This window comes from Leucopleurus acutus (assembly GCF_964270905.1).
Source record: "Leucopleurus acutus genome assembly, chromosome: 6".
NCBI classification, from domain to species: Eukaryota; Metazoa; Chordata; class Mammalia; order Artiodactyla; family Delphinidae; genus Leucopleurus; species Leucopleurus acutus.
In genome coordinates this window covers 75,854,518-76,142,875 of record NC_139149.1, presented here as the reverse complement: position 1 = coordinate 76,142,875, position 288,358 = coordinate 75,854,518, and the positions used below count along the sequence as shown (strand labels likewise).

Below are 288,358 nucleotides of genomic sequence, written 5' to 3'. Positions count from 1 at the left end.
ATTGTCAACTGGAGTTTATCTGCCCAACCCTTTGATTCAAGGAAGTAAGATTAAGTGTAAATTACTGAACCCACCCTATGGATTAGAACCATATACAGGTAACTAATGTGCAACCGTGTATACCAATTTATAAATAGCATAGCTTAGAGTACTATTATTGCATGAAATTCCATTTTCCTTTCACCAGGAATTGCTGGAGCCATAAGGAAACTGCCCCTACTCTTATCTGGCCCAGGCATCCTTCTTGTTCTTTCATCACCGGGATCCACAGATCCTCTTCCATGTGCCTATGCTGCCTTAGACCCAGGTAAAGGGCCCTGCCTTGGACTCGGAACTTTAGAAAAGCCCATCCTGTCCACCTCATGGGGCATATCTGGAGCCCAGGCCTCCTTCTAGGTCCCTCTGTCAGTATCCAGGATGCTGGAATCCCCTCCTAATAGCCCTGAGCCCACTTCCAAGCTGTACAAACTTCTTTCTTGGGCTGTCCTCTCCACGATAGGGCCTTGCTAATGGTGTGTGTACAACCCCAATGCCAGTGGTGTGGTCAAGGGGTGACTCTTGGCAGGGGGTGTGGCTGGAGCTTGGATATGCAAGCTGGCCATGAGTATACAGGTGGGCTCCTGCTATGCGGGATGGAGCCTGAGTAATAAGAAAAGGAAGTAGGTCATAGGCCTGAGGACATTGCGAAGTCTCGATTTCAACCTGACCTTCCTATTTATCAGAGTAGGGAGCTATAACATATTTTATTTATCAACTTGTAAACCTGATTAATAGTTTCAAAATATTTAGACATTTAGTATGTGAGCTTCCCGTTGTACTCTTGTCTGGACCCTAGAAATGTTAGGAGGGAACCTGCCGTTCTGACCCCTTATGTGTACCTCGTGATTATTTCCTTGTATCAGACCCCTCTTTACTAACCCCAGAATATTCTCTGTGTCTGCAGTTGCTCACAGTTCAGATTTTATATATAGTCCTTATCAACTGTGTTGGCTTCCTCTAATGCCTCTAATAAACATCTGCTGCTTATCACTTATTGTGGCTTTTTATATATTCAGGGATTTAGAGCTTAGAGTTTAGTCTCTTTCTTGGTTCCTTCTATTTTCAACTCAGTCTTTTTAGGGGGAAATGCAGTTTCCAAATTGAGTCTGAGCCTCCAAAGTCAAGGGAACATGTTCTGGTGTCGCTAACGAATGCCCGTGTTGGCTGACGCAGTATGGGCTTCACAGTTAAACCATTTCACACCCCATCCCTGCCCTTCAGCTGCCCACGTGCTGTGGGATGGCAAAGGAGGCCCTGTCTACCTGTGCCAAGGGATCCAGAAAGGAGAGACAATTTAAGCTGAGACTTACAGGGATTTCCCTGTAAGGTGAGGAGTGCTAAGATTATATCTCCAATTTACGATGCACTAGGTGGATTAGTTATAAGCATAAAAGCAAAAAAGTCACATACATATCTACTGGGGAACTCCCACATACAGCCTAAGATTTTAATCCATGATACAGAGTTGAAAGCATTCTCTGAGTGCTGATTCCTGCATAGCAGAGTGGGGATACTAATCAACAAAGCACTGAAAGAAACAAGAATTGATTCTAGCAAGCCACCTGTACCTCTGCCACACTCTTGGTCATAAAGGTAATTCACTAAGAGATTAAATTAGAGAGAAGACAATTGTGGAACAGGATTACTGTGGCATTCACAAGTTTTGCATCCCCCAGTCCCAGAAAGATGCATAACCCAGAAAGATGATAGTCGTTTCTGAATTTGTATGCAAATTTTTCCTTTGGTAGAAGTATCTGAAAGCAAAATTGGTCCATTGAGTTAATCACTAAACAGGGCACTTCAGTGTGCTCTAGTTCTGACATCTAATCAGCAATACAGCTGCATTTAAATACTGAAGACTTAAAGGATTTCGGCTTCCGAAGCAAGGGATTTTCTAGATAATCTTGCTTATAAGGTCCTTGACTTGTTCAGTCAAATGCTGCCAACTATGATCTGCAGGAAATTACAGTGCTGTACTTATATATGTTTTTCTCCTGTGTATATTGTTAGGAGTTTTTCATTATAATTAGCATTTGCTAGTGAAAAGCTTGTTTCTCAATTTCGCTGTTGACTTAATAGAAACCACATTTGCAAGTACACGTGCCCGCCCTCTCAGGCCCTCTGCAATTAACTCCAGTACCGGGCAAGGCACCGGGTGGCATGCAGCATAGCGGCCCTTAAAATGAAATCAGGAGGTTCTGCTCAAAAACTTCCTAGGCTGGAGCTCAGGCCAAGATTTTGCTTCTTCTGTGATTGGAAAGAATCTAACAGAGGGCTTCCCTGGTGGCACAGTGGTTAAGAATCCGCCTGCCTAATGCAGGAGGCATGGGTTCGAGCCCTCGTCCGGGAAGATCCCACATGCCGTGGAGCAACGAAGCCCGTTCACCACAACTACTGAGCCTGCGCTCTAGAGCCCGTGAGCCACAGCTACTGAGCCCGCGTGCCACAGCTACTGAAGCCCGAGCACCTAGAGACCGTGCTCCGCAACCAGAGAAGCCACCGCAATGAGAAGCCCGCGCACTGCAACGAGGAGTAGCCCCCGCTTGCTGCAACTAGAGAAAGCCCGCATGCAGCAACAAACACCCAATGCAGCCAAAAATTAATTAATTACTGCCAATTAATTAATTAAGAAAAGAATCTAACAGAGCAGAAACCAAAATTTGAAATTATGCTGAAATAAAAATGCTTCTAGGTTACTGTGGTGTAGATTATGCAAAAAAGGAATCGTTACAATAATGCAATCAGTTTCCATTAAATAAGCCTAAAATAAGGAGCTGGGGGGGGAGGAGGATAAAAAAAATTAATAAATAAAAAAGAAGAAGAAGAAAAAAAGACACACTGAAACATTGCTTTCAGTGCCCCCTGCTGGATTGCTGGTAATTATGCTTGTTGGAATATTTAGCATAATTAGTCTTCAGCTGCCCATTTCAGTTTTGCTCAAGACATAAATGTCAAGTCAAAGCTATTAAAAACCATGTTCTTGAGAAACAGATACTCAGAAGGAGAAATGCCCAGGTAGCAAAGGCACCGCTGGAAATCACAAATGCCACTGAATATTTGTATTGTTGTGCTGGCTGCGCTAATTACCATAATTCTCTTACAGCATATAAACTCTGTGCTGGTTGATAGCCACATAAAATTAATTTTTACGTTAATTAGTCTCTCCCTCAAGTGAAAGCTAACCAAAGTCACAAACTCTGCCCTGCCCATCTTTTGTATGGGTTGTTTCCTCTCAAAAGATTGGTGTGTGTGCCCTAGGTTAATATCTCCTATTAAGTGGCAGGGTTCCTCTTGGCCTTGAGCTACTGTAAACCAGGCATATGATTTACTGTCCATCATCTCAGATAAAAATAGATTTTTTTTCACAGGCAGCTTGAGTATCACTGGCTAGAGTCAACAGAAAACACGGTCAGGTGTCACCAGCTGAGCAGAGGGCCCTTGTGCTAGTTTGCATTTATCATGGAAGGGAGCCCTGCCCCAGACAGGGGCAGGAAGACGCTCCTGGGAGCAGGAAGTACACCAGGGGTAGGGCTCTGGAATTTACAGACTCCCAGAAGCTTAAAGGGCCTTCCCTGGCTCCTCATTTTACAGGTAGGAAACTGAGAGAGGAATGGGACTTTCCAAGAGTTGATGACACAGCTGATGTAATGTGTGTGTAAGGGCTCTTTTTATCACATCCCAGTTCACAAAAGTAAGAAAGGATGAGGTCTCCTCTGACCAGTTGATAATCAAGGAAACATGCTTATTTAAAAAAAAAAAAAAATAGTATTTTGAAAAATTTGCAAACAGGAGTTTGGGAATAGGGCACAAGTGTGAGCATGAATAAATGTGGCTCCATAAGTAGGGGGAATGAAAATATGAGAACCGGAGGCTAGATGAGAAATCTGGCACCTTTTTCAAATACAGCTCAACCTTCTGGCTGTCTAAAATTTCTTTCAGTTATTTGCTAGATTAAGTTCCACAAACCTTGTTTAACATGTAGAGAATTTGCCCACCTTCAGGCTCAGAAATAATGGGTGACTGAAGGTGGTGACTGAACATATAGGATGCATGCTTTCTAGAACTGCCAACGCATACAGCCCAAGCTCTGTAAATGGGACCCAGGGTCCTTGTCTGGTCACAAACCAATTAAGTGCTACTGAAATTGCTTTTTATCATCTAGATAAGAGGCAGTTCACAAGTGGGATACAATACTTGGCACATAGAAGCTTATGCATAAGCCTGGGCCTGGTGACTTAATAGTCACACTAAGACCTATGTAACACATTTGCGAATGGGAAGTGAATTGTTAAAGAATGGGAGCGCTCTGGGGGATCACAGGTATTAGAACTGTATAACGGTTCCTCCTTCTCCATAAAATTGTTTAGAAACACCAACTGCGGCCCTCTAACAATTCCTCTGACTACCATGTCTGCCTGCATCAAAGGAACTGAATCCCATCTGAATGGCTGGGCTGGTGGAAAAGGTGCTGGGCCGCCTCCCATGGCAAGGTTCAGCCTTAGCCAAACTGAACAACAATATTGCCTCCAGCCTGGAACAACCAGCTGACTGTTGCTTTTTTCTAAAATTGCCATTTCCTCTGGGGAACTACTCCCACAGCCCCTACCCATGTGGGCAACAGTTCTGGGTGGTTCCTTCAGTGTAGCGTGAGACCGTGCTCCCCTGGCCTTGCAGATGGGTTGTCATTCATTTTTCCAACATTTGTGGAACATTTCATCTGTGGGGGAGTGAGCTTAGCTGTGGTTAGTGAGACAGCTACCAGCTACCAGCTTCACTAGGGACCATCCAGCCTTCAGACTGAGGTCACACTCTTCTCAGGTGGCCCCAGTCAATGACTGAGCAAGGCAGGGACAGCCATGCTCACATCCTTCTTGAGGTCCCAAGGTATGAGGGCCTAGCCCAGAAGTCCTCAAGCCTTCTCAGTTCATGCCACCCTCAGAGTCTCAGTAATCTTTTCATGGCATTCCCTAAGCCAAAAGAAATTGCCTCCCAGTTCCATTTATTAAATACTTAGGTCCAAACAAGGAACGAGTAACAGTTTGTAGGGTATCTGACAGATGTTACTTTGTCTCCCTGGAAATTTAAAAATATTTAAAGTTGCAGGATACAAAATTAATGCACAGAAATCTCTTGCATTCCTATACACTAATGATGAAAAATCTGAGAGGAAAATTAAGGAAACACTCCCATTTACCATTGCAACAAAAAGAATAAAATACCTAGGAATAAACCTACCTAGGGAGACAAAAGACCTGTATGCAGAAAACTATAAGACACTGATGAAAGAAACTAAAGGTGATACCAACAGATGGAGAGATATACCATGTTACTGGATTGGAAGAATCAATATTGTGAAAATGACTATACTACCCAAAGCAATCTACACATTCAATGCAATCCCTATCAAATTACCAATGGCATTTTTTACAGAACTAGAACAAATCATCTTAAAATTTGTATGGAGACACAAAAGACCCCGAATAGCCAAAGCAGTCTTGAGGGAAAAAAACGGAGCTGGAGGGCTTCCCTGGTGGCGTAGTGGTTGAAAGTCTGCCCGCTGATGCAGGGGGCGCAGGTTCATGCCCCGGTCCAGGAGGATCCCACATGCTGCGGGGCGGCTGGGCCCGTGAACCATGGCCGCTGAGCCTGTGCGTCCGGAGTCTGTGCTCCGCAACAGGAGAGGCCACAGCAGTGAGAGGCCCACGTACCACAAAAAAAAAAACAAAAACAAAAAACGGAGCTGGAGGAATCAGACTCCCTGACTTCAGACTATACTACAAAGCTACAGTAATGAAGACAATATGGTACTAGCACAAAAACAGAAACTTAGATCAATGGAACAAGATAGAAAACCCAAAGATAAACCCACGCACCTATGGTCAACTAATCTATGACAAAGGAGGCAAGGATATACAATGGAGAAAAGACAATCTCTTCAATAAGTGGTGATGGGAAAACTGGACAGCTACATGTAAAAGAATGAAATTAGAACACTCCCTAACACCATACATAAAAATAAACTCAAAATGGATTAGAGACCTAAATGTAAGACCGGACACTCTAAAACTCTTAGAGGAAAACATAGGAAGAACACTTCTTGACATAAATCACAGCAAGATCTTTTTTGATCCACCTCCTACAGTAATGGAAATAAAAACAAAAATAAACAAATAGGACCTAATGAAACTTCAAAGCTTTTGCACAGCAAAGGAAACCATAAACAAGACGAAAAAACAACCCTCAGAATGGGAGAAAATATTCGCAAAAGAATCAATGGACAAAAGATTAATCTCCAAAATATATAAACAGCTCATGCAGCTCAATACTAAAGAAACAAACAACGCAATCCAAAAATGGGCAGAAGACCTAAATAGACATTTCTCCAAAGAAGACATACAGATGGCCAAGAAGCACATGAAAAGCTGCTCAACATCACTAATTATTAGAGAAATGCAAATCAAAACTACAATGAGGTATCACCTCACACCAGTTAGAATGGGCATCATCAGAAAATCTACAAACAACAAATGCTGGAGAGGGTGTGGAGAAAAGGGAACCCTCTTGCACTGTTGGTGGGAATGGAAATTGATACAGCCACTATGGAGAACAGTATGGAGGTTCCTTAAAAAACTAAAATTAGAATTACCATATGATCCAGCAATCCCACTACTGGGCATATACCCAGAGAAGACCTTAATTCAAAAAGACACATGCACCCCAATGTTCATTGCAGCACACTATTTGCAATAGCCAGGTCATGGAAACAACCTAAATGCCCATCAACAGACAAATGGATCAAGAAGATGTGGCACATATATACAATGGAATATTACTCAGCCATAAAAAAGAACGAAATTGGGTCATTTGTTGAGACGTGGATGGATCTAGAGACTGTCATACAGAGTGAAGTAAGTCAGAAAGAGAAAAACAAATATCATATATTAACGCATGTACATGGAACGTAGAAAAATTGTACAGATGAAGCAGTTTGCAGGGCAAAAGTTGAGACACAGATGTAGAGAACAAACGTATGGACACCAAGGGGGGAAAACCGCGGTGGGGTGGGGATGGTGGTGTGCTGAATTGGGCAATTGGGATTGACATGTATACACTGATGTGTATAAAATTGATGACTAAAAAAAAAAAGTTCTACCGATCAAATATATTTTTCTCCCCAAAACTATATCATAAATTAGTAGCAAAATTTCTGACAGAAAATAAAAATTTGAGGGGGAAGCTATTTCTCTATTAGTTGAGTGTTTCATCATTGACCTAGAATGCAGTTGATCTCATCAGTAAGATTAATAATAAGTAGATTGGATTTTTTTTAATATGTAGGAAACCCAAGTGAATTTCACAACCCAATCATTAGTGGATGAAACCAAGCTTGAAAACACAACTAGACAAGAATTTATTTCTGATATACATCTACACGTGGAACAACTCCTACAGAACACCTACTGAACGCTGGCAGAAGACCTCAGACCTCCCAAAAGGCAAGAAATCCCCCACGTACCTGGGTAGGGCGAAAGAAAAAAGAATAAACGGAAACAAAAGGATAGGGACGGGACCTGCACCAGTGGGAGGGAGCTGTGAAGGAGGAAAGGCTACCACACACTAGGAAGGCCCTTCGCAGGCGGAGACTGCGGGTGGTGGAGGGGGAAAGCTTCGGAGCCACGGGGGAGAGCACAGCAACAGGGGTGCGGAAGGCAAAGCGGAGAGATTCCTGCACAGAGCATCAGGGCCGACCAGCACTCACCATCCCGAGAGGCTTGTCTGCTCACCCCCTGGCGGGCGGGGCTGGGAGTTGAGTCTCGGCTTCGGTCGGAACGTCGGGAGAGGACTGGGTTTGGCGGCGTGAACACATCCTGCAGGGGGTTAGTGCACCACGGCTAGCCGGGAAGGAGTCCGGGGAAAAGTCTGGACCTGCCGAAGAGGCAAGAGACGTTTTCTTCCCTCTTTGTTTCCTGGTGCGCGAGGAGTGAGGATTAAGAGCGCTGCTTAAAGGAGCTCCAGAGATGGGCGCGAGCCGCGGCTAAAAGCACAGACCTCAGAGACGGGCATGAGACGCTAAGGCTGCTGCTGCCGCCACCAAGAAGCCTGTGTGTGAGCACAGGTTACTATCCACACCCCCCCTTCCGGGGAGCCTGTGCAGCCCGCCACTGCCAGAGTCCCAGGATCCAGGGACAACTTCCGGAGAACGTACGGCACGCCTCAAGCTGGTGCAACGTCACGCCGGCCTCTGCCGCCGCAGGCCCGCCCCGCACTCCGTGCCCCTCCCTCCCCACCGAGCTGAGTGAGCCAGAGCCCCCGAATCAGCGGCTCCTTTAACCCCGTCCTGTCTGAGCGAAGAACAGACGCCCTCCGGCGACCTACACGCAGAGGCAGGGCCAAATCCAAAGCTGAGCCCCTGGGAGCTGTGAGAACAAAGAAGAGAAAGGGAAATCTCTCCCAGCAGCCTCAGGAGCAGCGGATTAAAGCTCCACAATCAACTTGATGTCTGTGGAATACATGAATAGACAACGAATCATCCCAAATTGAGGAGGTGGGCTTTGAGAGCAAGATTTATGCTGTATAGCTTTGCTTCCACCATTTGTCCTAGGGTGCTATCCGGTTTTTTGTTTGTCTGTTTTTAATATTTTTTCTTAATAATTTTTTATTTTAATAACTTTATTATATTTTATCTTACTTTATTTTATATGACTTTATCTTTTCTTTTTTTCCTTCCTTCCCTCCTTCCTTCCTTCCTTCCCTCCTCCCTCCCTCCCTCCCTTCTTTCTTTTTCTTTCTTTCTTTCTTTCTTTCTTTCTTTCTTTCTTTCTTTCTTTCTTTCTTTCTTTCTCTCTTCTATTAATTCTTTCTTTCTACTTTCTCTCTTTTTCTGAGCCCTGTGGATGAAAGGCTCTTGGTGCTGCAGCCAGGAGTCAGTGCTGTGCCTCTGAGGTGAGAGAGCCACCTTCAGGACACTGGTCCACAAGACACCTCCCAGCTCCACATAATATCAAATGGTGAAGATCTCCCAGAGGTCTCCATCTCAACACCAGCACCCAGCTTCACTCAACAACCAGCAAGCTACAGTGCTGGACACCCTATACCAAACAACTAGCAAGACAGGAACACAACCCCACCCATTAGCAGAGAGGCTGCCTAAAATCATAAGTCCACAGACACCCCAAAACACACCACCAGACGTGGACCTGCCTACCAGAAAGACAAGATCCAGCCTCATCCACCAGAACACAGGCACTAGTCCCCTCCACCAGGAAGCCTACACAACCCACTGAACCAACCTTAGCCACTGAGGACAGACACCAAAAACAACGGGAACTATGAGCCTGCAGCCTGCAAAAAGGAGACCACAAACACAGTAAGATAAGCAAAATGAGAAGACAGAAAAACACACAGCAGATGAAGGAGCAAGATAAAAACCCACCAGACCTAACAAATGAAGAGGAAATAGGCAGTCTACCTGAAAAAGAATTCAGAATGATGATAGTAAAGATGATCCAAAATCTTGGAAATAGAATGGACAAAATGCAAGAAACATTTTAACAAGGACCTAGAAGAACTAAAGATGAAACAAACAATGATGAACAACACAATAAATGAAATTAAAAATACTCTAGATGGGATCAATAGCAGAATAACTGAGGCAGAAGAACGGATAAGTGACCTGGAAGATAAAATAGTGGAAATAACTACTGCAGAGCAGAATAAAGAAAAAAGAATGAAGAGAACTGAGGAGTCTCAGAGACCTCTGGGACAACATTAAACACACCAACATTCGAATTATAGGGGTTCCAGAAGAAGTAGAGAAAAAGAAAGGGACTGAGAAAATATTTGAAGAGTTGAAAACTTCCCTAATATGGGAAAGGAAATAGTTAATCAAGTCCAGGAAGCACAGAGAGTCCCATACAGGATAAATCCAAGGAGAAATATGCCAAGACACATATTAATCAAACTGTCAAAAATTAAATACAAGGAAAACATATTAAAAGCAGCAAGGGAAAAACAACAACACACAAGGGAATCCCCATAAGGTTAACAGCTGATCTCTCAGCAGAAACTCTGCAAGCCAGAAGGGACTGGCAGGACATATTTAAAGTGATGAAGGAGAAACACCTGCAACCAAGATTACTCTATCCAGCAAGGATCTCATTCAGATTTGATGGAGAAATTAAAACCTTTACAGACAAGCAAAAGCTGAGAGAGTTCAGCACCACCAAAGCAGCTTTACAACAAATGCTAAAGGATCTTCTCTAGGCAAGAAACACAAGAGAAGGAAAAGACCTACAATAACAAGAATAACAATAAAACAATAACAATAAAAAGAAATGAAAGAAACAATAGCAAAGATCAATAAAACTAAAAGCTGGTTCTTTGAGAAAATAAACAAAATTGATAAACCATTAACCAGACTCATCAAGAAAAAAAGAGAGAAGACTCAAATCAATAGAATTAGAAATGAAAAAGGAGAAGTAACAACTGACACTGCAGAAATACAAAAGATCATGAGAGATTACTACAAGCAATTCTATGCCAATAAAATGGACAACCTGGAAGAAATGGACAAATTCTTAGAAATGCACAACATGCCAAGACTGAATCAGGAAGAAACAGAAAATATGAACAGACCAATCACAAGCACTGAAATTGAAACTGTGATTAAAAATCTTCAATAAACAAAAGCCCAGGACCAGATGGCTTAACAGGCGAATTCTATCAAACATTTAGAGAAGAGCTAACACCTATCCTTCTCAAACTCTTCCAAAATATAGCAGAGGGAGGAACACTCCCAAACTCATTCTACGAGGCCACCATCATCTTGATACCAAAACCAGACAAGGATGTCACAAAGAAAGAAAACCACAGGCCAATATCACTGATGAACATAGATGCAAAAATCCTCAACAAAATACTAGCAAACAGAATCCAACAGCACATTAAAAGGATCATACAACATGATCAAGTGGGGTTTATTCCAGGAATGCAAGGATTCTTCAATATACACAAAACAACCAATGTGATAAATCATATTAACAAATTGAAGGAGAAAAACCATATGATCATCTCAATAGATGCAGAGAAAGCTTTCAACAAAATTCAACACCCAATTATGATAAAAACCCTGCAGAAAGTAGGCATAGAGGGAAATTTCCTTAACATAATAAAGGCCATATATGACAAACCCACAGCCAACATCGTCCTCAATGGTGAAAAACTGAAAGCATTTCCACTAAGATCAGGAACAGGACAAGGTTGCCCACTCTCACCACTCTTATTCAACATAGTTTTGGAAGTTTTAGCCACAGCAATCAGAGAAGAAAAGGAAATAAAAGGAATCCAAATTGGAAAAGAAGAACTAAAACTGTCACTCTTTGCAGATGACATGATACTATACATAGAGAATCCTAAAGATGCTACCAGAAAACTACTAGAGCTAATCAATGAATTTGGTAAAGTAGCAGGATACAAAATTAATGCACAGAAATCTCTGGCATTCCTATACACTAATGATGAAAAATCTGAAAGTGAAATCAAGAAAACACTCCCATTTACCATTGCAACAAAAAGAATAAAATATCTAGGAATAAACCTACCTAAAGAGACAAAAGACCTATATGCAGAAAATTATAAGACACTGATGAAAGAAATTAAAGATGATACAAATAGATGGAGAGATATACCATGTTCTTGGATTGGAAGAATCCACATTGTGAAAATGACTCTACTACCCAAAGCAATCTACAGATTCAATGCAATCACTATCAAACTTCCACTGGCATTTTTCACAGAACTAGAACAAAAAATTTCACAATTTGTACGGAAACACAAAAGACCCCGAATAGCCAAAGCAATCTTGAGAACAAAAAATGGAGCTGGAGGAATCAAGCTCCCTGACTAAAGACTATACTACAAAGCTACAGTAATCAAGGCATTATGGTACTGGCACAAACAACAGAAAGATAGATCAATGGAACAGGATAGAAAGCCCAGAGATAAATCCACGCACATATGGTCACCTTATCTCTGATAAAGGAGGCAGGAATGTACAGTGGAGAAAGGACAGCCTCTTCAGTACGTGGTGCTGGGAAAACATGTAAAAGTATGAGATTAGAACACTCCCTAACACCATACACAAAAATAAGCTCAAAATGGATTAAAGACCTAAATGTAAGGCCAGAAACTATCAAACTCTTACAGGAAAACATAGGCAGAACACTCTATGACATAAATCACAGCAAGATCCTTTTTGACCCACCTCCTAGAGAAATGGAAATAAAAACAAAAATAAACAAATGGGACCTAATGAAACTTCAAAGCTTTTGCACAGCAAAGGAAACCATAAACAAGACCAAAAGACAACCCTCAGAATGGGAGAAAATATTTGCAAATGAAACAACTGACAAAGGATTAATCTCCAAAATTACAAGCAGCTCATGCAGCTCGATAACAAAAAAACAAAAAACCCAATCCAAAAATGGGCAGAAGACCTAAATAGACATTTCTTCAAAGAAGATATACAGACTGCCAACAAACACATGAAAGAATGCTCAACTTCATTAATCATTAGAGAAATGCAAATCAAAACTACAATGAGATATCATCTCACACCAGTCAGAATGGCCATCATCAAAAAATCGAGAAATAATAAATGCTGGAGAGGATGTGGAGAAAAGGGAACCCTCTTGCACTGTTGGTGGGAATGTAAATTGATACAGCCACTGTGGAGAACAGTATGGAGGTTCCTTAAAAAACTACAAATAGAACTACCATATGATCCAGCAATCCCACTACTGGGCATATACCCTGAGAAAACCATAATTCAAAAAGAGTCATGTACCAAAATGTTCATTGCAGCTCTATTTACAATAGCCAGGAGATGGAAACAACCTAAGTGTCCATCGTCAGATGAATGGATAAAGAAGATGTGGCACATATATACAATGGAATATTACTCAGCCATAAAAAGAAACGAAATTGAGCTACTTGTAATGAGGTGGATAGACCTAGAGTCTGTCATACAGAGAGAAGTAAGTCAGAAAGAGAAAGACAAATACCATATGCTAACACATATATATGGAATTTAAGAAAAAAAAGTGTCATGAAGAACCTAGGGGTAAGACAGGAATAAAAACACAGACCTACTAGAGAATGGACTTGAGGTAATGGGGAGGGGGAAGGGTAAGCTGTGACAAAGCGGGAGAGAGGCATGGACATATATACACTACCAAGGTAGATAGCTAGTGGGAAGCAGCTGCATAGCACAAGGAGATCAGCTCGGTGCTTTGTGACTGCCTGGAGGGGTGGGATAGGGAGGGTGGAAGGGAGGGAGATGCAAGAGGGAAGAGATATGGGAACATATGTATATGTATAACTGATGCACTTTTTTATAAAGCAGAAACTAACACACCATTGTAAAGCAATTATACCCCAAAAAAGATGTTAAAATAAATAAATGAATAAAAATTAGTTTTAAAAAAAGATGTAAAAATAAAGAAAGAAAGAAAATGGCATATTAAAAAAAAAAGTTATTTCTGTGCTCTGTAGTATCTCTCCCCAGGTATCTTATTGCCATATTTAATACACATTACAATAAACACTTTAAAAGTCTAAGAAAAAGGACATTTAATGAAGGTAAGCCCAACTGCGAACACATATCCGAAGAGAGAAGAGTGTTTAATTCTGTTTACTAGAGAAAGCTCTTGAAGCATTTTCCCAAATGTGCCTTATTGTACGAGCAGGGATTTCTCTCAATCAGTTTAGAAATAAGAAAGGGATCGATTTGATTTGGGTTTCCATATATACCAGTTTGCCCTCACCTTCCTGGCATTCCCTGTATCATCTAGAAGCAGGATGTATCTGAGAGTCCTCCTTATAAGTCAACCCAAACTGCACTTCTGTGAATGTTAAATGCTCTTTTAAAATGAAAAGAAATACAACAGACAGAGCTTCAGGAGACTCAGCCCTATATCTCCCCTCCCTTCGGAGCCTTCCCAGAAGGCAGCAGGGGAGAGCTACCGGGACCATCATGGCCTTATTTAACACTTCAGTCATTCTTCACACTCTTCTAGAAGCAGGTCTGGTTCTCAGCTCAGGTGTATCTGCAGATGCCCTGGGACTTCACACCTGCTGAGCTGAAAGACATAAACACAAGTCAATTAAGTCTATTATTCAAACAGTTTGTTTCTCGCTGAGGTTGACTCGCAACTACTTCAGCACAATTTGATTTCGAAGAGGTAGACTGCCACCTTTGCTCTGGTGTGTGGACCTCCTTCTTTAGGAATTCATTTCATTTCAGAGACTTCTAGGTCACTGGCAGAGTAACAGAAAAAGAAAAAAAATCTATCGCTAATAGATGACAAGCTGTTAAAAAACTAAGTGGTGCTTGTATATTTTTTTAATAGCCATAAAGTTTTTCAGAGTAACATCACTAAGGTGAAACTGGAATGAGTCGAATGTTGGAGATTTAGTATTGTGTAGCATTCTTACTCAAAATTTACCCCGAAAACTGCTTTTGAACGGCTTTCATAGTCTCTCTGGCAGAGTGAAGCATGGAAAATGAATGGAAGGTTTAGTCCAAGGAGAAAAATGTAGGCGAGAGACACATACATGGAGGGGGGTTTTAAAGTATGCTGCTTTGTTTTTATACAAAGGGATCAAAGGACATTTCTCACATTAATTGCTTCTATTTTTGAATTGTATCCTTACTGTGTTTCCATTCCTCCTCGCTAACTGATGTTCTGGGAACATTTTTTGTCCTTGTTCCTCCCTGGCCACATGCCACATCATTTCTGCCTGGGATCACCTGTCCTCACTCTCTCATTAGATCCTCTATGACAGTGCAGCAGCCACCCTTGTGGTGCTCTTCCCTGGGACAGAGATGTTTCTGAGGAGCAGCTACCCAGTCAGGGACCTCATTTCCCAACCTCCCTGGCACTAAGTTGAAGACAAGTGACTGAGTTCTTCTTATCTTGAATGTGAGAGGATGCACTCTACTTCCAGACCTGGCCCACTACACCTTCTGTGCTCTCACTTTCTGCCTCAGCTGGCTGGATGTTGAAGCCCTGGGCCCCTTCATAGTCCCCCCACCACTTATCATTCTTTCTCCCACCATTGACTTTTCCATAAAAAAAAAAAATAAACTTTTTCTGTGTTGTGCCATTGATTTGGGGGATTACTATTGAAACAGCTAGTGGTATCTTAACTAACGCATGAGATTAATGAAAATAACCAAGGCCAGCTACATATAATTATTCATTCTGCAATATTTATTGAGCACCTACTATATACCAGGCCCTGTACTAAATTTGGGGGCTATAAGATAAAGAAAACAGATATAGCCCAACCCTCCCAGAGCTTACACAGAAGCCCCTTAATTTTCAAATCATCTTGTCTTCTTAATAGCATCTGTCCTCTTGAACTTCATCTGAAATCTCTGAAGTAGGAAAGCCATTTATGCCTGTTTTACACACATAAAAACTACAAGCCAGACATGACATGGCATTTAGGTAAGCCAAATCCAGATCTCTCTAATGCAGCATCCCACACAGCAGATCTGTGGAGCCACCAAGAAAAGTAGAACTGGCTTTTCCACAAGTCCTACCAAGTCAAGAATAGAACCAAACTTCTCAACCACTAAACACATTAGACCTCAGCTGCTCACTCAGTGATACATTGTGGGTTTGAAGCAAAAGAGAATAAAAGTCAATGGATAAATAGAGATAATTTTTTAAGATACAAGAATCTGGGGTTTTTCTCTTTGCCATCTCTTTATATGACTTGAAGAAATAGTTCATTTTAGGAATCACCTGCATTTAGCCATTTGTTTTTGCAACTAAAAAAATAGCCTATACAAAGAAAGGAGGCATAGCTAACCTAGACAAGGGTGAATCCAGATTTGTAAGACCTGAAACAAACATTTTGGATACTCCTTTTAAAGAAAAGAATATGAAATTCCACAGGCAAATTTGGTACAGGGCCTAGACAGGGCTCTGGCAAACGAAGGACTGTAAAACTTAAGTTTCATTAGTTTCATGGCAAATCCACATGCAAGCTATATTTTAAAAAATCAGGTGACTAATTGAAAGAAAGACTGCGAATTTTTAAGATATATTTCCACTTTGATCCCTAGCTCAGGTAATCACAAGTTGGTTGTCTGAAAACCATCAGATGTGTTTTTGAACTATTTTCTGAACCATATATCATGTTGCATGCTTCTGTTCTGACGTCTATTTGTATCTACTTATATAAGAGAAGACAACATGATTTATTAATGTGAACACTAGTATGGATACTGGAACATAAAATGATGATGATGGAAGGCTCTTCATAAATTTTAGAAACTTATTTTAACCCTAGTTGAAGAAAACTGTTCTTCTCAGTGATCCTCAGCCCAACGGCAAAACCACCGTGCCATTGTGTATGTAAATCAGTCAAGTACTGTAATTAGAAAAGAAGCTAACTTGGTCCCTGATTTCTACCCACTCCCAACAAGTAAGATTTCATTTTGAAAATGTCGCTTTCCCATCCTCTAAGAACTAATGACCTTATGCTTTGTTGACTTGGGAAACTTCAGTTACCAAATGAGAATTGTCTACCGTGAACTGTCGTCTTCTAGCTCTTTAGATTGTAATTCAGGGAGCAATTAAAAGGAACATGTGCCTCGTCTTTGCCACCAAGGGTCTTGGGAAGCCCAGACCTGGAAGGCTTCACCAGATAATTATATCACCATGAGTTAGCCTCAGGAGTAAAATTGTAACCTGTTTAGAAAGCACACACATTTCTGCAAGTGCCAAGGTAAACGCTATCCTGTTAAACCCCTAACTATCAGCCACAAACTTGAGTTGACATTAACAAAAAATTTTCTTCTAAGATCCTGAAAAGTAAAGGGCTACCAAAATCTTTATTTTGATTTTCAATTGAATTCAGGCAAAGCTATATATTTTACTAAATTATAAACTCTTACCATGACCAAAAGTTCAGAACAATCTATTCTATATGATCAATGTATAGGAAACCTCTGTTAGATGACCCCACCCCAAAGAACCTGACCCACAGTTTTTCTCAAAGAGTCAACACATGGTGAATATGATTATCAATCTGCAAAAGACAAACTACCTCACTCTAAAAGGTAGGCTACCTCTCTGGTCAACATACCAGAAGGGCAGGTCCCAGAAAGAAGAATTGGGGCTTGGTGTAAAAGATTTGCAGCCTTCTCAATATCTGAAGAAAGATCATGTAAACTTTTAAAAAGAATGGTCTTCTTTGAGCCTAGAAGATTCAAAAAGGAAGAATTCCATGAATTAAATCACTTCTGTTCACACCATATATAAAAATTCACTTAAAATTGATCATAGACCTAAAAGTATGAGATAAAACTATAAAACTCTTTGAAGAAAACAAGTGTAAATTTTCATGACCTTGGATTGGGCAATAGTTTCTTAGATATAACCCCAAAGTACAAGCAACAGAAGAAAAACTTGATAAATAGGACATCATCAAAATTTAGAACTATTGTGCTTCAAAGGTTACCACCAGGAAGTAAAAAGATAATGCACAAAATGGGAAAAAATATTTGTAAATCATATATCTGATAAGGAACCTGTATACAGAATATATAAAGAACACTTACATCTCAACAATAAAAAGACAAATAATGCAACTGAAAATAAAGATAATAAGATAAAGGACTTAATAGACATTCTTCCAAAAAGATACAAATGTCCAATAAGCACACGAATGCTCAACATAATTAGTCATCAGGGAAATGTAAATTAAAACCACAATGGATACCACTTCACAACCACTAGGATGGCTAAAATTAAAAAGATAGACAATAATAAGTGTTAGAGAGTATGTGGAGAAATTGGGAGCTTCATACATTGCTGGTGGGATTATAGGAATTTGCAGTCATTTTGGAAAATAGTCTAGTAGTTCCTCAAAAAGTAAAACATAGTTACCATACGATCTAATAATTCCCCTTTAGATATACTCTCAAGAGAAATGAAAATGTATGTCCACACAAAAACTCATACATGAATGTTCATAGCAGTGTTATTTATAATAGGTGAAAAGTGGAAACAACTCAGATGTCCAGCAAGTAAAGAATGGCTATATTTATGCAATATATTCATACAATGGAATATTATATGGCAATAAAAAGGAATGAAGTACTGATTCATGCCACAAGATGGATGAACCTTTAATACATGGCTCTAAGTGAAAGAAGTCAGACAAAAAGGATCACATGTATAATTCATTTATACGAAATGTGCAAAATAGGCACCTCCATAGAGACAGAAAGTAGATTAGTAATTGCCTGAAGCTGAGGGGACTGGGGAATAAGGAGGGACTGCTGATGAGTATGGGATTTTTTTTTCGAGTGATGAAAATATTCTACCATTAAATAATGGTGATGGCTGCGCAACTTTGTGAATATACTAAAATTTTACACTTTGAAGGGGTGAATTTTATAACATGTAAATTATGTTGCTATAAAACTTCTTTTTTTTTCTATTTTCTGGCCACACTGCATGGCATGTAGGATCTTAATTCCCCGACCATGGATCGAACCTGTGCCCCCCTGCAGTGAAAGCGTGGAGGCTTAACCACTGGAATGCCAGGAAAGTCCCTAAAACTTATTTTTTTTAAAAAAACAAAAACTCACTTCTGTTCAAGGAAGAGGGTCATGATCCCTTTTAGCAGAAATAGTCTAGACAATGCACCATGGTGTGGTACCACCGGTCAACAATGCCTTCCAAGTAATTCTTTGCTCTGAATCTGAATGTAATTTGGCTTCCCATTTTCTCACAGAAAATAAACTTTTATCGGTGGAAGTGAGCATTTCACTCCCCTTTCATTCATGCATCTGACAAATATTTTTGAGCCTCTTATGTGCTGTGCACTAAAATATGCACATGGCACAGAACAGTGAGCAAGACAGACATGGTCCCTGTCCTGACAGTTCTCAAAGTCAGAGGGGCAGGGGGCATAAGTTAAAGAAGAAGCAAGTAAGTCAATAGTATTTTGTTTCATTATTTATTGTCTCACAACTATTTCTCTCCTTAACCAAACCTATCTATAGTCTTTATATCTCAGTATAATTACTCTACTATACTTAAATCTGGGTCTGCCTTTATCCTCTCTTTGAACCCTACCCCTCAGGAGTGCCCCAAGTACATTCACCCCAGGCCTGTTGCAGTAGGTAGGACTCATTAAGATAACACCTGTAAACATTTAGATGTGCCAGGCACATAGTAAGTGCTCAGTGACCATTGGTACCCTCTGAAGCAATGTTTATGTTAATGGCATTGTACCAAATAAGCCTGGAGAGGCCTGGTCTCTCTGAAGGGAGTGGAGCCTCCTGGTGTCCATCATCACAAAAGGAGATTTCAGAGACCAGGTGGAGATTTCAGAGGAGACCTCCACTCTCCCTTGACCCCATTCTTTCAGGCCTGGATTTCAAGGACTTTAGCTTGTGTTTCCACAATCTAGCTGACCTGAATACCTGGGGGGAATTTTTTTTAAAGATTCTGGACCTGAACCTGGGGAGCTCCTGATGCAGTAGGCCTGGGGTGGGTATGCCCCGGGGACTCCTGAGTGGTAGGAGACAAAGAGAGGATAGAGGCAGACCCAGATTTAAGCCACTCCACATTCCTACTAGGGATGCCAAGCTGAGGCGTCAGATACCCAGTATCTGGCAAGCCACATTATCCGAATTATCCAACTCATATTCTCCACAGCAGGCTCCCCACCTGCTCTGCCCAGAAGTATTGGGCGGGAAGTTACAGCAGTGGCAGGGACGAAGCCAGAGACTGTCCAGGAGAAAAGGAAGATTCAATTTTTGGCAGGCCTGCCCCTTCCCAGACAGAGATTCATATCACATGGCCTATCAAGGGGTATGGAGAGCAGGAGGGAGTCACTGGACTGGGACTTCTCATTCACAAAGGAGATTATGGCTGTGTGATTTAAAGAAAATTACTTAGCCATTCTGAATGTCAGTTTCTTCATCTATAAAAATGGGAGCAATGATAGTATTGACATCAGGTAGTTGTTATGAGGACTAAATGAGGCATTTAAGACATTGAGCCTGGCACATGACTAACCCTTAATAAATGTTACTTAATAGTAGTAGCAGCAGCAGCAGCAGTAATAGTAGTAATTTTTGAGATAGTAGTTACATCAGTGATTGAGCCACATTAGCCAGATTCTGAATCTGTCAAGCTTAGGGCCAGACCTCAAACCATAGTGACCTCACCATGCCATGCCAGTCAGCAGACTTACCTCTTAAACATCTTTGATGACTCTCTCTCTAAAGCAGTTCCTTATTTACAAAAACTAAGCCATTAATATTAATTCCTGACAAATTTCAAGGTAATCTTTTTCCTCGGTATAAGATATAGATAGATCACATATACGAGAGACAGATGATAGATAGGTAGATAGATAGATAGATAGATATAGACACTCAATGGTACAATGTTAAAAATATTATCCTTTGGTTGCTTGGAATTTTACCATGCCAACTTTCATGCATTCATTCCCTCCAACAAATATTTATTAAATGTTTGTTACATGCGAAATATTTACTAGATGCAGGGGATTTGATAGTGAGCAAAGCCAAGCATGCTCCCTGCCCTCATGAGCCTCCAAAAAGGGAGTGCCCTGGATGTACCCAGCAGGGCTGTGCTACATCTAAGCAGGTGATCTGTAAAATGCACTCCTTTCTAAATGTATAAATCCTTTTATGTTACTGCAAGAAATGGCATCAAATGATTGTTATCCTAATTCTCCAGAATATAAATCACTCTAAGAGAAAACTCCTGTTTTGGAGATCGGGTTTTGCTGGGTAACATCCATCACTGCCCTATAGTGGGAAGTTTACAAAAGGACATTCCCAGTCACAGGTTCTTAGTGTCAACAATCACTTAAGAGGTCATCAGGTTCACCCTTGCTCCTGAGGAGGGAAGCTCCCATTGATATGTCTGAGAAGTATTCTTCCAGCTTCAGGAAAATAGATTTATCAGCAAAACACATTGCTCCCAGAAAGTAGCTTTTCCCTGATGGCATCATGCTAATTACTTGGAATGACTAGCTTTTCGTGAACATACTGCAATAAAAAGATAAATTCCCTTAGGCAGACATTTATCATTAATCATTTCCCATATCTTGGTCATGGACCTCACTGAGCTTCGTCAGTCGACTCTACCAAACAAATAAAATTAGATTCATGACCTTTGAAAAAGCAACATGATAATAACCATCATTCAGAAGAAAATGGGGGGAAAGACTGCTCAAAAAATGAAAGGCAACAATAAAAAAAAATTAAATCCACAAGTCCAGCTTCCAGCCAATTGAAAAGATATTTTTTTAATTAATTAATTATTTACTTACTTACTTATTTTTGGCTGCATTGGGTCTTCGTTGTTTCACACAGGCTTTGTCTAGTTGCGGCGAGAGGGGGCTACTCTTCATTGTGGTGCGTGGGCTTCTCATTGCAGTGGCTTTTTTGTTGCGGAGCACGGGCTCTAGGCGTGCAGGTTTCAGTAGTTGTGGCACACGGGCTCAGTAGTTGTGGCTCTTGGGCTCTAGAGTGCAGGCTCAGTAGTTGTGGCACACGGGCTTAGTTGCTCCGCGGTATGTGGGATCTTCCTGGGCCAGGGCTCGAACCTGTCCGGGCAGGCAGATTCTTAACCACTGCACCACCAGGGAAGCCCGAAAAGATATTTAAAATAAACTGAAACAAAGAGCATTTAGAAAGTTTTAACCCTGATTTCACTTCAAATCAAGGGACAGAAGATATTGGGGGAAAAAATGTTCAGTTAAAGCAATTGGGGGATATTTATTAGAATTACATTATTCCTAAACAAGCACAAAGCCCTGATTGAGGCTAATTGCTCCTCATGCCTGCACTAGATCATCACTAAATCCTTCTTTGTCAAAACCTCTAGGCAAAACACTAGCGTCTTAAAGAGAAAATCTAGGGGAAGGGAAGGAAATGAAGCAAACTATTTAGTACTGAGTGATTTTACTTTAAAAGAAATCTCCACGTGCACTCAGAAAGATAGTCTAAATCCTATCATCACTAATGTGAGTTCTATAAGCCTTTAGTTTGTGTTTCTAGAAAGCGCTTAGTTTTCATCATGTTATTTGAATATTTCATCCATTTACCTACAGTCTCAATAAGGCAGATAATTATTAGACCAAACATAAAGATAAAAGTACCTTCCCAAGTGCAAGATTAACTTTTTGCATTCCATTGTTGGGTTTTCATTTTAACGTGCAATGTAGACATTTAAACACCAGAGGACAGTGTGTGAATGAAAACAAAGTTCAATTACTATTCATCTAACTCAATTCATTTACTTAGTACATCAAAGTAAAATCTTAATTTTAAGTGTTTTTCCCCCAAAGACATTTTATGTCATTTCATGCTTCAGAAATTAAAAGTAGAGGTTGATAGAAATGTGAATCATGAGACCAACAAATCAAGTTAATTTGAATCATAATGGAAATTAGGAAGATTAATTTCATAAGCAATCGTTAATAATGGAAGCTCTCATGTACGAATAATCAAAGCTTTAAGTATTATATGGTGATTAATTCATTACTGTGGGTTGCATATTTTAAAATAGCTCAAATCTCCCTTGCTTTTGATGTGCTTATTAATAGCAATCCTGAGGGAAGAAAAGCTGAAAGGTTTCTTTAGAAAAGTTTTTGGTATGTGTCTTTAAATGGGCAAGAGAGAAACTTGAATTAAATGATAAACAGGCTTGTTCATTGGTAATTGCATTCAACCATGGAAGAAGTCAATTGTCAGCCCTTTGTGAAAGAGGAGAAAATTGTATTCTTGACAAAAAGACCAAAGGTGAAGGATTAATTGTATTATTTTCTTGTCCAATATGAAACGAATATTTTGTATATGTTTCGTTTCATTTAAAAATGCATTTGATTTGGGGCTTGATTTGGAAAGTGGTCTGCTATGCACTCACTATCACAGCATATGTTTAAAAATTAGCTAGACAGTTCTATTTCTCATTTGTAATGCCCTGTAATTTTTCCATAATCAAATTCATAAGCAAAACACTTGTTATATGGGTTATCCATGAAAAATCAAGGCATAAATATACTTGGAATGTACTTTCAAACCTTATCTCTTCTTATCTTTAGGGATATTTTAGTATTGTCATAAAAGAATTGTGAAAACTAATACAGCTTCTTAGGGATGCTGTGATCTTTGAAGTATAATATATTTCTACCATGTTAAAATGATATTTTTATGTATAATAACCTTCTTATATATAAATAGACCTGAGCTTGTTTTCTACATTTCCTTCCTCCATTTTGCTGAGTTTTCTAGGTGATGTGGATTTGCCCCGGTCTTGATGATACCTTGATTACAATATTCAACTTCTTTAACGCTAACTGTATTCATTCCTTCAGCCAACAAGTATTTAGAGTGTCCACCACATCCTAGTCACCCTTTCTGGTACCGGAGGTATCAAGGCAAATAAGACAGATTAGATCTGGGGAAGGAGTCCGAGGCAGAGGCTTGCAAAGTCTCTGGTTTTCTGAGAGTCTAAAAGAAGACCATTCTGACTGACTCACTGAATAGTGAGTAGAGGAGAAATTGATAAATGCTGTCAGGTGCCGTAGGGTCTTGGCAGGCCAGATAAGGGGCTTGGAATTTGTTCTAACTGCAATGGAAAGCCACTGGAGGGTTCTGAGTGGGGATATGCTTTGACCTGATTTACCCTTTTAAAGTATCATTCTGTCAAGGAGGCAAGTTCAGAGGCCATTACAAAGATAGGATGGTGGTTGGACTAGGATTGAGCAGTGGGGTTGATGGGAAGCCGACAGACTTAGAACATATTTGAGAGTTAGAGGCGACAGGGACTGCTGATGGACTGGCCACAGCATGTGAGGGAGAGAGCAGAGTCATGAAGGGCTCCTGGGTTTTTGGCTGAGAAATCTAGTGATGGAGAAGCCTGAGTGAGAAGCAGGTTTTCTCGGAGGGGAGGGGAGTTGTTTTGGCCTTGATAAATTTGAGGTGATTATTAAATACTCAAGTAGAAAAACTGAGTTGAGGTAACCGAAGCTCAAAGAAGTGGTCAGGGCTAGATGGCTAGATATAGATACCCATGAAACTTAACAACTAATGGGAGGAGAGAAATATTATATTAAGCAAATAGTATAAGTAAGAGGTCTTCCGAAAAAGAGAGTGCAACAGGAGAATCATATATAAATGAAAGATTCAAGACAGCCTCTTTGAGAGCTGAAGGCTCTGACTCCTTTAACAGCATCATATTAAAGATCTTACAAACAGGACCTTTACCTATAAAATGGTAATTGCTTAGGGAAGTAGACCCATAATTACATGCACTTTCTAATTCACATCAGCACCAGAGACTGCTTTCCTACCAATTACAAAGATCATCCCTCATAAATATTATATGGAACATATGCTTCCCAATGGATTATGACCAAGAACTAAGCCCTTGTTGTCAGCTCTTTGATTTTTCTCATTTATAGTTTTCTTGTAGGAGAAAGAGGGGAGAAAACAGCTTCTAGGAAAAAGGAATGCTACATATTGACATAATCTGTATCATATATATGCTCAACCTCTCCCTCCCACACCTCTCAAAATTACAAGTTTTTTTTTCTACTTTGAGTACCCATTATTATCGTACATTGAGGCCAATAGTTAAACCTCATTTTCCAATTGCTCTTTCTTTCTTCAGGAGCCTTAAGAAAAGCTCTTACTACAGTGGATGTCACCTTGGTCCCAGGTAACAGGGCTCTTGTGTGGCAGGAATTACAAAAGAACAACTTGCTAAGCCTCATCGGCCACATGATTCATTATCAAAATTTTTATCATTTTTCTCTGGAATAAGAAGTTGTACTTTAGGAAAAAAAGAAAAAGAACATTCCAAATAATGGTTCATAATTTCCCTTTAAACTGTAACGTTTGCGAGGCCAAAACTGCCATTTTCAAATCAACTTACTCTACCAAAATCTCCTCCCCACTCAGAAATTAATGTATGAACACACACACAAAAATAGATAAACATACGTACAAACAGACTAAATGGTATGTATGTTTTTGGGGGTTTTTTCTGCGGTACGCGGGCCTCTCACTGTTGTGGCTTCTCCCGTTGCGGAGCACAGGCTCTGGACGCGCAGGCTCAGCGGCCATGGCTCACGGGCCCAGCCGCTCCGCGGTATGTGGGATCTTCCCGGACCGGGGCACAAACCCGTGTTCCCTGCATTGGCAGGCGGGCTCTCAACCACTGCGCCACCAGGGAAACCTGCATGTATGTGTTTTTAAGTTTTAGTTTATGCTGTTCCTAGAAGCAGTCACAAAGGAACCAGTTGAACAATAAAAATATTGAGCATGTAGTTATATTTACTGAGTTGATTGAAGCAACCAGTATGTTGTCTCAGACTCTAACAAAGCTTCTGAGAGGCTTTCTAGCTGGTACTCACTTTTTTCATGAGTCTGTTAGTTTCTAAACCATAAAATTTGACTAGTCATAATTTTTTTTTTTTCTTTTCTGTGTCTTTGGATTATACCCTCGCTCTGGACTGGATCCCTTCCCACTTAGCCCCTTTCTTACAACATCCTTCTGCTTACCCTCCAGCCTCCAGACCCTTCCTGATGCAATCTTTCCTGCAACTCCATCAGATTATGCTTCCTTAATTACCACTTTATGTCACTTCCCTGCTCAAACATGTCAATGGTTCACCAAGTCTCCATGAAGTCACCAATTCTCTTAAATATGACACCAGCTGACACCTCACTTCTCTTATACAGAGACTCTGCTAAGTCCAGCTAAGCCGAGTTACCCCCATTGCTGTGCCTTATTTGAGAAGAACTTTCTGTCCACATCTTTACAAAAGTATTAGGCTTCCTTTAAGGTCCAACTCAAATGCATCTTCAAATGATTGTCCTAATCACCAATTCTTGAAAAATATCTTACGTTCTCTTTAGCTATTAGTAGACAGCCCACGACGTGACAGCTGTTAGGGGTCACATAACCTTGCATTATAGATCCTGTGTTTGCATAAGTCTTTTGTTTTTTTCATCTTTCCCACTAGATGTAAGATTCTTGAAGGCAGCCTCTCGTTGTTCATCACACTGTACCCAAACATACAGCATGTGTTCAATAAATATTTGTTAACTAGAATTATCTAGATTGTCTGAAACTTTAGCAGTGATGTTAATCTTATCCTGATCCAAAGAACAACTGTTTTTAGACTATTCACATGGAAATAATGATCCTATTTCCTCTCTCTACATTTCTCTTACTAACTAAAAGTTTTCTTGTGGCTGTGCATTTTCATATTTGCTTGCTATTCTCGTGCATTCCACAAGAATAAGCAGGCTGTTGGTTTTAATAAAAAAGAGAACCATGCTTGGGAGGTTTTTAGACAGACCCCCATCCTGTTCCCTGATAAATCAATGGTTAGGCAATAGGAACATAGAGATGTGCTTTTTAGGCTGTAAGCATTCTACCCCCTCCAGGACTTAACTTGAGCCACAAGAGGAATTTACCTGTTTCCGAGTCTCTAGCTAATAATGTAATCTATGACGTCTTTTTAAAGCCTTAAATGTAAGAGACACAAATTAACTAGCATCCAATCATGTCAGTTTAGCAAAACAAAGTTAGTAGACCCATGGCAACCGAGCTTATAATGTTTACACCAGAGATTTCTCTCACCTGAGTGCCTTTTAGCCTCCCCACAAGGGGCTGCCAGTGCTACGTTCGGCCAAAGTGAAACCATAACTTGAGATTCTTGAAATTATCTGGGTTCTTCCACCTCTCTGTTTCTGTCTCTCTCACCAGTGAGTAACATACTGCCCCCACTCTGATTTCCATTTAACTATAAATTACCTCAATGCCCAGCAGGAGGCCAGGGTCTAACAGCTCTCCTGTACTCTTTATTTTTCTACAAAGATTGTAGGATGCATGTGGCAACAAAGGATGCTGAACTGGGCACCGATTTCAAATTTGAGAATTTTGAAAACAAAGAGATTAAAAAACAGTATTCACCAGAGGAAAAAAAATATTTCAGCACTTTCCAGCCTTGAAAAAGAAGTAGCCATCGCTGTGGGGATTGTTGGGGAGCTCAACTCAAGGCAGCAAACAACCACAGGACAGGAGGGAATGTGATAGGCTTTTAATCAAGTGAGTACAATGTTTAGATTTTCAAGTCTTTTTTTTTTTTTTTAAGTGTGATGTCCATTAGCTTCTGAGAGATCAGTTCTTACTGACGCAGCTGCCACTTTGCTGTTGACACAGCTGCCAGGCTCTCCCTACAGAAGGACTGAGGGGAGTCTTCTTGCAGCTCACCCCAGACCCCTCCACCCATGCACCTTCATAAAACATTCAGATATTTCTCTGCTCAATTAGCTGTGCATAAACCACTGTGCAATTATCACTCTCCTAACCAGATGTTATCTCAAATAACCTCAATAGCACGATTATGAAAAACTAGGAATAAGGTATGGGGTTCAGCCAGGATTGCACAAGAAGATTTTGGCAATAGACCCTGTCTTGAAGCCAGGAGTGATTATTATTACTAATAGTAGCTATCATTTATTAAATTCCCACCAGGTGCCAGCTGTTATATCTGAAATAATGATGAGAAGTTAACATTTATTGAGTTGCCTGTTATGTGCTGGGTACTGTTATAGGTTCTTTACATGTATTTACATGTAAATAGAATTTACATGTATTTACATTTACATGTATTCTTTACATAAGAAAATGCAAGTTTAAGGTAGATACGGATGTTTAACACCAGTGGACGTATAAGGAAACTGAGGTTCAGACAGATTAAATAACATGCCGAGGTCACACAAGGAGTAAAAGCTGGAGCTGGGACATGATGTCTGGAAGCTCCAACCATCATACCCTCAACCATCTTATTTTATCTTCCCTGTTCAGCCACTTTTCATCCTTGTAAAAATTCTACTTTTATACCCAGTTAGCAGATGAGGAAACTGAGGTCCAGAGATGTTATTTAATACAGGTAGTAATTGGGGTCCTCCTCAGATCCCTTGGACTCCAAAGCCTTGGCTCCTGGGCATTGAACTCTGTTTCCCCAGAAATCTCAATGGGTGTCTGGCCTTGAAGTGTCTGCCTTGAAGTGGGTGTCTGAGGTGTTCTCGAAGAGCTGCCACCTTCTCTCTTTTCCATTCTCTATCCCCTTTCTGTCTCTGAACTCTCACTGCAGCCCACCTTCCCCACTGCCCACCAAACCCCAAGGCATCATCGTAAAACTGCCCCTCCTTTGTCTCCTTGGGGGAGGGGCTTTATAAGGAAACTAATAATTTATTTATCCCATTCTAATTTTTCATGGTCTGAGGTAGCACTTTAGAGTGCTGCGTCTGCTGAAAATGCAAATCCCAGGCTCTGATGAGGTAGAACTGGGTGCAGCCCAGATACCCATCCGCCTTTCTAGTAAGCAACCTTGCTTCAGACCCAGGCAGCCCAGCTTCATTTACATTAGTCCAATATTTCATTATTTTTTGGCAACAGATTTGCACGGTAGAGAGGGATTTTCCAGTGGGACTTTCAGGCCAGGGTGGGTGAGATATTTTACATCAGAGAGGCCTTTGTTTTTTCTCCTGCTATCATATAGGTCACTCTTGGATACAGATTTTTTTCATAGAGATATTAAAGCAAGGATCTTTTAAATATTCTTCTCATATCAAATTCAAAGAATAGGTCTTTTTAAAAAAAGGAACAAAAATAAAACCTCAGGTTTATTATCATGAAACTTACTAAATAACCAGTTTTCCCTTTTTGATCATTATATATACATATATCATATATATGAAATAAACAGTATTGGAGTTCATCCTTCCTTTTAATCGGGCTTCTTTCCCCACTGCTCCAAAGGATGTATTCCGAGCTAGGATGTATGTAGAGCTTTTAAAGACACACTTTTTTCCCAATATCCTAAAAGTTATGTTTTGAAAGATTTGAGCATATATCTCTGTATTTCAATGCACTTTCTTCCAATAGTATTCAACACGAAAGAGCTAAAAACACTGATGATAAGAAAAATTACATACAGTGGAGAAAATAAAGGATTAATTCTTAATGCTAATAGAAGTTTGAACATTAAGAATTTTGGATTGTTAGACATCATACAAAGGATGAAGAGACCCATCCCAAGGATATTTAACGGTTGTCAAGGACAACCATAATATCATAAATAAATTAAGCTTGAATAAATACTAATGTATGCCCTACCTCCTCTGAGTGCAGAGCTTTCTCACAAAATTCTTATTCGTAATAAATTCCCTTTGCTACTACGGTGACCTTATAATTTAAATTGCACAGTTATTTTTTCAGCCAACTTTTGACGTGTTCTGAAGGTTTTTTATCTGAACTTTTTTTTTCCCAGATACTCCTCTGTCTAACATTTGCATAGTCATTTGCATAATGTTATTCCCGATAAAGCCCTGGTTCTCTGAAGAAGAAAATTAGCAATTATTATTTTGCCACAGAATGAATGATAGCACAGAATGTTAGCTACCAACCTCGTTTAAAAACTTTTGAAACAGGGCATAAAAATAATATGAAGACATGTACTATTAAAAAAATTACCATCCCATCACACATGGCACAGACTTCTCTTTCAGTGATTAATGGTGTCCACTGAAGGTCCGGGGGAGCCGGAGAAGGAGCAGAGCTGTCAGTTGCTAGAAAGGCAGGGAGAGCAGGCAAATTATTCTGAGCAAACCATTTAATGAGGGCTTTGTTAGCATGGAGGGCTGCCATGCTGTATGACAGCTGGCACTTAAGAGTCACGTTATTAAGGCAACATAATTCTGTCCATCTGCAATTTAGCAAAAGGGGCAGTAATGGCCCACAATAGCCCAGAGCAACACTTGGTTTTAATTACATTTTCCCTTATTGCAAAACACTATATACATACATGCTATACACACCCATATGCACATACATATTTGTTTAGAGATAAGGAGGATTTTTTTATCATTGCAACACACCCTTTAAATGACTCCCCTTCTTCTCATGATCATCAGGGAAGGCCTCTGACCTCTCCTGTTCCCTGAGAAAGAAGTGCCCAGCTGTGCTTTCTCCCCAAGTAATGGTGACAGGCATCGTCACATCATTAGCAGGACTGCCACAGATGATGGGATGAGGGAGAGGGCTGCCAGCAAAAGCTAACTGGCATTGTCTCACATACCCAAAGTTAAACAACTTTAGGATTTCTAGTGGGCTGAAAAGCCAATGGTCACCAGCACTGTTTACTTACAGGACAATAGCAAACTCTTTAAAAAGAGGACCCTTAAAATTAAATTCAAATTTTCTCTTATATTTGAAGCTATAGAACATTAAAAATTGCTGTAATTTCATTACCCAGAGATAAACAATAATAACCTTATAATGATATCTTTTTATTCTATATTTTATCTGTCTGTAATTTGTTAAATAGTAATGTCATACCATTATATTGGTTTACATTTTTCTTTTTTCCATATAATAATATTCTGCTAACATCTTTTCCTTGTCGTTCAATATTTTATTCTACAATATGATTTTTAATGGCTGCCTAATATTCCAATTATAAGAATGTACCATCTTTTATTTAACCATCCCCCTAATGCTGGGCATTTAGGTTGTTTCCTTTTTTTTTTTGCTATTATATAAAAAGAAATTATCAGATAGATACATGACAACAGTCATAGTATCTCACTGGCTGAAGAAATTTCCGGAAACAAAAGGCGACTATTAATTTTAGCAGTACTTTTCAGTGAATTTGTATTATATTTCATTAATCACAATGGTAACTATGCACACATTTAACAAGCTGTCACATATACACACAGGTTAAAAAAAAAAACTATCCAATTCCTGTATGATTTTCTAATATCCTGTAAAATTACATAGGCTCATCAGGGGTCTCTGGCCCACAGATGGGAAAGATTTGATTACAGCACCATCTGCAAAGAATGTTGCAGAAATAGGCACAGAAAAGTGGCATTAACATTTCCTCAGATTTTAAAACCCTTTTTTAAGGGTTTTTTTAAGGTCCCTTAAAATAAAAGGCAGACATTAATTTGCTGTCAGTGGTCTCTATTTGCTTTATGTAATATTTAAGAAAAATCCTTAAACTTCAGGGCTAGAAATCATAACATAGCTTTCACATATGTTATCAGAGGCCCCTGCATCCGTTTGTGTTAACAGCTGATATTCAAGGAAATATTTTTCATTTTAAAAAAACTAAATAGTTTGTATCTACCAGGAAAATTTGTCTATATCCAGTAAGAAGAAAAAAAGGGTAAACTAGCCTCCTAGCATAAGGCAGACTCTTAACATGTGTCCCAACTCACAGCCAAAAGTTAAAGAATAATGTAGAAATAAGAAGAAAATAGATTTTGAAGAAGAAACAACCACAATAAATCTGTTTTAATTGTTCACATCAATTAAAGTCAGCACAACACATCTATTGATATTTTGAGGTCTTAGCACATTTTATGCAATTTTAGTATTTAAAATTCAAGGAGACACGTTACTTGCTATTTCAGCATTTAGTTATTTGTAGGTAACACAACAAAAATTAAATACTTGTCCAAATCTACAAAAATAAATTTATAAGGACTGTACAAATATCTTCCACCATCCATCTGTAATAGTGGGCCTATAAAATTTTATCTATTTTTGAATTGGAATAGGCTATAACTCATAATAAAATTTTTAAGAATTCAGATTTAAATAGGATATATTTTCAAAAACATGTAAATGTTTATGGAACATGGGTCGAGGGAGGACATAAAACTACGCCCAGTTTCTTTGCAAATATATTTCATTATATTGATGCAACCCAAGTGTCAGTTGACACTATCCTTCCTTTAAGATTTAAACAAAATTGTTTTTGCCTCCTTTCTAAATCCCAATTGGAGTTTGCAACCATCTCCAAAATCTCTGTGCGTTTTGGGGTTAACTTTCTGAGTCACGTGTGGTGCCAGGCTTCTGCTAAACTCTGGATCTCATGCAAACGTCACTGCTATGGTGTTTCCCTACCTTCCCCTGCACTAATCCAGATGTGGGATGCAGCCATTTTGATTTTTCCCAAAACACCCACACCAGGCATTAGGATGTGAAGCAAGATGACACAGATTTGGGTGACCAAAGAGGATCATATACCATACAAGCTCAAATGAAGTCTTAGACATCCTTGCTCATAAAAGTCCTGTGATCACCCTGCCATAGGAATTTTTCCTTTCAGCTTGTAGCTTCCTGACTTGTTGCCCTGCTCACTTCTCATTTCCTCTTTCTTCCACTCTTTTCTTTTCCCATAACTACACTTCTGATCATTTCACATGCAAGGCAATTTCACTGTCTCTTTGGCTATTTCCTTCTAAACATGCCCTGGAGCCTCATTTTCTGTATATGAGAGACTTATTAAGCACTTATCCTAAACAACTAAAACTACAATTTCCTTCTACCGCTCTCTCTCTCCCCCTTCTCCCCCCCTACGCATGCACACACACACGTGCACATGCACACACATGCACACACAGGTAGTGTGATAAATATTTAAAATATTTATTATATAAATGTACTTTTATAGTTAGAAAACATGCAGAAATAATGACTTGGTAGGCTTTCTTCCCTGTGTTGGTGTGGAAACTGCTGGCAGAGGTACTTGGGGAATGCCCACTGTCAGACTGGAATGTAAAGTAACAGTGCTAAACACTGTTTTTCCTTTATAGTCCCCTCATGTCAAGAGAGTTGAACTCAGAAGGCCCCTTCTTTTCTTCCTTCCTTCCTTTCTTTTTTCCTTCTTTCCTTCTTTCTTTTCTTTAAAAGGTGTTTTTACTCAAAGTTCCTATAGGTGTTGGGTGTGGTTATTTCTGCCAAGTAACATTCCAAATGGTTGAGATGGGGTCTGGACTATAAATAGGATCCTGAAATGATGTTCAACAAAGAAAACGTGTATACGTACTCACATATTCTAAACCATATGTAGCCAACGTTGGTTGCTAACACAACAGTCATCTCCCTTTCCTTTCCTTTATCATAGCAGGGCCCCTATTTCACTCCAGAGGTGATTCCTCTCCCATGTGACTCAAGGATAAATCTTGATTGGTGTAAGCCAATCGTGAAACACAATTTCTCTTGCCAGTGATTGTTTTAAACATGGGCATGTGATCTAGTCCTGGACAACATATAATAATGGGCAAATATCTACTGGGGAATGTTGGGAAGCATTCCCTTCACTCTTAAAGGAAAAAAAAAAAAAAAACCTCGGGCTTCCCTGGTGGTGCAGTGGTTGAGAGTCCGCCTGCCAATGCAGGGGACACGGGTTCGTGCCCCGGTCTGGGAAGATCCCAGATGCCGCGGAGCGGCTGGGCCCGTGAGCCATGGCCACTGAGCCTGCGTGTCCGGAGCCTGTGCTCTGCAACGGGAGAGGCCACAACAGTGAGAGGCCCACGTACCGCAAAAAAAAAAAAAAAAAAAAAAAGCTCAAGGAAGATATAATCTCTTATACTGTATGTTTTCATGACTGCATATGATACCTGGAACTGCAGTCACCGTCTTGTGACTATGAGTACAGTAAGCTAGAGGATGAGTCTGAGGATAAGATGGCAGAGTGAAAACACAGAAAGAACCTGAATCCTTGATAATATCATTTTACCTTTGAATTAATCAACCTTGGAGCTGCCTCAGCGTTTATTTTTTTCTGAGAAAAAATACATTGCCCCCTTATTTATCCAGTTGAGTTTGGGTTTTCTGGCTTCTAGCATGGAAAGCATCCCTGTACCCTGTGTTCAAGCCCATTGACTAAAATCAAACCCCTTTGAATACAATATTTACACTATGTCAATGGGAGCTGCTATCGCAAGGACTGCCATTTTCATCTTCAGGTTTAAGGATGGTTGATCTCATTCACCACTCTCGAATTGCTCTGTGTTTATGTTGCCTTCTTGGCAATTAATACCAGCTGTTTCTGGACAGAAACATGACTGTTGGACCCCCGGGTTTTGTTCTGTTTTTCCTTTTTTACCATATGGTCTCAGGAAGGAGAAGGGTGCTGTTGAGGTGAGAGGTTAGTTGCTCACAGCCAAATTTATGAGAAAAGGAATCACCAAGGCAATCAAGTTTCCATAATCTGATGGAGGCCACTAACAGCATCTATTTGTTCCGTCTCTTTTATGTAGACCTAAATTCAGTTCAAAGATAGCAGAAAGACGTGTCATAGACAAAGACACCATAGTGAATATTTAAAAGACTGACTTGTTTCAAAAGAGCCTCTGTTACCCTACCCTTTCTTGCTGTCCAGCCCCGGGGGTTTCCGGCTCAGCAATGCAGCCTTGTCGGGTTGTGTTCTGGGTGGTTTGTAATCTCCATCTCACACAATCAGGGGGGTGGGTGTGGCTGGATGGCAGGAGGCAGCCATCTCCACCTCCTGACATCTGGGTCTCGACCCCTCTTTGTGGCAGGAGTGCTGTTTCTCGATGATTAATCATAAGTATTCCATGTTTTAAAGTTAATTTAACCTTGCAAATATAAAATATGACCAACCTACATTATTTACAAGCCCACTATCCTTCGAAATATTGCAGAGGATGAAAAAAAAAACCCTATGGATTAGTCACATATCTTTCGGCTCATCTCCCAAAGACCAAAATTTGGAAGAGGTTTAATGTGTACTTCTGTTATTCTTCATTCCTCTGTCTCCATTTAGGATTATTGATATTAATCCAATTTAAACCTCAGCAAGGGCTGTGTGATTTTAAGCAAGTTTTTAACCTCTTTAAGCCTCAGTTTCCTAGCAAAATTAGACTAATAATTTCATTGCCAAGAGTGAGTGATATAATTTAGGTGAAGTGCTTTGCCTAATGCTTGGCCAAAAGCAAATGATCAATAAATAAAATATTAAGTATTGTTGTATTGTGTCATTACTGCTAACAAGTCTGCAAAGAACTTTAGTTTGGCCTAGGAGGCATAAATTTAGTTTTGTTATGGTTTTTCTTTTCCTTCCTTAACTAAAAATGGAGAACAGATTCAGCCTAATATTGAAGGATTAAGTAATTTTAATCTAATGTTAAATCTTTAAGCATAAGATTTTACAGGCAGAATTTTTGCATTATAATGTGTGGATTAAAGTTTATTTCAAAACACTTATTATATTCAGAAAAGTAAACTTTTTCTTTGACAATTATAATGCTTCTTTTTCTTTTGCAAAGAAAGACAAGGCAACAAGAAGTCCCCAGTAAATTTCACTCTGATTTTATGACACACAGCACAACCAAGAGATAAGATTAAATCCACAAGAGGGAAACAGGTTCATGCTCAATTTCCTCAGGGAAAGTTTAAAAAAAAAAAAAAAAAGAGTAAAACTATAATTCTGTTCAAGGACTTCTTGAAATTTCCAAAGGCATTTTAGGTTTAGTCATTTTTTTAAGGGTGTAGTTTTCTATTCCATGAAATAAAATAATATCTTAAGACAAGTCGGCAAACCTTTGAATGTGCGTACACACCTACACACTCAAATTTCTGTTGGGTGATTCAGTTTACAAAAGAAAAGAGAAAAAAAGGAAAAAAAGGGGAAAAAAGAAGAAAGAGGGGTGGGTTAAGGAGAAGGTAAAAGTCCTTTAACAAACCCAGTCTGCAGGGCTGAGGAGCTGCAGTCCCAGGGCAGGCTGGGCAGCCTGGCCCGTTTCTGGCCCCATCTGGAGTGAGCTATGCAAGCTCCTCCATTTAACTGGCTTGGCACTCAGGAGATGCTAGACCTGTGTGTCCTCCCTTCCTGCACCTCATCTCCCTGGGCTAGTCTGCAGGGTCGCCCTTGCCTCCAGAACTGAAGTCCCCGCTGCTGGCCCGTCACCATCTGTTTCTACTCCCCAAAGGTGGAGACAGCTACCTCCGGGTCTGAGATAGCTCCTGGTTTTCTTTCTGGTCCTACACTTGAGAGCCTCTGTGCTTTTCCCTTTACAGCTTACTTCTCAATTGGCCCTTGGAGAAAAGGGTCCTGTCTAGCGATGTAACAGAGCAGGACCATATGGGGCCTTCCCCATATCCTCTGCTGTATCTCCTCTTTGAAGCACCTAGATAATAGCCTCATGCATATTTCCTGAGTTTTTCAGATGCTAAAAGCCACCTCCAAATGGAAGAATTAACTATCTGATGATTATGAGCACATAGCCTCCAGACCTACTGGTGCCTGAGGCTTGATAATGTTAACCACCCTGTTATCTCAACATCAGCCAGAGAATTGTGCACAGGAGCTGATCACCTATCCTGGGACTCTCCTCCCTCACCTTACCTTTTTTTTTTTTTTAACATCTTTAATTGGAGTATAATTGCTTTACAATGGTGTGTTAGTTTCTGCTTTATAATAAAGTGAATCAGTTATGCATATACATATATCCCCATATCTCCTCCCTCTTGTGTCTCCCTCCCTCCCACCCTCCCTATCCCACCCCTCCAGGTAGTCACAAAGCACCGAGCTGATCTCCCTGTGCTATGCGGCTGCTTCCCACTAGCTATCTATTTTATGTCTTGTAGTGTATATATGTCCATGCCACTCTCTCACTTTGTCACAGCTTACCCTTCCCCCTCCCCATATCCTCAAGTCCATTCTCTAGTAGGTCTGCGTGTTTATTCCCGTCTTACCCCTAGGTTCTTCATGACCTTTTTTTTTCCTTAGATTCCATACATATGTGTTAGCATACGGTATTTGTTTTTCTCTTTCTGACTTACTTCACTCTGTATGACAGACTCTAGGTCCATCCACCTCACTACAAATATCTCAATTTCGTTACTTTTTATGGCTGAGTAATATTCCATTGTATATATGTGCCACATTTTCTTTATCCATTCATCCGATGATGGACACTTAGCTTTTAAAATGCTTTACTGAGGGAGTTCCCTTGCTATCTAGTGATTAGGATTTGGTGCTTTCAGTGCCATGTCCCGGGTTCAATCTCTGGTCGGGGCTCCTGCAAGCCGCATGGTGTGGCTCCCCCCACCCCAGAAAAAATGCTTTGCTGAAACCCTTCAGGGAGTGTGGGGCTTTGGGGGGCACAAGCCACCCTTTCTCATTGCTGGGCTTTTTCTCTGCTCTAAACTCTGACATTTTGGGTTGTTTGGCCTTACTGTGCATCAGGCACATGAACTTGCATTCAGTAACAGAGAGACTTAAACTGAAACCTGGTTCCCAAGCAGAGCTTTTAACAAAGGCCACAGCCATCTCCCAACACGGCCTTCACTCCTCCGGCTGGACATGTGGCACCCCCCATCCCACCAAGCCCCGTCGCACGCAGTTCCCTTGTCTCTCACTCTCTCCTGCTCTCCGGGGCTCTCACCAGTACCCACACTGCTGGCCCCTCCCCTTCCCCTTGGGCAAGAGCTCAGCACCAGGGCACCTGGAGGGCTGGGAAGAGGAATCGAGGCTACTGCTGCTCTGCCATGTGTCTTGTGTTTTCTACCAGACACTGGGCAACCTGGATCTCCCTGCTGGAAAGGGGAGAGGAGCCTGGAGATCAGGAACTGGAGGAAGAGAGACCTGAACGCAGGGGGATTCCCCAGGAGATGAGCAGTAACCCCAGTTCAGGCTCCACCTCGCTCAGCTTGGCCTGCTTCCCCAGCAGCTAGAATCCGCTCTGTTTCTGCCAGCCAGAGTGGGCTTCTCCTATCCCGGGGATGATTCATTTGGGGGCAGTCCCACAGTTCCCAGAAACCTCCACTCTGTAAGCTGCTGCAGTGTATGTGTCTCTGTTGAAAGGCAGTTCAGGTCTTGGGATGGAGACGTCCTAGCTCCATTACTTCCAGCCTGTGGGGTTTTGGCCTCAGTTTTGCCATGTTACGTGGGGATGATAACACTCAGTCTGCAGAGTATCAACGGTGAAGTGAGGTCAGACAAGTCAGGGATTTTCAAATCCCTCCCTGAGGAGCCCTAAGTGTCTGGAAGACCTATCAAAGAGACTACTCTGGCAATATAGAGGGGGGTCTGGCAATCAGATCTCACCCTCTTATGCCTGCACAGGCACACACACACTTCTACACACACTGCAACCAGAACATCTGGTTGGCCTGATGTACAAGAGTTTGACCCTCTCTGGATTAGAATCCTCTGCCTTCCTGTGTCCCCATATGCCAACGGGCTTGCAGACTGGAGTTTCTAGTCACTAGTCTTGTGCAGAGCTTCCCTGCAGCTACACTGGGCTTTGGATCCCCCAGATTCACAGCCACCCGACCCCCACCCCTTAACCAGAGCAGCTCCATTTTCATCTGTCCTATGTAACTTAAAGCAATCCTGAGTAATATTGGTGAGGAGAAAACAGTCGAATGCTTTCAAACAGTCTGAGAACCCCCCAGCAGAGTGCATCTGGAAGCACTCAGATGAGCTGTAGGGATGGGGTGTGATGCTCAAAAGGTATGGGGCTGTGCGCAAGAACTGGGTGGGTTCCGGTCTGCATCGACTGCAGTCAGCTTGCTGGCACAGGAAGCTCAAAATACTTACCACTTATCCGAATACTTACCACTTGCCAATTGCCAGGGACTCTTTTCTTTTTTGGCTTGTGCCAGCTTTCTTGAGAAGGAAGCTGTTTGGCTTGAAGCAGCTCCAGGAGGGGCAGTTGCAGAAGCCAGGGCTGCAGAGCACAGCCGCCGCCCACAGCCAGCCCTGCCTCTGACGGCGGAGACAGTCTGCTGGTGTGGATTGTCTGTGCCACATGCCCTGTGAATGACAGAGGCTCCTTCTCAACTTGAAACACGAGACACACACACACACACACACACACACAACATTCGCATTGTGCCACATGTCCCCATGAGCCTACCTAGATCAGTGAGTACGGACTTAGTGTGGTAAAAGTGTATCTCTGGGTATTCTTATTGAGTAAAAATTTGTTTTATTTTTGCCTTCTCTATAACTTCCCGGTTATTTTTAAATTTTATTTGGATTTAAACTGTTTATGTCACAATGGTCAAAAGGTGGAGACAACCCAAGTATCTATCAAGGGATGAATGGTTAAATAAAATATGGTGTATACACACAATGGAATAGTATTCAGCCCTAAAAAGGAAGGACATTCTGACACATGCTATGATGTGGATGAACCTTGAGGACATTATTTTAAGCCAGTCACAAAAGGACAAATACAATACGATTCTACCTATACGAGGTACCTAGAACAGTCAAATTCACAAAGACAGAAAGTAGAATGGTGGTTGCCAGGGGCTGAGGGGAGGGAGAATGGGGAGTTAGTGTTTAATGGCTAGAGTTTCAGTTTAGGAAGATGAAAAAAGTGCTGGAGATGGATGGTGGTGATGGCTGTACAATGTGAATGTACTTACTACCACTGAACTGTACACTCAAAAATGGTTAGGGCTTCCCCGGTGGCACAGTGGTTGAGAGTCCGCCTGCCGATGCAGGGGACATGGGTTCGTGCCCCAGTCCAGGAGGATCCCACATGCTGCGGAGCGGCTGGGCCCGTGAGCCATGGCTGCTGAGCCTGTGCATCTGGAGCCTGTGCTCCGCAACGGGAGAGGCCATAGCGGTGAGAGGCCCACGTACCGCAAAAAAAAAAAAAAAAAGTTAAAATTGTAACTTTTATGTTATATATATTTTACCACAATAACACTTTAAAAATGTTTAACTATGAAATATGTCAAACATACAGAAAAGACCATATAATAACAGCCAATTGTGTTAAGCTCCTGGATTTAATAATTTTGCCCTGTTTGCTTCTTTTTTATTTGTAAGCAATAAATCACCACGGATGCAGCTAAACTGCCCCTCTTCACTCCATTTGTTTCATTCCTCTTTCTCCTCCACAGAGGTAACCACCTTTGCAAGTATCCTTCCGTGAATACTTTAACATTTTACTACATAAGAACATATAATATTGTTTTGTGTGGTATTTAAATTAGGCAGAGGGATAATGTCTTTTGCAACTTGCTTTTTTACCCATCTTTTTGGGGAGATTTATACACATGGGTCTATGGAGTCCATGCATTTTTAAAGTCCTGAATATTATTGTGTTGCTTCAATCCCACACTGATGGACATTTAGCTTGCTTCCACTTTTTTGCTATCATATCCTGAGTATGTTGCCCTGAGCACACATGTAAGAGTTTCTCTTGTGCACATTCCTAGCAGTTAAACTTTGTTTAAAGTTGTAGGGGATGCGCATTTTCCACTTTATTGGATGTTGTCAAGTTGATCTCCAAAGTGGTTGTACAACTGAATTCCCACCTTCATTGAAAAAAGACATTTTGTTTCCCCCATTGCCCTCACCAAACTTGGGTATCATTACTTTTTTTTCCTCTTAATCTAATGGGTGTGAAGTGATATCTCATTCTGAGTTTAATTTGTATTCTCCCCATCAGTGAGATTGAGCAGGTTTTCACAAGTTTCTGGACATTCTAGCTTCTTCTTTTATAAACTGCTCGCTTCCTATACTGAAAATTCCATAAGGGCAAAGCAGTCTATTATTCATAGCAGAATAGTTATCACCTAGCACAAAATAGGTAGTCATCATTATTTGCTGAATGAATGAATTACTAAGCATTCTGATAGATGCTAGTAGAAGTTTATTTTTGTTTTTTTAATTTTAATGATAGTTGGTGCTGTAATTACTCCTGACCTTGAGGTTCATGGAGGTTAAATGATTTGCCAATCCCACACAACTAATAAATGGTAGAACCTAGACTTACACTGTGGTCTCATGTCAGTGCTCACGTCCTTAATATTTCAACATCCTGCCTCCCTTCAAAATTCAGCCAGGAAAACAGAAGAATAATGAACAAATATATTAAGGACCCTTAATTCTGTCAAAACTTCTTTGTCTTAACTAAGGTACTTTACCTTGATTAAATCTGTCTCTCTCAAAAAAGAAAAAAAGTGTTTTAATGTGTGAAAGTACATTTGCTTTTGGAAAGCATCAAAGGATTTTATTAATTTGGAGGCCTTGTACCAGGAAGGGGAAGAAAATCCTAAAACTCCCATTTAAAACAAAAGCTGTTGCTAGCTGCTGCTTCCTCTAGAGACCATTTATTTTTGTAACCCATACTTTTCACCTGAATTGTAGGCTTACACACCCAACTGCCTAGGAGATAACTTTTCTTGATGTCTAAAAGACATCTCAGACTTGCCTCTCCAACAGTGAACTTCCAATCCTCATTCCCTGGCCCCCAATCCATTCCACCCCAGCCTTCCCATCCCAGTTGATGACAGCTCCATCCTTCTAGCTGCTCAGAACAAAAACCTTGGAGTCACCTTTACTGTGCTCTTTCTTTCCCATTTCACATCCTTTCCCCTCATTATATCACACTGGCTGGGCCTTAACAATACATGCCAGGCTGCGCCACTGCTATGACCCTTCAGTGTAACACCCTGGTCCTATCACCCCATCTCTGCGTTAGTCTGTTAGGTACTCCTGCTATTCCCTTGCCTCCAATAGTCTGTTCTCAACACAGCAGTCAGGGTGATGCTCTTACAGCTCAGATCATGTTCCTCTTCTGCTCAAAAGCCTGCAATGGCTCTCCATTTCACTCGGTCTAGAAACCAGTCCTCAAAATGGCCCCACAAGATCGAGCTCATCTCCTCTACTGCCCCCTCACTGGTCCCCTGGCTGTCCCTTGCACAGGCCAAGGGCACTCCTGCCTCAGGGCCTTTGTTCTTTCTCTTCTCTGCATCTGGATAACTGCTCCCCATAGAGCCACAAGCCTCACTTCCTCTGCTCCTTCAGGTCTTTGCTGAGATCTTACCTTTTCAAGAAGTTTGTCCTAAGTCCTCCCTCCACCTCAGACTCTTATATTCCAAGTTCCCTGCTCTGCTCTAATTTTTCTCTTTTCCATACTACTTATCACATTCTAGCATGACATATATTAATACTCCATACTTAATAAATAATGCCTGTCTCCCCTCAACTAGAATGTAAGCCCCTCAAGGGCAGGAATACTTTTTGTCTTGTTTACTGAGGCATCCAAGCAGCTAGAACAGTGTCAGCATATACAGTAGCTAGTGCCCAACTGTTTGAAGGAACGCATATTGTTTGCCTGCCCAACAGGCTTTCCCCTCATCTCTTCCATACTAAAAATATACACACCCTAAATAATGAATCACAGTCTCCTTGTCAATAACTGGTCTTGACGTATGCATGTGGCCCCAGTTTTGTAAACCTGAAAGGTTACACTTCAAAGATGCTTTTGCAGGGCTTCCCTGGTGGCGCAGTGGTTGAGAGTCCGCCTGCTGATGCAGGGGACACGGGTTCGTGCCCCGGTCTGGGAAGATCTCACGTGCCACGGAGCGGCTGGGCCCGTGAGCCATGGCCGGTGAGCCTGCGCGTCCGGAGCCTGTGCTCCGCAAAGGGAGAGGCCACAACAGTGAGAGGCCCGCGTACCGCAAAAACAAGGAAAAAATAAAAGATGCTTTTGCAGTTAGAAAAGAGGCATATGATCCTGGTTTGACCAAGTAGATGTACTGGTATTAGACTTGGACTGTGTAAGTGAGCACCATGGTTGATATTCTGGCCTCCAGGGGGATGAAAATATCTGATTCTTATCAGTCAGCTATGGTAGAGCTCTGTTTTCATAGGTGCTGCATGGCCGGGAGTCTACCTGCCTGTTCATCTACAGCAGCCCTAAGGTTTGGTAGGGCATTGTCCCCAGTTGTATTGTTCCTGGTTAGAAAACCTGTTTTTCTGGTTTCCAAGAAATTCTATGAACTATTTACTCTTCTTTAATGCATCCTTTTCTGCTTACATTAACTAGAGTGGATTTTGATGTCTGCATCTAAGAAATGTGATTGATACAAGCTTTCTTTTTTCCTTTCTTGCCTTATTACTTTTCCTCCTTTGAACACTGTTTTGTAAGGATATAATATCCAGTGATGTGGCAGCTGTCTAGTAACTATGAGGTGATCTGCTTGAGGAAGAGAGCCAGACTCTGAGGTTAGTGCTATTGAGGACATCATTAAGCCATCAAATTAACCCTGGGACTGATTACCTCCAGATTTCTTGCAATGTAATAATCAGCATGATAGTGATTTAATAGTTCCTAAATTCAGCTGAACACGTACTATTGTAAGTTGTACACATTCTTTAGTTCTATGAAAGATCTTCATGTGTTCTTGTTTTGTTTCGTTTTTTGATTAAAAAAAAGGAAGGGCCCCTAAGCATGGCCTGGATGTGTGAGGATTGGACAGAAAAAGAGCTGGATTTCTCTGCCTAGTGAAATTAGGACTTGGTATTTCTGTTGAGAGCTTGGAGTGAGAGAGAGGGGAAAACACTGGAAAGAAGTGAGAGACGTGTGGAAGTTATATAAAGAGAAAGGAGATGGTACTTCCATCTGGATTACAGAAAGCTAAGAAGAGCATCACTCCCACCATAGTAACAAGAAAAAGCTGCATAGGCTGCAAAATCATAACCCTCTAGGACCTATCAGAGAGCTGAATTCACAGGAAAAACAGGCCCCTTCAAGGAGACAGGATGCAAGCACTGGCTCAAGCCAGAGTAAGGAAGAGACACTGGATGCCGCACATGCAGGTACGATGAATTCAGCTAAGATGTTTAATGGATTACTAATTGCCAAGTGTGACTCCCAGGAATTCCACAGACACCAAGGAAGATTGCACCCACTCACAGGCTATTCTCCACACCCCTCCACCCTACTCCCACATACTCTGGAGAAAGACTGGGGGCCTGACCACACCTCATTTGGTGGTGGACTTCGGGAGGAGAGGAGTGGCTGCCTGCCACGGTGGAAAAATCACAAACCCTGCCTGGACCATCTGCTCTATGGAACCAAAGTCATAAGCTGCTGGGGGAATAGAAGAAAGCCTGTCACTCCCGGATCACAGACGAAGACCCATGGGGATGGGGGAAGGGAAGAGACGAGCCCTCTCCCAGTGATGCATTCTGCGTCCAGAGCATTAGAGGCCTTCTATTACTGGTGGAGGGGCAGGAAACTCCTTCATAATGCCCTCTCCAAAAATACAAGGTAGAGTTTGGGTGCCAGTGGGAGGACAGGAAGGAGCACTGAAAAATACTGACCCCCAAGATCCAGTGAGACACAGTTTACCTAAGACTGAGGTTGGATCAAGGCAATAGAGGACCACGCTCTGCTCCCCACCACCACCAGACTATCAACTGCCCAATAACAAGCAACAGCCGTTTACTGATGATGGAGGATAAGGGAATGGAGATGGAGAAAGACATAAGATGAGGGTGAGAAAAAGAGCATTGAGAGATACCCTCCAGCTACCCAATCTCCACCCTTAGCACAGGGTAATGCTAAAGGAATTTAAAGTTGGTGGTATACTAAAGGTAACCACAGCAACAATATGATCCAACCCCAGTCAAACTCTGACTAGACTGTCTCAACTCCCCACATGAATGGCCTAGCAGAAGAGGCGTATTCATTTTCAGGGGTGAATTCAATTTACCTCGGTCTCTCCTGTGCTATACTTTATATCTAGAATTCAAGCAAAAATTACAAAGGGGGAAAAAAAGCAAGAGGAAACAAACCACAAGGCGAAGTAATCATCAAAGCCAGACTCAGAAATGACACAGAATATCAGACAGGGCATTTAAAATAACTGTGATTAATATCGAAGTGTCTAGTGGTAAAGATGGACAACGTGAATAAATAGAACTTCAGTAGAGAGGAGAAATCTATTTGAAAGACTCAAATGGATATATGAGAAGTAGAAAACACAGTATCAAAAATGGAGAATAAATTTAATGGGCTATCAGTAGACTCAGCACAACTAAGGAAAGAATCAGTGAATTTGAAGAGAGGTCAACAGAAATTACCCAAATTGAAACACAAAAAGACTGAAAAAAAAAAGTGTCAGAACATGCAAGAGTTATGGGCCAATCTAAATGGACATAAAAGCATGTCATTGGAATCGCAGGAGAAGAGAGTATAAACTAGGAAGAAGAAATACTTGAAGAGATTCAGGATGAGAATTTCTTAAAATAACAAAAGACATCAACCACAGATCTAAGAGCTTAGAGAATGCCGATAAATAACAACAACGAAAACCTATTCAAACTGCTAAAATCCAAAGGTAAAGAGAAAATCTTGAAGACAGGTATACAAGCCAGAAGAAAATTAAGTGACATTTTTAATGTTCTAAAAGAAAACTGTCAACACAGAATTTCACACTCGATAAAAAATGAAGGTGAAATAAAAACTTTTCAGACAAACAAGCTTAGAGAATTCATGACTAACAGCTCTGCCCACAAGAAAAGTTAAAGGAAAACAATAAAGAAAATCAATGAAATCAAAAACTGGTTCTTTGAAAAGATCAACAAAGATCAAGAAAAAAAAAGTAAACGTAACATACTAATATCTGGAACAAATTATGGGAACTTGCTACAGATCCTCCATATATTATAAGGATAACTAGGAAATATTACTAACAATTTTGTACCCATAAATCTGACAATTTAGATGATATAGACCAAAGCTTGCTCAAAAAATTATAGATAACCTGAATAACTCTATATCTATTAAAGAAATTGAATTCACAGTTAAGTACCTTCTACCAAAGATAACTTCAGGCCCATATGTCTTTTCTGTCAAGTTCTACCAAATATTTAAAGAAGAAATAATTCCAATAATTCCCAATTCTTCCAGAAAATAGAAGAGAATAGTTCCCAAATAATTTTATGAGGCAAGCATCGCTTGATACCAAAACCAGACAAAAACATCATGAGAAAAGGAAGTTAAAAACCAACATCCCACATGAATATTGGAACGTGGATGTAAAAATCCTCATAACAATAAAAAATTGAATCCAGCAATAAGAATAATACATCATATCAAATGGGGTTAATCCCAGGAATACAATGGTGGGTCAATATTTGAAAAACAATCATATTATTCACCATATCAAAAGACTAAGGAAGAAAAATTATATGATCATTTCAATAGATTCAGAAAAATCATCTGACAAAATTACTATTCTTGTTAAAACTCTCAGCAAGCTAGGAATAGAGGGGAATGTCCTTAATTTGATGAAGGACGTCATTTAAAAACCTATAGCTAACATCGTACTTAATGGTGTCAGAGTGATTGCTTTCCCCCTAAGATGAAGAAATAAGGCAAGGATATTTGCTCTCATTACTCCTACCAACATCCTTCTGGAGATTCCAGCCACTGTAATGAGGCAAGGGAAAAAGTGGCATATAGATTGGAAAGGAAGAAATAAAGCTATCTCTATTTGCAGACAGGATTGTCTACACAGAAAACTCCAAGAAGTCTCCCTATATGTACTAGAAGTAATGAATGAGCTTAGGAAGGTCGCATTTTATACAAGCTTGGTATCAAAAAAAAATATCAATGTATTTGTATACACTAATAATAAACAATTGAAAATTGAGTTTTTTAAATGTACCATTTATAATAGCATTGAAAAACAAAAATACTTAGGTATAAATCAAAAAAATATGTGGAATATTTATTTGTATAGTGGAAACTACAGAACATTGATGAAAGAAACCAAAGAATACCTAAATAAATGGAAAGGTTATTGTACTCACAGATCCAAAGACTCAATATTGTTAAGTTATTAACTGTGCCCAAATTTATGTAAAGATTCAACCTAAGCCAAAATCACAGCAGGATATTTTATAGAAATAGACAAGCTGATACTAAAACTTATATGGAAAAGCCAAGAAACTAGAAAAGCCAAAACAATTTTGAAAATGAAGGACAAGATTGTAAGACCTTGTACTACCTGATTTTAAGAATTATTATAAAGCAATATGAATCAAGACTATGTGGTATTAGTGAAAGGAGAGATCAATGGAACAGAATAGGGAGTTCAGATATGGAGCCAATATATATGGTCAATTGATTACTGGAAAGATTCCAAGGTAATTGGTATGATTCATGTTTTGTGTTAACTTGACTGGACCACAGGATGTCCAGAAATCTTGTTAAACATTATTTCTAGGTGTGTCTGCGAGAGTATTTCTGGAAGAGATTAGAATTTGTATTGGCAGACTGAGTAGAGCAGATGGTGCTCCCCAATGCAGGTGGGCATCATCTAAACCACTGAGGGCATGAATAAAACAAAAAGGCAGAGGAAAGGAGAATTTTCTCTCTCTTTGCCTGACTGCTTGAGTTAAAACATTGGTCTTCTGCTCTTGAACTGGGGCTTAAAACAGCTGTGTTCTTGGTTCTCAGGCCTTTGGACTTGGACTGGAATTACACCAGCAGCTTCCCTGGGGCTCCAGCTTGCAGATTGCAGATGATAGAACTTCTTAGCCTGCATAATTGCATTAGCCAATTCCTCATAATAAACAATTATATGTATTTTGTATATAATATAAATATAATATAAATACATATAACATTAATATAAAGATATATAAATATCTTATTGGTTTTGTGTCTCTGAAGAACCCTAATACAGTAATTTAGTTGAGAAAGAATAGTGTTTTCAACAAATTGTGGTGGACTATTGGACATTTATATGGAAAAAAAAAGCAAATTTGACCCATACTTTGCACTATATACAAAAATGAATCTAAACCTGAATGTTAAATCTAAAACTATAAATTTCTTAGAAGACATAAGAGAAAATTTTTGTGACTTTGAGTTAGCCAAAACATTTTTATATACCACACTAAAAGCATGATCCATAAAAGAAAAAAAATTGATAAGTTGGAATTAATCAAAATTCAAAACTTCTGCTCTTTGAGAGACACAATTAAGGAAGTTAATAGACACAAACCACTGACTGGGAGAAATATTTGTAAAACATGTTTGATGAAGCACTTATAAATTTATAAAGAACCTTAAAAATGCAATATTAAGAAAACAAACTATCCAATTTTAAAAAATGGGCAGAAGATTTGAACAGACACTTCACCAAAAAAGATATATGGGTGGCACACAAGGACATGAAAAGATGTGCAACATTATTAGTCATTAGGCAAATTAAAACTGCAATGAGAGATCACTATACACTTATTAGAATTGCTTCATCAGCACAATACCAAGTGCTGATGAAGATGCAAATCCACTGGAAATTTATTCATTGCTGGTGGGAATGCAATATGACATACAGCCACTTTTGAAAGCTGTCAGTTTCTTATAAAGTTAAACATATACTTACCCCATGATTCACTTATCTCGTTTCCGAAGAGAAATGAAGACTTATAGTCACATGAAAACCTGTAAGCATATGTTTAGAGTGGTTTTACTAATAAACACCAAAAATGGGAAAGAGCTCAAAAGTCTTTCAACTGACAAATTGATTTAAAAAAAAATGTACACCCGTATAATGGAGTAGTACTCACCAGTAAGGATGAACAAACCAATGATTCATGGAAAAAATGTGAATAAATCTCAAATGCATTATGCTTAGTAAATAAAGCCATATACGGTGTGACTCCTTTATTATGACATTCTTGAAAAGGCAAAGATATAGACAGAAAACAGATCAGTGGTGGCCGAAGGCTGGTGGTAAGGTGAGGGGTGACTAGAAAGGAGCACAAAGGAATTTTGGGGGGGTAATGAAGATGTTCTGTATCTTGATTATGGTGGTGGTCATACAACTGTAGCATTTGTCGGAAGTCATAAAACTGCTGTACACTAAACAGGGTGAATTTTATATATTATATAAATTATACCTCCATATACTCGACTTTTAAAAGAATGAGAAATGGGGTGGGGAGGAGAGAGGGAGAGGGAAAAGAAGATGCAGGTAAGCCAGGGCATTGAGGAGGTTAGAAATTCACCATGATGAAATGGCTAAGGGATTTTAAGAGAGTGATATCTAAATTTCATTTCCATCCTCAGCTACTTTTACTTAAAAAAATAAACCTTTTACCACCAACAGCATCGTGGGAAGTTCAGGAGCAGAATGACGTAGGCAAATGTGTTTGCAGCCTTGCTCAGCTGAGGCCAACAGCGTGAATCACAGCAGCATGATATCAAGGGGGGACAACAGAGTCCACGAGGACCGGGATTCAGGTAAATGGAGGTCTAAGTGGGAGCTTCAGCCAGAGCGTAACAGAGAAGTGGGCTGGTGTGGACCGACCCTGGAGCAGAAAGGAGACAAGCTTCCCTTTTCTCCAGAGGCACCAAAGAAGATAATCCTTGAATGGACACAGGCAGACACTTGGATTATAATTCAGAAAACAATCCAGACTCAATTTTTTTCTTCTACTACCTATCATCAAGTTGTATTGGCTCAATCTTTCACAACAGAAGTATAAACACAGCCCTGCGTCAAGAATTTGCTTGTTTTTCTGCTTTGTGAATTATCACCACTATAACAGATACATTAAATATTTGTCCCACTTAAAGCTATAAAAACATCAAAATCCATCTTTGCATTGCTAACAAATATGATGTCAAGACTCTTCATTTTATGAAGAATGAATAGCATCTTTTTTTTTTTTTTTTTTTTTGTGGTACGCGGGCCTCTCACTGTTGTGGCCTCTCCCGTTGCGGAGCACAGGCTCCAGACGCGCAGGCTCAGCGGCCACGGCTCACGGGCCCAGCCGCTCCGCGGCATGTGGGATTTTCCCGGACCGGGGCATGAATCCGTGTCCCCTGCAACGGCAGGCGGACTCTCAACCACTGCGCCACCAGGGAAGCCCTGAATAGCATCTTTTAATTTTACTTTTTTAAATGATGCAGGGTTCAACTTGGAGAAGAGTTCAGTGCTGCTCTTTAGAAATACTCTTCCTACAAATTAGTTAGGTTCAGGATTTTATTTGATTTAGTTCAGCCAGTCACAAACAAATATACTAAGGAAAAGTAGTTCTCCTCTGTAAGCTCTACAAAAGAGAAAGGAAGAGGAAGAAGTGCAGTCAAATCAGTTGGGAAAATGTGGCACAGCATTTCCCCTTAGTATTCACAATGCACATTGGTCCTAAAGAATCTTCCAGGAAGCAAGCTTGTTTAACTGTGCTCGACCGGGTGTATTTTGCCCAGTGTCCAGCACAGCTCCTGAGACAAGGAGGCACTTTGTCTCTTTTTTTGAATGAAGCCAGTACTTCCCATGTTTTAACCAGAAGCATGGTTAAAACATCTTTCTTTTATAACATCTGTTCAACAACCTGCATATCGGTGTTTTCAGGAACTTCTGAGTTAGCTATTTTTAAAAATCAATGAAGAAATTTAAAAGGAAAATTTGCATTGCTCAATAAAGGAGAATAGAGGAAAATTTTTATTAAAAAATCACTTGAGGCCCTACTGTCAGATATAGTCATGTCCTCCCTTTGCTGTTTAGCGTTTAGCTAAAATGTGGTGAGTTTAGCAGTTTTCTAATTTGGGGGCTTTTTTTCTTAGGCCTCAGGAAGTTCATTCAAATGATATTCTGACTTTTTACCACTATCATGTCATGTTTTTAAATGACAGGGTGAAAAACAATAATGTGAGAAGCTACAAATTATGTATTTTGTAGGGGTTGGAAAAGTTCAGTTAATCATAATCCTTTTAAGATTGATTTTCACAACTTATCTCGTCCCAGAAGGGTCTGGAAATAGGAATTGTCAAAATAGATTAAGAAAGCCAGTCTTCAGCTCTGTAGATCAATTAGACAACCAAAAATCTCATAATACAGCTCAGTTCTTTGGAGGGAGGAGAGGAATGGGAGAGGTTGGAAGGTTGCTAAGGCTTAGGAAAGGCTTTTGCCTGATGGAAGCACTGCCCCCATGGGAGGGCCCACTAGGATGTGTGGCTTTCAGCTTCCTCCATCGTCCTCGACAGTCCTTTGCTGACAGAGTCAGGGACCTTCTTTCTTCACCTGAGGAGTCTTGCAGGGAGGTGCTGACAACATATACTTGCCTGCACACAGTAAGAGCACTTCCTGCTTCCTTCTTTGCCACCTGGGCTTCCTGGCGGATTACCAAATGCAGGGAGAGGCAGGAGCCCTGGATGCCCCAGGCTTATCTTTCCTGGAGATCCAGCATGAATCAATCAGGGCTCAGTCAGAGAGGCAGAGTCCCTCTGTGTGTTACAGGATAAAGGGCTTCTTACAGGAATTAGACCTTACACAAGTGTGGGAGTTTCTCTCTATATAACTTGAGAAGATGGAGGAGATAATCCCTAAGGAAGTTTCTAATTCTAAAATTCTACATCTATGGAAACTTTATATCTGGAGAGGTGAGTTTGCCATTTCATGCAGAGGATGAAAATCTGCCAGAGAAAACCTCCAGCTTATGGAAAAGAAAAAGCAGTAGTCATCAGTTCTCATTAGCAGCACCAGATTCCGCTACCTCAGCTGGATGTTGGTTAGTCACCTCCAGTAATAACCTCCACTCCCAGCTCCACGCTGCTGCCCAGGCTCAGGCTGAAGTCTGTGGTTATGAGTCACAAACTCTTAGATCCAGGAATCGAAACGAGACCACGAAAGGCAATTTGCCTTCCATAACTGGTGTCCTAAGAACTGGCAGGGGCTTCCCTGGTGGCGCAGTGGTTGGGAGTCCGCCTGCCAATGCAGAGGGCGCGGGTTCGTGCCCCGGTCCGGGAGGATCCCGCGTGCTGCGGAGCGGCTGCGCCCGTGAGCCGTGGCCGCTGGGGCTGCGCGTCCGGAGCCTGTGCTCCGCAACGGGAGAGGCCGCGGCGGTGAGAGGCCCGCGTACCGCAAAAGAAAAAAAAAAAAAAAAAGAACTGGTTTCTTCCCAAAAGAAAATAATAGTATTTGTGGCTTATGAAATATTGTGTCCTATTTCCTCCTAGACACATAGCTCCAGATATGAATTTTAATCTCCAATTGGAAAAACCAAGATTTTGGTTTTAGTTATTGTCGGTTGTTGGATCCAGAGCTCCTTCATGGGACATTAGGTCACAGCAAATGCAGTGATTAACCGAACACGATCATTGACACAATCTGCTCCTATCTGGGAAGTCTGATGAGGCTACTTGTTCTTTTGGCATTTTCGCTTTACTTAATTTTAGGGCATGGGTTCAAAGCATGGCTTTGTGATAGCAGTGTCCTTCTAAGGCCATCCTGCCCACCCCCCTCCCCACAGGTATGCTCACCTGAGCTCCTTGCTGGGCTTCTACTAGGTATCCAATAAATACTCACTGTCAGTCCTCTCCCTGCTGCTACGTTATGAGAAATAAGAAGGAGGTGATGCCAGTCCTACTTTTAGAGTACCACATGCAGGGCAGCCTTCACTGCCTAATTTCAAAGTTTGAGAGGAAACAGGAAATGCAATTTGCAGACTATAAAAAGAGTCCTGGAGAGGATCAAAGGTTGGATAGAAATGGAAACCCAAGTGTCTTCTGCAGAGCTAGCACACTGGGCCCCAGGGAATGGCGGGGAGCGGCTGTGTGGACAGTGTTACTGCCAGAATTTGGCCAAGGGAGATAAAGGGCAAGGCTGAGGGTGGGAGTGTGATCCTGGGAATCCAAAATGAGTACATGAGAGGACAGAAGCACAGAATACAAGCGAAGAGGCTGAGGAGAAGCGAGGAAGACCACAAAGAAGCAGTGCAGAATTTAAAGATCAAGCAAGCTGAAAACCCAAGACGTGCTGTTTCTTCTAAGACCTCCCATGGGAAGGGGAGGGGAGTGGGAAAGTGTTCCCAGAAGATCCATTTCCCTTCCAACTTCCAGCGGAGGTGACATCTGTGCTTGTCTTAAAGACTGTGTTGGAATGAGTTAGTGATACTGCACAGACTAGGAACCCAGACAGCTGGGCTCCAGCCCGGCCCTACTGTATGTTAGTTGTGTCATCTTAGCCTTAGCTGTGCCTCAGTTTTCTCATCTGTAAAGTTCATTCATTCAACAAGTCTTTGCTGAGCCCTACAGTGTACTAGGCAGCATTTTGGTGAATAAAACAGACAGAAATCCTTGCTCCCTACAGCTTACCTTTTAATGGATGAGAATAATGATAGTAATAATAATAATACCCAAGTCAAGGGGTTGTCATGAAGATTAAGGAGCAAACACATATCAAGCACACAAAACAGTGACAGCATATGTAACAGATGCTCAACAATGTTATTATTATTTTAATTGTTAGGTGGGCAAGGAGGCGAGGGCATTCCAGTCAGAGATGGGAAGGATGTGGTGAATATGGAAACAGCAAGAAGTTAATTATGGCCACCTTGGTGGGTACCAGGGGTAAAGATAAAGTTGGAGAGTTGATTTAGGACTCCAGCTCCCTGAGCCCTCAGCACTTCCTACACATCTTCAGAGGCAGCAGTGTTCAGGCTCTAAGGTTTGAATCTCAGCTCAGCTGTTCACTAACTTGCTTACTATGTGACCTTGGATAAGTAACTGGAGTTCTCTGTGCCTCTGTTTCCTCACTGTAAATTGCAGTAATGAGATCTATTTCACAAAGTCGATGGAGGATTAAGGAGCTTAATACTTGTTAGCTCTTAAAACCTTGTGATCGCAACTCAGGGAGCACCTAATAAATCTAAGCTATAATTAGTCATTCTCATTATTATTATTTCTGTCATCTTCCTCAACTCTCTAGTTTACCCATAGGTGCTACAGTCATGTTTTATTCTTCTCATTGTTTTTCTTTCCTTCTATCTCCAACATAACTTGCCAGGAAGCTCTGCCTTTTCCCTTCATTGGGTCTCTGGGATGCTTCCTTTTTCTCCTAGGGTTTCTTTTCTAGTCTAGGCCCTCACTGCTTCGTTCCAACAACAGAGCAGCAGTTTTCTAGTTGGCTTCTTTTTCTGAAGCCGTCCTTTATCCCAGTCCGTTCTTCACAGAGCTGCCAGAATAATCTTAAAGAGCATCGTCCACGTGTTTAAGAATCTATATTGTCTGTTGTACATGTTAGCCTTATCCTGGCATTCAGAATAATTTCATAAGCCCTGCCACCTCAACCATCACCACTACTATCCTACACCTCTCCTACCCCTCCAGGATGGCTAGCTCAGGTGCAAGGTAGAAAAAGGTACCCTGTCCTCAAGATATTTGACTGCCATCTGTTATAAGCCAGGGTCTCATCAGGAAACAGATGGTACATTGGAACTGGATAATTTAAGTACAGTTAATAAAAGGACTATTTACAAAGCTTTGGGTAGGATTTAGGGAAACAAATAATGGAGAGTGTAGTGCCCCAGGGCTTGCAACAGTCAGGAGCCATTAGCATGCACTAGGCCTGGAGGGCAGGGTGTGGTTATCACAACCCAGAGAAAGGTAGCTGTATGGAAAGGGCTGTTTGACAAGAATTGTGACCTTCAGTATAGGGATGTGGGCAACCTATGGTGACCCGGTAAAGAGAACCAGGGGAAGACATGCTCCCACCCCACATTCCTCTTACCCTCTGATTTTTCTCTGAATCCAACCAGAAGCCATTGAGATAGCTCATACAGGTCAATTTCTTGGACACAGAGCAAGGTGAAGAAGTGCAAAGAGTGGAACGGGAGGAACAGATGGGAGATGCTCAGCAGAGTTATAGGAACAAACATAAATCTATGATGACCGTACAGTTGCACAGTAAATAATCTGCACAGCCAAATGCAGCAGCCCTGACACCACACTATGACCAGAACTACCTCCACCTCCAACCACACTCCCACCCCTGAGCCTTCCCCACCAAGGCAGAGGCTTGGCCGGAGGGAGCCTCTGTACAAATTAGAAGAAGGTATCCCTTCCCCAAGACATTTGACTTTTATTTGATGGAAAGGTTTTGGAACATACTGAGCTGGTTAGAATAAGATGTCGTACAGTCATCTGTCAGAAAGTGTTTATTATTATAAAGATACAAGTCTGCAATGCGAATGAGGTCTATGACTTCGGGATGGCAGCTCGAGGAGGCCCACAGACCCACTCCCCAGAGAAACAAGCAAAACTGGTGAAAACCATATTTAAAGTCTCGGAAATTGTCCTGAGGGAATAAGGCAAATGAAGAAACGTTTTTTCAAGAAAATCTACCAAAGTCAGAGAGATCCTGTGGTATTTGAACCACAGCCCATTTCCTCCCTTCCCCCTGCTTCCCCTGCAGCTCAGCGGCATGGAAATTCCACTCCAGGCAGGGGTAGCCACAAAACTGGGGCTTCCTTCCCCCCTTGGCTCCCTATCAAGAGTTAATATACCTCACCGGGGAGGACGCAACCAGCATTCCTTACCCCTACAACTCTGAGTTAAAGAGGCTGAAGGCCTTGTGAGTGTGGCTGAGAGGTTGGGGATCTCTTCTGCAACTCAGCTACCACTCCTAAGAGGGGGCTCTGCCCCAGGCATGGAACAAGAATCCTGGAATGTGATCACTTTCACCTCAACTCACTGATAGGGTATAGGTTCTACCCTAGAGGAGACAGGCTGAGAAGACGAGAGACTCTTGCCCTATGGAGCACCCAGAATAGTGGCTTAGAGATTTTGACCAGGGGGAGACAAAGTCCACAAGAAAAGGGAGCTCCAATGCTCTTCCTAAAGAAATTGACGTATATATTTATTTATTTAATTTATTTATCTTTGGCTGTGTTGGGTCTTCGTTGCTGTGCATGGGCTTTGCTCTAGTTGCGGTGAGCAGGGGCTACGCTTCACCACGGTGCGGTGGCTTCTCTTGTTGTGGAGCATGGGCTCTAGGCGTGCAGGCTTCAGTAGTTGTGGCACACGAGCTCAGTAGTTGTGGCTTGCAGGCTGTAGAGCGCAGGCTCAGTAGTTGTGGCGCATGGGCTTAGTTGCTCCACGGCCTGTGGGGTCTTCCCGGACCAGGGCTCGAACCCGTGTCCCCTGCATTGGCAGGCGGATTCTTAACCACTGCACCACCAGGGAAGTCCCCAAATTGACTTTATTTAAAACAAAGTGTGAAACGGAGCGGAACCCTGTGGGGCCCTCCTGGGTACAAGTCCCTTCTGTGTCCCCCATTTCTTGTTTGCAGGAAATAGGCTTCATTCAGCCTGCTAAAATCACTGTCATTCCAGGGTGGTGCTGTACACACCCAAGTTTCTACCCTCTGAGGAGAAACACTCCCAGAGGGTGAGACAGCAAGGGAAACAGCCTTCACTAAAATAGTCTAACCTAGTCACTAAATAAATAAACAAGCAAACAACACAAACTCCAGAGACAAGGGAGGGAAATTGGAATCCAGAGTTGCTACAATATGTTACCTAAAATACACAATTTTCAACAAAAATGTTACAAAACAGGCATAGAAAGAGGAAAGTGGGACCCATACATGGGGGGGGGGGGGGAAGCAGGCAACAAGAACTGCCTTGACAGGGCCCAGATGTTGGATTTAACAGACAAAGACTTCAAAGCAATCATTATAAAGATGTTCAAAGAACTAAAGGAAACCATACTTTAACAAGAAAAGGAAGATATGATGATAATGTCTATCAAGTAGAAAATATTAATAACGGGATAGCAATTATTTTTTTAAAAAAGAACTAAATGGAAATTCTCAAGTTGAAAATACAATAACTGAAATGAAAAATTCACTAGAGGGCTCAGCAGTAAATGTGAGCTAGCAGAATAATGAATCAGCAAACCTGAAGACAGATGGATAGGGACTGTTCAATCTGAAGAAGAGAAAATAATGCAAAAAAATTGACAGAGCCTTAGAGAAATGTGACACACCTTTAAGTACAGCAACATATGCATAACTGGAGTATCAGGAAGAAAGGAGAGAAAAAGGAGCAGAAGAAATAATGGCTGAGAACTTCCCGTTGTGAATGACAGCACTTTCGATGTGATGCTTTTTATGTGACACACAACTTGTGCAACTGTACATGGCAGTCTGAATTTACCACCACAGTCATCACCACCATCACATCACTTCATCCCTTTTTCTTCTTCAAAAGAGCAATTCTGCTCTAATCAGTTCAGTCTAAGCTGTTATCTGAACTTGTCTTAAGTCATTCTGGCACATGTCTTTTCCCTTGACATCTCTTATTCTTGGCTTACCCTTCTGGTTTCTTTTTATTAGTTACGAACCCATCATTTCTCCCAAGTTCCCAAGCCCATGTATTTTTTATCTAATTATATATATTGCTGACATGCTTTTTGTTTGTTGTTTTAATATTTCATTTAGATATCTAACAGATATTTATTGAATGCCTATTATGTTTCAGGCATCTTACTTAGCACCAGCAAACAATAAGACAAAGATCTTGCCTTCATTAGCCTACACACAATTCGCAAATAAATAGCATAATTTTAGATAGCAACAGGTGCTATGTGAATATAAAGCAGGGTGACAGAGTTTACCTGAGGGAGGACAGCTGTTTTAGATGGCGACCAGAGAGGGCCTGGCTGATATTGAAGACAAGGAGCCAGCCAGGTTAAGAGCAAGGAGTGAGAGAGAGGCATGGACATGTATACACTACCAAACGTAAGGTAGATAGCTAGTGGGAAGCAGCCGCATAGCACAGGGAGATCAGCTCGGTGCTTTGTGACCACCTAGAGGGGTGGGATAGGGAGGGTGGGAGGGAGACACAGGAGGGAGGGGATATGGGGATATATGTATACATATAGCTGATTCACTTTGTTATACAGCAGAAACTAACACAACATTTTAAAGCAATTATACTCCAGTAAAGATGTTAAAAAAAAAAAAAAAGGCAGGGGAAACAGCAGGGGTGAAAGCCTTGAGGCATTCATGGTGGGTCTAGAGAAAAGCAAAAAGGACAGAGTGATAGGAGTCCAGTAAACCAGTAGGAAAAGAGTAGGAGGTGGGTTTGGAGGAGCAGGGGCAGGGAGCTCCGTTGTGTAGGGCCATATTGGTGTGCCCTGTCTCTCCTTGGGATGTCTGTCTGGGAGTACTTCTTGAAATACCCAAATCCTCCCTCATCCTCTACCCAGGCCCAATCTGTCCAGTGAAAGAAGGGCAATTTTTATATGCAGGCCTCAGAGTCCCTGTTCTTGAAACTGAGAACTGTTACAGTCAAGAGTGACTGGGGAACAGGAGGCACAGAGCTGAGGGTTAGCGATCAGTGATGGTCACTAACAATGGTAGGGCCCCAGCAAGTCGACAGATAGATTTATTGGAATATTACTTACTGTACACTTAATCTATGTCAAAGCCTTTATATACACAACACCATTTAAACTTGACCACAACCCTGTGACACAGGCATTATTATGCTATTTTACACAGAAGGAAACTGAGACACAAAAAGGTTAAGTAAGTCGTCCACCGTCACCCTGTTGGTGGTAGAGCTAGGATTTTAATCTACATCTGTTTGGTCCCAAAGCCCAGACTTTTAACTGACCACTACACTACCCCATAGAAGCTCAAAGATTTAACAGGAGGCCCACCAGAAAAACAGGAGGAAAAGAAGGAAAGCAGTGAAGGAATTTAACGGGAAGAATTCCTTAATTCCTATGACCCGAGAATGTTTTAAAAACGTAAGTAAATATTACTGCCTCTGGTCAATCTGTTCTTCTTATTTCACATAAGTAAGCAATCGAATGAGAATTGACTTGAGAGTACAGAGATGAAATCCTAGAGTTTTTATTGTAAAACCAGCAGCAAGCCTTTTGTTTTCCTCTTACGAAAACGTTGTGTGTTTTTTTGTTTGTTTAATTTAGAAAACACAGAGAAGAAGATAGAAAAAAACAAAAATCACCTAGAGAATACTCATTCAGCTTAAGTGCTGACATACCTGTCTAGAATCTTCTGGGTCCTCATTGTAAATTCTTAGGAAAATCTGATTGGTTCAGCTTGGATTATATATGTTCCTCAATCCAATCACCTGTAGCCAGGAGGGTTAGGATTATACAGTGATATTGGAGTTGCAGAGACCCACCCCTTTTGATTTTTAGAGAAGGAGATCATCAAGGACCCCAGAGGCTATGAAATCTGGTTGTGGAAGGCTCTCTTTGAAGGCAGTGTGGGGCGGGGGCAGGGTTGGGGTGCAGCAGGACCAGAGACAGAGAGATGAATTGGGGGCTGTTGCAGTGATCTAGGTGAGAAAAAAAGGGCTCCTGAACTAAGTAGTGGCTATGGGATGGAGAGCTGAAGAAGGAACTCAGAGAAAATTAGGAGGGAGAACCAATTGCCTTTGGTGACTGATTTGATATGGGAGATGAGAGTGGGTTTAGGTAAGAGGATAAGGAAATTGGTTAACAAGATCATGATTTTGAGGTGCCTGTGGAATATCTAAGCAGATGTGTCCCATAGGCAGTTGTGAGCAGTCAGAGCTTAGGAGAGTGATCTGGGTTGGAGTGAGGTGGCGGTTCCAGCCGGGGGTGAGGATAAGATAATCAGGGAGAATGTGTAGAGTGAGAAGAAGGCTGAGGACAGAACCCAGAGAAGGCTGTTAATGGATAAGGGACAGGTCAATTAGGAGGCTGCGAAGGAGTGGCAGAAGGGTAGGAGTACCAGCATGGAGTGCTGTCATGGAAATCAGCAGAGAGTATTGTCGGGAAAGCTGACGGGAAATGCTGCAGACCGATCCAATGTCACAGAGCCTAGAGAGAGCCTGTTCAACCTAGCAGCAAGGTGGGTTCAGTGTGGGGAGGGGTAGAGGGTGAAGGCAGGCTGCAGGAATGATCACATAGTGAGAACAGAGAGCATGTGCGAGGCCTTTCAGGAAGCTTGGCCATTAAGGGAAGAAGAGAGGGTAAGGGCAGAAGCCAGAATAAAAGAAATATGGACAGATGACAGTGTGTGTGTGTGTGTGTGTGTGTGTGTGTGTGTGTGTGTGTGTGCGTGTGTATAAGACAAAGAGAGAGGAAGAGGGAAAGGGAGAGAAGAATGTGGCTAAGTGCCTTTAGGAAGTCTAATAAAGAGTAAGATGCAGGAGACAAAAGGAACCCTGAGGACAAGAGAAAAAGACGTACCAGTGCCTTAGACAGAGAAGAGTGAGGGGTGAGTCTGGGTGGCGGGCAGTGTGTAGATAGAGAAGCAGCGGGCTGAGAGATCTCTGCCTGGTGGCCTCCTTTTTCTCAGTAACCAGATAGAACAGGTCATCGCCTGAGAAGGTGGGAGGAGGTGGGATAGGGCTTGAGGAGCATATGAACTTTTTGCTGTGTGAATTGGAAATATAATAGAGACATTTCCCGCTGATACCGGAATCCATGATGCTGTGGTGACCTTAGTCTGAGCAGTGGGGACTTCTCTGTAAAACTCGGCAGCTGGGGCTGAAGAGAAAGAATGCTCATGGTTAGGCTGATCTGGTTTGGGGTTTTGGCTGAAAGTGGGGGACAGAATGGCAAAAGGGAAGGGCTGGAGGACATAGAGAAGATGGAGTAGGAAGTGGGAAAGGAGGAGTGGCCAGGGCCAAGGTGTGGCAGCAGGAGTACAGCATTATGTGATGGAAAATGATCTAGTTTCTCCACCCAGGTGGGGTTGTATGGCCACTGCTGACAAAGCCTTGACTCTTTTGTGCTTTAATGCTGTCACTCTGTGTTAGGCTTAGACAGTCTGGCCCGTAGTCAAGGGCTTTCCTACCCACAGTGGTAATAACAAACTAATAATAAGCTAATAATAAACATTTCTGAGCTCTTCGGAACATTTGTGCTAGTGGCTTCTCAAGTTTTACGTCATCTAATTCCCATGACAAATTTTGTCCTTATGTCTGGTAGTACCCTCATTTACAGAGGACATTTGGATTCAGGGTCTGATCAACTCCAACAACATGTGAGCTTGGTTGATTTTTAAAAATAACCCCTTCCCCCAAATCAACTCCAAATGGGGTGTTAGCTTCATCTATTGAACATTCTACCAGAGTTCCTGACAGCCTTATATATAACCAGATAACCCAAAGTAGATCAAGAAATATCAAAGAATACTCATTTTTATTTCCATAAACTGTAGGAATTGGAAGAGAAGTGGTCCTTAAGCCCATGGGTAAAGGGCAGGGGGAGCAGGGGAAGGGTAAGGATGATGGGGAGTACCCTGAAAGTGCTGAGAACCCCCCAGAACTGCAGATTCTTAACTGAGGTGTATCTGGCAGGAAGCCCCAAAACGCCTAAAATCTTGAACCCTTTGATCAGTGGCTTTTCTGAAAACTGTTTCTTCCTCGGCCTGCCCGACACGTGCAGGACTGAGAAATCTTATTAAAGGCCTTTCAAAAAAGCTCCACTTCGTGGAGCATCTGCTTCTGGTGTGCGGGAGATTATACATGCGTGATCTCTGCCAGAGGGACCCAGCCAGCTCTAGGCTCCGTCAGGGAGACAGGACTTCAAAAGAGACACGCTCAATTAAGGAAACAGTCTTTCCTGGTCTTGGCTCTGAATCTCATTTCCAGCACAGGCTCATCTGGTTAATGATAAGAAGCCCAGGATAAGAGCCTGCTTGTCGCCTGAATGGCTTCCTTCCTGAGGGAGGAGAAGAAAAGGAGAGAAAAAGATTAGCACAGCATCAGGCTCCTGATTTAGCTTTCTTTCTGAAAAAAAAAAAAAAAATTTACAAAGAGCCCTTTACCATCTGAGGCTGTTTGGATTTCTCTTCTGGCACTGCCCCATTCAGGTTGTGTCTTATTTTTTATGGTTGACCCTGTGCATTGTGGGGTATTGTGTCCTTTTTCTATGGAAGGCACTTAATGCATTAAATCTGAAAAGAGTCAATGGTAACCAGACATCCATTAGAGAGGACTATTTACATGCAGTCACTCCTGCAGTTTTTGAAAAGCACAGAATTAAAAGAAAAAATTGCTGGAAAATACAATCATTAGAGTCCTTTGTCCCTCCTGGATATTCCTCTTCATACCCCTCCACCTGCTATGCGGGAGGGGAAGGCACCGAGTCACTTCCACGGGATTGAATTGGGAGGGTGGGCGTGGCTTCTGGGCTGAAAAGGACAGCGAGGACCAATGAAGACTGTGAGACTCCTGGTTCTTACCGTTTTCCATTCCGCTGCTGCTGGATCTGAGGGTCTTTTCCTCCGGCGCTCATAGAAACCCTCTTGAACAATCTGATTCAGAAAAACATCTAAAATTCTTTACAAAAAAACCCGAGATGGCCTGATTTGAAATTTCAGATTCAACCTTGTGCTTGTACTTTAAATCAATAAGAGTCCTGGGCCAGAGAGGTACTGACAGGGAGCGTTGAGAATTTTACATCTCCAGCTCCATCCATTAGAGGATTTGCACCTTTGAGTCCTTCATTTAAAGGACTATGTTATTATTTTGTTTTGTTGTAACAATCTACACATTGAAGACCTCAGTTTTGCTTTTCTTGTGCTTTGCGATCTTCACAGGGTTAGCACAGTTGTTAGCCGGCACATCTTAACTCATTAATGGAGAAGGCTGGTAGCAAACACCAGATTCATGTCTTTTCCAGGTCATATTCATTATGGATGCAGAAATGGGATCTTTGCCTGATTTAGAGAAAGTACCCAGACGAGAGGAAATGCAGAATCAACACACTCATCTGTTAAAAGATAAACTGAGGCATATCAACAATTTTAAGCGTTTGAGCAAAAATCAATTCAAATCAGGTAGCATCCAATTTAGCAGAAAGAAAGGAGCTCCAAGGAGCTGTACAAAAGGAGAGACTGTTAGAGCCAGAAGGGAGCAGGAACAAGGAAGCTATACTAGGCAAAAAAGTGGTTGGTTATTGCAAGGTCACTTTCCTTTAGGGGATGGCAGGGGTCTATCAGGCAGATGACCTCACTAGTGCTGATTAAGTGATTCCTGATTGACTGGTTTAAGATTCCATTTCAGGGAGAGCTGACACTGTAATTAAGACTCAGTTTGGGCTTGTTGTCTTGGTTTTTTTTTTTTTAACAGATCTCAAATCACTCTTTAAAGTAGAAAGGCTTAGGGGTTATAAAATTAATAAAAATTCAAAAATCTTTTGTTAAGTTGTATTGACAGCCTAAAGCAAAATGAAAATCAATTCAGCAAATATTTATTGACTATGCTAGATGCTTCTGGGAGTCAAAGATAAATTTAACATGAATGAACGTCAAGTCCAACATTTAGGTTCAATCAATTACATAAACTCACAATACATGGTACATGGATGAATCAATTAGGAGTTCCATGTGAAAAAGGCCTTGAACCTCTGATATGAATGGAAGATAGCTGGTGAAGCCTTGGGCTGCTCCAATTGAGGTACAATACCTTTTTTTTTTTAATTGAAGTATAGTTGGTGTATAATATTATATGTTACAGGTGTATAATACAGTGATTCACAATTTTTAAAGGTTATACTCCATTTACAGTTATTGTAAAATATTGGCTCTGTTCCCCGTGATGTGAGATACAATACCTTCTACAATAGGTCAAAGTGGGCGTTGCCTCAGAGCCTCCTCTCTGGTGGGACCATGTCTGGAATATTACATTTATTCTGGGCATTACATGCACTACACTACATTTTAAAGTAAACATTGACAGAGCAGAATCCACGCAAAGGGAGGCACACGTGTGGTTTTCCAGCTTGGAAAATATGTCATCTGAGGAACAGTTGACAGAATGGAGACTGTTGAACCTTGAGAAGATCCAATTTAGGAAAGAACTAGAATCACAGAACTGAGAATGACCCCTTCTACATCTTTTACGCTAATCGCTGTCTCCTACAGATGCAAAAACAGGCCCAGAAAAGGGAATGCCTTGCTCATCTCCATCTATAGTCTTGCCTCAACCTGGCAGTTTTATTCCTGTATCATCAGGTTACCTAATCCCAGTACTCACTATATAGCTCAGCTTATGCGTCTGGTCATTTGGTTGATTCCAGTTGTCAGAAGGACAGACCTTCCCTGCCCTCAAAGTAGTAGAAAGAAGAGGAGACCAGGAGTCTAATTCCTCTTCCATCCTTTGCCTGACAAATTCCTACTCATCCTTCAAGACGGGTCAGATGTCATCACTTGACTGAGCCCTCACGGTCCTCCACGGAAAATTAGTTACTCCCTCCTCTTAGGTGCCACGGCTCTCTGTTAATATCTCACTGTAGCATCTTTCACATTGAATTGTAATTATGTACTGCAATTATGTGTATGTTCATCTTTCCACTAGATTCTGAGCATCTGGTCTAACATGACTCAAAGGCTCAGCCTGGCTGACACTGTTGCCCAGCACCACATGTGACCTCTCCATTTGACCAGGGCTTCCCCACAGCGCGGCTGCCTCAGGGTAGTCAGGCTCCACGAGCAAGTGTTCCCGTGAACAAGGCAGAAGCTGCATAACCTTTTATGACCTTGCTTCAGAAGTCACATGGTGTGATTCCCACCATGCCTGCCAAGATTCAAGGGGAAGGGCACAGACCCTACCTCTCTATGAGAGAAATGTCAAAGAATTTGCAGTCATGGTTTGAAACTACCACAGGTGGACAGAAAATAAACTAATAAATACATAAAATACTAGATAATATGTCTAGTGGTGATAAATGTTACAAAGAAGAATAAAATTTTAAAGGGGGGGTAGAAAGTACAGTGACTTGAGGAATTGGGGGTGAAGTTCTAGATAGGATGGTCAGAGAAGGCCTCACTGATAAGATGGCATTTGAGCAAATACTTTTCCCTACTTAATCTTTAATCCATATGTTCAACTATCTTTCCATTCCTTCTGTGTGTTTAGGCTTTATTCTTATTGACTTCACAGCACTTAAAGTTGTGCCAACCATGGACTTTTAAACTTTTATTTTTATGGCATCGTCTGTCAGAGTCTGCAATGTGGATTCCCCCTGCCTATTGCTCAGGAGATATCACCTATAAGCAATCCTTGTTTGCATGACACTGTGTAAATGGAAACTCCTGCATTTCAAAACTGTCCTTGGGACTTCCCTGGCAGTCCAGTGGTTAAGACTCTGCACTTTCATTGCAGGGGGAGCAGGTTCGTTCCCTGGTTGGAGAACTAAGATCCTGCATGCCTCGCAGTGTGGCCAAAAAAAAAAAAGGGAAGAAGAAACTGTGTCCTTGCTAAGAGGTGAGAGGTGTCAGTTACTACGGAACCAGGAAAGGGAGCACACAGTCCCTTCCTATTTGCATGAGTTTCAGTTAATGTGGTGCTGTGCAAAGCAAAGACTGCCTGTATTCTCAATGGAATATTACTCAGCCATAAAAAGAAACGAAATTGAGCTATTTGTAATGAGGTGGATAGACCTAGAGTCTGTCATACAGAGTGAAGTAAGTCAGAAAGAGAAAGACAAATACCGTATGCTAACACATATATATGGAATTTAAGAAAAAAATGTCATGAAGAACCTAGGGGTAAGACAGGAATAAAGACACAGACCTACTGGAGAACGGACTTGAGGATATGGGGAGGGGGAAGGGTGAGCTGTGACAAAGCGAGAGAGTGGCATGGACATATATACACTACCAAACGTAAGGTAGATAGCTAGTGGGAAGCAGCCGCATAGCACAGGGAGATCAGCTCGGTGCTTTGTGACCACCTAGAGGGGTGGGATAGGGAGGGTGGGAGGGAGGAAGATGCAAGAGGGAAGAGATATGGGAACATATGTATATGCATAACTGATTCACTTTGTTATAAAGCAGAAACTAACACACCATTATAAAGCAATTATAGCCCAATAAAGATGTTAAAACAACAACAACAACAACAAAAAACCCCACGTTATTATTTCAAGCCTCTCCTCAGTACTTAAATACCTCTCCTTTGCATGCACTGCTTGGCATGTTTGATCCAGGACGCTTAAATGTTTGGGATGTTGAATGAGTGTTTTCTAGTATAGAAAAGTTCACAGAGGTGGAAGAATAGTCAAACACAACCTCGTGGGATAACACACAATTATCCCTCGTGGGATAACCAGAACTGAGGTAGCTGGTAGATATTGTGTGAGTGTCTGCATTTTGCGTCTTCCTGTGGGCTCACCTGTGTGCCCTTTTCTGCATTCACATAATGTTTCTCACAAACAAAATGGCACATAAGCAAAGGCAAAATTAGTGTTATGCTCAAATTACTCCCTAATGCATTGATCATGTTAGAACAAATTCACAATTTCAAAATAAGTGTTATAGCAGAACTGACTATATTGTACTGAGCTTGAGATGCCTATTGTCAGGCAAGTGGAGCTGTTGAACAGGCATTTATCTAGAATTCAAGGAAGAGACCAAAGCAGGATATATACATCAAGGAACCATGAGTTTATACATATATCTAAATCTATAAGATCATCCAGGGATCGAGTATAGATGGAGAAGGGAGTCAGACTGAGGTATTCCAACATTTAGGGATTAGAGAGATGAGGAACAACTAGCAAGAGAGCCGAAGAAAGAGCAGCCTGTGACATAGGAGCAAAACTAATGACTGTTCTAGAAACAAAGGGAAGAATGTATTCCAAGGAGAAGAGAACGATCAGCTTTGTTCAATTCTGCTGGCAAATCGAACAAGATGACGACTGGAGGTTAATAACTGATGGAATGGTAGGAGCCAAAGCTTCACTGCAGAGGGTTCAGGAGAGAAAGGCAGGAGAGATATTGGAGACAGTAAGTATAGGTACCTCCACCAAGAGTTGTGCTCCATCAAGGAGAGCAGAGAATTTGTCCATAACTAGTATGAGATATGAGGTCAAAAGAGATTTTAGAGATTTTTTTTCCCCAAAGATGGGAGGAATGGCAGTCTTGTATACTGACAGAAATGGGGAGGGGAAAAGGAAAAATTACTGATGCCCTGGGGGAAGAAATAATTAAAGGAAAGAAGACATTCCGTATGTGAGAGGGGATGGATGGGATTCTGTGCCCAAGTGGAGGGGTTGGCGGCAGATGGGGTGTGCACAGTTGATCTGTGGTAACAAGAGGGAAGGCAGAGAACACGGTACACATATAGGTAGGTATGTACATGAGGTGGTGGGAGTTCTTGTAATAGCTTCTTTTTCCTCAGTGAAATAAGAAGCAAGATTAGGGTTCATGAGATGATTAAGTAATAATCATATAAAGTGTTTGGAACATTGCCTAGCACATCATCATAATTAACTCATTGGTAGCCATTTGTTATCATCATCATCATCATCATCTCACACTCCTTACTCTTAAGAAACTTGAAGCAATCTTAAAAAGAGGGAAGAGGGATTTAATATTGAACATTTAATGTAGCCTCCTTACAAGAATTTTCCATTACCATTGCCCACCACAAGGCCTTGCTTTTAACTAGATCAGAGTTTGTCTACCAATTCAGTCACTTACTCTAGGCTGCTGTGACGATTATACAGGCAACTCTGGGAGTGTCATTCACTCCCAAATGTGACCCAAATTGAGCTATCTTAGAACCCTATGTCTCTGGTAACAGTAGTCCATTGCATGGTAGGCACATGACCCAGTCAGATTCTTTCCCTATATTGCTATATAGAGTTGAGAGAGAAAGAGAGAATTTTCTTTCTCTTGGGTTGCCTAAACTGGGAGATGCTCCATATTGTTGTCCAGTTGATGCTTTCAACTGATTGCTGGTGCATCTCCATTCCTTCTTTAGAACACACTGAATGATGCCCACAGCACTTTGCATACTCACTCACTGCTTCTAGGGGACGCTCGTGTTTTCTCATTTTTGCTCCTATTGGTTGAGTTATATACTTACCAAGAGTTGGTTGCATTTGTTCCAAACCTATTTATAACACCTGCTCTTGACTATAAATGTATAATGTAATGTATACTGTATAAATCAATGATATCTATGTGTGTAAAGAGAGTTGTGCCTAGAAAACAAAGTCAAAGTCTTTGGAAAGACTTGATAAAAGCAAAGCACTACACAGAATAAAGTTGCTATCAATTTAAGTGTAGGCAAGAAAACTTTAAAAGATTGACAGAATCATAAAAATTGAGATTTAAAAGCATCTTGAAGTTCTCCCTCCACAGTAAAGAAAGCAAAAATAGAAATGATAAATAATACACAACGGAATGGCTTATGCAAGAAAGGCCACTTAGAACGGTAATCAGAGAGAGCTCGGCCCTTCATCAAAAAATTGATGAATAAATGCACCTTAAAATGTTTTAGGTTAAAATAGAATGCTTAAGATAAATGAGTATCATTTTTTAAATTTTATACTGTAATTAATTTTTAAAAATTTACCTACCAACTCCCAGACCTGATCCCATAAGATAAGAATAATTCTATAGCAGTTTTTGAAAGCTCTATGTTCCAAATTTACTAGGAGGCAAAATATAGACAGTGGAGGGTTCCATTAAATAAGTGGCATGCAAGAGCAGGCACTGAATGGGGAAGGGGGCTTGGGTCAAGGTCTGATCAGGAGTCCAGCTTAAATTGGTTTTGGGGGTGTTCCTTGATGCCCCCACAGACCTAAATGGAAAAGAAAACAGTTTATGGGAATTTAACTAGAGCAGGAGGATAAGTGTTTCCAGGCACGTATGGGGGGTGATGAGAGAGGCAATCAGTCTAGAGGCAGGATTCACAAGTCATGCAAGCAAAAAGCAGGAGCGGAGGTGAGCACTGACCCTAAGGGAGAGGCTTTGGGCTGTCTGTACCACCTTATGCTGCTAATAGGGCCTGGTAATCCTGGGCCTCAAACTGCTATCCAGAGCCAGAAGGATGTCAAAGAGCCTCAAGGTGAATCTCAACCCAATTTGAGAAAGAGCTAGAGATGCTGAGATTACTTCACATTATGAAAGATTTTGACATTAATTTTTAGTGTGTAGGCTAGTCTTATTGAACAAAGTTATTTGAAGTAGGAAGGCAAAATACTTTCTATTTTGAAAAGATTATTCCAGGCATTACTCATGACTGAGATTTTTTTGTACTTAAAGACAAGTGCATATATCCTCAATGCCAGCAGGCCTAGGAAAGAATTTTAATTCCTCTTCAAATGCCATATCAAAAGAGCAAACCTCACGCACCCACCCTGCACTTAATCAGTTTCCACAGATAAATCAAATACAGTCACAGGCTTTAAGTCTTCATCACTTTTACTGAAAAGCCAAAGGCCCCTTTATGTATTTTGAGAACATACTGTAAAGCTGGATTGATTACTGATACAACATAAAGTCTAACTTGAATTTTTTGCTATATTCATGATTTGATGAGGTTTTCTCAGAAGACAAGATGAAGACATCTTGCTGTGCATCAGAATTAAACAGTAACTGTACGATCTGAATTTCTTTTACTTCAAACAACTCATCAATTACATATGTTTCAATTGCTTGGACAGACGGTAACCTGCTGAGTCTCCTATGTTATCAATGCCTGTTTAGTACCCTGGCTAAAATTTATTTTAAGGCTCTGTAAAGTCAATTTCTCCATCTACAGAAGAAAGTATTCATAATAAATATGTGGAAGGATCTGGAGATGTAACAGACTAAGTCCCCCCAATGTATTTGGGTTCAATTCTCGGTGGAAATCTGGCCACATAGGTCTGAGGTCAAGTGACAAATTCAATCCAAGGAAGCTTCATAATGATCTTAAAACTGCAACTGAACGTTTTTGGAGCAGTCAAGTTGTAATCTTTCATTTGTTCATTGGTTTTCTTCCTTCACATTAAACATATCTGAAGGTTTTATGTGGAAAATGTAAAGATGAGATAGGACATGGTTATACGGAAACTTAAATGTTATTAACAGGTGCTCAATAACATAAAAACCAAGTAGCAACAAGATAGTCCATTTCTAATTGCTAGTGAAGTGGTGTTGGACAATGCATGTTGTGAATTAAAAGGAGGAAGAAACCCTCATGAGTTAATGTGCAGGATGACATCTAGAACAAGCCAGGACTTGAGCAGGGTCCTGGAGGATACACTGGAAATAAGGAAACGAAATGCACAGGATGAACTAGGGAGAGGGGAGGATGAGGTACCGGCATGGAAATGACCGTGCTCGTTTAGCAGGATGGACCAGTCTACCTGCGGTAGCTGCCAAAATATTTTTGTTGAGTTTAACTGATGGCACATTGGAGGAGAGTTTTCAATGCTGGCCTACAGGTAAAGGAAAGCCTTTGAAGCCTCTTGAGCAGGGGCCTGGAAGGATGAAATTACAAAAGAAATTCCTGCTGTAGTTGAGGTATAATAAAACAAGGGCCTGGACTGGGTGCATGGGCCACAGTGATTGGTTCAGGAAAGTGAAAATAGGTATCACATGTATCCATTTAAAGTGAATCCTAACATTTTTGTGTGACGTCTGGAAGACAAATAGGCCTCTGTTGTGATATAGTTCTGGACAATGAGATGTAAGTTGAAGTTTTGGAGAGGGGCTTCCAGGAAAACTCTTTCAAAGGTCAGATTCAATAAACACGCACTATTTTGCCTTTTTTGCTTTTCCTTAATTCCTGAAAAGTGGAAGTGCTGACTAGAGCCACAAAAAAGAAGGGCAAGGGGGGAATTCCTCGGCAGTCCCGCGGTTAGGACTCCGCGCTTCCACTGCAGGGGGCATGGGTTCTATCCCTGGTCGGGAGACTAAGATCCCACATGCCTCGCGGTTGGCCAGAAAAAAAAAATTTAAAAAGGCAAGAGCCTTACTGACATCTTGGTCTGGATGATTTTGAGCCACCCAATGAACATCAGCGGATAACTGCCCATTTCTTACTAGTTCCACGAGAGAAACAATTGCTTACCTTGTTTTAGCCACTGGTATTTGGGTTTTCTGCTATATACAGTCAATTTCGCCTCTGCTAACTTCTCTTCCTTAATTTTCCAATTTTAAGTTTCTATTTTCCCCCATACTGTTTCCTTATCCTGCTCATGTATTTTCTGCTCCAACAAGAGCAAAATACTTTCAGTTCTTTCAACAAGCCATGTCTTCTTACCTACAGGCCTCCTTCTCTCTCTCCCTCAAACCCTTCTCCTGGTTAATTCCTGTTCAACCTTATGCCTCCCCACAGGGGCACTTCCTCCTTGAAGGTGTCGCTTTCCTGCCCCCTCCCACCATCGCTGACCCCTGTCCAGATTTTAAGCCTTCTTATGAATTCCAAAGCACACGTTATTCTCTCCATAAGAAAAACAGCACATCAAAGGGGCTCTTTTCAGAACATCATGCCTTTCAATATGCTCAACATATGGGAGAAACACAGTGTGGTAGCAAGGTTTACACATCCAGGTTAACCGTCTAGCTTTGCTCTTTCCCAGAGAGCCTCTCTGCCTGACAGACTGTCAAGAGACCTCATCAAGTGCTGGATTCCTTTACTCCCGAGGGAAGGTCTTTTACCCAACAGAGTAGAGACCAAAAAATGGAGCAATGTAGTTCATATCCTTTACCACACTGATCTGAGAGTCGATTCAAAACATAGGCAGAAAAAAAAAACAAAAACAAAACAAAAAACAAAAACATAGGCAGGCTCAGCCTATCCTTTTTCGCTGGTAATTTAATACCTAGCTCGCTTTACCATGCTATGATGTAAAAGGTCCAACAGAGCCTGGCCTCAGTTTTACCATGGTCCCATCCTTTATAGCAGTTTATTTTCCATTAAAAAAATAGTAATTGTGGGTGGATAATTTTCTCCACCTGTGTTCTTTCCTTTTTCCTTCCTTCTATTCAAGGAGGTCAGGAAATCAGCCTTGTTCTCATGGTCTCTGGGTAGGTTTGTAACAGGGATGGATCAGAAGTAGCTTAGAGAAAGATCTGGCTTTGTCTTACAAAAACCTTCTCTCCTGTTCCTCTCTCTCCCCAGACTCCAAGAGGATCTCTTGGCCTGCTTGTGGAGAGGAGGAGGAGAAAGTGAGAGAGAGAAAACAAGTGAGAATGAGAGATGGGAACAGGTGAGTTCTGAGAGAGAAAGCCACAAGCAGAGGCCACAAGTGTTGCTTTCTCCAGAAGCTCTGAGGGGAAATGACTGCTTGGTGCATCTGGGGAAGGGACCACAGGTTTCTGAGCAAGCATCCCTATGCTCCAAAGATGTAATGGAAACAGTAGAGAGCCACCAGCCCTGCAGGCGACGTACAGATAAGAACGATGGATATCACAGTGGCAACGTGTGTGGACAACCAGAAGTTGCCTCCCTGCTCTCCCACCTCCCCACCCGAGGTCTTGGAAATTCAGAGTATCCAAGAACTCTGACACCTACCCGGATGGGATGGGGGAGAAGCCCAGGAAAGACAGACAAAGGTTGTCACGACTACTGCACATGCATGTGTTGGTGGCCAACACAAAAGTACCTGGCTGAGGGGTGCGGGTACAGGCTGGGTGAAACCTGTGTGTTTCCTGTGCCCCAAGCTCTGTACCTAGAGGAAGAGGCTTTTTGTGATTTGCTCACCTGAGGTGTGTTTTGTGATTCTACCACCTGGAAGAGGCGCGTTTTGGAAACCGAGTGTTAGTGGAGCCCTGAAAGTTGACTTCCACCAACCCAGAGTCAGAAACGAATGAATTCTAGAGAGTTCTATTCTTCCACACCTGAACTGTGGATGGGATCCACAGCCACTCCACGTGTGCCAGGCCTACCTGATGAATGGCTGAGCAAATCAAATGAGGTAACATGTGTGAAGAAAGTGCTTGAAAACTGGTGACATGCACGTATGCTGGAGGCATTATCATCAGCAGCTGTGCGCTTTGGGGCCAGAACACTTCTTTTTGTGTAGGATCCATACAAAACATTAAACGTCTCTTGGATGCACTTCACTTGGCAGTGAGAAGGGCTAAGCCTACAAAACTGCATGTTCACTTGACTCATGTCATTGCATTTGGCTTGTGGAATGGTCGTTCTAGGTCCTTAGATCATTTGTTTGTTTAACAAAGGCAATACATGTTCTGTGTACTATTAAAAGAAATTGTGACACTAAAATTAAAACTATAAAGGACCGTGAAACTCAATTAAATTGTTCTCAAAGGACTCTGAAAAGCAAACTTTCACAGTGCCAAGATAATTTCTTCTGTTGGAATATCAGACCAGGTTTAAAATGAAAATATTGTGTGAACATAAAACTAAATTGTTTTGTCCTATATTGTCACAGTAAGAGTTGAACCCAGGGACTCTGTTTTGGAAACTGATTCCAATAAGACTTCTATTTTGGCTTTGTAAAGGCCTGTCTCTCTTTCCTATTCCTGTCTCTTTTTATTTTTTAAGCTATAACTAAAATTACTTAGTAAAAAAATGTTTTGAGACATATGAATTCATTTACAAAGTAGTTCTGCTGTAAAATATCTTTTTGGCATCAGTTTCAATGAGCTCACTCTCCCCCTTATTCTTATGTTTAAAAATGCTAGAAACTGGTAGGAGGAAAAACTTGGGGGGGCGGGGGAATGGTCGGAGCCCTCAGGACTGCCAGTGATAGGAAGTCCCAAAGGAACAACCCACGGTTACAGGAAGTCCCAAAGGAACAACCCACGGTTACAGGAAGTGAGGGGCCTCTCTTCCCAGAGTCTTCTGCAGCTGTGTCCACTGAGAAGGCCACATTCCTGCACCGACCTCTACTCAATTACCCTGACCAGCAAAGCCCCAGACTTTGACCTCAAAGTGGTGAGAGCATGTCCTGATTTGAAAAGTAGCTTTGGGGCTTCCCTGGTGGCGCAGTGGTTGAGAGTCCGCCTGCCGATGCAGGGAACACGGGTTCGTGCCCCGGTCCGGGAAGATCCCACATGCCGCGGAGCGGCTGGGCCCGTGAGCCATGGCCGCTGAGCCTGCGCGTCCGGAGCCTGTGCTCCGCAACGGGAGAGGCCACAACAGTGAGAGGCCCGCGTACCGCAAAAAGAAAAAAAAAAAAAGAAAGAAAAATAAATAAAAGTGGCTTTGACTCCTCACCTCTCCTAGGCCAGCCACTGCCGGGCTCCACCCCCTGGAAGTGCCTCGGGGCCTCCTCTTCTCCTGGGACTATTCCCAGGCACAAGGTACAAGAGCTGGGTGAAACCAAACAGCCTTAAAAGGAAGAATAGCAGACTGACAGTCTGTTGGATTTTACACATCCTCCATTTTCTCTTAGTAAAAGTGTAATATCTCAGGGGATTCCAACCAGATCTGACGAAAATTTGTATTCATAATAAAAAAATAGTAACTGGCTAGAGGAAACAGAAGTTATTGACCCAGAATCTGGAGTTATATATATGAGTCGTTTTACAACATTTCTAATACCCTGGGCAGGAAAAAAAAAATGTCCCAGCAAGATATGTTTGCTTTCGACCTTCCGAGGAGGAATGTGATTTCAAGCCTTTTCAATAGTTGAAATACCTTTAAGCAAAAAGAAATATGCTAAGTTGAGAGAGCAGATTTTTTTTCAGTGGTGGGAATGGGATGCTCTTAAAACTCTTGCCTTTGTTTCCTATTAGACTCTTTGGGGAAGCCATAAGAACTCATTTAAAGGCACATTAGTTCTTCTAGGTCACTGGGTGTCATTAAGTAAATTACTGGCCCAAAACATTTTAAGGTGCCTTTGGGACCTGAAAGAATATGTGCTTTTCTCAAAGAAGGACTAGATCACTGATGGTTGGCCTGCCTGCCCTTCTTCCCAGGAAAATCAGAACCAATCCATCTCAAACTCATGTTTAATTCTAGGAGGTTGCTATATATCAATGCCAGGAGCCAGCTTCTGCTGAATTGCAACTCTGTGCTTTGTATAAAGGCTTGATACACTGATTCTTCACCCTGAAATGTTCCCAACGTTAGGCTAGAGTTTCTCAATGCTTTTTCCATTATTGTTCTCATAAGGGTCCTTTTAAAACATTATTATTAATTGCTACCCTTCCTCCTGGAAAATTAAATACTAAGTAACTAAGGAATAAGATTTTGCCAGGTAGGGTTGAGCCACTGTAACATGTAATTTACCGTCCTTGTTGAGAATATATGCATTAGACCAGGGCTTCTCAGCTTTGGCACTATTGACACCTAAGGCGAGACAATTCTTTGTTGTGGAGGCTCACCACACAGAGTAGAATGTTTACAGTAGGATGTTTAGAGCATCTCTGGCTCCACCCACTAGATGCCAGTGGTACCCCACTCCCCTGCCCCAGTGTGACCACCAAAAATATCTCCAGACATTGCCCAATGTCCCCTGGGGGACAAAATTGCCCCCATTTGAGAACCACTGCTTTAGACATATAAACAAGTAGGAGGTATGTCAATGTGTAGCAAAAGTCAGAACAGCATTTTTGACAAAATGCAGGAAAGACAACTTTTAAAGAAAGAACTCAAGGAAATCTAGGAACTAGAAGGTCTGACGCAGAAGACAATAGTGAGAAAAGTGAAGTGCAAAAGGCAATGCTATGTGGGGGCATGGGAAAGGGAACGGTTGGGAAATCAGACCTATTTATTATTTGTCCTGGAGGACAGCTCTCTGATCTCACTCTCCTCACCCGTTCTGCCCCGTCTGCCCTCGGGCTCCCAACACTTAGAGGGCCTGATGGTAGCCTGTATGCTTATCTTTTATTTATAACTCTGTGGATCAGTTTTTTGATGTTTTAAATCATTAGTTCTGCTTCTTTTTGTGAAGTCTAGGGGAGGAGTTGGCAGGGCTTGTCCTGGATTTGGGTTGAGTTGCTAGGCAACCAGGCCTCAGTTTATAGCTAGAGTTACCAAAGTGAACAAGAATCTTGACTTCCTTGGGGCTTCCCTGGTGGCGCAGTGCTTAAGAATCTGCCTGCCAGGCCTTCCCTGGTGGCGCAGTGGTTGAGAGTCCGCCTGCCGATGCGGGGGACACGGGTTCGTGCCCCGGTCCGGGAGGATCCCACGTGCCACGAAGCAGCTGGGCCCGTGGGCCATGGCCACTGGGCCTGCGCGTCCAGAGCCTGTGCTCTGCAATGGGAGAGGCCACATCAGTGAGAGGCCCACATACAGCAAAAAAAAAAAGAATCTGCCTGCCAATGCAGGGGACACGGGTTCGAGTCCTGGTCCAGGAAGATCCCACATGCCGCGGAGCAACTACGCCCGTACGCCACAACTACTGAGCCTGTGCTCTAGAGCCTGTGAGCCACAACTACTGAGCCCACGTACCACAACTACCAAAGCCTGCGTACCTAGAGTCCATGCTCCACAAGAGAAGCCACCACAACGAGAAGCCCGTGCACCGCAACGAAGAGTAGCCCCCGCTGTCCGCAACCAGAGAAAAGTGAGCGCACAGCAACGAAGACCCAACGCAGCCAAAAATAAAATAAATAAATTTATGGGAAAAAAAAGAATCTTGACTTCCTTGACAAACCCCTTTTCATAATCAGTAGCACCATCCTCTACTAATTGATTCTAAACGAGTTAAGAGGTGAGCTAGACCAGTAATTTGCCTATGGCCCCACCCTTGCTTCAATCAGTACAATTGTGCTTCAGTCTGTTTGGAGTGTATTCATAAGATCTTATTTGAAAAAAGAATTCTTCTACTTAAAAACATTGATCATTTAGAGGTGGTGAGTGACATCCTAGGACTTCATTTTACATAGAGTGCTGAGAAAAGAGCTAAAGGTATCAGAACAAACACAAATAAAATACTGTACCTCTGCCTTATTATATCTGATTCCAAGGAGTTCTGAGGATCTGAGAGACACCCCTTGAAAACCAGCAATTGATATAGTTTTGTTGTTAAGGAACCCCTATAGTGATGACAGGTCCCACCAAGGATGGGCAACAATGGCTTAACATGACCTGGAATAGCCCTATTTAGATTGGTATGATTAGATTTCATCTCTACCTGTGAGAGTTGGAGAAGACTGAGAAGGCTTAGGGAAGTACAGCAGAAATGTGTAAGAAATCGTACACCTGAAATTAATATAATATTGCAAATCAACTATACTTCAATTAAAAATAAATGAATGTGGCTTCCCTGGTGGTACAGTGGTTGAGAGTCCGCCTGCCAATGCAGGGGACACGGGTTCGTGCCCTGGTCTGGGAAGATCCCACATGCCACAGAGCGGCTGGGCCTGTGAGCCATGGCTGCTGAGCCTGTGCGTCCGGAGCCTGTGCTCCGCAACGGGAGAGGCCACAACAGTGAGAGGCCCGCGTATCGCAAAAAATAAAAAATAAAAAAAAATTTAAAAAAAATAAATGAATGAAGTAACTACTGATAAAGCAAAAAGAAAAAGAAAAAGAAGTATGTAAGAAATAAGAACCAGAAGGAAAGGATTAAAGAATGTTCATTTTCTTGAACGGGAGAGGCCAAGAGATGATTTAGTGCAGAAAATGGAGAAGGTAGTTTCTAGATAACATGAATCTTAGAGTCATTTAATCTTTACAATAAGCTAGAGTGTAATGCTACCATTTGCCCTGTAACATTCATTCTTTCCTTTTGCCATGGTAATAACATTTTCAAGTGGGCTGATAGCCTCCAAAATAAACACTACATTATATGCCGCAGAAGCTGGAACAGGAGCAACCACCTTGGGACTTCAGGTCAACTTGGTAATGTAGGCTGCTATGGACAGAGCCACAAGATGAAATGAGTCCCTAACAGCATGGAGTGCCATACCCACTCTGGACCAACCTCCAGATTTATATATGAGAGATAAATAAACTTCTATCTTGTTTGATCCTTTGTTATTTCAGATTTTTCTGTCACTCAAACTTATCCAATCTCAGCTAATAAACCTAGGTAAAGGCCATTAACCTCCTTTCCAGATGAGGAAATTGAGGCTCAGAGGTGTTAAATAGTCCAAAGTTTGAAGTGCCCTTTGTCCAATGCCAAAGCCTATGTGCTTTGTATTATACTGCAGCTAAACTACCATATAAATTTAGACAGGTCTAGGTAGAATGAATCTTATTACTGCTGCTCTTCATATCTGGGACAGAAAGAGTATAGGTTTATCTTACAGTAAGTGTTTGGTAGACCTATTGTATTGCCTGATCCCTAATTAGGAGAGGTCAGACTTCATCACTGAATTTGTGTCTATGGTTTAAGTACAGACCTGCCTGACAAAGAGGACGATCTGAATTTATTCAATCTTCTGTGAACAAATGTCTAATGAGCATCTCTTAACTGCCGGGCACTGTTCTGACACTGAGGAGACAGCAATGAACAAAGAGGCAAAAACTCTTGCCTTCATGGAGCTCATTTTTTCTAGTAGAAGTAGAAAATAAACAAAAGAGTAAAATGATAATATTTTAGACGGCAGTAAGTATTATAAAGAAACCTATATTAAGGAAAGGAGATAAGAAATGGGGAGGGGGAGGAGGGGAGTTTGCATTTTTAATAGAATGGTCAGGGAAGGCCTCACTGAGAAGGTGACATTTGAGCCAGACCTGAAGTAAGTGAAGGAGTGAGCAAGGTGGATACCTGAAGGAACAGCATTTTAGGCAGGGGGAACAGCCAGAACTAATGCCCTGAGATAGGAGTATATCTACTGTGTGTTAGCACAGCACAGAGGCAAGTATTCCTGGAGCAGAACATGAGAGGTAGTTAGAGAGATAATGAGAGGCTAGGTGGCAGAGGGCCTTGTAACTCATTGCAAAGAATTTGGCTTTTACTCTAAATGAGGTGAGAAATAGAGGGTTCTGACCAGAAAAGTGAAATGATATGACTCTAATGCTAAAAGGATACTTCAGACTGCTGGGTAGAAAACTGAAAGGGCAAGAGTGGGAGCAAGGAGACCCATTAGGTGGCCATTGCTGTACTCTAGGTAAGAAATGATGGTGGGTTCTGGTTCCGAGAATGGTAGAGTAACATGTATCAATTAAACCTCTCACAAATAACAGTTATAAACTCTGAACAAAATGTTTTTTAAGAATTTTAAGGCACTGTCAAGTGATCAGAAGCAGGTAAAAACTGGAGAGAATTCAACCCTTGGAAGAAAGGAATCACACTAAGTGAGATTGTGGGTTTTCACTGGATAGCAGGCTCCAGTCCATGTAACATGGGGCAGCTAGAACTCACTCAGAAAGCAGTCTTACCAATTTGAAGAGACAGATAGAATTTAGAGGCTGTAAGAGCAGCTGGAAATTGAGCAAAGAAGTCTCAGAAAAAAAGATTCCACAGAGTGGGGACCCCAAAATTCTGCATGTAAATTCCATTCAACTCCTTGGTGGACCCCTGAACTGCAAACACCTGGAGTAACAAAAGTCCAGAAGAAAACAATAGGAAGAAGACTATAAGAACTGACCAGAAATTTTAACTGCTGCTCACAGAAGGGGAGGCAGAATTTGGAGTTTAAGTTCAGCCAAGTAAATTGTTTGCTAGAACAAGTGGATAACAGAATCCAAGATTCTCCACAATATACCATCCAAAATACCCAGTTTGACATCCAAATCACTAGACATGTGAAGAAAGAGAAAAATGTGACCCATGGTCAAGAGAAAAAGCAATCAATAGAAGCTAACCCCAAGATGACCAGATAGTGGAATTAACAAGCAAGACCTTTAAAGCAAGTATTATAAATGTGTTCAATGACTTAAAGAAAAAGGTAGCCATAATTATTGATGAATCTCAACAGAAAAAATGGAAACTATGAAAAAGGTTAAAGTTCTAGAACTGAAAAGTATAATACCACAAATGAAAAATTCACTAGATGGGCTTAACAACAGACTGGAAATAGTAGAAGGAGGAGTCTGTGACCTTCAAGATAGATCAATAGAAATGATCTAATCCACAGAATAGAAAGAAAAGTTTTTAAAAAATGAATAGAGGGCTTCCCTGGTGGCGCAGTGGTTGAGAGTCCGCCTGCCGATGCAGGGGACACGGGTTCGTGCCCTGGTCTGGGAGGATCCCACATGCCGCAGAGTGGCTGGGCCCGTGAGCCATGGCCACTGATCCTGCGTGTCCAGAGCCTGTGCTCTGCAACAGGAGAGGCCACAGCAGTGAGAGGCCCGCGTACCGCAAAAAAAAAAAAAAAAAAAAAAAAAAGAATAGAGTTAAGTGACCTGTGGAACAACATCAAGTAATATATTATCTGTGTACTTGGAGTTCCAGCAGGGGAACAGAGAGAATATAGAATAGCAGACCTGCACTACTAAAATGACAAGAGAAGAACTGTTTTCAAAATGAAGACAAAGGACACCAGATGGAAATACAGATTTACAGGAACAAATGAAGAGCACCAAAATGGCAAAAATTAAAGATCGCATTTTTCCTCTCTTTATTTTAAAGATTGCTCACTTTTTAAAGCAAAGAATATAATATTATATTATTGTATTATGAGATTTATAACATATGTAGATATAAAATACAGAAGAAGGATAATCCAATTGGATATCAAAATATATAATAAAAGTAATGGAATATAATGCATTCAATAAAATATGTCCCTGAGTTCATACTGATATAAACAAATACATAATACATAAATAAATGGGAGATGGAAAATCTCCTTTTCACAGAATAATGACAACTAATAAATTTAGATGGAATGCTGGAATTTGAAAAGTATCAATGGAAACTAAAACTAGTGGTTGAAAATTTGATGAGGAATAGCATCTTTACATAGTCTTAAAGTTAATTATAATTTAACACTGAAAAACCAGGTAGATACCATTTTAATCAAGTGACCAAAGTTCAGAATAAAATATATGTATGTTTATTTGTGTGTGTGTATCTGTTTGTGTGTGTTACGTTTGTGTGTTTGAGAGAAGGAAGAAAAGAGAGATGAGTGAATGACAAAGAAATTGAAGAAAAATGTAAAACATTGGAAAATCTGGATAATGGGCATATGGGAGCTCTTTATACTATTTTGGCAACTTTTTTACATGTTTGAAATTGTCTTGAAATAAAAGGAAATGATGGCACCTTGAACCAGATTGGGGTGGTGCATGTCATAAGAAACAGATTTCTGTTTGAAAGTAGAGTTGGAAGGATTTGACGATGGGTTGGCTGTAGGGTGTGAAAGACGGAGGTACCAAAGATGACCCCAAGATTTGGGACTAAGGCAAGTGGAAGGAAGAAGTAGACATTTACTGAGATAGGAAAAATGTGGGTAGAGAAAGTCTGGGGAGGTGGAAATCAGGAATTTGGTCGGGCACATAATAAGTTTGAGATGCCTATTAGTCAGCCAAGTGGAGCTGTCCAGTAGGGTATTAGAATATATATCCGGAGTTCACGGGAGGGGTCTGGGCTGCAGATATACATTTGGGAGTCATCAGTTTATTTAAAGCCACAAGAGGATGTAGGAATTAACATATCAATAGAAGGCAGAATTCTGGGATACTCCCGATGAAGACCTTCCTGCTTTAATCTATAAACAGCATATAAGTCTACAGTCTAGATTTAGCTATTTGCATACTCATGGTACAATTTAATAGGTTCTTCTAATTTATTCATTGAAATTTTATAAAACAAGCATTTATTGAGTATCTGCAGTATGCAAGGCACTGTCTTGATGTGCCTATAGCATAAGCATCAACATGTCTAAAAGATTCCACCTAATAATAGGACTTAGTAGACAGCATAAGTAAACAATCCAGAGTCGTGTATCTTATCATGCTGCCTAACTGATTCATAGAAATTTATTGCCCTGATAAATTACAAACATGTTTTAGGTAATATCAAGCACGCTTTTGCAAGAGAAAACACATAACTCTATTTTCTCACCACTTCTGGGAGAGCAGGGGACAAAGCTTATCACTGTTTTGTTTACTTAGTTTTTAAAAATAAACCTGTTCATGAAAGATTACAGTAAATTGGAGGAAACTTAACCCAAACTCCTCTAGAAGTAAGTTTGCTATGTCCAATCAACCCATGACCTCTGTGAGACATTGCCTTCCCAAACTAAGTTATGGAAAAATTCACTCAATTTTTTGGTGGTTTTATCTTCTTTCTTTTTCTTCATATCCTCTTTAATTTTACTGTAAAATAAAACACTAATATAGAAAACTACATGAATTAAATGTATGGCTTACTGAATTACTATAAGGCAAATGTCTCCAAGGTCCTGAAAGAGAACTTCACCAGTCACGCCAGAAGCCCTTCAATGGGTCCCAACCCAACCACAAACCCTCCCTTCCCCATAAGTAACCACTATCCTGACTTAGTCTTCTGTTCTCTATATTTCCTGCAAACTAGAAGGTGAATCCAGAGACAAGGTCAGACTCTGGTTCATCCCCTTGACAAATCTGTAGGTGGTATTATGAAGACTTTGGAGGCACGTAACATCTGATTGTCATTCATTTTGTGTTTTTAGAAACTGCTGACACTTAATACCTGCCACAAATTGTGATTTTCTAGTTCTATAAATTTTTTTAATTTATTTATTAGAATACTTTCATAAAGAAACACTCCCCCTCATCCATTATTTGGTTGTACTGTGATACAGTTCATATAGGAAAGGAGGGATAAATATTTGGTTATTTAGCTCTACTTGCCAGTTTTCAAGATGATTATTTGATTTTCTATCATCTGCCAAAAGTAATAATTACTTTCCATATTTTTGTGAAATCATGGATTAAAGATATTTGATAAATTTCAATCCATTTCAATTATCATTATTAACTCAAAATTTTCCATCTTTGGCTAGTGAGAGCTTCCTCAGGTTGACTCCAGGGTCCTTTAGACACAACCTGAGCAGTGTTTTTTTTTTTTTGCGGTACGCGGGCCTCTCACTGTTGTGGCCTCTCCCGTTACGGAGCACAGGCTCCGGACGTGCAGGCTCAGCGGCCATGGCTCACGGGCCCAGCCGCTCCGCGGCATGTGGGATCCTCCCGGACCGGGGCACGAACCCGTGTCCCCTGCATCGGCAGGCAGACTCTCAACCACTGCACCACCAAGGAAGCCCCCATTTATTTCATTCAATTATTTATATCAGTATAGACTCGCATTCTTTTTTATTATGTAAGTTTCAGGTGTACAGCATTATAGTTCAACATATGTATACGCTACAGAGTGATCACCACCACAACTATAGCTGCCATCCACCACCATACAATTGACCCCCTTTACCCATTTCACCCACCCTCCTACTCCCTTCCCCTCTGATAACCACTAATCTGTTCTCTGTAGCTATGAATTTATTTTGTTTGCTCATTTTTTTGTTTTATTTTTAGATTCCACATATGAGTGAAATCGTATGGTATTTGTCTTTCTCCATCTGACTTATTCCACTTAACATAATACCCTCAAAGTCCATACATGTTATCATGAATGGCAGGATTTCATTCTTTTTTATGGGTAAGTAGTATTCCACTTATCCATTCATCCATTGATGGACAAGGACTCATCTATTCCTATTTTATAGGTTATAATCCATTACTATCATTATTCATTTTGTTGCTCAAATTGTCCCAGATATGGCCATTGGGAGTGCCTTGAAGTTGGATTTTAAAAAACTTTGCTAATTTATTGATGTATAAAAAGCAATCTGGGGACTTCCCTGGTGGTCCAATGGTTAAGAATCCATCTTGCAATGCAGGGGATGCCGGTTTGATCCCTGGTTGGGGAACTAAGATCCTACATGCCACGGGGCAACTAAGCCCGCATGCCGCAACTACAGAGCCCACGCACTCTGGAGCCTGCATGCTGCAACTACAAAGCCCACGTGCTCTGGAGCTGCGTGCCACAACTAGAGAGAAGCCTGCGTGCCACAAGGAAAGATCCCACATGCCGCAACTAAGACCCAACGCAGCCAAAAAATAATAAAATAAATAAATAAATAACTTTTTAAAAAGCAATCTAAGTAAAAAAAAAGATAATTTTTCAATCTCCTTCATCATATTGCTGACCCCAAGTCTCTCCCATTTGGGCATTCCAGAGGTGTCCTGCTTCCAGGCTATGAGATTTGGACTTTATTCAGTAGGTGATGATGATGCGTCGAAAGAAAGAAAGAAAGAAAGGAAGGAAAGAAAGGAAGGAAGGAAGGAAGGAAGGAAGGAAGGAAGGATGGAAGGAAGGAAGGAAGGAAGGAAAAGAAAAGGCAGGAGCCAGCTGATCAGGACTGCAAATAAGAAAACATGGTTCTGATACAGTCTGAAGTTTGGAGGCTGGAGGCAGGTAAGGCAACAACACTCTAGCAGGACCAGTGAAGACAGGGAGGGCGGGTTATTTTAAGAGAATGGAGGTGCTACTGCTCTGGTGCAAGGAAGAAAGATCTGTGACATCACGTAATACACAGAGGAAATGTGCATGGAGGGCTGACTATATGCCAGGTGCTCTGCTAAGCATCATCTCACCCTCTCTTCCTAAGAAACCTGTGAGGTCAGTACTATCAGCATCCTCACCAAGCATGGCCGCCTCTGATGTTTGGCCCGGCACCCTGGACTTTAGAGCAGCAGATTCAAATAATCTCTAATGGACCTTGAGCCCTGCATCACTCCCCAGAGACCCAACATTCCACAAGTGTCTGAGTCAGAGTGAAGGTCCCATGACCCAGGGAGGAAAAATATCTGCTGCTTTTAACTTCTGTGGTGGGTTCTGCCTCACCGCCATTCTTGTATTCCCTTCTAAATAGAAAAGGTATTAGAGGCTGGGCAGCCAAAATAATGGGTGCATAACCCAAAATTATAGACAATGATGAAAGGAATATCTTAATGCTTCAGTTATAGAATGCTTGGAATTGTTATGGCTTATAGTATATATATTTATATACTCCCTTCCAAAGGATCGTACCAATTTCCACTTAGTCTTTGACACTGTGGATTGGTTGATCCAACAGTAAATTTCAATCTCTTCCTCTCTTGCTATTTTCTACTATAGAGGCTGGAAAAACAAAGCACTTGGTTTTCCTGCCACCTTTGCGCTAGTAGTGACTTTGTGATACAATGTGATACAATAGAAGATTACAGGGGAGGATTCTGAAAGTTTTGTTTTTTTAACATCATCCCAGTTTTTTCTTTCTTTTTTTATTTTCTTCCTTCCCTCCTCCCTCCCTCCCTTCCTTGAATGCAGATGTGGTGTCTGGAGACGCAGCATCCATTTTGCAAAAATGTGGCAGTAAGCATGAGGGAAAGGCCAAGAAAATCAGAGACACTGCCATGACATCAACAGGCTGCTGAACCATCAACAGGCTGTCAGCACCTATTTGTCTCCAGATATCTTCTTCTGTGACAAAATAAACCCTTCTTGGTTTAATTCACTATACAGAGAAACAGAACTAATAAGATGTGTCTATATATAGAAAGAGATTTATTTTAAGGAATTGGTTCACATGATTTATAGGGTTGGCAAGTCCGAAACTGCAGGGTGGGCCAGCGACTGAAGACCCAAGGAAAAGTTGATGCTGCAGTTCAAGTCCAAAGGCCATTTGCTGACAGATGCTTGGGGGAGGTCAGTATTTGTTCTATTAAAGCCTTCAATTGATAGGATGAAGCCCACCCACATTATGAAGGGCAATCTGCTTTACTCAAAGTCCACCTGTTTAAATGTTAACCTCATCCAAAAACACCCTCACAGAAACATCCAGAATAATATTTGACCAAATGTCCGAGTACTATGGCCCAGCCAAGTTGACACATAAAATTAACCATCACAGTCACTGTAATTCAGTTTGTGTTACTTGCAGCCAAAAGCATTTCTGATACATAGTGCTATTTGAAATCTATGGGTTGGCCAAAAAGTTCGTTCATGTTTTCCCATAAGACATTACGAAAACCCAGACAAACTTTTTGGCAAACCCAATATGAAACTACTTAGATAGTCCAAACATTTCTCATTCTAGTTCACCTCAGTCATACCACACAAAGTACTTCCCTACTCTGTCTTTATGTATTCTTCATCTCCTACATTCTCAACCAAGATCTATGCATCCATTGTACATGAAAGGCCCTAGGAAACACTGGTAAATATCTACATATTTTTTGATAGATAATTATTTTTTTTCAAACTTTTACTCAAATGTTTGTTATGGTATATGACCTTTAATATGGTAGCCACTAGCTACGTGTGGTAACTGAGCATTTGAAATGTGGGTGGTTTGAATTGAGCTGTGTGGTAAGTATAAAATATACATTGAATTTTGAAAATTTAATTCAATAAAAAGATATAAAATACCTCAATACCTTTTTTACATTGATTGCATGTTGAAACGATAAGATTTTTGGATATATGGGGTCAAGTAAAGTATACTAAATAAATGATTAAAATTAATTTTATTTGATTGCTTTTACTTTTTTAATGTGACTACTAGAAAATTTTAAATTACATATGTGAACTGCATTTGTGGCTCACATTATATTTCTAATGGGCAGGGCTGGTATATGCATAGAATTTTCTGAAAAATTTACTGTCATTTTGTAATTTATCAATATTGCATGTACATTTTACTTGGATTTAACATTTTTATTCAACTATATAAGTTGACTTATTTGTTTTATTATTTTTTAAAAAGGCTAGCTGAAACAGTTCAGAAAAACAAAAATTATAATGAAAAAATCCTATCTGTAATGAAAGGGTTATAAGAGCAGAGAATCAGCACTTTGTGTCCAAAAAGTTTAGCAATTTTCCCAGCTCACTGAATTGTGGGAACTCAGCTTTTCCAGGGAATAAATATGCTATTTTTAACATTTTTATTATACAATTTGTCACAGGCTGTCTCATGAGAGTATCAACAATCAGTTTCAAACAGAATCCAACCACAAATACTTCTCCACATGTGACTTGGAACATCTGTCCTGCTCGAGTACCATCCATATCAGGAGAGAGCTGGTCTGCCTTTGATTCTTACTCTTCTAAAATCCTTTGTCCTACTTCTCACACTGGACATGAGATAGGGTGAAAACCATCTTCTAAAGAGCCAACCTTAAGCAAGTCCTTCGCTTCCCCTCACTGTAGACTGCAGACTGCAGACCCTGTGTGATGGAGGCAAGTGCTGCACTCCAGGGATATCACTGACTCAGTGATTTATGTGGCATTTTCCCTAATGAGTCAAGATGAAAGCTTTGATCTAGAAAAAAATCCAACCAGCACCTCTTAGCTGAGGAGCTCATCATACCTGCCCTGAGCAGAATGCTTTAAGCAGGAGGTGCACATTCTTAGGAGACTACACCCTCAGGTAATGAAGAAAAGGCTCATGACTGGAAAAATGAAAAAAGAAAATGTGCTCATTCAGTTAGGGGTCCTGAAGCCAAAAGAGGGTGATCTAGTGGGATGTGGAGAATTATGTAAAGGGAACCCAGGAATCTTACCTCCCCTTTAAACAATATCAGCCTTTTTGAAGTTAGACACTCAGTATTAAAAACTCACTGATGGGACTTCCCTGGTGGCGCAGTGGTTGAGAGTCCGCCTGCCGATGCAGGGGACACGGGTTCGTGCCCCGGTCTGGGAGGATCCCACATGCCGCGGAGCGGCTGGGCCCCTGAGCCATGGCCGCTGAGCCTGCGCGTCCGGAGCCTGTGCTCCGCAACGGGAGAGGCCACAACAGTGAGAGGCCCGCGTACCACCAAAAAAAAAACAACAACAAAAACAACAAAAAAACCTCACTGATGTTGTTGGCTATCTAAACAAGTTCCATGGTGAGTGCTTTCCTAAAAGAAAAAAATCTTTGGTGAAGCAAAACTATCCCCAAATTATGTTTTCCAAGTACAGATCTCTATACCAGTTTTTCTTTAAATGAGCGCACACGTAGAAAATTCTAGTTCATAGGAGAGGTAGAGTCTTTGGGATAGCATGTATTTACAAGTAAATGCTTGTTTGACACTTCAGCTCACCCCTATGCAATAGGTAAACACACTACACCTCTCACTACTCCATGACTCACATGAGAAAATACACAGTTGTTCTCAGCAATGATAACAAGACTCACAAGAAAGCATTTGCCTCAGCAGGAAACAGATTTCATTTTTAGGATGGTTATTATCAAAGTAGTTGAAAATATTTAAGCAGACTTGATATGAATAAAAATTTTACTGTAAGATGAAATATATTTGAATGAATATATGCCATTCCTTTTTTAATGTTATTAATATTAAATATTAGTATGCTTGTTCCTTTTTGCCATACTCATAATTGTATGAAATAAATGACAGAGAAGATAGCAAAAGATTCAACTTGAGTTAGACTCAAATTAAAGTCACTGCTACAATAACTTTAAATTCAGTCTTTTAACTGCAGTGACAATGTTACATGTAGCATATGTATATATTTTGTACATAGGGCACAATTTTTATTTCCAGACTTTTACAGGGAGTATTATATACTTTTTATGTCATTACATAGTCATCATAGTATTCATCTTTGTGAGTATTTAATGGGTGAATGAATAAATGAATGAAAGGGAAGCAATAATGCAGGAAAATAAAAGAAATTCTGCAAAATCAATATAGTATTTTCGGGCTTCCCTGGTGGCACGGTGGTTGAGAGTCCGCCTGCCGATGCAGGGGACACGGGTTCGTGCTCCGGTCCGGGAAGATCCCACATGCCGCGGAGCGGCTAGCCACGTGAGCCATGGCTGCTGAGCCTGCGCGTCCGGAGCCTGTGCTCCGCAACGGGAGAGGCCACAACAGTGAGAGGCCCGCGTACCGCAAAAAAAAAAAAAAAAAAAAAAAAAAAATATATATATATATATATATATATAGCATTTTCATTGGGAGGATGTTCACACAATATGCCTTTTAATTTTAATGTCTAATGAGAATTCATGCAACTTGTGGAAAAGGTTTACCACCTTATCTAGTTGGTGAATGGTCTTCCACATCAACAGTGCGACAACCTCTCGTTTGATTTTTCCCTTTGGAAGAAGAAAAGTTTGAGTGACGTTTAGATAGACCACAACCGGGGAAGGAGAACCAGCACTAAGACCTACATTGCAGGGCCGTGATCAAGTTCTTCCTCTTAATAATGATGATGTTGGAGCAATGAGTAGATAAAATATTTACGACTATTTAAAAAAAGCCAGGTTATTAACACTGTAATGCTTCCTCCAACATTTCATTGGGTTTTGCCCATGCTGAAATCCCCTCTAACCACACAGATAGGCTGTATTCCAAGAGTTAATTAAGTTCATTGTTAGACACATGAATATCTTTTCCTTTAAAAGTTGTTGTAAAAGATAGTTGGGATCCTATGCTCATATCCAAAGCTTATTCATATTATAATGTGGCTGTAACATTATGTTTGCAATGACATATAGTTGAAAATAATACTATATAATATTAGTCATTAAGAGAGAAAAATAATGAGGTAAAATAAAAAATATTTTCACTGGAAAGCAGCACTTAAGGAAAAGTTTTAACTAGAAAAAGATAAGGAGATAGAATCTTATGTTTACTTTCAAGGATTTTAGAGCTTGATCATACTGGTTTTTTTATGATGTCTACTTTCAGTTGCTTTTTCTTTTATTTAAATGAGGATAATTTGATGCATTTATTAATTGAATGTAAGCTCCAGGAGTCTAGGGACTTGTCAATTTTATTTGTCATTATATCCCAGTACCTAGGATAGTATCTGATATATAGTAGGTGCTCAATAAATACTGCATTCATTCATTCAATAATTCAGCAAATATTCATTGAATGTCTGCCTTGTGCCTGCAAATATATAGAAGCTGGGAATATAATAAAAGAAGTGAGAAAAACCAAAGTCACCACCTTCATGGAGTTATTCTCCTGCAGGGGAGAGAGAAATTCCCAAAAGAATCTCACTAATGAATGTAAACATTCAAAGTAAGCCAAGCTCTAAAGGAAAGTGTTACTTTGCCATGATTAGCACACATTTTTTGGCTCAAAAATGCCACGAAGATGAAGAAGAAATAAAATTCTCCTGAGAAAACTGAGAGGCTAAAGGGCAAGAAGGAAGGAGATTATAAAGAGTATGTGTAAGCAGAAAAGGATAAACTTTCCAGAGATGCAGTGGACCAAGCTGAGAGAACAGAAAGACAGAGATGAAGCACAGCACCCCTAGGAGAAGGTGGGGTAGAAGGAAGGAAGTGTGGGGAGGCGATGTCCTCCGCGGGCAAGAAGCGATACTGTCCAGAGCAGGTCAATGAGAGTGGAGTCGTGGGGAAATGAGGGAGCTAAAATGCCGCGTCATTCAAATACACAAGATGTTTCGTCCTTAGAAAGTTCCTACGTTGTCTTTCTGAAAAGTTAATTTTATGATTTAGATAATAACTTGATTTAATGAGATTATTTTTATAACTGAGCTCTGGCAGACTAAGTGGCAGGAGAAGTGTTAAGGGTATAATAGACACTTTATTAGTTGGTAAGCCATCTAACTCGAACTGCCTCTACACACAGCCATGTTTCCTCCCACTTATCATCCAGCCCAAACCTCCATCCTTAGCCCTGGTAGCTGTGCCTTGCCCGCTGCTCTGTTCAGACTGCTTGGCCACATCCCCGTCTCCATGACATCGTCATCAGTCCTCCTATCTCTCTCACCCTTTTTCCCCATCAGTCTGTCAGAATGGCCTAGAGCCAACACACTAGTCCACCCTGCAGAGAGAGATGGAGCATCTTCCTGATGGCATGAAGCGAAGCAACATTTTTCCAGTAGGAAAGGAATTAACAGTGGTGTTTAGGGGGCTGGCATCTGGGACTTTGCATGGTGGAGCATGGTAGTTACAGAGCATGGAATTCTATTTTGTTATTTTGCTTTTTCAAACTTTTAACCCAAGCGTTATGGTCTTTGAGGGACAGAACATATTGTTTTCAAGGGAGGCAGAAAGATGCAGGATTATGTTGCAAAATAGTTACAAAAATATATCCAGTACTTCCTGATGAGATGCATCACAGATAAGGAAATCTGCCTATTTGCAAGATGAGGTTAAAGTTCAAAGAAGCAAGTGCATAATGAGGTATTTTTCCTTTTTCTTTTTTTTTTTTTGATGTCTACCCATATGCACATGCACGCGCACACACACCACCTTCAGAGCGGAGGATTCTGAACACCTTCTGTTTTGGAGAAAAATTTAGCCACAAGAGAGACTGAAGCATATGGTTTCAAAGAATAACATACGTTTGATTATTTTAAATATCCGTCTGTCAGTCACAAGCACATGGAAATCTTATGACTGTTAGGTCAAGAGAGGTCCCATAACTAAAATTTAAATGCAAATAAGGCTCCCCATGTTGAATACGTGACAGAAATAGAAGGAGGAAGAATCTATATGTTAGCTTCTTAGCATATAATCCCCATGGTTTTCAAGGGGAAAAGTAGTAAGCTATTCCCTACAAAACTTCAATGAAGCATACATTAAACTATGCAGATATAATTATTTCTCTTTACGGTCCAGAGCACCAGCTGTGTAGACTCAAGAGCCACAGTCTGCAGGCTGTCTCTACTCTATTAGCTGTCACTCACACCAAGTGCTGAAGGACATGCTTAAGATGCTGAAACCACCACCCTATTACTCCGTACTTCGGTAGTTGAAAAACTGCTTTCAAAACTGTAGCCATTTTTGCTTGTAACATACCTGATCATATTATTCTAATTCTCTTCAGTAACAGAATTATTCTATTTGGGGGCCTAGAAAATAAGAGAGGCAACAGAAAAAGTAATAGCTTACTTTTTTTTTTTTTTTAAAGAAACATGTGCTATACAGAATATACCCATGAACAACAAAATCTATCCCCAGTGGAATAATACAAATATGTCTTTCTTAGGCATATTCTGAAAAGTTTAGCATTTTTGTAAATTCTGCCTCCCATCATTTTACTTTTTACATTTCTTTCTGATAACTTGTTTTTGATTTTTCTCTGACTGGAAGTGGCTTCCAACATATCAGCTCCTCAGAAGTGGCAAAGTGCCAGGCTGCCACACTGAAGCAGCGTATGTAGCTCTGGGGCTGTGTCTTTGGAGGGCTGCTGACTACCCTGCGTGTAGGGCTCCTAGGGCCGGGATAAGTACCATATGCAGGTGAAGAAAAGGAGGGTGTCAAACCTCTACTTTTTAAGCGAGGACCAGATGCTGCTGTCATTTTGAAGAGAGCAGACTTCTCCAGATCTGCTTCAGAGGAGAACCAAGGTGAAGATCACAGTCACAGCCTTTATACAGGTGTTCTCTAATCATATCTTCAACTGGAACACAATTTACTGTGGACCATTTTAATCTTCATCAATTTAATATCAATTTATCAAAAGCATTGACTTTGAGTTACTAATTTGTTAAGAGAAACCTGTGAGCAATCCTCCCCAGCTATCTTCAGGGCCACACTCCAATGCCAATAATTTGGGCTTCTGCTTTGCACTTGTCTTGAGGAGGTTTCGAGATGGAGGGATTAGAGAGATTGAGATAAGCAAGGAGAATAACAGGGCAAAGTGAGCATTAGTGAAAGGTTTGTCCTTAAAAAAAATAAACATGAGCCCAGTGTGTGCTACAGAAGCCCGGGGCTGTGTGTGTTTGTAAACCAGGATTAAGAACTAATGGAGTGGGACTTCCCTGGTGGCACAGTGGTTAAGAATCCGCCTGCCAATGCAGGGAACACGAGTTTGATCCCTGGTCCGGGAAGATCCCACATGCCGTGGAGCAACTAAGGCTGTGCGCCACAACTACTGAGTCTGTGCTCTAGAGCCCATGCGCCACAACTACTGAAGCTGGCGTGCCTAGAGCCTGTGCTCCGCAACAAGAGAAGCCACTGCACCGCAACGAAGAGTAGCCCCCGCTCCCTGCAACTATAGAAAACCCACGCACAGCAACAAAGACCCAACGCCGCCAAAAACAAAACAAATCAAACAAATGGAGCTGACCGACTGTAGAAGGAGCTTCCAATCTGCTCTAAAAGGCTCTTCCTAAAAGATGTCAGGGCCCCCAGAGTCTAAGCAGTGCAAATCTGTACAAACACCCATCTTTACTTTGTTTATCTGAGGTTGCAGGCATTGGCTTACTGCAGCCTCATGGAACTCAATGTTTCCCTGATCCTTCCTATTAAATAAATGGTGTGTTGCAAGCAGCCACACTGTTCTAAAAAAAAAAAAAAAATTGAAGCGCCAAGTCTCATACAGACTTAATATTGTTACTTTACACATGGTCACTATCAAATAAACTATCAAATAAAGTAAAAATTTCCCCTAAGAGATAAAATACCTAACTGCTCTATGTCTTCTCAGACAGCTGGGGGTATCTGTTCTCTCCTCTTTCCTTTGGGGAAATCAGAAGAGTCTCCTATCGACTTGTCTGAAAGAGCCCTGAACCCAAGGAAAGGATCATCTGAGTTAACGTCTGACTCTGCCTGGCACGAAGCACTCTTCCTCGGACAGCTCTATCAACTCTTCTACAAAAGGCTAAGTCCAGTAGGATTCAAGTAACAATTTCATGGACTTGGGCAGATGCAAATATATGTCTGAAATGGGTGTTCCTGCTGCAGGATAGTTGATACTTATAATAAAGATAAGATTTGTTTTTGGAATATACACCATCTTAATTCGCTTAGAGATAGCTTCTATAACACCAGAAAGAATGAAGACCAGGGGAAGACTTATTTAATTATTCATATAAATGTTACTTTCCAGGATCGCAAGAGAGAAAATTTCTTTCTGAAATATTTGCCTGGGAATTTAGAACAATCCATCTGCTTGTGCCACTTCCTGCCAGTGGGATGGTCTCACAAAGTTATGATACAAAATTATTGGTGGTGGGGAGTGGACAGAGGTGGGAGTTGAATTTTTATTTTTTTATTTTTGCGGTACGCGGGCCTCTCACTGTTGTGGCCTCTCCCATTGCGGAGCCCAGGCTCCAGACGCGCAGGCTCAGCAGCCATGGCTCACGGCCCCAGCTGCTCCGTGGCATCTGGGATCTTCCCGGACCGGGGCACGAACCCGTGTCCCCTGCATCGGCAGGCGGACTCTCAACCACTGCGCCACCAGGGAAGCCTGGGAGTTGAATTATTATAAATAAACATCTTCGGGAAAAGCAGGTTTGAACATTCAATTGTATAAACTGAATGAACAAGGACAAGTGAAATCTTCATGTTTAAGGGAACTGGAACACTCGGGCAGGGTGGAGGTGGAGGGACAGAGGGTTAGAAATGGAGAAGTTGTGCTTCCATCTGCTCTATCTACCGAACAATTACCATGTGCTGGGCACTGCCAGTTTGAGCTTCCACATTGGGGTTCCATCTTTCCCGCATGTTTTTTATATTGTGGCATCTCCCATGAATACCCAGCACTATAAATTCATAAATGAAAATTCAGGAGTTTGATCATCCTTTTCTAATCCAACTAAGGGAGCCTGTGGTGGGGAGTAGAAAAACCAGGAGACATGAATTGCAATCTAGTTCTGCCAGAGACCATAAAAACTTGGACCAATCACTGAATCTCTCTGGGCCCTGATTTTTTTTAACTGTGATGTAAAGGAACCGGCAGATACAGATTGGCAATTCTCAAACTATGGAGTATTTGCAAGGGGTCCATGATTCCACATGAAGTTCTGTCTGTTGATTGTACTGATGACTGCAAATGTATGTAGTTCCTTTTTGCAAATGTGCTGAGATGTTCTATGATTAAGCAAGTGCAAATTTACTTAAGTAATCAACTTAGAAAAATTATGTACCCACCCAATCAGAAGATGCTAAAAGCATGACCACCATCATGCAGGCAGTCATGCATAAATTAAGAAGGGGTCTTCATACTAGAAAACATTGGGATCCACCCAACTAGATGACAGACGTTCTCAATATTGTTTCATGGCTATTCTTGAAACTCCAATGTGTAAAGGAAAGATTCTCTTTTTAGGTAAGAGTTGAAAGTGCTTTTCCTTCACTAACACTTTTAATCCTCGGCAGCCACATTCTAAATCAAGGTGGCAACCTGGGAGACACTCTCAATGTACCTTCATTTGAACTGCAGTGTCGGGTTTCTACCAAGCAAGCAGCTGGCATTTTTGTCTAGTGATACACACTTGGCAAGACTTGTTGAGGTGAAGTCTAAGATAAAGCAAAATGGCCCATTCAGGGATCTGATTCTGGTTTCAAGACATTTTATTAGCTTCATGAAAAGAACAAGTGGTAATGCAATTATTGAAAAATAAGTGACGTGATCACATCAAAATAGGACTCAACGTCAAAACTGGAAGAATTTAAATTTTTACACTCAACATAAAGCAGTTCCCATTACAGAATGTACCATGTCTCAGCAGAAAATATAATTGACCCTTGAACAATGCGGGGGTTAGGGGAACCAATCCTCTGCACAGTCGAAAATCCATGTATAATTTATAGTTGGCTCTCCATATACGTGGTTCCTCCGTACCTGTGGTTCAGCACCCAGGGATTCCACCAACTGTGGATCGTGTAGTACTACAGTATTTGCTGTTGAAAAAAAAATCTATGTGTAAGTGGACCTGCGAAGTTCAAACCCATGTTGTTCAAGGGTCAATGGTATAATGAAATCCTGAAGTGGTTGCCCCAAAGTATTCAAAGATGGGTTTGTTTGGGAGGTAAGTGGCAACCATGTGACTAACGATGACTTCTAAGTAATCCAGGATGAGTAGAGCAGACCTGTACCAATTTTCCTAACTAGCCACAAATGCCCATCAGAAATGGCATCCTTAGACAGGGATATGAATGGTGTCTGCATCTGTACATATCAAACCACACTTGTGAAATAAATTGTTTCAAACAGACTGTGTGTCTGGTGTGGGCAGTTCAAGACACCACATGACATCTTCATCTGTGGGGTTTCTTTTCTAGTGGAAGGAACAAATTGGGGGGTGGATTTCCTTTTTACAATGTTTCAGCGACAGTTCCTTTCCTTTAATGTTACCAGATCCCTTTTTTTTTTTTTCAGATCCAAGTCCAGCTTATGCAAGGAAGTAAAGAAAGCTGTTACCAAACAGCCTCCGAGATGATCAGAAAGACTAGGTTCCAACTACTGACATTTCCTGAATCCCTACCTTAATTTGTGCCGAGTGAGTCCATAATACCCAGACACAAGAACTTTTTCCCCATTTATATTCAAAGCTATAGTAAAGTGACCATGTTTTCCAACAAAAAGACATCTATGAACATCTTTCTTTTTGTTTTTGTTTATAGTCACCCAAATTTTACAAAACAATGATAGAAATAAGTTGTCTCCCCTCCTGAGTAAATGGTATGCCTGGGCAGCATTAAACTTGTCAAGCCCTTTTTGAACTTGAATCTCAAAAATGCCAGCTGGGACATCTGAATAGAAACGTACTGATTTTCCCCCATCAAAAAAGTATTCAGTAGTTTCAACTGAATAAAATGGTGCTGAGTCCTATCTAATAGATACAGTTCTATCTTCCGTGAGCTCTATTCTAAAAGCAGTTTTCAAACTTTAGGAAATTCATTTCAGGTCATTTTTAGGGGCTATAACAAGGAGAATGAGTCATTATAATTACTCTGCTTAAATATAACACTATCCCCTTTCAGAAGATAGAATATATTCTAAGAGAAAATAGAATGGCAATATTACCATATACATTATATTACTGAATAAACAATGAAGATGACCTTGTAGCTGAAGGACTACTTTCAGGTTTCTAAATGGAAGAAAGTTTTATTTTCTTCTATGCAGTGCCTCAACAACTCCATCCCTCTCCCTTCTGTGTATGAGCTGAGACCCATACAAGCTTCTTCCTTATTTGACTTACAGATAATGCGTACCTTTCTGGGAAATTATTATTGTTGCATATAAAATCAATATTAAACATACTGTCTGCCTACAATTTGCCCCTCATGGGGGAGAAAAAAAAAAAAAGGATCCATATGGCTTTACTGCTCCACTCTGTCAATTAAAATCTCGACCTCAGGAAAGCTGAGTTTGCAGTGATCATTTTAGAGAAGGCAATTCTGAATTTAACTAGCTCAGAACTGCACACAAGAGAATGGACTGGGTGATTACTAGGAAATGATTTAGAAAAATCATTTTTTTCTAATTAAAAGAAGTGTGGGAGTACCAGAGAAGCCACAGATGCGGAGTCCACCTGCAACACCACCTGGACTCATCTACAAATATCATCTATTTCTATAGATAGATATTATCTATCTCTACTATCACTGCACAATGTAAGCGGTTGTAAAAGACTGAAAAAATATTGTAGAAGATTGTTAAAGAACTAGAAAAATCCTCAGAGGTTTCTCATTATCTACCATCAAAGAACTTAATCGAAGAGGGAAACACCTAGAAACAAAAGAAAATACTCACATGCACTTACATGATAATTTTATGAAGACTTTATGGAAAATTGTAAATGGGATGATTAGTAATATGGATAGGAACCAATGAGTTAATGGAAAACCAAAATATCACATAAAATTAGAAGTTGTTAATTTACTTCAAGGAAACCTTGAATATTTTCCCCATATGATCCCATCAGGAACTCCCATGCCCAATCCCTGTGGCTAGTGAAGGGCTAATTTTAGAAGTCCAGATTTTTGGACTTCTATCTTTTGAACTCTATCACTACTCAAAATACCTGAAAATGTGTATTTATTAGTTTTAATGCTTTTCCCCCTCCTATTACAAGAACGTAGGACCTCTAAGAGTTATGAATTTCCCTTCTAAGTGACTATGACAACATGTCACAAAGCTATAATAACCGACACAGTTTACTATGGACACAAAGATACATAATCAATGTAATAGAACAGAGAATAAACAGTGCAGTAGGGCAAGGATGACCTTTTCAATGAAAAGTGCCGGGTCCACTGGGTATCCATATGAAAAAAAAATGAATCTTGACTCCCTAGCTCACACCATTCAAAAACAAACAAAAATTCCAGTAAAGAGCTAAATGTGAAAGGCAAAACAATAAAGCTTCTAAAAGAAATCATAGGCAAATCTATTCATAACCTTGGGTAAACAAATATTTTGTAAACTGGAAACTAAAAAGTACCAACCATAAAGGAAAGAATCGGCAAACTGGACTACACTACAATGGAATGTCTATTCATCAAAAGACACTGGTAAGAGAGTAGAAAGGAAACCGGACTGTGAGAAGATGCTGACCTCACACACATCCAATAAAGGTCTCATATCCAAAACACACGTGTGCAAATCAAAAAGACAGACAACCCCAACAGAAAAAATGGCAAAATACTTGAATAGGCACTTCACAAGAGATGATAAGCAAATGGCCAATATTGAAAAGGTACTTGAGCTCATTAGTCACCAGGAAAATGCAAATTAAAGAGCCATCAGAAGGATCAAAATGAAAACGACTGACAAAACGACTGACAATACCAGGTGTGGCAACTGCGACCCCATACACTGCTGGGGCGAGTGTAAACTGGTACAGATTCTTTGGAAGTCAGTTTGATGGAATCTACTAAAGCTGAACATATCTTACCCTACGACCCAGCAGCTCTATCCCTAGGTGTATATCCAGCAGAAATGTGTACAGATATTCACCAAGTGATGTGCACAAGAATGTTTGCAGAAGCACTATGCACAATAGCCAAATGCCCATCAACAGCAACGTGGATTACCAAAGTGCCATCTACCCACATGATGACGTATCACGCAGCCAGGAGAACAAACTTTAGCTACATGCAATAATATGAATGAATTTCACGATTACAGATCTTCCTCAACTTACGATGGGGTTACGTTCCCGATAAACCCATTGTAAGTTGAACATATCACAAGTAGAAAATGCATCTAATACACCTAATCTATGGAACATCATAGAGTAGCTTGGACTACCTTAAACATGCTCAGAACACTTACATTAGGCTACAGTTGGGCAACATCACCTAACACAAAGCCTGTTTCATAATAAACGTTGAATATCTCATGTGATTTATTGAATACTATACTGCAAGTGAAAAACAGAAGGTTATATGGGCACAGAATGGTTGTAAGTGTATCAGCTGTTTCCCCTTGTGATCACGGAGCTGACTGGGAGCTGCGGCTGCAGCCACTGGCCACCATCACGAGAGTATCATATTGCTAGCCCAGGAAAAGATCAAAATCCAAAATTTGAAGCAGTTTGAATGAAAGAGGCGAGAAGGAGGAGTATATACTGGATGATTCTACTTATAGGAAGTAAAACAAAAGGGCAAAATTAATACATAGTACTAGAAAACAAGAGAAAAGTTACTTTTATAAGGAATTATGTCTGGGATGGAGAAGGGGGCTCCTGGGTGCTATCTTTGGGGTGCTTCTTTTTTCGGTGCTAGTTACATGGATGTGTTCACTCTGTAAAAATTCTTTGATAGGTCCATTTCTGGTTTGTGTACATTTCTGATGTGTATGTCGTTAAACAAAAATATTTTAAAAGAGAATATGCCAGAACCATTAATTGGTGAGAGAAAGAAAGGAAAAGAAAAAAGAAAGTTGGGATGAGTATAAGTGAAATGACCGAAGAGAGTACCCTTAAAAATCCTCATCACAAAAATTAACTATGAGAGGTGATGGATGTTCATTAAACTTATTGTGATAATCATTTCACAATAATACACCCATAGCAAATCATTATGTTGTATACCTAAAACTAAATGTCAATTATGTCTCAAAACTGGATTAAAAAAAAACATTAAAAAACTAAGTGAAATGATAAGGTAAGCTGGCTGATCTATTGATATTTCTTTCTTTCAGTACTGCCAGGCCTTTTGGTGAACATGGAATTAAATTCTGTTCCCAGTTTCCTCCTTAAACGCTGAGAAGCTGAGACTATTTTCCTCACAAACTCAGATTTTTGTTGAATTTTATGTAACTGAGCAGAGGGATCTGGCCACCATGCCAGCAAAAAAAAGTTAATGAGGAAGAGATTGTGGTTTACGCTGTACTGTGATTAACTCCAGATTCTGAAAATGATCTTCAAACCAAAGAGAACGAAGCAAATGATTCCAAGATTTGGAAGAAAACAACTGAAAAACTAATTTTCTACTGAGTGGCTATTGGAATAGAAGCTGATGAGACCAGAAAGCAAGTGCCAGCTGGTCAAGACCACAGCTTCCTAGGGTTTAGCTAAGCAAACCCTGAGAATGAAAGCGCATGGAATGGGAATTGTTAAAATGATATCCAAAGAAAGAGCACCTCAACTCCTCAACATTGAATCTTCAAACGGACAAGGAAAACTCACAGCTGCTACTCTTACCAGGAGGAAAGAAAAGCAGAACTACTGGGCTTCCCTGATGGTGCAGTGGTTGAGAGCCCGCCTGCCGATGCGGTCCGGGAAGATCCCACATGCCGCGGAGCGGCTAGGCCCGTGAGCCATGGCCGCTGAGCCTGCACGTCCGGAGCCTGTGCTCCGCAACGGGAGAGGCCACAGCAGTGAGAGGCCCACATACCGCCAAAAAAAAAAAAAAAAAAAAAAAAAGCAGAACTACTGCCCTTCGTTCCACTGCACTTTTTTGTGAATTTGAGTACTGCAGTATTAATGGAAAAACAATGCCCAGCTTAAAAACAAAGGCTCTTACTACAATGTCTTTTGGCAAAAGCCTAATATAATAGACCATTATGGAATTTACCAGCAACATACACCATTTTAAAAAGTGCTTCTTATTTGAATATCTTAGTGCCTAAATTACCTTACCTAGTACATGAAAAATAGCGTATAAAAACAAACAAACAAAAAAGCTGTTGTCTATTTAGCCTCAAAGAATTTTAAACCATGCTGTAATTATCATAATTACACTCAGTTACATGAACTTGAGAGTTCTCACTCAGCATATTATTGAAATGACATGATAATAAAACTGTTTATTCTCTTAGATTTCAGCCAAATCTTCAATACTAAGGATGTCCCTGATTCTCAGAACCCTTGGCCCTGGTGCTTTGCCATTACAGACATACCTGTAACCCCTGGGGTATGAGCAAAGGTACTCAAACTACAGCTGAAGGTCTTACATCTAAGTACTGGGTCCAAGTTATTATTCCAAGAGTGTGAAATACAAAACCGTAACCAGTCTTTAAGACAGTAACTTTCCCATGTTCGCTTCTTGCCTTGTGGTAGATGGATGTCAAAGTCAAGGGTAACGGCATCAACAGCACTGCAAACTTGGCGACTACCATGGTCTGATGTTGGTCCTCACTGCCTGGTTACTTTTTTCAAGCACAACATCTACAAGCCACTCCAGGGGCTGGGCAACTAAGTGGTGGTTGGGAACAAGTTAGGGCTGTGTCACTAAGGTACACCAATACTTTAATTCTCCACGGCAGGAGAGTGACAGAAATTCAAAGATACAGAAGTACTGGACGCACACCCGCTGTAGTAAGCAACATTACAGCTTATCAGTAACCTCTAGTCAGGCATGGGGGTGGGTGGGCAGCACAGGCAGGTCTGGCCAACAGTGCCGTGCCCCTGTGAACTTCCGTTCAGGAAACAACCCAATGATGATCAGTAGGGGACTGGATAAATACATTATAGTGCACCCATACAACGGAAGACTATACGGTACAAAGAATGAAGAGCGAAAAAGGCAAAGTAAAGAACAATATCTATAATAGCTTTTGTAAAGCAGGAGGAAGATAAGAATCTCTTTTTATTTCTTCTTGTAAGCATATGCATAAAGTAAAACCAATTAAAAACAATGGTTAACTTTGCAGGGAGCAGATGGGTGACTGATGGGATGGAGAATTTGTATTATATATCTTTTTACATTTATTTGTATGTTGAACAGTGTGAATGTATTACATATTTTTTTAAACATTTTAATAAAACACCTCTCAATTCCAAATTTCTACTCACCTATTTCAGTAATCATCAATCTACCACTTTATATACATGTTGGAAAAGACAAAGAAAGTAATTATATCCTCTACCTGAGCCAATAAACACAAAGGCTTCTGAGAACTTCTTTATGGGAGCAACTTTTTAAAGTACAAAAGTTAAAAGAAAATCCCCAGAAAATACTTTCAACGAATGTTTCTGGTTTACAAAAGCTAAGTGAAATTCAATTACACAGAGAACGCGTAACGTTTGGATTGTAAAGCCTTTCTGTGCGACAATACATTGACATACAACGTAAGAAAATAGCTTGAAATACAAAAATACAGTTGTGATCCAGGAAATGGCACCAAATTCGAACAGTTTTATTATTTAACATACCAATGTATATACATTATCCTCCCAAATGAGAAACGATTTGATTCCGAAGTTTAAAATATAGTTTCCAAAATGAATCCTTACTGTGAATTTGGGGGGGGGGGGAAATCCTGCAAATTAACACACACCATTTTGATCCTTGGCTAAAATATGTACCCTGTACTAATCATCTCTCTCATACAAAATGTATATTATAAATAAAACTTTCAAAAAAGATCTCGGATGTCTATTGCACATCATATAGAATGCTTGCCACCATCTGAAAGGCTTTCAGCCTTTCACTGTAATTTGGGTGAAAACAACACTCTGCAGATATTAGCATATCTAGGATCATATAGGATGTTTACCAGAAACAGGAAAGTATAACCTTACTGGACTGCTTCTGTCACTTTTTCTAAAATAAGAAAGAGTCTTTTCTACCGTTAAAAGCAATTACAAGAGATCTGAACACTTTAAAAGTCCTGTTCAAATGTCAGTTTTCTCTTTTCAAATAGAAACCACACGTAGAGGCAATTTTACCGAGTCATATATCAATGTATCTACTTCCTAGGACCAGCCCTTCTTGAAGTATATATTGTTAAAGATCATACTACAGGGTTCCTAACAAATGCTGTCCATCATCAACAGTTACTGTTTTGGTCTCAACATTTTCAAACTCTCTTAGCCCTGGTACAGCCAGCACAAACCAGCCAGAATGCAATGGCCTTAAAACAAACAAAAAAAGGTTCCTAATAAGTTTTCGTATCACCTAGTACAATGCCTAGCACACAGCAGGCATTCAATAAATAGTTGATGAACGGATGCACTATCTGTTAAGACCGTTTCCTACACTTAGATGTATTAATGATTTATGAGTAATATGTTGCTTTAGGGCACAAAGATCTAACATGATGACTAAACAAGGAACACGCACGACATGGCATAGCTATTGTTAGTTTCTACAATCTTGTCCCAGGACAGAATGTGTACTTTAAGGGTTAAAACTATTCCAATAGTAAAAACTGATTAGTCAAATATTTTTATTTTGCCAAGGGACTCTAACAGTATTAACCTTTGGCAATTCCCGAACATACAATGAACCCCAAACAAAGCAAAACCAAATTGCACTATTACAAAGAAACGAGTCCATGGAAGCAGAGGGGAGGCGCCAGTTAAGGGACAGCGACTTCAAGAAGACGGTTGTTTTTTCGCTTGCATGTTGGGACACTCCCATTTTTCTGGTTGCCCTGAATAAACTTCACACACACTTTGTCTTGTCTGAACTGCACCAGGAACCTAGGAGGAAAGAATAAGACAAACTGAAGAAAAGTACACATCAAACAGCTGATGATTACACTAACATCAGCTTTTGTTTTTTAATGGATATTTACCTTGACAAGTATTCCCCTTTCCATCAGCCCTTCTAGCCACAGGGCCACACCAACAGGTATTACACTGCATTTTGCTTCCAGTGGCCATAATTTAGCCCTAAGTAAACTCAAGTTCATTAGCTCATTATATTCCTATACCGTAAGAAGGGCTATGAATAACTATTTCCATGTTTCAGACGGAAAGATGAACGTGCTATTTTCCATTTTTCTCCATTTCTGCATAGCAAAAATATTAAATTATCAACAAATTGAGAAAATGCAATACAGAATTTCAGAAAAGGGGCCTAGGGCTTCCCTGGTGGTGCAGTGATTGTGAGTCCGCCTGACGATGCAGGGGACACGGGTTCGAGCCCTGGTCCGGGAAGATCCCACACGCCGCGGAGCAACAAAGCCCGTGCGCCACAACTACTGAGCCTGCGCTCTAGAGCCCGTGCTCCACAATAAGAGAAGCCACCGCGATGAGAAGCCGCGCACCGCAACGAAGAGTAGACCCCGCTCTCCACAACTAGAGAAAGCCCGCGCACAGCAACGAAGACCCAATGCAGCCCAAAATAAATAAATTAAATAAATAAATTTAAAAAAAGAAAAGGGGTCTAGAGACACTCCAGACTATGGTTTCCAAATGCTGGATATTTACATACATCCTACACATCTTTTTTCATATCTACACACTAAATAAATGTTGCAAAATAGCTGTGACCTACTGAATAAAAATGATGAAATCATGAGTCTGATCTGCCAGTTATATTTTTAATATCCACACATACATAAAAATCTATCAGTGTACACCCAAAGCCACCTCTTATGCTACCAGTGGTATATGTGGTACACTGTGGGAAACCATATTCTAGTTCAAATCTTTCCTTTCATGGATCGAGTGCCTGCCCACAAGATCATCTGTCACTCCTTCCTACAACAGACATATGACTGGCTTCCCCCTGGGCTGGGTGCTGTGAGGGACAGACATCCAGATGTATAAACTGAGGTCTCTGCCCTCCAGGACGGCATCACCAAGGAGGCATGAGGGCAGCATGGCTGAACCAGAACCCAGCCCTTCCCAGCTCAAGGCCTGTGCTCTTTTCTCTCCACCATCAGAATCAGTGTAATGTTACCATACTTTCGGTTATGTTTCTCAGGGAACTGTTTTCTGAGTCACTGGCATACAATTAAGTGAGTCACTCTAAAAACCATGTGATGGGTCACACGCTCACTGGCACCCACGACGACAGCTCTGCTCTGTACATGTTAGTCTCTGTTTCAAGGTCTACAGAGGCCACATTTTGCAAACATTAGCTACTGGAGTGAAACGTGACACATAAGTTTGTACTCATCGGTGGTACTTCTGAGCTTTCAAATGGGCTGTTTCTTTTCAACTTGAAAGCACTAAAAAAGAAGCTCTAGTTTCAAATTCGCCTGAGATCTCTCTCCAGCATGTATACTTATATCTATGTGCCTCAAAGGAAAAACAAAACCTTTCAAGTTTAACGTAATCAAATATTTTTACATTTTAATTTTTAAAGGCCACTTGTAGTAATAAATGTACGGGGAGTTCTTTTCCCAATAACTTTAGCATACACTGGCTGTCTCTGTGTTCGCAATTCATGACCGTGATTCACTCTAGAGATAACGGTAACTAAACTTTACCGAGTATTTACTACGGACCACACTGTTCTTAGTAAGTTACACATATTAACTCAACTTTAAAACAATCCTATGAGGTAAGTACCATTATTTATCTCTATTTCATAGAAGAGAAAACTGAAGCCTGGCCCACAGTAAGGACAGAGAATCAGAGAATCATCCTACAGCAAATAATCATGTCAGACGCATGATTTCACAGCACCAATAACAGAACTTCACAGTAAAAGGCACATAGATTAGTTGTTTGGATTTGAAATATTCAGAAAAACAACTGTATAACTTAAATAATATATGTGTATGTGTGTATTACATGTATGTGTGTATGCATGCATGCATATACACATGTATATTTAAAATACTGAATAGAAAAATTCACTTTAGTTTCTATTACTATAGATTCATTTTTAGAAATACTATAGATCTTATTTAAGGTTATCCTTAAAATGCAATCTATTTACAGACTGAACAGTTTGGGAGTTTAAGGACTGGGGATTATAAGGCAGTTGAGTCTCTCACTGAAGTCAATTCTCACTTCTACATGTGCAGGTTAAAACTGCTCTAAGGGGGCTTCCCTGGTGGCGCAGTGGTTGAGAGTCTGCCTGCCGATGCAGGGGACACGGATTCGTGCCCCGGTCCGGGAAGATCCCACATGCCGCGGAGCGGCTGGGCCCGTGAGCCATGGCCGCTGAGCCTGCGCGTCCGGAGCCTGTGCTCCACAGCGGGAGAGGCCACAACAGTGAGAGGCCCACGTACCGCAAAAAAAAAAAAAAACTGCTCTAAGGAAGTAACAGGCCTTTGACTTTCCTCCTATAAACTGACATATAGGGATTGTGGAGACTGGGTTTGTTAGGATAACTACTTCTACTTCTGAAAAGGATCTACTGAGGAAGGTCCTGGTCACAGAACAGTATGCTGTTTACAACACTGGTCTGTATAGTCTGCAAAAGTACGTCATGGGCACCCCTCCCCATGACTCTGTAAAATTTTGTTTAAAATGCAGAATTTTGTTTAAAATCCTCTCCAAAAAGGAGTATAATCCCTGCTTAAGAGCTCCCAGAGGTTATGAATCAGAGGCTACATGGGAGCCTTGCTCTGCCACGTGGCTTCCTGCACTGCCCAGGAAGGGACCACGGTGCTAGGCAAGCTTCCATCAGCTATTTTATTTTTATGAGACCAACCAATAAGTAGGAATAGGGGAAGGAAAGGTGTTCTGGACTGGTTTATAATGCTACTAAATGTTTGTTTTCTTCACGTGGCCACACAGAATCTTCGCACAGTCAAGATTGTTTATTAAAGGCCTACACAGCTAGAACATCACACCCCTCTTCTGTGACAAGCAGGGTCCCTGCCGCCCTGAAGCAAACTATCCCCATCAGTGTTCCGAGATCACGTGCCTCGAACAGAAATTGTGAGAGCCACTGGAGGGGTCCTGTGGTTGATACAGCACATGGCACCCCCCCGGAGCCCCTCAGGAGAGTCACAATGTGCAACAGGACTGCAGAGGCTCTGGGAGGTGCTATAGTGAAGAAGGACTGTACATTTCTTCACAGCACATCACTACTAACATCCTGCAAAGGCAGTGTTCTCAGAATGCCAGTTTGGGAGGTGCTTAAAGGCAGCAATCCTTTGTGGTCTGGATGTTGGCGCGATTTTCTCTGCAAAGATGGCCTTATTAATGTAGCAGACCAAATGCGAGGCTGCTTCATCCATATATCAAGGAGCTTCTCCATCTGAACACACAGAATCTTTCCACGATGAGTGGGAATGACCAGTCCCACCAAAACAAGAAGTGTAGTTTCCTGAGTTATGAAAAATTTCAACTAAAGAGAGTTTAAAGATCTAACAGCCCTCACAGGTTAAAACCTTAATTGACTGGAACCCAACAAGCCCTTATCTTTTTTCCTAATTTCTTTGTTTTATGAGAAAGGACTCAATCATAAGGAAAGTTATTTTGTGTAAATTGCATTTTCCAATATAGAGTATACATAAAGGCCAATATCCCCACACCCCCGCGCCCCATCTAAACACCATTCTTAGAACAGACAATGAACCTAAGGTTCTGTCAATCCTAACACATCAAGGAGAGTTGGTTTGGTTTACAAGGGGACAGGAATGGGTATGAATTTATTTTAGAGAGACTTCTATAAAGACTTGAGATGGAACAGGCTGGCAAAATCTTCATTAGTAAATAAAATCATTTCCTGAGCGATATGCTGTTGCAAATTTTTACTCTGCGTGCAAGGAAGTAGATACACAGATAGTAAACAATCTATTAGAAAGTAATCAAGTAAGTGTCAATCCACATAGTAACTAAAACTCATGTCAATGATCTCATATTGACCGATTTAATAAATGGACGGATGCCCCAATCTGCATACAAATCACGTCTCCACAATCAGAGCCCTAACGTGAAGCCAAAAAAGCGAATTTCAAACTCACAGCCGTCTTGACACTAGTGAACCGCTGTCAACATGGAACACTTACTCTATAACTCTCGTTTACATGTGAGAAAAGGTATCTCAAGTACCTAACACATCCCAAACCGGCACTCCTGACTCCCCACGCCTCAGCCACCCCCAAACCCCTCTTTCTTCAGTGTCAGCTACTGCCGTAAATGGTACCATGGAGGCTCAGGCCCCAAACCTAACACCCAGTATGGTAATAAGTTCTCGGTTTCCTTCAAATCACACTCAGAACCTGACTACTTCTCACTACTTCCCCTACTCACACCCTAGCCTAAGCCTCAACGTCCTTACCCTCAAGAGCTCACAGAAGCTCCCAACTATTTTCTCTGCTTTCACTCTTGCCTCCCTAACAGTCATTCCCCACCCTGCAGCCAGAGAGCTCTTCAAAAATCATAAATCGGATCACACCACATTCTTGCCCATAACCCACAGTGACTTTTCATCAGCAGCAAAATCTCAATTCCTGACCTCAGCTACCAGGCTCTGCACAGCCGGGTCCCTCTGCCTCTTGCTCCAGGGTCTTTCCTCCCCATTTCACTCTGCCACCACGTCCACTCCTGCTTCGGGGCCTCTGTACCTGCTGCCTCCCCCGGAAGGCATCTCCCTAGATTCCAGTTTCGATTCAAATGTCACCGCATCAAAGAGGCCTCCCTGATCTCCATATCAAAATTAACACCATCTGACCTTTAACCTGCCTTTTTTTGTCTCCACAAGCACTTGACACTAACCAAAGTCACACCACCTATGTATTAGTTCATCTCCTCCACTAGGATGTCAGGTACGTGAAAGTGGGGACTTGGTCAGTGTCACTCGCTGCCCATCCATCAGCTAGAACACACGCCAGACACACACTCGGTACATAATAAGTAGTAGTTGTAAAAATGAATGAGACCAGATCGCTCAACTAAAACAATCAAGTTAAAAGAAGGCATAGTCACACCATTCATGAACATACTCATCAGAAATTTCAATATTGAGCTTCTGTTTGGTCTGGCTGAGAGTCGTCCGATAGAGCTTGGTGGCCATTTCAATCAGGTGATCACTGCTGAAGAGAAAGTCTCCTTTACTAGCTGCTTCCGAGCCCTGAAAGGACAAACCGAGAGTCAGGTTATCATCATTAAAGACAGCTCGGGAGGTACGTGTTTACAGGTTTGTCTGAAAACACATTTACAGTCTCTTTAAAACTATCAGCTCCTGGAGGCCATCCTCCCGAATAAACAATAATGACAGAAGCAGTATTTCTTCCAAGTTGCTCCGAGCACTTTAGTAAGGTTACCTAAGCCCTTGCCACCCCACGTCGGTCGACGGACCAGAAGCACCATCCATATCACCTGGGAGCTTGTTAGAAAAGCAGACGCTCAGGCCTGACCGCAGGCCCACGGCAGATGGTTCCACAAGAAGACCCCTGGGTGAACTCAGGCTCGAGAAGCACTGACCTAACCTATAACTCATTCTGAAAGGGCTGTTCTAAAAGCTCCTCCATGATTTGGTTAAAAAAATAAGAACAACAACAACAAAAAGACTTCCAACAAATACTCTCAGGCAGTGGCTTTCAACCTTAGCTGCACAAGGCACTCAGCTGGGGAGCTTTCAAAATACAGGATGCTTTTGCCCCATTCCAAGAAACTCTGATTCGGTTGGACTGGGGAAATGGCCTGGGGACCAGCATATTTTAATATATAATTGAGGCTCGGAATCACCGATTTAATAGGCTCCTTTAGGCTAAAATCCAGAGTGGGGAAAACAGGCTGAACTAAGCTTATGGGATTTTCTCATGTTTAGCATCAGCTAGATAGGTTACTATCTATTAGCTAGGTATATGTACCTATATATGATTAATATTTGCTGACATCTGTTTATTCAGTGACTATTTGTTATGTGATAGGCACTATGCTAAAAGCACATTACATAGTTTCTTTTAACCCTTATAACAACACTATGAAGTAGGTACTAATATTTTCCCTATTTTAAGAAAAGGAAAATTAGGTAGGCATATTAAAGTTAAATGACTTGGCCATGGTCACTGTAAAGTAAGTGACACCAATACCAGAGCCTACACTCTTAACCACTCAGTTCAAGTCAGTAGGTCTTAGTTAAGCTGACATTAAAAAATCTTTAGGTCAAAATTACTAGGCAGTTGTTTTATTATAGTTGCATCCTTTAATTAAAAACCCCCAAATTAATGATGAACAAGAAGACATTTACTAATTTAATAGATAGAAGAAACAAAAGAAGGAAGTATAATTTTGAATGTCTTGATATTTCTAGGAATTAGTCTCAAAATAAGGCACATCATGGTGGGTGTAAACAAAAAGCTACTCAGTGAAATGAGGACTCAAGTGAACGAGTCAAAAAGAGTCATTAATCTTATTTAGTTACTGAAAAACCAAGCCTGAGATTTTACATGAGTGAATACAGACCAAATTTGCAGGTCGGTAAACAGAATATATAAACTTCAAGTAATAGGATTATTCACATGTGGAAAATTTTAGATCAGTCTCTGAGAGATTGGACCAATGCAGAAATCTTTCAGTCAAATCAATCGTTAAAGCTTTACCTCTTTGAGGTGGACGGCAAAGAAGCCATCATTTTGTGAGCTCATCGATACTTTGGTTACATCCACCAGGGGAACCTCTGACTTGATCTGTCCAGACTTTTGATCAGCAAGAAGGAGATTATTATTTGTTAAGAGGAAAATCCGGGATGTACTCTACAAGAAACCAAAACAAAAAAGGATGTAAAACCAATGATCAAAAATCCCCCCAAAAGAGTTCATGAGTTTAAAGCACTGTTATTTGTAGAAATGTAGAAAATATTATTCTAATATTTTTCAGCATGCACACCTACGTAAACGAGAACACACTAAAGAACATAGATAATCTATTGTAACTCACAAAAATTTCAGAGAACAAGCAAAATTCCACCTAAGCTTACAGGTAAGAGAAAACAGCTCCATTCACAATCACTGTAGAGTATACGAAATGCAAATTTTTTTGAAGTATAGTTGATCTACAATGTTGTGCCAGTTTCAGCACAGAGCAAAGTGATTCAGTTATACATACACACACACACACACACACACACACATATATTTAGATTCTTTTCTGTTATAGATTATTACAAGATAATGAATATAGTTCCCTGCGCTATACAGTAGGACCTTATTGTTTATCTATTTTATATTTAGTAGTGTGTATCTGTTTACCCCAAATTCCTAATTTACCCCTCCCCACTCCTTTCCCCTTTGGTAACCATAAATTTGTTTTCTATGTCTGTGAGTCTATTTCCGAAATGCAAATTTTAACATTCAGAAAACTGTCCCAACTGATAAACACTTCTTACAGGTCTTCAGGGTTAGCGTTTTTACCTTCCCATTAGCACGGTTAATTTTGTTCACCACTTCAGCAATGATAATCTTTTCTTCAATGGCATCTTTGAGTTTCTTATACTTGGGATTCTTGTTGATTTCCAGGTAAGGCCCTTGGAATGGCTGCCCAACACTAAAGGCAAAAAGTTCCTCACGTAAGAAATGGTTTCACATGGAAGTACTACTAACTAGAAAAAGGTAACAGGTCAGTTGATTTTGAAATTCAAATTTCAAATATATATATATTTTTTCTTTTCTTTTTTTAACATCTTTATTGGAGTATAACTGCTTTACAATGTTGTGTTAGTTTCTGCTGTATAACAAAGTGAATCAGCTATACGTATACATATATCCCCATATCCCCTCCTTCTTGCATCTCCCTCCCAACCTCCCTATCCCACCCCTCTAGGTGGTCACAAAGCACCGAGCTGATCTCCCCGCTGATCTCCCCATGCGATGCAGCTGCTTCCCACTAGCTATCTATTTTACATTTGGTGGTGTGTATATGTCAATGTTACTCTCTCACTTTGTCCCAGTTTACCCTGCCCCTTCCCCGTGTCCTCAAGTCCATTCTCTACGTCTGTGTTTTTATTCCTGTCCTGCCCCTAGGATCATCAGAACCTATATATATATATATATATATTTTTTTTTTTTTTTTTTTTTTGGATTCCACATGTGTTAGCATACGGTATTTTTCTCTTTCTGACTTACTTCACTCTGTATGACAGACTCTAGGGCCATCCACCTCACTACAAATAACGCTATTTCGTTCCTTTTTATGGCCGAGTAATATTCCATTGTATATATGTACCACATCTTCTTTATCCATTCATCTGTCGACAGACACTTAGGTTGCTTCCATGTCTTGGCTATTGTAAATAGTGCTGCAATGAACATTGTGGTACGTGACTCTTTTTGAATTATAGTTTTCTCAGGGTATATGCCCAGTAGTGGGATTGCTGGATCATATGGTAATTCTATTTTTAGTTTTTTAAGGGACCTCCATACTGTTCTCCAGAGTGGCTGTATCCATTTACATCCCCACCAACAGTGCAAGAGGGTTCCCTTTTTTCCACACCCTCTCCAGCAACAACATTAGAGAAATGCAAATCAAAACTACAGTGAGGAATCACCTCAAATATATTTTTGATGTGATCATGGCATTTGGTTGGTAAGACTTTGATAAAAATCTTATTACATGGAACAACCAAGAAAGAAATCACTCACAAGTAGGACAGCCAAGACCCATGTGCATGGACTCACAGGAAGGAATAGGTCATTCCTTTTAATCTGTTATTATAAGGTTAACAGCTGCCCACACAGGATTCATTAATATCTTTAAACAATACGTAGCAATGGTAAAAAGAACACAAATCACCTGCTCCAGAGAAAATTTTCATTTTCTCACAGAGAGTAAGGAAGTGAGTAGGCCTTCTAGGGAAGAACAGATCCAGAGCAACCACTTGAGAAGAAAACTGCAGAGCACTTAATATTATCATGTAACTCTAGCTCTAAGTAGGCCATATATGAAAGAAAAATCGGGCCTTTCCTCTTAGGATATGCCCCTAAATGGACAGAGGTGGCCAAGGCAAACATCCAGAATTAGAGCAGTTTTCTTCCAAACTACTTCTTGTAAGAGGCGTGATCACGCACACGGCACCAAGGTGGCTTTCCCTAAAGACCTGCGGGGTGACGGGGAGGCTTCTTCAAAGACGTCGAGGAAAAACCACGGCTTCACTTTGAGCTATAACGTTCTCGCAATTTGCAAATACAACTTTAAATGCTTGTGCTGTGTGTGGAGGATCAGGGAAGAAAATCCACGTAGGTGGTCAGTGTTTCACAGCTCCCAGGACAGAAAAGGCCAGCACCCCTAAGGGCTGCCACTTCACACAGCGGTGGGAGGGTAAACGATTCGACCTCTCTCAATGCTAGAGGGTGAGCACGCTACCATCCCCGAAAACTAATCTAACTACCCAAGAGGACTTGGCTTGATATGAACATTTTTTGGTGGTTGTTCATATTCAAACACAGTTTTAATAATACAAAGTGCTAATAGTCTTTAAGTTTGTTTCTTCAAAAATGCATTTTTTTCTCCTTCCAGTTTCTAAAGAGTCATCCATAGGGAATGTTAATTAAGAAGGTCACTCTATAACTGAAAGACATATAAAGAAAAAGTTGAATGAATTAAGTTGGTGGAGAAAGAATATAGACAATCTACCCGTCTGAATATGCTTTACAGAGCAGGCACTTGGAACAACGTTGGATTTAGACGCTGTGTTTGATTGAGGGGAGCGTACACACCCCCTCAAGCAGCCAAGTCAGCTGACCAAGGAAGCTGTGCCATTTAAAATATCTAAAGCAAATGAGTTTGGCAACTTATTGCTTATTTAATCCTTTAGGAAGAAGCGCTTTCAAATATGTGTAGACGTAGAGAATACAGACACCCCACATGCAGTACGTGTGAATATACTTAGCATATAATGTATTTTTATCTCTAAGACATTCTTTGGGAAAAGCTAAAAGTTGTTACAGATTTGGCTTGAAATTGTACAATCTACTTTTTTAGAAACACCAGATGTAAAGGGGATAGGAATCCTAGGGGGGAAAACGATGAACTTGGGAGATGTAAGAATACTCTGATAAGCAGTTTTTACCAAGAACTTCACTTGGCAAACTTGCAGTTGGTGTTCCTTCTTTTACTGAGTACTTGGTGTCTACAATAAAGGAACTGAACTTGCTGCAGAGGCCAGTGAACTCACAGCCAATAAGTCAGCCGACCAAAGGCCACCAGGGGCCAGTGCCTCAGAAAGTGACAGACTGGCTCATTCTTCATTTACCTTACAAGTGAGATTCTGACCCAGCTTGTTAAAGCAGGAAGATTGGAGTGGTGATTACAGTAGATTGCCATCAGAAACCAGCTAGCGTCCAAAAACTACAGAAAACTAACGGGAATTTACAGTGTAAATTTATCTTAACAGCCTAGACAATTTTTATTTTAAATGACAACCTCTAATTATTTAGGAAGTGTTCAGGTAATGCCAACAGAGTAAAACCAACAAATGTGATCTCACTTCTCTACGTATACTATGGAAGCCCTCGCTCAAATGTGTTACATTCATATCCAGCTGATCATAAAGTAATTCATGAAATTAAAAACCTGTGTATTACTAAAATCAAAACCCACTAGAAAATGCCTACGAATATATCTGAGAAACTTTTAAAATATTGACTTTTATGGGTAAAGCAAAGCCATAATACCTAGATGGGTATAAAGCCTTCTTGTCTTTGAAGAGTTCACTGGCTTCTAGTTTCTCTTCATAAATAAGTTTCTGTTGGTCTGTGAATTGGTCCCTGTATTTTTTACACTGTGAGATATGAAAAGAAGAAAAACAGAAGGACATCACTTATATAAATAAATCATTACTCATCCTTAAATATGCTAAGCCAATTTAACAGCAGTAAGAATAATCGTACATGTGTATGAAATATTCATTTAAAAGGCCAAGAGAATTTTTCCTTCCTGAGCTTTAAAAGGTTGGTCTTAGAAAATGTCATAAAAACTACTGTTTGTATGGCAGAACTTGCGAGGCTATTTCAAAACATCTGGCCTGGGCCCCCTGGGAGTACCGTTTCCTCCCACTATGACGTCAGCCCTTGGACATCCACAGTCCTGAGCTATCATACTCTTTCAGAGACTCACAGTAAGGAAAACATGGTACATCACAACCCAGTGCACATATTTATAGACACACATATAGACAACTTACACAAAAGCTTCACAAAACAATACTTATCCTTTCTACGATGTCGTATATTCCGTTATTTTCTATCGTACTGTATTTCATTTTAAAATGCTGGTAGTAATCAACTAAATTGATTTCATGACCCACAAGTATGCTATCACCTATGGTTTGAAAAGCACTGTTCCGAATCCTCCATTACCATTTTATAACGTGGACACGGGACCTGAGAAATCTTTCCTTCACCCGATTCTGAGATTGCACTGAAAGGAGACGGGGGTGGCGGGAGGGGCAGGACCAGGTTCTTTAGATGAACTCTCTAAGAAATTCAGTTCAGGGGTGGTTGAGAACCACCCACATAATCATATAAAGGAATGCTAGCATTGCTGCCCACCCCTGGAATAAACTCATCCCTCCCATTCTCCACCCCCAGTTCAACGGAGGTAAAGGCAAGGCTCAGGGGCCGGGGGAAAGGACAGGCAGAGCGGATGCCCAGCATTAGAAGCTCCCCGTCATTACTTCTGAAAATAGTTTCCATATCAGACTCAAAGGGGGAGATGAACATTGAAGACATTGGTCAATCTTGCCAAACTGACTCACTAAGTTAGGGAACAGAACTCAGAATCCAGTTCTATATGCTGTGCTGGTATCACTGATCAGTGATAATGTCTCTACACATAATGGATTCAGTTAAGAAGAAGCCCATAGTACTGGGCAGGAAAGTTTCCCAGAAGACGTATCCATCAATCGTTCACTTACTAAATACAAGCCCTTCAACCTAATGATTCCATTCTATCTGAATGACATATATTTAGCATTCCATATATCAACTACGTTACTGAAATGCAGTCAACCTCTGTACAAGTAGCCCATGTATTCCACACAGAGCACCACCTAAATTACATGTTATGCTCTCATATAAAATTAAGTGAGCCAAAATATAAGGCCAAGTCAAGTAGATTTTCAGCTTCCCTTTCACTCAGGTAGGGAAATTTTAATCTCTTTAATGTCCTTTGGGTGACTTTAGAGCTTCTTCCCCCCAGTCCATTAAAATGTGTGTGTTCTCACGTGTGTCTATGTATGTCTTCATAGAAAGTAAACTCATACTATTTTCGAGACTTTACTACTCACATGAAGATGTTCAAATTTTATTACTTCTACCTCCAGCAAATATTCCTTCAACTAAAGAGGAAAACGAAACCAAAAAACTCAACTACTTGAAAGCAACTGGAATCTGGACGGGAAAGACAATGCAGCCTTGCTCTTTCCTTCCCAACCACGGATGAGAGAAGATGTCACAGGAGCACCTGGGGCTCTAGGAATTCTCACAGAAAGCCAAGCACGCTGCCCGCTTCAAAAACACCAACTTCCTCAACTAATTCTCCCTGAGGCTAGAGGAAGATTCTGCTTTTACGTAACACTCCTCAAACACTCAAAATACACGAAAAGAAGTCTCTGAAAAAACAGAGCAAGACAATTTTTACCCTCCACAAGTGGAAAATCCTTTTCAGCTCCTTGTGAGTAGAATCCAAGAATAGGTAAGGTCTTGATGGCCAATTCTTATCTATCGGAGATAAGGAAGGCACCTTATTTTTCATTTCCAAGAAGTATTTTTGCACCTGTGTTGGGTTTGACAGAAAAATACCAGATGAGTAAAATACACCAGAAAAAAAACACTGTTTGACATAAACCAGACTCAAAGAAACCAGTCTTTAGTGGAATTTACCAAGTTTTAGTCCATAAGACTTTGTAACGCTTCTGGAAAGTCTCTATTCCACTCTTCCCATTGGTTGGAGAAATCTGAGCTCCACCAAATGGTTAAGAGAAAAGAAGAATACCAACGCGCATACTAATTTTAATATTAATACTAATACCAGTCAACATTAGAGAGCTGCAGTGTTTAACAGGTAGCCAGTAGGCACAGGTGGTTATTTATACTTAAATTTTAAGTAATTAAAAAAATTAAAAATCCAGTTCGTCAGTCACACTAGTTACATTTCAACTGCTCACTAGCCACACGTGGCCAGTGGCTACTCTTCTGGACAGCAAAGATACAGAACATTTTCGTCACTGTAGAAAGTTCTACTGGACAGCGCTGCTCTAGAGCAGCGGTCCCCAACCTTTTTGGCGCCAGGGACTGGTGTTGTGGAAGACTGTCTTTCCACGGAGGAGGGGGAGGTTTCAGGCAGCCATGCAAGCCACGGGGAGCGGCAGATGAAGCCTTGCTCGCTTGCCTGATGCTCACCTCCTGCTGTGCAGCTCGGCTCCTAACAGGCCTCAGACCAGTACCAGTCGGCGGCCTGGGTGTTGGGGACCCCTGCTCTAGAGCACCTAACATGGGCCAGGCACTGTGGGAGCTTTATAGTGTTACTTCATCTTAATCCTTACCATACCTCTACAAGTTTAATGCTATTATTATCCCCATTTTACAGATGACAAAATGAGGCTCGCAAGTCTGTGAGCGGTGGAGCAAGCTGTCTCCAGAGTGTGCGCTCTTCACCACTACATCTACGCCTTTTTGGAAAGATCGAAGGGAACTTCAGAATCCATCCCGGGAGAGGGGCACAGACTTGCTCTCCCTCACCCCTCCACCCACTAGCTTGTTTGCCAACCTTACTTCGCAGCCGCTCGTGGCAGTTTAGCAGGGCAAGCTCTTGGCATTCCCCTCAAATTCCTATGCTGAAACCCTAACCCCCAAAGGGATAGTGTTAGGAGGTGGGGCCTTGGGGAGGTAATGAGGTTGAGAGGAGGTCATAAGGGCAGAGCTTCCTAGATGGGATTAGTGCCCTTAGAAGAGACAGGAAAAGAGTTAGCTTCCCCTTCTCTTTGTCATGCGAGGAGACCAGGAAGAGGCCCTCCCCAGAACCAGTCCATGCTGGCACCCTGATCTTGGGCTGTCCAGCCTCCAGTACTGTGAGAAATAAATGTTTATTGTTTAAGGCACACAGTCTATGGCATTTTTGTTATAGCAGCCTGAACTAAGACACCTGGCTTTCTTGGGTTCACTTTCCCCGAAGTATGTTCTCTCTGTCAAAGAAGAAGAATATTTGATTAATCACGTACAGGCCTCTTTCTGACACAATTCTACTTGAATTTTAGAACCGATGATAAAAAAGGTCACAAACTCTCAGTGGCACAGTTATGATTTAATCGTTACCAAACAAGTCACATATTACTGAGTTGGTGCTATTAACTAGTTAATGCAGTAATGCTAATTAGCCATATGTAAAGTATAAACTTACAATTCTCTGAAGTGTAAATTCATAAATTTTCTTTCCAGCATTGGCTCTGAAGAATTTCCTGTACTCCCTGCGGACCTTTAAAATGAAGCAGCAGAATACAGAGGTTAATGCGCGGCCAGCAGATGCCCATAAAGGTGATAACACCTCTGGTAAAATCGAACATAGATGGAACAAGTAAATTTATGAGTGTCTTTCTGGATACAGTAAAATAACTGAAGCATACTGAGACAGTGGGTTTTAAGTTGGAGGAAAAGAAATTCAGAGATGCAAGATAATACCAGAGTGTTTTGATGTTTTTAATCCTCTTAACTAGTTTTTAAAGAGCCTGACAATCTGATGAGAAACGCTTTATAGGCATAGCTGCAAACTCTACACAAATCAAAATACATTCCAGAAAAAATTATATAAGGTAATTTTCACTTCAAATTGTTCTTAGAAGGCAAAAAAAATGCCTGAAGAAATATATGGCAGTTTCCAAAAGCCTTGCATATGAAGACAGGACTTTAGTACTGCATACTGAGAAGTGAATGTGACTAAAAGTAAGAATTTAAAAGGAAGCTATTGAATGATCATTTTCTCCCATTTAATTGCATTACTTTTTCTCTTACCTCTACTCCCATCAAACTGTCTACTAATACTAATCACAGCACTTAAGACCTCATATTACAGTTTTAGTTTACCATTTCTTCCTTGCTATATTGTCGTATTTACCTTGTATACTAGTGTCTAACAAATAAAATAACTGAGGTGTTTGCTAAATGAATGAATGAATGATAGCTAAATTTGGAAACTGAGGGGGAAAACATTTAAAATGCTTATCATCATTCAGTTATAAATGGGAGAGTTAGAATTTAGCAAAATATTAGCCTACTTGAATAATTCAGACATTATGTATGTTTTTCTTATATCTTTAGCTTTCTGGGTTCAACTGCACATGTTCAAAATATTTCTACATTAGGGGCTTTACGTAAACTAGCAAACTAGTAACCAATTGTCGAAAAATGTTTTATAGGCACATTTTAAAATTAAGACCTTCACACAGGAATTCAGGCTGCAGGTTTCTCTTACAATTTTCTAAGATCTAGCAACAGTGAGTCCTATTCCCACATGACAAGGACTGAGTGGACCAGAGCAGCCATTGCTGCCTTTGGAAGAGAGCTGTAACCTCCAAACTGCAGGAGGCCCGCAGGAGGCCCGCGGTTCCTACCCTACCTTCCATCGGCTACTTCCCTCGTCCATGTGACCTGCCTGGTCCCTCTGGGCATTTGAGCACCAGACCTATTCTCTACATCTGTGGATTATTAAGGGTTAAAAATTCTCCCATACACCACATAGGCAGTTCTTCCTTTAATTCATATCTTATGTTACTGATTATCATTTCTCTTTTAGCCATGGAGTTTTCTATAACTATTTCAAATCTCACTTACAAGGTTAGAAGGAACAAGAAGAAAAATGATACCTATTAATTAGCCCCTGAAATTGTAAGAGTGTACAAAAGCAGAGAAGTTAAAGTGAGTTTCATGAAAACATATCCTTAGAAATATACTAGAAGTCCTATATTTACTTGAATTTCATTGTAACTGAGCTCAATGCAACATTCTTTTTGATACTCACAGGACAGGCCCTTTCTCCTGAAAAACAGCTACACACAGAAGAGGCCTGGTGACAACATGCTGGCATATAGAATGGGTTCCCTTCATGGGCCCCGGGGTCTTAAAAAGGGTCCACTGAACTTTGTAATCAATTCCACAAGAATCAAATCATTTAAAAGGGCAAAATTACTGTTCATATCAACATACTTCTTTTTTTAAAAAAATACAAAATTATTACATTCTTGGACTTCAAAGATGTTTAATCTTATAACAATAATGGTAACATATTAAAATACTCCTGTTTTGTGGAAACTGGAAAAAAAAAAAGACAGTTATGTCTATAGAGTAAGCCCAGTTAACTTCAGCTAAAACAGTATTCACCTGTGAACTGAATTTGGGTTATAGGATGCTAGCATACACTCTAACCTAAAAGTACTTTTTAAATCATATGCAATTAGTTAAATCCAGAAAACTGAAGATAAACATGATGTTGCTGGTAGAAATCATTATAGAGAGTAAAAATCCCGACTCAATGTTGTTTGTTCCTTCCTTTTATGAAAATTAGAATGCAAATTAGAATGTGAATAAAATGGGAAATAAAATCCTCCGTTTTAACTTTAAAAAAGCAGTAACAGAACTTGTTCAGAATTCTTGAAATAGAACATCTTAAATTCATATTTAAGTTACTTCTTAATTACCTCAACAATTACTTGATGAATATTCATTATAATAAAAAAGTTAATTTACTAAAACTTTATAGGCTAAACTTTCAGGGAAAAACACAGATTGTTCAAAGCAGAGTTTACAGATACTGCTAAAACAGTTCAGGTTCAGAGTCAATGGTTTCCTGGAGAATATTCAAATATTTAAAAAAAATGAATTATAGTATTATAGTAAAAATAACAAAGAGGAAATGTCAAAAAAAGGCCTAATTATCCCCAAATGACAATATGGATGGCTCCCTACAGTGAGGAGTAACTGAATATTAGGAAGACAAAATCCTTATATTGCCTAAAGGTCGTTCTCAAGGATTTCCAGAGCTCAGAGTCATATTCGCTAACATGCAAGCTTACCTCAAGTAGGAAGTATTGCTTTAAAATAAACCCCGCCCTAAATTAGAGGGCATTTGAATCTAAAGTTCTCTTTAACCTGAATGATCTACTGCTGGTCTTATTTGTCAAAATCTGTATATTTATGCAAAACCCTTTCGTTTCTATGCTGAACAATTAGAACGATGGGCACTTTGAAGAAAGCTCTGCTCCAGGAGCCGTCAATGGGACAGAATAGATGGGTAAAGGGAAACAAAAGCCCAATATCCCCAGGCTGGTCACTGCAATGGTAGGTCAGCTTCTAAGCTCAACTGCTGTAACTCTGTCTCATAAATGAAAAAAAATCTTCAATCTCATAAAGAGAACATTAAACAGAACTTGGATAACAAAGAATAAAATATGCTACATTACTATTTAAAGTAATACGCTATTACTTTTAACTTATTATTTAAAGAAAGACAATGCAATAAAATCAGAAAATTTTGGTGTACAGGATTGTTCTCAAAAGGAAACCAAATTAGGCAAGATGACATTGTAAAAGACTGTGCAGACCATGAGCAAGCATAACCAATCGTTTGGTCAGAGTTAGTAGGTGCTAGGCTTCACTGAGTTCACCGTGGACAGAAAGAAGAGGTTGAGGAAGTACCTTCAGTCCAAGCCAGTAAGCCCAAATGACAGCAACTGCATGCTTACGCCTAGCCTCCTCCTTCAAGCGTTTCAATTCCCTTCGAGCCTAGAATGTTTTAGATGGTAAATAAAAGAGACGGCCCAATGCAGACAGCACAAATGACCAGAAAAAGACACCCCACCAAACAGAAGAGCCAATTTATGTATCAGGATTTCAGAGTGAAAGAGAAATGGTGCACAATCATTTAAACCCAAAGCATCAGTGTCAGGCTAGCGTAGTCCCTTGTATTTTCGGTGCATTGAGACTCTGTCCCAGAGGAGGGTACCTGAGGGAAGCACTCCCCTGCCCTCCCCCTTACTTCCATTCTGTTTCTTTTCTGTCCCCTGTTCTCTCTCCCTCTTCACTCCCTTCTCCACACTCTCTCACTCCCCTCCCTCATCAAAGCCTTAGATCTGTGAGTGGCACCTAACGATTTACATAGACTTCCCTTTGCTGCCAGCCCATGGGGCTAAAGAGGCTGTGAATTCCTGAGTTCATGCATTTGGATGTATAAAAAGATAACTCTTGTGAACAACCATTTAGAAAACTGGAAGGAATAAAGGTTGCCTCTCTGAAGTTTCGAACAAAAACAACAAAACCCCCAATTTTTTCCAGTTGGAAAATTAGAAGTAGCATGTATCAAAATTCAATATTAGGTAAGGCCCTAAACAGTGAAATATATGGAAGCAAGATTAAAAAAGTGAAATAACTCGTAGGTTTAAATCAATCTTAGGGAAAAATTAATCTGAGGCATGCTATTTTAAAAGACAGGAACAGACAGGCACTAAGGTTTCATTACATTACAGTACTCAGGCTGGGAAATGGATTTCTCTCATTCAGTGGAGAAAGCCCAGAGTAATTGTCTAGGAGTCCCTCTGCCTCTGCTAAGACAGCTCCCTCAGTTTATAAAAGGGAACTAGTCTGTTCCACACAGATTTTCAGGGGAGAACACAAATGAACAACTTTGGTTAGTTTGTGGCAAGTTAACATCTTTATACAGGCAAACGTTGACTTTTCTCATTTTTCTCACAAGACGGGTTTATAATGTTGACAAGGTAGACTTAAAAACATAGGACTGTAATGATATTTGAGTTTCTAACTGGGATACACATGCTTAGCAGAGATGATCTTTGATTTTCTAAGTAACAAATACATCTAAAGTGCTCCCTCCCTTGGGATATGTGAAACGTTCACAGAGCCCACGACTCTGCCTGGGGATTAGTGAGAGTATTTCAGGAGGCCTTTGTTTCTGATCACAAACAGCTGATGCCGAAATTCCTGGGATTCTTCAGGGGCAATTACAGCTAGCTTTGCATGAACAGAGCTTTCTGCTAAATCACAGATGATATTTCTTTTCACATATAATATTTTGCTTATAATAATCAACAGCTGCCACAGTGAGCCTAAAAAACAATTTCATTCATGGATTAATATTTTTGTCGAGCATGCGTTAAAGGTGTTTCTATTATTAACATGTTGCAGAAGACCAATCGAAAGCCAAACTTTAACATTCCCATCATGCCCCCATAGCGCATAAAAACCCCTTCAGAAAACTGCCAGGATATATTAGGGGGGTAAAAAACAAACAAACCCCCCCCCAAAACTAAACATGCATGTTACTCGAGAGTTTAAAAAAAAGAGCAACTATGCTAGTACCTCATTAGTAAGCAATTAATTAGTCTTTTTTGCCTACGCATGCTTAAGCTTCCTAACGTGCTCTCTTGGCACGAACATCTCCAGGGTTATTAAATGTGGCTACTAGGACATGCGCCAGTGTGAGCCACTGTTAACCATGGGTCTTCATCCCCTGAGATGCTAGAGATATGGATTGATTATTGCGGATTCCAGGATGGGAGTGATGGGATGTGCATTTCAAGTACCTTAGATCCAAGCCAGTAAGCCCAAATAACTGCAATAGCATGTTTATTCCTAGCCTCCGCCTTCAGCCGGCTCAGTTCCCTTCGCGCCTGTGATGCATTTGAAAAGGAGTTACAGAAAAGTTTAAGGCAAGAAAGGTTACTGCTGATTCCCAATGGAGAAAGAGGAAGAGAGACACCGGTCACCATCAAACAGTAAACACAGAAGCGTGTGCCACCACCCCACACCGAAACGTTGGAAAGAGCAAGAGGCAAACACGTGCTCAGGAGCTTAAGCCAGTGAATCCCGAATGGGAGGGTCCGTTGCTCCACACATCACTCCTGACCCGCTGCCTTCCTGGGCGTCTCTGGCCTACCTGGGTACCATGCCAATACGCTGCAATGGTGGTGGCTGCTTCCTCACAGCGCTTCTGATGCTTCAGTTCCCTCAGGATTTTTCGGGCCTAAAGCACAGAATGACCCAGAAAGATAGAAAATTAACACCAAAAAACTATATCCATAGTGACTTGAAGAAAACTACCTGAAGAGATAATCATAATCCCCCTTCTCAAGGGAAAAATCAGTAGCTTAAAGAAAGGAAAAGGGAAGGTTGCTTTATTAGCCCAAAATGGACCATGAGAAGGTGGTAAATGAAGACATTATCAAGCGTGACAGTGTGGCCCCACTCAGATAGACAGCAGCCTCCCACGCCCTGACACGTGACAGGAAAAAATCTGACCACAGCAATACAAACTGGACACGGCAGATGGAAGGAACAGTTCTCAGAAGGTGGTCAGTGGATCTCCAATGATCCACCAAAATCCACTTGATCACTTTTATTATTATTGTCTGGAAGGAACTGTAGCTGCACTTTTTTTCCAAAAGAGATGGCTAAAAACTTGCTATAAAATAAAATTATCTCACTGCTTCAGTTCTAGTGGCTTCTTTCCAGCAGTTGCTTGAAAATGATTTAGTGGGGGCCAGGAGGACAGCCGGTTTGGAGGCGAACCCTGAGTTCTGCCTCTGAAGTCTCTAGACTGGGCGCCTGGACCCAGGACTCGGTAGTAGGTCAAAGAAAAACCTGTGTGCAGCAATCTCACTTACTCTGAGCACACCAGACTTGTATTTGGCAATTGCTGTGGGACAACCACTAAGCACCTGGGCTGCCCACAGGCCTAGACAAAGGGCAATGGAAACGGCAGGACTCCTGAACCAAGATCTGGCTTGTGGGCTATAGTGTGCTGACTCTGAATCACACTTTGGCAGGAAGGACCCAGAACCAGGTGGTGGGGGCACTAGGACAGCCAGCGCTTAGGATCTTTCAATCATGATGGCGCAGCCTGCAAGATGGTCACAGGGAAGGCATGGAAGGCGCTGTGCTGGGGTGCTGACGTATGGCAGGGCTCACAGGTATGGAGGCAACAGTGTGAGACAGCCTTTTGCGCTACAGCTTCCCTCGCAAACGGGGGGGGGGGCAAGAGGATATTGAAATCATGTACGGTATTATTTCAAGGACTTCCTGCTCAGAGAACAAAGCTCTTGAAAAGAAAGCAGGAAGCAGCCAAGACATGTTGTAGGGCCGGAGCTTGGCCCATAATATTTATTTTTTCCATCTGACTGTTTACAGGGTAGGCAGGAGATGAGGAACCCTCCCCTGCAGGGTGAGCCCAGAGACATCATCCTTTGTAAAGAACATGAAAACCTCACATAAATAAGGATCACTTCTTTTAAACTCACCTTCCAACCCCGGATGTAAGACTGAATTACCAAGGTAGAGCTCTTTATCTGTTGATACCTCTTTTGTTGCTGTAGGATGAAAGGGGAAGATATCAGCAATTCTATTTACATATCCATAACATGCACACTGAGAAAGAGAATTTGCTCACTTAGCGCAATGAACTCTCGATCACCCATATTCTTTCCGGGAACCAATAAGTACAGAAATCAAAATATCCAACAATCCAAAATTATTATGATTAATCCAAAGTTTGCTTCAAGGATGGTAAATATAATTAATTTCGAAATGACTCCGGACCCACCATTATTAACATCTGTTCTTTATGTCATGCTGTTATAATACGACGTCGAGCACCTAGCAGACACCCAATGAACACACATGAATGAATACACGCTGAGTTCTGCATCTGCTCCTAAGCCTTCTCTCTTCTTGGTGCCATTTCTCAGCGTGCTACTCACTGGGTCAGCCTCTAACGTCCCCAGTTCCTTCTAGGTTTGCTGCTTTTACTGCCTCAAGCTGGGAAACCAGCTAACAAATTGAAGTCAACTCCTATCCATCGACTAAACTTTATTTATTGAGCTCCTACTCGCCATAGAGCAGAACCCGTGAGGATGTTCAACTACAGCAGAGGTTATTTCCAGGTGGGGGAGGTTAAGGAAGACCCAGGGAGATCTTCCCAAGAGTCGGCTCGCACGCTCGATGCCCAGAGGCCCTTACTTCCAGGGCCAATGCCTTGGAGAGTGGAGGCTGCTAGAACACTATCCCTAGAGAAGTGAGCGCTTACTGTATTTAGCGGGGAATATTCACTACAACGTGGGCATCTGTGATGAAATTTCACAGCTTTTCAAACAAAATACTGAAGCCAGGCTGTGACTCAGACCCTGGAAATGGCAGACTGCCCAGCTCCCTTTCTCTGAGGGGGAACAGATGCTCCCAAGACTCTAGGCTATGTTCTGGAAGCTCAGAGAAAATGAGCAGCAGAACAAAAGAGGGTGCCAGAGAGAAAGGTAAAGAGAACCCTGGGACCCTGTACAAGTCACCACCTTCTCTGGACCTCAGTCTCTTCATCAGTCAACTGAGGAGCTGGAAAATCTCTAAGATTCCACACAGAGTGATAGTCTACGGCTGTAGGGTCTAAACTGTACCTACAATATCCGACCATCACTTCTGACATTCATTTGGTACCTCAATGTCTTCTTTCAAAATTCCTACATGGCTTGAAAATAACTGTCTTTAAAATTCACCTCAAGGAGCCATGAAATAGCACAGAATATGGATTTTAAGATAAGTAGTAACTGAAAATGGTCATTCGGAAAATCTTTGAGTTATCTGGTCAAGGGAAAATCACTGGCTTGGATAACTGTAGTTAACTGGTGGAGGTATTTACAAGCATACCTTGTTTTATTGTACTTTGCAGATATTGCGGGTTTTGTTGTTTTTTTTTTTTTTTACAAATTGAAGGTTTGTGGCAACCCTGCGTTGTCAAATGGTGGTTAGCATTTTTTAGCAACAAAATATTTTTTAATTAAGGTATGTACTTTTTTTTAAAGATATAACGCTACTGCACACCTAATGGATTACAGTCTAGCCTAAACATGACTTTCACGTGCACTGGGAAACCAAAAGATTTGTGTGACTCGCTTTATTGCAATGTTTGCTTTATTGGAGAGGTCTAGGACCAAACCCACAAAGTCTCTGAGGTGTGCCTGTAGTTCAAATTCTAAAACAGAAATAACACTAGAGCAAAATTAATACTTCCTCTAAAGTTTGGGCTATTATTTATCATTCTAACTCTCAGAATCACAAATTAATGATACATATGGTGACTTTTTAAAAATCTCGAGATACAAAAGCTCCTTATTGGGAGGGAGGGTGGAAACAACACTTGCTATTTTTGGTTCCTTGCCTTTACTCCTCATCCTTCTGATGAAATGGCCCCTTCCAGAAGGTCTTCCTTGACCACCCTATCTAATCTCCAGTCTCCCCATTACTCTTTATCTCAGTTCTCTAGTTCCTTCCTAGCACTTACTCTACAATCTGTCATTGTTCTATTTATTTGCTTAAATGCATATTGTCCCTCACTAGCCATGAACTGTATGAGGTCAGGAATCAGGTTGTTTGGTTCACCTTGCTATCCCCTGAACCTGGCAGAATAAGGGTTTCAAAACTATTGGTAGAATTCAATACAGATGAATTCAGGATGCTTCAAAACTTGGTTTTTCTTAATGATCTCAAAATAAGAAAGAATAAAAGGGGTTCCTTGAGGACTGCCTATTTGTGGGTCCTCCCTTTCTCAGGCAAACAGAAAACAGAGCGTTATGAATCTGCCGAAGGGCCAAGTACCACTGCTATGTGCAGCCAGGTTGGTGACAACAGTCTTCTGGGCCTTTGCAGGATACATGTTAATGAACCCATCGTTAACGTGGCTGGCTAGGGTCATACTTTAACACTTGTACTGTTGGTTACACTCTTTTAACGTGAGGAAGCAATTTTAAAGATATTCTTTTAAAGATCACATAATTTTTCCTTACTTTTCATTTAAGTGACTCATTAATTTCTAAAACTTGGAAATTATACACTAAAATGTATTACATGAGAACAGGTCAGCATAAATTATGTCCTGATTATACACACCCTTAAAGCAAAACTTCTCTACAGCTGAAAAAGAGGAAGAACACCCTAAAGGAGATTTGACTGCAATTTTAATTCATTTTCCAACTCACTCTCTAGTGAAAAAGCAGAGAATGAAAATGTGTTTGGAAGCAGTGCTCTTATCATTAAAATTCATTTTGTGAGAACGCAATGCCGAGTTCAAGTTAGCCTAGAGGTAAACCTTCAGGTTCCCCTCAAACCTGTTATGCCTCCAATGAAACATCTATAATTGAGTGAGAAAGAAAATTCCCCAAAGAAATTCCATATCAATTAAATAAACATACTTTATTTTGGAGTCTTCTCCCAAAGGGCCAGATATCTGAGGACTAAAGGAGATCCAACCCTTTAACCCAAACCCAGAATTCTACTAAAATGTGGCATTAGCTTTCTGGAATTAAAGCCATTTTCAGTCTTCCTACAATAAATGGAAAACAGCCAATTATTTGGGAAAATTGACCCTACTATACTCAAAGGGTTAAATGACATTATCTCTTCCAATCTGATAACCAAATTCAAGATGTAGATCTCCCACTACATGTATCTCCATCAGTGGAAGACAGCAAGATAAACTAGAGCTTTGACGTTGTCCTGGATTCAAACCCCATCTCTGCCTCATAGTAGCTGTTACTTAACAGCTCAATGACTTAGTTTTCTCATCTTTAAAAAAGGGACCAGAAAAGCACCCATTTCACGAGGTCATTCAGAGGATGAAGTATGTAAAAAAAAAAAAAATACCTACACAGTTAAGTATGTAACAAATATTTGCAAAAAAAAGCATCGTGATTACAGCTCAAAAAAATGTTAGGGGCTCTCACCGCGTATCTCCTGTACCAGGCAGCGATCACAATTTGGCTTTTTCTCATCAGCAGGAAGTGTGTGCGACATTTCCACCCCCGATAAATCTTCTGAATGAGAGTGGCCAGGTCCTCAAGACGCTGCTTCCTCAGGTCTTCTAATTTGAATAACTAATAAATAATAGATGGATTTATCAAAAATCCACAAAAACTCGTGGCATATGTGAACATCATTCTCAGGAAATAAAATGTCACAATGTTGGAGTGAACCACATTGAGGAAAAAAAAAATAACTTATTTACAGATATTATGAATAGTAGTCCAGAAGAAAACTATTGGGATGAGTTCACGCAAGATACACAATTTAGAGTACAGTGTTTTAGAATTTATGACGAATCATGTAAGGGCTGAACTGAGCTCTAGATGTACCTTCATACTATCTGTGAGGATGAAATTACTGGAAGGGAGGCGACGGCAAGGTCTCTCTCAGACGATGTGAACACTTTCCTAATTCTCCAAATTTCCAATAAACTGCTATGTAAATTATACTTCATGCTAGTCTATTCAGTTATAAAAAGGCCCCAATGGAGTTCTTCACTAAGTAGAATTTTAAGTGTTCTTTTTAACTTAAAAAAAAAATTTAATTTGGGTGCCTTCGTGTACCTCTGAATAGCAGGGTTGTCTTTCCTAAAATTACTGTATAATTCAGATATTACAAATACAGACTGAAGTAACCTCCAATTTTTACGAGTTAGGGAGGTTTTATTGTAATACCAGTTTCTTTATGATTTCTTAAATGCTGTACAATCTATCAGCACAAAAGTTTTGGTGTTTCATAAAAAATACAAATGTTCTTCCATTATCCCTTATTAAGCCACCCCTTTGGATATTTGCAGAAAAACACAAAAATGTGACATTCTTGGTAGCACCTCGGGTAACATTATAAAGTTAAACATCCTTTAAGAATTTGCCCATATGATTATGACACAAATTCAGAGTGTAACGTTTCGATTACATACTGTTCTTGGGTTTCGAATGAATATCTTTGATCTACCAAAGGAGTACTCTTCCACAGGAATCTCCAATTCATTAAACAAAACCTCCACACCAGCTCTATAAAAATAAATAGAAACAACAAATTTTCTGAGTTACAAAAATAGGCTATCTTATCTTAAAACATGATATTAGGTTCTCAGCAGTATAAAAAAATACCTTCATTTCCAAGTATAAATGATCTTTCAGTAAGCATCCTTCCATCAAAGAATTTCCAGAGTGAATTCCACAAATTTAACCAAATCTAGTAAGTGCTCAAAAAGCATTTTGGGTTTAGAACTACGTATTCTAAGAAAATATGGTATTAAAGACAATTTCTTGATTTCATTAGCAGAGGTGATCAAATATACTTGTAACAATGGACCAACCAGGGCCAGAAGGGTATGCAAGAAACTCACATCTATTTTGAACCCACTCAGTTACTTCTTGCAAACATTTTAAACACTGCTCCTGCTACTCAGATTGTGGGCAGGTCCCAAGAGTGCTAAGTGCCAGGCCAATGGGATGCGAAAGAACACAGGGTGGGAGCAAGGTCTGGACTTGACTCTGACCTCTCCATCCTGGACCGTGGATTTAACGTCAGTCTTTAGTACTAAACTTCGTCCCACCAACCTGTGGACTGGATGCCAGGCTGGGAGTGAATCCTTGTTCTGTGTATTATAGTAGATGCTGACCATAATACCCTGGAAATTAGCAGTGGGAAATGAAATAGTACCCAGACCCTACATTATTTGGGTATTGAATTATGCATCAGGGACCACACCATATGTCTGGAGTTTATCTTCTTGTAATACACGGTGAAGTGTCTAATCCTACTGATTTTCCTGTGAAAGGCCAGGTCCAGTGACAATGTGGAGTCAACACCAGTATAGTGAAAGAAAAATCCCCATAAAACAGGCACGTCTGCCCTGCTGTAGTAGCTGGGAGAGCTTCTGTGGCCTGCAGAAAGGGGGCAACTTCTGGGACTGGTGAGAGCAGAAGGAAGGTCACTGCACAGACAAGGCCTGGTTTCTCTTCTGCAGCAGCCCCCCTGCCAGCACACAAGTTCTCTCTGCATGTAGAGCTCACAGGGGCTACTCCATGGGATGAGTCTGCAGTGGTCCAGCACTCTGTCTGTGACTGGATGGATGAGTGCAATTTAGGGCAGATAAGCCGAACGCCACATGGCCCCAAGTTCTGCCATATTCTCCAATCCAGCTTTGCTCACAATAACACTGACACTGTGAACCCTATCTGCTCCTGTATCTATTTCTCGGTTGGTATAGACTTGATCAAAGAGTGGGACCCCCACCCTCCATTCACTCTCTCTGGGGTTAATTCCCCAGAAAAAAACCCCCGAAGAGCTGAGAGCAGTGATCCAAGATGCCTGTAGCTCTACCCTTGTATGAGTCTACACAAATATACCCATCAATTACAAATTCTCCCCCTGCTAACTTGCCACGACATAGTTTAGAAGTTTTATTGACATACAAGTTCCAAATGTGGATTTGATAAGCCGTGTTTAAACCTTAAAGAAAACCAAGACTTCTATAATTAATAAGAATCAGCACAAAGTGGTATCCTGCTTTAAGATGGTCCAAAACAGAGGTTATAGCCAACTTTTCATAGAATTCTGTTTTGCCTAAACAGCATGTGAAGAAAACAACATGGTATCTGTATGCTTTAAAACTTCATAATTAAATATGATCAATGAATGTCTTACCTTGCTGGTCCTTTCCAATGAGGCCATGTTTGTTTACAAAGCATTTTGTATCTTTCTAAGCAAGGTTCATAGGCCTGCCTGAAGGCGTAGCCTGCTCTCCTCACGCGGACATTCTCCAAAAGACCCAGATACCTGACCTGATGACATACTAGACCCTCGTTGAAGATGTGTGCTGCCTTTTTATCATTCGGTTTGATACACCTAAAAGATGACACAAATTTTAGGTTTTAAACTCCTTCTCTTATGGATTTATCTGTCCATGTTTTACAAAGCATCATATATAATTATTTCATGGTGAGACAATTATTTATTATTCTTGGAAAACCTAGTCATTTCTTTTGAAATTATTTCAAATCGTTTTACAAAAACCTGAAGATAACTACACTGCAGATACAGCAATAAAAAAGAATAATATGTACAATAACATGGGTAAATATCACTGACATTCTGTCTAATGAAAGAAGTCTGATGTAAAAGAGTACATATTTTGATTCCATTTATATGAAGTTCTAGAAAAACTAATTCCTAGTGAGAACTCAGTGTTGCTTTACCTCTGGGGAGAGGTAGGGGTGGAGATCGACAGGGAAAGGGCACAAGGGAACCTTCTGGGTTGATAGACATGTTTTATATCTTGGCTTGGATAAGGCTATACAGGTGTATACATAGGTAAAAATTCAACAACCTGTACAATTAAGATTTATATACTCTATTGTATTGTACATACATTACATACCTCAGTGAAAAGGTTAAAAACACTGCTGTCTCGCTAAATCCCTATTACCTCCCTCCTTTTCAATAGGGCACTTTGCTGCCCAAGGAAAGACTACATTTCCCAGCTTCCTTTGCAAGTAGGTGTGGCTATGTGACCAAAATTCTAGCCAGAGCGTAAGTCATGTTTGCTACTTCCAGTGTGTCCTTAGAAGGAAGGGACTTGTTCTCCTTTTGCTCTTCTGCTAAACGCTGGCAGGAATGTTGACGAGGTGGAGAGCTATCTTTGACTATATAGATAAGAGGAAATACCCTGGCAACTGCAGAGCCACAACACAGAAGGCGTTGCTCTCTTAGCACTGGAGTCTATACACTTAGAAGTACACAAGAAATAACTGTCAATCTTGTTTAAGCCTCTATTATTTCCAGATCTTGTTGGAGCAATCTCTATATCCTAATTAATATATTGTTAAACATTTACAGTTATGTCTGCCTCACTTTAACTGTCAAATTCCACACATACACGTAATATATGGACAACTAAATCTTACCTGGTTTGACCCTGGTGTTTTTATGGTTTTCCTTTTACATTTAGAAAAGTAATGTCTACTTTTTGGCTTAAGGACAAACAGATCAATGGAACAAACTAGTGAGTTTGGATCTAGACTCCTACACATACATTCAATTGATTTTCGATAAAGGCATCAGGGCAAATGAATGAAAATGGAGATTTTTTTTCTTTTCAATATGTAGTGCCAAAACAACAGGATAAATATATGGAAAAAATAGACCTTAAAATAAATCTGAAACTGTAAAGACTCTAAAAATATATATATAATAATATATTCACAACTTTGGAGTTTATTAATTAAAACTTCTTAGAGATACATTAAAACCACTGAAAGGGAAGGGGAATAAAGGAACTTTCTGGGGTGACGGGAATGTTCCATGTTCTGACCTGAGTGGTGGTTACCAAAGTGTATACAATGGCGAAAAAACAATGGAGCCATTCACCTAGGATCTGTACATATCACTCCATGCAAATTACACCTCAGTAAAATAGAATCTTAAGGTTAAAAAAAAAAAGTTTACTCAAATGAGAATAACAAAAGCAACGGATCACACAAAGTTTCTTGGTTAATTTTTTTTGAAACTAGGATCCTTAACCTAATATATGTTCTAACCTGTTTGCAATCAAACCAGGGGATTTTACCTATTTACATTTGTTATGAATATAAATACTAGGTCAACAAGTTAAACACAGAAATGTTCTTCACTCTAACTTCCTCATAACTGAATTTTCAAAGACAACTGTAGAAGGTACATGTGGGTGCGCACCTGCCACATGAAATCTGACCCATCAGATACACACCTTCTATTACCTAGTTCACCAAATATACACATCACAAACTCTAATCCTAGTTGGTCTTTACTGAATTTTGAGAACTAAGATGCCCTAGAAGCAAACAAAAAAAAAAAAAAAAAAGAGAGAGAGAGAGACAGAGACCAGATGCTTTTTAAGGAGTTCTTTCTACTGTTTTGAAAAAATTATTTAGATTGTTTCAGAAATCATTACTTTCTCTGGGCCTATAACTCTCACAGGGAAGAAAGAGGCACATACTTCCTCACACCAGACCTGCAACTGAAGCCCCAGGTGCTTCAATGCTCCAAGTCAATATAACAAGAATCCAAAATGAATCCACCAAAACAGTTTATGCAAAACGCTTACCAGAAAAAAATTTACATTTTGTTTCTTAACTTGTCATTAAAAAAAACCCCCAAAAAACCCAGAAAGTTGAGAACTCCTATGTGCCAACAACCCAATTTCATTAAGTATCTATTCCCATCCCCCGCCACAATTTTTTCTTTTCCCTTTTTAAAATTCCCTATTTTGAGGCCACTGGAGTATTTTTTAAGCAAACCCAAGACACCGTATTATTTGACCCCTAAGTACTTTAGTTATCCTCTCCTTGGGTTACGCTCAGATTTAAGCAAACAGGTAAATGATCTTCCTTGAGAGTGCCTTCATAATCGAACGGTCAAAGAGTTTTATGTGCCAGAAATACCTAATGTAGTTTGGATTCTTGGTCTGTAGGTTTTTCATCAGAGTGGCCACCGATGCCTTGAACTGTGAGCCGGCTGTAGGAGGCCTTTTTAGGTTGATCTTGGCAGGGTTCCCTTCGGGGAACAAAGACTTGATGAGGGCATGGCCGGCCTTCCACATGGCTTGGGACAGGTCTCTATAGAGAAGGTCGTTGTTCTTATCCACAAATCCTTCCACTTGGTACAGCACCTATGAGCAGCAGCACATGGGACTCAGTGGCTGACACACTGCACGCTAGAACATCAAACAACTGTTAAAAATATCCCGAGACTATCTATACTGCAGCCTCTTCTTTCTCCATCAAAAAATCTCCAACAAGTTAGTCACACTCTAATACCAAATTAGCCTCCAAGTTTAAATTCCATCTGTCTAAATCACAGAAGAGTTCAAAATAAATTCTATTACCCTTCAGGATTTGCAAGAATAAACTCCAAAAATGTTATTATAACATTTTCAAAGGATTTTAGGGTTTTTTTGGTGTTCAAGCATATTTTTGAGGTTTTACTTGTATTTTTTAGTTTACATGTGCCAATTCTAGTGTGTTTAAAAGGAGACGGGGGAAATTGAGATAACACAGATATTTTCATAGACATCCTAAACCAGCAGAGAAACTGACCAGGAAAGTATCTTTTAATAACACGGGCTAGTGAAAAAAAATGAAGTACCAAGTTCCAGCATTTTGAAATTAAAGGAAAAGCTACTATATACTTCATTTTTACTAAAGCCATAATCAGATTTTTTCCCCTTTGAAGTTTGCAAGCTTATTTATAAGAAAGGAGGTATTAACTCCAATCAATAATCATTCAGGACCCCAAAAATCAATCTATTGTCCCAATTGTTTTTAATATTATCTTTATATAGTTGATGACATAAAATTAATTACCCCAAATACTAACCAAATTAATAAATGCTTAAAAAAAAAAAGTAGATGTTTTCTCCAGTGTCGTTTCAAAATTCAATCTAAGAATTCATTATTTTGCTAAATGGTTGGTGCTTTTAAAACCTTACTGTAAGTCTTTTTTATTTTTTAACATCTTTATTGGAGTAAAATTGCTTTACAATGGTGTTACTGTAAGTCTTTAGTGAATGCTAATTTTTTACTGGCAAATCTTTTATCAGTGTCGATAGATCTTTTTTATAGGCTAGCTTTCAGAGCTTGAAAATAATAAAATCGATTTTTAATATATACTTGAACTCTTTCATTAAAGCCACTGGCTTTCCTTTCAGCTCTCAGTAAGATTTTGCTCAACATGGTCCATATTCTATTCCCACTGAACATTTACTGACTCCATGCTTTCAGCAGCTCCATTTATCCTCTGGAGCTGGCGCTGGTCAGAACGCCATCTCTGAGGCTGAGGCTCGGGGTCCTCCAGGGGGGCCCGGGCTCCCGCACCTTGCCGGCGTAATGCTGGATCCTGAAGCAGCTGTGAGGCAGGGACGTGTCGTTGAGGAACCGGGAACACTTGCTCATCCTGCTCTCAAAGTGCTGGTGGGTGGCGCACACTTGGTTCAGCTTTTCCAAGAAGGTCTCGTCTGTCACCGTGCCTGGCCTCAGGCACTCCTCATCCAGCATGGCCAGGATTCCGTTTGTGTTCTGGGCGAAAGGAGATAAAAGGGTTTCCTTCCTTCCTCGCTGTATTAATAATTATTCCTAATTATGCCATTAAACACAATCGACTCAGTCACAAGAAAATTCCGTCCAGGCACAACAAAGAGCAGAGAATCAAAACAAGTAACAAAACGCCCCCCACAGAAATCAGCCCTCTTCCAGCGGGGTCCCAGGTGCTCTGGGGGGTGGGGAGGGAGGAAGTATCTGCATGAGTCTCCCCCCCCCCCCCCCCCCCCCGCAGCCCACGATGCCTCCCCGATGGCAGAACAGGACTTAGGTGTCACCTCAGCCACGGGTTGATAACTGAAATTCATGTTGTTTAGCAAAAGGCAAGTCAGACCTCAAAGATTCATAAACAAATCTAAAAGTCAGAAACTAATGTGACAATACTGTCTCCTTATATAATGTGGTCATAAATCACAAAGCATAGTCTCTTAAGGCCATTATTTGACTCACAGCTTGAGAAGGAAATTGGTTTCAGATGTTTCCAAATTGTTCCTATGTTCAAAATAAAGTTTATTTTCTCGAGGAAAAAAAGTGGTGTGATTCGGGAGGCTGCTTTTAACGATCAATGCAATCAAGCTGTGTTTCAAGAATATCTGTTTAGAATAAAATTCTCCTTCCCTATAAAATTTCGAAATGGATGTTAAACATGGGTGAGAATTCGTTTGTTGGGTATTCAGACCCTGTGATCATATTTACCCCAAGAGCAGTCAGCCCAGCTAAAGAGAATCAAAAGTCAGGAATCTTCTACTTTGCTAAATAAAGGCTGTTGTTCCTTTGATTGCCCCTACAGGCCCACACATCTCCATTCCACAGAGAACAATCCACTGACCATGAGCCCCACCCGCTTCCGCCAGGGCAAAGTCCCCCTTGGCTCCTCTCCCCTTCTCCTTACAAGGCCATGACATCCTCTGACCAGCACTTATTCATTCCACACAAAATCTGGGGGAAGTGTGGATTCTCAGGAGTCAAGTGTGTTCATAACATCCCCGGAGTAAACATTATTGTTAGGCGATGCTGGAAGGAAACATTTCCTTTATGTATCCAGACTCCTACGTGAACATGAGTTTCTTCAATCATATATGCAAGGGGATTTTTGGCTGAGATAATCTAGTTAAATTAAGTGTATTACCACTGTTTTTTTTTTTTTTTCTCCCTTCTTAAAGGTAAATAATTAAGTGCAATGTTACCTTTATGAAGAAAAACGTGATAGTCACGACTTCTGAAAGTTAAAACCTCCCCAGCAAACTACTTTGGTCACAAAATTTACCAGAAAAAATTTTCAGGAAATCCACTGATTTTCTAAATTTTAGACTAGAGTTTTAAATTGCTTAGGTGGACTATTAGTGTTCACAATCCAACACTGTTTACATTTTTCAAAACAAAGTTTATTTTTTAATTGAAAAATAGTAATGCTTCAGAATATTTTTTTAAAAGTTCAATTTAATCAAAGATGTGGCTTTCAAGAATATCTTGAATACTGAGGGATAAGATACTGGCTAATTAATAATATCCAAAACATCTTGTTAAAGATGAAGAGCAAATAAGATTTGCTGGACATTTGGAGCCTGTGATTCTATTGCCGAAGCAGAGCACTCACCTACACTGAGAGCTAAAAAGACTGTAGAAAACAAAGTTTATGCATTGTTTCAAACTACTTTGTTATTAAGGCCAGGAAGATTTAGTAAGACTAAGCTTCTACACACAAATCAGTCTTCTTGCAATCAATTCGTTCAGGATAAACTACATGATAAATATGATGTAAAAACAAAAATCTTAGATTCAGAAAGGTTACTAAAAATTATGCAGTAATTTTTCACACTTTAAGCCTTTTCACGTACATAATTTGTAACCTGAAAAATCCCACGGCCCTTGGCACCTGTCAAGTCACACACACACCGTCTCTCACGTCCCTGAAGCAATCTATAGTCCATACCAGCCACTCCTGGGATCCTACTTAACTTGGCTCCTGAGATGGTCCCTTTACCCTCCTTTATTTTTACTTGAACAGCATGGAGTTTTGTTGTCGTTGTTACTTTCTAAGAAAAATTTTCCAGCTTTACTGAGATATAATTGACATAAAATACTGTGCAAGTTTAAGGTATACAACATGTTGATTTGATACACTACCATAGTGTTAGTTACCTCTATCACATCACGTCATTACCATTTCTTTCTTGTGGTGAGAACATTTAAGACCTACTTCTTAACCACTTTCAAGTATATAATATATAACACAGTATTGCTAACTATAATCTCCACACTGTACATTAAAGCCCAGAACTCACTCATCTTTCAAGTGGAAGTTTGTACCCTTTGGCCTACATCTCCCCATTTCCCCCAAACTTTAGCCCCTGGCAACCACTATTCATTTTATTCTGTTTCTGAGTTTGTTTTTTTTTAAGATTCTACATATAAGTGATATCATACAGTATTTGTCTTTCTCTGACATATTTCACTTAACATAATGCCCTCAAAGTCCATCTTTGTTGTCACAAATGGCAGGATTTCCTTCCTTCTCGTGGCTGAACAATATTCCACTGTACATATACATCACATCTTCTTTATCCATTCATCTGTAGACGGACGCTTAGGTGGTTTCCCTATCTTGGTTATTGTGAATAAAGCTGCAGTGAACATGGGAGTGAAGATATCTCTTTGAGATCCTGATTCTGTTTCTTTTGGATATATACCCAGGAGTGGGATTGTTGGGTCACATAACAGATCTAATTTTAATTTTTTATAGGAACCTCTATACTGTTTTCTTTTTTTTTTTTCTATACCGATTTCTATAGCGATTGCACCAATATACATTCCTACCATCAGTACACAAGGGTTACCATATTTCCCCACATCCTCACGAACAATTATCTTTTTGATAGTAAGCACTGAATACTATGTTAAGAGGTCGCTAGAATTTTAGAAATGAAATGGATATTTTGACTTGGCAAACACCTTCTTTTTTTGAGTCTCCTCTGATCAGTGCTCATATTTCCACGAGCTGTGGATTGGACCCCGGTTCCCAGCACACAAGAAAGAATGGTGCACCTAAGGGCATGGCATCTGAGCGTCATGAACGGGCTCTGTGATACGGCAACAGGATTAGCATGGGGGAACCTGGCTAAGTATCAAAAAGTCCAGCTGTCTATGTATGTGTTCGAGAACCATGTGTGAGTTCTTAAGGTTGTGATAAAGTTTCCAGAACTCTGTATTTCTCTGAAGTGTTGAAATAGTGAAAATACAAAAGCTTGACACTGAAGGCAGTGAGATCGTTCGTAAGTAGTGAATTACACTACCAAGAACTTCTTTGGGAAACTGTACCTAATACTCACATTTTCTATTAGGTCACAAATGATAGCATTATTGAAGTACTCAATGTGAGTCCATTCTATGTCCTGAAAAAGAAAACAGAACAAAATCAAATCCCATATGATGATGCTACAACACTACCATCTCTAACATAAGACTTTGCCCATCTTACTATACTCCACTTCCTCTCTGAAAAGTTCCTTTATAAAAATCAGTGCTGCAAATGTCATCTTCCGGTTCCCAAAACTTTCATAATGCAGCAGTCTAGCACTGACACGATCCGACTGAAACAACCGCCCTTGACCTGTGCTGAGGCTGCCTCCCCTTCCACCCTCCCATCTGTGGCAATTTCCCATGCACTTCGCTGGCCCCGGGTCATTTATTCAACAGGCCCCTGGGTCAATATTACTTTTTGTATATTTACAATGTTTACAAGGAAATAAGTCAGAACTTGATCCCCAGATTTTTCTCTGCTTAATTTGTAATCACAGGGAAGAAATTAATTTTAGAGTCAACCCCATATTGTAGGGCCGTTAACTATTTCAAATGTAAAAATAGAACAGTGCTAAGATAAGTATTTTCAACATAAGGAAAGACATGAAAACCTATCCACTGGTTCTAACACTAGCTACAAAGCCAAATCTGGGAGGCCAAGTGTAATCATTCTGTATCTGCTTACACTCTCCATAAGTGTAAACATTTATTTTTCTTCTAAGGGGAAGAAAGTTAATTCATATGGCAAGCTAAGGATCTTCCTATATACTCTTAGAAGTGTTTTAGACAATCTGTACAAACTGTTTTAAGTTACAGATCAAAGTTTGCGCGTTCTCTTTATGATAATAAGACAGGAAGAGAATGAATCTGGCTTTTAGGATGTTTACATTACAAAAGGTGCCATTCAAGTATAAAATGTTTCTAAAGCATGATAATCATTTCAAATGAAAGATGAAACATTCATGATTTAGTTTTTGAGTAGATGAGTTATTTTACTAAGTCACTGGGAATAATAATCACTTTAGAAAAGTCTATACTGAGAAGCCAAAAAAAGAGGATTCTGTGTCCTTAATGACTTAAAATGACACTATAGAAAATGAAGAGAAGGAAGTAATATTACTAAAATATTAAAGCAAATAAATGAAAGGGAAACAAAAATATAATACTATATATACAAAAAAATTTCTCCTTTTTGTCTGATATAAATAAATTTATACTTAGAAAAACACTGGCTATTTAAAAACTGTAAGGGTGAAAACCAAGTATGTGTTTTACAATTAAGGATGAAAGGACTCTGTAAATATTACTTCTGATTATTTTCCAACGACATTCAGTGAGATAATCCATCCACAGCACTAGTATAATACCTGGCATATAGTAAGCACTCAACAAATGTTACCTGTTTTTATTATAAAATTTTTAAAAATCAATGCTTTTCAAGATTGAACAAAATATTAAAATATTGTTAAATACTGAAATAGTAAAGTATTTTCAAATTTATATACGGTGATAATTGACTTCTTTGGTATACAGTTCTCTTAGGTTTTGGCAAATGCGTAGCATCAGGTAACCACCACCACAGCCAGCCTCCAAAATTCCCTTGTGCTCCCCCTTTGCAGTCACACTCCTATCCTCTGGCCACTACTGACTATTAGACACTTTGACTCTATAGCTTTGACTTTTGTAGAATGACATATAAATTAACTCATACATATGGAGCCTTTTGAGCCTGGCTTCTTTCATTTAGCAAAATGCATCTGAGATTCCTTCATGCCATTGTGTGTATCAGCTGTTTGCTCCTTCTTATTGCTGAGTACTAGAACCTTGTACGGATGCACCGCTGTTTTTTTGTCCATTCATCTCAGACTAGTTTTTTAACAGGGTATTATTTTACTTCACTCTACTTGAATCCAGTGAGACTCAAGTTGGTCAGCTGATGTTCACTGAGCACCTACTATGTGCTGAGCACTGTCCTGGGCACTAGCAGCAAAGAAAATCCCAGTTAGCTTAGATGTCATACCAAACAAATTTTTAAAAGGTACAATATGGCTAAACTTTGAAAAATCTGATTTTAGGGTCATGTTTGTACAGTCTTCTGAATCCAGAATTTGTATTATGAGTAAAGGAATACGTAAAATTTTTTTCAATATTACCTCCCGTATATATTCCTCCTGCTCTTCTTTAAGAGTCAGCTCAATGAAGATTTGTTGCAGCTTTTCATTACAATAATTAATAATGAACTGCTCAAAGCTGTTGTCCTATATGGAGAAAAATGAAGACAGCCTTATAAAGCAAGCCACTGGCACTCCCATGACAATGCCACTCTAACATCTCACTCCACAAGAAACGCCACACACGGTCTTGCAGACTTAACTGCAGCCCAGCACACAGCCAGAGGCTGGCACATCACAGGCACCCAAGAAACGATTCATGAGTCAAGTGAATGAATGAAGGATATACAAGTTACACACTATTTGGAGAATGAAGAATTTTAGTTGACAAATAAGCAACCCACAAACATGGTAAAAAAATGAGAAAGAAATACATTCCCCCCCTAGAGGATCAGCAAAGAAACAGTGAGATTCATCATCTCTGTCACCCAAGTTCTCAATCTTCCATTCTCAACTCTGGAGCTCAAGAAAGTCTTTCTGACCTGACCTCTTACTCCCCTCCCCAGGGTCAGATCCCTCATTCTGACACTTACATACCAGCACTTTTGAAAAATCATGCTATGTGTATACATGCGTGTACATGTGCATTCACATGTATTGATTAGTGTCATATTTATCTGTCTCTCTAGAGTGTACATTTCTGAAGGGCAAGGGTTGACCATACATCTCTTGTTCACCAATGGAAGCCCATGCCTGCAGCACCTTGCACCTAGCAAGCACTCAGCATGTATTGGCTGACTAAATGAATGAAGTGTCCACAAAATACAGACTCAAGGGAATCGGCACATCAAAATCATCTCCTAGTTAGAAACTCTCTCCTCTCAGAAGGGTCACACATTTATCACTCTTAATGATTCTCAGCAGTGTCTTCTTCATATCAGAGTTATTGCCTGTGAAGATCTATGCCTACATCATTTCTGAACGATCTGCAGGGCTTAACGTATTGCTGTACATATTGAGGGCACAAATGCAGGTCTGTTGGATGAATATACTTCACCAAGAACCACACCATCCAAAAAGAGGTAGATCTAGCAATAAAACTTGTTATTTTCACCTCTATCCCCCTCTCTGCAGAGAGAGGCGATGGTGGCAGTGGGAGTGAGAGATGGTGACCCCACCACTGATAAACCAGACTCTTTTCCCACTGAGGTGGCCAGTCCTGGCCTAACTGGCTATGAGGGTTCACCTGTAACGGCAGAAGCTCGCCACTCCCTGTGAATACAGAGCAGCTGCCTTCAAATCTTTCCATAAATGATGAAATCCAAAGTCAAAGACTTTTTTGAAAGTTGATCTTTCAAAATCAAGTTTGGTGCAACCAGGACAAATTGTAAAAGGATACCTAGGACGCAGCATCTCACCACACGCCTTCCTGGAAGGTGGCTGAGGATTTCTAATCACTAGTGAACTAATCAATCTGGGGAAATTTTAAACTCAAAACCATAAGTGACACATAAAATACATTATCACTGACTAATCTTTTAATGTTAAATGTAGTCGAAGATAAAAGTTTCTTTCTTTGTTTTAAATCCTGAAGGTTCTTACTTAAAAGGCACACATTTATCACCAAAACGTTCAACAAATATAGTCCTGGACACAAAGGTCATTCCCCAGTCCCCATTTTCATGTTACGTTTTAAAAACCATGTGTTCCAATCCTCAGAGCTTAACAATTTTGACCAGAGGCTGAAGTCAGTCTGATATAGATGCCTTATAATCAGTATAAGGCCATTTCTTTATGAGGAAGTCTGGCTTTCTCAGTTTGGTAAAATATATCCCTGTATAGTGCTACTACCCCAAATTAAAACTTATAAATAAAATTAAAATTTTAGTGACTTATAGGAGATCTTTGGTTTTTTTTAGAAAACAAATTCATGGAGTAAATGCTTCCTGCTATTTAATAGGGCTGTGCCTATGGAGCTATTTAGACAAAATTATGCTAAATTTTCAAATGGCAACTAATGAGGAGAAGGGAGGGGAGAACAACTGGTGTCTCTGACACAGTATATAGCTGTGAATAGCTGGAGGTACGCTTCCAGAAACGGGACTATGAAATACACACAAGCAGATTAGAAACCGGAGGCAAAGCTTCACAATTACAACACAACCTAAGGAGTAAGTCTGAGCTAAAGTAAATTTCCCCTCAATTTTTATAAGTTCTTGTATGAATTCTATATTTCATATCCACACACAGTTAATCAATGGTCATTTACTGCAAACTTCACACAGTTGGAGAAGCTATTAACACAGGAGCATGCAACAGACCGGCACTGCAAACAGTTCATACTTACTGCATTCTGGTGCACAAAGGGACAGATTACACAAAATGCAGTCAGTTCTCAATTTGCAATAGACTTCTAAAAGTAAACACTCATTGACAGTTATTCATCGGTGCAAATGACAGATTTTATCATCCAGGCTGTATTTCTTTTTTTTTTCTTTATTTTTTTGGCTGCGCCCCACAGCTTGTGGGATCTTAGTTCCTCGACCAGAGATTGAACCCAGACCCTCAGCACTGAAAGTGTGGAGTCCTAACCGCTGGACCACCAGAGAATTCCCCAGGCTATATTTCTGACTTGCACAAAACTTTAGATCGAGACACGTGTCCCATCATCTCAAAAGACAGGAACACGATACCTACGTGTGGTATCTGAATTGGGGTTCTGCTAGGTGAGAGCTATTCAGGATAAAAAACAGTCTGACTGAAATAATATACCATATAACTCGCTGGAAGTCCTAAGGCTTCAGAATCTAATACTTCTAATGCTCAATTATCAGGAAAATAAAATGTGTCTGACACATCCACCAAAGACTCAGGGACAAAGGCAGTTGGCAGGTCACCGAAAGAGTGAAGAGATTCAGCAAGATCCAGGGCATCCCCCTTTCTCACCACAGCGACCCACGCCTGTGCTGCATGGGCTGTATCCCCCCTTCAAAGACAAAAGAGGGAAATGAGAGGGTTCTGAAGACAGCCTAAGAACAAAAACTTGACTCTCTGACCTGATCCTGCTGCTTAAAGAGCAAAAACCAAAATCAACAGCACAATCATTAAGGCCCAAACCAGCTGACTTCCCCACAGAAATACCTCAGTCTCTACCGCAAACCTACCTCACAGCCCCCAAACATGTCATGAATCGTCAGAGCGATTCATTATTGCTGAAAATGAAGGCAATCACATTTCCTCTGATTAACGTTTAAGTTGTTGATAGTGTCCAAATGTTTGGGAAATGAGACTTCACAAATCGTTAAAAATAAATTGCAAAAATTTATAATTTGCAGAAAATTAAGGAAATGTCTGGTGACAGTCAGTCCATAAACTGCAACCTGCACAGGTCCAATTTCTTCATTTATACAGGCATTAAATATCACCTGGTTTTCCCACTCCCCTTTATAAAATAGCTAAACTGGGTCTAGGAACCATCACTTGAATATGAAGGCACCAAAGCAACTCGATATTTGGGTGCTTTTTTGGTTTGTCAAGAACTCTGTGGGTGGCTAGCGATCCCCGAGCCGGGCTCGCTCTTGCACATGGCAGTCCCATGAATCAAAGTCTCCAAAGGAGGGCTTCCCTGGTGGCGCAGTGGTTGAGAGTCTGCCTGCCAACGCAGGGGACACGGGTTCGTGCCCCGGTCCGGGAAGATCCCACATGCCGCAGAGCGGCTGGGCCCGTGAGCCATGGCTGCTGAGCCTGCGCGTCCGGAGCCTGTGCTCCGCAACGGGAGAGGTCCGCGTACCGCCAAAAAAACAAACAAAAAAAAGTCTCCAAAGGAGGAAGTAGGCAGGAGCTGAATGCTCCCATGAATGACTCACCTCCTCTCCCTCCAGTCTGCTACCCATGCTCCATGCATGGAATTTTTCTCCATTGTCTAAAGCACATTTATCCCTCAAGACTGAGGGATAAACTCATACTCCCAATAAAGTTCATAACTAGTTTATACCCATAAGTGTCAACCATGAGCTTTCCACTTGGAGTGATTTTGAAAGAGGGATCAAAAGTACTGGCCTGTTACCATATTCGTATATTCTCAGCAAAGAAGGCTAATGACATCTTACGCTCTTTAACAGAGATATTTAAACCTTATACTCTTTAAAAATAATGTATATTGAAAGGAAGATGTAAAATAAAGGAGGCAGCTCCATCACCGCCATCATTAGGATGGTGGATGGGAAGGAATTTGCAGGTGAATATCATGTAGGAAACGGGTGGGGCGGGGTGTGGCAGTTCAAACACTAAGATCGTGACCTATTTCAGCAAAAAGTACTATTAATTACATATTTAACTGATGTTTCTCATAGCTCAACACTTCCGTCTGAGGTCAAATTTTGGATATAACAAGTTGGGTGGGGGGTTCCATATTTTACATACAATGTAAAATACATAATATTTTATTTAATGTATTATGTCTGTTGCATAATAAATGAAATGGTACATTTATCCAAAAGTTATGAAACTTTGTAACAGCACTGTTTCAGAGGAGGTGGGCTATATTACTGCTTTAAAATGTGCTGTTGGCCTTAGCAAAGATTTACTCGGTGGAAAGCCCTTGGGCAGTCCCCATTTATAATGCTGTTCCTACAGAAAAATACAGTGCAATTAACAATCCATTTTTAAAAATTCACAATTTCAAGAAATGGGCCCCAAAACAGGAACCACTTTTTTTTTTTTTTTTTTAAGAAAGTAAACTTAAAAAAATAATCCTCGGGCTTCCCTGGTGGCTCAGTGGTTGAGAGTCCGCCTGCCGATGCAGGGGACGTGGGTTCGGGCCCCGGTCCGGGAAGATCCCACATGCTGCGGAGCGGCTGGGCCCGTGAGCCATGGCCGCTGAGCCTGCGTGTCCGGAGCCTGTGCTCCGCAGCGGGAGAGGCCACAACAGTGAAAGGCCCACGTACCGCAAAAAAAAAAAAAAAAAAAAAAAAAAATCCTCAAAATCAGAGAAAAACATTTAATATTAAATATTTTCCTTTTAAGACAGTCACAAAATTGAATGACTGGCTGAAGTTACAAAAAACTTTCCTTTAAATATGTAATATTTTTCTTCTAGGTACATACTCAATTATGGTCAATTTTAGAAAAATATCAATACCATTATAGTGCTCTTAAATATTTTTAAATAGCCTTTGATTTAAAAAGTTAAAGCAACAACACTGATGAACGAGCATATACATCTTATGAACCATATTCATTCTCACCATTTTCGTTCTAAAATCTACTTTAAATTGTCTCCTTTCTCTTCAACTACAAGTTCTCTAGCAAATAAAGGACAAAATTAAAGGCAAAAAACTGGAACAAAAAGTGTTGCCTGTAACTAGAATCAATTTTCTTTTAAAACAATATTTTAGAAAACGAATCCTATAATCATGAGACGAACCTACCAGTTGGTCTTACACTGACCCTTCCCCAACTAATAGACTGTTTTATTTGAAACAATCGTTGCACCTTGCCTGTCACACCCTTACTGTATATGGCCACTTTCAACGAGGTTGTAAGGGCAAGATGAATAAGAGTGCCTGAATCCAAATAACTAGCATTTGGCCTGTACAAAAGTAGCTCGATCATACGAAAAGTGAAATACTCAGCCACTGCTGTCCTGCTTTGGTCTACAGCACACTAACAGGTTTCCCCAGTAAACCACCTATCCATTCTAAGACCTATCAGATAAGTACTTAGAAAAAAGTTGAATCAACTTAGATTGCCCAACACCGTTTTGAATTTAATTTCACTTTTTAAAAGAATAGCACTTGTTATTTCATGGAGATGCTATAAATATTCCTCAGAGATCTAAGGCCATGTTTGCAGTTATAAGAATATCCAAACTGAATTGTGTAGAATTGGGAGTATCTGGATTATAATTCTCTTCCTTTGCAAAACTGGATATGTTCTACCAGGATTCATAGCTAGATTTTTCTCCTCAATGAACTTTAATTCACTTTCACCTTATTTTCGGTATCAATGTTCCACTCTAATCTGTTTTCCAAACTGACATCAGATTACACGCGGCCAGCAAGGCAGAGCTATTCACCCAGCTGGCACTGGAATGTTTTGCAATCAAATGCATGTGTCATCATCCCATGGTTTAATGCATCGGTTTCCCTCTTCCATTTAGAGACAGACGAAAGTAAATGAAAGGTTTTCACCAGCTCAGCTGAAAAACGTTCTCATGGGAACTGTCAGTCGGGTCAAGAGGCAGAATTAGAAACATTCAAAAAAATTTCTTCTAGTGTCCTGTCCCATTTTTAAAGTGATGCCCAGGGCTCTCCAAAAGGCAGCATCTTAATTCCTGCAGTCAATTTTCGCTGAAGAAGAAAGGCAGAATTTTCTCTATAATCTATCAGTTTATTTTCACTTGAGTGGACAATATCATAGAAATTTTCATTTTTGCACTGATGTGGATTTTGAATACTTCCTCTTGAGTCATACTCTGAGTCCTTGTACTTCAGCTTATGGTACTTTTAAGTCCTTAATTATATGCGTTCCTAATGTTCAACCCTATGAGCTTTGACATTTCCATGTGTTCCAATTTTGCTGAGAATCCAGGAAAATGTATGATAGCATCTGGGGTATTTATGTGAATAAATTAAAAGAAAAAAAATCTTTCTACTTCTCTATCAAAAAGCAGGTAAAAGTATCTTAAAAGTGCCCAACCAAATCTCTACTCTGCCTTCCCCCCAAATAAGTTTATTTATAAAATAAATAATACATAAATAGATTATTGAAAATCAAGATGTTTGGAAGATTAACTGAGGAGGTTTAGACAGGAAAATGGAGAGAACAATTAACTATCATGAAAAACAAATCCGAATTCTCGCAAGAAACTGGGGAAAAAGAACCCCAAAGCATTTATTGCATGGAGAAGGAAAACTAACTTCTAAAGATTTTATGGCCATCATAAGATTTGCTGTAGACATATGACTGGTTGGATTTGGCCTTGGCTGAAAGGTCTGCTTAAAAAGAGTAAAAATGTAACCTGCTTGGCTTTAGGAATATTACATATACACAGATTAGGTTTAGGTTAAGATGAAGTGTGGGTGATGTAGGATGTTTTACAAGGGCATCTCATGCAGAGGTCAAACGGCAAGAACACCACATATGTTTGGAATTTACAGTTCACGCTGAAGATTCCCATTTACAAGAGCAGCTGGTCTCAACCTTGATGGCACACTGGAACTACCTGGGAGCTTTAAAATACCGCCGCTCGGGCTGCACACCCTGAGGTTCTGATTTATTGGCCTGGGGTGTGGCCCAGACAGCTGAATTTTCAAAAGTTCCCCAGGTGATTCCAACATGCAGCTAAGTTTGAGAAGTACTGAACTGGAGTGTATTCTTCTGAAGAAAGGAAGAAGACTGTTTAGAAACATAATGCAAGCATTTTCATGAAGTCCATAACTGTAACAATGTTGAGAAAAATGGTGATATAACTTGCAGAAGGAAAGGATGTTCAGAAAGACACACTTGTAGAGAAACTTGAATTAACCATAAGTGAAAAATATTCCTGGATTGCTAAAGGGTGTTTCGCTTAGTGCAGGTTACAGGATGTTTCCACTTGGAACATCTAAATTCTGTTCTGATTAGGTCTGTAGCAAACACTTTTAAAAAGTAATCTAGGGCTTCCCTGGTGGTGCAGTGGTTGGGAGTCCGCCTGCCGATGCAGGAGGCGCGGGTTCATGCCCCGGTCCGGGAAGATCCCACATGCCGCGGAGCGGCTGGGTCCGTGAGCCATGGCCACTGAGCCTGCGCGTCTGGAGCCTGTGCTCCGCAACGGGAGAGGCCACAACAGTGAGAGGCCCGCGTACCGCAAAAAAAACAAAAGAACAAAAAAAACCGTTTCCATGTATTGTGACATGATATTAAGCACCTGCCCATTGACAAGGATCAACACATTTTTTTCTGGCAAAATAAAAATAAAATCAGTTTCTTTGATTTTAGAAATATCATTGAATACATCTCCCCCCCCCCCCCACAACTTTCTAGTGAGATCTCTTTTGCCCTATTCATGAAACACCTAAATAAAGATCAGCAATGTGCCAGGTAAGAAATCTCTTTCCCTGCCAACTGTAAAGAATGACTTTAGCATTTAGTGCCCATTTAGTGACAGTAACCTGAGGTCTTGCTAGAAAGAAACTAATTTTAGCACCATGACTTCTGAATCTACTCCAGCAATCCTCCTAACTCACAAATCTCAAATTCTTCCTCTTACCAAGGGGCTGGAAGCTTTCCTTTCCAGAGTCTGCTAAAGGGACACCAATATAAGCAGACATTGTGCTGAAGGGGAGTTTTCCAGGGCAGCCCGAAGCACAAGTGTCCCGCACACTCTGCTACCAGCACACAGATGAACTCCGGGAAGGCTCCCCGTGCTGCCCAGGAGCTTAGAATGATGCCAAAGGTGCAGAAATAGGGAGCATCAGAGACTTAAAGCATTTGGTTTTTTTCCTTATTTCCAGATACCGGGAACCATGTGAGTTTAGGGAGAAACGTGAGGAAAAGCCCTGTAGAAGACCTTTTATTATTTATCAAGGAGGTCTAAGCTTTAGATCCTGAGTCTGACGTTTAGTAGCCATGTAACCTTGAGATAGTTACTTGACCTTCAAAGTCTCACTTCTTCTATAAAATAAAAATAATAATAGCAGCTAATTCATGAGACTGTGATGGCAATTAAATCAGACAACATACATAACACCACAATCCTTGCCTATAGTCAGCCCTCAATAATTATTTACCACTAGCTATTAAATATGGGACATGATAAAGCAAGGCACAGGCGCTATCCCCAAAACAAATGTTCTAAGAAAAAGGCATTTACTAGAAAGGCCTGGCTGAGCTGCGGGAAATGGGCTGATGTTTTTTCTATGACTCTGTGAACCTGATAACTTGAAACATGTCAATCCTTCAGGTGGTCATTCTGGGTAGGGCCTGGTTGTTTAAAGGAATTCACAAATTACTTACGGGGAGAGTTAAGAAAGGAGAAGCCTGATCGACTCGTTATTTTCCTGAACCAAACTGAAGTACCACTGCTAAAAGTGAGAATAAGAGTTTTAAAAGCTCCTTAAAACGGCTTCTAAATGTCAGCGTTAGCAAGGGGGTGAACAGGAAATTCTAATATAAGTCTACAATGTTTAAATATTTAACTTGAAATAAGCATGGAGTCTTTTTAAAAATTTCATTATGAACCTCAGCAGAAATTTTTTTTCAAGCTTTGCAGCAGAACTCATAAGATCACAGTTGTATGACACCTGGATAAGACCCAACAAATCATCTAATACAGAACCTCTCTGCCTGAGTCCAACAGAGGTGAAGTGACCAGCTCTGGCCAGGCCATGAGCTCTGGTTCTCCCAACTCCTGGTTTTTTTCATGGCACCATCCTACTTCACTTTCAAGCAACCTACCAATGAACAAATGACTACAGATATAATGTCCGTATACCTTGTTGGAAATTTCACAGTAAGAATTTTGAATCTGCATTCCAAAAGTCAAGTACTAATACAAGGAAGTCTTTTTAAATAGCCCTGTCTCCAAAATGCTGGATCTCAGCACTTAAAACACACACACACACACACTTTGTTACATCTTTACAAAAGTTATTTGTAGATTCAAACATTTAATTATATTAAATGTTGTCTATAGAATGCATGATTTAATCTCCAAACTGTTCTACATTAACAAAGATAATACAAAAAAAAAAAAAAAAAGCAGCTCACCTCAAAAATTTCGAAGCCATAAATGTCCAAAACACCCATGACCTTCTTTCTCACTTTTGTTTGTGCCTTAAAAATAGTTTCAAATTGAAGGGTTAACTTAAGCATGAAATATAACACTAAAAGCATACCAAGGAATATAGACATATATTACAAGTTAATTGTGTTTCAGACCTAGAAGAATATAATTTAGTTGTTTTTAAATGTATGAGAGAGGACGCTGGTATGGAATCTTCCAGAAATCTTAATAATAGATGACTTATTTAAAGAAGGCATGACTAAGGCCTTCTTTATTAGCTACTTAATTATAAAAAAGAGATCACTGAATCTTACAACAGGTAGGGTCTTTCAAAATCCCCTAGTCCAATACCCTCATTTACTGAAGAGCATATTAGTAGCTAGAGAGGTGAAGTGACCTCTTCAGCCAAGTGTGTACAACCAGTTAGTAGATCGGTCACAACCAGGACCTGGGATGCTGTCTCTCACAGTTACTCTGCAAATACCATTAAACTATTCACCAGTGAGGTTTCTTATAACACACATGGCAAAACAAAATAGGTAGAATCACTGACAAACTTCAATCCTAAACAAGGTAAATTCTTTTCAAGGAACAATCGCTGTAAGTGGTAATCAATTACCTGATTATAAAATTAAAGTATCTTTAATGTGTATACTCTGAATACCATTTATTACAACTGAGTTATTTGTTTATAGAGATTCAGTACCTTAATGCTTTCATTGATTCGATTTACCAACCATGAAAACAACCTGCTGTAGAGGTTTTTAGCCAGAGCATCACGGGCATAATAAGCCTATTAAAAAGAAAAAGAAAAACGCAATATCTGCAATTACCACAATGCTTAATTTCAATAAAATAATGAAGTTTTTAAAAAGATACCGAAAGCTCTTTTATTTCAAATTTCTTTTCAAGAGCGTTTTTATTGTACTGTGGATGAACAGTCAAGCCATTAAGAAAATTGGGCAAATTGTTTATACCCAGTTATTATACTTTTCCACATCCCAGGAAATTAATTTTAAATATTGCAAAAGCTTTCACCACAAAGATATTAATCTCAATGTTATGGAACAGAGAAAAATCACAGGCAATTTAGAAGTCCAACAACAGGGGCAGAGTAAAATAAATAAAGAAGCACCTGTTGGGCGGGAAGTTACACAGTCACCACAGAATGATAGTTATAAAAATTAGACAATGAAATGAAAAAATCCTTGTTACGTTTTGTGACGATAAAAAATTATATATTTATTATAGTAACAACTATTTTCTTTAAGCTACTACATGTAGGAAACTCAAAAGGATATACATTAAAATGGTTTTGACTGATGGGACCTGTAAATATTTTTCATCATTCAATCTTCTGAGCATTCAAAAAAAATCTTTTGTAATAAGCAGTAAAACAATACATTGTTGGATAATACTTTGTATAATAAAAATAAAGCCCTTTTACTTGCTTATCTATTTGTTTGAAGGCTGTTCATAGCTACTTGACAAAGAAGAGGTAGAAGACATATATGTCTCTCTGACCTTGACTTAGAGTGCAAAGGCTGGAGAAAAGTTGGGTTTGGTCAGGAGAGCCTAATAGCCCTTAAACACATGGGGTGCCGAGGGAGTGCAGGAAGTACTAATTGTATGTCTGAAACCAGTGCTCCAGGGGAGGCCTGGAGATGGGCGGCAGCAGCCTGAGAAGTAACGGGCCCCAGGGGAGGAAAGAAGAGGTTTTGCTGCTGTCTTCAACACTGGACATATGTGTGTGTTTCATTGCTTATAAGTAGAAAGTTGGGCATTACAGTTAAAGTAAACCATTATATTTTTATTTTATAAAGAACACAATTTACTGGATTATGTGAACATTCTTTCTCTGCAATTCTTCCTAAATGAAGTGTAACAATTTAAAAAACAGACTCACTCCCTGTTGCAGGCAATGTACTGCAGCTGGAAAGAGAGTACCTTTTCCCTTCATCTGATACTTCCGTGCTAATCCCAAACCTTGCTCGCTAAGTCTCAGGCAGCTACTCCAATGAAGGTTAGAAAATCCACCCAGAAGTTGGTAAAAAATAGAGCTTGACTGTCCAATGCTAAACATGGACATGGAGCGGGGTGGGAGGGTGGGTAAATAATTCCACAGCAGAAAATGTATGTAAAATGCTGACACAAAGAAAGAAGCCTTAATTAAGATGGATATCCTTTCTCTAATACCCTTTCTTCTAGTTTTTATTTTCTTGAAATAGAAAATTTAGTGCCTAGAGCAGTACCTGGCACATAGTAAGTGTACAGGTATGCTTATAATTATGATTTTTGAAGTATCCTCATTCTCTACTACTGCCTCATGAGCCCAAATAATTCTTTCTTAATCCTTTCCCCTTTCTTCTTGTAAACTCAAGTTATCTCCAAACACTACTTATTTGTAAACAGACCCTATTTCATCATCACGTCATCCAGCCTTCTTACTTGTGTGCTATCTGCTTCCAACAAACCACCATTTCAGTAGGCAACTGAACTAATAGTGACCACTTATTCTGGTAAACGGCTTTATAATTTTTAAAGTGTATCCACAGCCAATATTAATCTTCCTTGCTTTCCTTCAAATACTTATTCCAGAAGTCTCAAACTCAGATGCTTTCAGGGACTGAACAACAGAAATGAACGGGAAATAGTGGGATCTTTGGGGGCTGGAGACTGCATTCCAGGTTAAAGGCACTCAAATTCAAAATTTAAAAAGCAAGCTAACAAAACAGAAAAAACAAAAAACTACCCTTTCCTCAAATATTCATCAAATAAAATATGCCTATTGAGCTACATCTGGCCGCAGGGGCTGTCACTTGGCTACCTGTAACTTCTTGAGTCTGATTCGTGCCACCTCATCTCCACAATAATATCCTCCAAAGTAAGGGCAGGAAGGGTTACTCCCGTTTAAGGATCACGGACAAGGTGCGTAGAAATGAGGGAAGACACCGAGGATGCTGACTTGCCATCTCAGATTCTAAGCACAAATGAAAAGACTGAGTTTCTGCAGCTGATGAAGCTCTTAGAGAAAGATCCCAGGTGGAATTGCTTCCATGATGACCACTCTCAGGCAAGCCCAGGTCAGTATGGTAACTGGAGACACGGAGCTGCACAGATGTGGGGTCCACCCTCCGGGAGTTTACAGCAGAAGGCGGGAGGTCAAACCAAGGAGTCAAACAATCAAAGGGCAGGTTCCAAGGGAGTTTGCAGGAGAAAAAGGAGTTCAGAGAAGGAAGACTCTGGGGCCTATGTGATCAAGGAAGGCTTTCTGGATGAGGTGCAATTAAAGGACCATTTAGACAGCAGAAGGAATTAGCAATGACATGAGCAGCATGGGGGATTAGCAAAGGGTTAGGGCTAGGTAAAATAAGGTAACAATAAGCACGGCATTTAGAGAACCAGCAGGGAATCAACTGAGAAAAGTCATTTTGGGTCAGATGACAGAGGACCTTGGAAGCCAAGGAGGGAGTATGTGGTAGAAGCTGAATAGTAACTCTGCCTGGAGTTTCTGTTATTTCAATATTAGTCATTCTATCTGGGGAAAGATCTAAATGCCTTGAGGAAAATGAGGCATGGGGCGATAAAGATGATAATGGGGCCCAAGAATTGAAGCTATGAGGAAAAGTTAATAGAACAAATCACATCTCGTAAGAATCAAAATCTTCTAGGCAATAAGATCGGTAGAAACAAATACTCTGAGCCCTACATTAAAAAAAAAAAAAACTTGAAAAAGGAGCTGAATAATCAAACATCTGAAGCCAAACTCTTTTATGCCAAAGGTTAAAAGAATGTGGAAAAGTTTTACCGAGTGATGCAAGGTGACTCAAGGTTATCAAAGTAAGAGGCACCTGGGCCTGGTTTCTGGAGAGGATGATTAAAAAGCAAGAGTAAAACACACAATAAAAACAGACAAAAATATATCCATGTACATATCCCATATATATCCACATATATGTATGAAATATTCCTAAAGGGCCTCTTAGACGTTTTCTCATCGCATCACTATGTACTTCACAATCCCCACTCTGGCTACTGAAATGTTCTCAAAATGTGACTTCTGGATGGACCACAGTGGCAGTAGCATCACCTCTGAACTTGTCAGAAATGCCAATTCTTCGGGTCTACCACAAACCTACTGAACCAAACACTCTGGGGGTATGGCCTGCAAACCGTGTTTAAGAAACCCTCCAGGTGATTCCGATGCACCCTCAAGTCTGAGAACCACTGCTGCAGACGCGCCACTCGGACACCAAACGTAACCTTTCCAGCCACGTTGCTTTGAATCCTCTTCACATATCTAAAGCCATAGCCAAGCCTGATCAACCCTTTTCCTGATATGTACTCCAAACCTGGCTCCTCTCACTGTTTTCTTTTTGAAATGCCATTTCACCCATTCTTTATACATCTAAATCCTTCAAAGTCTGGCTCAGAAACTATTTTCTGCGCAAGTCCTTTTTAATCCCTTATGTCCCTACTAACAGTCTACGTGGGGGCTTGTGCTGTGCAGGCTCTCAACAAACTTTCCTTGATGAGGTTAAGTGACTCACCATCTGACTTTGAGTGAGTGAGGGGGACGGGGACAGACGTGACGGCAGTAGTAGTAACTTAGAAAGAAGGACACATGACAGTTATAGCTAGAAACTTTATGTATACATCAAACTTACATATGCAAAAGGTACAGTATTTCCATAACCCAAATCCCTCACCTAAAATAAGAAATCAAAGTTGAAAGAAAGTTAAAGGTGTGTAGGCATTCTTGGGTTACTAGGAAAGACTAGGCCAGAGCAGCAGAGAGAGAGACTAAACCCAATCTACTGTCTTAAGCTTAAGGCTACTTGCAAGGAGGATGAGAATACAGTTGGACAAAATAGGCCTGAGTGGGAAAAGTCCTGAATTAGTCATTTAATTCTAGGCCAGATGAGCACTGACTGGTGGGACAATGTCTAAACCATAGAACAAAGGGTTTACACTGAAAGGGTCTCCACAAGCTCCTAGGTATACATGCATGCATGTATACACCTGTTCATCCATTTTGAACCAAAGGAGAGAAGACATAAGCAACTCAGATTTGCATCTTAGAAAGATTTCATTGGCCTAAGTGTGGAGGCTGGAGGGGAAACAGTCAGAAAGGCAGCGAGGCCAGTTTGGCCTCTTGACCACAGCCAGCTTCCCCCACTGCCTTCTGCAAATCAATAAGTGGCAATTCCATTTTCCTAGTTGCTTGGGCCAAAAATGTTGAGGGTCATCCTTGACTCTTCTCTTTCTTTCATATCACACATATCAAGGCATCAGCAAGTCCTGTTGTCTCCACTTTCAAAACATATCCAGATGTGACCACTTCTTGTTCCACTGCCACCACCTGGTTCAAAAGCCACCATCATCTCTGGGTCAGCACACAACTGTGTGCTCCCCTGTGCTATGAATGTCTGTGTCCTCTCACCCCCAAACCCATATTGTTGAAGCCCTACTCCCTAATGCAGTGGTATTTGGAGGTGGAGCCTTTAGATTTAGATTAGATTAGATTTAGATGTGGTCATGAGGGTGAAGTCCCCACGATGGGACTGGTACCCTTATAAGGGGATGAAGACATCAAAGCTCACTTGCTTGCTCTCTCTCTCTGCCATGTGAGGACACAGTAAGAAGGGAGCTGTCTGTAAATCAAGAAGACGGCCCTTACCAAGAATTCGACCCTGTTGGCACCCTGATCCCAGGCTTCTAGCCTCCAGAACTGAGAGAAATAAATGTTTTTTGCTTAAGCCACCCAGTCTACGGCACGCTGTTATAGCAGCCAAAGTGACTAAGACGCCCGTCTGTCGCCTACACTCTGCTCTCTACGCTGCAGCCAGAATGACTCCTTAAAATACAATGCAGATCATACCACCCATGCTCAAAACTCTCCAGCCACTTCTCAGCTCACTCGACTTCTCTGCCCCCAACACTATGGATGTCCCTTGCTCTGCTCTGCTCCACTGTTTTCCCTTTGTCGCCTGCACTTACCACCTGCTAGCTTGCTATATACATTTATTTATTAGGTCTACTGCTTTGTCCGGCTCCTTCTGCCAAAATTTTAAGCTCCATATGGGCAGGGATCTTTATCTGTTTAGGTTACCCTGTGTCCCTAGTGCCTAGAACGATGCCTAGAAAACAGCATGACAGTTAAGATAATAGCCTAAAAAATAAAATTTTTGTTTCCACTTATATAAAAATACCACAGACTTTAAAAACTCCCTTCCAGACATTATGTTTCACCCACCTGAGCCACGTTCAGTGTAGTTGAAACTTTCTCTTGCTTGGCCTCAACTGTTCGGAAACTGAAGGCTCGCTCTAGGACTGACTGGTCAATGCCGGTCAGCTCGCAAATTTCTTTTAACTCTGTTGTGCGGGAATGGACAAACAGTGACTGCATATCTGCTGTTCATAATCACTTTCAAGGCTTACACTGTTCTTTCTAAATCGTTTTCAAACCCAACAGTGTAAAATATATAAATCAAAAGACTTCAGACTGAGCTGTAATTATGTTTCTGCTCGATTTCACTAGAAAGCCTTTTCAACTCAGTGAAAAGCAAGTTTTACTTTCTATATTAAAAACTGGGCAGAAGTTCAAAGCCAGTTTTGCTAAACAGGGTCTGTCCTCTGCTGACTTACCATTTTTATCTTTGATCTTGCTTTCATCTAAGCCATTCACTCGTGATTCGGGCTTGAACTCGATGTTCCCCAGCTTCAACACCGCGGCCACCACCTCCAACACGGACTCAACTTCGTGGTCCATGAAACCCACAATCTGCATGGCATTCTGGGGAGGGGGGGAAAGCACCTGTTTTCTTTCTGTAGCTCTTTATTATTTTTTAAAAATAAATCATATAACAGATTCGGCTCTGAAAAAAAACAAAAATAACAACAACAACAAAAAGACAAAGTGTCCTGGAATAAACTTTCCAAAAGACAAACCTATTAAGAGACCTGAAATAGCACCGATGTGGGGCTCTATCTTGTTCAGTGGCTTCAAGCTCTGATGCAAGGAGCCCTGGGGTACTTCACGGGCTGTGGCAAAGGGGGCATGTAAAGAGGAAGACAGAGGGAGAGAAGGCTGAGAGCTGAGCCCTGGGTTCCCACTCTGACTCCAAACAAACAGCTTTCATAACCCCCTACAAAAAAACACCTCTTCGTTTATTTTACATACGAGAAAAACTGTAGTTTGCAAAGGTGAAGTGCCTGATTCCACAAACTATGGATAACACAGAACATTCGTCCAGTCATCAATTTTTATTGAGTGCCAATGATTTGCCAGGCAAAGCAGTTATGGAACTGGTCCTGAACTCAAGTCTTAAAATCATGTCCAGGAGTCAAGAGGATGTTGAGACAATTTTAAAAAATGATACTCTTAAGAAATGCTTTCTTGTTAAGAATAGCCCAGCTTGCTTGCTTCCTTATTTACTTTATCTCTCTCTCTCTCTCTATCTACCTACCTATCTGTCTATCTAACTATTTATAGTGACTAGGTTACATAGTAAATGGGAGTGCTGTAAGATTTTTTGTTCTAGAAAATTTCAAACATATATAAAAGTCTAAAGAGCAGGAAAAGAACCCCATGTTATTTTCACTCACCCCCAGAGATGAACCGATTCCAGTCTTATTTTACCTATAATCTAACCTATCCCCCCCATCACCACTATCACAGCTCTCTCATTTAGAAGTAAATAACAGTTATCAGATCATGTCCTATAGAAGTAATTTCCCAAGTGTCTCATAAACACAGAATGTAGACTATAATTTAAAATAATTTCTTTTCTAACGAACACAAATGCTAATTATTCTGGTTTATGCATGATTTTTTGAAAACTGTATATAAACATGACTTTCTGTCTGAAAAACAGATTTGACTTAACACGACTGTAGGACAGGTTTACAAAATGTGGAATTTAACTACTGAGTTTGGCTATAAAGACATTTGGAATTTCAGTACAATACTAAAAGTTAAACCCCAAGATAATATAATAAGAAAGCTCCTTTTGACAAACAGTAAAAGTGCGTGCTCCAGTAAAGCATGGCCTTCTCGATACTATAGGATTTTTGAGCTAATAAAAAATCAAACTAATAAAAATAAAACAAATTCTTCTATAATTCTAAAACCTCAGGGAGCATGAGTTATACATCGAAGAAAACTCAGAATTATTACCAATTCTGATTGAGCAATATACTGTTACCCATTTTAAAGAGTAATAAGAGGGTTACATCTTACCCTAACGGTTCTGAAATTTGCTGCGTCGTCCACTCCATTAACTTTGGCAGAGTCCAGACTCAGGTAATTGTATCTGCTGAAATCCCGCTCAAGTTTAAGCTTATCTATTGAATCACACATACAAGTTTATAAGTTACTTCAACCAATCTAATCATCTTCAATATCTCATCCCCTTAACGCTTCAGATAAAAAGATTTCACACTATGCATTCAAGCAATAGAACAAAAATTGATACCCAAAGATCAGTATTTTTCTAAAATCACCTTTATCACCATTGTACATATTTCAAACTCTGCTTGTTTTACATGTATTCTTATCGAGACAGGTTCTTTCCAAACTCTGATAATATAAAGTATCTTCAACGTCCTATTTCCTTATAATGTACGATGTCTGCCCAGGGAGTCCCCCACTGCTGGACATTTGGATTTTCTCCAGTTTATAATAACAAATAAAGGACAGTGATAAATGTCTTCACACAGAATGTTTCTTTGGATTCTTTTGAATTATTTCATTGGGTATATTCCAAAAAGTGGTGCACCTGGGCGGTAGGCTCTGATCATTTTATGACTTATTCTGCTTTGCCAATTAGTCCCCCAGGAAGAAGTCCTCACTTTGAAGTGACACCCACAAGCTCTAAGCAGATCAGTGCCTGACAACTCTGCCAGCTTTATCCTCTTTAATAACTTTTGCTAATACATGTGTGGTGAACACTTCAGTGCTGTTTCAATTTACATTTGTCCATAATTAGTGAGGATGATTTTTTTCCCCCAAGTGTGTTGACTTTCCATAGCTCTTCTTGTTTGAACTACTTGCTCAAAACTTTTCATCACTTAGCTATTGCCTATCCTGATGGACTTATATTAATTCTCTAAAATATACATAGGTCAGACTTTGAGCTCTTGTATCAGCTGCAAATGTCTTCCCACTATTTTTAAATCGTCACTGAGCAATTTGCTTTTATAGAATTGTATGCATCTACTGCTCCCTGCTAATTTTTCCTCCCCGACTAGACTAATTATATTCTTCCATTTTATTTTTTAAATCGATGATGAGACCCTCCCTCAACTTTTAGCTCTTTTAGCAAACCATCTGAGACATGTCCCAGCACCTGGTGAGGTACTCCGGGGACAGATATCAAACAAAGACTGCAAGGTGGCAGAAGCCAGAACATCGTATTCTTCCCTTCAGCCAGAATCATGGGAAACTTTTAAGAAGGAAGAGGAAAAGCATATGGAACGCTTCTGCTTTGGAAAATGTTGCAAGAGTAAAAATTAAATCATAGAAACAGGGACTGGGGCTTCCCCAGTGGCACAGTGGTTAAGAATCCGCCTGCCAGTGCAGGGGAGACAGGTTCGAGCCCTGGTCCGGGAAGATCCCACATGCCGCGGAGCAACTAAGCCCGTGAGCCACAACTACTGAGCCCACGCACCTACAGCCCATGCTCTGCAACAAGAGAAGCCACCACAATGAGGAGACTGCACAGCGCAACAAAGACCCAATGCAGCCAAAAATAAATTAAATAAAATAAAATTCTTAAAAAAAAAAAAAGAAAAAAAAAAACAGGGACTTACTGAGGAGCTCTTCAGAGGCACCAGAAAGCAGCTGATAGAACACGTGGAAGTTTCTTTCACCTCTTGGCTGCTTAACAACACGAGATTTCTCTAAAAGATCTAGAGAGAAAAAGAATCAAATTCATAGTACAGTATTAGTTTCACTTTCAAATACACCATGCTTTTCTTTTCCCCCTCACTTTCTTTTTCATTTTCTGTTTTGTATTAATAAAATAATAACAGAAGCTACATTTTCGGTTCTACTTTCAGGAAGAAGCACAGCTCTAACTAAAACCGCCAAATTAAACAAATCAGGTTCTTTTTGAACCGTAGTGAATACGCAAAATAAGTTTAACAATACATTCGACAAGCTGATTAAAGACAATACAGCTTTTATAATAATATTCTCTTGATTTTATACATGATGACATTAAGTTCTTCAATATGTAGTATTACAAATCTAAGCAAGGAAATGCAGCCATTCAGTTAAGAATTCACTTAAGAGTTATAATGATAAGTTAACATTTTTGATATCTTATTTTATGCTAAGTGCTTTTTAGACATTATTTCATTGAATCCTCCCCACCGTTTTTGTAAGGTATGATTTAACAGATGAAAAAACTAACAGTCCAAGGGTTTAAGATGGATTTGAAATCAGGCTCTCTGACCCAAGTGCAGACCCCACCATATCCACATGCCCTGCTACCTGACATAAGTGAACCAGACTTTCTTGATCTCTTGAAGTCTTAAAGAATGAAAGGTGGTTCTCATTTAATGGAATCTGGAGTTATTTGACAGTATACTTTCATTGATTCCAGATGATCTTTCATCCTGTAAATCTGATGCCTTATCAAGTTTTCAAGCTTTCAGGAAGGGGAGGAAGGAAGGAGAAAGGAAGGGATGAATCCATCAAGCAAGTGAACCAGAAAGGTGCCGCTGTGGCAGCAACAGGGGGTGGCAAAGTACAATGGCAGAGAATATTTCTGCCTGGGGTCCTGTTTATCACTGACCAGTGATATAAAAGAGGGTCTGGATTCTGTGAGCAAAGGCCAGATTAGTTATAAAATTATGAATCAGTGATCCTATCATTGAGCACTAATTTGATTTCCCATCAGATTGAAATCTAAACATAATTCAGAAAATGAGTAAGGGAGTGAACGATGTGCAATTTCACAGAGACTTGTCCTTGAACTTCTTAAGTTGTATTTCTGGAATCTACACTAGCACATAAGGAGGAGTCTAGGTAGAGTTAAGGAGTGTAGATTTGATGAATGAGAAGCCCTAGGGTGCTCCAAACACACAAGGCCATTTGTAAGAATGAAGAGATGTGTTGTAAGGACACATAAAATAAACTTGACAGGAAGAGAACAAAAATATGTAAACACAAAAATTATTAGGAACGGGATGCTGCAGAGTTTTCATTTTCATCTCCAGCTCTAACTTGACCTGGACGACTGCCAATGCCCTCAAATCATACATGGAGAATAATGAAGACTTCATATTTAGCCAAAAAAAGAAAAGGATTGTGTAATAGTCATCATCTCTAAGGACGGAACGTTTCAATCAACTTATAAATACTGACTTCCAGGGCAGAAGACAGAATAAACAGGTAAGGAGAAAAGTGCAGTATGATTGCACTTATCATGGACCAAGCTCCTTTGGGGTCCTAAGAGTACCAGCACAGTTTTAGAAGAAAGACCTCCCAGCGCATGGGCAGAGTCTTCATTGAGAAGCTATTCCTTACAGGAAATTCCTCGAGCCTAGAAGAAAGTAACTCGACTACATGAAAAATATAAACAAATGCTTCCGTTTACTTTATCCATTCACACACAAATTCCTTCAATCAACTCACTGCTCACCCACTATGTGCCAGCACTACCTGGGAATGAGCCCGGCACTGACTGCAAACCTGAAGACCTTCTTCCTCTTGACCTACAATTGTCACACATACGTGCTCTTGATTACACCCACCACCCAAACCACGAGCAGTGGCATTGTCCAAGGTGGGCTGGCAACACCTTTAAGAGAGAGCAGGAGATGGGGGTGAGAAAAGAGAATGACCATGTGTCTTTCACCTGTCAAAGCCCGCAAACCCCAGGCTCCCCCCATAGCACCAAGAATCCCGCCATGCCTCACCAGCCTCACCTCACAGGGGCACCTTAATGATGATGACAACAAACTGTTCTGTGGCACTCACCCAGTCACACTCCACAAGCAAACTGCGGTATTTCAAGACATGAAAGCACACCTTCAGAGCACGTGACAGGGCCGCACTGTGCAACAGCAACATGGCCAGCCTTCTGTTTGGCACTTTTTGAACAAATGTTCACACACAATGGAGAGTTTAGAAAGAGCAATGGCTATAAGATTCAGCAGATAACAGTCACCAAGTTAAAGGATAATATTCACAGTCACCAGGTTAAAGAATAATATTCGCCTGTGCAGGGTGGAAGGGAATGTTGGCCAATGTACTCCTTGCACCACACATGCTGATATGATCAGTGATCACTATCATAGTCAAATCTGAAACATAATACAACGTGCGTTTAAAAGGAACAGTGCAGGAGGGGAAGTGCAAGGGAACTTTGACTGACCTTCCGCTCTGCATTCAGTACTTTTCATTTGTTATCATATTCAACCCTGAACACCTCCTCTGAGGTTGGTTTTATAATCCCCATTTTGTAGATGAGAAAACGAGGCTCACATCACATTGTTACTAAGCAACAAAGCCAGAATGCAAAGCTTTAGGAGACTATGATATCATGCTATGCTCTTTATAATTTTCCAGCAAAAAGAATGCTAAATCCACAAACACTTGAAAAGGCTGAGGCTGTTCTTTACATAAAATATATGACTTCACCTAAGCAACTCAATCACAAAATGAGGAACCTTTTATTACAAAGCAGTTGAGGGTTTTACCACCTAAAATGCTTTGTTGATTACCCCAGAGCCTCCTATTTCTTTATGACTTTTCTTGTAAGTTACAAGCTTCTAGGCAGAACAGTAATCAGGGAAAATGTTTGCTCCCAAATAATTTACTAGTGCTTACAACCATTCCCTAGTCTATTTCTTTTTGAAAAAACCCAACATAATCTAACAGCATGAAGCCATATCAAATAATTACTCAAGGTACAGAACATAAATTCAATTCACTATAACGACTTGCCACCGGAACATTTTAATGTGCCCCTGAATTAAGGCAAAGCGAAACACTGGCACAGCCTTCTCTTCTGCTTTAGATGCTTCTGCTACCACTGATTGTGCCTCTACTAACAAGACTTAATAAAAAGGAGTATAGGATATGCCAGATATTTAGTAGAGAAGAGAGTATAATAGCCTCCGTGTATTCCAATGCAGCTACATTCTTGAACCCTCAAGATATAAATTTAAGTTCATATCAAATGTTATATAAATTTAAGTTTTAAGGGAAGAGATAAACCTATTAAGCCATTCTAAAGGGGAAAAGCAATGGGTAGGGACAGAGAAACTCTGGAATCAGAACTTTCCCACCAACTCCACCATGACACTGCCACCTGACTATTAACAGAATCAGACCATCACTGAGGGGTTTTCTTAGTTTTGACTAATTACCAGCTAGTCCACAGCATATACATGTTCCTGGGCACTGGGACAACCTCCCTAGGGCATAAGATATGAAAGAAGTAAAATGTCCATGTTTGCACCTGCTGGAGACGGATGTCTTTTAATAAGCCAAGGAATAAAAGAACAAGTAGTGGTTTGGAAGGGGGAAAAAAATCACATTACTTTGGAACATAACAGGTGAAGGATTAGGTAGCATGATCAAAGTTTCTATTTTTTTTTTTTTTTTTTTCTTTTTTTGCGGTACGCGGGCCTCTCTCGTTGCGGAGCACAGGCTCCGGACGCGCAGGCTCAGCGGCCATGGCTCACGGGCCCAGCTGCTCCGCGGCATGTGGGATCTGCCCGGACCGGGGCACGAACCCGTGTCCCCTGCATCGGCAGGCGGACTCTCAACCACTGCGCCACCAGGGAAGCCCGATCAAAGTTTCTTTACTCTATGTATAATCTCCCTTCCTGAAAAAGAAGAAATGGTCCAAGTTCTTGATTAAGGCTTATGGAAGAATTTGCTTTGTCTCAGTTTTGCCAGTAAGGCCAGAATGACAATGAAAGCCCAAGATGCAGACACGACCGACCCTGCTCCTCTCCAATTGCTCAAAGATACACATTATGAAAAAAGTGTTTGAGTGGCACTGAAGGCTCTTCCAGCGGATTTGTGTCCCTTTAATAAAGTGAAATGATACAGTTAGCAATAGTGAAAGGCCTGCAATCTAAGTAACAATTTATCTCCCTTTGGACTCTGCTGTCTTGAAGAAGAAAAAATGTCAAATAACCAATGAGTTACTGGGCATAACTGATGGTAATTTCAGTGAAAAACTTGGATTATGAACTAATGTTTGCTCCTATATTGGAGTATATACTCTAAAATCAACTCTATACTTTTTCTGGAAATACACAACATAATCCTCAAGATTGAGAATTAGGAAGTTTCACTAAAGACAAGCTTTAAAGTAAAAAAAAGATGGCACAAATGTCTTCTTACAAATCATTCACTGTGCACGTGTATTACAGAAAGCAGAGGTGGGTGTTCACCCCAGTACTCTCTCTCAGCCCGGGTTTCACACAGACCTTTGTCTATCTGCAGGTTACAGCCTCTGAAAGACCTCAAACACCTGGCGCACCGTGACAGGACAGTGTTTCCCCTACCTCCACCTCCATGCAGCATTTTCATTTCTAAGAAAGCACCTTAAAGTTTTAAATCAAAAGTCAGAGTCCTGAAGTTACAAATTAGCACCAGTGACAGCTGGATATGTTACATGAAAAGTTGTGAGAGGGTTCCCAGTGTCTGCACATGAAAAATCAACTTGGGCTTTAAAACGCTAAGAAAATTTGCCTTATTATCTACCTAATTAAATGCCATTTTTAAAATCAGGGTCCAGTTGCATACATATAGCATTTATGCATTTTCACAACAGACTTTTTTCTAATACAAATTTAAAGTTTATCTAATAATTGGAAAGTAACTTATGTGTGTATCTGAATCTACAATTTGATACCCAACCCTGAAATAAAATTAATGAAATATCTAGTCCATAATATCTTATTATTATACATACAATTCTAATAAACCTTGATTCATTTCTTAATCTGAGGTTAATTTAGACTATTTGAACACCTGATTTCTTCTATAGTATGGGTATATAGTCTTGTTTCATGATAAACATGTAGTCTTTTTTCATGGTAAACATATTTTTGTATAAGAAAGAACACCAAAATAAAATTGAGACAAAGGAAAGCATCTATTTTTATATAAAGCCATCCATTACAGAGTAACAGAATTACTCTTTGAAATTTCAGTTTTATTGCTACAGATACTTCACAACCCATGGTTGATTATTTCTGTCTTCTTTAGGGGTATTAAATGTCAAAGTGCTAAAAAAGCCCAGCCTTGTATTACAAACTAGGTAACTTATCTCAGTTTTTGATGAATTTTGACCCTAAAGAAGACAGCTACTGTTTACTGATGAATAGTCACTAGCTGTTGAGAACTGACTCATGTACAGGTAAGTCCCCAATTCCATATATATACGGATCAGAGTTTCCTTTAGGAAGTGTTATAACAGATAGCTTTGCTCCCAGTCACCCACCCACTCATCATCAATTAAACCCAAGGTATGAAATAAAAGGAAGAACAAAGCTATAAGTCTCAAACAATTTAAAAGGGTAAACTTATATTCCATATGCTACAAAATGGCAGGAATGTGCCATACATAAGGATTAAACAACATGCCCTGAGATAGTCAGCACATAAATTAATTGCATCGTAAATTCAAAAGGAATGTAAAAGAAAAAGAATTCAGAGCAATTTGTTCTACCCTCCACCTTCCCTGTGAGTAAGGTAGGCATTTCTTCCTGCTTTATGATTCCATGTGGGAGGATTTCATGAGATGCACTCCCCAGCTTCTCAGCCCCTTACTCACTCCTCTCCTCAGCAGGAGGAAAGACTCCTCTGAGCAGCGAAGTTGGGAAAGAAGAAATGGGCATGCATGTACAGCTCAGCCCCCTCATTCCCCACACTGTGCACAAATTCAGCCCCACTCCCAGGCTGTAAGACAGATGGGGCAACGCGCACAAGGAGAGGCCAGGGGTTGCTCGGTGCTGTCAATGCCTGCCAACCTGCCAAAGGACCACTAGCACACCCTCTTGGGTGATAAACCAAAAGCTGCTTTCTTCAACCTTGCCTCTACAGCAACAAAGCTGCTTCCTCTCCAGCTTATTTCCTGTGCCTGTTTCTCATGTGTTTCCAAACTGGGTGGAGAAAGGATATTACCTATTAGACCTCTGTCTCAAGTTATTTTCTGCTGCATAACAAATGCCCCCAAAACTTACCAGCTTAGACCAATACCACTTATTAGCTCATGAGTCTGAGAGTCAGATTTGTAGTTCCTCTGGTCTAAGCCAGCTTGGCTGATCTCTGCTGGCAGGTTGGCTGGCAGCTGGCTGATCTAAGATGCCCTCATTCACACATCTGCTGGTTCATTCCATGCGCCTCTCATCACCCAGCAGACTAGCCCAGGTTCACGCACATGGTGGTAACGAGTTCCCCAGAGAAGCAAGAGAGGATAAGCCCCAGTAGAGAACCAACTTTCGAGTCTCTCATTGTGCCATGTTTGCAAATTGTTCCATTGACCAAAACAAATCTCATGGCCAAGCCTTAAGTCATTGAGAGAGGGGACTACCGAAGCATTTGGCACAAGCTAAGAAACTACTGTGGTCATTTCTGAAAACAATCTATAAGCTTTAGGTTGTTTAAAATAAAATGGTCACGAATTCTTTTCCCACTCTTCCCCCTGAGAGGTGGAATCTACATTCCCCAGCACTGAAACTGAGCAAGCTTGTGCCCACGTGGACTTAACAGAGTCACAGTGATGCTGTACGATTCCCCAGTCTACTCAGGCTTCTTCCTGGTTCTCTTGGAACACTTGCTGTCAGGATGTTCTCTCTTGGAACACTCCCTTTCACAGCCGCCTTGCTGTGAGAAGCCCAAATCACACGAGGCCACACATAGATGGCTCTAGTTAACAGTCTAGCTGAGCTCACCCCTTGAATCATCCCAGCCCAGGAGCCTGACACATGAGCGACAAAGCCTCCAGAGGACTCCAACCCCCCAACTCATGCAAGTTGCCCCCAATCACTAGAGTCCTCCCAGCTGAGGTCCCATATGTCACGGAGACAAGCCAACCCTGCTGAGCTCCATCTGAATTCTTGACCCACAGAATCCAAGAGCATATAACAGGGCCGTTGTTTTACTCCACTAAGTCTGGGGTGGTTTATTGGGCAGTAATAATAACTGGGCCACACACCAATGTCAACGTTTGCTTTCCTTCATAACCACAGGATTGGGTTACTTCTTTCAAGCTGAACAGAGGCATTAGTAACAGATGGTGCTTGATTACCAATAACTTTGTTTGCCTTTGTGGGATTTAGAAAAAGTATTTTTAAATGATTAACATAGACTATTCAGATAAACGTACCCAATAAAGAAGAAGCTTTATTTCTCAATAAATTTCTCTATGCCAAACTGTGCTTATTGTACATTAGGTACTTATGTGATTATTACTTAGTTAATTCAACAAATATATATTAGATGTTAGACATTATTTTAGTTGCTATCATTTAGCAATGAACCATACAAACTGAGTCTCTGTCATTATAGGGTATATATTTGGCTAGGAGCTAGAGACGATCAACAGATAAATATACAACAATGAAAAGAAGCAAACATTTATTGAGTGCTTACTATGTGCCAGGCACTGTTAGATGTTAACGAATTATTTACAACTCATCACAACCCTATGAGATCAGTAATATTATCCTCATTTCAAAGAGAAAGAAATGGAGGCACAGAGAATTAAGTAACTTGTTGTCTTTTTGTTTAGACACTGGCAACCACATGATAAATCACTGACAACTGCGTACGTAGGTTCATGGATATGTCCCAAATAATAAGGCAGGAAAATAATAGAGCCTGCCTATATTTAACCAATTCCATCCTCATCTCCAGCATTTACTGAGCACCTGCTGTGTATCAGGTATCACCCTAGGCTCTAGATACACTACCGTGAACAGGACAGCCATGTCTCCCATCCTTACAGTTTACGCAGGTATATGCACATTTGAAATCTTAAGGCTTCTTCTTAGTATATCTCTATGCTATTCTTCTTTTAGGAGATAACATCCCTTGAGACTTGTACCACATTTTCTCCAGTCTAAATTGCCATTTAGTGCCACAACTGTAAGAAAGTATCTGTGACTATTAATAAAAGCAACAGGTTTCCAAACATTTCAAGTTCATAACACTAGATCCAAAATCCTCAAATGTAATTGTATAAATGTTATGAGACCCACATGCATTAACAAAGTAGGAGAAACAGTACCTCACATCAGCCAAACATCTGGATGTATTTCCATGTTTAATCTTCTCTACTTAAGTAAATGTTTGACATTTTCTATTTTTGTAACACTTCTCCCCTAATGATACTCACCTCAGAGATACGGAGCTTTCAAATGAGTTCAAGACTTAGGTTTTACAGCATACCTCTCTTAGAAAGAGAGGAAGAGAGACTAAGTTACTGGGCATTTTTTCCCCACTTCCTGGGTACACAACTGGCTCAAATGATCCTGTGACTTTTTCAAGGTAATAATTACAGCCAACAACGACCTATGCTTTTACTAGGCAGCTGCTGGAAAAGGAAACAAAATAGATGACCTACAAAATGGCAAATCTTGTCTCCTTTTCTGGGTACAAGACGCTAACTGTTGGCAGCCTGCAGAGAACAAGAGTGGGTTTACCCATTGCTTTATACCCCCTCAAGCCAGCAGGCAGCAGCTCCCCGTGGCCACCTATGAGTCAGTCCTCTCTCTCTATTCGGGGTGAAATTTCCTGCTCTCACCACTAATGTATCCCTTTCCTTTCCAAAGCAAAGGATACTCTAAAATACCAGGGTGTTCCCACTACCACAAATTTCAATATAATTTCATTGTGGGAACAAATGGTAACAAAAACCATATGACGTTCATTCATGATGGTTTTTAATCTTCACTGGAAATGAACTGGGTGTTTACTATTTACTCTCCATGGATACTGCAAGAATTAGAGACAGGAAGACATTTCTGTTTGAAACTTGAAACTTCATAATGTAAAACCCAAGTTATTTTCTGATACTTAGAATAAAGGCATCCTTAAATATTTTCCTAGAGTCCTCAAGAGTAATATTGGTTCAATCATTCTAGAATGTTCTATAATACAAAGTTAATGTAGCCTCATTTTTAAAATAGTGTATTACTCAATTAATAACTAAATTTAATTTGTCTTGTAAAATGCAAGTGTTATAAAAGTGTTATAAATATCTTTCAGAATAAAAGCTAATCTTTCCTTAAAATGGTGGTCTTAAAACTGAGGCATACCTTTTCCTATACAGCTCTCTTCAGCTGCCACATACTGTGAAGGAAGCTTGCGTAACTTGGCAGGGTTATAATCACTTGCTTTTGGTGGTATTATATATGATTCGCATGAGTATTTCTGTTTCCTTATTTGACAGTTAAAACCATTTAACATAAGTAGTACCATCCTAGCCAATTTCACCTCAGATTAAAACTTCCTCTTCAAGACGTTTTTCCAATAATAATACATTTTTACAATACGTATAATCCCAATGGTTAAGAATCCGCCTGCCGTACTTCCCAGGTGGTTCAGTGGCTAAGAATCTGCCTGCCAATGCAGGGGACACGGGTTCGAGCCCTGGTCCGGGAAGATCCCACATGCCACAGAGCAACTAAGCCCGTGTGCTACAACTACTGAGCCTGCACTCTACAGCCCGCGAGCCACAACCACCGAGCCTGCACGCCCAGAGCCCGTGCTCCGCAACAGGAGAAGCCACCGCAATGAGAAGCCTGTGCACCGCAACGAAGAGTAGACCCCACTCGCCACAACTAGAGAAAGCCCGCGTGCAGCAACAAAGACCCAACGCAGCCAAAAAAATAAATAAACTATTTAAATACTACAAATGGTAGAAATGGGGAACCATGGAATTCATCCAGTTCAATCCTATAGTTTCCAAGATAAAGACTCTAGACCTAGAAGTTTACTCTACGAACTATGATTTAAAAATTTTTTTTAAAAAATTCAGCTGCATGGTTTGCCCAAATTCTAAAAACACTCACTTTCAAATGGCATCCCTCTGGTTCTAGAGTTTCTCTGGAAGATCACAGGGGCCACCCGGGGGTCTAGGGGTTCTGGCTGCTCATCTCCTCTTTAACCAGATCAGGCCTCATTTCATCTGTTTCATATTTGGAATAAAATTTCATTTGGAGAAAGAATGCCACTGCTATAGCAAAAAGCAGTGCTTTGGATACCTGAGCCAATTGTTATTTTTTAATCTAGTACAAACTTAGATTTTTTTCATTCCAACAATCCGAACAGCATCTTAGGGTGGTGCAAAGGCCAGGGGAAGCGGTGTGTGTGGGGGGCGCGTCAGCAGTGTGGCCCTCAAAAAAAACCAAGAGGATAACCAGGCTGCAGCTTCCCCTGGAGGTGCACTAACCCTGAGTGGTCATCGTACCCTTGCCAAACGAATCAGCTACAGAATCAACAGGAGCAGAGACATCAGGGCGGTGCCACACGCACTGAAGCCCCCAAGCATGGATGAAGGGGCCTTATCTACAACAGATACTGACCACTGTGCCCACTTGAGAAAACTCTGGACCTGGGGCTGTTAGGTAGACCTCACCTGATTTCGTTCATTTTTTCACCTTTGCCGGAGAACATTTCACTTCTACAATCACAAATCATGACTAAAGAAAGCTAATAAAGCTGTCTCTACCTAACAGGTGTACGACATTTCAATTTTTTAAACACACTGAAGACAAAATTCTCACAGTAAAATTTGAAGTACAGGTTTTTCTCATTTTATCGGGTAACTGTTACCCCAAAAGTCATTCAATTAAAATCAATTATTATTTATATTTTGTTTTTAACCACAGAGTAACTTTGTTAAAGAAAATAACGGTTGGAGAATCTTTTTTATTACTGGATTGGCTTGAAGACCTATAGGATATAAAATACAGTTGGGCTAATATTTATTTCTTTAGCAGACTTCTAAAAAGTTTTTCAAAGGCAAAGACTTTAAGTGATCTTTTAAAAAGATTTAGAAATTAAATATTATAAAACAATCTGAAATGCATAGGTTAAAAATTTAAGTATAAGAAAAGGAAATGTATTCTTAAACCTATCTCTTAAAGACCCAAGTATCTAAAATATTCTGTTATAAATATATGTTTTACTATTCTGAACTTCTTTAAAATACTCACAGTTACTTATCACTCCTCCCAGGGGATCGCCTTTAAAATCGAATTCAATATCCATATATTTGCCCTGCCAAAGAAAGACTTGGTGAGTTTTCAAGTTCACCTCAAAATATTCAGTCAGTGTATCTTAAAGCATAGCATGATAAGCCCTTTATGCATTTGTTTAAATGTAATTAAGAAAGACACAGTTTACGTAACCATGATGCAAAACAATGTGCCTCCAAAAATAATTCATACTAAATACCCCATTAGCTCAAAGTGAGCATATCTCGTTGCTAATTTAAGAACAGATCTTCTCAGCCATCATAAGACTTTTGGATAAGTTTCAAATTTCTCAAGGATGTGTGTATTCAATTCAAGAATAAAAACCGGGAAAATTAGTATTCCTTGAACATGCACTAGCTGGCAATATAAATTATTTCATTTTTATAGGCAAAGTATGTTGCAAGCCATGGCTAGACATTCCAAACACACTGGACAGTGGATAAAATGGAAGACTTCAAGTTCTGTTTTTATATCTACTCAAATCAAATGCATGATTATGTGGTGTGACCAACTCAGAATCAAAGGCTCATCATGATTACTTTCTTTGGCTTTTAATCTAGATTATACAGAACTATATAACCCATGTTCATATTACACCTTATAGATGGTACCTTAAACACACAGAAACACACATGGAGTCCTACACGGTGATTTTTAGAGAATGGGTCTGGATTGTCTGGTTAAAGAGTAACAAATATATCAGAATAACCCTGAGAGCTGTTTTTTGTTTGGAAAAGGGTGTGTTGATCTAATAAGTAGTCTTTGGTTTTGTTTCATGTTCTACCTTAGTCAGATCGATGGTTTGTAAATAATTCTCCCAGAGAATTACTTTATTTCTATTTTCAAAATAATGGTAAGGGAGGAGAAACATGATCACATGGCACACAATCAACACTGTAATCTGTGATTTTTTTATTAGCTCGTGCATGCTCCCCCACCTTCTCCTTCTTCATTGTCACTGGTCATCTGGCCTTTGTAAGTCTTCACTTGCTCATTAAGCAAATGTTTATCAAGCATTTCCTGGACACTAACGTAGGCACAAGGGAAAGCGAGGCATCACTCCTGCCCTCAAGGAATTTACAGTCTGGGGGGGGAAATGAAACATAAATGGGACATAACCATGTATAGGGATACATCCTACAGTGGGATCATGGTGCCGTGCGCAAAGAACAGGGGACAGAGGGGGAGGAGGAGATCTGCCTGAGCTTAAAGGCGAAGTAGCAGGAGAAGTCAGGCAGGCAAGGAGGCAAGGGATCAGGAAGGAGCAGGCAGAAGCAGTGGCATCCGTGAGGATGGTGGGGGAAGTCAGAGCACATCATGACACCGACATTTTCTCCTGACAGCCAAGTTGTGTCATTAAACGTTCCTCAACAAGGACACCATGATCAGACTTGCCTCTTTACAAGACCACTCTGGCTAGTGTGGAATGGACTGGAAAGGACCTATCAGATGTAGCTGACAGAGGTGGCAGCAATTAGGGGAGAAACACTGGTGGCTTTACGCCAGAATAGCAAAAGAGGAAAGTAAACAGAGTTGAGAGCTACCCAGAGAGTCACGATGACTGGTCATGGTTGGATGGAGAAGGTATGAAAGGAGGGTGTTCAAGAATTTAAAAGTCCAGGAGTGTGGCCCAGGCAACTGAGCGGATAGCGACACTCTCTAGGATGCGAGGGGACACTGGAGGCAAAGCAGACATGAAGGAGGGAGAAAGAGTAACTTCACAAGGGAGTCAGAGGATGACCGTATGAGAGGGGATGATTTTGGTGGCAGGTGGTCCCTGGGCAAAGGAGGCGACAGATCTAGAGTACAGGTGCAGAGAGGTAAGTGTGAGAAAGGAGCGTGTATACTGCTATGGAGACAGGGGAGGTGCCAAGGAGCGGGGCTAATTTGGTTGGAGAGCTTGGAAGAGGATGATTTCTGTGAAGCAGGCATAATAGCATCAGCTGAGAGTAAAGGATAGAAGGTTTGAAGAGAGTAGAGCAAACACTGTGGAGAAAGGAAAAGGAAGCTGACTAGGGCTAAACTCCTGCACGACACGGAGAACTCAGCTGATGCCCACACTGATGACTCCCCAAACGCTTGGTTCTGGTCCTGGCACTAGACTACTCACAAATAACCAGCGGCTTCCCACCACCTACAAAATAAAGTCTGAGACCCTGACCCTGCTACTCCAGGCCCTCCAGCTGGGGCCCGGACCCACCTTTCCGGCCCTCTGGCCCATGGCTCCGTTCACAGACTCCCTGGTCTGGCCATTAACTCGGGCAAATGAAGGTCCACACTGGTTTCTCTCCTCAGTTTCTCAGGCTGTACTGCCACCTCCTGCTGCCTGCCACCCCATTTTGGCTTCTTTAAATCTTGTGGACCCACTCAGGACTGTCCCCTGCCCCGGACTCCTCCAGCTTCTCTATTCTGAGCTTCCATAACACTTCATCTATACTTTTCATGGGGAACTTACTAGTTTATGTGTTGTGTTATAATTATTTTCAGCCATGTCCATTTTTCCTGACTAGTTTATAAGCTTCTTAAAAATAGGTATTCAGGGCTTCCCCAGTGGCACAGTGGTTGGGAGTCCGCCTGCCGATGCAGGGGACACGGGTTCGTGCCCCGGTCCGGGAAGATCCCACATGCCACGGAGCGGGTGGGCCCGTGAGCCATGGCCGCTGAGCCTGCGTGTCCGGAGCCTGTGCTCCGCAACGGGAGAGGCCACAACAGTGAGAGGCCTGCGTACCGCAAAAAAAAAAAAAAAAAAAAGGTATTCATTCATCAATAAATCAATGTTTTCTGAGTGTCCACTATGGCACCGGCCCTGCTCTAGCTCCTGGGGCCACATCAGTGAACAAGAGGCCAAGGTGCTCGCTTCCTCCGCGCCTACTCTCCAGGGCCAATGATGATGTAAACGGGGGAAGGGAGCACATAACTCCAGAGACTGCTGAATGCCTAAAATAATGAAAATGGGATGAAGTCACAGAGTCTCCAGACGGCATCATGGAAGTGACATCTGAGATAAGACCTAAATGATACGAGACGCCAGCCATACAAAGATCTGGGGACAGAATGCATGGTGTAGAAGGACCGGCAACAGCAAAGGCCCAAGTCCAGGAAGCACCTGGCACACCTGCCGGGCACTAAGGCCTGTGTGACTGAGGCCCAGGGAGCCGGGGAAGGCTGGGCCGGCCCACCTTGTGTGGGGAGGCTTGGGGGAGCCCGGGCTATATTTTAGGTGCAAGGGGACCACAGGGGCTGTCAGCCGGCAGGGGACGGCAGCATGTAAAGATCACTCTGGCTACTGGTGGGGAAAAGACTGCAGGCTGCAAGAGGATACGCAGGGAGACCTAAGTTTAACTATGTTTAAAAGAAAACCCAGAGGTTTCAAACAAATGAATGAATTGTGTGTGTGTTTCTATTCTCACTGAATGAGAGGAGTGGTAATGAGATTTTCCAGACCCTAGAGCGCTCTCTCCCACACTCTCCAGTGCCCCACTCAGCTCCTGGCACACCGCAGATGCTCAACAAAATCCCCCTCCAAAGTCCTTAGTCGAGAACAGTGATTTTCGAAGCCTTAAACTGTGTTTTCTTTTTTCCCCAAAGCAATGAGTCTCTCTTACTAGAAGCTCAATATGCCAAGTTAAAGTGCTGGGGTGAGGGTCACTGTGAGGCACTTCCATGGGAACAGTGGTCCACACTGTCAGCTACAATGAGGTGCAGGGTCTCCCAGGTTTCTCAGCAAAGAGATCAAAAAATTTATTTGGAGTTAACCTGTCAAACAGTTAAAGGAAATGTAATTTCCCTGGAGTCATAAACCTCTGTTATATATACAGTAGTCATTTTAAATATAGTAGAGTCCTACTATAATATTATAACATAGACTCGAGTATACTACTGGTCAAAGTCGCACCCACAGAGCAGAGAAATTACTAAAAACTGGGCATGAAATGATTTAGCCTATAATCAAGTATTAATCTCATATCCTAATACCCGTGTTATGATAGGATTTCTCTGAAGTTACTTAACAAGCCAAAACACCTGCCAAGCCTTTCGCTAGATTTTCCGATGTCTCTAAGTACCAGTGACTCTTTAAGCAATACGGTTTTCTGTATTTTTACGGCCCACAGACTAAATATATTTGCAAGTATTTTTTTTAAAACGTGTGTGTATGAGATTTGCCAAGAGCAAAAATAAAATCTCTATCCTATAAAGAAGCTTGATCTATTGGAATTACTTCTATCTGCCCACACCTTGCGTCTAATTCTATTTATGTAATGAGATTAGTCATGTTACCACAACAGGAAAAGGCATGGCTCACATCAGTTTTAACAACTTAAGGGGCTAATCCAATGGAAAAAATTCACTGCCTTGGAATTAGGAACCTTAGCCTTCCACTTGCCAATCTATCAAAACGATCTCCACCTGAGGTCATTTGCATGCCTTAAGCACAGGATAACGCCAATGAGAAAAAAGCAAAAAGGGGGCTAAAAGAAGCTGGGGAGTGGAGGTGTGGGGATGCAGGAAGGGTGTCTGGCAGCGAGGCACAGACGATCATCAATAATGGTCCCAAGTAATGTATATGAGAAGACAGCTTATAAAGTAAATGATCCTTTATTACGAAATTTATAAAACTGGCTCAACTATAGAAAAAAAGCCATCAATTTCAAAATGCCACCATCACACTCACCATATTTCCCCCAGCTGCCTCCAGGCAGTGTGTGTCCCTGTCAAGACCAGAGGCAGGAAAGAAGGCAGCACAGCTGGGGAGACCCAGGGGCTGATGTGCCAGAGTGTACACTGCAGAGGTGGGAGATGAGGCTGGAAAGGTTTCCACTATGGAAATTAGCATTTTCAACTCAGCCCGACTCAAAACATCAATTAGCTTCAGTTTTTACTATTCAGCCCTCCCCACACCCCCCATTAGCAGCCAAACTTATTGATTTTACCTCTGTAAAGTTTTAGAATACACCTCCATCCTTTCTGGTCCCACTGAAGAACGGACAAGAGCTGTAGAGTATACAAACTTGACACCTAGTTTACCCTTCTTTCTATGGAATTTCTGAGTCTTAACTGACTTCTAAATATCAAAACTCACATTAGTAAAGAGTTACCCTCAACAGCCTCACTGAAATTGCTCATGGAATTTTATGATAGATGACAAGAAAACATGAAAAAAAGATAGCGTGTCACTCCAAGAAGAAGTAAAAAGGAAAATTCCAGAAAGCAGAAAAATAGTCCTTATAGAACTTTTAGCCTACGTCTCAATATGGTGTTTCTTATTTTTTAATTGTGTGTATTAAGAAATATTAAACATCTACTGGTTGTTTAAACACACATGAGGTAAATGTTAGTGTTAACACTTATGCTTATACAAATACTTACAAATCTAGAGGAGTTGTCATTCCTTACAGTCTTGGCATTTCCAAATGCTGGTAGGAAAGAAACAGATGTGTGGTCAAGTGACAGAAAAACAATTTCAAGCCAAAAAATAAAACAAATGTAATATCTGACATCCATAAATCCTAGAAATGCAACTTGTAGCAATGACATTTCTGTCCAGAAAATTTCCATAGAAACTACTTAACACGAGTCTTAATAAGCTGCTGAGGCTTCCATGTCTTCTTGTAAGTTCACAGAAAGAGTCATGCGTATGATTCACAGAATTTTTTTCAAGTACTACTGTAAACTTAATCCTGTCTAATTCAACACATTTTAACTGTTTTGACAGTAGTCAGCTGAATGGCGAGCAAGCAGGGCTTCTGTGCTCCTCTACCGTTATTAACAATGAATAAGGTTATTTTAGAGATGACTACTTAACATTAACAAAGGTTTTATGAAACTCAATTGATGAGGTTTTCAGGTGGAAAAAGGCATGAGAAACTTTAAATTGTTTAAGTTCGAAATAAAAGGTATTTAAACGTGATTAAATATATAACTGAAATACAGAAAGAGTAAGAGACTTGGAAACTAACATCATTTCCAATAGGCTAAAAATACCGTATAGTTTCATTAGTTTATGTCCATCAGACCTAAGTGAAACTTTCCGGAAAAAAAAAAAAAAAAAATCAGCCCACAATGCAAAAATCCAAGTTTGTCCCAATCTTAGCTGCTTCGAGGAGCTAGAATCTCCCACAGGTCCCGCCCTTTCAAAGGAGAGCACCTAAGAACCACAAGACGACACTGCCCCAGGCACAGAATGCTCCTGTTTGACAAAGGTATTTCAGTGTCATGAGGTAAAATGACTGCTTCATCAAGCTTGTGCACAAGATAGGAGCAAATTAATCTGGGCCTTGGTAGTAGAGGATGTAAGTGGAATAAATGTAAGTCGTATAAGGAGAGGGGATCCCTGCTTGATGCTCTGAAGCCCAGCAGTGCACCTCAAACTTTAACGTGTACACCAATCACCTGAGGATCTTGGTCAAGTGCACACTTTGGTTCAATGAGTCAAGGGATGGGCATGAAATTCTGCTTCTCTACCAATACCCTCCCACCCCACCCCGAGGCTGTTACTGGGATCCATGGGCCACACGGCAGCCAGCAAGGACTACAGAGTGATGCATGATGATGCGGCAAACAGAAATGAATCTTTAAATTAAGAGGTCGGGCATCAAATCCCTGGAAGCCGCCACAACTTCATTAAATTAAGATTAGCCTAACAAGAGCTCACATGATTAACAATGGCTAAAAGCTGGTCCAAGTTTTGAAAGCAATCACCTGATCAAGATGTGTAACGCTCACTGCGGGTATTCAGTAGCCAAACCTGCTGTGTTGTATTTCACGTTAGCTAGTATTTTTATGTTTTTCATTGTAAAAAAAAAAAAAAAATAGTTGGCTCCTGCTAGTTAAGACAAAATTTAAAGTCAACACAGGGCAAGTTCTTTGATTCAGAGATTCCACTTGGAATGGGTATGGTTTCGTAGGTCCCTGACACCAAATTCTCTCTTTAACAGAAAATAAGCTGAGATGTTATATTAAGTAAGGAAACCTGCACATGGGAACACTCAAAAAAGGATGCTGAAGAGGTTCACATCCTTATCCTACGTCCACCACCAGCTAAAGGATTTTTAAAAATGCGACCTTGATAAGGGTGAGTGTTGACCTAGTCATCATGAAGACGATGACATTTTTCGTGTTTTCACAGGCTAGATCTTTGTGGTGGGTGTCAACAAGCAGGGATGGCAAATTAACTAATTTGCACAGCCCCAAAGTCCAGCACGAGACGCTGACACATAAAGGAGAGTTTATTGTGGCTTGAAGGGCAAGGGCAAGTGAAGGAATTGCTTCAAAAAAACTTTATTCAGGGTGCCATTTGCAAGCCATAAACCATCTTTTCATCAAACAAATCTGAGTTGCACATTACTAAACACAGCTCTAAACACTAAAGTCTTTTACTGTGAGCCACAGAATCAAAAACAAGTGTTCCATTATAGAACACTTGAGACACATTCCTCAATTGTTTTTTTTAAGTTCATTGTTCTAAATGTTCATTTACAGTAGCAGCTCCAGTTAAAAAGTAAAGCATTCCCACAAAAGATAATACATGCCCACAGTAGACATTTCTTCCAGTTCCTGCACTGGGGCCTAGTTTCAAATACCATTGAATAAAGGGCCAGATTCTAATCACAGATGCAAGCTATAGCATTCCACAGTGTTTCTCCTTTAGATCACAGCATTCTTAAAATAAGCGTCTATAGAAATATAACACATGTATAGCATCCTAACTAAAAGCAAAAGACAGTAAGCAAAAAGTAAAAGACTGGAATAATAAGATAACGATAAAACACTTTCTACAATAGCTTCTTTATTTGTTAAGGTCCTGAAGGGGAAGAAAGATCAATAACAATGTGACAGGTGTTCTGGCCTTTGCTTCTCACAAGCAAAGTATTCTCATGAGTTTTATTTCACTGTCTGGAGGATAAAGATGCATGGTGCCTCCTTGTAATAAAGTGGAAGGAGGGACTAGGCCTGAGTAACAAAGACAATGGGCAGAGTTCTGTTCCTCCATACTGGGGCGGGTCTCCCCCCACAGAGCAGTTCTGCTTTAATCCATGTTAAATCTTGACCTTCCGTGACTTCGAACAAAGGGCTGAACCAAACTACTCTTCTAGACCAGAGATTCTGATCAAGGTGGTCTTGATCCCCTCAGGGGACATCTGGCATTGTCTGAAGACATTTTCAATGGTAACAACTAGAGGCAGGGGTGCTATTGGCACCCAGTGGTTAGAGGCCAGGGATACTGCTAAACATCCTACACTTCACAGGACAGCACCCCACAGCAAAGACTTATCCAGTCCAAAATGTCAACAGCACCAAGGTTGAGAAACCTACTCTACCCCAACAACTGTGTTAAATGACAACACTGGTATGCTTACAATATAAAGCAAGGCAAAGGGCTTTCCAGCAATAGGAAGAGGCTTTGAGTTACTGTTTCCAACATAAGGATGGTTTATACTGACGGTTTACGCCAACCTCCATGGCAGAAGGGGACTTCTCTCTGGCTTTGTTTTCTGATGGTATTATGGACTAAATGTTTGTGTCCCTACCCGACCCCACCCCCCAATTCATATTTTGAAGCTCTAACCCCCCAATGTAATGGTATTTGGAGATGGGGCCTCTGGGAGGTAGGTAATTAGATGAGGCCAGGAGCCAGCGCCCACCTGCCCATCATCCCCCTTCCCCCTCCCATATACACACACAAAGAAGAGGTCATGTGAGCACATAGCCAGATGGCAGCTGCCTACAAGCCGAGGCTTCAGAAGAAAACCTACCTTGCCAGCAGGTGAGCTTAGACTTCTGAGCCTCCAGAAGTGTGAGAAAATAGATTTCTGTTGTTTAAGCCACCCAATCTATGGTACTGTGTTATGGCAGCCCAAGCTGACTAACAGACACAGATGGCCAACCACAGCATCTGAGCTCTAAAGTCAGGTTTAGGCTTTTTGTAACCCTGAGAAAACTGGTCCTTAAATATTTCTCTGGCATAGCCTTGGTTTCCCTGACAACAGAAATCACCAGCCATGGGTGTTATCCTGATAAAATAGCACTGCCCTCACATTGCTCTCTTCCACCAAGTTTCTCCCAGCTGTCAAGTCAAATGCAAATATCAGCTGATTATTATTAAGCAAAATGTAAGTAATTCAAATAAAAATTAAAAGGGAGAAAAATGATTGCAATTGGGAGAGCTCCTTTTACACGAGTAAAGCGTTCCCTCCTTCAAGTGTGTGAAGCCAGGAGTTCCTAGGATGCCGCTACCTTTTGCTCAGCAGGTCTGGGCCTGACTCTCCCCCTCCCAGCCCACCTCCCAGCACACCAGGTGCCAGAAGTGCCCGGAAAACTGGATTTACCGTTCCAGTCATACTGACCCAATGTACACAGAAAATCCTACCTTCCAGGACTGGGTTGGACTGTAAAAGCTGTTCTTTGACTTGATTAACTTCTGCTCCTTTTCCACAAACAGCTGCTACGTAGGACATAACAAGCTTGCTGGCCTCTGTGGGTGAAAACAAGCCATGTTAATAAATTAAGCAGAAAATTTTTTTTCAACTTTCAGGGGAAAAGATTTGGGAGAGAAGGCCCACTAACAGTGTTTGCAAATGACTTCACTCCTGGGAGCAAAGAATGTTTTGGGAACCTTTAAAAATATTCATGCTTTCTATTCAGACATGTCATTGATTCAGATATAACAGGAATTGTGCTTAAAGGTTATCACTGGGTTGCTAAAAAACTGGCTGAGTAAACATAGCCAACAAAATCTGAGGAGGACTATCTTCTTAAAGCAATTGTTTCTTAAAAAACTAAAACTAGAGCTACTATATGATCCAGCAATCCCACTCCTGGGCATATGTCCGGAGAAAACCATAATTCGAAAAGACACATGTTCACTGCAGCTCTATTTACAATAGCCAAGACATGGAAGTAACCTAAGTGTCCATCGACAAAGAAGATGTGGTATATACAAATAACAGAATACTACTCAGCTATAAAAGAATGAAATAATGCCATCTGCAGCAACATGGATGGACCTAGAGATTATCATACTAAGCGAAGTAAGTCAGACAAAGACAAATATCATATGATATCACTTATACGTGGAATCTTAAAAAATGACACAAATGAACTTATTTACAAACCAGAAACAGACTCACACACATAGAAAACAAACTATGGTTACCAAAGGGGAAAGGACGGGAGGGATAAATTAGGAATTTGGGAGCAACAGATACACACTACTATATATAAAATAAACAACAAGGACCTACTGTATAGCACTGGGAACTATACTCAATATTTTGTAATAACCTGTATGGGAAAGAATCTGAAAAAGAATATGTATGTGTGTGTGTATGTATGTGTGTGTATGTGTGTGTGTATATATATATATATATATATATATATTTAAGTGAATCACTTTGCTGTACACCTGAAACTAACATAACATTGTAAATTAAACATACTTCAATAAAAAATAAATTTTTTAAAAAAGCAATCATTTATATATAATTACTATATTATACATAGGTGATTCAAGTCAAAATTAACTTGATAACCTGGGTGTCTTTATCAAATGTATTTTTTAAATTTAAAAGAACTGTCCTTCCTCAAAAAATAGTTTCTAAATAAAATTGGTTTGCTTACAATCAGATTAAATTAATTACTCTTCAAATTGATTAAAAAACTAAGCAACTAATCTTAAGGATTTGAATACAAGAAATACAGACCTTCCAGGTCATCTTCTAGTTGTTTTCATAGGCTTCACTCGTAGAACAAGTTCCCTGCTAAAAGAAGCAGGCCACCGGAAGCATATGAAGAATTCTTAGCTCAAACTGGTAAGGTGGGCCAAATTTGGTTTTATCCTTCCCCTATTAGTACATGTCTCCTCTTAGCATCTGTTTCCAAGAACCTGATCCTTTTAATACTGAGTTCCAAGGAATGATAATAGATATTCAGGGGAAATGAAGTCTAAAGTCAAATGAATTTGGGGCCACAGTAAGTTAGATGAAGTGAAATAGGTTTCCTTTTAAAATGGCTTCTTAAAGGAGCATGTGCATTGTGGAACTCTGGAAAAAGATGGAGAATGCACCATCTCCCAAACTTATTTGCCATAGAATCTGTTTCTCATTCAACTGTCCTAGTTCTAATGTTCCATAATCAGGATCTGGGAAATACTCAACTATTAAATGTCAGTAGAATAAAACATGGGCCCAGGTCCAGGCAGTCAAGGCAAGAAAAACCAATCTCCCAAATCTTGCTTTCTTGCAAGTTCTTTGCTCTAGTGCCACTGTCTGAGGGCAGGAAAGGCTTCCCCAGGTGTGAGTGCCAGTACCCCTACCTATGGGTGTAAGGGGACAAACCTCAACGCTGCTCTTTCTCACAGGGAGACCTGCAGGTGACTTCCAGCCCATTTCCCACCACTGAAGAAATAATAAATGAACAGTTGGAACGCGACCTTGGGCGCATTGCCCAGCGTGTGCTTCAGGGCCTATATACAGCCCCAAAGCATCACCTAATAACAGGAGCCACAGAGCACCAAGAATCTATGCAGGTCCCATAAAGTTCTCAAGGGAGTGCTAGCAAATATGGTGCAGAAGAAGCAGGCGATCTCATGGAGCTGAGGATTGTGGTGGGATGCTGGGTACTTCTTCAACGGTTGGAGTTAAATCTCCCTCCAGTTTGCTTTCTGGGTAACGAGAATGGGTCCAAGTAGATTCTCTGGTGGTCTGTGATGGCGGATTTCTGCAGTCTCCTTTTAAAGACTGTAGCTGAGAAACATCAGTCTTTTCATCTTTGCAATACCCTCCCTCCAAAGGGCATAGTCCCTTAACACATCCTCCATTGCGTAAAGTTCCTGAGCTACGTTTTCCAACGTTCTCAGGGTTTAACTATTTCAAGGCCGGTGAACTGTATGGACACACTTCTGCTGCTCCACCAGGCTGAACTGGCCTCAGTCATGAACAGAGAGTTTATATACTATTACGTCTCATTTCACTTCTTGGTGCTACATTCCCCTCTACCCACCAGTTCACACTGGAACTCTTCTTCTGTCACTTTGCGATACTTTGTTTCTAGGCTTCCTGGCTTTCAAAGTCAGGTGAGGCTGCCCTCCCAGCAAATTCCTGACATCTTGTGCTACCTGGTCTCCAACTGTGGGCCAACTCTCCTGCATCGCCCACACATTCCAACCCTACAGTCTGGCCTCTGAAACAACTCACCTCCAGGCTTTCTCATCATCCTGCTTTCTCAGCAGCACTCTCTGGTCCCCATCCCCACCTACACTCTCACATGTATTTTGTATATTCTTCCTTGACTTAAATTTCTAGCCTTCCAACCCATTACACTATTAGAAGAGTGGAAGCATTTATAGACAAAACAACTCCAGACAGTGGCAAACAAATATATATGTACATATTTTACATGAAAAGCTAAGTTTTCTTTTAGGTAAACTGGCAAGAAATAGTAAAAGTCCAGGTCAGCCTATATTGCTTATTCCAGTGATTATGAACCTCACTGCAGCCAAACCTCCAACCTCAGATACATGGCTACACCCAGTTCTCTGGAAATCCTGTTCTGGTCCAGGGTGGACACCATGGACAAACTGCTTTGTGTGTACGTGTGTGGGAGCAGACGGAGCAGGGGGTGATCAACCAAGAATGAGAACTCTTTGGTGGCTGCTAGAATTGATTTGACCTCTCAGAGACCTTTTAATGGCCTGAACTAAATGGCATCGAATTCTCTCAGGGTCAAATCTATTTAAAAATGGCACCAGGAGCAGATCTATTGGAATTTGGATTGGACCTACATCATATGGCTGTTAAATTGTACGTAAACCCACAATATCTACTGAGATGTAAAGATGGGTTAACTTAAATTGAAACAAGGAATCAGTTTTATTAACTTTAAAATCTATTTAAGTAATTCAAATATCATTTTTAAATATACTTCGAAGATCCTTCTTTCTAAATTGTCAAAAAGATTTTATGCTCAGGTTCTTAACTATCTTCGGGAATTCTATTACTGCGCTCATTTTAATAATTCATTTTTGGAAGCTGGGATTAAGGGTAATTTTCTCCAAAGTCTCATTGTCTAAAAGAGACAACTCATTATTCTTTTCCTGACATAATACTTGATCTTCAACTCAAGTAGTTCATGAGATAGTCACTACTTTAGAAAAAATAAGTAAACCTGTACGGACAAGTTGCAAGGTCCAATGTAGTTTAGAGGGCTGTTTTCATTATATTTCATCATGCTGCAAACAGGAAGTAACAGTTATCTCATGAGGTTTTCTGCTTCATTTCCTTTGGCTCTTCTGTGCTAAAGTTCAAATAAATTTGCATCTTTATTCAAATGTTTACATATTTATCCAAATCAAAACTTTATGTGATAACCTCTATGAATGAAAAATATTGTATTTCTGAGGAGAGTCAAGAATTAAATTATCATCCTCCTCCATACTGCAAAGCCTAGTTCTTGAATCATGTGGACTATCATAGGAACCAATTAAACATGACCTTGGCAAGCACAGCATAAAATCTTAAGCATTTTCCAAGGCAATACTTTTGAGTAGACCGAATGCATTAATCTAGTAATCATACTCTCAGTGACAACGTCTTGCATGTTTGCTGTAAAAATATAAAAGGATTCTATGTAGGACAAAAAGGTGTATTCTTCACGTGTACTCAAAATACTGAAAAGCACCGCCATTCTAGATATAAGAACACTGGCATTTAAAATTGGCAAATCATAACAGCATTGCTTAGAACTCATTCTTAGTTCATCATTTTCTCTAACTCACAGATACTTTACATAGGTAGATTTATGCGCATATATATGTTTGAATGTTGAATTTTAAAATGCATTGAGTTGGACAAACAAAATATGAAGTCTTCAAAGTCAAAATATCTTCTCACCAGAAAACAGGAGAACATCTAGGGTTATCAGATATCCTGCACTAATGAACAAATGGCCTATAACAAAACATTTCTAGACCAAAATATCTAGACCAGAATTCATTTCTATAAAGAATGGAAAGGGGTTATAGATGATCGTTTATGATTCTGGGAATTTTAAATTCCTGTTAAGGTATGATAACTAATTTAACTCTGTATACTCTGGTACCTTGCATTGGGTTGTGAATAGTATCTACTATATGTTATTATATAATTATGTAATATGTAATCATATAACCATATAAATTCATATACTATAATATTCTTTATGTAAGAAAACATTGTGAAATAGCAATCAGTGAATGAGAAAGGGAAAACAATGAAAGACATTTGTAACCATGAGGACAAAAGGCTGGGAATCTATCTCATGGGCAAGTATGAAAACCTATGCATGGAATCGAGCAGGCTCCACATAGATACTGTGTCAGGAAAAAAAGGTAGGAATACAAGCAAGGCTTATTCTGAGGTTTTTTTCCAGAGCTAATAAATTTATCCAGGAGTTAACAAATATCGATGCATGCATTCATAGATACAAATAATATCACAGGTCACATACATATCATATAAACTATGTCATATATGTCATATAGCATAGAGAAAGCCATACATTTATATACACACAAATACTGACATATTTATCTACTTCTATACCTCTCTATCTCCTTGGTTAAGACACCCAAGTTTTTCTAGGGACTATGCTTACAAAGGTCTGGTGGTCCAGTGACCTAAAGAGTATGACTGTCTACATCAAGCAAGCCATGTTTGTATACAATGAAACAAGGACTCTGTAACACAGAAGAACACCCTTTTTCAGCAGTCCTGAGTCTGCAGTGCTGCAAAATCACCCAGCTGCAGCACATCCAAACTGACCCGACAGGCAGCTGGGAACTGCCCCGATCACTGTACCAAAAACATGGGTCTTGCAGTGAGAAACGCAGCCTCTGCTCCAAGAGGAATCATGAACGGCAATGTTTTTATTGAAATACAACTATATGTAAGTTGCTTTGCTTCTGAAAGTTGGCCACAAAATCTGATAATTCATGTCAAACATGTGAGTCAAGAGAGGCCTCTCTCGCACGAGGAAGAAACAAAACAAAGCTCACGACATTTTGGCCTCGAGCTGGCTTAGCTATTCTGCTTCCATGTGGAGATACTCAGCACTAGAAAATGCTCACGGATGTTTAGGCTACAGCCAGTCAGTCACATCTCTGTCGCTGACCGAGTCAGAAAACTATCACAGATGTAGAGCAGTACAAGCTCACTTGGGGTTCAGAACCAAGGGTCTTAATGAGCAAGGCAGGCTTTGTAACTCTTTTAACAGATGGCTGCAGAGTTCCTAGAAACTGATGTAACTGTAAAATTAGAAATCAAATAATTTATAATGCTTTCTTATATCAGGATCATCTTCTCAGGCCCACAGTTTACTCTGAAGGCCTTGGAAAAATGCAGTTACGATGGTTCCCTCATGTTCTGCCTGCCTGCCCCCATCGGTGCTTGAATGATTTCCCACAAACTATTTGTATTCATGATAGTGAATTGTGAGTTCCCTGCCTAGAAATAGTTGGGCACTTTTATGAGGCATGATGGATTTTTTATTTAGCACAGCAGTAATGAATTAAATAGGCCCCCAAAGGATTCAAAATGTTCACGCCTCTCCCTGAGTGCCCATATTATACAACCCTACAGTGTAAGAGTGTCTCCAGTGTTTAAGACCAGTAACATCATCATCTGCCAGGGGGGTTTACAACCTCGTTAACTTAATTACTTCTTATAAAATGAGCCCTCGGATACTACATGGTGGTTCTGTATATGCTATTAAGCAAAAACTCTCACTGAAAAGAGATGCTATACGTAAGTACATAGCACGTTCCAGGTCCTCAATAAATGTTAGTTATCTTCTTCTTTCATTCATTCACTAACACAAAAATGCTAATAGCTACATGTATTCAAAAAAATTTTGGTGACTAAGATAATGTGACATTTCCAGAATGGCCTGGCATTCCTCTTCCCCACAGAATTGAGAGTAAACCCCTTCTTGAAATTCCTCACACACTGTACTGCAAATCTCTGTATTATTTTCCATCATTTCATTTTCCCGTAAGTAATCTCCATGAAACAGAGACATTAAACAACACAAAGTCTACTCAGAACTATAGTCTGATGACAATTAAAACCTTAATACAATTTGAAACAATTTCTGTACCCCTGCTTTCAAAAAGAGAGAAAAGTAGAAAAAGATGGGAATACATAAGTAAAACACTAGATGTCTCTATGGAAATGGAGAGGTAGGAGATGCTATTGGGATCTATAAATGTAAAGAAAGGGCTGAGCAGCTACCAAAGAGTATAGCTGAGTAGATACTTAAAAACAGCAGCTCTCAGTAGTGGTGTCCACTGCCCAGCACCAGGATTTTAATGATAACGGACAAGTGAAACATCACCAGATCTAAAAAGCACAGTAGCTCATAAACAAGACAAATGCTTCGAGAGACTTCTGGACAGTTGCTACTCAAAGTACGGTCTGACGACCAGCACTACTCAAAAGCTGGTTGGCCCCTGGACTGCTACTGGTCTATCTACATGTGAGAGTAGGCGTTGAGAAGTTTCTGTAGCAATTTGGTAGTTTGTCTGTGGAAGCTAAACAGAAATCGGGGCCTGAATTTTCTATGTCTTCTTTTATTTTATTTTTCTGGTATTGGTCAGCAGCAGACTGCAAGAGAAGGGAACCTGGTGCTTCCCAGTGAAAGGTTTGAGACGTACTGCTCCAGGGTGTCTGTGGTACCCTCTCCAGCCTCTTGCTGAAGCAGCACCTGTAAACAGAGCTTCCTACCAGAGGAGGAGGTGATGACCCTGTGAAGCAGCTGTCCATTCTTCAGCTTATGACAGAGGGCAAAGGGGTCCTAGAAGGGACTAAATCCAGGGAAAACGATAGGATTTCAAGTGGTGAATGGGACACTGAAACAAAGAGGACAAGTTATTGACTAGAAAAATAGAAGAGAAAAGAGAAGAGAAAAATATAGAAAAGAAGAATGAACTCCATGTGCCACTAGATTTCCACCAGAGGAATAAGGTGTTTTTGTTTTTCTCAGAAAAGAATGAATGCCCTCCCTGTGAAACAGTAACAGCAACCTCCACTCAGTTTCTTAATAAAGAAGGTACACGAGCCTACCAGGAGATGGAATTTTGCTCCAGGAGGAAGCAGTATGGTTTACAACTCTCTGAGAAGGAGGAGGTCATATACCAACATGGCTCATGGATGTGGATGTGCTGTCTTCTTGGAACACGTTCCAGAGGAGATGAAGAACTGGCCAATACCAATCAAACCAGTGACCACAACCCACTTCTGATGACTCACTCAGGAACAAACTGAAACCATCAGATACTCAAAGAAATCTTTAGACATGATGAAGAATGAGTAAAAATCTAAAAAAGTGAATAGGCTTAGGAATATTTTCATCTCTTCCTCCCTTATGCTTTAAAAAAGGAAACACACGTGAAATGAATAGGCTTGTAGATACAGTCAAAGGGATTGAGGCAGGGGTAGGTGGCATGAGATACGTCACTAATACAAATGACTTCTGTCAGGGACACAGTTTTTAACTTGCCTTGCCACCATTTTCACTGGTTAACCTGGAAGCAAACAAGAAGCTGTATTGCTTCTAAGAATTAAATTCTGTTTCACAAGAAAAGAACTGGTTAGTGACACGGAAGGAGCAAAAACTTTCCCCCAAGATACCAATGTCCTCTTAAAGTTCTTACCGGAAAGAAAGAGTTCTAAACAACCAAAGATATCACAAATTTCTGAGTAAACAGTGGTAAGAGCCTATATCCAGAGTTCAAATGAATGATCTAAAAAGGGGTGGGAAACTCTATATAATGACACTGGCTACATACAATAAACAGCAAGCCTTTTAGTGAAAAGTAACATGAGCTGCCATTAGAAGGGGGGAAAGCATGAGGGGAAGGTGAAGAACAAGGTCGAGGCTAGATCAAGCAGAATCTTGTGTGACAGGCACACGGGGTTTGGCTTATATTTTGGTGCAGTGGAAACTGTTAAATATTTTTATGTAAAAAAAAGTTTGATGCAAACAAACATGGAAAAACAATATACCAAAACTGATGAGACGCAGCAAGAATGTTTCAAGAGGAAATTTTATAGCTATAAATGCATACATCAAGAATAAAAGAAAGATCTTAAAAAACCCCCTAACATTATACCTCAAAAAACTAGAAAAACAAGAACTAAGCCCAATCTCAGCAGAAGATACAGCTTTTTTGAGGAAATAATGAAGATTAGAGCAGAAATAAATGAAACAGAGAATGAGGAAAGCAGTAGAAAAGATTAACAAAATTAAAAGTTGGTTCTTTGAAAAAATAAACCAAATTGGCAAACTAACCAAGAAAAAAAGAAAAAGGGCTCAAATAAATAAAATTATAAGTGAAAAAGGAGACATTCAACAGATACCACAGAAATAAAGGAACATAAGCGACTACTATGAACAATTATATGCTAACAAATTAGACAACCTAAAAGAAATGGATAAGTTCCTAGAATCATGAAGAAATAGAAAATCTGAACAGACCGATTACTACTAAGAAGATTGAGTCAATAATCAAAAACCTCCCAAAAAGAAAAGCCCAAGACCAGAACTATCTCAAACTCTTGCAATACAAAGAAGAGGGAACACTTCCAAACCCAGCATTACCCTTATACCAAAGCCAGATAAGGATACTACAAGAAAAGAAAACTATAGGTCAATATCCTTAATGAATATAAGGGCCCAAATTCACAAAATACTAGCAAACTGAATTCAACAGCACATTAAAAGGACCATATACCATGATCAAGTGGAATTCATCTGTGGGATGCAAGGATGGTCCAACACATGCAAATCAATAAATGTGATACCTCACATTTAACACATACATCACATTTTAATAGAATAAAATCATATGATCATCTCAATAAGTCCAGAAAAAGCATGTGACAAAATTCAACATCCTCTCATGATAAAAACTCTCAACAAATTAGATAAAGAAGGAGTATACATCAACATAATAAAGGCCATACAGGACAAGCAGGCAACTAACATCATACTCAATGGTGAAAGGTTGAAAGCTTTTCCTCTAAGATCAGGAACAAGACAACCCTCCCCACTCCTATTCAACATAGTACTGAAAGTCCCAGGCAGAGCAATTAGGCAAGAAAAAGAAATAAAAGGCATCAGAAACAGAAAGGAAGAAGTAAAATCGTCTCTGTTTACAGATGACAGGATCTTATGTACAGAAGATCCAAAAGACTCCACCAAAAAGACTGTAAGAAGTAATAAACTAATTTAGTAAAGTTGTAGGATACAAAATCAACATACAGAAATCAGTAGCATTTCTTTATACTAACAATAAATAATTTTAAAAGCAATAAAGAAATCTATCCCATTTCCAATAGCAACAAAAACAATAAAATACTTAGGAATAAATTTAACCAAGAGGTGAAAGATCTGTATACTGAAAATGATAAGACATCGGTGAAAGAAATTTAAGTGACACAAGCAAATGGAAAGCTATTTCACATTCGTGAACAGAAAGAATTAATATTGTTAAAACATCCCATACTATCCAAAGCTATCTATAGATTCAATACAATCCCTGTCAAAATTCCAATGGCACTTTTCACAGAAATAGAACAAACAAGCCTAAAATTCATATGGAAGCACAAAAGACCCCAAATAGCCAAAGCAGTATTGAGAAAGAAGAACAAAGCTAGAGGCATCATACTCCCTGATTTCAAATTATACTACAAAGCTACGGTAATCAAAATAGTATGATACTGGCATAAAAACAGACACATAGATGAATGAAACAGAATGAAGAGACCAGAAATAAACCCATGCATAAGCAGTCAACTAATATTTGACAAAGGAGCCAATAATATTCAATGGAAAAAAGGCAGTCTTTTTAATAAATGGTGTTGGGAAAACTGGATATACACATGTAAGAGAATGGAACTGACAAAAATTAACTACCACCCACAAAAATTAACTCAAAATGGATTAAAGACTTAAATGTAAGACCTGAAACCGTGAAATTTCTAAAAGAAAACATAGGGGAAAACTCTTAGACACTGGTCTTGGCAATGATTTTTTGGATATGACACCCAAGGCACAAACAACAAAAGCAAAAATAAACAAGTTGGATTACATCAGACTAAAAAGCTTCTGCCAGCAAAAGAAATGATTAATAAATGGAAAGGCAACCTACTGAATGGGAGAAAATATCTGCAAATAATATGACCAATAAGGGGTTAATATCCAAAATACATAAATAGCTCATACAGCTCAACCAAAAAAACCCCAAACAATCCGATTAAAAAATGGGCAGAAGACCTGAATAGACATTTTTCCAAAGAAGACATACAGATGGTCAACAGGCACATGAAAAGATGCTCAACATCATTAATTATCAGAGAAACGCAAATCAAAACCACAATGAGATACCACCTCACACCTGTCAGAATGGCTAATATCAAAAAAACACAAGAAGTAAGTGTTGGAGAGGATGTGGAAAAAGGGAATTCTTATGCACTCTTGGTGGGAATGTAAATTGGTGCAGCCACTATGGAAAACAGTATGGAAGTTCCTCAAAAAATTAAAAATAGAACTACCATATGATCCAGCAATACCACTCCTGGGTATATATTCAAAGGAAAAACAAATACTATGTTGAAGCGATATCTGCACTCCCATGTTCATTGCAGCATTATTTACAATAGTCAAGAAATGGAAACAAGTGTCGGTCAGTCTATGGACGAATGAATAGAGAAAAATGTGGGGTGTGTGTGTGTGTGTGTGTGTGTGTGTGTGTATACACACACAACTGACTATTGTTCAGCCAAAAAAAAAAAGGAGGATATCCTGCCATTTGTGACAACACGGATGAACCGTGAAGGCATTATACTAACTGAAATAAGTCAGAGAAAGACAAATACTGTATGATCTCACATATATGGAATCTAAAAAAAAAAAGACAAATTCATAGAAACAAAGAGAAGAGTAGATTGCTGGTTTGAGAAGGAGAATGGGGAAATGGAGATGGGTGAAAGGTGATCAGAAGGTACAAACTTCCAGTTATAAGATGAAGTTCTAGGGATCTAACGTACATCATGGCAACTATAGTTAACACTGTATTGTATACTTAAAAGTTGCTCAGAGGAATTCCCTGACGGTCCAGTGGTTAGGACTTGGCGCTTTCACTGCAGGGAGCATGGGTTCGATCCCTGGTGGGGGAACTAAGATCTTGCATGCCGTGTGGTGAGGCTAAATAAAAAAGTTGCTAAGACGGTAGATCTTAAAAGTTCTCATCGCACACACACACAAAAAGGTAACTCGAAACAAAATTTTTTTAACAGGCCAAGGGTTTGATCCAGTTTTCAGTTTTACAGATCATTCTGGTGTCTGTGAAAAAAAAACTGTAGGCAAGCATAGGGGGAAAAGAAGAGACCTATTAGACATTGCTACAAACAGTCCTCAAAGGAAGTAATGGTTGGTGGCTTAGTCTAACTAGAGTCAAAGAAAGAAAAGGAAGAAAGAACTTGGCATGAGATATATTTTAGAGGTAGGGTTGACAGGATTAGAAAATGGGATTCATGTGGAAGATACAGGAAAGGAAAATATCAAGGATGACAGTTACATCTCTAGCTTGAGAAACTAGGCTGATGGGTGGTCCCACTTATTGAGACCAGGAAGTTTGGGTAGGAGGGTAAAATCGAAAGTTCGATTTAGGGCGTGCTTAGTTTGAGATGCCTCTGAGAGACCCACACAGACTTGTCAAGCAGGTACTGGATGCGTAAGCTGGAAGACAAAGTCAGAGGTACTGAGTGGAGTGTACAGTTTAGGAGGCAAAAACATAATCTGAGACTAGTTGTGACCGCCCTAAAGAGAATATAGAAAGATAAAGAAAGATGATCCAGAACTAACCAACACAACAACTTTTTTTTTCTTTTTGGCTGTGCCACGAGGCTTATGGGATTTTTAGTTCCCCGACCAAGGATCGAACCCGGGCCCTCGGCAGTGAGAGCTCAGAGTCGTGACCACTGGACTGCCAGGGAATTCCGCCAAATTTACTTTTAATGAATTAACTATATTTCAATTTTCAGTTGTCAGGATCAGTCTTTGTCCTGGTCTGATTCAGTATTTTCGTCAATTTCTTAAATTAAGACACAGAAGGAGGCTCGGGTTGGAGGATGGCATTTATTCAATCATTCAAATAGGTAGTGATTGCCTAATGGGTCCCAGGCATTAAGTCAGGCTATAGGGACACAAAGATGAAGAAAACATAATCCCTGCCTTAAAGAGACACTGGAGGCTAGTTTAAAAAAAAAAAAAAATTACCAACAAGGGCAATGGGTTTAATGGCACTCAAAAAGAATCATGTTCAAAGTATGAAGATACAGCTTAGCATAGTGGATAAAAATGGTGCCATGAATTAAATGTTTGTGTCCCCCTGAAATTCATATGCTGAAACCTTAACCTCCAAGATGGGGCCTCCAGGAGGTAACTAGGTTTAGATGAGGACATGAGGGTAGGACCTCGGTGATGGGATTAACGTCCTTATAAGAGGAGGAAGACCAGTGCCCGGTCAGGCTCACTTTTAAACTCTCTCCTCCCATGTGAGGACACAGAGAGAAGGTCCTCACCAGGCACCTTGACTGGACTTCCCAGCTTCCAGAACGATGAGAAATAAATGTCTGTTGTTTAAATCACTCAGTCTCTGGTATTTTGTTACAGCAGCCTGAGCTGAGACAAGTGGGGTCTCTAGAGCTATATATCTACCTGCGTTCAAGATCCCAGCTCTGCCACTTACTCACTGTGAGGTAGGGTTGACAGGATTAGAAAATGGGATTCTAATTCTAAGTTTAAGCAAGTTGTTTAACCTTTCTGTGGCTCAATTTCTCCATCATAAATATGGGGATAAGAATACTTATCTCATACGTGCAATATGCTAACCACGATGCCCAACACGTGGTAAGTGCTCACGTAAGTTAGCTACTATTATTATTTCCCAATGGCATGGCAGTGGTTCTACGGGAGGGAACAGAATCATAAACAAAAGATTCTACATGTAGGCTTAAAATAATTTTGTTGAACAATACCCAACTGAGAAAATCTGACCAAACAGAAGTTAATATACAAGAAACCTATAACACCTTGCTCGATGAAAAGACCAATATGAGTCAATACACGTACCACATGAATAGAAGTCTCGTATCCACGTTAAGAGGGCAACAGTTTCACAATAACCAGGAGCAAATTTGAAGTATTCTGTTTACTCCTTGGGATGCAATTTTATAAAGCATATTGACAAACTGGGAAGACGCTGGAATAATATGACCATGACAGTGAGGAATTTGGGAACGAGATTCAATCCTCCTGTTACATGTTCGTATACGCACCCTTACAAGTGTACACCTCACTTCACTACACTTAACGTTTTGTATATAAATTGTATGTATACCTGTATACATTTAGATGTATGTACATATATAGCGTAGAGCTATTGTTTATCTCCTGTACTACACTATAAACTTGACAAGGACAGGAATGGTGTCTGGCTCACCAATGTATCACTGGTACCTACTGCAGTACCTTTCACCTAGTAGGTACTCAGGAATTATTTCCTAGATGAATGAATAAATGAATGTGTATCACATGAGAAATTTTTAAAGAAAAGGGATTTTTAGCCCTAGGAAGCTTTGATGGATGACTTCGAAGAATTAAGTGATTGTCCTGTAGGAGAGAAAGCAGACTAATTTGGTAAGGTCCCAGACTGCAGAGTTAAGACGAATACATAGAGGCAGAATTCACCTCTAGGTAAGGAAGAACTTTTGTTCCCAAACCTGTGTGACAAAGTCCATAGGCCACCTTACAAAGCAGTGAGGCCTGCATCACTATCAAAGGAGTTTGGCTGTCCCTGGGGAGGACCCTACACTAAATGGTCTCTAACTAAGATCCCTTCCAATTATATGAGTCTGTGCTCTCTGTTACCTTAGATTCTTACATGCCACTCTTTCCCCCTCCATTTCTGCCCATCCAGAGCCTAGAACCTGCACAACCTTGCAAAGAAACAGTGCACTATGTCTCCAAAGGCTCCGGGAAGGGAGCTGGACACATCTTATCTAGCCATTCTTTCTCCAGCTACTTCGAGGGGTAGGGAAGAGGTACTCCTTAAGAAAGTGGAGGAAGAAATAGGTATAGAAAGAAAAGCCATTTCAGCGCAGATAGGGAGAGTTTAAAGACACAAATCTAACTAAGGGCTAATGAACAAAATGGATTCAGTCAGTTGACTGAAATATCCACAGGGGATTTTCTTCTCTTGAGCATCAGGAAATCAAAGTTATTAATCTGATAATTAAATAGCCAAGTAAAGTTGAAGCATTTAAATCCCACTTTGGCAAACTAGCAGAAATGACCAATGATCAGAGTCTTATCTATAAAACAAGAACATCTTACAGATGAACCAGTTATGAAAATACTATCCTCCTCTTTCAGGGACTCATCAGTTCCATCAAAGAAACCTACTGACAACAGCAGTTCTAACCTGTCCAAGTTTGGACTCAGAGATCACAGCTCTTTTGAACGTTTTCCAGGTAGCTGGGCACCATGTGTAAAATCACTTTCTCACTCAAGACAATCACACAGATTGCTTTTATTAAAAGCACAAGAAAAAAAAAAGCACACTCCCTCCCCATTTGAGGGGTTGTTTTATGGGGAGGTTGCCAGCCTGTCTAAAAATGTGTACAAAAATCTCAATGCTTCAGGCTTCAGAGGAAGACTTTTCTACAGTGAAATCCAGCATTTTCCTGGTGCCCTCCTTCACTTTTTAGCAGAGAGATAGTCTGTGGTTGTGGGATCTCCAAACCCAAACAGTCTGGCATTTCTTAGGGAAGTGGTGAGACCTCGCACTAGACCTTGGTGTCTTGGAGGGAAGATAAAAGACCTTGAAGTACGCAGGAACTGCAACAGAAAGGTCTAGAATCCAGAAAGAGACTCCCACATTGGTTGGAACCCTTTTGATAGGTGCCTGCTCCTTCACGGGAGAGATGAGGCAAGTCCTTCCCGGAGAACATTCCAGGATCCTAATCACTAGCCTTCCCAGCATGAGTCCTGTGAGCGTCATGCTAATGAGGCTCCACCCACCCGCTCTGCCATCGTCATTCTGTGCAGCGTCTACCCTTCTACAGGAGAAAGTAAGGTTGTCCAGTGGCCTTACCTGTTTTTCCTGCTCCGCTTTCCCCAGTAATCAGAATACACTGGTCTTTATCTTGATCTCTTAGGGATCTGTATGCTTCATCTGACAGGGCAAAGCTGCAGGGGATAATGGGAAAAAAGTCCTTAAAATTCAGCTCATTATTATATGTTTATCAGATATAACTAACTGCAGGCTCTTTAAAGGGTCACTGATACGCTTTAGATAGAAAGCTGAGATATCACATTTTATTTCTTTCAAATTCTTAAAGTAAATAAATAAAGCTATCCATTGTTTGTGGCCCGTGTTACCTTCTCCTATGCATTCTCTCTTAACTGAAACGGTACTGATGTATAGTACTCTAAAGATAGAGAGTACATGTCCACATGTCCACAACTGGATAATGTTGCTATTTCCAGGACAATACACTGGAGTTTCGAAACAATGAGAAAATTTTTTTTTCAAACACTAGAAAAATGTTATCAAACACCAAATAGCTGATATTACCATCACTAAGCTAAACACAGAACTACTGCCTTCACAAACAAGATGGTTGAAACTGTAAGGTCCACCAGAGGCAGGTGGTACTATAGGTTTGCCGTGGTTCTTGTCCGGTCCTGTGCGCTCTATGATGACAAAGGGCCCCCTATCAAGAAAGTCCTCATGTTGACCTTCCCCTCCTCAAAATTTACGAACAAGGTAAATTTTGCTCCCTCTAACTAACTGAAAAATAATTGGGACAATATGATACTGTACTTAAAATAGGAAAGCTCCTCTTCTAATTCATTTATTAACAAGTACTTACTGAGTCTACCTTATGTGAAGAACACGCTAGGAATGCACGGGAGAGAGATACAAAATAGAAAATAGGTTAAGTGCAAGGAAAAAGATATGTGCAAAACATTGCAGAACCAGACCTCAAGGGGGTAGGGGTGTGGAGTAGGAGTATCTTAAGAGGTAGAAACACAGCCCTAAAGAATTCATTAGCGGGCTTCCCTGGTGGCGCAGTGGTTGAGAGTCTGCCTGCCGATGCAGGGGACACAGGTTCGTGCCCCGGTCTGGGAAGATCCCACATGCCGCGGAGCGGCTGGGCCCATGAGCCATGGCCGCTGAGCCTGCGCGTCCGGAGCCTGTGCTCCACAACGGGAGAGGCCACAACAGTGAGAGGCCTGTGTACCGCAAAAAGCTGCTGGAAAGCAAAGCCTGAGGAGTGATGCGCTAGAGAGATGGGCAGACTCCAAATCAGGAGAACAGAGATGATCGGGAGCCACCCAGAGGGAATGTAAGCAACAGAGGGACAGGATCACATAGTAATCAGAGAGTAATTAGAGCTAAAAATAGCAGCATTTACCCTGTACCAGCATGGTCCCCAGGCCCTTCATATTTAATCTTTTTTTTTAATTTATTATTTTTTTATTTGTTTATTTTTGGCTGCGTTGGGTCTTCGTTGCTGTGCGCGGGCTTTCTCTAGTTGCGGCGAGCGGGGGCCACTCTTCATTGCGGTGCGCAGACTTCTCACTGCGGTGGCTTCTCTTGTTGCAGAGCACGGGCTCTAGGCACACGGGTTTCAGTAGTTGTGGCACGCGGGCTCTAGAGCACAGGCTCAGTGGTTGTGGCACATGGGCTTAGTTGCTCCGCGGCATGTGGAATCTTCCCGGACCAGGGCTCAAACCCATGTCCCCTGCATTGGCAGGCAGATTCCCAACCACTGTGCCACCAGGGAAGCCCCCATATTTAATCATTTTAAATCTCACAACAAAACTACTACGAATAAATTATTATTAATCCCATTTTCAGATGATGAAATTGTGTCAAAAAGTGAAGACAGAACTTGTCAAGGTCACACTGGCAGTGTGCTCTTGACCACTGGGACACACCACCTCCGTGCTCTGGACAGAGATCACAGGGCCACAGGACGGCATGTAAGAGAGACCAATCTGGAGGCAAGGAGCCTGGGGAAGGGCTGGGATACGGGAAGAGCGTCGATTCAGCCAACCAGACTTTGGCTTCTCTTCAGGAAGTGTGTGGCGCCATAATAATGACAATGTACTGAGCACCTTCGGTGTGCTAGGAGCTGAATGAAGTGTTGTGTTCATAATCAGATTTCATCCTTACGGTAGCTCTGTGAAGTGAATGCTACCTGCATCCTTAAAGAAAAAGGATCCAATGAGACTGAGAGGTGACATGACATGTCCGAGACCAGGACAGTCATAACCTGAACCCAGAAATCCCGTGTATCACATTCTTCCCCTCTCCTCACATCCTCTTACAATCATCTGTGGCCTTATCCTCTGGCTGGATCGATGTGAGCCCCCAAAGAGAGTCACCACAAGCCTTATGTGTAACCGTCACATCAATGACTCCAACCAAAGCCTTGCACATAAATACAGTCATTTGTCGAATGAACATATAAAGAAAAGGCAAGAAAGGGACTTTTTCGAGTAACATGTTGCTTTAGCTTGCTTATGTGAACAATGTACACTGATCTCTTTCCGTCCAGCATGTCTTCCTCACCCTCAGATCCCTTCAGCCATCCCCTAAGTAACCAGTGCCTTGCTGTGTGCCAAGGTCGACCAGTGCCAAGGTCACTCAGTGGCCTCATCCTTCTCTAGCGTTCTCTGAATCCCCGAGGAGGAAGCAAGCATGCCCCTCTGCACCACTGCATACTGGGACAACGGACAGAACAGTGAATCCCAGAGGCAGAGGCATCCTAGATGGACAGGGTTCCCTGGGCCCCAGACCCCCAACTTAACACCTACAGGACCCTGAGCAAGTCCCTCACCCTGGCTGAGTTTTCTGCAGGTACAAAATTAAAAATGTAGCCACGTACTTCCACGTAGAGGATTAAGTATACCTGTATGAAAGCACTTTAAAAGTGATCGAGTCCTGAATAAATGTCCAATGTCCTTCTGTATCATAATTAGTTATGCAGACATCTTCTGATCCCTTACCAGAGTGTAAGCTCCTGGGGGGACAGCCTTGCTGTGTAATTAATCTCTGTGCATCCCACAGAGATATGAACGAAAGACATCGTCTATACCAAAACACGAATGAATGAATGAGTGTACTGACAAAGTCCCTACTGGACTGCACTCCGTAAAGGGTGGTGAACAGGAAAGCCATGTCTTCTGTGACCTTCATAAGGGGAAGGAGAGCTTTACTTAGATTCCTTATTAGCCTTCCTCCCTCCCACTCCTCCCACCTCCAGACAAGAGCTCAGTGATGCCGCTGTCATTTTCATCATGGGCAAGAAACAGAGGAAAGCATGTTACGGCAAATATACAGATGAACTTTTCCAACCATACACATCTGCCGACCCCTTCATGGGTTAACACAGGCCTTTTCCCATGCTCCTAAGACTGCAAGTTAGCTTTATATATTACACTATTACCAGATCCCAAAGGATGCAAACTGACTTCTAATGTGAATAACCACATATGATTGTGCGTGCACATAGATATGTGGACACACACACACGAGGGTTCAGGAGATCACCAAATGACCCTGGCATGGGTTTATTTCAAGTCAAAGAAACACCTAGCTTGAACACTTACTTTCCACTTGTCTATCTAGACAGAACACTTAACTGCTGTTCCCCAAACTGGGCTTGATTCATCTAATGAGGAGTATATTTTAATTTCAGATAAAGGCTAAAAGGGGTAGTTATTCTGTCAGGACTCTGGAGAGTCCCTGATTTCAAACTGCCATGAAAATTTACCAATTAAAGTATTTAAGCGCTGGGAAAATTGGCCTGGACTACTGGCACAGGCATCTCAAGCAGAGCATAAATGTCATCATACTTATTTCGTATAAACACAAAAGATCTTGACTTCACTTAAAAATGACAAAGGGGCAGGCGGGTCCTGAAAGACACCAGCTCCCCTCCCAATCTTGTTCTCTTTCTCTCTGGCAACGTTAGCACATGCCCGTCACCACGGCCAACATTTATAACTAAACTGAAACCACATGCCAGTCTTCCCAACCACTCTATAATTAAGGAACTTAAATAAATCTTTAGAGAAGTTTCTACTTAAAAACAGTTGTGACCCATATGCTTCGCATTATTTTGTGAGCGTGTCATCATTGTGAGTTACCACACACAAAAATGAACGGTTTGTTGAACTACGATGACGATAACAACGGGCAAACATGGTTTTCATCCCACCACATCAAGAGCGGTGTTTCATCCACTATGTCTGTCCTCTAGTTGAGCTCTAAGAATAGCGACAGCCTGACGTTTCAGTGTAAGTCCCCCCTTCATTTCCAGATCAGCTAAACGGCTGTTCGTTGAGAGCCAAACTTTCCCCAACACCAAGCATGTTTGCTGCTTATCTGTAAATAGCTGTATCTATCGCTTTTAGGTTTTGGAAGCTTGGTTTGGGGCTCATCTGTTATGTTCTGTCAGAGCAGAAGATTGGGTTTCATGTTCAAAATTATCTAGTTGGTGTTTATGTCCCTTCTCCACCTTATTTCTGTTCAGAATGTTAATCTCCACCGTGGCCCTGCTTTCGTGGGCATCAAGGGTGATGGCAGGGCTTCTTTTCCCCAAACTCCAAGCTCTCCACCCTGCCATTTCCTTTCTAGGTTTCTTTCACCTACTGTACGAAGCAGAAAAGATGATGTGACACCCAACACATCACCCACCACCGCCTAAAGCTTACGCTCATGTTCTCCCAAGCAGCCCCCTACTTTTCAGTCCCTCTGGCTATCCTCTAATGAGGCGCTTGAGGAATCACTCTCCAAAACGGTCAAATCCATTTGAGGACTTTTAGTTTGTCATCTCCATTAGCCAAAGTGCTTAACGGAACAAATTTTGTCTCAGGAAACTCTCCTGAACTTAGATAACTGTTTCTACCTTTCTGTTTCAGTCTTTTTCTTTAAGAGCTCTCTCAAAATGGTATTCCCTTTCATTCAATCCTGAATCCTGGAATACTTTCAAATCACACTAGGGAAATTCTGCTTCTGAATTTAACCCTCTTAAAATAGCTCTGTCTCAAAATTCTCATCTACATTGAGATCTACAAATCTCAACTATTTCTCTCCTTTCTAGCTCTGGTTCGGCCCTAAAAACTGTGTGCTTTTAAAATTAAGCAACAAGGGCTTCCCTGGTGGCGCAGTGGTTGAGAGTCCGCCTGCCGATGCAGGGGACACGGGTTTGTGCCACGGTCCGGGAAGATCCCACATGCCACGGAGCGGCTGGGCCCGTGAGCCATGGCTGCTGAGCCTGCGCATCTGGAGCCTGTGCTCCGCAACGGGAGAGGTCACGACAGTGAGAGGCCCGCGTACCGCAAAAAAAAAAAAAAAAAAGCAACAAAAAGTAAGTGTTTTTTAAAAAAATTCCTAACCTCTAAGTGTGCCACCAATTCCTAATCTCATACTAAACCCGATTAAGGGCTAAGGCAGTCCACAGCAAGGACGTGGAAGAGAAGGAAAAGGAGAAAGGGAATTGTGTGTGGTGTGTTTTGCACAGTAACCTTGAGGTCTGTTTGTTTATTTGCTTGTTTGTTTTTAAAGGAGAGGCACAATGCTGGCCTTCCTTGTAAAATACTATTGCAGGTATCTGTAAATCTACAATTGTCTCATATTCTCAATTCAGAAACAGTCACTCGCTTGAAAAATATCACCCTGTTAAATTAGTGTTATGCCCTTCCGTAAAACATTCATCCTATCATATCTTAAGGGAAAACTTCAGGGAAAATAAGTTTTTATACTTCTTTGTTACAAGTAACTATAACTTTTTTCATCCTGGAAAGCTTTATTACATTCTTGTCCTATGCCAGGACAGGCATACCTCATTTTAATATGCTTCATTTTATTGCACTTCCCAGATACTGTGTTCTTTACAAATTGAAGGTTTGTGGCAACCCTGCATCAAGCAAGTCTATTGGCACCATTTTTCCAACAGCATTTGCTCACTTTCATGTCTCTTGGTTGGTCACATTTTGGCAATTCTCACAATTATTTCAAACTTTTTCATTATTATTACACTTGCTACAGTGACCTGTGATCCGTGATCTTTGATGTTACTATTATAACTGTCTTGTTGTTTCGTATTTTTTATTTAATGTATGTACACTGTTTTTTTAAAGACATAATGCTGTTGCACACTTTATTGACAGACTACCATACAGTGTAAACATAACTTTTACATGCACTGGGATACCAGATAATTTGTGTGACTTGCCTTATTCAGATATTCACTTTATTGAGGTGGTCTGGAACTGAACCCACAATGCCTCTGAGGTGTGCCTGTGCAAGCATGGTAAATTAACATATTTACAACAATACAGTTTTTCCTACACAGCCACAGCACTGGTAAGCATTCCTAACAATCCAAGCCTCAGAGCAAGAGAAGACAGACAACAAAAGTAAGCCTCTCTTCAAGACAGACAGCAATAGGGACTTCCCTGGTGGAGCAGTGGTTAAGAATCCGCCTGCCAATGCAGGGGACACGGTGTTCAAGCCCTGGTCTGGGAAGATCCCACATGCCACAGAGCAACTAAGCCCGTGCACCACAACTACTGAGCCTGCGCTCTAGAGCCCATGAGACACAAGTACTGAGCTGCCTAGAGCCCATGCTCCGCAACAAGAGAAGCCGCCGCAATAAGAAACCCACGCACCGCAACAAAGAGTAGTCCCTACTCGCCGCAACTAGAGAAAGCCCGTGCACAGCAACAAAGACCCAATGCAGCCAAAAATAAAAAAAAAAATTTAATATTAAAAAAAAAGATAGATAGCAATGGGCATATGTACACCATGAAGTTAAAAAGAAAGATTATGAAAACAAACACAAAGAACAGAATTAGAGAGAGATGGATGGTAAATGGACCTAAATGGTTGCGAGGTTTCTGTATTTTACGTAAAGTTGTACAGTATTAATTCTATATGGATCTTGAAAACTCAAGGGTGTGTATTACACCATGAATAACCACAAAATAGAACACAAAGAGGTACAAAATAACAAAAGAATTAAAATGGAATTCTAAAAATATTTCAAATTATCCAAAAGAAGGCAAGAAAAAAAGAACAAAAACAGAGGGGAGAAATAGAAAGTAAATTATTGAATGGTAAACCTAAATTCAACCATATCAATAATCACACTAAATGTTAATGGACAAAATACTCCAATTAAAAGGCAGAATATGTTAAAATGGATATAAAGGCAAAACCCAATTACATGCTTCCTACATGAGTCATACTTAAAATATGAAGACACAGATAGGCCAAAAGGACATAAGATGGAAAAATACATACCATACCAAAACAACTGATCAAAAAAAAAAAAAAAAAGAAGTGCATTGCACTTTCTTTTCTCTTTATACATCTAAACTCAAAGAGGTCCCTAGTTGTCATCTCAATGAAAAGAAGGATGCTATGCCATGGCATGGCATATGGCAGAGTAAAGGTGAGACTTAATTATCTCTAAAAATTATCTCCAATCATTTTTCTAGGAATATTTTATCAATACTTACTTTTCTAAGTTCATATGCATTCTTATATCCTAAACAGAACTAGTTACATGGGTTTCTTTTGGCTACATAATTGGAAAAGGCTTGTTTCTATTAGGTACAAAACAGAAATCTCATCAGGGATGAATCACTTTAAGATGACATCCGTTCTGAAGTGAGAACAATTAAGGCATCAAATAAAGCTCAAAAGTCAGGTTTTAAAATAAGACATGACAAACAGGCACAAAGAGTTTCTTCTTCCTCTAGAATTACACAGGCTTCCAAAAAACAGACTCCACAGTATTTTCGTGAAATTTCATAGACTGCCTGAGTCAATGTCAATGTACACTAGGGTCTCTCATTATTTTTTAATGGGTCACTCAAAAATACTTTCTGGACAGTCAAATATAACCACTAAAGGGACAAAAGCCACAAAGACCCAACGCAGCCAAAAATAAAAAGAATTTGAATGTTTTGTGTGTATAAAATGGTTCACATGTGTTATAACGTTTTAAGGAATAACAGAAATCCCTGTGTAATTAGACAAGAAATTCTTCTCCTTCAGTATTAGAATTTACAAACAAAGCTCTTTATCTCACTGATTCACTTGCTAGTTATGCAATATTATCCAAGACAAACAGCAAAGAGCACTTAAGGGGTAGTCTTCTTTCAAGATTTCAGAAATTCTATTTACATCCTCTTGTGATGAAGAAGCTTTGGGGCACACTCACATTCTTCGACCCCATGGGCCCGACCATTATCAAAATCATAATGGAGTTCCTCAGGACTACCCCGGCCAAGGCCAGCTGGCTAAGTGTCCCTCAAACAACTTCCTTCTTCTGGAGACGCATGTGAAGGTGGACTGGGCCAAGGGATGACTCCTTTTCAAAGGTGGATTGCAAAAGCCAGGTATTGAAGACATGCATTAGGAAGTAGATAAGAGGTTTAAAAAAGACTAAATTATGTCAGGAAGGAAAAGGACTGGACTTAAGATATGAAGGCAGTGAGGAGGAAACATCTGCCTTCAGGGCCTGGAAGCCACTCTTTGGAATTTAGCGGTAATCCCTTTGCCGCTAAGGACTTCCTTCTGCAAATGGTGCCCTGAGGATGAGAGGCCACAGGGGAAAGCCCTCCACAGGGCCAGCATCCTGCTTGGGGCTTGGCAGGCAGTTAAAAGCACAGATTCCAGCTTATCAGTCTTTGCTGCTGCAGGCCTTATCTCACAAATTAACGAAGTGTGGGTGGTTCCTACTGTCTTGAATCAGTCCCCTAATAAGTAAAATGGAAGAGTATGCGGAGGCTAGTGAGAACATTCACAAGCGTGAGGTTCCCAGGCACCCATGAGCTGAAAGGCATTATGCTCATTCACTGTGAGGGTTCTGGGAATGAAGATGAAGAGAATCTGTCCTCAGTCGAACAGGAAAGACACTAAGTCCCCCCAGAAAGAGGTGTGGGAGAAGGTAAGAAACACAAGAGCAAGCTCCTAAAAACATTCAAATTGGGAAAAAATGACTTTTACTGACAAAGGCATGTCATGGAAAACTGTAAAATCTTAACCCCAAGGCATATGCAAGGAGAGAGGCTGGGAGAATGCAGAGAGTAAGGAGGAAATTATGTTATTTCCCCTGTCCAGAAATTAACAAAACACACCTGATCTGGGGAAAAGAACAAACAGACAACTGGGCTCTTAATTCAAATTCGAAAAGCCCTTATAAGTATTTTTAGCATCTCTTTTAACAAAGGAATACTAACAATCGTCTTTTATTACCCAACTCTCATAAAAGTAACTACACAGTTACTGTCTACAAGAATAGCCTTTCCTGAGCAAGGTAAATACAATTGAACAAATTCCCAACACAACTGTTTCTTAGCTTTTCGGCAACATAGCTTATTTCAACCAATTTCATAGTTTTTATGACTTTATTACAGGCAACTCAATCCTGGGGGTGGGGGAGAAATCTATCCCAAGAGAAGTTATTCCAACGATCGTCCTAATTGTCCTTAGGACTTAATGATTTATTCATTAAAGTAAACAGAATGATTTCAAGTTCTCAAAATGCGAACTGATTTTTCAGATAGGTGTTCCCAAATGATTTGAAGCGTAAAAATGTGCCACCTTGTATGCCATTCTTTGTGTCTTTGTGTAACACTGAAACACACATTCTGATCTAAGGCACCTCACATCCACAAACCAAACAGTTACGACTGTTCAGTAAAATCAACCTTTCACGTTTACAATGTTCAAATGTCAAGCACTCTGCATCACCTAACTTTGATTAGCCCCGCCAGTGCCTGCCAGGTACACAGGATACATGAGGTGGAGTCCCAGTTTCCCTCCAGTAAGAGAAAGAGAGAGACACAGGGACATTCGTCTGCAATAGACGATGCTGCACTGGGCACCTTGCATGGCACCATGTACTGAAGAAGTGCAGAGAAATCTGGCTTCGGTTATCGTGGAAGGCATTGAGTGGAGATGGCATCTGAATGGGAACTCCAAGTACACATTGCTGTGGTTTATTTAAAAAAAAAAAAAAAAGCACAGAGGAGAGGGAGTGGGCAGTAGGGAAAGCTAACAACTTCTTCAAGCTTTGGTTTATGCATCCAGCCTTACAGAGCTGTGCAGAAGATGCCCCTTGCACAGCATCCACAACAGAGCAGGAGCTGAATAAACGACTGAAAGGCCAGATGGGTCTAAGTTTGCATGTTATGGAATCAAGGTCATAAATATATTCACATCTGAAGAACGAGATCCACCACCATTTCATAGAGTGGATGCAAAATTCAATGAAATCAACAAATATTAGTAAGATGCCTGATTATAAAAAGATACATGCACATACATACACACACATAGACCACAGGGTATATACAATGTAATGCCTGAGTTTGCATATATTATTGTGGAGAAAGGAAAGTGAATTGGCAAAATGATAATAATAATGAGACTTCCCGAACTTAGCTAAATTCATATCATGATATTGTAAGGGAAGAAACATCTTGGAAATAAGTTTAAGAGAATTTAGTACTTATTAATTCAATAAACATTCTATGTGCCACAGAGAGTGTCAGGCAGAGGAATATAAATGATGTCATCCCTACCCTCAGGTGCTCAGTTTACAGAAAACATGTATTATCTAACTAGATAATAACTCAGTCATTCGCAGTTAAGTCATTTGGTCTACGTGGCTCACTTAAAAAACAACAAAAACCTCTCTCTAAAGCACGAGGGATACCAGTACCAGAAAAAAATTTTTTTGAATTAAAATTTTACTTGACTCTTTCATCCAGGTACCCAATACCCTTCAAATCTTCCCCTTCCTCTCCTCTCCATCACTGGTTTTTTACTGCCTTAGACAAGTTCCTCACTTCTGGTCTGAGCGTCAGTAATTCTTAAAGGGATTTTCTATATCCAAGCAAGGCACTTTCACAAGCCACCATGATACAACGCTGTCAAAATATGATGCCATTTTTCATTAACAAGACTTTTCTCCCCTGTCCTCACTGCAACCAGATTTAACTTCTTGCTTTTATGTGTTTCTGTAACGAAGTTTCTTCCCCAAATTTGTTAAACTCAAAGCAAGGTTATATCATTCCTGTCCCCCCAAATTATGATTCTATGGAGTACTCTAATTTTAAGTACAATGCTTTTATTTTGCTTAGGCACCAGACAGAAGTACTGGACACACGTTTGAGAATTTCATAGCCGTCTGAACTGAACTGGAGTGATCCTAAGAGGCTCTCCTCCCCAGCAGCGTTTAATATGTACCTATTCCAATAAGGTCTACAAATTCAGGACAAAGACAAAATGCAGAAATCTTTCCTCTGGGTTTCCAAACAGAAAAAAACCGGAAAAAAAAAAAAATTACACAGGACTTCCCTGGTGGTGCAGTGGTTAAGAATCCGCCTGCCAATGCAGGGGACACGGGTTCAATCCCTGGTCCGGGAAGATCCCACATGCCGCGGAGCAACTAAGCCCGTGTGCCACAACTACTGAGCCTGTGCTCTAGAGCCCGCGAACCACCACTAATAAGCCCGCGTGCCACAACTACTGGAGCCCACGTGCCATAACTCCTGAAGCCCGCGTGCCTAGAGCCCATGCTCTGCAACACGAGAAGCCACCACAATGAGAAGCCCGTGCACAGCAACGAAGAGTAGTCCCCACTCGCCACAACTAGAGAAAGCCCGCACACAGCAATGAAGACCCAACACAACCAAAAATAAATAAATAAATTTAAAATATATATATATTACACAGCCAAATCCATGTCTCAATTTTAAAAAGCAACTCAGTGACTAAAGGGAGGAAATCAGAAGATTACTAATCAGACCACCGAGTCAGAAGCGCCCTCAGAGAATGCGCAGGCTCCGGGCTTGGGGTGACTGACAGCCCTCTCTGAGAGGCGGACCTAGGATGACCACTCCTCACTTGGGTGTGGCTCCCAGATGGTTCTCAGTCCCACTCCCTCCCTACCCCAGTCCTGGTCCCCTTCATACGGAAGGAAGAGGCTTCAACAATAAGGTAAGGCAGGCTCAAGATGCCAGGAGGTCTGCTCTGTACAGTATTTGGTTAACTATTTTGTGTGTGTGTGTGTGTGTGTGTGTGTGTGTGTGTGTGTGTGTGTGTGTGTGTGTGTGTGTGTGTGAGAGATGCTAAAATGTCTGCCTTTTATAAACGGCTCCAAAGTGGCCACGTAAGAATGGGTAAACCGAAAATACCATACGACACTTACCACTTGCTCTGCAGGCTGGCTTCCCCACCACCCTCCTCCTTCTAAAATGCGAGCAGGTCACTCTCTCCTCTGCAAGCTTCTCTGGCTCTCCACCACTCTGTGGCAGAGCCCGGCCCACACCTGAGGTGGGGGATGATGAAGCAACAATGCTTTGAGCTACCCCTGGAGGAAGATTTAGTGCTGATACACAGAAAGTGCCCTGACACTGACAAAGGGGTCTGAAACAACTCTCGTATCACTCCAGCACAGAGAAAGCACCGCTCCAAATTGGACTTAAATACAGAGCATGCAAGTTTTTTAAGCCAGGTCACAATGTCTGCAAAGTGGCCACAAGAAAATGACTGCCTTGAAATGTCACACACACAGATCACACGTATATTTGAGAGAAAGATTCAGATCTGCAAGCAGGCAGTTAGTATTATCACCACACATTTGCAGGGGGAAAAAGTCATTTGACAAAGACTGTGCTCAAAGACCAAACTTTGAGAAACTAAGAATAAAGTACTGGAAGCCAGCAAAAATCCTCCCTGATCAGCAGGGTAGGGGCAAGAGATCCCAGATGAGAACAGACCATGCCCTGAGGTGCTCTGGATACCAATACTAGGTCCCAGAAAGCTATGCACAGTGCCAGTGTACGTTTTTATTATAGAATATAAGCTCAAGACAAGTTTCTATCTTCAACACAAAATCTTAAACTTAAAAACTTCCTTCATGGATATCCTGACCAGTTTCTGGCCAGAGGGGTCAAAATCAGGCAGGCCACTCACCCAGAATCCAGTCTCTAAGAGCCTTATTTCTAACAGATTAATCCGTGCCACAGATTACAAACCAAGCAAGGCCCTTCCGAGGAGCAAGCCTAGCTCTCTCTCCCGGCTTATCTCCCTATTGGTTCCTCCTCTGCCCCACTGTCCCCACCAAACACCCTCTTCTCTTGGAAGTCCTCAATGATTCCCCTTGTTCTAAGAGATCCTTGCCTATACACCTATTAAAAAAATCCCATTTATACATCTACTCTATCCTTAACATGTGGTTTAAATTTCTGGAGACCATTTTGCTTAGTTTCCCTCCCTTGAGGGCAGAAATTATTACTCATCATCTCAGTGGCTGACACACAGTGTATGGTCAGAATAAATTGGTGAAATGAATCCTAAGATAGTCTTTTCTCCGAATCATGTAAGAAATTGACAAAATTAATGTAAGGCATTTTCAAACTCAGTTTACCAACTATTTGTAAATAGTTGGTATATATAAACCAAGTAAGGGAGAAATTAAAAGATATGTTATTCAAGTATGCCTATGTAAGTGCACGTTCATATCTTTACAAAAAAAGAGCCTTCACAAATTTAACATACTCAAAGAAGAAAGTTGAAGAGAAATGGGACTCTATTTTTTTAAATTAATTAATTAATTTATTTTTGGCTGCATTGGGTCTTCGTTGCTGCATGCCAGCTTTCTCTAATTGTGGCGAGCAGAGGCTACTCTTCATTGCGGTGCACGGGCTTCTCATTGGGGTGCCTTCTCCTGTTGCAGAACACAGGCTCTAGGCGTGCAGGCTTCAGTAGTTGTGGCACATGGGCTCAGCAGTTGTGGCTCGTGGGCTCTAGAGCGTAGGCTCAGTAGCTGTGGCGCATGGGTTTAGTTGCTCCACTGCATGTGGCATATTCCCAGACCAGGGATCGAACCTGTGTCCCCTGCATTGGCAGGCGGATTCTTAACCACTGCGCTACCAGGGAAGTCCCTGGGACTCTATTTTACACTTTCTAACTGAAATTCTTCACTTAGGTTATTTCTTATTATCTAGGAATTCTCCCTAATGCTAATCTATATAGATTCTGTTTAAAGACACAGGCAAATGGTCATCTATAATCTTCTGCTTTAGAAAGGCATGGTGTGATTATATTTGCACTGGTAACACTCTAGGACCTTGCTAGTTCTTGAACTAAGTGGCAAAAGCAATTAGAGACATTTCCAGAACTAGATGATGAGAAGATCCTGCTTCTACTGCTTCTTAAAGCCCCCAGTTGGTAGCACTCTCCTCTCCAAAATATGTAGAGTCACTTCGCAAGGTCCCTCTAAGCAAATCACCATGTTTATCCTAACTTGCTTCTCGAGTTCTGCGGCCAATATCTATCAAGTGCCTTCAATCCACCAGGAACTGTGCACCCAGTGTCAAAGGACATGAAGATAAAAAACAGGCTTCTCCCTACCCTCCAGACCATGAAGTTCAAGGCTCTCCCTCAACCACGGCCTGTTAAGAGTCACTCATAACAGTCCCATTCTGCTACCCCCAGCAAAAGACCCCACCCCCCAAGAAGGAATGGAGTTTCACTGTTCTGGAATTTATGTTCTTCAGAGCAGAGAGTCTACACGAGAAAATCACTGGGACAGACAGAGGTAGGGCACTCAAAATTTTTGTTACATGAATAAACCAATAAATCTTCAAAGACTCCACACATTAAATCTTTGTAACTTAAACCGGTTAAAAGACTGCTTAGACAAGCCATTGAGATCTGACATGCCGTGGAATCCAACCAATTTAGTGACATGTCCTAGAATGATACCAAATGACCCTTAATGGAGCTTTCTATATGCCAATAGCAGGCTTAGCGACAGAGGGAAATCTACAAAGGTTTGGAACAAAGCCACATTTCTCAGGTTTCAAAACTGTGACACGCATTGGAGGAAGACTTCTCCACAATTTTTATAAACAGTCATTGAAATATGGAATCCCAATTCCTAAAACTATTCTATAGTCCCTAACCTTATTGCTTAAGGTTAAAACACACACACACACACACACACACACACTCGCAAACACCTATATGACCGCTCTCTCCAGATATGTGTACTTCAAATACCTACTAATTGAGGAAATACCAATCTCTGCAATAGCTCTCCAGACCCAAAGACTGGCACCATCCCTATACCCTACATGGTTGCCTAATCACCACCATAAACTAGTTCCAGTCTAGAGAATCTTCTATTTGTCATGTCTATGGTCCGTAACCCTACGGAGAGCAGGGGGCCATCTATTCAAATGAGTCTTGGTTTCCTTCCTCGATTTTCATAAAATGACGACAACCTTATTTTAAAATAAAGGCTCTATCTTTTTATTGACAACAGAGCATGTGGACTCTGGGCCCTTTCCAGAGGATACAACCTCTAAGGGTCTGCACATCACCATTAATTCAAAGCCCAGTTATTAAAAAAAGAAAACAAATAAAGGAACATACAAAACTGTCACAGTATCACTTGAGGGAGAAACTACAATCTATCTGTTCCTTGTATTCCTGAATCAAACCAAACCATCAATAACATAGGTACTTGTACCGGTGGTTCTCAACCTTGGACGCACATTGGAATCACCTGGGGAGCGAACGCCTCACCGCCCCTCCCCCACGCTCCACAGATTTGATGGAATTCTGTGGTGGTTCTGTTGAGTAGCCCCGGATGACAATGTGTCTTATAGACTTGCTTTTCCTAAACTGTGCTTTGTTGTTATGTCCTCTGCTTCTTCTTAGTGAAGTGGCATAAAAAGCAGCCATATAAAATTCACTACTTTATTTTCTGCAAGGAAATTTTGGGAGGTGTTGCTCCAGATGACATCCTTCATCTCATAAGTCCCGTAAGACTTTAACATCACTTTTAAAGCTAACTGGTAAGGAAAACTTTTCTTCTCTTGAGCAACTCAAGTGCTTTGATCTTATGTGCAAAAATAAGTTTGTAACTGATCATATTTCCCTTTTTGTTTTGACCACCAGGAAATGAAAAATCCAAGTTCAATAACCATAGAGGACATCATGGGATTAACTTTTGCTTAGGTCACATTTCTTCTTTTCCCTTTGCTCTTTTTTTTTTTTTTTTTTTTGGAACAGAGAAAGGTTTATTACAGGGCCAACCAAGCAAGGAGAACAGGTGGCTTCTGCTCAAAAAAGCCCCAACCTGCTCTGACTTTTTAAAAGCTATTTATTTTATAATACTGACTAGAAAACAGTAAGCTGCCTTCAGTCAATTTTCAATATGAGGAGATATGACAATTAGCTCCCATTCATATTCCTCACATATCTTTGAACTATAAATGATCAAATACTGAAATTGGTGAGACTAAAATCCATGGATACATGTACAGTTCTTCTTTGGTTTTTTTTTGGGGGGGCAGGGGGGTGAGGATAGATGGAGGGATAGGTAGGTAGGTAGATAGACCGCCCTCAAAATATATGAGCCCCCTTATAAGCATAGCTAAGAATGGCAATTTCCCAGAAAATTTTCATTTATTCACTTAAAACTGTTACATTCTAAATTCACAAATCTAGAAAAACCTTCAGTGTGCAAGCAGATAGACACAGGTTTACCAGAAGAAAAAGACTACAGTTTAAAAATTACAGCAACACTGAGTCAAAAGAAACCTCAAAAGGCTATCGCCCCACCTCATGTTATGGAAATAGGAACTCTGAATGCATGACTGTTGGCATGGATTCTGTATCTATTCATTCCTAATTCTATGCTTTCTCCTAACCCATCACCCAATCACCTCAAAACTCCCCGCCTCTTCTGAAAAACTCCAATATTCTTCTCCTTCCTTGCCAATTCCAAGAGGACTCTTTCCTTACACGCTTTTTTGGATGTACTGAAAAAAGGCATGTGCTTATGAAAATGTACAGTTCCACTCACTGCGATCTCTGGAGTAAATTAACCAAATCTTGGTCACCAGCAACTCAAAAAGAGTTAATAAAACTTATTTCTTGAGAGTTACCTCTATAAAGAGAATTGGAAAATATCTGCCTTCTATTCCATGCAAATAAGACTTTGCTGGTACATCTCCATGCTGATAAAGCAGAATTTCTGTCACAAGTGCCCAGTTGACAATAAGTTGGAAAAGGGCAAAACCAGGCTTTAAATCTAGATATGTTAACTAATCTTCAATTTCTCTAATTTAGACTGTGACCTCAGAAACTCTAAAGAATGAAATGGCCCCAACTACCTAGTTATTCTAGACAACTGAAGCAAACCGGTTATTCACTAACATTAAAAAAAAAATTTTAATGAATTTTTTCCTAAAATACATCACACGTTTCTTAAACAAGAGGATCATATACTCATAGGGTTTTAGAGTTGAAAGGAACCTTAGAATTAAATATTTTCCATTCACAAATTCTTTGCTGGCATTCACAACTCAAAACCACGACCAATAAATCTGTTGACAGCACAAGTTTACCTGTGAAAATTTAGCTGTAATATTAGCATTATTACATTCACATCTCACACTTGAATAATTTTACTGTTTTCTACTCTCTATTATGAATACTTAAAGAAGGTGGTTCCTAAATTTTAAAAATTATATCACACCATTTGAAAATTTCCCCCCCCCCCTTTTTTTTTTCGGAAGTCACTAAATATCAAGCTAAGATATCCAAGCAAAGTCCTTACAGTCTGGCTTCATCTTCTGATATGAATTCCTAGAACATCAGAAATTTCTGAACATGTGATTAAAGGTTTATCTAATCTATTTAACTGATATTACAGACTGTTTAATATGTGCCAGACACTGTTCTAGGCACTGGGAATACAGAAGTGAACATGGACCTGACTTCCTGTGGGTGAGGTGGAGGGGAAGGCAGGCAATAAAGAAAATAAGTAAAGTATAATGTGCTGGAAGTTGGTAAAAGAGAGAAATAAAGCGAGGGAGGGATGGCGAATGCTGGGACAGGGCAGAAAAGGGGAGCAGGATGAAATTGTTAGAAAGGATAACAATGGAAGGACCTGCTAAGAAGGTGGCATGTGAGCAAAAACTTGAAAGAGGTGAGGGAGGAGAACTTGTGACAGACAGACAGACAGACAGACAGACACACACACACACACACACAGATTGTGGAGGCTGAGGCATTCCAAGCAGAGAGAAGAGTAGAAAACCCCCAATATGCAAGTGTGCATCTAGTTTAATGGTTAAGCAGAATCCTATTTTAGCTATATGATAGTTTAATGTTCTATTTAATGTCATCAAAGAGTTGACTGACAATGATTTTTGATCATACCTTTGGGTACATCAGCCTACAAATATTAACAGTGACAATGAGCAAGATACTTGATTTGGTACTCTTATACCATTCAAAGAAAATAGAAAACTTAGTCTATTCCCAAAAGGAGATACAGTGTTGTATGAAAGAAAAGATAAATACACATACGAAGATAATTAGCTATTTAATAAATGCATGGATATGTATAAACTGGAACTTGCTTTTTATATCCAATGAAACTGTTTACCAAAAAACAAGTATATTTTTCCAGATTAAGAGGATGCAAGAAAAGTATGCAAAGGATGTACTGTAAGCATTTTTGCAAAGTACCTGATCATGGTCAAAATTAACAAGAGAAGGACTGGTATAAGTTGGAAGTAAAATGAAAAAGTAATATATCATCTACATTATATAAGATGAAAGTACAGAGTGACATTATTTATTGGGAGTGCAGGGCTGTTTTTGGTTTTCCCACCATGAAAATTAGTATTATAGCTTTAAAATGAAAATTTATCAGTCAGAAGTAATATTAATATTCTTCTGCAGTCACCTCTAAAATTTTAATATTTCTTCACCTTCCATCTTTGACTACATTCATATTTGGAAAAAGAATTTAACTAACATTGTCCTTAAACACAACTTAAACTTCTCAGTGTAAGGGAAACTGATTCTTATTCATTCATTCTCAGAAGAGTTGAATCCAAAAAAATTAACATTGCACTGGCTTAAGTTTCAAAGCTGGTGAAACCCATTTTGCCACAATTCCCAATAGATGAATATGTGAATTAATATAGGTGAGATCAGCATCTAATTTTCTAAAACTCTCAATAAACATATTGGCTCCAAGAAAATTGGTAATATAGGAATTGGACCAAAAACAGATCTACTGGCATAAACTATTAAAGCATTTAGATAATATTCACATATTAACTACTTCTGTGAACAACTGCAATGAAATGTGACACTATTAAAAAACCTTTGTTCATAATAAACCAATAAGCCACTAGTCTCTGCTGATTAGCAGCATGAAAAAAAAAGGAATAACAACAGAAACATGAAAAATGAATGAACAGTTTTACTTTTGTAGTTTAAAACGTATTCAAATAAGATTCAAATGGAAATGTGAAAATGCACGGTGATTACAGTCATTACAAGGAAAAAATATTTGAAAGTGCTTTAAGAGGACTTATTTTCTTTCTATATTATACTACTGAACTCATGTTTAAATTCATACAGAAGCTTGCTTTACATGGTAACCCATGAGTTGAATTATCAAACAGTAACAACCCTAATGAAATGAACAGATGATCCTAGTAAACAGGAGGCCATGCCACATGTTGACTAAATCCCATTCCATTTTCCCCTTCCTGGGTGCATTTCCCAGCTTCCTTTGCAGGAGGTTGGGCCCATGTGACTGCACACCAGCCAATGAGGAAGAGCTGACTATGCTCTCTCTTCACCTCCCACAACAACCTTAAAAGCCATGTGTTCCAGCTGCTACAACTACAGCTTGTATATGAGTCACCATTTAGAGGACAGCCTCTGAGGAACACCACCTGACCCCCATCAGACTGCGCGGTCAGTGACAAGCAAACCTTCAGCGTGTTGTGTCTTGAGCTGTGAAGCCTTGTTGTCCAAGCATAGCCTACCTTATTCTAATACATCCCTGAGATTCCCTAACTAGATGTCAAACATACTTAGACTACTGCCTTGAGCTTTACTTTGGACAGGTAGAAAATCTGTTAACAACCAGCAGAAAATAGCTGAAGGCTAAAAATAAATACTTCCTGAGTCCCTAACATGTCCCTAACACTAGGTCTCCAAAGTGAGGTGTGTGCATCTCAGGGTATGCCCACGATGAGCCACTGGAATATGGATATAAAATATTATAACTTGTACTTACAGATCTTTATCATTTTTTAAAGTTCCTGTTCTTGTGGCTGTTTTATAATGTACACAATACATTAGGATGGTACGACTTGAGGTTAACTATAGATAAACAAACATACTGGATGGATTTTAAGACCAACGATCTTGAGGCAAGAAAATAATTATAATTGCATAGTCCCTGCTCAAAAGATGCTTCCTCTTGTCCAACCCTTAAATAGGAAACAATTAATGAAATATATAAGGTAGTATGCAACAAAGTCCATACAACTGTGACATAATGCATGCTATGGAAAATACGTGTTAGGACCACCAAGTGGCATTTTTGGGAAGAGGCTTCAAAATGCAGGTGTACCCCGGATGCATCTTGAAAGATGAGTAGGATTTGAATACGTGGAGAAGAGTGAAGTGAGTGTAACAATACAAGACCAGGGTGCCTGGAAAGAAGAAGAAATGAAAGCAACAGTGGGATAGGCAAGAAGAGGCCAAGAGAAGGAGAGCTTACAACTGATCCCTAGCCACAAATTTATTCAAACTCAACCTCCCTATTTCCACAGTCAAAATTTTCTCTTAGGACTGATTTTAATTTTCTAAGTTCTGTTCAAGATCAATGCCAGATATATGCAAACACCAAAGAAAAATCTTTAATATAGAAAATGACAAAGATTTTCAAGTTCTAAGACTCATTTATGCTACCTTATCTATGCCTGCAAGACAAAGTAAGGCACACGCAATCATAGATGGGATACTGTTACAATGACAATCATATTACATTATGAAAAGGAAGCAAATGTTCAAAGCATTATACACCATTTTCTATTTGTTTTAGGAGCAATGTCCAAGAAACACCCACACATTTCCACACTTTCTCCTTCCTTATACCCATGTTCCAGGTAATGAGTAACCAGACAGCAATGACTCACCCATATTGCGTAATCTTAAATAGCTACATGGGTGCATTTTATAATTTATGTCCTAACAACTTTACACTTCAGTAACATTGTCTTTAATACATTTCTCTGATCACGGATGGGATTCTGCCGTTTTTAACATCCTTGTTTTTATCCACAATGCTATTCACACGACAAAATTATGTATAAGCTTTTGCCATTTAACAATGGCCAAGGCAATTATAAATATAGAGAAAAGCAGCAGCAACACTGTAGGACGGAATGTGAGGTAGGGTATATGAGGGTGAGAGTATGTCTTTTGAAAGTAATCAAAGCAGTGGCTTAAAAACTAGCAAGCCCTAAAGAAACATTCAAGAGCCCTTAGCAACCCACACTTCATGAAAATATAGATGGTCAAAGTGGAAATGGACGCCTCCGGTGGCAGTCTAGGTCTTAAGTAGGCAACCCTAAGAGGATGCCTGCTTGTGTGTCCCCAAAATAAAGGTCCATGGTGCAAACCACCCAAATAATCTTCCCTCCGTTCAGGTGCTTTCTAATGTTGTGCTGTTGAGGTGGACTGAAGGACAAAGATGAGTAGAAAATGTATGCATTCTAACTTATTCCTCTACTGCTAACTTCTTGTGAAATTAGACTAAACCATCTATTACGTTACGTTTCTAACGCAATTGGGCATATTCTTTTCAGACCTCAAGCTGACGGCCCACGCATTCAGACAATGAACACAAATATCCCAAGGGGAGGGTTCCCTATCCAAAGGAGAGCACATCCTTCGCATTAGTCCATGACGAGTGAAAATCAGGACTGCTGTGTATCAAATGTTCTTCCTCCTGAATAACATTATGATTCATCACCAATAGCAACTAGAGGTTTTGTCATAAAACATAATGAACTAACATCTGTTTATACTTACAAAATTCATTTCAACATTCAGTCATTTACCACTCATTCATTAAAACACTGCATTTATACACGTACACACTTAGGCATATTTAACAAGTCACATTTTTTTTTTCCAGTTGGTGACTGAAAATGCAAGCCGGCAATTTTTCCCGACACATAAGCTTGTAATTTTAAGTAATGCCCTCATCCCAAACTCTCCTCCTATTACTTCAGAATAAACATAATCCTTCAATCCTCCCAATGATTAAAGTAGACTGGTATTTGAATGTTTTATTTAAAAAAAAAAAGTTCTACATGTAGCTATCATCTCAACTCAAATACCTTTTACCTTCCTCAAATACCTTCCTATCATCCTGGCTCACTGTGGCTTAGCCAAACTGGTCCGTCCTTTGCTTTATCTTCTATGTAGATCATTATTACACTTTACAGTGGCCACCTATTTCTAGAATTCCTTCTTGAAGACTCAACATAGGTGGCACCTTCAGAATCTCTGAACCCACCAATTTTTTGTGCTTCCACCTTATTCCCTGTCATTGCAAGAACACTATTATATTAAAATGACCTGCTCGGGGTTTCCCTAGTGGCACAGTGGTTGAGAGTCCCCCTGCTAATGCAGGGGACACGGGTTTGTGCCCCGGTCCGAGGGGATCCCACATGCCGCGGAGCGGCTGGGCGCGTGAGCCATGGCCGCTGAGTCTGTGTGTCCGGAGCCTGTGCTCCGCAACGGGAGAGGCCACCACAGTGAGAGGCCTGCGTACCGCAAAAAAAAAAAAAAAAAAAAAAATGACCCACTTATGTAGCCATTCCCCTCTCCTCCCAACTAGCCTGAGATTCCTGAAGACAAAGACCACGTGTATCTTCCAGACACAGTTTCTAACAAAGAGTAGGCTCACCATATTCACTAATTCAGTCACTCACTCAACAAATACTTATGGAGTAGCTGCTACAGGACAGACATTATTCTAACTGCCATGGATTCTAATTGCTATGTGAAATAACAAAGCCCCTGTTCTCCTAAAGATGACATTCAAATACAGGAGACAAATAATAAAGACACAACAAACACCTAGCGAAATGTCAGATGATAAACGAATAAAAGTAAAGCAGTCTAAGGGGACAGTGAATGGCTGGGGCAGGGGTTGCTGTTTTAGGTATTTTAGGTAATCAGTGACGATTAAGGCGTTCCCTAACTGAAGTGAGAGAACAAACAAGTTGGTCCCTTGAAGGGGAGAGAGTGACGCAGAGCGGGTGGCGTGTGGGAGGAGCAGTGAGGCACCAGCATGGCTGCAGCAAGGGGATGGGAAGTTCACAAGTGCAGTCAGGTGGCCAGTGCCCACATCGAGCGGAGCTCTGCAGGTCACGCACGAGCCACTGCAGGTTTCTAAAGCAAAGAAAAACAATCCAGTGGACATCTTTAAGAAAGAGGACTTTAGCCCACAGCCGCCACATTTTGGGGGAAAAGATGGCCCGGGGATCGAGGTGTGGGAGAAGGCGACAACGGGAGAGTTGAAACAGGAAGACCCGTTAGGAGGCTACCACAATAATCTAAGTGAAAAAGGATGGCAGCTCAGACAAGCACGGTGGCAGTGGTGGCGAGACTGGGATATGTACAGGCAGCACCAACTGAATGTGGGGTGGGAGAGAGAAGGAAGAAAAGGTTTGTGGTGTGAGTAGCCGAAGGATGGTACTGCCGCTGCCCGCTGCCCGAGAAGAGAGAAAGGATGGGGACGGGGGTGCCCTCCAGTCTGAAGCATGTGAAGTTCCAGGTGCCTCTTGGACACCCCAGGGAGATACTGAAGGGCTGAATGTAGCTGAGTCACCAGGAGCTCGGGGGTGAGGTCCAGCTGGAGACCTAAATCTGGGGGCATCAGGACGTATTTAAAGCCCAAATGGGCTCATCTAAGTGCCTACAGAGGAGAAGGAAAAGGCCCCAAAGCCAAACCCTTGGACATACCAGCATTCAGAGGTAGAGAGGAAGAGGCACATCCAGGCTTCCACCCAGGAGATGGAACAGCCAGTGTGCTAGAGGAAAACAGGAAAATGTGCAGGCCAGAAAGTCAAATTTTAAAAAGGGTTTTAGGAAGGAATTGGTCACACTGTCAAATATTACTGATAATTAAAGAAAGAAGATTCAAAATTTGACTATTGGAGTTGACAACACGGACGTCATAGATGATCTTGAGAAGAACAGTTTTCATGGAGAAGAGAGATAAAAGTCTGACTAGAGTGAATTTAGTAAAGAAAAGACGATAAACTGGAGACAACAAGTATATGCAACTTTTTCAAAAAGTAATAAAGGGAATCAAACGGTGTGATAGCTAGGTGACATGGAATCATGAGAAATATTATAGCATGTGCATTGGTGGAAAGGGAAGAGGGAGAAGAAGAAGTTGATAATACAGTGGAGAGGGGAAATAATCACAGAGTAATGTCCTTAAGGGCATAAGAGGGGCTGGATGGGGTCCAGGGCCCATGTAGAGGGGGTGCCTGAGAGGGGACTGGACAGCTGAGTCTTTATAACATTCAATGTTTACGGAACTGAACTACCCTTAGGTTGAACTACCCTTAAGATATTTCTTAGAAAAAGAAGGCCCACTAATTCAGGTTTCTAGAACACCATACAGAAACTCCGACATTAACCTGGCTTCAGGAAGCTAACACTCAAGTCTTATTTCAGGACAAGCTTACTATGCTTCTTAAGAAGGATGTACCCAGACGTGCATGCATTATCTGTGGTACAATAAGAAATATATTTCTTCTGCGTCTCTGGTTCCCGGCACAGAGCTCCTAAAACCCTTGGAATTTCCTGAGTAACAGGACTGCCTTTTGTTATTCATAACAAGCCCCTTCTGCCCACACCTGAGTTTACACTAATGAAGTGACTCATGGTGGGACCCCTAAGTAGCTTCAGGCTGGGGACTGGTCACCAGAAAGACCAAACACATGATCAGAGGGTGGGTACTTTCAGCTCCACCTCCCCAGCTCCAGGAAGGGGATGGGGGCTGCAGATCGGGTTATAAAGACTCTTCAACAAGGAGATTCCGGACCTTCTGGGTTGAAGGCACTGATGTGCTGGGAAGCTGGCCTGCCCAGAGAGGGCAAGGAAACTCTGCACCCCTCTTCCCCTATACTTTGCCCTACGTATCTCTTCCATGTGGCTGTTCCTGAGTTGCATCCTTTACAATAAACCAGTAAATGTGAGTGTTCTGAGTTCTATGAGTCATTCCAGCGAAGTACTGAACCTGAGGGGGTAATGGAAATCCCCAAATGTGTAGTCAGCTGGGTAGAAGTGTGGGTGGCCTGGGCACTCCATTTTTCACTGGCATCTGAAGTGGGGGCTGTCTTGTGGGGCTGAGCCCTTGACCTCTGGGACCGGCAATAACTCTGGGTAGTTAGCACCAGAACTGAATTGTATCATTAGACACCCAGCTGGCATCGGAGAATTGGTATTGGAAATAACCATACCTTTGGTATCAGAAAACACACAACATCTGCTCTTGGGCCACTGGGGAATAAAACAAACAGGTGATAAGGGACCATGGGAATTGATGAGAGCAGTGAATGTCTCAATGCTGAAATTTCAAGCCATCAGGTTTAAGGAATAAGAAAATAAGACTACCAAACTGCACTCTCTTAAAAATAGACACAGCGAACCACAGACCCAAAAAGCAGAAAACATGGGAGAGGGGAGTTCACACACAGCAAAAGTGGGTCTATTTGCTTCCCAAATCATAATCACCTGAGGAGAAAGATCAAAGCCACGTACAGCCAAGGAGTTAAGAGGCATAAACAACTGAACACAGAACAAATAATTACCTTAAAAATAAAACAGCTACATGGTAAATTCATACACTAATGAGGGATCATTCAAATTTTACTTAAAACCGTTCAGAAGCACATTTATAAAAGAGAAATGCTCAGTGACTGAGCGTGAGTGCAAAGGAGCCAATACTGGAAATGTAGGTCTACACACGTTCTCTTCCCCAAGTTCAGACAAGCCACTCTGTCCCCATGCTTGGATCAGGGAACACGAAGGTGCCAGGGAGGAAGCCCCCTACTCCATGTTCATGCCAACCCCCAGTGCCCACCGCTGCTTTACAAGGCCGTCTCCAGTCCAGTTCAGCTTTTCGGGAATTGCTTGGCATCCACACTCCCAGCTCAGCCGGGAGTCATGACTGGCCTCGGAGCCTCCCTCCCGCCCCCCTCACTCTTCAGTCACTCCCACCGGGTTCTATGGGTTTGCCTCTGAAATGTCCACCCATTTCCAGATGAGACTCTGCCCTCTTCCCTTCTAGTCTGGATTATTGCCAAAGCCAACCAGATCCCTAAACTTCACTGTCCTTGAGTTCCTCTTCCCCTGGGGCTCCTGAACAGTCCAAATCTCAAGGCTGACCTTATCTCTCCTCCTGCTGCTTAAAACTGCAAATCCTTAGCACACAAGCCATTTGTGACCCAGATCTGCTCTTCCTCTTCTACCATATATCCCCCTTCCCAGCTTGCATCCTGCATTCCAGCCTCTGGGAACCACAGGAATTGAGATCACGGACGGGCCATGTCGTATCTCTGGGTCTCCCCTTCGGTTCTTGGCACACGCCGTTCCCTTGGCCCAGAACGCTCCTCCTTCCGCACTTCACACGGCTCGCCCCCTCACCCCCCCAGGACACGACTGGAGTATCACCATCTCAGTGAGGCATCCCTGGCCACCCTACATCAAACGATACACCGTGGAACCCTCACCCTCACACAGTCCTTCTGTGCCCTCGTCACCATCTCCAGCACCATTTAGTTTATTTCCTTCTCTGGTTTATGGTCTCTCCCCCTGCTAGGATGTAAGCTCAAAAGGGCCAAGATATTTGCCCAGTACCTGCACTCATGCCTGGTACTTGACAGGCACTCAAATAACAACTGCTGAACCACTGGATCAACACTATTCCCCCTGCTGGGGAAATTATCTCCTGGGCCTAAACCCTATTCCTCATCTATGTGGCAAATTCATCCTTCAAGACTCCCACTGTCCCATCCCCCAGCTCCTCAGGCAGGGCTGAACACCCTCTCCCTGGCACACCCACAGCACCTGATCCACGGGGACCACACTCAGACACCTGTGAGGACAGGGGGCACTACTGATGATTATGCTGATACAACAGGAGCGACGGACTGTCCAGGGCGGGCCTGGACACATGGGCACTCTGAGCTCCCACCTTGTTCACGGCAGTTCTCTCTTCTCCAGTTGTTTGCTCACTGGTCTGTTTCCCACACGAGGCTGTGAATCCTTAGGGATGAATAATTTTTGTATCCCCAACACCTCACACATACTGTAGATGCTGAATAATGTTGATCAAATGAATGAACAATCACTTCTGCTCGAGGGTTTGGATCCCTGAGACAGGCTGGAGCGGGTGGAAAGTACACCTAGACAGTGAGGACAGCACAAGCCCCCTTCCTGGGGCTGGTCCTCCAGGGCCTGCTTCCCTTGCGTGGATTTCTGTCCCATGACAGCCCCAGTGCCCACTCTTGGTTCCCCAGTCTCCCAAGGATGGGCCCCCTTGGAAGCCTTACTGCACTCTGTTTCTATTACTCCTGGCTTTGCTGATTTCCCCAGACTGGATCAGGACCAGTATTTGCCGGGCCCTGTTTAGACAGACTCCCACACAGTTCCCTTCGACCCACCCATCCGGTCCTACTGCCACACAAGTCCCAGCACCAGACCACAGCAGTGAGTCTTATTTCAACAACAAAGGGGGCACCCCTCCCCTGAACACACCCCCTCTAGACAGCACTCCTCACGTGGGTGCCAAGTGCAGATGAAGTGTTAGGCTAACGCTTTTCAGGGCTGAGGCCTCAGTGCCACTCCTTTGGATGAAATGGATCTCTTCCAGAAGGCTGCAGAATTTCTCAGGGCCTGTGGAAGTCCTGTAACATTCTGGCAGGAAGCAACCTATTTTGTCAAGAATCCCTTTTTTCCCCTTAATATGATACACCAATGAAATAATCATGTATGCTGGTATGCACGTGTGCTCGGCTCTAGGAATTGCCTTTTCAAAATAAACTTTGAAGTCTGAGATGTGCATTTTTCTGAGAAGTGATAAAAATTCTAATTAGGGATCTAGAAATTAGGATTCTGAGACTTCTCAGACATACAAAAACACTTTTCATTAATAAATGTATTCTTCTATCACAATGATTTTCATGGTAAAAACATTATGGTAGTATAGAACCAACCTTCCAACTTTAATTTTAAAAGTTCATAATCTGAAAGAGAAATTAGGTGAGGCCCCTTTCTGCCAAGAGTATATATTCTGAAAGACACTGTTTTGAAAATAACTCCCATAAAGCAACAGACTGAGAATAAAAGTTTGAGAGTTAAAGGCAGGAAGTTCAGTTCATGGAGCTTCATAAAATCTGATTCAGTGCGAAGCCCAGACGTGTCTCTCAGCATGGACCCAGCTTCAGGAAGCTTCAATTTAACACCTATCCTTCACTACCACATTGCATCGCACTGCTAATAGGAATCAATCTCTCTCATCAAGAAGTCTTCTCATCCACATTTGTCCAGAATCCAACAAGTATGTGCCAAGACAGCAAATACGGTGGCTGCCTTCTGCTTATTCTGACCCATGACAGTCGTGCAGAAAGGAAAAGGGGCAATATGAACTCTTTTTGAGATGGTGGCATTCCACATGAGATGTTCACTTAAGGTATCCCAACTAAAGAGTAAGACGGAGCTCAGATGCCCCCCTGCACACGTTACTCATGTGGATTAGAGACGTACACAGATGCAGAGCCTTCCAGATCACAACCTATGGGCTACTGACTTAAACTACCTGAGAGAACATGACTTAGAGGTGCTTTATAAGAATACTATTTAAATTCATTTTGTTTTTCACAAAAGCTTCCCTCCCTTTGCTCTACCTTTTCCCCCCTAACCAATGGTTTGAACAATCTTGGTTTCTGTATACTTAAGTTTGAGGATTGTCTCCCTCACGAAGACAGGAATTTTATCTGCTTTGTTCAACTGCTGTATGTCAGTGCCTAAAAGAAAGTCTGGCATATGGTAAGCTCTCGATAAACATTTGCTCAGTAAATGAGTAACTTCCCTAAAGCAAAAAGTAGAAAGAATGCTAGATGGGAAAGCATAAAACCCTTTTCTGCAAGTGGTTTTCTGGGAGGGACTGAATCCATAGAAGGCTCCGCTCTTCCAAAAAGGAAATGAGGGAAATAATACAAAAGTCTCAGTGACATCACATCAACACACAAACACACAAACACACACACACACACACTCCTTCTCACTTTCCTTGAGAAAGAACTTTAACACCCGGTTGTACAAGCAACCTCTATGAGAGTTCAGAATCTAGCTGTCATAAAAGTTCTCAAAACAAATAAAATTCTACTCACAGAATTTCAACTCCGCTATAGAGGAAAATACTGATAACAAGAAAAGGGACAACACCTGGGGCTTCTGCCCTAAACCCTTATCCTAAGCTCTGGACACCCAACCCCAGCACTGGCACATTTTGAGATATAGTCAGAAATATTTTTTATAACATGTATCTGGTTCACCCTGAATGGAATAAAATAACACGATCAACAAGGACTCAAAACACACAAGCTTTCTAGCAATGTCATTCTCTGGGCACTAGTATCTGGTCCTGCAAAATCAACTGTCATAAAATTAGGGGTCAGAGGTTCCCTAGAGACAGGGGGTCACATCTGGACAACTGACAGGAACATATTCCAAATCCTCCCATTAATCACTTGTCCATTTTTAGGTGAGAATAGCCAGAAATTTTTCAAGGCCTTAAGACATTTTTCTCAGTTTTTAGAATTTGTTGCAAGGCTTTTCGTTTACTGAAATGGAAAGACATCTTGCTTCTAACAGTGCTTTCGTAATGCCTGCGTAATATGGCCACCACACCATGTCTCAATCTGCGAAGGACACATTTCAGCTCACTCCTGGGTCGTGACTACCGGGAAGGATTGGTGGTGGGGCACTTTTCCTTTTAGCAGCATGTTCCCTTCAACACACACTGCATATAATTAGATGGGAAGTGCTCTGCATCAGGAATAAATCGAACCTGAACACTCAGTGTTGAAGAACACTATAATACTTTAGTCTACTTTTTTATAAAAATGAAAAAAAATTCTCATTACACTGCATGAAGTTTTGAATAAACGCAGCAAATAGCATGCGAAGAATACTCTGATTTCCTTGAGTTGTCAGAGATGAGATAGTACAAGTAAAATGTAATGAAATATTATTTAAAACCTCTTTTGTTCTCTTGTTATTGAGCTCTTGAGAGAAAAGCACTGAAAGCACCACAGAGATGCACAGGATAAAGTTCCTGGTCTATAGAAGCTTCTATCTCATTAAAGATGACACGGAAACACAATTAACCACAGTAAGAAAGGTGGTGTGCCAGATCACATGAGTGGTTCTGAGAACTCAGAGGCAGGAACAGTCACTGGTGGGTTAGTCTGGAGCTGATCAAGCCTTTAAGACAGAACCTAGGAGACAGGCGGGATGTTAAGAGTAGAGTTGGGGTATGAGGTGGGAGAGGCAGAAAGGAAAAGACATGGAAAGCTGCGACTCAAAAGGAGGTTCCACGAAGGCATGAAGCGGTGTTTAGGCTGGAGAGGACGAAGAAGGCTGGACTGCCAAGAGCCTGAACGGTAAGCCAAGGAACCTGGAGTTCACTCAAATAGTAATGGGGAGCCCAGGAAGGTTTCCGGGAATAGCATGATGTGGTTTTAGGAAGATCCATCTGAGGGTGATACACTCTATCTAGTGCTGCAAGATGAAAAGGCAATCACCCAAGGGAAGGCCAGTGGATTTGGTAACTAAAATATCAGAAGGTGTTTGTCACCGTGCTATTCTGAGTGGAGGGAGAGTAAATAGTTCAGTTATCTCCCTTATCTCTCTCCCCTATCATTCTTTCCCATCCCTGACGTTAGGCAGTTCTCCATGAACGCAGTTACTGAGAGGTCTGAAATGTACTGTACGAAGCCCTCACTGGGGTATTTAAGAAAAATTCCTTATGTGCAAAATATTTAAAAATCATGCTGGAAAGACACAGCTTACACAATTAAAAAGGTAAACAGTATCATCTATGCTGCCCAGCAGGGCCCTCATTTCTCTGGGCAAGCCACCCAACGTTATCACGCTCAAGGTGTAGCTCCAAACATACGGGGGACAGGAATCCAGAGAAGGGAATAGAAGAGGTATGACAACAGAAAACCATTTTTGAAAAGGAACATAGATAAGAAGCCACTGTTTATCTTCATTTTATTCATTTATACATTTCTGCTGTCTGAGTCACGTACTTAAGTAGAATGTAAATATTTTTCAATTGTCTGAAATCTAAAGAAAGATAATTTCTGGACACCTTCAAAAACACATGAGTTATGAGGGAAATATCTGGATGGTTTTGCAGACTAACAGTGAACAACAGGTCAAATGAAATTCCAAATGTAATCTGGGGTTAATTAATCAGCAATTTTCAAGGTACTTGGTTCGAGCAGCTGCTTAAGTTCTTTTTTTTTAAACATCTTTATTGGAGTATAATTGCTTTACAGTGGTGTGTTAGTTTCTGCTTCATAACAAAGTGAATCAGTTATACATATACATATGTTCCCATATCTCTTCCCTCTTGCGTCTCCCTCCCTCCCACCCTCCCTATTCCACCCCTCTAGGTGGTCACAAAGCACCGAGCTGATCTCCCTGTGCTATGCGGCTGCTTCCCACTAGCAATCTATTCTACGTTTGGTAGTGAACATATGTCCATGCCACTCTCTTTGTCACAGCTTACCCTTCCCCCTCCCCATATCCTCAAGTCCATTCTCTAGTAGGTCTGTGTCTTTATTCCCGTCTTACCCCTAGGTTCTTCATGACCTTTTTTTTTTTTTCTTAGATTCCATACATATGTGTTAGCATACGGTATCTGTTTTTCTCTTTCCGACTTACTTCACTCTGTATGACAGTCTCTAGGTCCATCCACCTCACTACAAATAACTCAATTTCGTTTCTTTTTATGGCTAATATTCCATTGTATATATGTGCCACATCTTCTTTATCCATTCATCTGATGATGGACACTTAGGTTGCTTCCATCTCCTGGCTATTGTAAATAGAGCTGCAATGAACATTTTGGTACATGACTCTTTTTGAATTATGGTTTTCTCAGCGTATATGCCCAGTGGTGGGATTGCTGGGTCATATGGTAGTTCTTTTTGTAGTTTTTTAAGGAACCTCCATACTATTCTCCATAGTGGCTGTATCAATTCACATTCCCACCAGCAGTGCAAGAGTGTTCCCTTTTCTCCACACCCTCTCCAGCATTTATTGTTTGTAGATATTTTGATGATGGCCATTCTGACTGGTGTGAGATGATATCTCATTGTAGTTTTTTTTTGTTTTTTTGTTTTGTTTTGTTTTGTTTTTTTGCAATACGCGGGCCTCTCACTGTTGTGGCCTCTCCCGTTGCGGAGCACAGGCTCCGGACGCGCAGGCTCAGCAGCCATGGCTCACGGGCCCAGCCGCTCCACGGCATGTGGGATCTTCCCGGACCGGGGCACGAACCCGTGTCCCCTGCATCGGCAGGCGGACTCTCAACCACTGTGCCACCAGGGAAGCCCTCATTGTAGTTTTGATTTGCATTTCTCTAATGATTAGTGATGCTGAGATCCTTTCATGTGTTTGTTGGCAGTCTGTATATCTTCTTTGGAGAAATGTCTATTTAGGTCTTCTGCCCATTTTTGGATTGGGTTGTTTGTTTTTTTGTTATTGAGTTGCATGAGCTGCTGTAAATTTTGGAGATTAATCCTTTGTCAGTTGCTTTAAAGTTCTTTTTTATTCAAATTGGAACCAAATTCTTGAAGAGTTATGATTAGAATGCATCAAAACCTTGAAATCATCTTATCCTATTATATCACAAAGATCCTATGAGAGAAGGTCAGGTTGGGTTTTAGTAGGGAACCTAGCTAGCACTGACCCTGTTTCAGATGCTGTCAAAGATGGACACTCACAAAGAATAATGCAGGAAAATGCATTAAAGGAAGTGGAAATGTCCCACCGTGGAGGACAAAGTGGTAAGGAAGAGCCTGTTAAAATGTCGGAAATGTGTCCCACATATCTCATTATTACATTAATTATTATATTTATCACTGTTAATAGCAACAGCTGTCCATAACGACAGATTCCTTGCTAAGCACTTTACTTATATCAGATAATTATATTTTCTAAATATCTACTAGATAGTTATCCCTCACAAAAATCCTATGAGTTAGTAATTATTTTCCCATTGTACACAACAAATTACTTAATTTATGAGTTGAAGTTTTTTCAAGTAATTTGCTCAAGATGACATGGTTTGTAACTGGAAAATCTGGGACTCAAACCAAGTCCTGTTCAATATATTTTGAACACTTACTTTCAGGTGCTAAGAATATTATGGTGAGCAAAAGCTGGCATGGCGGGTGAAGCTGACATGAATCAAATAATCCCATGAAGAAATGTTTAACTGTAACTGTGACAAGAGCAATAGATCTGACCTTGGCAAGGAGGGGGTGAGGGATGGACATTTCTTCCTTGAGGTCTAATGCAATCTAAGATCTAAAGGAAGAACAGGAGTTGCCTTGGGGAAAAGGGAGGGAAAAGCATTCCAGGCAGAAGGCACAGAATGTGCAAAGATGACGTGGTGGGAAGGAGTGTGCTGAGGACTGAAAGAACAAAGTGAGGTGGGGAGGGAGCTGTGATATGAATCTAGGGAATTCAGATTTATTAGATGAGACTGTACCTTTCACCCCATGCACAATGTTTTATAGATCATGGTAAAAAGATTCTGTCTTTATCTTAAGCACACTGGGAATTTATTTTATTGCTGGTGTGGTGTTTTTCCCTTGGGGGGTAAGGGGTGAACTTGGGTAGGAGTGCTATGCAGCCTCTTATAGGAATCTTTCAGGAACAGGGATAAAAGTGGATATTCCACAGCATGAATTTCTATGTTCTAGGATGGACATCTATTATATATCTAAACAACCCCAAAGTGGAGATTTAAGCTGAAAATGGAAGAATGGCATGTGGTCTCTGGAAGCAAACTGAGGCACAGCTAAGTTATCCTGGAGGGTCCAGGATGCAGGAACACAGGCAACCCAAAGGTAGCAGAATACAACTGCACAGTAAGAGGCCATAAGAAGAAAACGGTGGAACCCATTTCCAGCTGAGAGGCACAGCAGATGACTGTTTTCACACCTCTGCTCCCGACCCACGAGCTTTGATAAATGACTTATTTCTCTGAGACAACTTCCCCATTTGTAATGATACCTTCCTCACAGGATTATTTTGAGAATGATGTGAGTTATAATACATGGAAAGTATGTAGAGAAGTACCTGCACATAGTAAGTATTCAATAAATACAAGCCATTACTGTTACTGTTATCATTAATGCTATTATTGTAAAAGATCATAATTTGCGGTAAGCAGTTAAGGAAGGGAAAACATCTGTAAATATATCTCTGAGACAACATGTTCTCAAACTTGCACATACATATGAATCACCTGGAATGCTTGTGACAAATGTAGATTCCTGGCTTGTTAGAGGTAAGGCCTAGGAAACTAGGTTTTTCCTGAGCTCCTGGGGAACTCTGACATAGCTGATCTAAGCATTTGAGAGGCATGGCTTCAAGGCCTAGAATTTAAAATAAATATTAAGGCATCAAATAAGGTTATTTCATTGCAGAGACTTTAACTATAGGGATAACTTTATCAAACAAATTTCAGATTTTTTTTTGAATTTTAGAATTTTATTTTTTTATACAGCAGGTTCTTATTAGTTATCCATTTTACACATATTAGTGTATATATGTCAATCCCAATAGATTTTATTTTTGTTAAGGCAAAATGAAACAAGTTCACTTGCAAAACCTACTTCTAGGAGAAAACTGAATAATCAGAATCCGCTTGATTGGTAAAATACTGTGTTTAGTTTTTAATAACCATTTTTACAAATTATTTAAATCTTTAGTTCCAAACAGTCCAAAAATGTCACTGTATGCTCCACTATCAAAAGAAACTAAAATAAACATCTGGACAGTGGTATGTATATTCTTTAATTATTAGATTTATTTTCTAGCAAAAATAATAGAGCCCATCTTCAATCATACAGAGAAAATTCTTCTCTGCTAGGACACAACTAAAACTCTGCAGATTCGTTCACTTTAGTTCAGGGTTTCTCAACCTCAGTACTGTGTAATTATTGTAGGTTATTATTTACAGGAATTATTTACAATAACAAGTGACCTCAGAAAAATCAAACAAGTGACTAACTTCAGGGAGGGTGAAATCATTGGCTTAATGTACACATCTGGTGAACAATGTCCATGAATATTATAAACTGCAGGGATTACTTATTCCTTTTCCTCAGAAACTATTACACAACCCAACACTTGGGATCTTTCTTGACCCAACAAGAGCATGAAAATGCTGCTTGGGCTCTTTATAATAACAAACAATGACCATTCCTGTTTTATTTGAAAAAATAATTAGCAGCAGCTGCTACTTACACAGAATTTTTAACAGAAGATACTTTACATGCTGAACCCAAATATTTCAGAACTTAAAGAGCCTGAGGCCAAATGAAATATTCTGTCTTTTTTTTTTTTAGTTTAAAATAAGGCATAACAATTAACTTCCACATTCCTTCATCTAATTTTTAAAAATGACTAAAACATTTTTCCTGAGACTCAAAGGAAACAGCTGGACACATCTGTCAACTAGACAGCTCTGGAGTGAAAGAGAAACTTAATGCTTTAATACCATACTTACATGTGTGGGCTCAGTTCATAAAAATTTCTGTTCCTGTAATCTTCCACTTTCTCTGGTGAATAAATGGGCAATGACCGGTATGGGTTAACAGATATAACCACACTTCCAATGTACGTCTGCAAAAGAAAGAATAAAATATACCCATTTTAACATCTTAAGTCTTAATGTTGCATGGTTTCATCCTTTTAAAAACACTAGTTCTACGGCCTGACCACTCATTTTATACTTTTCAAGAATATTTCTAAAGACAGATGGTCAATAATGTTTATTCATTTTGCTGATAAATGGAGAGCATAGATTTATACATTGAAAATATCTTTCAAAATAAATCTCTAGATTAATTCGTGACCCTGGATAAGAGTCCTCCAAAGCCCTGTCATACTTGCCAAAAATTTTGTCACCAACCACGGCTAATTGTGAGCAAGAGCTATGCCTTCCCCGATTCCGAGTAGAACTGGTGTTTCCCTCTCTCATCTTTATCCTCCTATTTCAGTCTACAGTAACCCAGCCTTCCCCTCCTCCCTACCCATACCCATACCTATCCAATGGGGCCTTGACTTTGGCACTGTCCTTACACAGCCTGTCCATCTCTACAATGGGCTCCGACCACATACAATTCAATATTAGAGTCACAGTTATCCCTTGGGTATTCAAAGAAAATCATTTCATGTTATATCTAGTGGACTTTAATCTCAGAATTTAAATGTACTTGCTGAAAGACAGTACATTTCATGTTGAATTTAAATTTAATGTAGAATTTAAATGTACTCTCAGAGGGATTAATGCTCCTATTTTAACAGACAGTAACACTCTCACACTGCAAACCAGAACACTAGTTATCTTCCTTTCCATTTCGATCTTAAATTCCTGGCAGCAAGACCAGTGTTGGTTTAGGTCATTTTGTACAAAGACTAGCGCAATGCCACAAGCAAAAGTCACTTAACTGTAACTCATCTTAGCTCCACTTTTCCTTTCAGTTTCAACATTATAAAGATGGCTGGGGGGGTGGTGGAAGGGGGATGCTAACAAACATATGTCAGTGATAAAAAGCTTTTTTAATAAAAAGGTGAAAAAAAAAAAGGAAAGAAGAAAGAAAAAAGTCACTTCCAACTTTCCAGGGCCATGCAAAAAAAGGTGACATTTTTAGAGCAACAAGTTTTTCCAGTATTGTCACCACTGGATTCAAGCAGATTGTCAGATCAAACAGTATAGAAAAGAGAACAGCAGAAATGTTCTGATTTTTTTTTTTCAACACATGGGTCACAATCATTTTAATTATAAGATTTTTTCTCCCAACCTGGAAAACTGAACAGGTCATTTTTATACCTATTTTCATCCTATAAGAATACAATCTTAGCAAGAGTACATAAGACTGCTGCTGTAAAGAAAAACTCTCAGCTCCCATGCAATTAGGGTTATCTATTTCTGACACCCTAGCACTAAGGACCCAACTAATCTGGCCTGACAAGCAACGAGTCCAAATGTCTTAACTTATTCCATTTAGATAAGACTCTTCCAGAAAGGTTTCTTCACAGTCCAACCCACCTGGGCAATTAGATGGGAGATGCTAGAGACTGAATAACTGTCTGAACAGCTTATAACTAATAGACTAGAATTACTTAGATTGGTAGATATGAGAATACAATAATTGATTTATTCCTTTAATATCTGTTGATTGAAAGATCGGCCTTCTTTAGTAGAAAAGTACATGAATCTCCCTTTTTAAGGTAGTTTCTTGAATACAATAATTAAAATACATATTTGCTGTTAGCAGAGAAACCAGTTACCAAGTTGCTCTTTAAAACCAAATTTCACGGGCGGCTAAATTCTTGATGAAAATCTGCCTGTGTGGCATTCTTGCATGGAGAACAAACTCAGCTGCCTCAAACCCAAAATCAAAAGCCACACTACTAAGTTTTAAATTTCTCTTTGTTACTTGTGACTTTTGTACATACTGAATTGTGTGTGCTTTTCCCCCCAGCTGTTTTCCTATCACCTAGAACAGGGCTGGCCCATGAATAATGTCCCATAAATATTTAACTGAATGACTAATATGCACAGAATCCATTCATCACTAAGAACATGGATGGTACAAACCACTTTCACACAACTATTCTTCTGTTGAAATACAATACCGAGTACACTGCCATACAGTGCCTAATATTTTACTAAACCTATATGCCACGTGTAACCACCGAACAAACCCTTCAAGTATATCCTTCCCGCCTCGGGTTCCTTGTCCGACTGTGGTAGACTGTTTGCAAAGATGGCTGGAATAATTCCTACCACCCCTTTATGCAAAACCTTTGAAATGTGACTCTGCCACTCCTTCTATCAAGAGACAAAGTTTATCCTCCACCCCATCAATCTGGACTTGTCTATGTGACTGATTTGACCAAAGAGACATTATAAGATGAGATACAAGCAGAGGCTTGAGCATTTGTGTATTAGGATGCTGCCCCTCCCCCACCCTTATGACTGACACTAGAAGCCATGATGCAAATGAACTTGAACTAGACTGTTGGAGAGGTCACACAGAAAGACAAGGGCCTGAACTACACAGCCTGACAACCATCAGACACATGAGTGAGGCCATTCTAAACCATCCAGTCCCTGTTAGGCCACCAAATGCCTAAAGCCACATTCACGATCCCAGGTGAGACCAGCAGAAGTCATACCAAGCTGAACTCAGCCTATATTGCTATCCCAGAGAACTGTGTGCAAACAGATGGTCGCTGTTTTATGCAATTAACTGGGGGTGGAGGTTACACAGCGACAATTACCTTACCGATACACCAACACGGCTCAACAGGTAAGAAAAAGGACCAAGCAGGACAAGCTTTATCAATCTGAATAAGCAAACAGTAAAGGAAACTGTGCTCTCCCTCTCCATTCCACTTTATATGTTTCAGATATGCATCCTCTAATCTTGAACTTCTAGTAGGTTTGTCCCGTACTGTGTGATACATGCCCTTGCTGTTTATGGGTTTCTTCCTTGAAGGTTCCATGTGCATTAGTCAAAGATTTAAATAGTCCCACATCTGCCAACAGAACAACTCAAATGTTCATAGTCACAAGCCTCCTTTCTCTGAGACACAAAAGATACTCCTGGGGCTTCCCTGGTGGCGCAGTGGTTGAGAATCTGCCTGCCAATGCAGGGGACACGGGTTCGAGCCCTGGTCTGGGAGGATCCCACATGCCGCGGAGCAACTAGGCCCGTGAGCCACAACTACTGAGCCTGCGCGTCTGGAGCCTGTGCTCCGCAACAAGAGAGGCCGCGATGGTGAGAGGCCCGCGCGCCGCGATGAAGAGTGGCCCCCGCTCGCCGCAACTAGAGAAAGCCCTCGCACAGAAACGAAGACCCAACACAGCAAAAATAAATTAATTAATTAATAAACTCCTACCCCCAACATCTTCTTTAAGAAAAAGATACTCCTGGAAGCAGCTGATAGGCTGGGTGGAGTTTACAATCCTATTCCAGTTTTAGGCAGCTATCTACTCTACATTCAAGTTAACTGTAATAACAAATTAAACCTCCTTTCCAGGGAGCAGAACAATAGTGACCAGACAGTTCATTTTTACATCAATTAACATTTGGGCTTATAAATGATATACATCTGTCCCTCAGTATCCCTGGGGGATTGGTTCCAAGACCACCTGCAGAGACTGACCAAAGTCCAAGGATGCTCAAACAAGGATGCCTTCTATAAAACAGCATAGTATTTGCATGTAATCTACACACATCCTCCCTCTCGTGTACTTTAAATCATCTCTAGACTACTTATAATACCGTATACAATGTAAATGCTATGTAAATAATTGTTGGCTCATGGCAAATTCAAGTTTTGCTTTTTGGAACTCTCTGGAATATTTCCCATGAATATTTTTGATTTGTGGTTGATTGGATCTGTGGGTGAGGAACCCACAGACCAAGGGCTGACCGTACTTCATTATTTTTTTAACAAGAAACTGTATACAATTTAAAGTCAGTATTTTCTTATTGCATCATGCTCTAAAAAAGATCCTAAACTAAATCATTAAGTAACCACTGGAATAAAGAAGTTGGAGGTAAGACACAGTTTCTTAAACTTAAGTATGTGCATAAGAGAGCTGGGCATTACGTGTCCTTTTTATTCTGAATATGCCAAGGAGAAAAAAAACCAAAAAACAAAAGAAAGAAAAGCACTGTAAACTTTTACAAAAGGGAGCAGCAAAGAGGATCCGCCTCTTGTCCTCTAGAATTCCACTCACTCACTCGACTGGAAATAAGAGGTAGGTATGTACTGGGTCCAGCACCAATGAGTTACTGTGGACTCGGACGGTGCCAGTGAGAGAGCCCACAAAAGGCCTCCAGCAGCTTAGCTCATTCCCACCAGACCACTTCTGGGCTGCGCTCACATTCCACCTGGTCCCTATGTCCCAAATGGCTCACAGAGCAACTCCTACTGGAATCCGGAGCCTGCTCTTCTAGTAGGCTGATTACACCAAAAAGGACTCCTTTCTCATAACGGCAAAAACTACTTAGCAATTAGGTTCTATCTACCTTCTCCAACTGAGACAAGTGTGGCTCTCATGACCCTCAATGGATGGATGGATGGATGGATGAGCTCAATCAATGTACTTATTTCCTCAGTGGAAACAACCTCCTAGCCATCCCGGCCAACCTAGTTCACAACCTCCATGCTCCGGGCCCCCAGCACCCCAAGTCCTGAAGCGTGCACACCACCCTGACGACAGAAGGCCACCTCCACTCTCACCACCCTGCGGAACCAGCCTCTGACATCTAGGAGGGGAAAGGGAAGGGGAGGGGAGGGGAGGGGAGGGGAAGGGAGGGGAAGGGAGGGGAGGGGAGGGGAGGGGAGGGGAGGGGAGGGGAGGGGAGGGGACAAGAAGAAGAGAAAAGGAAAAGGGAAGAGGGAAAGGAAAGGCTCTACCTTTCTACAAATGGCATATTCAATTAACAAGTTTATCTTTCACTTCTCAAGGGCAGACATTAAACCAAGAATGTACAAACACTCCTAAGTCAAAACAACCTCTGTCTTCCTATTTCAGATATCTCTAGAATTCCAGAACAGATGCCTTGTGAATAACCAAATAATACTCGAGTGCTCCTACTGTGATTACAGTGAAAACGGAAGTCTTTTCTGGAGGTGGTCATCCAGCAACCGCCACTCTCCAGACCACAATCCAGAAGCCAGAGGAAAGGTCCCTGACAGATATATAACCCAAGGATCACGCATTTCATTCTATAAGAAAGTTCTTCCAGAACCCCATCCTCAGAGATTCTATTTCAATGGTCGGGAGAAGGGCCAGGCATCTGCATCTCGTACAGTCTCCCCGGAAAAAGAAACGTGTAACCAGAGTTTAAAACCACCGCTTGAGGGCTTCCCTGGTGTTGCAGTGGTTGAGAGTCCGCCTGCCGATGCGGGGGACGCGGGTTCATGCCCTGGTCCGGGAGGATCCCGCGTGCCGCGGAGTGGCTGGGCCCGTGAGCCATGGCCGCTGAGCCTGCGCATCTGGAGCCTGTGCTCCGCAACGGGAGAGGCCACAACAGTGAGAGGCCCGCGTAACACACACACACACACACACACACACAAAAACCACTGCTTGTAGCCTTCACCCTCAGGGCTCACAGGACCAGGTTTTACTTTCAAATGCAGCAACCATGCTAGTGTCGCTGTTGGTCTATCTTCTTTTTTACCTTCCCCTTTAAATTGTCCTATGTAATTAATTTTGTCAACATTTCAAGAACAAAAGAAAATTCTTCTGGCTACCCTTTCATTTCAGCCACATTTATAATAAACTTGGCATATGGCATCTCAGCACACTACAGAGAAACAGCGGCAACATCTGTAAATTGGGGCCTTCTCATGGCAGTATGTTTCAAATGTTTGACTATGACTCACTGTAAAAAATAAAATTTGCATCACAACCAAGTATGTGTGTTTGAGTGTGTATTTACATACACATATGTGCATACATATGTATGAAATAAGTTTCACAAAATCATAAATATCCTTATCATGTGCAATGTACTGATATACTTTGTTCAATTCTATTCATTACAAAATGTTTTAAAACTGCTGGTCCTAACCCACTAAATGGTTTTCATCACTTAATGGCTGAAGCTTGCAGTTTAAAAAATACTGCCACAGAGCACTTCTTAATATTTTCCTAGTTGTTGATGGCTTTGAGGGGCCAATGAAAGCTATGAACCTTCTTCCCCCAAAAAACACACATATAATATGCACATAAAAGTTTGCATACAGTTGATATACCAGGTTAAAAGCTCCCACCCTAAGCAAAGAAACAACGGCCACTAATGGAAAAAGAGACAGAAAAAGGATAAAAAAGAGAGACAGAGAAGGAAAGAAAGGAGTAAGGAGTGATCAAAATAATTCTAAAAGTATAAAAATGAAGAGTTGTTCAGAATAAGAGCCAACAGCTCCGCTCAGTGGGCCCTGAGTGCCTTATTACAGCACTGAGTCAGAACACAGCCTAACAATCAAGGGCCAAAATGAGACAGACAGTATTCTGTTTTCGACGACAAGGACATATGCAATAAATACATTTTGGAAAGATATCCAACCAAAAACACTTGTTTCAAGTTAAATAGTGAAGCACAGTTTTAATATTGTGTGCATCTCCATTATGCAGTACTGTACACACATTCCTCCACAAGGCCAGGTAAAGGAAACATTAGTACACAACAGAAAAGTCACAAGATTTTCACATCTTTCATATCATAGTTCTTCCCAGGGCAACATTAAGATCTTAAGAAGCCCTAACCCTGAAAGTTTATATTTCAACGAACTTGAAAATAAAATTATAACTAAACCATAAAATACACATAAGGAAATCCTATAATGACTTCTTTTCACCATGATGAGTACTTGGAGGCTTCTCTCCAAATATCAAATTCTTGCAAAATATTTGTAAAGCCCCTGCTCTGTTGAGACTCTAACTAGGCATCCCATCTGCCTATCTACCAGCTTCTTATTTTCCTCAGAATGACTTTTGGCGACTTGTTTACAAATCGTCACTGCAGTTTCTTAAAAACTCATCCCCAGAGTTATTAAAGTTCTGATATATAATATACACTGAAGCACCTTTTTAACTAAACTCTTCCTAAATCCCCATGAGGTAGAAATGAAGTCTCCATTTCAATGTCCATAACAATGGAGCACAAAGAAGTTAAGTGGTATGACCACATTATCTAACAAAAGTGGAATCAGGACCAGGAGCCAAGAATCTGTTCTCTTTTCATTAGAGCACACAAGCCATGCTGTCAGGCCTGGAAAGCTTTGGCAAAAAGTGGCCAAGAACACCTCATCACAGCAACTTGTGTTGTACAACGCCTTACCCGGGCGTCTTCGCCTTTGTATAATAGAGAGCTACTCTGTTGGGCAGAAGCCTCCCTTTTGACTATCTGCAGAATGCTGAAATCCTTACACCACCAGGAATAAACAAAAAAGAAAGGGGGAGAAAAGATCTTCTAGCTACAGGGAAATTTTTTTATCTCAACAGAAAAGAATTTTTTTTTTCAATGTTTATCCCAGCACATCAAGTTGTGCCTACCTCTTGAAGAAATGCAAGACGTTGTGTCACAATCATCCTTTAACTTCAGAGAAATGAATCAGGAAGGTAGCAATGCAACAGGTAATGTTTATTTAAATACCTCACTTAATGCTAAGTATTTAGTCTAAAATGTCATCAAAAAATATTCAAGAATGTGTTGGAGTTCTCCAAGTCCCAGTCTCCAAGCCATGTTTCTTTCACCTCTAAAGTAATAATAGTTCAAATCCAGGATGGATCAGGACTCAGGTAAAAATAACCCTTCACGTGGCTGCACAACCGCATTGATTTCCTTGACTGAATTTAGGCTACAACCATTTTAACAAGCAAGCAACAAATTTATCAAGAGCCTTCTTTAAGCAAAACATCATCTTAGGCATGGTGAAAATACAGGACACTCCTGTGGCCTGTGCCCCTGGGAGATTATAATAGAGCTTAGGAGGTGAGACTTTTATATCATAAAACATAAAATTTAAGGGTTAACCGCCCTAGGCACAAAAACAGATGCAACAGGATTTAAGTGATTCCTAGCTAAATGAGTGCATTAGTCTTTCTTTTCTTACTGCCTAAAGGAGTGCTTTGGGTTTAAACGAAGGAAAGGTCTGTCAACTGCAGAGGTCCAAGAACGCTCCGGAGAAGTCACAGGATTTGGGTAGGTCTAAAAGGATGGGCAAGATTTGGATAAAGTAACATTCCACCGAAGAGCAGCATATGAGATTCTGGTTTTTAGGTCATAGTTGAACCCTGCCCTTTTTAAAAATTTTTCGCTAGGATAGTTGTATTCTTCAAAATGTATTTTTTTTAAGTATGAATTGCTAGAGACTCAAAGCAGATATCTGTACACCCAGGTTCAACTGTAGCATTGTTCGCAACTGCCAAAAGGTAGAAGTAACCCAAGCGCCCACTGACGGATGAATGGGTAAACAAAGTATGGTGTACAGATACAATGGAATATTATTCAGCCTTAAAAAAAAAAGGAAATTCTACACAGGCTATAACATGGATTAAAACATGGATAGCAGCCTAAAGGCCCACCCAACCACATTTCAGACACAGGGGATAAAACAGCTTGCCTCAAGCAAAGACCTCCTGTGAGTAATAGCTTAGAAAGTAAGACTGGAATCAAATTTCAGACAGCCTCAAATGTCAGAGTGAGCAGTCTGAGCTTCAGTCTGAGAGCAGTTTTGAAGTAAAAGTCAGTGTGTGGGGTAAGGGGGGTTAGATGATGAAACTGACTGGACTTGAACCCAAGTCACCCCGACTTAAGTGTTTTTGAGCTCTTTGCTCAGATTCTAGGTCATACAGTATGACAAGGCTTCAAATGTATTTGAATTATTGTGTAAACCTTAGCTCCAAGTTATCTAGCAAAGTTTTTCAGTTTTGTGTGAACCTGGGCACATTACTGAACCTCTCCAAATCCCAGCTTCATCATCTGGACAAGGAGGACGATACTGGTTCCTCCTGTCTAATCTGAGGATTAAATGAGATTGTGCGTTAAAGCACGAACCGCCTGACACATACAGCAAGCATCTCATAAATGTTACCTACTGTGAGTTTGGCTCTACTGGAATTTTTGGCCACAGTAAATAGCCAAATCAGGACTCAAAAGCCTACAACACACGTTAGTATCTCAGCTAAATTCACGGAGGAGTCCTATGATGCTGAAGTCTTACCAAAAGCTCTCTGTATACAGGGAATGGATGAGTTATCAGAGGGGCACATGAGGTACGTATGGTCTTAATGAAGCTCGTAGGAAAAGCCTGGGATGCTGAGAAAACGGCTCTACAAGACAAGCTGGTGGAATCTTCAGAAATGACAACATGCTATTCAGTTCACACAGAGGAATTCACCCTCTTCTTGGGTCTCGGGTCCTGGGAATCTGATCACAAGACATCAAGACATTATGGGTCGCAGCATTTTAAATTTAGCCATCTGTAAGATTTCCCAAATTTCCCTGAAGAGGGCTTTTGTCTTAATTGTTTTTTTTTAAAGACACAGTTTGGTCTACCATACGCTCTGGTTGGTTTTTCAGACACAGTTCAAAATTGTGAAAAACTGCCTAAGTGAAAAATTACACACATAAGGTCAATCACTGATGTAGGCTTCTATCTGGGTCTTAAATCTGAAACAGTGGAATTCAGACATACACCTCACACCCCCATCTAAGAACAGATCTGTGATACATATAACCAATAACGACAGCCTAATTTTCACAGAGGAAGAAACTAAAGGCATTAGAAGGTTTTAAAGACTTGCTCAAGGTCTCACAAGTAGTAGCAGGAGCAGTTTAACGCCAAAGCTCTACACCAAGGTCTGTGATGCAAGAATAGAGAAGTACGATTCGTCAGGCTCTGTCAGCTGCTGGGCACAGAGATGCCCTCAAGTTACATCAAGCACTGAAGGTTTTACTGTGATAATCACATACCCAGGAACCCCCCGAGGAACCCATTACTGAGCTACAAGAAAAGCTGGGACCCAAAAGTGAGTGTGGATGGCTGTGGGGCCACATTATGGAACAAAGCAACACAAGTTTGTGAAGACCTCCTTTCCAGTCCCACTATCAATGTGCTCATCCCCTACTCACATGTCTGCTTCCTCTGGGCCTGCAACTGACTGGTCTTCTCACTTTCTACTCCAAAGCTGGCCTGTTGCAAAGACTCTTATTCACCGTCTCTGCCTACACACGGCCCATCATGGCCTCACCACATCATGACTCCTGGCGTCTGCTTCTGTTGATATTTTATTTTTTTCAGTATTTCTCAACTCAAAGTTTGAGGAGAGATTCAAGCCCTATTCATCTTTTTATCTATGCTGTGCTAAATCACTGGCCTTAGATCAGGCAAGTTTGTCAGGCAGGGTCCCTGTCAGTGTAGTCTGAGACATGCCTTAACTACCATCATATTATAATCCTTTGTTCCTGTGCTGCCAGTCATTTCAGACTATGAATTAAAGAACTATATATGAGTTCTATGCCACGCCGAAATACCGGCTAAAAATATCACTTCGGGCAGCCTTTATTTCAGAGCAGGATAACACAATACTACCTTATCTTCGTTGCTCTGTAAGGAACAAGTATTTTCCAAATATGTATCATTCTCTAGACCTAATAAGAGTCTCTTAACTAAAGGTACAGAGTGGTCCTGTGTTTCAGGTATGCTACCAGCTACAAGTCTTGAAAATAATATTATGTGGCTAATTGAAAGTAGCAATCCAACAAAAGTGAAATCTGTGTAATGAATACCAAAGTAGGAGGGGGTAGGGAAAAAGGGAGGGAGGGGAGAGGCAACGAGAGAGTCAGGGAAGGGGAGAGAGAGAAAATTCTAATTATAAGAAAAGCTCAGGGTCTGAAATCTTGAAGAAAAGTCATGCTGGGTTTCCAAGTTTTTCAGATGGTCATGTGGTCAGGTACTCCATTCCAACTATATGTCAAGCACCGGGCTAAAATGCCCCTTAGGGGCTTCCCTGGTGGCGCAGTGGTTGAGAGTCCGCCTGCCGATGCAGGGAACACGGGTTCGTGCTCCGGTCCGGGAGGATCCCACGTGCCACGGGGCGGCTAGGCCCGTGAGCCATGGCCGCTGAGCCTGTGCGTCCGGAGCCTGTGCTCCGCAACGGGAGAGGCCACGACAGTGAGAGGCCCATGTACCGCAAAAAAAATAAATAAATAAATAAAATAAAATGCCCCTTAATCTCCAAAACAACTCAACAAGATAAGCATCATGATACCTATTTTACAGATGAGAGAACTGACCCTCAATTACTTCAATGGTCACAGTGGTTGTGAGTGACCAAGACACAACCTTGGTCTGTCTGCCAAAGGCCCATGCCTTGCCCAATATGCCGCAACAGAGTTGGATGCACAAAACAGCCTTTCTTTAGAAATTAGGATTATCATTAATACTTATCTGTACTATAGATCTAAGAGCAGAAAGAGATGTGTGTGTAGAGGGGAGGGGTGAATCAGCCGCATGAATTAGCCACATGGCTCTTGTGGTGAATTGCTTCTTCCTCCTCTACTCTGTGCTCTTTTTTTTTTTTCTGGCTGTGCCCTGCGGCATGCAGGCTTTTAGTTAGTTCCCCGACCACGGATCAAATCTGTGCCCCCTGCAGTGGAAGCACAGAGTCTTAACCACTGGACCACCAGGGAGGAAGTCCCTCTACTATGTGCTCTTAAAGGTAAAGGACCCTGTGCAGCTATCAATCACCTGCCATCCAGTGAACAGGATGAAAACGCATCTCCTCCCAAGATCGTCTCCCACCTTCCAGAGAGGAACACACCATCCTAACGGTTGCTATCACTTTTCTTTGACTAGAGAGCACCTACGACTTTAGAACTGAATGCACTTGTTCCCTGTCACACTAGTTCACGTCACTGTACTGTTGAATGCTAACTCAACACGTGGCAGGAATACGGATTATCTCTTCAATTATTTGTCTGGGTTGTTGAGGCTGCCTTGCTCCAAAACCTATACACTCAGTATCATACTCAGTTATGTTGAACAGCACTTTGTAGGCTGAGAATGCTTCCCTATTAGTGGTATCACTGATGCACATGGTAACTGCGTAAACTTAGCAGGACCATTATTAAGAGCATGAACTACAGAGCCAGACTTCCTGGATATGAATCCCAGCTCCATCACTTACTCGCTGTGTGACCTTGGACAGGTTACTTAGCCTTTCTGAGTCTCAGTTTCCTCATATGTAAAATGAAGATAATTTGAAAATCTTCAGTGCATAGGACTCTAGTAAAACTTAAATAAACACGTACATGTAAAGTGCTTAGAATAGCATATTGTACCAATAAGGACTTAATATGTGTTAACTGTCATTGTTTATCTTTTTACCAATAAGAAAACACTCTCCTAGGAGTTAAAGTACTTGTTCCAGGTCTCACAGATGGTAAGTAACAGAGCCAGGACTGGAGCGCAGGTCCTTGCTTCCTAGTACCCACCACACTGCCACCAAAAGATGACACTGCTGCAGACCTGAAGTTGGGCCTTAATTTCCTCCAAAGTGAACTTCAAGTACGGCTTCAATCAGAACATTTAAATTAATATATTATAAATATTATTCAAATATATCAAGTACTATATAGTGCCTGCATGAACTCCCTAAGCTTGGCAGATAACAGATAAACTCATGCCATTTTGCAAGTTCTAAGAGGAAGAATTTTTTCAATCACCAAAGGGGAGCTTGGACAGGTTGAAACTGGCAAGCTTTTACCAAAAATGATTGTTTTGAAAAGTATTACAAAACTGTCCAAGAGACAGACTGTGCTCCAAAACTAGACACAACAGCCTCATGATCTGCTGTTGTTCCCCAGCTCTATCTATCCCCCTAATGCTGTGACTCCATTCCAAAAACCAAAGCTACACTCTTGAAAACACACACAATTTGTTCTCCATGTTTCCTTAATTGTCTACCTTTTCAACGAGCCGCACAGGCTGAGTCTGCATTTGGTGAACCCCTCATACACAGTCAAGTCTAGGCATTTCATTTCACCAGCTCAGGAGTCCGTCTTCCTTCCCCCACTTGGTCAAGGTGGGAGGGGAGATGGCATTAAAGAAGGTTCTTGTTTCACTCAAATTTGCTGGGCCTGGGTTCTCTGGGTAAAGGCCCATCCACCTAGATGAAGGAGAACCTTCTACTTCCAACTCTAAAACCAAAACAAATTTAATTTTTAATCAAACTTACATAATCTGGAAGATGACCCACCCAACTACCATTACTTCTGGAAATGGGACTGGGGTACTGAGATAAGAAAATTACATTTTTATGTTATGTTTTTTTCCCCAAAGCATTTGTTACTTGTGTAATTTTTTTAAGGCTGAGATAAGAAAATTACATGTTTATGTTATGTATCCCTATGCTATCTCATTTTTTTTTCCCAAAAGCATTTGTTACTTGTGTAATTTTTTTAAGGCTGTTTAAAGGAAATTTTAAAAAGAAAAAAATTTAGAGAACATCTGGGTAGGAATAACACTAAGCTGGGCATATGAACTCCAGTCCTACTCTCTGCCAACAGCCCCGTGAGCTTGGAAAAGGGCCGAGCTCCTAACAAGACTGCAGTCCTGGCTGACACCTTGATGACAGCCTGGTGAGACCCCAAACAGAGGACCCAGCTAAGCCATGCCCGAATGCCTGTCCCACAGAAAGAGTCAGATAATACATGTATGTTATTTTAAGTCACTAAGTTTGGGGTAATCTATTCTGCGGCAAGAGAAAACTAATATACCATTTATACTAAATTCTCAGGAAAAATGTTACCCCCAAAAGGTAGGAATTTTCATGTATACAAATGAAAAGTGGTTTTGACACTTCACATAAACATATAAATGTTAACTAGTATTTTTTTTTATGTTTACCTCATTTATTGTGCTCAGCCAGCACCCTTAAATATAATTTTGTGGCTGACTTGGGCGCATAAAAAATTTACGTATTTTACTTATAATCTCATTGGTTGTTTCTAACAGTATCCAAATTATTTTTTCCTGTGTTTCCACAACATAACTGTTTATTCTAAAAGAACCTCTAAAGGCTCACAAAACTTACTGAATCTTCAGCTCAGAAGGGCTATTCCTAGCAATACTAGTTGTCCTCTGAGCGTTTCATATAAAATTCTAAGTAGGAAAAGACAGACAGCCCGAAGACCACCTCCAGCCCCGACCAAGGAACTCTTTCCTGCCTGTCCCTGAGTTAAGGCAGATAAGAGAAACAAAGCAGGGACCCTTGGTCTACTCTCTACCTTTTATCCGAGGATATCAATATAAGCACCTTCCTTTTCTATTATTATTCAAATAAATGTTAACTAGTATTATTTTCATTTACTTTCCAATATTTTAAACCAAATATATTGTACTTACATTTGAATATTTTTCATAAGAGTATTGGATCCCATCCTTACGGAGATCCTAATTCTACTACCAACTTCTAAAAATTAAGACAATTTTTACTAGACTTTCAAAGCAGGCACTCTTACATCTACAAGTAGTTTAACTTAAGATTCTAAAATTGGACTAATTCAAACCTCTATATCTGGATGATCCCCACCTGACAATTCAGATAGAAAACAAACTAAATCTACTTGTTAGTACCAAAAATACTTCCTGTCAGAGAATGGACACCTTGGTTCTTTAGTTTCCAAATTTGCCCTGGGCCTTGTTCTTGCTTAAATTGCAGCTTTCCTGTTCCTGAACGGAACCACAGTCCTGACCAGTCACCCTAAAAACAGAATCACGTCTGGCTGGGTCTCCTGCATACCAAGTTCACATGAAATCCTGCCACCATCCCATCTGGCTGTGGACGGGGGTGGGGAGGCCAGAAGAAGCTCTGACAAAGGACAGAAAGAATACAGAAGAGCGGCGCTTAGGAATGTCACAACCAGCATTTCCCACCACTGACCCCACAGAGACTGCTGGAGCACGTCCTGCAGCTGGGCCCAGCCTGCACTGCACTCGGCCAGGAGTGAGGAATCAAAGCAAACAGTCTCTGACCCTGTGTGTTACCCCACCGGGCCAACATTCCCTCTATCTGTTCTTACCTGATCCACCTCCATCTCCAATGGAACAGCCTTCCCGCAAGGACCACGTCAACATCTGGAACTGTCTCAGATTTAGAGACTCTGCCCGGCTACAGACAGGGTGTTGAACCAACTCTGGGCTTTTTAAACAAGTGTGTGAACCCAACTCAAAGCAAAGAAGACATAATCCTGAAGCATGCACTTTACTATCTTTCGTAGAAGTACTGGATCCTATTTTTATGGGGATCCTAATTCTAGTACCAACTTCTAAAAATCAAGACAATTTTTAGTAGACTTTCAAAGCAGTCCTCTTACAACTACAAGTAGTCTAACATAAGATCCTAAAATTGGACTAATTCAGACCTCTTATATCTAGATGATCCCCAACCTGACAATTCAGATAGAAAACAAACTACAACTACTTGTCAGCACCAAAAATACTTCTTATTCAAATAAGGGTTGCAAAGAGTAGAGTAGATTAAAACAAAACCATATGATGTGCATTACAGAATAGAATAAAACTTTGAATGACTTTGGAAGCAAAGATTTCAACAGTATTTCCCTAAAGTGGACAGACTTCAACTACCCACCCCAGGGCCCTTTTTACTCTTCTCCTTTTTTTTTTTTTTTTGGCCACACCATGCGGCATACGGGATCTTAGCTCCTTGACCAAGGATTGAACCTGTGCCCCCTGCAATGGAAGCGTGGCGTCTTAACCACTGGACCGCCAGGGAAGTCCCTACGCTTCTCTACCATAAGGAGTTCTCCAGGAGAAAAGTCTTGAGAGGCATGCCTTTGGGTGCACCTGAAGCTTAGAATTCCAATCATAAATGCTTCTCATGGAACATATCCTTCAGCATGGTAGCGACACCAATAAAACCACTTCACTATAGAATTCCCTACCAAGCCTGTGACGGGGTTACAGCAGAGGGCCTCATCAGCATCCACTGCCCTTCCCTCTTCCTCACACGCTGATAGAGATATTTAGTAGAGTATTCAACCTACTTACACACAACCCATCTACTCTGGAAAAAACTGACCCTCCGCCAATCCTAGGAGCAGACATCATTTTCTGAAGCCATTCAGCTCATTCTGGTCACCTGGCCACAGTCAGAAGTTTGAGGAGTACGTGTGACTCATTGGCCTACCCAGAGCTTCCGGTTTAGTATGACAGGATCACCAGGGATTCCGCTTCCAGATTCAGCTGGCTGGAGATCCAGAGGATCACTAGGGGTTATAAATACTCTAGAGAGTTGATAACTCTTATCTTGTGAGAACTCTGTGAAGGCAGGGAATATTTCTTACCTCTAGATATGGTGGTGAAAGCGGGGGTGTGGGGGGCAGGTTGGAAGAACAGGGTCCCCTGACCTACAGCTGGTTCACACAAGAGGCTGCAAAAGCTCTGGGTACAGCCAGAGCTCTAAAGTCTGAGCCAAGCATCCCTCTGTTCACAGGCCCCCTTGTCAACCACGGCTTCTGAACATACAAATGACTGTTCGGTATGTCTGCATGATGGATCACTCAAGACCATCACACAATTTTATAGGATAAAGTAAAGCTATGAGACTACAACAGAGACTAAATAATAAAAAAATTTTAAAAACTGTACCTTCTCTTCCTGGGAAAGAATTAAAAAACAAAGTGAAATACAAGATAGTAAAATATTGTATGTCATTAACTTGGCCTTTGGCATCAGCTGAACAATTTTCAGCAACCCAAGAAGAAAAGCAAAGCAGGACGTTTATCAGAATAAGGGCCAGAAACAGATCTCCCAAGGGTAGTATATACATCATGTGGGGTTACACAGGGTAAGGTGGGGTAATCAAATTTATCGTACAGTATTTTTTACAAATTACAAAACCAGGGCTTCCCTGGTGGCGCAGTGGTTGAGAGTCCACCTGCCGATGCAGGGGACACGGGTTCGTGCCCTGGTCCGGGAAGATCCCACATGCCACAGAGTGGCTGGGCCCGTGAGCCATGGCCGCTGAGCCTGCGCGTCCGGAGCCTGTGCTCCGCGACGGGAGAGGCCACAACAGTGACAGGCCCGCGTACCGCAAAAAAAAAAAAAAAAAATTACAAAACCAATACATACTTGACTTAAGCCCTATAATACTGAGGTCTAAAAGAGTAATAACTCTTCCCCGTCCCCATATCCCAACCCACCCCACTAAAGTTATAGCATGCCTAAATCCACCCATGCTAAAGTTAGCATGGTACTAAAGTTAGCATGGCTTTCTCTACGTTCATACAAATATACAAACATATGTATACATCCATAAACCCCCACTAAAAAAAATAAGATCATACTACACACATTACCCTATAAGCTGGTTTTTTTTTTCTTTTTTGCTTAAAATAGAGAATGCCCAATTCTCCAATATGACGTGTGTTTAAAGTTACAAAATGAAGGCACACATCTCATGGAAATAATAGTCCCAAAGTATCATGGAAAACATTAATTATATGAATATCTGGAAGCAAAAAGCAATTTTCTGCTTTTGTCTCATACCAGAAAGAACATTCCTAAAACAGTCAGAAAATAAAATCATGTAAGGCTGAAACCCAGAGAGTTCGTCTGCTAAAGACTCATGAATGTTAACACTTGACATTTTGTTAAAAAGGAGATTCTTTTATTTTTAGTGGGCACAACAAATCGGGTATTTGAATGCATGTAATGTTCTACTCTCCATCCTATTCTCAATTCAGCTGAAAGTGAACTGTGCCTCTTAGAGCCAGAAAGAAAAATGATCAGCCAACGTCGGTTAGGATATATCTGATGCCTCCTTTCTCCATCTCAAAGACCAATGTTTAAAGTCTGTCTTTTATTTGCTATCAGACCACATTTTCAATTAAAGCTGCAGAACCATGATGTTTTCCCACCTGAAAACTGAACTGCTACACTTTGAGGAAAGGTGACACGGGGCCTCACTGCCAAACCAAACAACACCTCTCACCTGCTCTATAGCAATGGCGTTTTATACCTCTTCCATCTGAATCAGCAGTTTACATAACTACACCTCTTAGTTAGTTTGGCAGCCAGTTACCAAATTAATATTCCAAAGCAGTATCCATATATCTCAGGTTACTGTCAACCTCCCCCTACCTCCAACAATCAAATCAAGAAAGACTGAAAGTTCAGTTCCCAGATGGTGACTCCTATTTCATTAAGAAATTAATTATCCAGGCTTCCCTGGTGGAGCACTGGTTAAGAATCCGCCTGCCAATGCAGGGGACACGGGTTCGAGCCCTGGTCTGGGAAGATCCCACATGCCACGGAACAACTAAGCCCGTGCGCCACAGCTACTGAGCCTGCGCTCTAGAGCTCGCGGGCCACAACTACTGAGCCCGTGCATCTAGAGCCCGTGCTCTGCAACAAGAGAAGCCACCGCAATGAGAAGCCCATGCACCGCAATGAAGAATAGGCCCCGCTCACCTCAACTAGAGAAAAGCCCGCACGCAGCAACAAAGACCCAGTGCAGCCAAAAATAAAATAAATTTAAAAAAAAAGAATTAATTATCCAAAATTATCCTTGAAACATGATCGCCTATCTGGAAAGGAAAGCTATAGGCAACATAAAATACAGCTTCGCATATAATTTTTAAAAATATGTTAGTTCTACAAAGTTATAATCAGTTACGTTCTCTCGTTTTATTTACTTATGTTTCCTCCTCCTGTCCCCACACTGATAGACAGAAAAACATGAAGCATGGTCCCAATAATCCAATTCATATCTAGACACAGATAGACTACAACATGGGGGGAAAAGAACTCAGAAGCGAGTCAGAAGCTATTAAAACTACTTCCACCCCATCCATCCACTTCCTTCTCAGCTGCTGGTACAGGGAATCTTCATCTCCTTGGTTTAGTTAACATGTCTCTACCTGAACAGATGCAAATTTCTGTGCTTTATGCAAATTCCTGAAAAGCTATATATAAAAGCATTTTTGACTCATGTTTTAAATATATTTAACAAACTTAATAGAGTAACACTATGAAATCCTTTATAAAGAATTTTTACAACATAAAATTTCTATTACTGTATATATTTATATGTTTTCATTTTTGTGTCTGACATGATACTTTTGTATAGCAGGACTTGACTATTCCCAAATCTCCAGGGACCAAACACATATTCGTATCTGGTAATTTGCTCCTGTCTCTACTAACTACAAATGTTAAGAAAGTTTATGTCTTTTTTTGACGGTTCACTGCCTTGCATCTTAATGAGTAGCTTCTCAAAGGTCAGGCTGCTAATCTTACCAAGGTATCCAAGAAGACGCCTGTGGATTTCAAACTTCCTCCTGAATACATGTTCCTCCAAGGGCAGAACTAAGTCTTCCACTTGTTTTACAACACCCCCGACATCCAGGGCAACACTCTGCAGTCAGCCCTCTACAAACACCGTGTGGAAAGCAGACCCACTCGACTCTAATGCGATATTACTCACGTGCCAAATGAGCAAACCCAAAACTCTTCCTGAGGGTATAAACAAATACCTCTGGACTCCAGTAAACAAACAGAAAAAAGAGAGAAGAGTCTAAGGAAGAAAAGCCAGCTCTGTGCCACAAAATGCAAAGTCTAAACCCCCCAGATGACCTCCAGTGCACACTCACATATATCTCATTGTGGTCAAACCGTTTCTTGAGGTTGTTGATGACGGTCTCCTCATTGAGAGGTTCTAAAAGAACCATATCTCCAACTCCAATCATATTGTCCAGAAGTGACGTTTTCACCTCCATTTTGGCCATAGTCTCTTGCTGTAAGAAAGAGGGAAAGGGGACAATATAAATGAGCAAGATAATTTCAGACGGGTTCTCAGCACCAATGGAGAAATGAAAGACTGCTAGTTCCAAATGGCCCTCACCTGCCTCATCAATGTCGTAACCCGCCCCCGCCCCTGCCCCCAAAACCTACGTCAGAAGCCTCTGCGGGAGCTGCAGTCACTGCCAAGCTGCTAGAAGCCCCACTTGCCAACCTGCTGCCACAAACAAACCTCCCTCCCAGTCATCAACCCAAGCAAAGTCCATCTACAGAAAGGGCCACTAGGAAGCCAGGGTCACCGTTTTCTTCTGTAGACCATCTCCTCTCCCCAACCAGAAGTTGCAAAGCTCTAGCAAGAGAACCCAACCCACCCCTTTCCACTAGCCCTTGCCTACCAATGTCAGACTTGAACCCACAGGAACCTGCTGCCCGAAGACGGCATCCCCCAGTATTCCATGATGAAATGCAGAATGCCATTTTCCAGGAAATGTTTAAAAAATGATGCTAACATTTACTGAGTACTTTTGTCACATATCAGATGCTGTATCAAGAACTTTCCATGCATTAATTAATTTAATCCTCACAACTCTATGAGGTAGGTTGTCATCATTATCCCCATTTTAAGATAAGGAAGCTCAGGGAGATTAAGAAATCCTGCTTATGGTTAATTAGGAGTGTGTTACATTTTGTGCTAAAAGAACTTAAATCACCAATTATAGCACTACATCTATGGGGAGAAATTTCATTCCAGGAGTCAACGCTGACTTATAAAGAAAATGATACACCCCACCTGAAAATCAAAGGTTGCCTATATGATATAACCTGCCAAGAGTGACCTCAATATTCTCAACGCTCATTCCAACAGACACACCGCTAGAACAGCAAAACCGAATTAACATGCAACGAATAGACCAGAAATACTAGTTTCCTTTTAGCTCAACGTGAAAGCCTACCAAGTGGAAAACACAGGCACACTGCAAAGGCAGCACTAGACTCCCACTCTAAAGTGCGCGGTGCCACCCGAGAGCAGAAGGTTAAATGCCCAAGACTTCAAATCTGATCACTGTCAAGAGTACTATCTGAATTTAGGAGTGTGTGTGTGTGTGTGTGTGTGTGTGTGTGTGTGTGTGTGTGTGTGTGTGTGTGTGTGTGTGTGTGTGTGTTATGCTGCTTTCTCTAATATCATCAGGATGTAGAACTAAATTCATCTGGGCCCTTCCCTCTAAATACTTCCAATGCAGAAGTCAATTTTGTTTAACTTCAGGATACTAACACTAAATAATATTTCAGGATACTAATCAATGTTCACATATATTCATGCCCCTAATACTGAGAGGGGAGTACATTTAATTCTTTCCATGAAGGAGTCACTCAAGCATCCTATATCTTATAAAGGTCAGTCTTCTTGCTTAAGGCTTAGCAATTTAAATAAATGTACTCTATTCTAGTCTAGAACATCTAGTAGGCCTCTTAGAGGCAAAAGAAACTACATTTAGTTGGGCTATTTTAAAGAGAACTGGGAAAGACCGGGAATTACATAATTCTTTATTATTAATTATTAATGATTTCTATGAATCCAAACACATTCTTTATTTCTGACCCATTAAAAAAAGAATTTTTTTTCAAGTGTGCACTGAAAAGCCAAAAAAATGAAACTAAGAAGCAGCAGCAAGATTCTCTCATCAACGAAAGCAACCAATAAAGAAGTATTTAATATTCAAAAGAAGAAAAACAGGGTTAACTTTTTGTTAATGTCTTTTTAAATTTCATACCAAGTACACCTGGAATAAATAGCCCCAGGTATCGCTAAAACCCAACAATAGTCGTACCAAGAATGGTTTCAGGCACTTTGAACTAGGCCAGATCTTTCATAATAAACCAGGTGGAGGGAGGGGTACTTGCCACTCTCTAGAGATGCAGCAGAAGCCAGGGAGACAGCTGGGCCCATGCCAAGTCCGTGGAAAGACTTGTACAGGAATAGGAACATGAGTACCCAACCTTTGTCACAATAAATTAACATTTAAATCAAATTTCAAGTTCTCAGACTCGAGAAATGCCAAAAGCACTCTAGCTGCGATGCATTACATACAATTTGGCAGATGAGGGAAGAAGGCTTAGGGGTTTAAGGGGGAAGTCAACCTGAGAAGAGTTTCAAAAATAACCACCGCAAACCAGCAATTTAAATTAAGCAAAGAGGCAGAATGGGAACTCTTTGCCCTGGGGTAGATTCCTGTATATAATAAAGTCTATTTATGGAAACAGCTGCAGAAAGACAGCAGCTTCCCTGCAGGTAACAGTAATTAAGCAGCCAGTCTTCCTCTGTAATTAAACCTGCTTCATCATTTCTTCAAATTTAAGTTTCAAGCAAGAGTATGGGTTCTAATTTTTACACTTCTATCCCAACTTTATAATCTGAAGGGCGGAAGAGAGCAAAACAAATGCTGAGTTACAGGCAGTGGGTAAAAGTGAAAAACTCTGAAAATACAACTTTTGCAAATCAAAATACAGCAATAAAGTAAACCAACTGAAAAGGTGATAGCAACATCCACGTAGTCATGCCAGCACAGTTTTGTTTCCTATCATCTAACTTTTTTAGCATCTAGGCACTTAGGGGGGAGGAAACAGTGGCATCCTCCCCCTCATTTTCATTCTCCTGGTGAAACTGGGACACTGAGAAAATGACACAGAGATACTTCCTATCTTCGCACACATGGACTGATTTCCCTTACCATGACTACCATCTCCAGGCCTGGTTGGTTCACTTCGACATCTCAACGAAATTAGTCGGAATATTTCGTTCAGCCAAAAGAAACGGATTTGTTTTTTCTCTGAAAGAGCAACGCTGACTACAGGAACAAATTTCAGAACCACTTGCTAACTCAAGGTTTCCATAAACTATCAGAAGAATTCATATGGGAACGTACATAGAGCACTAAGGATACTTTTTGTTTGACACACAGATGTCCACCTGCACCCTTCCCAAGACCCACAGGGGAAACCACATTGTTCCAGGCAAGCCAATTTTATCCCATGCTCCCGGAATGTAGCGGGCGATCTACACTGAGGCGATCAACACATTTCCACCTCCCAGACACTGTAATTGATTCAGGGCTGGTCATAGAACTGAGCCTGAGGCTTTGGCTTGGAATATGAGGACAAAGGTTCGTTCCATCTACCTCCGGGTGGCATGATTTACAGATGTGATACTTGGAACTTCTGTGACCATGTCTGCTTTCAGGAGGGGCCTAGTCTGAGGAGGAAAACAATACAAGGAGGAGGGCAGGGAAAGAAAATAACCTGATAACATCACAAACCTCTGGATCAAATTACACCTGAAGCCCATCCCACAGCTCTCAAGTTGTCGGTCACAGAAGCCAATTAATTCTCTTTATTATTTAAACTGTTTGAGTTGGATTTTCTATTATTTGCCACAGAAAGCATCTTACCCAATAAAAGAAGCTGGCATGAGGAAATGGAGTGCGTCAGTAACACACTGAAGAGCGCGGACTGGCTGAGCCAAGGACACTGAGTGGAGGCATGAGGACCTACTTACTATCTTGGACTGGCAAGATCACCTTTGATACTTAATAGAGACACAGCTGATTAAACCACGGCCTGTTGTGCCTTATGACATGGACCCATGCCTGCAACTTTCAAGAATTCGAGGGGAAAAAAAAAAAGATGCCAGAGTATGTGTTGGCTACTTCTTAAGGATCTACAAGAAAAAGACATGCTTGCTGTGAAACTGGTCTGTCTGAAAGCCAGAGTGGAGAACATATGACGCTACTAAGTTGAGTCATTCTGCCTGGGGGCAGGGGACATAGAGGAGAAGTCCTCTATCCCAAGCACCAACTGTTTCATCTCTACAGCCTGAAAAAGGGATAGCACTCCCACCATGAAGACGCAGCACAGGGGAGGTATCACCTGCTCTACTGCTTCTTAAGCTTCTTAACTGTTCCCAGGTGGATTCCATTAACCAAGAGCTAAGGCAGTCGGCAGAGCAACAAGGCCAGGTCCAATCGCCCAGAGACAAGTTCTCAGACCAAGTTCTAGGTTCAAAACCTGAGGGGTTGGTAGTATATCTGGTTTTAGTTATTAGTCCCTGGAAGCAGATAAACCTTGAAAGCCAACAACATTTATAAGGGATCTACACTGCAAAGAAGTACGGCTGACAGTGACTTACAAGTGGCTTGACTCTTAAGACAATCAACCCTAAGACCTCCAACTCATAAAACAAAAAACAACTGCTAAAGCATGACAAAGCCATCATCCCCAATGCTCCACTTAGATGGGGCCACAGAAGACAATGGACAGAGGAGGTTTTCTTGAGAACCTCTGGGGAGGGGGTGGCTCTGTTTTCAGCCATACAGGGAAGAGGTGCATTATGTTGGCTGGGGCATTTTATTTTCGTAAGCCTAAGTATGGAAAGAAAGGCTTATGTGAATGTTGGGCAGCCAAAGGGGGAGCATAGTAAACATTGGTCTTTTATTTTAAAGGGGACACCATCCAGTATACAATCCTATTCCTATTCACACCTAATCTCCCTTTCAGGGGGCCCAGTTACCTTGCGACAAGTAATCTAGTGAGAAGCAATACCCAGTTCCCATTACAGAATTCAAAGGAGACAGATCTGCTCTCTCTCTACCCCAAGGAACATGGCTTATACACAGCCAATGACATCCTCCTGTGACTTGGAGTCCCAGGTCATGATGACAGCTGGTGGTTACACTCATTATTCACTGCAGCAACAGCAGCATCATGAAGACCAGGTGGTTCCTGTGCCATGGTTTCTGCTACGGATCCTGCTGCCCAGCCCTCCAGTCTCTCTTAAGTTCCTGCCTAGCTTCTAAGCCCGTATCCTTCCTGGTCCTCCAACCTCTCTGCAATTCTGTGAGTCTCTACATCGTTCCTGCATTGCAAGCAACGAAGATCCCTAATCGACATGAACACTAAGTACTGTGCCCAACATATAATTTTAAACCACGGTTACATCTTCAATATTACAGGTACCTCATCTTTTTCTTCCAACCTTGGTGAAAGCCATCTACAAAATACAACCACTGGCAGAGCCCTCCGAGGAAACACAGAGGAGCCGGGAAGTGGGGCCTCTACCTAAGAGTGCTGATTTAGCCCAACCACCAAGCACACCAACTGATACCCGGTGACTCCATGGCTGCCCCAGCTCTTTCCATCTGTTTGTCCATCCAAGAAAAACAAAATATATGATCACAACCACTCCTTCCCCCACCGACTCTCATCTCAAAAACTTCTAAAATTACTACCTATATTGCAGTGTACACCAATTCACTTACTGGCATCTTTTGCAGTATAAAAATACCATTTAAATTATTGAAAGCATCATTTCAAAAATTCCTCAAAATCCAAAAGAGAATGAAACATAAACATCCTAGAGCATCTTAAAATGCCATCTGTAACCTAACATTTAAATATGAGTAGTCTATTCAGTCCCAACCTTAAATGACCAGCCACCTACCATGTTAACGTCATCTATGCTCGGAATGTCAAGACCAGCATTCCCCAAGCCAACAGCCCTACACAGACATGGCCAAACTTCATGGCACATCCTTATGAAGGCCATGGCCATTCTATTATTGATATCAAAGCAGCAACACTGAAAAGCTGTTGCAAAGTAATTGATAATTTAATAATGACTAAGAAGAGATGCAGTTTAAGTTGAAATATAGCATCTGGTGGTCTCCCATGTTATTCGAAGGTCTCAGAGTGCCACAGATGAGAAACGATGTGTATTTTTAAGTTGAAAGAGTTTTACTATAGAGTTTGAAAGAACACTCACAAATCAGAGCTCAGGGTGCTCAGGGATTAACATTAAGTCATGAATACAATTTTAAATTTGAAGAAACTTTGGGCTACAAACTATTACATAAAAAAGATAAACAACAAGGTCTTACTGTATAGCACAGGAAATTATATTCAATATCCTGTAATAAACCATAATGGAAAAGAATATGAAAAAGAATATATATATATAAAAAACTGAATCACTTTGCTGTACACCAGAAACTAACACAACATTGTAAATCAACTATACTTCAATTTAAAAAAATAATAGGGCTTCCCTGGTGGCGCAGTGGTTGGGAGTCCGCCTGCCGATGCAGGGGACACGGGTTCGTGCCCCGGTCTGGGAGGATCCCACATGCCGCGGAGCAGCTGCGCCCGTGAGCCATGGCCGCTGAGCCTGCGCTTCTGGAGCCTGTACTCCGCAACGGGAGAGGCCGCAACAGTGAGAGGCCCACGTACCACAAAAAACATAAAATAAAATAAAATAAAAATAATAAATAATGAGAATTCCCTGGAGGTCCAGTGGTTAGGACTCGGCGCTTTCACTGCCGTGGGTCTGGGTTCAATCCCTGGTCAGGGAACTAAGATCCCACAAGCCTCACAGCGCCACCAAAAAAATAAATAAATAAAATAATAATAAATTAATTAAATAAATAAATTTGAAGGAAATTTTAAAGCAAAGCCATAAAAGCCACTTTCAGGAAAACTTAATGAAAGGAGATTATCTACTGCTTTGGTAATTGTAAATGGGGACGGTTGAAACACGTCTATTATAATGTCATTAATAATACACATCAGAGGCAGCACCTTCAGGGCGTCTGCTTAGCATAGTAACAATTGTTCTTATTTGACTCGAGTTCCCCTCATTAACCTGCTTGTAGGGTGGTCATGTATGCATCCTAGACCCTTTTCTGGAGAATCAGCTCCTTGGTGTCCAGAGTCACCCTTATTCATCTTTCTCTCCCCAAAGGCACAGTGCACAGCCTCTGGCATATGGCAGGCATTCACAGAAACACAAAAGGAGAACAAGTATGCAAATTTACAGTTGACAACTGATTCATTCAATAAGGGCACATTCTCACAGCTGCCATCCTTGGTTGCTTGGTTCTGTCAAAGCAGACCAGAAGGCAAAATAATGACTGCGGCTTCAAGCCGCTTTGATCCATTCCTCTAAAAACATATTACTATCAACAAAGGACAGGAAACAGAATTGAGCTATTTGGCTCCCAAAGACATTGCTAATGCTTTTAAGAATAACATGAGAAACACATTTAAGTAAGAAAACAAGGCCAATGTGGCAAGACTTCATGAACAAAATAAGACTCAGCAAATCCTGATGGCAAGACAAAGGTAAAAGAGGGACCAAGTCTATAGGAAGCGGTTCCGGTTCCGTACCTAATGCAATGGGCCAAATGACTGAGAAACACTGGAATTTCCAGATCTTTCAGAATAGCGTGGAATCTCATCTCTGAGAAAAGTTTGATTAAATTTCCATTCAACTCAGTTCAACCACCATTTACAGTATTGAGCCCTGTTGGTCCCTGGCATTGTGTTAAGTGCTAGGGACACACTGTGAAAAATCATGGTACTTCCTCCTCTTATACACCCCCAGGAGCTCACAGTCCAGTAAAAGGCTTAAGACAAGAATACAGGCCACTTCTGAAACTTCAAATGACCCTTTTAATGCTTAAGAGCAGTACACGTTCACTATAGAAAAAAGAATCAGAAAATGTAGATGAGCAAAAAGAATATAAGACAAATCCAACACTCTCATGCTTTAGTTTAAATCCTTTTGGATTCATCAGAATCCTTACAAAACCAGATTTTTTTTTAATTAATTAATTTATTTTTGGCTGTGTTGGGTCTCTGTTGCTGCGCACGGGCTTTCTCTAGTCGCGGCGAGTGGAGGCTACTCTTCGTTGCAGTGCGCGAGCTTCTTGTTGCGGAGCACAGGCGCTAGGCGTGCGAGCTTCAGTAGTTGTGGCACACGGGCTCAGTAGTTGTGGCTCACAGGCTCTAGAGCGCAGGCTCAGTAGTTGTGGCACATGGGCTTAGTTGTTCCGCAGGCACGTGGGATCTTCCAGTACCAGGAATCGAACCCGTGTCCCCTGGATTGGCAGGTGGATTCTTAACCACTGTGTCACCAGCGAAGTCCCAAAACCTGATTTTTATAACCAATGAATTGGCCATCGTTTCTGGTGTTACAAATTTTCATATATATCAATATTTCTGCCTCAGGGAGGAATGTGAAATAGATCCACAGGAGCTATGAAACCATGGAGCTGCACCAATGATAGCCCCAACACTTTTAAATTCAGCCAAACTGCATGGCCATCTGCCCCCTTGTGCTTTAGCTTTTCCCCCTCCCCCAAATCAGCAACCCCCATTATCAACAGCCCGCCCACCAATCATCTCTACCACTTGGCTGTGTCTAACATCTCGGCACACAAATATGTACACAATACATCCAAAATTTGTCTCTTGTATCATCACACACCAAAATACAAGAAAACAAAAGCAAAACAAAACCCTTCCACTCCCCCTAAATTCCACAGCCACAACTGATTCAGATTCCCATCCTTGGCCTCTCCCTGTCTCTTCCTTCCCTCACAGCCAACCTATCTCCTTGATTATATCAGCTTAATCACTCCCACTCCATCCCTTCCCCGCCCTTCCCCACTGTGACTGCCCCAGCTCAGCCTTCATTATTTCTCACGCTGAAGGCAACATCTCCTAAGTGGTCTCCCCGACAGCCTCTGCCAGCCCTCTCCTTCCCCCATCCATGGGCCACACCACCGAAGTCGCCTTTCTAAATCACAGTCTGATCAGGTAAGTCCTGCTTTAAATCCTTCAATAACTCTCCAGTGTCTTTAAGCTAATATTCAAATGCCTTAGCAGATGCTCAAAAAGATGAAACGGAGAACTGCCATACGATCCAGCAATTCTACTGTAGGGTATGAAAGGAGAGACTCAAACGCCCACATTCAAAGCAGCATTATTCACAAAACAAAATGTGACATATATGTACAACAGAATATTATTCAGCCTTAAGAAAAGAAGCAAATTCTGACGCATGCTACAGCACAGATGAAACTTAAGGACATAATGCTAACTGAAGCCAGTCACAAAAGGACAAGTACTGTATGACTCCACTTATATGAGGTCCTAGAGCAGTCAAATTCATGAAGACAGAAACTAGCATGGTGGTTACCAGGGGCTGAGGGAGGAGGGAGGAGGGAACGGGAAGTTGCTGTTTAACAGGTACATGGTTGCACAATAATGCGAATGTACTTAATGCCACTGAACTGCACACTTAAAAAGGTTAAAACGGTCAATGTTACATTATGTATGTTTTACCTCAATAAAAAAAATTCCTTATCAGAGATGACATGACTCCACAGCCGGACTCCAGACATCCTCCTCCTCCGTCTCATCTCTCCCCAACCAAGTTCCCCTGCCCCCTAAGGCAAACCTCACAAGAAGGACCACCTGGGACAGACAGAAAAGCTGCTTTAGATCCTGACAGTGGTTCATCTGAGCTGCTTGTCTTAAATAAATCCCCCGACTTCAACCAGTGTCAGCAGCGCTGCCCCATAGGCAGCATGCTCTGAACAAGCCCTACTCCTCCAGCACAGCTGTTAGCCTGCTGGTCTCCCCCGGCCCCTGGAGAAGGCCTGAGCTCCCCATGTGCGAAGACCCCGCTGCCTGGCCGAGGGGGCTGGCTCACAGGGTACTGGGGTGCGGAGCAGGTAGATGATGCGTGTGAGAGGGACACCGCGCGCTCTTCCTTCCAGGGCTGTTTCCATCATCTCTCCCCTTCCCGTCAGACAGCCTTGCATGGCTCCCCAAGAACAGGAAAGATCATGAGAGACTCGGGTTAGAAACCGAACGGCGAGACACTTTCTCGGTATTTACGAAGCTAAGGGCAAGCGGAATGAAAATTGCATTCTTTAGGACAATTTACTCAAGCAGCATGGTTCTCAAAGGAGAAGGGGTTAGTGGGCCACACAGAACCACTCGGGGTGCTTTGCAGGGCTCCCCAGAGATTGAGAAAGTGGGCCGTGACATGCTTTTGCGAGAAGGCAGAGGGGATGCCAATTCTCACTCCTATCAACACACTTCCTTAGAGAAGCTTAGACAGGGTATATCGATTCATGGCATTTACTTCACATAGTTATCTGATTTTCCAATCCTGTGTTCCACTGTTAAAACCACTACATACTGAGGTTTTACCCACTTTTCTCTAAAGCTTTTTGTTAAGAATATATAATAGACTGCTAGTAGGAGGGCTTTTGTTACAATCTTGGATTTAGGGAAAAACAGGCCCAACTACTGGGCAGTTTCCATACAATAACTATTGTCTTAAGTTCAAACTATGGGTAACACAAAGGACATTAAATTATCAGGCAATGATACAATGGAACAGATTTGAACTGGGAATGAAAATAAACAGCTAAAAGCATACGGAAGCCCAAAAGTCATAAAGTCAGACTCAAATCTTAAAAAGCTCTGTGAATGGGAAAGGCAATTAATGCAACATTCTGGGTACCTAAGAGTTCACACCCCAGAGGGTTCCTCTGAATAGGCAGAGACGGGCCAGGACCGCTCAGTGTCAGGGGCAAGGTTCGTTTCTGTCTGGGTAGAGAAAGGCTAGCCATATCAACCAAAGCCATCAACCAGGAGCTGGGCTCCCCTCAACCCCGGGCACAGTCCCGTTATTAAGGATTTGAAAGATAGCATCTAGATAGAACTTTACAGTTCATAAAGTGACAGGTTAAAAAAAAGTTTTTTTCTAACAGTGGAAATGAAAAATGTATTATCTAGACTAATTGGAAAGATTTTTGAGTCAAAAATAACTGGCTGCCATGACAACACTGAAGGTTTTGGATTACTACAAACTATCTCTTCTGATGTATGAGCAAAATTTCTTAGGATCCCAGGCAAAACCTTCTTTTAAGAGACAGAAATGGACCCAGCAGATGTTGCACATCTGGTTTCTGGAAGAGCCAGGGTGAGGAAGCTCTCCTATCTGTTCTGACAGTAGGCTTTCACACTTACTATATTAATATTACACACACCCTTCAATCTAATTCCTAAGTCACCAAAGGTCAGACTATTCCACAGTTTTTAAAGAGAAGCTTTACTTGGGAAAGAGTAACTTTCTACAAGTTTAGCTGCAAGAATTTTCCAGGACTGAGAATTCCCTTTTGATCCACCCCAACATGGAACAGCACAGGCTTTGAATCACTGACCCAAGCTCGAATCCAAGGGAATTCATCTATGGAATTCAAGTTTCTGATCTAAAAATTCAGGGATGACAACATCCACTCCACTTTCTCTTTTTTTTTTTTTTTTTTTTTTTTTGCGGTACGCGGGCCTCTCACTGTTGTGGCCTCTCCCGTTGCGGAGCAACAGGCTCCGGACGCGCAGGCTCAGCGGCCATGGCTCACGGGCCCAGCCGCTCCGCGGCACGTGGGATCCTCCCAGACCGGGGCACGAACCCGTGTCCCCTGCATCGGCAGGCGGACTCTCAACCACTGCGCCACCAGGGAAGCCCCACTTTCTCTTTCGAGAAAGCAAAGCCTGACTCCCGAGAGGCTCTCACCAGATGTTAGTTCCCTCCCTTCGCAATGCCCATTTCTCCTGATCCTAAAGAGCTCCCCTACTCTCTTCCCTGCTCTCTTCTGGCAGGTGTGTCCATGCAAATAACCTCAAGCACTGCCTCATTTGAAATAGACACCTCATGGAGTTCAGTACCCGGAGGAGGAACGCAGCCAACATCACTGTCCCCACCGTCACTTCCTGGAGGAAGCTGTGCAGAGTCATGGCAGGAACAACTGCTGAAGGACAGGGAGACTTCAGAGAATGACACCCACCCCCAAGACTGGGTCTGAAAGCCACCCGCAGCCCTCCCTCTCCACCCCCTCCGCAAGCATGGTACCCTCACCAGCCAAAATCCTAGAAGGTCAAGAATGTAGGGCAAGCCATCCTGGCTTTAGGGGGAACCTATGGTCATGCTGTCCTATACTGGATGTTACGAGAACTCATGAGCTAACGTCTGAAAAGGCCTATGAGTTCCTGTGGGACACAGTAGCCAAAAGCTCTAAACCACTGTTATAGCCAGAAACACAAACTCAGCTGCACTGGGATGTGCTAATTATAACCCACAGTCCTCTCAATTTGTTCCCTCATGCGGAGTAAAAAATATTCCAATAATAAAAACGTGTTTAGTTTGGCAAACCTGACACCCTGGAACCCCTAGGTGAACGTAAAACAGCTCACATGTAACTGGCACACCTGACAGCTCTGACTGGTTCCTGGCCGGTGTGCGGATCCCAAATACCACCAGTGGTCATTAAATAGAATACAGTCACCTGGGGAAAATCAAGTTTCCTTCCAAATGAATTGGCTTGCTAATCAGAGGGTCCCAGTCTAGTCCCACATGCTAATACGCTCACCCAAGTCCTCCTGTCCTTGCCCCCTCCCCCTGCTTACAGCGCTTGTACAGTGATTCTTTCTGCTCTCTTCATACTTGATCAGACCATCCAAGCACTCAAGATGTTCCCTTATAATTCAAAGTACGGTGAATTGCACCTAGGAGCCCCCCAAGTAGGCTTTCTTGTAGCCATCAGTTTGGGGGTCCCTATAAATCAATTTTTGAAGACATCTGGCTGAACAAAGACTCTCACATAAAATAGCCTGGGGTACACCAGAGCAAAACTACCTTCCTTTAAAAAGGTACCTTTCAGTCATTCAGGCTCTTTTCAGTGACAATGGAGGGAAATGTATTGAATTTAGTGCACTCTTTGGGGTAAGGAAGCAAGTTATCTCTCCGGGAAACGTCAGCTGTTGCATTTTGCAACAGACCAGAGGTTGGAATGACCACCACAGTGGCTCCAGAAAAAAACCCACAAGTGCCATATTGCAGACTCAGTTCTGCAGCTAGAGCACAGTGTGATCCTAGGCACACTGCCAACTCTGAGCCTCAGTTTCCCCACAAAGGGGTCGAATACATCATCTCCTAAGATCCTGTCCCAGCTTCCATCATTACTGATTCAACCAAAAAAAAGCTCAACTCTGGAAAGACTGACTTCCTTCATTTTGGGGTGCGCAAGCCTCCTGGGTCTGGTTACAAAGAATGTTAAAAACCAAAAATGCCAGTCCACAAGAAACTTTCCCAGTGACATCTACACAGAGGTAAAGGAAAGCAGCTCTCTTTATTCTGACCTCACCAGCAAAAAGAATGTATTAAGGGTCTAACCACACACAGCACAGAAGGAAATGCACAAGATCAACAGCATCACCATGAGCAAAGGCATCAAGGTACACGTGAATGTGTTCTCTCTCTGTTTACAACTACATGGTTAGCTGCAAAATGGCACTGGCTTTTTTAACAAATGCATCTAGTTAAGAAAGCAAAAAGGGATCTCAAATTATAAATTTAAAAACCTATATAAAATCAACTATACTCCAATAAAATTTTTAAAAAAGAAACCTATACAGTAAAAGAAAAATGTGCATCACTCAACAGTACATCTTCAGTAATGCCTCTGTGCTTGTGGTTAAGAAAAAGTATTTTTGGAACAATAAAAATTCAGAAGCTTCCTCAAGCAGTTATCCACTAAAATAAAGTCTAATACACTACGTAATCAAAGAGAGAGATGTTTATATATTTACGTTAGGGCTTCATGAATGTTTATTAGTTCAGAATCGATCAAACAAAAATAGCTAAGATGTTACCAAAATGACACTGATAATGTAAATTGAGAAGGCATAACAACTTTGTCACTGAAAAAGAATTTTTAGAAAAAATAGCTAAATTGCAGTGGGTTACTTCACCTAAGTTGATTAAAATCAGCAATCAGATTCGAATTTGGAAGTATTTTCTCGGTTAATTTTTTTCTAGTTTTTCTCATTTGGAATTTAAAGCACCATAATTTTTCCATATCTCTAAACACATTCTAAAGTGTTTACAAAGAACTAAAAAAATACACAATTCAGCAAAGCAACTTACGAGACATGCCATAACTAAATAACCCTTTTTAAGTCACAAATTAAAATGTTTAACAAAATCTATGTTTACTAAATTTAAATTGATAAATGTTAACTAAATTTTAATAATAGTTCTGTTAATTTCCAAAAGTTCTGTAGGATGCAGCAATTATTTCATATATTGACATAAGGATACATATATACAAATGCCCCCAACATATAAACACATATTTTTTCCCTTGAATAGAGCACGCACTTAACCTGTAAAGCTATACAAAAATCAATTGTTAACCAGATTGACCAAGTATAGAACCATACAATAAATTTTCCCAACGGAAGTTTTGGTAAGAAATAAACATTTAATAGTGCACTACCCTGTATATGGCTGATTAAGAAAAGTTCATTTCCTTCTACAAGTAATTTATGAAAAAAAGATTTTCAAAATACCACATTGTTATATTGTAAAGCATCAAATCAAAAGACCTAAAAACTTAAAATTTACACTCTACCCTTAATCATGTCTCTCAATAGGTAGGTAGGTAGATAGATATAAAAACTACAGAGCATTCTCTTTAAATGACATAATTATAAGGTTTAGAAATTAAAACTACATACCAACTTTTCTTCTCCATTGTTTTTTCCACTGATTTAACTAGCACTTTAGCATTTAGTACATATGAAAGGGAGAGACAAACATTCATCGTGACCGGGAGAACACACCACGTTCAACGAATATTTTACAAACAGATAAGGAGGGAAAAGTAGGTCAATATCCTGTGGCTAGGCAGAAGCAGCGTCAGCTTCCATCCAGAACTGAATTATATGATTAACCAGGCACAGCCTACTGCTCTGACCTATGCACCTAGGATGCATAGGCGCTGGGAGAAGAAAGAATTAGAGACACATCAACTGCTCCCCAGTCATTAGCAAGCTAGTTGGCGAAAAAAATTCTTAAGAGCAATATAACCAATAAAACAAGTGCTCACCTAGGGCAGATGATTCACCACAAAAAGAAGAAGATAGAGCCTACCATTTATGTTTAGAGGTGAACTATTATCATGGTCTAGGAGGATTAGAGAAGGATGGCTGAAGAGGTGAAACTTGACCTTGAGGGTCCTTTTTGAGGATGAGTAGGATGTGATTAAGCGGAAAAGAACTTGAAAGCAAGAGGTACAAGACACAGTCAGAAGATGGTGTCTAGACAGAATGGCAGCAGAAGACAGCTGGTGTCGTGCCCTGCTGGGCCATGAAGCTGGAAGGAAAGGTAAGCTGAGGCAAGTCTGAGAGTGCGGGCTGAGGGGGTGGGAATGGGTGGGAGAGGAGAGGGAAGCATCACACAGCCTGCCTCATCTGTCTACACTGCTGTCATTACTGACATCAGTGCATCCGGAAGGCAACAAGTGTGATCCACAGTCACTGGTGATGGGCTGATGGAAAATAAAGTTGAGGACAGCCATTATAGATGATTGGGAGTCATCAATTTTTGAGCTGGCACAGGGACAACAAAAATTTTAAGGAGATTTATTTGATCAGGCAATAGTCTGAATTAGTTGGGAGAGTGACTAGAAGCAGGGAGTAGGATTGCTCTGTGCAGTTGTTCAGTTTGTGCACTGCATGAAAATGGGCCAGCCAAGAAGAGAATATGGGGACTGACATCAAGTCAAGCTCCTGAGGGACTGGATTTGCCCTAAAGGACACCTTTTTCTACTTGCATAAATGCACTGTACAAGCTAGCAGTAGGGAATTCAGTTGGGGCACAGATCTAGAAGTTCAGGAATAAGAACGAGGGTAGAACTAATAGAAATGAAATGAGGATAAGTGCAAGAGAACTAACAGACAAATATATCATAAAAGGTGGGAAACTAATTTGATGGAGGGCACAAGAGAGAGAGGAGGATTTAAGACTCATGTAGAGGCTCTCTCATCCAAATGCCTAATGATTGACAGTTTGGCTGGTTGTTTTTTTTTAAAGGTCAGTTAACGTTGGAAGTCATAAGTAAACGATACATACCTAAACCTATTATTTTAAATAAATCCTATAAAAATATATATTTTCCAATCTTTTTCTGTAGCGCTGAGGCCTTTTCAGTGTATGTCCACTGACTGTAGTACCCAGTGGTCTCTTGTAAAACATCCTCATGGCCTCATCCTCCAAGTCTAATTTCTTTAAAGAAGAGTGAGGCTGTAAAGACACCTGGGACGCAGTGCAGGGTGGACTGCACTACTCCTGACAAATGCTCGATAATCCCTCTGTGGGAAGACCATCTATCCCTGAATTGCTGAATTCAGGCATATGGCCATAAAGGTTTCACGTCCGCCCTTCCCTCTGCCACTGGGATCAGCAATGTTCCAGAGGGCACAGCTCCATCAGACTATGCGCTGGAGTGAGGGCCAGGGCAACACGGGGCAGACCCCCACCTGACCTACGATGGCCACCCAGTGTGAGTGTGCACTATCGTTTGAGTCACTAAGATTCCCAGGTTTTACATAACCACAAATTAATCTACCTATCCTGAATGGCTAACAGTATTAGTGGGAATACTTTTATTTTATGATCCTCCAAATCCTTTAGTTATTTCAGTTACTCCTAAATCATTTGTAGAAACTTATGAGGTGGTTTACAAACAAACATTCACATGAATATTCATAGAAACAATTCTTTTTGCACGTATATTTTAAATCACTATATTAAATATAATAATAAGTACAATTGGCATAAACAGGCTTGGGAATAAACACAGTTGAGTCCACATAAGCATAGACTGGTAGGAACAAAAACTCAAGAGCACACTACAGGGTAGCCCTCTGACTCTGGGCATTTACTGTATCATGGACATCAGTTGATATATTTGACAAAGGAAAAGAACACCCACTAATCCAGCAAATCTGGAGGTCCCTAAGAGCTCACAGAGTTTTCTAAAGCCATGAGCCTCTAGACAATTAAAAGAATGAATAGTACTATCGTATTACCAGGTTAAAAATCTGGTTGGTTTCTCAAAACCATATCCAACTACCATATTTATTCTGTCCCAAATGTATAGTCAGAAGTGCCTAAGTCATTTAAGCAAGCACAAAAATAACACTTCAAACCCACAACCAGACACAGAGTCAAGAGTACAAGGTCACATCTCATTCCAATAACCTGCCTCTTAAAGATAGAAAGGATAAACACATAAGTTACTATTAAAAACTAAATTTGAGTTTCATACTTTAAAATTATGTACTTCTTTTAAAACTGTTGACAGAGATAAATGCTCCTCTCCAGGTTGCCCAGCAAAATCTGGGTGCTATTTTAGGTGGCCAAACAGTAAATCTATCCGTAATTTATACACTTTTAGAAATCTGATAGTCAGCCTTTTCAATAAAAATATGAACTTTTACGTAGAAATCATACTGATATATTTCAATAGACTATTGAGAGAAACACCATGTAAACACATGTACACCAGAAACCCCAGTGCAACCAACCACAGTTTAAATAACATAGACCCACAATTTAACCCCAACTCCCTCATCAACACCATGCATGTAAAGCCTCCCTCCTCAGCATCAAATAGGATAATCATAACTTCTATACAGTTTTAATTCCAAAAACAAAAAGCCACATCTGAAGGAAAAAAAGGCAGTAATACCATACCTACCCAAATAATTCTGCCCCCAGGCACTACTGGGATAGCTACCCACTCAGTCTTATTTTAACCAAGATAGGCTCTTGGGAAAAAAAGGAATCCAAGACCAAACTCAAGGGGATAAAACAACAACAACAATATTAATTTGTAAAATATGAGATAAACTCAAATATAAATTTTGACTGAACCTTGACCTAAATCAATGTTCCCACTGTTTTGTTTTGTTTTTCTTTTAAACTGTGAAATAAGCAGCCACGAGGACAAGATTACAAAATGGTTTAGTCTTATCATCAAATAAAATTTACTACAGGGTTAACCTGACACAACTTTTTATACCTGAGAGAATTAATACTTTGCTACCTGAAACTGAGTTATAGTTGAGAAGGAGATGAAGACAAATAAATCAACTTGATTCTAGCAGGAGAGGAAAGCCAAGGCCCAAACCCTACGGAACCTGGACACCAAGGGACCAGGGAGAAATGAGACCAGAGCATGGGTCACCAAAGCCAAGAGACAAGAGTACGATGAGAAGCAGCAGAGGGTCCACAGTGTGTGTGTGTGTGTGTGTGTGTGTGTGTGTGTGTTCGGGGGGAGGAACGGAGGAAGGAGAAAGGATAAGTGTGTCATCAGGCCTAGAATCCATCTGTTAGGAGCTGAACTGTGTCACCCCCTCCCCAAATTCATATGTTGAAGTCCTAACCCCCAGTACCTCAGAATGGGGCTGTACTTGGAGACAGGGCCTTTAAAGAGGTGATTAAGTTAAAATGAGGCCATAGGGGTGAGCCCTACTTCAACATGACTGGTGTCCTTACAAAAAGAGAAGACAGGGACACAGCCAACACAGACTGAGGGATGTGCATACAAGGCCCGGTGAGAAGGTGGCCATCTGCAAGCCAAGGAGAGAGGCCTCAAAGAAACCAAACCTGCTGACACCTTGATCTTGGACTTCCAGCATCCAGAATGGTGAGAAAATGTATTTCTGTTGCTTATGATACCCAGTCGTGGCATTTTGTCACGGCAGCCCACGCAGACTAATATACTGTCCTATAAGCCCTGGTAAGACTGGCTACTTCTCTCTTCCTCCACCGCTAAGCTTTTGACACAGCCTACCTTTTGACAGTTGCCACCCTTCCTAGGCACCCACAGCTCACTCGGCATGTGCCACTGAAACATCTTCAAGTAGAACGTCACCACCTGTTTGCTGCCCGCAAACTCCTTCCTTAAAACTCTCTCCTACTGTAAAGCAATTACACTCCAATAAAGATGTTAAAAAAAAAAAAAAGTAGGCAGAAGACCTAAACAGACACTTCACCAAAGAAGATACATAGATAGCAAATAAGAAAAAAAACAAAACAAAACTCTCTCCTGCCCTGGCTTCCCTCTGGCCACGTCTCCCTGGCTCTTCACTTCCCACTCCACCACTCCTTATTCTCCTTAGTGGCTTCTCCTTCCTCCACTTGTCACAAAATAATGTCTCCCAGACTTCTATCACCCACCTTCCCTGCTTCTCCCTCCGCCCTCCAAGTGATCCTCACAACATCCACAGCTTCGACCACACCAAGATGCTGGTAGTCCCTCCATCCAGACCTCAGGCCCTGGCTTGTCCCTGAGCCCCAGCGTCTGCTGAACCTCCCTCTCTGCCTGGAGGCCCCACATCCCAAATGGAACCCACCCCCTTCAGCCTGTCTGTGACGACCATACCCAACATCACACAGACCAGAAACTTGGGAGTCATCCCAGACCACCACTTCCCCTGCCCCCTCCAATCCAGTCACTACATCCATCCCACTGCTTAAAGAGGGGTACATCACAACAGTCACCACAATCATTGACCCAATCAGCTCATTCTCAACAGCTACCGTCAGAAAATAACCCAAAATAGAGAAAAGGTTATATGCACAAAAATGTTCATCACAGTATTATTATTTACAGCAGCAAAGTGGTGGAAGCAACCCAAATGCCCAATAAAAAAGAGGCGTTTCAGGAAATTACGGTACTCAGTGGAATAACACAACTATAAAATGTATCTCGAAACTCACAGCAGCACAGAAAATACATGAACTCTATGATTACAATCATTCCAAAATATACACATAGAAAACTTGGAAAGGAATACTCAGAAATGACCATAGTTGATATTTTAAGAGTTAGTTAACTCAAGAAGAGTCTTTTTTAGTTCCACTTTCCAAACTTCCTGTAATGTTTCTTCTTAAGATGATTTTTTAGTACAAAATATCCAAAAGGGAGTGTTAGTAATCTTGGACTTTCTGAGTTGCCTGGTTTCAGGATAAATGGGAATCTTACTCCAGGATCCCCTTCAGCTGCCATGCTACCTTCATGTTACATCTGTTGCAACATCCAAAACTAACTCCCACAAAATAACGTTCCCCCTAAATCCTATTATACTTGTAGCCCTCAGTGGGAGATCCTAAGAATTAATTCTTTCAAGAAGTCCAACTGGACACATAAACAGCTGCAAAACTGCAGAAGTGGGCTCCCAGCATCTGCCATGGTCATTAACTGTTCTCGTAAGAAAAGATCACCACACGCGAGCTGCTGCCAAGAGGGCAAGTGCAAAGCTGGAAGCGGAATCACAGAAGGTGAAGCCCCCGCTGCACCCAGGGTCTGACAGGCTCGCTGACTGCCAGGTAAGGAAGGGGCACTTTCCCATCCAAGGAGAGAACTTGTCAACTCTTCCATCCCAGAGTCCATGAGATACGAAACAGGTCACCCCGAAGGATGTATAATGGCACAGGTTTCCTGTAGCAGTTTACCTATACTTTTCTGTTTCTTTTTTCAACTGCAACAGACAGCAAGTATTAAGGTTGGGCTGACAGTTTTACCATTATTTCTCAACACCTGTGGCACGCACGTGTCAGCTAAACCCAACAGATTTCTCTTCCTCCATGTATTGGGGTATATGAAGTGAAACAGACAAGATGCAAGATCACGTCTGTACCTGGTGGGCTTGTGATAATACAGACCTTTTACAACTGCTGCCTTACTCAATAGTGGTATACATGTTGCTTCTAATTTAAAGTACTCTGCTGATGAATCCTTGTGAATAGTGAATACTAAATCCTAGTTATACCCATCCTATAAATCCAGATTTTACCCCAACTAAACTAGACTTCCTTACAGCAGAGAAAGAATGCGCATAAATATTTAGGTTCAAATTAGGCATTTGTGGTTGGAGATGAAGAACACTACAAACTATGGAATAAGGTATAGGAAGGTATCCCTTAATTTAAATCCCCTCTACTAGATTTTACATTCAACTGTGAAATCTCACTGAAATTAGCAATATTTCTCAAGTAAATAGCTATTCTGTTGAGTAGCAACATGCTGTCATACTTTCTTTGAAATCCATGTCGGTATAGTTTTGAGATACTTACAGAAAGCCACTGCTTAAAAATAAATTCCTGTAGATAAAACAAACTTAGCAGGAAAGCCCATTTCTCCACTCACAATTATTCAAGATTTCCTTTCATATCTATGAAAGGAAAACTGGAAAGCTCACTGAACTTTTTAAAAGGTAACTGAAATCAATGGGCTTTTAAGGAAATGTGTCAAATTTGGCAAAGTTCTCTTTCTAAAAAATGTATTTTGGTAATTTTCCAGAATTCGGTTCTTTCAGTTTGGAAAACTTTAAAAATTCGGAGACATAACTAAATGGTAGCCACACAGATGACCCTCAGCAAAATAAGAGAAAAAATTCAACTTCAGTATCCCCTTCATCTCCCCTTCCTTTCAGTCTCCCAAGTCCCCCAAGATTCTTGGTGCTTTCAGGAAATCACAGACTCCCCCAGACTTTAGTGAGTTAGTAAGTTAATTCATGAATTCCAGGTATGAGTAAACAAAAGGCCACTTAATGTAGGTTTTTGAGGGTGAAAAGTTACATTTATTTTTACGATTAAAAATAAGAAATAAAATTCAGTCTTTACTTGGAATTGTAGCAATGTGTGCATCATTTCCATGTGACAAGCAAGTAAAGGAGAAAGATGGGGTATTGAAAGGAGTGGTTTTCAAGGGGAGGGGAGTAAAAGCAGACCAAAGAGAGTAACAGATGGCCAGAGGCACTCTCAGGCAGCAGAGCAAGAGACAACCAAGGGAAAATAATGACAGAAAAAGTAACATTCAGAGAAAGAAGAGTTTCACAAGGATCCACATCCCCATCTTCTAACTTCCTGGGATGCTTCTGCTGAAGACTTTTAAATACTGTTGCGTTCCTGCAACTATAAGCATAAATGGGAAACTACTCCACCTGCGAATACAATCAGAGCAGGCAGACCCCAGGCGTGCCACCCTCTTCGGCTCCACTTTAGCGAACCGCTGAGGCAACTGCAGCCTGAGCTTTCTCATAAGATTTTTTGGTATTGTTATTAGTTCAGAGCTAACATAACCAGATTACAGAAAATGCAGAAAATAAAGAGGGTTGTAAAAGTAAGTCATCCCTATCTACTACACTAACACAATCACTGTTAACATTTTGGTTTCTTTGCCATCTTTCTTCCTATATATTTTTCAGAGGAGAAACTAGAGCCCCGTTATCAAATCACACATTATATACACTGCTTGGAATCAAACAGATCTGAATATCTGGTGGGGGAAGAGGAGGAAGAACTCCAGGAATCCATTTTCAGAAAAGACTGAGTAGCAACTCACATTTATACTGTGCGCTTGCTCTGTGCCTGACATTGTTTATTCTATGGACATATGTGTGTTTACTCATTTAATCCTTATTACAATCCAAGGAAGAAGGCTGTACTATTACCCAAATACTGCAGGTGAGAAAACGGAGGCAGAGACAGATTAAGCTATGTGGCCAAGGACACGGGCTGCTAAACAGAGTCAGGTTTCAAACCCAATACTTTCCCCAGAGCGCAGCCCAGCACCATTGCACCACACTGCTTCCCACTGAGCGAGGACTCACTGCCACGTAAGAGAACCAGGCTCTGATGCGCTTGCCCCAGGTGCAAAGCCTCGATGACCGATGAGCGATGCGCGGTGATTCTAGGTGGAATGAAGTGTGCGTAACTCAGACCAGACCCCTCCTCCCTCCCCACCCTTTTCACATCAGAGCCCTCAGTGTGTCTCTAGAGGAGGTGCCAGAAGGAAAGGGGAGAGAGGGCTGAGACACTGAAAGGGCCAAAGGTGGCCCCCCCTGCTCAAGAGCCCTCCCAGGAGGAGAGAAAGGGCTTCTCCAGACCTCAGAGCAAGACCCAGTCCAATAGTACAGAACCCAGGACGTTGGTGTGCCCAGCAGCCACCAGTACTCAGGGCAATGGCAGCTCTCAAGGGGTAGAGGGAGGGTTGGGGGATGGGCAGTAGCCCCACTCAAGCCCCTTCACAGAGGCAGCGCACTCTTTACTTGGGCAGTTTCATTTGAGGAGGAAGGCGAACATACTGGCCAAAAATAAACATTTTCATGTCATCATACTTAAACACTACTAAATACCACTATTATGATGGTTTACTAAGAAGTACCACTTTTTAAGTCCTTAATTACTAAAATTTCCATCAATCTATCATTAAGAGCGGAACTGCACCCCAAGGCTTCTGGGCCCGTTCTTCACTGCCTGGAAAGCTCTACCATCCTTCTCTTCCCGCAGCAGTACCAACTCACCCTTCAGGCAGCTGCATGAATGCCTGTTTCCTCAGACAGGCTCTCCCTCTACCCCCAATCCAAAGTCTCCCCTCCCCATCTTTCTTATTCTCACAGCATCCTGTCCTTTCCCTTCATAACAAATATCACAATTCATAAATATGGCATAAATATCTATGTTCACTTCCACAATGTCTCTCTCCCCTCACATTCCATGAAGACAGAAACACAATTGCTCTGCTCACCATTAAAGACTCAGTGCCTAGTACAGTGCCTGGCACACACTAGGCACCCCAACATTTGATGAATGAATACATGAATGCATTAAAGAAACAAAAAACACCTCCACCTCCCCTTACTTCTAAAAGTATCATATATAATTTTTAAATTACAGTGAGTTATGACATTTCCATTACAGGTTTGTTATTTTACGCTCTATTAGAAACGCCAAGCGACTCCAGGCTCCTATAGCAAACACAGGTTGAAATGTGATCAATCAAGAACCCATCGGGGCTTCCCTGGCAGCGCAGTGGTTGAGAGTCTGCCTGCTGATGCAGGGGACACTGATTCGTGCCCCGGTCCGGGAAGATCCCACATGCCGCGGAGCGGCTGGGCCCGTGAGCCATGGCCGCTGAGCCTGTGCATCCGGAGCCTGTGCTCCGCAACGGGAGAGGCCACAACAGTGAGAAGCCCGCATACGACAAAAAAAAAAAAAAAAAAAAATAGAACCCATCAATAAACAAATACAAAATCAATCCCCATTCCTGTATACCAGCAACACCAATCAGAAATGTGTTAAACAAGTCCGCTCACAATGACCATAAAAACCATAAAGCACCATGGCACAAGTCTAACAGAAGACGTGAAAGAGTTTTTACACATAAATTATAAAATTTCATTGAAGGACATAAAAGACCTAAATCAATAGAGAAGTATATCAGGTTGCAGACCGGAAGCCATGAGACCATAAAGATCTCAATTCTCTCTAAATTTTTATATAAACTGAATGCAATTCCAATAACACAAAATTTTTGAAAAATAAACAAGTCACATGCTTGGAGAATATATGTGCAAGTTAACCTGTGTGGAGGGAGCGAGAAGAATGTGATGTGCGTTTGACTCATCAACTGACACAAATATGGAAAACGGCATTTTGTGTGAATTCCAGTAATTTAACTACTATGGGTATGCAATGTTACTTCCAATGTTTTGACTCTTTCAAATATTTTCTCCATTTTAAGTTGTGAAACAGTAAATGCTACAAGTTCAGGAAAGCTGGGTTGTGAGAGATGCGTAGGGGTAATAGATAGAGAGGGGCTTCCAGGGCGAAGGAAAGATCCAGGAAAAAAATAAGGTAGAAAAGCAGAAGACATGTTTCAGAGAGAACCAAGTATGGCTCACAGAGAACACATATTCCCATAGAAAGCCAGACAGTGATGTATCTACAAACGGTACAATGAAGTGACTACAGCAGTATTATCTACACAATGATCCTGCCAAAAAGTGGGACACCGGTCACATAAGTTGGGACATGTGCATACCCTATCTCCCTCTTGGAGATCCACAGTGCACAGTCACAAATAAAAGTCCGCCTTCTGTAAAGAAGAAACTTATTTTTTTAAGTTTATTTAAAGAAACTTGTTTAAAATGTTGTTTAACCAACACCTACTTGCCCAAGGAACGCTTTTCTACAGTAACGTTTACAAACTTTTCATGGAACAACCCACTTTGGGAAATGCTGTATTCTAGTAAACCAGCCTTTTAAAGGTCTGAACCAGAATAGAGGTTTAAGGATTTGAAAATAAAAGGCAACAATCAACCGAACACTGTAACTGATTAGATGGATGTAAGAGTCACAGGAAATAGAGAAGTCGGTGACGCTTCTGAAATCCAAAGTCAAGATGATGATAAAAATGCTATTAGCCCAGTTACATCAAAGACGGTCAACTATTAGGTAATGGGCACTAAGCGTGGATTTTGATGGGTTTGGAGAGACAGTGAGATGTTCCCCTAGAAAGAAAACTGAGCAAGAAGTTAAAAGCCTTGGAGTCCAGTGCCAGATCTGACCCTGGTTAACCTTTTGAGCCTGAGCAGTTCTCAGATACAAGTAAGTAGTTATGGTGGTGGCCTAAAGGCCCTTTCAACTTCATCACGCTACCATTCCAAAAATTAAACATTTGAAGTCGAAATACCAATACAGTCAAGTTCTACCTTTAAAGGAGGTGTGAAATGTTTAAATGCAGGATACAAATACACAATTCAAGAATCTGAATATATGAGTTTAAATATATATGGATGAGAGGTTTTTAAGAGATTATGCAATTATAGATGTTGAAGAGAGAGCCCCAAAACCTACTAAAGCTATAAAGTCTAACTCCAGCCCCCTCCTCCAATGTCACAGAATACTTAGTACTCTGCTTCTGCAGAAAGCAGATTCCTGAATCTGACCCAATGTGGCAGTTCATATATTTTTATGAATACCTCTCAACAGCCTGAAGAGTTCAAGCAAGTGAGAACTCTTTGCGAGACAGCTCACCACATCAGGGGTAAATCAAAACTGTAGTCTACTTATTACAACTGTAAGCAGACTGCATGAGGAATGCAAAAAAAAACGAGCCATGCAAATTGGCCTAGGCCCAATGTTTATAAAAATTAAACTTTTCCTAAAAGCATTTAGGCAGGGACTCTAAAATGAATAAAATAGTGATGATCCCTTTGAGGCCCTTTCAAAGGAAAGAACGAGCAGCTAGGACCTGGGCCTATTTGCAACCTGAACGTTGCAAATAGCGCTTCAGAGTCTAATCATACAGAATTTAAAAGGAAGCAGCACTGAGGGAGGAGAGAGAAGGTGCACAGTGGCAAAAGTAAGTGGGGCCAGCAGGAGGTTTTCAATCAAGGTTTTTGGTTTCTTTTTAATTTTGGGGTTGAAGTGTGCAGAAAATGCTTTCACGAAACCAGTGAAAATGAGCAGGCAAATAATATGCACACACACAATAATGAAACCAGTAACGAATAACCTGGTCCGTTCCACTGTCCTTGCAACGCAATTTTCTAAAGTCTCTTCAAGGATACTGAATTCTTTTTTTTTTTTTACAAGTTTAAAAACTTGTACAATTTTGAATTGTATTTTCATTTCAACACAGCAAAATGAAGCCATCTGTGTAACTTCAAAGCATCTTGAGTCCACGCAGGATTGATCAGAAAGTCCCTGGAAAGCAGAGACCTGGTCTCCTCCTGCCTCTCCAAGCTATCTAGGAAAGCCAGGCACCTGGTATTTTTAGAAGCTCAGCATTGTTGTTTATCTGATAAGCAAAGGAAGGATGTCAATTTTCACTTATCTCCAGACCTCAATTTCAAAAACTGCCTATCTTGGACGAGTATAAATTCTATACCAATTCTTTTCTTCCTTGCCTTGTCCAAAGTCTTATCCCCTAAGTTCCAGCTCTGCAGTGGTGCTCCCACCAATTCATCCACATGCCTCAGACCCTGAGCTCTGATTGGATGACCAGCAGCATACTGTGCTTGAAAAGCCTGGAGACCAGAGATCAGACAAACCCCCTGAAAATCCCCAGAAGGCCAGCAGATTCCCACAGAGAAGGCAGTGACCAGGAGAGGGTGAGAAAGACAGCCAGGCAGGGCTGGCTCCTTGGTCTCCCACCGGCAGGTTGAATCTTGTTTCACCACGTCCCCCTCACTTGGGGGAGGAGAATAATGCAGGGTTGCCAAGCACAAGACCCAGAAAAAAAAAGAGCAACTCAGAAGCATTTGAACCAGATCCTCAGCCCTGGTCCAACCAAGGACACACGCAGGAACCCTGACTCCAGGGGACAAAAGAAGAGAGAGACTGTCAGGGTGGGCTCACTCTCTAACTCTGTAAAACTCACTCCTTAAAGTGGCCCAGAGCTTCCAAGAACACTGTCCCACGAGGCAGCACGTTGTTCTGTAAAGCATACAGTCTTGGGCTTGATCTCTACTAGCCCTGGGCACGTTACCCAACTCTCCCAACTACAGACATTTCCTACTGAAGGAGAGCAATGAGGCTTAAATGAAACAGGCTATGGAGAGAACCCAGGATGCAGCATGACACAGCGCAGCACCCACTACTTAATGACAGCAGCGTGAATGTCATGTAACAAAATATAATTCTTTGGGGACTTGGCATTTCTTGTCCACTATGCAAATATGCCTGAAGTCTATGAACAGCCTTAGTGGGGTTGAATCAACAGCCATGCTGAACCAGGATGAGGAAGGTTGGGACGCTGGCAGGTGGGGAGGGAAGAAAGCAGGAGGACACCAAGGATTTGCTGTACACCAGGGCTGACAATGTAATTCAACACCTTCTCCCATGGAGTGGTACTTTATACACCCTCAGGGTCCAAAAAAGGATCCTCTCCTCTCTCCTCCGGCAACGAATTCACCAGAAAGAGGCTTCCTAACATCCCAACCAATCCAGCCTTCAGAGGCAGGTGTTCAGAGACCCGACCCCTTTAGCACCATCAGAGGTTGGGGGAAATAAAACCAAGGACAAAGAAGGAACAGGCATTGTTTGGGTTCCTCCCACTCTCACGCTGTTGTCTCAGTAGCATGTGTTGGCGTGGCCTTGGTCACCACGGCTGTCACAATCATCTCACCAACATCCACTCTCTGGGCACACTGCGCTGCCCTGCTACATCCTTTGATACACAATGGATTTCCTTTGCTGCTTTTTAATGCCTAGCCTTGCATCAACTGTGTGCTTAATACAATACAAATTGATGAAGACACTGGCAACTGAAAAGAAACCTATGACAGGTTAGAAGAGCATCCTTCATCCTTCTCAGCTGGTAAGTTGGAAAGTGCTCCCTGTTACAACTCAGCAGACCACGTGTGTGCATCCCCTCTAAATATCCAATGGATGAGAATCTAATGGCCTCAGGAGACAGAAGTTACTGCACCTACACTACAGTCTCTGAAGACCCCAAATGATGTCTTGGCTTGAAATAATTAAAAAGTAACAGTAGAACTTTCAGTCTTCATAGTCTCATCTTAGGAACAAAAAAAACCAATATTGACTTTTCCATTTGCCCGGGAGCATTCTGAGAAATCCATAAATAATCGATGATGACGCCAAGTGTTCGAATCCACTCTGCTCCTGCACTCGGCGGTCACCCCTGGGTCAAGGTCAGGAGACTCCTGCCTGGCACCATACTCCATTCCACCCCAAGGACGGATACCACTTCCATTCCACTTTCACGTGGATGCCTAAGCTTGTTCACTTCCCCTGTGGGGAAAAGATGAGCACAGAAATCCTGTGGAATGTGTGTTCCCACAGAGCTCAGAAATGTGATGATGTCAGAGGATATTGTAAAGAAAGACCCTTGACACTTCCCTAAGGAAGAATGTCTTCTGTAAAAGGCGACTGCCAGGACAAAAAGCATGTGCTGGGAAAATCTACGGCCTGCTGCTGTGTATGACTCCAATTCTGATGTCCCACTTCCTCTTTATAATCACATTCCTTCCCTCCTTATTCCTCTTCTAAAAAGACACTCTGGCATTGGGTCTCAGTAAAGAAGCAAAGTGCAGTGTTCTAATAAAGGCTGGGAGATAAAAAGGGCTAAAATAGATTTCAATAAATATCAAATGACTATAAGTCTACCCCATTCCACCACTTTTAAATGTCCCCTCACCCCAAAAAAACACTTATTTTTAAACATTGGCAGCCTAACTTTTTAAAGTTTCATTCACTTAAAGTTTATTCACACAGGCCATCAAACAGCAAAGCTTTTGAACAATAACACAGTTTGAAAAGTTGCAATGTCACTAATCTAGCCTTCCAAACCTATCTCACAGTGGTTTTTGAAAAAATCAATTATGATAATATATGCAAAAGTGATTTGCAATCTGCAAAGGGCTAATCACATAATCAAACTGCTGTCATCCCTAGTATTAAAAGATATCATACCATACAGTGTGGACCTTGGAATCAGAGATTGGAATTCAAATCTCACCTCTACCCCTTACTAGTTACCTACACAACTAGGCAAGTTACCAAACTCCCTGGGCCTCAGTTTCAACTGTAAAATGGAGATAATACCCACTTTACCAAGTTGTTGTGAGGGTTAATAAAATAATGTGTGTAAAATCCTTTTCACACAGTAAATACTAAATGACAGTTTTAACTACTGTTAGGCTGTTTAATTAAAATCCAAAGGTCCAGCTATTGAAAATAGCAGAAGGGAGGGGGACAAGAGAAGAATCTCACCCAAAAGGAGGACAAATGTTAAAAACCTTTAACATCCTACATTCTGAGGATTCCCCTCTTGGCCCACTCCTACACCCCACTCCTTCCCCACTGTTGTCGGAAGCTCCTCGTTGCTTTGCATAACCGCGAAGCAACCAGGGAGAGTCAGTCTTTACCTCCAGGCTTGACAAAGTGATGATTCATCCCATCCCGTGAAGAGGGTGCAGTTTGCAGCCAGCCTCATCACACATGGGGAATCCATCGGACGGCCTGCAGCCAGAGACCAACTATTTAAGAGGCTTCCCCATCCATGTCTTTGGTAGCAGTAATCTTATGCTTTGCATTTTGTTAATGTATATTGCAATGAGTACTCGGGAGGAATCCAATTGTGCTATATTTTACAAAACAATTCACAACATAAACGAAAAGTCCAAAATGGCAAGACAACGATAACGAAGGAAGTCTCCCTCTGTTCGCTGCCCATGACACAATGTTTTGCCAGGCAGTGTGTTAGTTATAATGACAAACAGCTTGACGGTTGGACAACATCCCACCTCAACTGCACATCATAATGGCTCTGGAGGACAAATCCCACTGTTTTCCAGCCTGGCCTGAAAATCTGACCACATCCTCCAAGAAAAAGACAAACCCTCACGGTAGCTGGTACAGCTCTTTTCCATTACCACTTAGTGGGCAGGAAACATTTTTTTTCTCCAGGAGTAAGCTCTTCATTCCCCTTCTAAGATTAAGAGACTTTCAAACTTGGTTGTCTTAAAATGAATAGCCAATGCGGTGGTTCACCGGTGGGCCCTCAGACTTGTCGAAGAAGCAGCTCTACTAGGTCATTTCCCAGCCCTGCCTCAGCCAGACTACTACAGCTAAATGTCTCCTCAACTATCACCACAGTAATTCTAACCTTCAGCCCAGCTTTGGGATCCTTCCACCAGTGTCCCATAGGCACAAACCATGAATGCCTGGAAATGTCAGCCTCCTCCCAAAACGGTTTTGCTTGGAATACTCCATTCAAAAAACACTCATCATTCAATCCACCCTGGCTCCCTCCCGAGGTCAACCAATCCTCCTGGGCTTCTTGATTCCAATCTAGGAAAGGGTCACTTAACATATGCCCAACACATTACATTCAATTCTACCTCCCCCTAAAAATAATTCCCATTCACCATAGTGGCAACTGTTCCCTTTCCTAGTCCAGATGACCCACATTAGGGGAGTGAAAGCACAGAAGTCACGACTCCTCAACTGAAAACCCAAAGGGTGGTATGATGTGTTTTCTGGGAAAGACTGTAAAGGGTTTTTCAATTCAGTGTTACCTAATCTGATTCATTTATTTAGCAATGTCTAATTTTCTAGTGGTTTCCCCCCCAAACATTCCTGGAAAATTGTTTTACTCTATTACAACGGAGAAAATTATTCTATGTCAAAATCAATGCTATAAAATCTGCTTCCTACCCATTCAAGCCAATATCTACTAGCTACAAACATGGATCCACAGGCACATACATACACACAAACACCCTGATTCATAGCCAGAAAAAAGTCTTCTTCCCTCGTAATTAAGAAGATTTGATTTCAGCAAACTAACACTGAGAGCGCCTAGAAGTCAGGGAAGTACACAACTTGTTGAAGCAATAAACGCTCGGCCGCAGCCTGAACAAAGCATTACAAATAAGCTCCAGAAACCCACACAGCAAGCCCTTGGACAAAATGCTGTGTGTTTGTAATCAACTCTCCAGTGCACTCACATCACCCACTCCCCAACCCTCTGCCCCGGCCCGGCAAGAACCCTCCAGGACTCCCGTTCCTAATCTGGTTTCCATTCCAGCCCCGCCCCCTCCCCTTCCCTCTCTAGGACCGTGAATCAATCCCATCCCGGGCAGGAAACGAGACCCAAGGCAGCCCCCTCCGCTGCGGCGGAACAAAGGAGCATAACTCAGCTGCACGCGCAGGATGCCCCGTTGGGTCCTGGGCCCCTTCTCCCCCGCCGCTGGGGCACGCCGCACCTGAACCCCACTCCCCAGGACGCCCCATTGTTCTCCCTCCGCTTTCCTTCCCGGAGGAGGCCACCCCGTGTCCTTCCATAGAACCAGGGGGCCAGGAAACAGCTGTGGGCCAGAGAGATGGAGGGGTGTGGGTGAACACCAGGAAGACCTGAATTCCACTTTGCCCACAGGTACGAAGGGGATGGGGCAAAGTAAGAATAACTTAGTTTAGCGCCCTCTACTCTCCCACCCGCCCCCGAAGCAACTGTGGAGTCGCGACCACCCTGCCCGACCTCCAGCGTGCGCGGTTCTCGCCGCAGCGCCGCCTGGCCCCGAGGAGAGACCGCAGACCCCGCTGACCCGTGTCCCGCGAGCTGCGGCGGGGCCACGGGGACCCCGGGCACAAAGGACCGAGCGGGCAGGGCAGGGGAGAGAGGGAAAGCGCTCGCACTACCTCGCCGGACGCCACTCCGCCTCCTTGTCGTCCTTCCTCTCCGGCGCGCTCCGGGACGCTGGCCCTCCGCGAGGCTGCGGGGCTCCCGCGCAGTTGCTCGCCAGACGCTGCTGGCGGACGCTGCCGGCGGACGCTGCCCAGCGGCTGCCTGCCCCTCGCGCCCGCGCTCCCACACCACCGCGACGCGCGGCGCCCTGTCTCCAGTGCGTGCCCGGCTGCAGAGTGCGCTGCCGCTGCAAAGTGCTGCGCTGCGGCTGGAGGCGCCCGGCCACTCCCCTCTACCCCGAGGGCGGAGGGGCCGGCCGAGGGGCGGGGGCGGCGACCTCGCAGCTTGGGATTCGCCCCTCTGAGCGCCGGCAGGACCGGGAGCCGCCGCCTCCCAGCCGACTCACCTCCAGCCGCCCGGTGCCGGCGGCACAGCGCCCCCCGGTGAGCGCGGGTGCAGCCTCCACCCCCGGGGCCAGCCTGGATGGGGCAAGGAGTGGAAAAGAGGAGGAAGGAGAGGCGTCCCTCCCAGCCCCACGGAAGGCACAGCCCTTCTACCTTTCTCACTCCCGGATTTATTAACATCAAACGACAAATACAATAACTGGAGAGGCAAGCCAGGGGGAGCGGGCCGGGGCGGAGGGGGTGAGGAAGGGGGCCGCGGGGAATGACAACTGGAACCCAACCTGTGGGCAGATGTCAGCAGAGTGGGAGTGTTCTCAATTGTTCCTTCTCCCTTAGACCAAAAAAAGTTTGGATAGCCAGGAATATCGGAAAATATTAATTTGACCGAAAGGGAAAAGAGTGTACTGAGTGGCAAAGTGTGCTTTTATTTACAAGATTTTTTAATATCTATTAACTCACTTAATTTCACATGATGCTAAGTAGACACTGGCCAATTCTCTGTTACAGAAATTAAAAGATAATTTAAAAAGAAATTTCAACTATATGTGTATATTTATATGAAAATATATAAATGAATATTGCGTATTAACTGGCACTGGGTGATGATCAATGATAGGGTGTTAATCTGCATATTACTTATGCGTGCTGGAGGAAGCCAGAGAATCAGGCCCTCCAGCTTCTCACTCCAGCTGGCTTCTTGCCTCTTTGTACAGTAGAATTTAGAGCAAGCCACTTGACCCTTGTCCTGGTTTCCTCATCCCGGAGGAGGGAAGAGTGCTCATCCAACCTTACTCACTGGGTGAGGTGAGGATTACTTGGCTAAGGTGTTAAAAGAAATGTAGGCGCAGTAATTATTACTCATGGTTCTAACTACTTCGTCCAATAATGAAATAAATTGCCATAAATGGAGCCAGGTTTAAATGGACTGACCTGGAAACTGTCGCTAAAATGAGGTGAACCAAGAATTCAGACCATATATAGTAATTATTTTCCTACCGGCATAAGAACCACAGGCACTGGTATTTGTCAAATGCTACCAGTAGAGTTTGAAAAGGTAACAATTCCCCAGACTGTATCTGCTTTGGACCTACACCATCATTGATGGCACCATTAGCATCACTTCTGATCCACATGAGACATAGTGATGTGCTAAGCTTTAAACATATTGAGTACCAGGTACCATTCTTTTCCTGTTTAATCTTCGCAAAAACCTGGGAGGAAAGTTACCCTCTGTGTCCTTGTTTTACAAACCAGAAAAGCCAAGAACAGAGAGTTCTTCCAGCTAATAAGTGGCTATACTAGTGTGAAGACATGTCCACAAATTCTTTTTTTTTTTTTTTTTTTTTTTTTTTGCGGTACACCGACCTCTCACTGTTGTGGCCTCTCCCGTTGCGGAGCACAGGCTCCGGACGCGCAGGCTCAGCGGCCATGGCTCACGCGCCCAGCCGCTCCGCGGCATGTGGGATCTTCCCGGACCGGGGCACAAACCCGTGTCCCCTGCATCGGCAGGTGGACTCTCAACCACTGCGCCACCAAGGAAGTCCCACAAATTCTTTTACACTCCTCCCATTAAGGAATGGAGTCTAATTGTCTTCCTCTTGCATATAGGCTAGACTTAGAGATGTGATCCTAACGAATAGAATACAGCAGAAATGATGTAGGTAACTTCTGATTCTAGGTTGTAAAAGGAGCTACAGCTTTCACCTGACCTTCTCCTGGGCCAATCACCCTTGGAACTCAGCAGCCATGCTATGAGGAAGCTCTAACCATGTGGTAGGTCATGTATAGGTGGTGTTTCTGCTGCTGATGCCAGCTGAGGACCCAGCCTACAGCCAGCTGAACCGCCAGGCATGTGAGTTAGTAAGCCTTTGAGATGACTCCAGCCCCAGTCACTGACTGAGAGATCTAACTGAGCCTAGTCAGTGCCCAGAAACAGAAGGTAGCAATAATACGGGATGGGCTTCAGGGTGGTCGTTGTATAGCAGCAGGCACCTGGAACAGTGGCAGAGCTGGGATTTGAACCCAAGCCTTCTGACTCCACAGTTTCCGCCACAATCCAGTACACTGCCTCAGATCTTGATAACCTAGCCTAATGAACACCCTGAAGGTCCCTGTCTTCGCAACAGACAACATATGGACCTGCTACCTGATGACACTTGTAGCCTCCCTTCTCCATTTTGCCCATCTGACTTTAGATTCCAAAGTGACTGCTTATAGCAGTTTGGCAGTAAGGGAGCCTCTGACCTCTGCTGTCCAGTCCAGCTTTTCAAAAATCACAGAAATTCAAACGGCAGCGTCACAAGTACAAAATGTGAACAGATGATTTGAAAGAGTGGGGGAAATTCTGTAATCTTTTGATCTTGGAAAAAGGCCAAGTTTTAGTAAAAAGTAGGTTTAAGACAAGTATTTGCTGCGTAGGACAATTAAGAGAACTTCTCTTAGGAAGGTTTTGGAGCTCCTGCCCCAAGAAAGAAATTGGGAACATAGTTATGTAGGAACAATTTTGCCTCTAGAAGGATCTAGCAGAGTGGGGACACTTGAGGCTTTCTCCCTGTTTTTTAGCAGGTTCGGGAAAGAAAATAGTAGAAGCTATTGAACTCATTCTAATAACATTGAGAAAAACGAACCCAAGAAGCTATTAGAAAGCCAAAAATGTTTCTAGAGCAAAGCTATGCTTCTCTTTTAAAAATACCATTAACCTAGTTTTCATAAATCTCAAAATCCAAACTTCTGAAGACATACCATGAGGTTTTTAAATACTTTTACCTTCCTGGCCATTCTTTTCAAAAGTCAATCAATCAACAACTTTTGAATTTAAAAGAAGCAGATTACAGTTGTTCTAATAACTGTCAAGAATAGATAATAAATCCACCAAGTACAAAAGCATTTTTTACTTTCCCCTTAGTCTATTTGGAAGAAGCAGAAGCTATGAAGAAGCAGAAAGACTATTATTAAGATTTTAGGGTCATAAACATAAATTATCAAGTTATAGGAGTAAAAGAATGTAAGAAGTGTGCTTTACCTCAATGAAAACATGCAATGATTTAATTCAAAACAAGGGAAATCCTGCCGTCTTTGTGGAAAAACTTAGAAATAAAAGCACATCTGTGTGTGTCCCAGGAAGAGAATGACTACTAAAAGTATAGAGTTGTTGTTGTTGATGTTTTTCCTTAGTTGTTTTTACTTGAGCCCCTTAAAAAAAATTTTTTTCAAGAATTCAGCATTGGAAAATTGACCAACGAAAGGACCACGTAACCTGATTCTGCCTCATATTGGTGTAGCAAATGAAATGGTGGGCTGGAAGTCATAGTTTTAGATTTTCTCACTGGTTCTGTCTGCAACTAGCTTTAGAATTTTAGCCAGAAAGCTCATGCTCTCTGTCCTTAGTTATTTTACATCATCTTGAATGTGTTAAGAACTTCTGGTTCTAAAAGAAATCGAATAGTCTTTATATTTGCCATATTTTCACTCCTTGCCTACCTGTCCAAACACTTAGTTTTCACCCACTCTGCTTATCCTTTGAGACCACACTCAGTTCTTACCTATTCCTGACCATCTTCTTGAATTGGATCTTGCTTCCTTTGCTGTGGTAACATCTTGATGCCACATCTTCTCCATACTTATTAATTGGTTCCAGGTTGTGAAACCTTTCAAGTTGTTCTCTTATAAATGTTTGGCCTTTCCAAGTAGATGGTAAATCTCTAGATTAAAGGAGTAATTCAATTTGAAAACACCAGGCCCATGACAGTAAGAACTATCTTAGAGAGCTTACTGTGTTCTAGAAAGTAATCTAAATGCTCTGCATGTGTGTTAATTCATTTAACCCTCATAACAGCCCAATAAGGTAGGTTATTATTATTATCCCATTTTACAGATGATGAAACTGAGGCAGAGAAAAGTTAATTACTGGCCTGAGGTTACACAGTAATAATGTTAGAGCCAGGATGTGAATCTGGGCAGTCTAGCTTCAGGGCTTGATCTCTTACCTCAACGCTATATAAATACTTCCTCTCACATCTGTGAGCATTTAATCTGTGAACTCTTTTTCCTTTTGTCTCTGAAAACAAGTAGTGTCTCATCTCTTTAATTTATATATCTCTTAGTTTAGAATAGTGCTCTAAATGCAGTAAGCACTGCATTAGTATTTCTTAGTTCCATGCAAAAAAAAAATCTTTTTTATGTATTTAAAGAGTGCTTTGAAAATAAATGCATAATGATTAAAGTATTATTTGAAATTCAGATTAGGTATTATAAAAAATATTTCTATAGCATTTTCAGCCTCTGAGACTCAGC

The 288,358-nt window shown here is 41.1% G+C and overlaps 1 protein-coding gene across 4 annotated transcripts; it reads right to left on the bottom strand.

Annotated features, from left to right (window-relative positions):
* Positions 1–100,963: 100,963 nt before the first annotated feature.
* Positions 100,964–283,864, bottom strand: MYO1B (myosin IB). 4 transcript variants are annotated; one of them, XM_082841301.1, is made up of 31 exons: positions 283,676–283,752; positions 251,811–251,954; positions 232,106–232,221; positions 196,417–196,511; positions 180,595–180,699; positions 176,595–176,641; positions 171,186–171,249; positions 159,801–159,899; positions 158,230–158,333; positions 156,636–156,783; positions 156,244–156,362; positions 150,694–150,780; positions 149,972–150,037; positions 140,264–140,368; positions 138,140–138,202; positions 134,589–134,789; positions 133,158–133,384; positions 130,384–130,584; positions 128,648–128,741; positions 127,650–127,799; positions 124,182–124,250; positions 122,822–122,908; positions 122,469–122,555; positions 120,568–120,654; positions 117,281–117,355; positions 115,523–115,657; positions 113,557–113,663; positions 110,299–110,431; positions 109,489–109,641; positions 107,887–108,014; positions 100,964–102,730 (listed from the first exon to the last, which is right to left on the bottom strand). In XM_082841301.1, the coding sequence occupies exons 2-31, from the start codon at positions 251,943–251,945 to the stop codon at positions 102,607–102,609; spliced, it is 3,411 nt and encodes a 1,136-aa protein (XP_082697427.1). In that variant the 5' UTR covers positions 251,946–251,954; positions 283,676–283,752; the 3' UTR covers positions 100,964–102,606. The 4 variants fall into 4 exon arrangements, with proteins under 4 accessions (XP_082697427.1, XP_082697426.1, XP_082697424.1 ...); XM_082841300.1 differs by lacking the exon at positions 122,469–122,555 and having other exon boundaries at positions 283,676–283,864; XM_082841298.1 differs by lacking the exons at positions 122,469–122,555; positions 283,676–283,752 and adding an exon at positions 266,386–266,463.
* Positions 283,865–288,358: the final 4,494 nt, after the last annotated feature.

Bases quoted from the DNA above. Each gene is read 5' to 3' on its own strand.
- MYO1B (XM_082841301.1), bottom strand. From the start codon at position 251,945: ATGGCCAAAATGGAGGTGAAAACGTCACTTCTGGACAATATGATTGGA. The intron at 130,585-133,157 runs GTATTTCTGGCA...GTCATCTTTTAG, and splicing joins AAGAATCCAAACTACATTAG to GTGTATCAAACCGAATGATA. The intron at 127,800-128,647 runs GTATGTAATCGA...ATTATTTATTAG, and splicing joins TCATTCGAAACCCAAGAACA to TTATTCAAATTAGAAGACCT.